The sequence below is a fragment of the Lissotriton vulgaris genome, chromosome 12 (genome assembly GCF_964263255.1).
Source record: "Lissotriton vulgaris chromosome 12, aLisVul1.2, whole genome shotgun sequence".
Classification (NCBI taxonomy): domain Eukaryota; kingdom Metazoa; phylum Chordata; class Amphibia; order Caudata; family Salamandridae; genus Lissotriton; species Lissotriton vulgaris.
The window spans coordinates 8,074,182-8,362,539 of NC_141700.1; the positions used below are offsets into that span (position 1 = coordinate 8,074,182).

At 50.1% G+C, this 288,358-nt stretch overlaps 3 protein-coding genes across 8 annotated transcripts; 1 reads left to right on the forward strand and 2 right to left on the reverse strand.

The window, feature by feature from the left end:
- The first annotated feature begins 20,347 nt into the window (after window positions 1-20,347).
- On the forward strand, window positions 20,348-78,436 carry POLR2E (RNA polymerase II, I and III subunit E). The gene is made up of 8 exons (XM_086946712.1): window positions 20,348-20,518; window positions 23,218-23,392; window positions 63,940-64,055; window positions 67,903-67,983; window positions 68,274-68,332; window positions 69,300-69,378; window positions 73,895-73,963; window positions 77,962-78,436. The coding sequence occupies exons 1-7, from the start codon at window positions 20,462-20,464 to the stop codon at window positions 73,958-73,960; spliced, it is 633 nt and encodes a 210-aa protein (XP_086802838.1). The 5' UTR covers window positions 20,348-20,461; the 3' UTR covers window positions 73,961-73,963; window positions 77,962-78,436.
- A 1,514-nt stretch (window positions 78,437-79,950) lies between these two features.
- Window positions 79,951-83,576, reverse strand: LOC147673032 (uncharacterized). The gene is made up of 2 exons (XM_086946711.1): window positions 83,263-83,576; window positions 79,951-83,124 (listed from the first exon to the last, which is right to left on the reverse strand). The coding sequence occupies exons 1-2, from the start codon at window positions 83,541-83,543 to the stop codon at window positions 80,877-80,879; spliced, it is 2,529 nt and encodes an 842-aa protein (XP_086802837.1). The 5' UTR covers window positions 83,544-83,576; the 3' UTR covers window positions 79,951-80,876.
- A 530-nt stretch (window positions 83,577-84,106) lies between these two features.
- Window positions 84,107-220,742, reverse strand: ARHGAP45 (Rho GTPase activating protein 45). 6 transcript variants are annotated; one of them, XM_086946706.1, is made up of 23 exons: window positions 220,435-220,742; window positions 192,464-192,803; window positions 185,296-185,439; window positions 169,617-169,701; window positions 166,596-166,668; window positions 165,996-166,074; window positions 154,408-154,545; window positions 153,249-153,313; window positions 139,118-139,228; window positions 134,212-134,292; window positions 131,842-132,021; window positions 131,236-131,373; window positions 125,682-125,872; window positions 125,025-125,167; window positions 124,178-124,276; window positions 109,782-109,892; window positions 103,703-103,872; window positions 101,507-101,695; window positions 101,091-101,228; window positions 95,414-95,634; window positions 86,797-86,980; window positions 85,692-85,803; window positions 84,107-85,611 (listed from the first exon to the last, which is right to left on the reverse strand). In XM_086946706.1, the coding sequence occupies exons 1-23, from the start codon at window positions 220,525-220,527 to the stop codon at window positions 85,313-85,315; spliced, it is 3,384 nt and encodes a 1,127-aa protein (XP_086802832.1). In that variant the 5' UTR covers window positions 220,528-220,742; the 3' UTR covers window positions 84,107-85,312. The 6 variants fall into 6 exon arrangements, with proteins under 6 accessions (XP_086802832.1, XP_086802835.1, XP_086802831.1 ...); XM_086946705.1 differs by lacking the exon at window positions 220,435-220,742 and adding an exon at window positions 213,684-213,849 and having other exon boundaries at window positions 84,468-85,611; XM_086946709.1 differs by lacking the exon at window positions 124,178-124,276 and having other exon boundaries at window positions 220,435-220,727.
- Between the last annotated feature and the right edge of the window lie 67,616 nt (window positions 220,743-288,358).

A 288,358-nucleotide genomic window follows, 5' to 3' on the forward strand; every position in this document is an offset into this window, starting at 1 on the left:
GGGCACCTTTGACTCCGGGAGCCTGGGTCTTCTAGGCAGCCTCTGTTGCCGGGAGGAGGGGGGCACATTTGACTCCGGGAGCCAGGGTCTTCTAGGCACCCTCTGTTGCAAGGAGGAGGGGGGGCACCTTTGACTCCGGGAGCCTGGGTCTTCTAGGCACCCTATGTGGCGAGGAGGGCAGGGAACCCCTTGACTCCGGGAGCCAGGGTCTTCTAGGCACCCTCTGTTGCAAGGAGGAGGAGGGGGGGCACCTTTGACTCCGGGAGCCAGGGTCTTCTAGGCACCCTCTGTTGCCGGGAGGAGGGGGGGCACCTTTGACTCCAGGAGCCTGGGTCTTCTAGGCACCCTCTGTTGCAAGGAGGAGGGGGGCACCTTTGACTCCGGGAGCCAGGGTCTTCTAGGCACCCTTTGTTGCAAGTAGGAGGAGGGGGGCACCTTTGACTCCGGGAGCCAGGGTCTTCTAGGCACCCTCTGTTGCAAGGAGGAGGGGGGGCACCTTTGACTCCGGGAGCCAGGGTCTTCTAGGCACCCTCTGTTGCAAGGAGGAGGGGGGGCACCTTTGACTCCGGGAGCCAGGGTCTTCTAGGCACCCTCTGTGGCGAGGAGGTCAGGGAACCCCTTGACTCCGGGAGCCAGGGTCTTCTAGGCACCCTCTGTTGCCGGGAGGAGGGGGGGGGCACCTTTGACTCCGGGAGCCAGGGTCTTCTAGGCACCCTCTGTTGCAAGGAGGAGGGGGGGGCACCTTTGACTCCGGGAGCCAGGGTCTTCTAGGCACCCTCTGTTGCAAGGAGGAGGGGGGGCACCTTTGACTCCGGGAGCCAGGGTCTTCTAGGCACCCTCTGTTGCAAGGAGGAGGGGGGGCACCTTTGACTCCGGGAGCCAGGGACTTCTAGGCACCCTCTGTGGTGAGGAGGTCAGGGAACCCCTTGACTCCGGGAGCCAGGGTTTTCTAGGCACCCTCTGTTGCCGGGAGGAGGGGGGGCACCTTTGACTCCGGGAGCCTGGGTCTTCTAGGCACCCTCTGTTGCAAGGAGGAGGGGGGGGCACCTTTGACTCCGGGAGCCAGTGTCTTCTAGGCACCCTCTGTTGCAAGGAGGAGGGGGGGCACCTTTGACTCCGGGAGCCAGGGTCTTCTAGGCACCCTCTGTTGCAAGGAGGAGGGGGGCACCTTTGACTCCGGGAGCCAGGGTCTTCTAGGCACCCTCTGTTGCAAGGAGGAGGGGGGGCACCTTTGACTCCGGGAGCCAGGGTCTTCTAGGCACCCTCTGTTGCCAGGAGGAGGGGGGGCACCTTTGACTCCGGGAGCCAGGGTCTTCTAGGCACCCTCTGTTGCCAGGAAGAGGGGGGGCACCTTTGACTCCGGGAGCCAGGGTCTTCTAGGCACCCTCTGTGGCGAGAAGGGCAGGGAACCCCTTGACTTCAGGAGCCAGGGTCTTCTAGGCACCCTCTGTTGCCGGGAGGAGGGGGGGGCACCTTTGACTTTGGGAGCCGGGGTCTTCTAGGCACCCTATGTTGCCAGGAGAAGGGGGGGCACCTTTGACTCCGGGAGCCAGGGTCTTCTAGGCACCCTCTGTTGCAAGGAGGAGGGGGGCACCTTTGACTCCGGGAGCCAGGGTCTTCTAGGCACCCTGTGTTGCAAGGAGGAGGGGGGGCACCTTTGACTCCGGGAGCCAGGGTCTTCTAGGCACCCTCTGTTGCAAGGAGGAGGGGGGGGGGCACCTTTGACTCCGGGAGCCAGGGTCTTCTAGGCACCCTCTGTGGCGAGAAGGGCAGGGAACCCCTTGACTTCAGGAGCCAGGGTCTTCTAGGCACCCTCTGTTGCCGGGAGGAGGGGGGGGCACCTTTGACTTTGGGAGCCGGGGTCTTCTAGGCACCCTATGTTGCCAGGAGAAGGGGGGGCACCTTTGACTCCGGGAGCCAGGGTCTTCTAGGCACCCTCTGTTGCAAGGAGGAGGGGGGCACCTTTGACTCCGGGAGCCAGGGTCTTCTAGGCACCCTGTGTTGCAAGGAGGAGGGGGGGGCACCTTTGACTCCGGGAGCCAGGGTCTTCTAGGCACCCTCTGTGGCGAGAAGGGCAGGGAACCCCTTGACTCCGGGAGCCAGGGTCTTCTAGGCACCCTCTGTTGCCGGGAGGAGGGGGTGGCACCTTTGACTTTGGGAGCCGGGGTCTTCTAGGCACCCTCTGTTGCCTGGAGGAGGGGGGGCACCTTTGACTCCGGGATCCAGGGTCTTCTATGTACCCTCTGTTGCCGGGAGGAGGGGGGGCACCTTTGACTCCGGGAGCCGGGGTCTTCTAGGCACCCTCTGTTGCCTGGAGGAGGGGGGGCACCTTTGACTCCGGGAGCCGGGGTCTTCTAGGAGCAGTAGTTGAAGTGGGCGGGATCTGCAGGGCACAACGTACCCCTACTTCTTTAATTCAATAGATTCTGTTCTCCTACTTGTTTTTTATTTTAAACATGCATCCCAGGATAACAGAAATAGCCAAGGCCTATAGATAAGGCTTGCGTTCGTGGCCTTTCGGAGACGGGCGGGGCGGGCAGGAAGGAAAAGGACTTTTCCTTCTTGCCCAGAGAAGACAATGAAAAGTCACATTTTTCAGACATTTTTCTGTTCCAAAATGCAGGCTCTGGACTAAAAGGTTCAAAATATGAAAAATAAATAAATGACTAAATAAAGCAAGATAGTGTGGTCCAAAGTGGCCAGATTGATTTTATTCACACCCAAACACACTGGCGCCACTTTACAGAGTTTACCAGTGAAGCGCTATTTTGTTTTCTTGTCTTACTTTGAACAGCAATGTTTTCCCCGGGTGGGGAAGTGCAAAATCGTGGAGGTACTGCAATGCCTGATTGATGGGTGGCTTGGTAAACAAAATGTGTACTGCAGCTCTGTGTTCACGGATGTGGTCTTTTTAAACCACACTGCTTACGTTTTGTAAGGATATAACCAATGGACATTGAAATGCGTCCCTTCTGGGCCCTGGGGTCATGTCCTTAACTTTTCAGGCAAAAGCACTCACCGATTTCTGAATAGTGAGTGTAAAGGTTTTAAGGTAACCATGTTGTTACTGCTTACATTTCATACGTTTTACCAACTTTTGCATTCCTTATGAGGGTTTGCTTTTTCCAGGATGTGGTTACTTTTTTCCAGGCCGCATTTTGCTCTTGTCCAGTGCGTCATTTGAATTGAGTCGCATCCAGGTGTTTATAGCGGGGCGCAATTGGATTGTAGTTGAAGGCAGTGCGAGTTTCTCCCAGTAAGGGCAGTATGATGTTCAGTGGGGGAGTGGATGTGGCACTGTGGTCAGAGCTGCCAAATTTGGAACTGGGGCACCAGGTTCAGGCTTCATGACCAGTACCATAGACCACTTCACTGAGGGAGCACTTTCCTGTGCAAGACCTTAGAAGCCCTCGCAAGACCTTAGAAGGCCTGGTGTCTTAGCACCAGCAGGTGGAACCTAGTGGTGGCAAGTGTGGGTTAACCTTGAAGGCTCGTCCACCACAATCCATGCTGAAGTTCACCTCCAGTCTTGCAGCAGGCCTATGAAGCAGGGCAGCCTAGAACAACAGTGACTCTGTTACTGAGGTCAAAGGACCCTTGAGAAGGGCGGGTCTAGGGCAGTGCAACCGATGTGACCGCACGGGTGCTGACTTTGGGTGAGGTCGTCGTGTTTGCAAGTATATTATGGTTTTAAAAGCACACCCTGCCTCCTTCCTTGCCTCCAGCAATTTTTGGCAACAATAAAAATGTCATAACTCCAGTTATTAATGTTCTTCTGGAGAGAGATTGGAGTTTTGTCTAGTGGAGGTTTTGACTCCTGGAAAGGTAGCGCCGATGGTTAATGTGTCTGCTGCAAAGAACGTGTACCATGCAGATCACCAAGTGCGCATAATATCAATAGGTCAGTGGGTTACTGCTTTTGTCAGAGAGATCCTTTTGTTACTAGCAGTTTATAAGTTAAAATCCTAACATAGAACAGTGAGCTATCAACTGTCATCTAAGAGCTGCATTCAAACTGCAAGGTATAAATTAGAGCGTTATGTTTTATACCCAGTCTTTGATTATCCTAACGCTGCAAAAAGTGTTCATTTGGATAGAAATCAATTCTGAATATTAAAGAGAACCCCCAACCATGGTATTAAGTTTTAAGTTCTGAGTTCATGATTTTCCATACACTATTAAACTATACTGCCAGCTAGTACGGTTGTCATGTGACTCCTAAACCTTTCAGTCTTTTGTCTTATGTCACATTTTCTATACAGTGATTTACACACGTATGATTGATTGTCTCTGTGTAATGTGTGTGATGTAAAGTGCTCTGACACCCTACACTGGTATGAGCTGCGCTGTAAATAAAATTAAATGCATCTGACAGAGTGTGGTTATGGAGACTTGAGGGGCACTGTTAAAGGGTGGTAGTGAAGGAACCCGCGGCTGAGTTGGTCATTGGGGGGCAGCAACAAACATTGTCACACAGGGCTCCACCAGTGCTAAGGCCGGCTCTGCCCTTAAGGCCAGTCCATCTCACCCATTGATACCTTCATTGGCCTTGTTTAAACAGTAGTAGCTGCAACTCACCAGGGATCTGCAATGCAGGATTTGCACGCACATAAAACTGAGTTCGCAAACTCCACAGTCTCTCTGCTTCATTCACAGGCACTTTTAACATGTGCTGCCTGCTTTGGGGGCACTGGAAATATGCAGCAATGGAGGACAACATTATGCTGCAGTGTTGACTAAATGATGCAGCAAAAAAAGGCTGCAGCGTAACACAATATATTTTCTGATACTTTATTATTTTGACATTTTTACACACGCTAATAGTCCCTGGAAAGATTTCGCCTCATTAGTGCCAGTGTAGCATGCAAATGCAGCAGTGGGAAAGGTGATCAGTCAACCTTTGCAAAGGGGCGTCCACTGTGCAGCAACACAAGCCACATTTATTTTAAACTTTTGAGCTACAAACCATTTATTAGTTAAACTTGTCAGATTATGCAGCAGATATTGTTTAATGTGGCAAATATGGCAGAACCATCATTTTATAGAAAACATTTGTAAACTAGAATATTTTGCCACTCGTGTTTGTAAAGCTCTTGTGGAAATAGGGAGGAGCGGTGCTAATGACAGAAACTCCAAGGTCTCGGAGACGAATGGCTTGTGATTCCAGTTTTAAGCGGACTTGGGACATTCTGTGATTGGAAACATATCCCACTTTGTGAATGTATTTTAATGTCAATAACTCAAATAAACCTTAAATAATCATGCACATCAATTGGCTGGATTAAATAACGTAATAAGCTGTAACTGGTCAGTGAAAATGCCAAACAAATACTAAAAATTGGGAATCTTTGCGCATTCTGGCCACACCTCTGACTCCGCCCACTGAGCCAATCCTCTGGTTTTTCCTGCCCTCGGATTCTCTGCCCACAGTTCCCCTACTTTGACCCCTGGTTATATGCAGGGCCGGCTCTGGGGCAGTGCGATCGGTGCCACCGCACCGGGCGCTGACTTGGGGTGGGAGCATCATTTCTGCAAGTATATTATCGTTATTAGAGCTCCTGCTGCCGCGTTCCCGCCTCCAGCAATTTTCAGGCATCAATTAAAATATCAAAATATCTCTGGCGATTAATCGTATTCATGGAAAGAGATCAGAGGTTTGTTTCGTGGAAGTTTTGACTCATCCTAAGGTAGCACAGAGGGTTAAAGTGCCGTCTGCTAAGAACGTGTCCCATGCAGCTAACAGACTGCATATAGTGTCAATCGTCAGTGGGTCGGTGCTTCTGTCAGAGCTCCTTGTGCTAATTGTCGTTTATAAGTCAAAATCCTCATATAGAACATTGAGCTATTAACTGTCATCCAAGAGCTGCTGCAAACTCAAGGTATATGTTGGAGCTATATGTTTATTGCCCAGTTTTTCATTCTCCTAATCTGGCCAAAAGGGTTCATTTGGGTAGAAAACAATTCTTATTATTAAAGAGAAGCCCTAACAATGGTGGTATATTTTAACTTCTGAAGGTGTGCTTTAAAGAATAAGGACTCTTAAACTATATTGCCTACCAGCATTGATGACATGTCACTCCTACACTACACCTTGTCTGATTTAACATTTCCTATACCCTGATTTACACATGTATGAATGTCTCTGTGCAATGTGTGTGTGTGATTTAAAGCGCTCCGGCAGCGTACACTGGCATGAGTTGCGCTATAAAACTAAATGAATCTGAGAGACAGTGGATAGGGAGACTTGAGGGGAACTGCTGAAGGGTTCTAGTGTGGAATCCGTGGCAAAGGTGGTCGTTGGGGGCTCCAACAAGCATTGTCGCACAGGGCGCCGCCAGCGTGAAAGCCGGCCCTGCTTAGATGAACTGAAGTGACGCTTCGACGGATTCCCGGAAAGCTCTGGCAGGTGATGCGTGAGCAACACAGCAACACCCTGCACCGTAAACAACAATTATCAGACTTTTCACCACAGAAACACCTGGACCAAGGGATGGAAACAAGGACCTGTGCTCTGGGCCCCACAGAAGCGAGGGCACTGCCGGCGAACAAACACACAGGGCGGTAGGGGGGCCAGGGCAGCTCTTGAAAGCAGCTGCTCAGACAGGGCCCTGTCGGACCCTCCATTTCTGCCCCCCCCCCCCCTCACCCTCAGGGCGAGCAGCAGCGCCCCCTTCACTGCCTCTGACGTATCTTCAAAGAGACTCGTCATAGTTCTTTCTGTCTCATTTCAGAACTGAGGCGTTTTCAGTATTCTATTCAAAGAAGCCATAGTCGTCCCTTATTTCCTGTATGCAACTAACAACCATTGACAAAGCCAATAGTCCTGGCTTGTTGTAGGTGTAATGATACTTGTTGCAGAGGCGTAACTAGAGCCACATTTCTGGGGGTGGCTACTAAAAATTTCTGGGGGGTAGTTCTTCCAGCAATGGGCAGAGTGGAGATTCAGGGGCTCTAAGAAGGGGTGAAATAAACAACAACGCCTCGTTAACAAGTAAATGGTCTTTTAAAGACCTGTGAAGAACTTGGGTGCGGCTGCAATATGACGGGCGCCAGACCAGCCAGCCCACAGCAGCTCAAAAACTGTCTGTATGTGTGCCCGGGAAGCTGTCTCAGCTGACACACACGACGGGGAGGCTGAAGCCCTTTGCGCCTTATGGGGGTTGCGCACCTGACTTGTTGTGTTATATATCCGGATGCAATTACAGAAGTAGCAAAATGCCAGTCTGGGGCATACTATGTCAGCTCAGATTTTAAGCCACACCCTTAATTTCATCTGCCACGCCCCTTTGAGAGACCCCTTCCCCTAGTTTTTTTCTTCCCACTTAAACCCTGTCTACACTGCACCAGGGCGCCGAGATCTCGGCCCGCCTAGATGCCTCCTGTCAACCTTGGGTGGTCGCGAGGGCAGAGGAGGGGGCCTTGGCAGGCCTGGCAAAGACCAACAGTGATACAAAGCCAGGCAGCAGAGGCCAGCAGTGGCTGCTGGTGCCAGAGAGGAGAGGCAGGGAGTGAGGTGGGCTGAAGGTGGAGAAGATGGGTGCGGAATCCCCAAACTGTAGTGGAGCGAGGCCGCCAGCGGGGTTACTGGAGGCATATGGAGCTGAAAGGTGATGCAGCAAACAACCCGAAGCAACTGCAACTACCCACATGCTGATTGGAGTGAAAGCTGTTCGGTGTGCTTCCACGGTACCCACACACAGGGGTGTCTAGGATGCCAGGCCTAGTACCAGCTGCATATGAGGGCAGTCACACTGTTCAAGCATGCTTGTCCTAGCACCTTGACGCCCTTCAGCCTCCTTCTGCCAGAGAGGAACAAGGGCTCAGCCTCTGACACACAACAGCTGGCAAAAGAGCAGTCACACTGCGGTTGTTAAAGAGGAAGAAAGGGCGAAGCCACAAATATCCGAGTGATGCCCCGCGTGCAGATGCAGTTGGATGGCTTGGGGTTGTGCAATGTTCTCTGTTGCGCAACCATCTGTTGAGGCACAGGCCTGGTCACCCGCCAGGGCTTCAGATGGAAAGTATGTGTCACAAAAGTGTTTATTCCACAGGCTGACTCAAAAGAAACCAACAGCACAGCAGCATCTCACTTCAGAGACCTCAACTGCCTCCCCAGACACAAACACACTCAGTTCAAACTCCTCAGGCACACATACAAAGCACTACACAACAGCGGCCTGCACACCTAAACCCCGGAATATACTTCTGTCAACCCTCCAAACACCTCTGCTCTGCAGGACGCTCACTTGCACACGTCCCCCACATACACAGGTGCAGGGCGGGAGATCGCGCCTCTCCGCCATCTCCCCCAAAGTCTGAAGCGACCTCCCACTCCACGTCAGAGCCTTCCCTGCGCTTCTCCAGTTCCGCAAGAAGGTGAAGACGTTGCTTCTCGGATACCTTTGTGGGAGTCAGCGCTCAGATATCCTTATGGGTCATTATGGTGCGATACTAATCCTCTTAACACAGCACTGCAATGGTGATCTTCAGCAGCTCGGCTAAAGAGATCCTGGAATCCTCCTCAGCCCGCCAGACCGCCCGGCATCTGTCAATGCGCTGAAATCATTAAAATCACCAAGGTTCCCTCGGAGGGAGCTTTAATCCTATGCTTCCTTGGCAAAAAAAAAGTGTAAGCGTACAGACATATATAAACAGTTATTTAATCACTGCTGTATGTTATCATATTGCAGGGATTCTGCTCAGGAACAGAACTATACTTGGGATCATAGAACATCGGCGTGTATGGACCGACTCACCATACCACCGCAGTACTTATGAGCCCAAGTCCGACTAGCTATAGCGCCTTACTTGCCCTCCTCACCTTACCAGAGAAACAAGTGAATTGGCACCCCAGAATAGAACACTCTCGACCCTCTAAGGGATCGCAAGAATAGGACTCATCCTTTCGCTCTCTCACTCGTACTCGTCCACAATAAAATGAACAAGAGAGTACAAACGAAGATTAGAATATTTATTCAATCTATTGTGTCCTAAACTGCAGTATTCGTACTACAATTAGAAAACAAATGCCTACTAAAAATACTGTTAGCACGGTCAGTGAACCATATATCATAAAAAGCCCTTTCATGTTACAAGACAGAATATCCTAACCCCCCCCCCCCCCCCTCCCTTCTACTGAAACTAAATGATTATATATCAAAGATCTCTGGGATAAGTGGCGGCCCCGTACCGTGGCATACACAGATGGATGTTCCACATCTCAGCTGACATGGCAATCTTGTTCCAGAACCCTCACTCAGTGCGTCTACTTAAACTCTTGTGCTCGGTTCTGTGACAAGACATGTGTGCTCATAAACAGCAGCTGCATTGTCGTGTTGTGTCCAGGTGCTAGTGCCTGACCACAGAGAATAACAAAGAGCATTGTTGTTTGGCCGTGTCTGTGGTGTTCAGGCTAAATGCCAGGAAAAGAACAGAACACAAAAACATATGCAGGTTTTGTGTGAAAGTACAATGTGGCACAAAATCAAGCGTGTTTATATAGTAACATGTGCAAAAGACAATGTGGCCTACAACGTGTACAATTAGGCTAATATAGGGAAAACGAGACCGGGCCATACTGGAAACACATGACAATCAAGTACACAAAATCCAAAAGTAGGTGCTCCAAAAAGTGCAACCCAGTGATGGTGGTTGGTGACAAGAGTGAACAACTGTGCACTAGTGTTATTTACAAGAGCAATAGAGCACCATAGCGACCTCCGGTGAGATCCTAGCAGCTGCCGCAGCCCAAAGTCCACCCACTCCCTCACCTCACCTCCTACCAAAACTCCCGCACTATCTCAGCTTCTCAACTTCATCTTCAGTTGAAATTTTGGAAAATATTTACTTTTATTGAAATATGTAGCGAACCTTCAGTGATTTGCGGTTTCTTGCCACCAGCCTGTATGAGAAATGAAATTTCAATTCCAAAAATGTATTTTTACTCTGCTGGAGAAGAAAAGTCAATTGCAAATGAACAGACCACATTTGACAGAGACTTGTTGAGCCCTTTTTGGGGCATGTTTGGCCTCTGTGACACCGGTGCTACCTAGCTGCATTTTTGCTGATTGGCGATTGGGATATCAATTGTTAGTGTGGTGAGCCCTGCTCATATTATGGGCACTGCTTATAAGGTGGGCCCTCTGAGAATCATCTGTCATTCCTTATAGCCAGTTTAGCGTACAATTCTGACTTCTACAAATTGGCCTTAGCCAAGGATACACGCTCCATCGTTCAAAAGTCCACCTCCAAGCCAAGGATACAGCACGCTCCATCGTTCAAATGTCCACCTCCAAGCCAAGGATACACGCTCCATCGTTCAAATGTCCACCTCCAAGCCAAGGATACACGCTCCATCGTTCAAATGTCCACCTCCAAGCCAAGGATACACGCTCCATCGTTCAAATGTCCACCTCAAAAGCTAGCAGTAGCCTTTGCTTAAGACCAGGCCCTCACTGAATGTACAGAAGCTGTTCTGTCTGTCTTCAAACAAAGCTCTCTGTACGGTTAGTCCTGGATTGAGGTGGTCGATGGATAACTGGATGGTGGCGCGAGTGGCGCTCCATTACCTTGACCCCTCAGCCGCATTTGATCCTGCTTCCCATGATAGCTTGCTGACTCAATTACACCAGATTGGTATCCGTGGCTGCATCCAGACCTGCAGAGCAAAGCAGCCCCCAGGGTTCCTCTCTCAGCCCTATGCTGGGTAGTATAAATCTATCCTCCTATGGCCCTCTTGATTGGGTCAGATGGTTTCTCCTTTATGACATACGCGGACGATACAAACTCATCCTCCGACTGGACGGTCCACCCATCTACACCAAGTACAAGTTTCAAAAAATGCCTCTCTTACGCTGTATTTTAGATGAGCCACAGTTTTAAAAAATGAATCTGACACGATAGAATTGCTTGTTACAGGCAGTGCGACAGAAGCCTGGTCATGCACCCGGTGGCCCCAAGAACTGGGCACGATGGGCTCCGCACGAAATGCATTGGGATGTGTGAAATTGAACATACCTTAATTCATTCATGTGGATTACATTTGTTGATACTTGCTTCAAAAAGAGTTCTTCTCATCTACATGTACAAATAAATATGGATAACTGGAGCTTTATCCTCAACATGAACTATTGATTACTTTATGTTTATTGAATCAGACCTTTTGGTCCTTACAACGTTGTGCTCAGGGGTGTTCTCTCCCTAGGCGGGGGAGCCTTCTCTCAGCCACTCCCCAAACTCCTCATTCTTGTGTTGAGCGTCTGGGTGACTGCCTGGAAAATCTTTTACCTTGAATCTGCAAGTTCACAAGCTTACCCGTTTCTGCTTCTTTCTAACAACACTGAAAGCTTTTAGGCCTCTCGACTTGCACAAACTTGTCTTCTTATCCACTGTTTTGTCGAGACTAAATTATTGCAGCGACCTGAACGAAGAAACAAATCCACAGACTACAACTGATTCAGAACTCGGCTATGCGTATAGGTTTGGGCTGCACAGAAGGGCGCTCCTTTCCCCAATCAGACTCCAAAGACACTGACTCTCTATTGAGCAAAGGGTTTTGTTTAAATACCTCTATCTTGATAATCATCCATCTTGTACTACAGGCCCTCGCTATTTTCTGACCAACTTGTCTCTTTATCAACTCAGCAGATCGCTGCCTTATCCTCTTCTGCCGGGTTGAAGGCGCCACCATATAAGCATGAGCGAGCCGGGGCTACGATCTTAGCAGCCAAACACTGGAAGCACTCTTTCCTCATTGCAGACAAAACACTGACAACTTTTGCTTCAGAAAGTTTCATAAGAGGCATCTATTTTCATCACAGCAGAGTTCAGTGGCTTGACTCCGGTCCATCTCAGTTTAGGGCCAGGATGCCAATAGGGCAGCTGTTTATACTTTACAAATGTCTTTATCAATAACAATAAGGCACATGGTCAAAATTGGCATGGGTGTCATCTTCAAAAAAGCCTATTTTAAAAAGAGAAACTGCAAGTTCCAGAATGCAACAAGCTGTATTGTAAACATAAAGGCTTGACTGGCAGGAGGTGTGACACATGCATGGATTGCTCTTGGCATGTATGGAGGATACCAGCTTATGTGTCATGACTAAATGCTGACGGACAGGCAGCGCCAAACTTCATACCTATGTTCACGTTCTTGTACAAGTAACTCGTACTTAATCTGACTAATTATGGGCCTAGTTGTGTTAAGAATTTAAAAAAATGTTTTATCAAAGTACAAAACATTGCAGTTCACAGGTCAAAATGATTAAGTACAAAGAAAAAAAAAATATTTTTTATTGCTTTGGTCTGGGGATGAGGAACATCTTTCCGCTGGAATCCTTGTTTGTAAATAATTCATATTGTGTGAGGTGGGATCAAGCGTTCTATGGCAAGACCATAAAATGGCAGTGTAAATGCTGTTTCGTGTATATTTTTCCCCACTTTTTAGGTCGAGTTATTTATAACTCGAAACCTATTGGGGCTAAACTAAGAGCTAAACTAGGCTCTCAAAAAATGCGGATTTCCAGAAATGCATGTGTCCCAAGCACACGCTTCTATCCGCCTGCCTGCCTCGCATCACCACATCAAAGCCAGCCATCTGTTGCTTCCCCTGAAGCTTCCCTCAGCGTGCGCTCGGCCTCAGGCATTTCTCCTCCCCTAATTATTCACTGCCCAATGCCGGCGGTACTTTCACTTTCACGGCCGCCTGGCTGTGTCTGGCATTTCTCCTCCCCCCTCCCAGTGTATTAAACTTGTTTCATGAGCAGCGTTTCATTGTGTATAGTTTGTGAGGCGCATATTTACTTTTAAATGACCTCAGGACGTCATGCCTTTTCAGCAACAACCGATGTGTAGCAGATTTTCTCAATTTAACTGTTACCTGAACACACTGGTTTAAGGAGTAAACACTAAGTAGCTTTGCACACTAAAACATCCTCTCAGAAGCCATGTTTATCCTCTTGTCATGGCAAACCAGACGCTCTTCTGCGACAATGGCATTTCCACTGGACTCTGCTCTAAATGAACAATGACTTTTTTATGGCAACAATTCCTACGTTTCTACACGAGAGTTAAATAAAACTCATAAACATAAAACATAAGCAGATATGCTCTTTTAGTGGAGACATTGTAAGGGCAAAGCACCTTTCACCTCCTTCTTTCCATCTATGCATAGATAACTTCAAGGCTATGATTGGGCCACACCTTACAATGTCTCTCAATCCAACCAGACTGCAGGTTTCATTTGTACAGTGTGGATTAATATCCGGGATGCTTTCCTGAAAACACAGCAATTTAGTTTGTATTATTTATAGTTGTTGGGAGTATAGGCAATGTCAAGAAATAAAATGTTTCCAGTTTGTAGAATAAAAGTTAGCTGTAGCAAAAGTAGTTCTTAAACTGGCTAACTGGAAGTCTGCAAAATTACTTTCATTTTGTACAGAGTTACGGATTTGGCACAGTTCTCACATGATACACATTGGATTTGCAAATTTCAATAAACAATTCGCTATTCGTTGTAATGGGTCAAAAGTTCAGAAACACTGCACAAATAGTACAATCTGCAGCTCTAAATGTAGAAAAGTCAATTGGTCAAATGACCGATTTTGTTAGCACCGTGCAAGCTTAAAACGGCGAGATTATGTTAATACACTAAGAGATAGACCGAGGAATTTTTTTTTTATTTGTAGCATTTCCTTCATCCTGAAATTATTCTCTGGTAAGTGTTGCAGAGGTTAGCAGACGAGAATAATATAGTGAGTGGGGACAAATAAGACGAGGCCTACTGGGTGCAAGGTGCATGCAAGTGGTCTTGGTAACAAGGAAGGGTTGTTTCAGGAGCGCACTTGTTTTAAAGGGGAGGAAACTGCACAGTCTGCCTTTGAAACCTATCCCCTCTTTTCCAAGAGAGCATGTTATTATTAGAGCCCAGAGGAATTTTAATCTGTTTATATTGCTTCTTAACATCAAAACATTTTCACCAAAGAAATTTCTGCTTGTCATTAAACGCTACCTCCCCTTGTATGCGGGTCACCAATTCACACGGTTACTTTCTAGTTCTGTTGCCGTTATTTTTGAAAGGCCTCTGCGAAAAGGCAAACTGCTATTGCTGTTTATATTAGGAGTGTCGGTGACGTTTCCTTGGTTTGAAGGGCTGACTCCAGGACTATGAAATGATAGCCCATCAAGCTAAACAGGCGACACGCTTCTTCACAGGGAGATTGTGGCGCATAAACCAAGACTACTGATTCAGAAGCGGTTGTCAATTGCTCCCTCGAAAGAGTGGGACTACATCTGTTCACGGAAAAAGCTAAACGCAGCAGAAAATTCCAGACATGGTTTGTGGCCTTTGATAGTTTCTTTTTTAAAGGCATTCCATCTCGGAGCAGCACAGTAAGGATGTTTCTGCAATTGGCTAGCTTCTGTGACTGATTCCGGCTGGCAGGGAGAGGTGTGGCACAGTGGCCAGAGCGGCCGACTCTGGAGCACAGGGCTCACATTCAATTGCCGGCGGCAGCTCAGCCCAATACCATGAGACTCTGGGCAATAGCACGAGCTCGCGTAATCTTCCCAACGGCCCCCAGCGCCTTGAGACCCTTAACCCCTTCCCTGCTCATGACGAGCTCAGCTCGTCATGAGGCACGGTTGAGCTGTGCTTATGACGAGCTGAGCTCGTCATGAACAATGAGGAATTCAAGTAATCAGCACAGGAGGAAAATGCCTCTAGCAGCCAAGGTGTTAAGGGTGATTAGTTTGTGTTTTACAAATACTGGGCTCCGGCCTGTGCTTGAAGTCACATACTTGATATAGATTCCCTTGTGAACGACAACCAATCCTTTCTCGCGAGATCTGGAAAACTGCCTGCAATGTGAAAGAAAATGGACATGAACAGTGTAGTTGTTGTTTTTAGAAACCATATACTACCTTCCCTTTATTACCTATTACTCTAATAATGGAGATTCTGTCTCGTGCTCCATTTCTTTGGCTTCTTACCGACTTCTTGGAGAGCAGTTTCCCCTTTTGATTAGGAAAACTGTACAGCGCATGTTGCCTCACACAAAAATTACGTACACTGTTTAGTGTTACCCATTTACTCATTCTCAGAATATCACATTGCAGGGAACTGGCAAGTCACCTGTCACTTCACAAAGCTGCAAGTCAGTTCTTTTTTTTTTAGGGTTGTAGTCGGGAGAGGCTGACATGGCTCGAGAGCGGTAGTCACTACCTGCAGTCCGAATTCAGTCTGATGGTGGAATGTATATGGCAGCTGATAGGAGTGCATTACAACGAGAAGTCACTTCAGACTTCAGCTTGCATGACCCTCACGCACCATGTACAAGGGTTGCCTAGCTGTAACATGCAAAGCTGCTGTGTGATTCCAAGTGGGGATTGAAGCCAGGCCTGGACAGGTCCAACTCTACACTATTGACATTCGTAGTAACTCTGTTCATCGCTGTGTGGAGGATCTTCGCTCTGTGCACTACAGGGGATCTCTGCATTTGGTTAGGGAGCAGGCACTCATCTCCAGTGTTTGTAGGTCCTTATAGTATCACATTGGCCTGCCCGAGCCACCTGCCTCTGAGAGCTTCAATTGTAAGGGCTCCCCCGCCCCCTGCTTCACACTTTTCACGGCCGCCAGGCCGTGTCTCGCATTTCTTCTCCCCCCTCCCCACAGCAATGCCAAGAGCTTGTTACATTCCTTGTTGACAGCTGGCTCTGGACCTCTGACCCCATATTGAGTTGAATGATAAGGAGAGGAGAGACACTACATCCCCCACTGTCCTGCCGTTATGCAAAGAGCGGTCACTAAATTGTATTTTCCAGTCCAGTGCATCACTTCACCGCTGCATCTAGTTTTAAAGGGTTTGCTTGTCTTTTAAGCGTCGCAAATAAAAATGCATCTGGTCCACTCAAGTTTCCAGTTGGAGGTCACAAGGTTGGAAATAATTTTAAAATGGGAGTTAAAATGCGAGCCATATATTCCTCTGCAGCACAGACAGCTTTCTTTGTGGCTCCTCTCACATCACCTCCTGCGCTCTGAAGCTAAAACATTGTGTTTCTCATGCCAGACTACTTTTGCGCATAATGTTTGCTTGTCTTATGCTCACATCACGCATCACAAATGAAGAGCCATTTTAAGGCACTACATCCCCCACTACATCCATCCATCCATCCATCCATCCATCCATCCATCCCCTCCACTCCATCCATCCTTCCCCCCACTCCATCCATCCTTCCCCCCACTCCATCCATCCTCCCCCCACTCCATCCATCCTTCCCCCCACTCCATCCATCCATCTATCCCACTCCATCCATCCCACTCCATCCATCCACCCTCACTCCATCCATCCATCATCCATCCATCCATCCATCCATCCATCCATCCATCCATCCATCCATCCATCCCCCCACTCAATCCATCCATCCCCCCACTGCATCCATCCCACTCCATCCATCCATCCCCCCACTCCATCCATCCACCCCCCACTCCATCCATCCCACTCCATCCATCCATCCCCCAACTCCATCCATCCCACTCCATCCCACTCCATCCATCCATCCATCCATCCATCCATCCATCCATCCATCCCCCCACTCCATCCATCCATCCACCCCCCCACTCCATCCATCCACCCCCCACTCCATCCATCCATCCATCCATACATCCATCCATCCATCCATCCCCTCCACTCAATCCATCCACCCCCCCACTCCATCCATCCATCCCCCCACTCCATCCATCCTCCCCCCACTCCATCCATCCTTCCCCCCACTCCATCCATCCTTCCCCCCACTCCATCCATCCATCTATCCCACTCCATCCATCCCACTCCATCCATCCACCCTCACTCCATCCATCCATCATCCATCCATCCATCCATCCATCCATCCATCCATCCATCCATCCCCCCACTCAATCCATCCATCCCCCCACTGCATCCATCCCACTCCATCCATCCATCCCCCCACTCCATCCATCCACCCCCCACTCCATCCATCCCACTCCATCCATCCATCCCCCAACTCCATCCATCCCACTCCATCCCACTCCATCCATCCATCCATCCATCCATCCATCCATCCCCCCACTCCATCCATCCATCCACCCCCCCACTCCATCCATCCACCCCCCACTCCATCCATCCATCCATCCATACATCCATCCATCCATCCATCCATCCATCCATCCATCCATCCATCTCATTCCATCCATCCCACTCCATCCATCCATCCACCCCAATCCATCCATCCCCCCCACTCCAACCACCCCCACTCCATCCATCCATCTCCATCCATCCCCCCACTGCATCCATCCATCCATCCATCCCCCACTCCATCCATCCATCCCCCACTCCATCCATCCATCCACCCCACTCCATCCATCCCCCCACTCCATCCATCCCCCACTCCATCCATCCCCAAATCCATCCATCCATCTCACTCCATCCATCCCCCCACTTCATCCATCCATTCCCCCACTCCATCCATCCATCCCCCCACTCCATCCATCCATCCATCCCCCCACTCCAACCATCCATCCCCCCACTCCCTCCATCCATTCCCCCACTCATCCATCCACCCATCCATCGCCTCCATCCATCCATCCCCCCACTGCATCCATCCCCCCACTCCATCCATCCATCCATCCACCCATCCCCTCACTCCATCCATCCATCCATCCATCCATCCATCCATCCCCCCCACTCCATTCATCCATCCCACTCCATCCATCCATCCCCCCACTCCATCCATCCATCCCCCCCGCTCCATCCATCCATCCATCCCCCCACTCCATCCATCCATCCCCCTACTCCATCCATCCATCCCCCCACTCCATCCATCCATCCCACCCCACTCCATCCATCCATCCCCCCACTCCATCCATCCATCCCCGCACTCCATCCATCCATTCCCCCGACTCCCTCCATCCCTCCCCGCCCCACACTCCATCTCTCTCCCGCCCCACACTCCATCCCTCGCCCACACTCCATCCCTCGCCCACACTCCATCCCTCGCCCACACTCCATCCCTCGCCCACACACCATCCCTTGCCCTGCCTCTATCTCTCGCCCTCCCTCTATCTTTCGCCCTCCCTCTATCTATCTATCGCCCTCACTATCCATCGCATCTCCACAGCATCACTTAGGGGCACCACAACATCACTATGCGCTACTACAGCATCACTGAACGCCACAGCATCACTCGTCGCCACCACATCACTCAGCGCCACCACAGCATCAATCTGTGCAACCATTCAACAACAACTGATTCAAATATGTTCTCTCAATGTTTCAAACTTTATTACAAATGTCACCAAAAAATGTTAATATTTCACTTCTGTTCTTGGATTTTCGTCACAACAAAATACACTGAACATAATCTTCACAAAAGTTATTTACAAAACTTTAAGCTATTGCCATTATAAATTACAATAACTTTTATTTAAGTGTTAATTACTGAAAAAAAATTAAAAGCCATTGTTATTTGTAATATCAATGCATGTAAGTCACCTAAATACAACACTTATTGCATTACAAATGGTATAGGTGTCACATTTGCGAAAGTTATAACTATTGGCATTGTAAATGACAAAGCTATTAATTTCGCTTTTTTCAAAAAACAAAACATAAATAACAACTTTGTCATTTACAATACCAATAGCTCAAACTTTCCTAATGCGAGACCTATTGCATTGCAAATGCTTGTTACTCAATCGATTTACATTCTGGTGGCTGCTTGTGTGTCTCAGTCTACCTCTGACTTTTCTCGTTATAAGGTGAGCTGTGGCCGAGTGACGGAGTGTGTGTTGCCGGCTGGGAAACCTTGGCCAATGGCGGGTTTCGGTTAAGATACGTGATCTTGGTGACACGGATATCCATCTGAGTAAGGTAGCAGGTATGCAGTTGATATGCAACCCTCAGGTCTAACTAAACATAAGTGGAATTTTAAAAGCGCTGGAGTATAGCAACGAAACATGTTGGCGATATAGTCTCACATGAAAGTTGGTTCAATGTGGGGCGTTTTAATTTGGAGCGCTCACAACCCAGAATAAAAACAGGAGTGGTCAGTGAGTTCTGCAATTTTAATGTGTGAGATGCACTTTTTCTTTGTCTCACAGGGGTTATGGTGATGAGGTACACTTGAAATAGCGATTGTAATTCTTTATTCGCTGGGGCACGGAATCAAGCTTGATTTATCTGTTCAGGAGGAAAAGGATTAGTACATGTTGTGTGTCCTTTCCCTCCACGTGTCCGTTTTTGTCTTTTTCTTTCCACTTTTATGAGAGTGAGCAACCGATGATGATAAGTGGGTACACTGGCATCTGCTAGCCAGATAACCCCATTGGTGGTTCTACCGTGAGGTGCTCACTCTCTTTCTTCACAATTTTTTGTGTTTTGGTGATGGTATCATGGTATTTTTTACCTTACCTTGTTTGTACTGCGACAAAAAGTGACACTTGCGCAGGAACTAAAGAGCCTTGATTTAGAAGGGTAGGGGTAGTGATAAGGTTATAAACACACCCTTTGAGTACCTGCAGCCTAACTAAATAATAGAAGTGTTTGGTGGGACAGGCCTTCTTTGTTTTTATTCATTATAAGACAAACAAAAAAATGGCCTCAAAAGTACCAAGATGCAAATAACATACTAAACCTCTTTAATTTAAACATGCAGGTGAAGTCAGGCATTTAAGAGGGTAAAGAAAGAATTGCTGAATGTGGGTGAGTTGATAGGTATGCAAGAAGGATAACCATTTTAGAAAATAGACTTGGGTTAGTGACCTTGCATACGTATTTCAGGAGTATGACCATAATTTAAGATAATCTATAGATCATATTATTAGACATGTGGTGGTAATGGCTGAACTTTTTTAAACTACGTGGACAATGACTGATTTGTTTAAATCGTGGTAAAGTATCACTCAAAGTGTCACACATTAGCACACTGAAAACAGAGGATAGCTCACACGTAATTAAGCAACCTGAAGACCTGCTCTGAGTGCTCTCATAAATGTTAAAAGTCATTATACAGTCCTATACTAAAATAATGGTTTTCCCTTTTAGTTGTGTTAAATATATAATTATAAGTTATTTATCTATAAACTGCCTCAACCATATTTAATGAAATTGTAAACAAACCAAACTTTAACACTGCTTAGATGGTAATAGTGTCAATAAAGTGCTACAATTTTGAATTGTAGCGCCTCATAGCTCAGTCCTAAGTAGAGCCAAGTGGTCGCCACTTCCAAGATGGCCGTTGTAGAACGCCACTAAAACGTGCCTGGCTTTGTCGTCGGCCATGTTGAGATCAGGCCTGTTTTTCCGGGGTCTGACGTCTGCGCCATGGCTCGCGTGAGCTGTGAGGGACGCCTGCGCAGTACCTTTACTCCAGCAGTACGCCTGCGCGGTAGCTTCTGTGGCTCGTGTTTTGTGGACTGCGCCTGCGCAGAGAGAGCACCGGGGCAAGCATGGATGACGAGGAGGAAACCTACCGGCTCTGGAAGATCCGCAAGACGGTCATGCAGGTGCGAGGGAGGATGAGGGAGGATGAGGGAGGATGGGGGAGGAGCCGGAGGGAGACCCCAGGAACCACCCCTGGCCATCCCCAGCCTTTACCACAACCCCTCCACCAGTACCCCAGCCTGTACCACAGATCCGCCAACCTGTGCCCACCTAAACCAGCACCACAGCCACTCATTCTGTCATCCACCACCTGTACACCTGTTTTACAGGTGGTGGGTTCAGGACGAGGGGCTGTGGTACAGGTGTTGGTGGACACAGGGTGGAGGTGTTGTGGGTATGGCGGTAGCTGGGAATAAGGCACCTAGGAGGTGGTTGGCACAGGATGAGGGGATGTAGCCCAGGATGAGGGGCTGTGGCACAGGATGAGGGGCTATGGCACAGGTGGTGGTGGGCACTGAATGGAGGGGTTGTCGGTACAGGGGGAGGTGGGCACAGGATGAAAGTATTGTGGTACAGTTGATGGTTGGCCTAGGCTGGGAATAAGGGGCCCAGAAGGTGATGGCACAGGGTGGGGAGGCTGTGGTACAGGAGTTGGTGGGCACAGGATAGAGAGGTTGTGTCTGAGGGGTACAGCACCACCTCCATCCTGTGCCTACCATCATCTGTACCTTTTAATCCCAGCCTGTACCACCATTCCTCAATTCTTTGCCACATACCCTCTCCCTGTGCCCACCACCAGCTGCACCCCTTATCCCCAGCCTGTACCCCAGCCATTCCGTCCTGTGCCCACCACCAGCTGCACTGCTTATCCCCAGTCTGTGCCACAACTCCTCCATCCTGTGCCCACCATCACCTGTGCCCCTTATCCCCAGCTTGCACCACAGCTTCTCCATCCTGTGTCCACCAATTACCCCTTACCCTCAGCCAGTACCACAACCCCATCATACTGTGCCTGCCACCACCTGCACCTCTTGTCTTCACCCTGTACATCACTACCTGAACCACATGCATATAGTAGCCGCAGTATCTTCAGCTTTGGCCTCCCCATATTTTTAAACCCGCCAGATTGTCTGTGCTCCCAAAACCCCATCCTTTGCCCACCAACACTTTTCATCCACACAAACTAGAGGATATGCCTCCCACATCACAAGCCTGTACCCACTTCCAGCGTTTGCCCCTGTATCCTTATACTGTGCCCTCAACACGCTTGTCTGTGACTCCCATAGACAGTGTGACAACCATAGACCACGTGACCAGCAACCTGCGTCTATGCCACTATATCCTAAACAGTACTACCCCGACAATTGTAGGTGATCCGCTACTATAGACTGCCTTCCAAACATATAGACTTCCTACATTCATCTGTGTTCTTATAGCTCAGGTAATACAAGACTGTACCCCAACAACCGCCAAGTTTGAGCCCACGCCTCGCAGCATCACCACACTACATACCTGTTTCTTATTTTTAGAACCTCCCATAGCACAGTTTACTGGAATTATAGGTCCACATGTATCTTGACGTACCTGTTTGACTATGCTCCCGCTTGCTATGTAAAGCGCTCTGATATCTGCAAAGATCTTGTTCGCGCTATATAAAACTTTCTAAATAAATAAATAAATAAATAAATAAACATTAGGAATAGCGCTTTCCCTAATTGGGATTTTCTGAGAATCACAATTAAGTAATTGCTATTCCTAATGTATGAAACTAATAAAGTTTCATTTAGCGATTCCTAGTGGGTTGCAAATTGACCTACCTCATTATTATTAATGAGGTGGGTCGCAATTTGCGCCCACCTAGAAATCGCTAAAATCACCTTAGGGACACCTTCCCATTTGCGAATGGGTTACCACTAACACGAAGTTAGGTAAAATGCGAATGTTTTACGACCGCATTCACCATCACAAAACATTCATACATACCGCTGTAATTGGGTATTTGGAAGGGACGCCCTAAACACCACCCCTTCCAAATACCGAATCGCAAACCCATTTTGCAATTTGGTAACAGGTTACTGAATCGCACAATAGGGTTTGATTTATAGGAAAAGCCTTTTTTGCTTTCGCACACAGGCTAATTCTGCGAATCGGCCTCTTTGCGAACGCAAAATAGTTTCATACATGTGGCCCGTGGGGAAGTAAAGGAGCATAGTAGGTGACAGTACAGACTAATTTATGTCAAAGAAGAAATACGTGCGTATTTGGTTGTAAGAGAAGGCTAACTACGTGTTACATTCTTTGGATTTTTCTCCCCTTTTTTAATGTAGTTGGAATAAAGAGTTCCCGATGCTGTTGAAAATACAATGGGTTCTTTAAAATGTGACATTTAAAATTTTTCCTTTAAAAGCTTATCACCGCCGATTTTTTTATTTTATTTATTAGCATGGAAGCTGAGAAACCTTATCAACACTGCTGCTTCTACCTATTAATATAGTTAGTGCAAAATATTTACACTGTTAACCAAATCTACAAGTGCCCACTTTTAGTAATAAACTGCGCACTTATATAATCTGATACTCCTTTGTAATTTTTAGTTGAAATCTGAAACGTATGTGGAAGACTCATATATACGCAAATATTGTGGTAGAATTATGTAATTCTAGAATGCACCCGGGTGCTCCCAAAAGCTCAACCACAGCCTCACACCTAAAGCGTGTGTGGATCTCATGCTGCATCCCATTACCTAACTTATGCACACAGAGACACCATCTCTGCTGCCAGCCACGACCTTCCTTCAAACTATACTCTTTGGTCCCCACAGCTCTGCCATGATCGTGGTTATTTGGTGACCCAGGACGAGTTGGATCAGACCCTGGATGAGTTTAAGGGTCAGTTTGGGGATAAACCCAGTGAAGGGCGCCCCAGACGAACTGACCTCACAGTGCTGGTGGCCCACAATGACGACCCAACAGACCAGATGTTTGTCTTTTTCCCAGGTAAGACCCTTTATACATTCTTCATTGTCCCAAAATTGTTGTCTGGTGAATCTCTTCGTGGTTCATTGTATTGTGGAAAATATCACACTCCTTCAAAGACGAACTTCAAACCATGGCAAACAGGATATAAAGTTCACTTGTTCTTAGACTTTCATTAGCATTCCGTAGAATAGTTAAAAAAGTTGGTATAAGAAGTGGTCACACAAAACACATTATATTTACTGTACTTGTGACTAGTTCTGGTGGTGTTCTGATGGATGCCTCCTGCGTGTTGGTGGCCAAGAGAAATTGGTGTTTTAAAGATTCTTGCCCAAAGTGGTGATGGTAGAAGTATCTTTGGAATTGTTCTCATCCTATGTACCAATGGTTGCAAAGTGCGGTTTTGGTCACTGTTGTAACAATTCTCCGCCAGTGTTGCAGTGGACAGCTTCCGCTGTGTACTTGCAGTGGCAGTACCACCGTGTTGGGATGGTTTCTTTAATTTTTGGTTTTTATTGCAGAATCTAAATTTGCCTAGCTTATGTAACGGTAAGTTTCAATTCTATTAAGGACACGGAGGCGAGGATTATGCTATATCTTCCTTCGCTTTATTAACATAAAACTCCACAGCAGCTTAGGAAAATATGTAAACAGTGAACAAAAAAATGCTTTAAGTCCCAAAGCATTTGAAGGAACGTTTTAACAGTCCAAAACCACAACTCCCAAGAGTCTCTTGTGTATTGCTAGTCCACAGTCCTTCTATTATGTCCATCACAACTAGAAAGCCAGCCCTCTCTTCCTCTTCCTCCTCTTTCTTCGCGCAGATCACGCATTCACCTCATTGATCCTGCTTAGCACCCTCGTTGCCTGTCGAAAAAAGGGACAGCGTAAGCGAGGTGGCATAGGAATGCAATAATAAGGCAAAGGAGTACTCAACGACTGGCACAGTACAGAAACCGTATAAAGGAAAACGCTTTACTTACTGCCATACGGGTGGGTAGAGAGACCACTGTGTATCCTGGGTGGGATAATCCTCGCCTCCGTGTCCTTAATAGAATTGAAACTTACAGTTACATAAGCTAGGCAAATTTCGATTCTATGTCAGGACCGGAGGCTTCAGATTATGCTAGTTCAAAGCTTACTTACGACCAACTGGGCCAAATCCACCACGGGTTTAAAATAGAACCTCTTAAAGGTGGAATCCGAGGACCAATCCGCAGCTCGCATTAGATCCTCCAAGCGAGCACCCACAGAGAACGCCTTAGAGGCCATGGCCCCTCTGGCAGAGTGTGCTCCAAAAAGATTTGTATTGATGCCTGCTTCTTGCATGACCCAACGCACCCACCTCGCAATAGTGGGTGAGGACACAGCTTTGTGTGGCTTTCGCAAGGCAATTAACAATTGACGCTCGCCCGGGGGGCGCAATTCCAAAGTTAAATCCTCATATGCTTTGAGGCATTGCACAACACACAACTTAGGAGTGTCTAGAAAAGCTGGATAGGAAATGGATCGTGACGACGTTTTAGTGCGTCGACCCACGGTAAAAGTAACCCCATCCGGGGAAAAGATGCGTGCCGATATATCCAGAGCACGCACGTCAGACACACGTCTACAAGAAACTAAACATAACAGCATGGCCAACTTTGCCGAGAGCTCCTTAAGAGACAGATAGGAGTTGGCCGGCCATGAAAGGAACAAGTTCAGGACCAAATTGACGTCCCAAAGGACGGAATACCTGGGCTCAGGAGGCAATGCGAGTCGAATAGCCCGCAGAAGCCGACAAACAAAGGGGTGCTCACCTACCGGAGAGCCATCGATGTCGTCATGGCCTGCCGTAATTGCCGACCGAATTGCATTAATTGTTCTGTAGGCCAGGCCCTTGTCGGCTAGGTCCGCCAGGAAATTTAGCACGGGAACGAGGCCCGCGACCAAAGGGATCAAAATTCCTTCGTAGACACCAACGCATCCACTTAAGCCAAGCGGATCTGTAGCGCTTCGTCGTACTATCGGCCCATGCTTTGCAGAGCAGGTGCTCAGCCGACCCCGAAAGGCCTGGGAGCGACCAGCGTCTCCTGAGAGCCTCCATGCCATGAGGCGGAGCGAGCCCCGCGTGATGAGAGGATGCGGTTCCTGATCCGGATTCCTTAGGAGCAGAGGAACAGGGGGAGTAGGATTGGAAAATCCCAAGAAAGTTCCATAAGAACCGGAAACCATACTTGAGACCTCCAGAGCGGTGTAACCAACACCAGCTCCGCTCCTTGGCGGCGTACTTGGGCCGCAGTCCGCACTACCATGGAGAACGGGGGGAACGCAAACGGTCTTTCCCGACTCCAGTCCTGCAGAAAGGCATCCGTGGCCTCCGCCAGAGGGTCCGGCCTCCAACTGAAAAAACGCGGCAGTTGGTGGTCCAGACGGGACGCAAACAGGTCCACCGAGAAGGGACCCAGAGGCCTTGTAACCACCGGAAGACTTCCGGATCCAGTTTCCACTGGCTGGCATCCCTGAGGTATCTGGAGTGCCAATCCGCTACTTGATTGGCCTGACCCGGCAGGTACTCCGCCGTCACAGCAATGTGGCGCGACAGGCAGTAGTCCCAGAAGTCCTTCGCCAAATCCGCCAGAGCACGGGAACGAGGACCCCCTAGATGGTTCACATAACGAACCGCTGAAACATTGTCCATTCTCAGTAGAACACAGGCCTTGACCGAATCCTTGGTCCAGCAACGGACTGCGAAGGAGCCCGCCAGGAGCTCCAAACAGTTGATATGTAACCGTTGTTCGTCTGAAGACCAGGCGCCGCCGGTGGAGAAATCCCCGCACCGAGCACCCTAGCCCGACCTGCTGGCATCGGACTCTATGACTAGATCTGGGGCTGACCCGAAGATCGCCCGACCATTCCACGCCTCCATGTGAGACAGCCACCAAGACATTTCCTCTTTCACCTCTTCCGTGAGAGGAACCCACTGATCGTAGCTCATCCCTCTCCGGAGGTGAGTGCCCTGTAATGTAGTGGCCCCGGAAAAATCACTTGGATGGAGGACGACAGAAGTCCTACCACCTTGGCGATATGCCGCAAAGACGTGCGATCCTTGGTGATCGTCTGTCGAAGCAGGTGTCGGATCTTCGCGATCTTCCGGGCCGGAAGGCTTAGAACCGCCTCCACCGAATCCACCACGAAACCCAGGAAGGTAATTTTCTGAGTGGGAATCAAAACCGACTTTGAGCCGTTGATAACGAACCCCAGTTTCTGAAGAAGTTGCACGGCTTGTTGCAGCTGCCCAGCCAAGATCACTGGACACTGTCCCATAAGGAGGATGTCGTCCAAGTATACCAACATCCGCACCCCTTGACCCCTGAGGAACTCTACCACCGGATGTAGCACCTTTGTGAAGCACCAGGGGGCCGATGAAAGACCGAACGGCAGCGCGGTGAACTCGAACACCCTGCTGTTCCATAAAAACTGAAGGAAACGACGATGCGGCGGGTGGATAGGAACGACCAGATAGGCGTCCTTGAGATCCAGCCTCACCATCCAATCCCGAGGAAGGAGCACATCTCGAAGGAGGTGGATACCCTCCATCTTGAAGTGTCGATAGATCAACCACCCGTTGAATTCTTTGAGATTGATCACCGGTCTCTTGCCCCATCTGTCTTGTCCACTAGGAAGACATTGCTGAGAAAACCGTTGGGGTGGCGCGTTGATGGACGGATGGCCCCTTTGCGAAGCAGTTCCGAGACCTCTCCGTCTATCAAACGCGCGTCGGACTCTGAAAACACCATCGGACGTGGGAACACTGCCTGAGTGGGTTGGTCGTAGAACTCTATGTGGAACCCACGTATGGTTTGCAAGACCCAAGCGTCGGCAGTGAGCAACTCCCACTCCCCGTAAAAGGTTACCAACCTCCCTCCTATCGGAACTTGATCTAAACAAAGTACACTCACCGGAGGTATTTCCTTGTCCGGAATTCTTCCTGAATCCTCTGCCGCCGAAACGTTGCCCTCTGGTGGGGTAGAAATTATTAAAGTTTGCAGAGGTCTGGTACTGGCCTCTGCCGGAGCCCTGCCCTCTATTATTGGCCTGCGCGACCGGCCCCTCCGGAGAAACGCTGGTGAAAAACGCGTTTGATGCTGGACTGTGCCTTGTCCAGCGATGTAAAAGTGGACACAAACTTGCCCAGCTCTCTGATAAAGGGCTCGCCGAAGAGACCTCCCTGGGCTACCGCGCCCGCCTCCGACGAGGCCAGATCCCCCAGCTTAGGGTCCAATTTAATCAACAAGGAACGCCTGCGTTCGGTGGATAAGGCGCAATTGGCATTACCCAGGAACACGATAACCCGTTGTGCCCAATTTGAAAGCACCTCCGGGGAAATGACTGTGCCATTCGCCTTCGCCTCCTCTGCCATGTCGAGGATCTTCGTGGCAGGCCCAACGGCATCCAGCAGTTTATCCTGACAGGATCGCCAGGACCGATCAATACCCTTCCGGGGATCCTTCATGAATTTTGCCAAGAAGGTGGCCATCTTCGCATCCAACTCGGGGGTCATAGCCACCTTCCCTTCTAAAGTCGGTCGAGGACACTCCCCTCGCAGACAACCTCTGGCCTCCTTCTCCAGCGGCTTGCGCAGTCGACCAGCCACGAACTTTGCCACCGTCTCACCCGGTGTCCAAGCTGCGGATCGCGGGTGGACAATCTCGTCCGGGTCCAACATGCCCGATTCATCCCGCGGAAGCTCCTTGGCTGAGCTCGATGGGCGCCAAGAGAGTACCGACTCCCCGTCGTCATCAGTGTCCGGTGAATCGTACACTGGGGAAGCGGGGGCCGTTGACACGTCCCCAGTAGCATCAGGGTTCGCCAGGGGAGCAGGGGGCGCAGCCGTTGCCTTCGCCAAAAAGGCGTCACGGAGACGCTCAAAGGCGCCCCTGTCCACCCCCTGTGCCTCCGAGGATGGGCCTTCTCTGCAGGGTTTCTTCGGTGCGGGCGGCAACCCGCTCGACGTCCCCGGGGGGTCGGCAGCCGCCCCCAAATGCGCGGACGCTAGCTTCGCGCATTCTTCCACAATGCGTGCGGAGAGGCGGTCTTCCATGGGCCCCACCACCTCCGTCACACAGCGGTAAATGGAGCTATCCACCGCTTGGTAGAACTCATCGTCCTGTAGGTATGAATAGGGCTCCTCTTCATACTCCCCTTCCATTATGAACTCACAGAAACAACCCTACAGGCACCCAAGAGGGTGTTAATCGAGAGGTCACTCGAGTATGGGCAGACAAAACTGACTGTGATCACTTTGTGGGCCAACAGGCGTGGCAGGTAGGGCTGCACCGACCCCCCCCAGCGCGCGGACTCTCCTCACCGGGACCGAGTCTTGCTACCCCTCAAGCGCGCTAAGCCACACACAACAATGGAGGTGCACAAAAGGCGCCCGAAGGCGTTTCACGCGGTCTACGCCGCAATACAGACCCCAGCGGGGCGTCAGAAACAAGGGATTACAGACCCGGTAAACCAGGTGTCAGAGGGGTAAGCGAGGGCAGGCTCCGGCGCAGGCAGGCTCCTCAGCGCGGCCCCCGTAACTGAGGAGGCGCGCCGAAGAGCTGGCGAGACGCGCGGGCGCCCCCTGGCGGCTTTCTCAGTCACCGCACACAAATGGGAAAAAGAAAAAGTTGCGTAGGAACTGGTAGAACGTTCCCGCAACCGGGGACTCTGCAATGGAAAAGCAAACCATGTAACGAGCCCCCAACAATCGTAAATACAATACAACCAGTAAATATCACATAAAAGGAAACATGAAAAGCACTTATCTGGCTGCGGGAGCAGCGAAGAAAGAGGGGCAAGAGGAAGAGAGGAAGAGAGGGCTGGCTTTCTAGTTGTGATGGACATAATAGAAGGACTGTGGACTAGCAATACACAAGAGACTCTTGGGAGTTGTGGTTTTGGACTGTTAAAACGTTCCTTCAAATGCTTTGGGACTTAAAGCATTTTTTTGTTCACTGTTTACATATTTTCCTAAGCTGCTGTGGAGTTTTATGTTAATAAAGCGAAGGAAGATATAGCATAATCTGAAGCCTCCGGTCCTGACATAGAATTAGAAACCATTGCATACAATTGCTCAACCAGTACACTCATGGTGTCCCCCCGCATCAATCGATAGAGCGTAGATCATACACAGCCATTCAGCCCGCATCCCGGAGGCCGGGCGGCACAGCGTCCCAGTTAGTAGCAAGACATCATGGTGAGCGTCCCTGAGGGACAATGGTCGAAATCTCTTTACGTATCTGCATTTTACCCCCCCAACCCCTAACCTATCCCCAACATCAGCCATCCTAGTTGTTACATCCTGCTTTCATTTCTTCTTTGTCCTTCCTTAGTGTTTCTCATTTCTATCTCTGCATGTCTCTATGATGTCATCTGTGTTCCAATAGTATTTGCTTGAAAGCTGGAACAGTTACATCTGGAGGCTGAGCTGAAGTCCATCTGCTCCTGGTGGGGTCTTTCCTATCATTATACAATCTTATTCTATTTATCTACTGAAATAAGTGGATTTCAAGGCAAGAGATTGTGGTAGGAATCTTCTTTAATTTCAGATGAAGAAACACCCACAGGGAAAAGCCGCTGCTCGACTCCAGGACTCCGGGCAACTGACTAGCGTTGCCCAGAGCGCTAGAACCGAACGGAGCCACAGAACATCAACAACAAGAAGCAATCCCTCGTGCTGCACCCAGCACGAGGGAAGGCATATACTACAACTTCTCCCTCCTCACAACATTTCAAAGCAAGGAAAGAAAAGAAAGCAAATACATGTGAGCTGAGACATCAAAAACATTTTGAACTGAAACAAGAAAATAAGTTTCAACTTAAAACATAATCATTAAACCTGACAGGTAACCTCCTACATGGATCAGATGGAGCAGAAGCTTGATGAGCAGAAGCTTGATGTGAAACCTCCCCACCGATCTCTGAATGAATGGAAGAAGGAGAGGGAGACAACAATGAAGCGGAGGGACTTGAAGAAGAAGGAGAGGAATCAGTTAATGACGCAGATGCAGCTGACAAAGAACAGGATGAAGATGAGTCAGAAGAACAAGGAGGATCTAACCAAAAAGACCAGTCACACTGATCAAATTGTTCTTTGGTCAAACTTAAAAAGGAGCGAGCCTGTGAGTCGGACAAATGAACTAAAGCTCTCTTGTTCCACCATCCTCTGCTGCCAAGTAAAGCAGAAGCCCTACTGACAGCAGTTACCTGAACTGGGGTAGAGAATTTAGAGAGCCCTTTAGCAACTTTTCTTGGATTTTTGATGAGAACCCAATCTCCAACTTTTAAAACAATAGAAATGAAACATTTACCTGAATCATGCCTGGACTTCATAAGAGACTGTTTCTGAGAAACCTTTTCAGAAAGAGAAACATCAGAAGGTCGAAGGGACTGAACGCTTTTCTCGGATAACCATGTGGGACACAATTTGGTGTGAACACTCCTATTTCTTAACAAAGAAAAGGGAGAAATGCCAGTTGTACAATGGGGAGAAATGTTGTATGACCAAAACTTCTCTTCAACAAAATTCCTTACATCATTGTGGGAGGAAATGGCAGTTTGAACGGCATCTTTGAGCAGTCTATTGGCCCGCTCAACTAAACCGTTTGAAGTGGGCGAATAAAGAGCAACTTTGAAATGAACAACATCATGCTCCATTAAAAATGAGTTAAATTTTTCGGATACGAAATGGGAACCGTTATCGGTAACTACAACAGAAGGACAACCTTCAATGATGAACAAATTCCGCAAAAATTTGATGGCATTAGCGGAGGAGGGAGAGTCACAAAACATGTGGTACAACCATTTTGAATGATAATCAATCAGAAGAATGACATATTTCATGTCATGGGGAAGGACATCAAAAGGGCCAGAAAAATCCAAGCCAACCTTTTCCCAAGGTTTAAGTGGAAAAGGAACAGGATGGAGGGGCGTACTAATGAGTTTCCATTTCTTATCCGAGAGCAAACATTCATTGCAGGAATCAATGTAAAACTTTACCTGGGACTCAATAGAAGGCCACCAATAATGGGATTTGATGAGTTGAGATGTTTTTGTTATGCCTAGATGCCCTTGATGTGCAAATGTAATGATATCGGGTCTGACATCAGAAGGCGGAGAATAGAAAATTGTCTAATGAGCTAAAAGCCTTCTCCATGATTTCTTCTGAACTCTCTCTCGTTGACAATTTAATTATGAGACATGATGTTTTTGTTCCGCCTTCTGATGTCAGACCCGATATCATTAAATTTGCACATCAAGGGCATCTAGGCATCTAAGAAATGGAAACTCATTAGTACACCCCTCCATCCTGTTCCTTTTCCACTTAAACCTTGGGAAAAGGTTGGCTTGGATTTTTCTGGCCCTTTTGATGTCCTTCCCCATGACATGAAATATGTCATTCTTCTGATTGATTATCATTCAAAATGGTTGTACCACATGTTTTGTGACTCTCCCTCCTCCGCTAATGCCATCAAATTTTTGCGGAATTTGTTCATCTTTGAAGGTTGTCCTTCTGTTGTAGTTACCGATAATGGTTCCCATTTCGTATCCGAAAAATTTAACTCATTTTTAATGGAGCATGATGTTGTTCATTTCAAAGTTGCTCTTTATTCGCCCACTTCAAACGGTTTAGTTGAGCGGGCCAATAGACTGCTCAAAGATGCCGTTCAAACTGCCATTTCCTCCCACAATGATGTAAGGAATTTTGTTGAAGAGAAGTTTTGGTCATACAACATTTCTCCCCATTGTACAACTGGCATTTCTCCCTTTTCTTTGTTAAGAAATAGGAGTGTTCACACCAAATTGTGTCCCACATGGTTATCCGAGAAAAGCGTTCAGTCCCTTCGACCTTCTGATGTTTCTCTTTCTGAAAAGGTTTCTCAGAAACAGTCTCTTATGAAGTCCAGGCATGATTCAGGTAAATGTTTCACTTCTATTGTTTTAAAAGTTGGAGATTGGGTTCTCATCAAAAATCCAAGAAAAGTTGCTAAAGGGCTCTCTAAATTCTCTACCCCAGTTCAGGTAACTGCTGTCAGTAGGGCTTCTGCTTTACTTGGCAGCAGAGGATGGTGGAACAAGAGAGCTTTAGTTCATTTGTCCGACTCACAGGCTCGCTCCTTTTTAAGTTTGACCAAAGAACAATTTGATCAGTGTGACTGGTCTTTTTGGTTAGATCCTCCTTGTTCTTCTGACTCATCTTCATCCTGTTCTTTGTCAGATGCATCTGCGTCATTAACTGATTCCTCTCCTTCTTCTTCAAGTCCCTCCGCTTCATTGTTGTCTCCCTCTCCTTCTTCCATTCATTCAGAGATCGGTGGGGAGGTTTCACATCAAGCTTCTGCTCATCAAGCTTCTGCTCCATCTGTTCGATGTAGGAGGTTACCTGTCAGGTTTAATGATTATGTTTTAAGTTGAAACTTATTTTCTTGTTTCAGTTCAAAATGTTTTTGATGTCTCAGCTCACATGTATTTGCTTTCTTTTCTTTCCTTGCTTTGAAATGTTGTGAGGAGGGAGAGGTTGTAGTATATGCCTTCCCTCGTGCTGGGTGCAGCACGAGGGATTGCTTCTTGTTGTTGATGTTCTGTGGCCCCGCTCGACTTAACCATGTGGGACACAATTTGGTGTGAACACTCCTATTTCTTAACAAAGAAAAGGGAGAAATGCCAGTTGTACAATGGGGAGAAATGTTGTATGACCAAAACTTCTCTTCAACAAAATTCCTCACATCATTGTGGGAGGAAATGGCAGTTTGAACGGCATCTTTGAGCAGTCTATTGGCCCGCTCAACTAAACCGTTTGAATTGGGCGAATAAAGAGCAACTTTGAAATGAACAACATCATGCTCCATTAAAAATGAGTTACATTTTTCGGATACGAAATGGGAACTATTATCGGTAACTACAACAGAAGGACAACCTTCAATGATGAACAAATTCCGCAAAAATTTGATGGCATTAGCGGAGGAGGGAGAGTCACAAAACATGTGGTACAACCATTTTGAATGATAATCAATCAGAAGAATGACATACTTCATGTCATGGGGAAGGACATCAAAAGGGCCAGAAAAATCCAAGCCAACCTTTTCCCAAGGTTTAAGTGGAAAAGGAACAGGATGGAGGGGCGTACTAATGAGTTTCCATTTCTTATCCGAGAGCAAACATTCATTGCAGGAATCAATGTAAAACTTTACCTGGGACTCAATAGAAGGCCACCAATAATGGGATTTGATGAGTTGAGATGTTTTAGTTATGCCTAGATGCCCTTGATGTGCAAATTTAATGATATCGGGTCTGACATCAGAAGGCGGAACAAAAACATCATGTCTCATAATTAAATTGTCAACGAGAGAGAGTTCAGAAGAAATCATGGAGAAGGCTTTTAGCACATTAGACAATTTTCTATTCTCAGGCCAGCCCTGAGAAATGTATTGTGCAACCAATTTTAAATTGTGATCATTTTCATAGGCTTTGGACCAAGAATCTTCCGTAATGAAAGGGCACAATTTGGTGGCTTCAAGGGTGGCAACTACACACTCAACGTCACCAATTTCTTGAACATCAGAAGTAGTATTGAGTGACATACGAGATAAACAGCACGAAAAATTTTGCCACCTGATATGTGCTTAATATTGAAGTGAAACTCATGTAATTTGGACAAGAGCCTGAAAAGTCTTGAGGAGGCTTTACCTAGGCCATCCCCATTGAGAAGTTGAGTGAGAGGCTTGTGATCGGTAAATAAATCAAATTCTCTACCCCAAATGTAGTTCTTGAACTTTTCAATTGCCCAAACGCAAGCCAATGACTCTTGTTCAATGGTGCTATAGTGGGTTTCAGAATCTTTAAGCCTTCTGGAAGAAAAAGCAACAGTGTGTTCTCTACCAGAAACCCACTGACCCAAGACGGCACCTAAACCAGTCAAACTGGCGTCAACCATGATGAAACACTTGGCAGAGTCTTGAAAGGGATGCAAAGCGGGAGCACCAACAATCATGTCCTTGACATGAGTAAAAGAGGCATCAATCTCTTCAGACCAAGAAAATTTGGAACCTTTGCGAAGCAAAGAACGAAGGGGTTCAACAATTTGAGCATAGCCTTTTACAAAACGGCATAATACTCTGCTAAACCCAAAAAGGAGCGGAGGGCGTCCTTGTCTTTGGGAGGGGAGGCCTGAGAGATAGCCTCAATGAGAGAGGACTTGGGTTTTATGCCTTCGGGAGTTAAAGTGTGACCTAAGTATTCCAGGGATTGAGAGCCAAATTTGCATTTGTCAACCCTGACAGTCATGCCAGTTTCATTAAGCTTGATCAAAACAGAAGAAAGGTGAGACAAGTGAGAATTCCAATCAGGTGAAAAAACCAAAATGTCATCCTGATAGGCCTGCACCCCGGGAACAGACTCGAAAAGGTGATCCATTATTTTTTGGAAAACACTAGCTGCACTAGCAAGTCCAAATGGAAGTTTCAAATATTTGAAAACACCAAATGGGGTGACAAAAGTGGTGAGATCTTGAGAAGATTCAGTGAGGGGTACCTGATGGTATGCCGAGCGCAAATCAATAAGCGAAAAATATTTGGCACCACCTAGGTTGGCAAGTAGATCGTGAATTTTGGGAAGGGGATGGCAATCAACCAAAATAGTTTTGTTTAGGGTGCGAAGGTCGGCACATAGCCTAACCTCACCATTCTTTTTGCGAACGATAACAATGGGCGAAACCCATTCGGAAGAGTCTGAAGGTGCAATAATACCATCCTTTTTAAGAGAAGTGAGCACAGATTTAAGCTCATCCCTGGCACTGATAGGGACAGGGCCGACTTTATGAACAATGGGTTGAGCAGAGGCTTTCAGCTTAATCTCATGTTGAAAACCTTTGACAGTACCTGGTTGGTTGGAAAAAACGTTGGGGAATCTGTCCAAGATTTGTTTGATGTCTGACTCATGATCATTAGTGAGAAGACAAACTGAAACAAAAGGTGGAACAGGAGAATAACCTTCAGGAGGATCACCCACTCTAATGGGATCATCCGAACCAGGAACAAGGAAAATACCCATCTTGGCGAGATCTTGCCAGCCAACTATGTTGGGACCCTTGGTCGCAATATAAATTTTTGTAATTATAGATCTCCCAAAACACTCTAGCCCAGTGTTTCCCAAACTGTGGTCCGCGGACCCCCAGGGGTCCGTGACACATTCCCAGGGGGTCCGCAGGCAACAGTTTTAAAAGCACAGAAACGTTTCTTGTATAATTAGCAGCTTTCTAGCAACAATAAAAGTGTCAAGATAAAGCCAGTGATTAATGTACCTGCTGGAGCATGAGGAGAGTTTTGTTTAGTGGCAGTTTTGACTTAACTAATGTAGCACAGAGGGTTAATTTGCCTACTGCAAAGAACGTGTAACATGCATTTTAAAAAGCAGCATTTTATGGGCATAGGCTCGTTGTTACTTATTTTGACACAGATTCTTATGTTACTGTGCACTTCATAAGTGACAAACGTAATGTAGCAGAGGGACCTATAAGCTGTCATCAAAGAGCTGCTTGCAAACTGCATGGTACCAGTTAGTAACGTTTGTTTTTTCCCAGTTATTCATTATCCTGATGCTGCTAAAAAGATTTATTTGGGTGGAGATACATTTTTAATGTTAAAGTCAGTGCTAGCCACTGTGTTTAGCTTTGAATCCAGAGCTTGTGCTTTTCCAGACCAAGCACTCTTTAAACATTTTATATACACACTGATTTACATGTATGATTCAATATCTCTATATATGTGTTATGTGAAGTGCTCTGACATCCTACAATGGTATGAGAGATGCTAGAAAACAAATGAAATACATGTGAGAGAGGGGCTATTATTCAATATAAAATACTAAGGGCCAGATGTACGATCCGTTTTTATATGCGCAAACGGGTTCGGGAACTCGCTTTCACATGCAAAAACGTATTGGGTCATGTACATTGCCTATTTCGCGAAGTCGCAATTTGTTTGCGACTCGCTAAATAGGGTTTGCAACTTGCTATTTAGAAGGGGCATTCCCATCCAAATAGCGAGTCTTAAACCATGTACAAATGTTTTGCGGTCGCAAAACACTCGCAATTACTACCTACTTCAAGTAGATGGTAATGCATTCGCAAATGGGAAGGGGTCCCCAGGGGACCCCTTCCCCTTTGCAAATGCATGCAAAATTATTTTTTAAGGGCAGGCAGTGGTCCCAGGGACCTCCGCCTGCCCTTAGAAAATGAAACGAAAACGTTTCATTTTTTTTTTTTTTTTGAATGCACGGTAAATGGGCTGCATTTTTTTTAAACTGCTTTATTTAAAAGCAGCCCTAGACATGGTGGCCTGCAGAGCCCAGCAGGCCACCATACCTAGGAGGGCTGGCATTCCCAATAGGCTTGAAAATTGCGAGAGGCTCATTAATATTAATGAACCTCGCAATTTGCGACCCCATTGGGAATCCGAAACAGTGTTAAACACACTGTTGTACATTTCATTTTAGCGACTCGCAATGTGCCACTCGCAATGTGTCGCCAATTGCGAGCAGCTAAATGAAATGGTCGTACAGCTGCCCCCAAAATCCTTAGGGGCAGATTTACAAGCCTCTTGCGCCTCTTTTACGCTGCTGTTGCGTCACTTTTGTGATGCAGCGGCGGCGCAAAAGACGCGCCATGTTGCAGGGTATTTACAACATGACGCATCTGGGAGATGTGCCACGTTGTAAAGCCCTGCGCCAGAAGGAGACGTTCCGGCGCAGGAACGCCTCCTAAAAGTGGCTGAGTGAAATCTACAAGATTTCACTCAGTCACTTTGTGGCCCATGCTGCGTCAAAACCCTGCGCCTGCTTGAAGCAGGCGTAAGGATTGACGCAGCATTAACAAGATAGGGCCCCCGGAGCATTGCTGGTTCTGTGTCGCGCTTGCGGCACAACTTCAGCATTGCGTCACCTTTACGGCACAGATGCGTCATGCATCTGTGCTTTTTTGCCCCATGAGGCGCAGCATTGTAAATGCGGCGCATCAACCGTGGCGGAGGCATGGTGCACAATAAGTGGCGCATCCCTGCTGAAATGCATGGATGCGTCACTTGTAAATCTGCGCCTAAGTACTTTGAGTATTTGTTTTGTGTGCACATGTGTGTATTTTTTTCTAATTACTGTTTTAATATTTGAAATTTAACTCATACAAATTGCTTGGGGGTCCTCTGCTTCCAGTGGTGGCTCAATGGGGGTCCTCAAGAGTCAAAAGTTTGGGAACCACTGCTCTAGCCTATAGTTAAAGTAGCCAAGCATAATGATATCAGACTCGTTAAATGCTTTAGGACTAAGGTCAGATTTGAGCAAAGAAATGGAATTGTTCCATTTTTCATGAAAGAATGCTTCGTTGAGAATGGTTATTGGAGATCCAGAATCTGCCATGACTGTAACTTCAATGTTTCCAAACAGTGCAGAGCAGTATGGACCTTTGACCAAATTAGAAGTATCGATGAAATTGCAATGGATAGATACAACCATGTCTTGGAATTCATCAATGCAATCATCCAAATCAGGACATACAATACTATTTACAGAAGGTCTGAACGACCTTTTGACAGATTTGCACATACCTTGGAAATGTCCTAATTTTTTACATAAAACACACCTTTTTCCTGAAGCAGGACAAGAGGGGTTATTGCCAATATGAGATTTAGAACCACACCTGTAACAATAAGGGTTAGGTTTTTTTTTTAAATGGTCTAACAGACTTAGTAGTGTTAACTAAACTAACAGAAGTAGAATTATCATATGAAGAAGTATGAACAGAAGAATGAGGTTGATATTTCTGAAGAGCATTAGAAGTAGTGATGGATCTTTCAATGCTCTTGGCAATGTCAATAATTTCTTGAAGTGTGGGCTTCTTGCAGCTCAATAGGCGTTGTTGAATCTTTTTGGAGAAACACGCGAAAACGAATTGGTCTCGAATGTAAATGTCGGGATTAGACTCAAATTTGCAAGTAGATGCCAAGATTCTTAATTGATCAATGTACTCCTCAATGGATTCGTCTTCTCGCTGTCTTCTCTTAAAGAAGTGATGTCTCTCCAGCATTTTATTAGGTTCTTCACCATAATGTCTTGCGAGGCGAGATAAAGCTTCCTTATACTCGTCCCAATTATCACCAGCATCTCCAGAGGGAGGAGAAGACCTTGGGAGATTTTCAAAGGTATGTTGTGCAGCAACTCCCAAGCAACCATATAAAATGGCAACTTTCCTCTCAGGCGTGAACTTAACTGCATCAATTGCTACAATATGGTTGGCAAAAGCTCTAACCCACTGACGCCAAGGAATAGTAGGTTTCCCAGGAAGTTGAAGAAAAGGTGGGGGTTGAGCAAATTGTTGAGAAGAAGCCATTAAAAATAAACAGTATCAAAGTTATGGTAAAGAAAGGCAATAATAAAACCAGTTACAAGTGCTCAAGAAATAATAGACATGAACTGAAGCTTAAAACGATAGTCGATATGCAGGCAGAGGTGTGCCTGTCACCGAAAGAGCACACACAAGAAATAATAAATTTGTCATATATAAAAAAATGTAGCGAAAATACCAGTATTTGATTCTTCAGTACGAAGAAATGTGAAGCAAGCGAAGCGAAGGTCGCGCTGCAGCGTCAAATTCCAGGAAACTGACTCCGTGTGAAGATTAGCGCGGAGCGTGTAGCTGTAGCTAGGCAACCAGTAAAAATGGCTGCCGTGCGCAAGCGTGATGACGTGGAGGCGTGATGAGGTGATGGCCTGGAGCGTGCGAACGTCAAGTGCGCGTAAGGATTGATGACGCGCAGGGGCTGATGACGCTGAAGAATGCCGGGTACTCACGGGCTGAAGCTCGAGCTCTGGCAAACCGTCAACATCAATGGCGAGCCGCAGGAAAGTCCGGAAAACCAGGTAGAAGGCAAGCTACCGTCGGCTTGACGAGCAAGTAGATGCGTGGTTTCAGAAGAATAAAGAAGCGCCTTGTCGGAATGAGAGGGCGGGCATGGAGGGATCGGCCGAGTATCTCCTGGTGGGTGTTCTGTAGGTTCAGGACCCGCTCTTCGCCAAATGAAATAAGTGGATTTCAAGGCAAGAGATTGTGGTAGGAATCTTCTTTAATTTCAGATGAAGAAACACCCACAGGGAAAAGCCGCCGCTCGACTCCAGGACTCCGGGCAACTGACTAGCGTTGCCCAGAGCGCTAGAACCGAACGGAGCCACAGAACATCAACAACAAGAAGCAATCCCTCGTGCTGCACCCAGCACGAGGGAAGGCATATACTACATCTACCTGACCTGATTTTATTCTACAATAAACCTAAATTGTTACATATACTGAATTTATGGACATCAATTTATTAAAATTTTGGCGACGAGGTACAGAACCTGTGCGTGGAAAAAGACTGGTTTAATGGAGATCTGCAACTGAGGAACTTAAAGAATAAGGAACTAAGGAACTTAAAGACTATTGGAACTGAAGAATTTTTTCAAGCCAAGAGGAGGAAAAGGTATTTTATGAGAGCACCCTGATTAACCCCACCAGTGTCCTGTGTGATCTGGACAGCCTGTTTCCCTTGGGTGTTAGAATTTTTGCTGCATGATTTGGCTTAAATCTTAAGGAATTACAACTGCATGATTTGAAGAAAACTTTTAAGATTTAAACTGAATTGTCAAGAACTTTTAAAAGAAAAGATGTGTGCCATGTTTGGGAGAGACACGCCTTTGCCATCTGCTGTGGTGAATGGAGGTGCAACATTCATTTGTATTAGACGTTTAAAGAAGTTGAACAGCGTGAGAATGGACATAAAGTTTTGCTTTGGGCTCTCCAAGATAAATGCTGGATTTTATGTGCGGAGCACAGAGTGCGGTGTCTGTTGTACTTTCGACGCTGGCATCTGTGAGCAGAGCACTGTGTGCGGTGTCTGCTGTGACTTCGACAAGGGATGTTCAAATGTTTCAAACCCGTGTATTGTTTTAAGGCCCAGTGTTGATTTTTGCACATTTCCTGCTGTTCAATTCTTTTGGCGATTTTTAAATAATAATGACAACGACTTACGGGAGCAATGGCTCGAGCGCTCGCAACGATTTCTGAGCGTGGTCATCACCTTGACAACGCTGTGCTCTCCGTCTTCTCTCCGTCCATGGCAGCAGCCGATGTCATCAACGTTGCGTACCAGCGCGGCGTACGCAACACAACGTATGACGTCATTGGCGGCCATATTTGTTGCACATCGCGTCGTGAAGCATCAACGCGTTTAATAATATCCTGACAGCAACTTGAAATATGAATTTGAAGGAAAAGGTACTGTTTTCGTACATTGTGAAGAGAGAACTGCACATTTAAAAAGTAGATTTTGTAAGAAGATATGGCACAACGATCTGTGTAAACGTTATTCTGGAACATTTATTTTGGAACACTAAGGATCGTTTCTCACCATTTAGGGAGTTTGGTTTATTGTTTCGACGTCTGCAATTCTTTTACAAGATATTACTTCGCTGATGTACACAGCTGATGTACATGTTTTAAGTGTTGTTGTTTGCAGAAAGACATCGCTGCGTCTGCATCTGAGTACTTTTCTCATGTTTCAGAGGGAGGTGTTCATATATGTATTTTTGGGGAGAACTGCGCATTATTTTATTGCCATGTATTGCTTTTCATATGATTTGCTTGCATGTGTGTACTTTGCATGTGTGTACTTTGCATGTGTGTACTTTGCATGTGTGTACTTTGCATGTGTGTACTTTGTATATGTGTTCTGGAACTGATAAAACACACATGTTTGAGGTGTTTAGTTATACTACAGTGAGATAGTATCGTTTTAATTTTGCAAGGTGTTTAGTTATACTACAGTCAGATAGTATCGTCCTTAATGTGAGAGCCATGTTTATGCTCAACGTATGTTGAGGTGCTCTGTAATTTCTATTCAGATTTCTGGTGTGTTAGTTATTCGATGTAGTGAGCCATTTTTTATGCTCAACGTTGTTTGAGGTGCTCAAGTGTTTTATTTAAATCCGTTGTGGATTGCATGTTTGACATGTGCATGGGATGTGTACATGTGTATTTTTGAAAGGGGCCACATTTTGTGCTCATTTATTGAGGTGCTCCATTTTTCATTGTATTTTTATGTGTTTACGGCTTGCATTTTAGGATGAGCCATGTTCATGAGATTGCATAATTTTGAAGAGTTGCCATTTTTCATTGTATTTTTATGTGTTTACGGCTTGCATTTTAGGATGAGCCATGTTCATGAGATTGCATAATTTTGAAGAGTTGCCATTTTTCATTGTATTTTTATGTGTTTACGGCTTGCATTTTAGGATGAGCCATGTTCATGAGATTTCAATATTTTGAAGAGTTGTAGTTTCTTTTGCTGAACCACAATGTGCTCTAACTTTGTTAGAAGTGTTCAGGTTTTCAGGATTTGTGAGAGTGAAAGTTGCTCTATACTAGGATGTGTACCGCTTTAGCGCTCTAATATATTAGAGGAGTTTCATTTATTTTCAATGTGAAGAGCCGCTGGTTGCTCATTTGTGGAATAGCAAGCGTTTGCTATCTTTGATGTTTAAAGAGCCGCTGGTTGCTCTTTTGTAGAATTTTTTGTGTTCGCTATCTTTTATCTAGTTATTGAACCACTTTTAAGTGCTCTAAGTTTAGAGGTGTTCATATTGTTGTGTGTTTTAAGAGCTGTGTTTTTGCTCTGTGATATGGATTCTGAACCATGAGGGTTACAGTATTTTCTATTGTACTTTCGTTTTTTTGTTGTTCTATCTCTTTCTTTTACTTTACCATAATTCTTCCTGTGTGTATTCTATTTGTTCTATTGTCAATGTTTTATTCTCTTTTGTTTTCTTATCTTATTTTATTTTGTCAAGGGGGGAGATGTGTTACATCCTGCTTTCATTTCTTCTTTGTCCTTCCTTAGTGTTTCTCATTTCTATCTCTGCATGTCTCTATGATGTCATCTGTGTTCCAATTGTATTTGCTTGAAAGCTGGAACAGTTACATCTGGAGGCTGAGCTGAAGTCCATCTGCTCCTGGTGGGGTCTTTCCTATCATTATACAATCTTATTCTATTTATCTACCTGACCTGATTTTATTCTACCATAAACCTAAATTGTTACATATACTGAATTTATGGACATGAATTTATTACACTAGTCTAACATTCCAGTGCTACGGAGCCGCTGCAATCCTGTTCCCCGTTCCCTACGAGGGCCTCATCATGTCCGTCCCATGCGCCCCTGCCGCCTCCCGCTATCCACCCACGCTCCACAGACCCAGTAAGCAGTCCCAATCCAGAATCGCTGCCGTATCCAATCCGCCTCCCGGCTCCCAGCCCACCCCTCAACAGCCCCTAAACAACCCCTAGTCCCACCCCCCCAGCAACCGCTAATGATGTGTGCCATGTTCCTGACTCTTGCATGGGTCCCGCTACAGATCCGCTGATACCTCCGCACTCGTAAGCCTCGCAGTGTCCTCGGGTCCTATCCATTCAGTCCTCATCCTCCACCAATGAATCACGCAGAGCCTGCACTATCAATTCCCATTCACGCGCTGATTCTAAGTTCTTTTCATTATCAAACTTGACAGCCTGCCTCATTCGGAGCACACTCTCGCACTCGGACCACCTCAGCAAGTCATTCGTCCACCTCCTCACAGACGGTCCCTCCCTGGACTTCCAGTGCCAGGTAATCTCTCTCTGCGCCAGTATCAGCCCTAGGTCAATAAACTTACTTGTCACCTTAGTGTGTTTGGTGTGTGGGAACCAGAGCAACAAGCACGCCGCCATATCAAACTCCACCTCCCTGTCGGTCACTGCATTGAGAAGTTCCCCTACCTCCGCCCAGTAAGCCTCTAATTTCGGACAGCCCCAGAACAGGTGCTCCATATCCGCCTCCGACGCCAAGCACCTCGGACACCGCGCTTCCTGCACCTGGAAGTACCGTTTGATCTTCTCCGGAGTCAAGTAGGCTCTATGTAATACAAAGAAATGCACCTGCTGGAAGCGCGCGTTCCTCGTGCCCTTCCACGTACGCTTAAGAATATGGGTCCACACCGTGTCCGGAATGGGCCTACCTATGCTCGCCTCCCATTTCGCTTTCAGCCCCAGGAGCGGTTCCAGCCCCTCATGCAGCATCCTATTATGGAGGCAGGTCACCGCCTTAAAGGTGCCAGCGGCCATCACTACATACTGGCATGCCATAGTCGTGTCCGGCTCAATGAGCCCCCCTCTCCAGTGCTTCTGAATGGCCGCCACCACGGCCGCATGCAAGAGGAAGCTCCCCTCCGGCAGCCCAAACTGTTCCTGTAGTACCCCGAAGGGCACCAAGGTCCCATCAACATACAGGTCCCCTACCACTTGCAGTCCCGACTCCTCCCATTCCGACAGTGGGGACCAATCGCCCCCATGCGGCAGTGCTGTCAACATGCCTATCGGTATCTCCGGTGCATACGGTCGGGTCGCCTTCGCCCTCCTCAGACTCCTCTGCCAGCATAACCTGAGCGTCCGCTCCTCCATAGTGAGGCCTCGCAACTCCAGTTTCTGCTGCATAACGATATAGGCCAGGACATGGCGTTGTATCCCCAACTCTCGGTCGCACTCCGGCCCTCTCAACACCCTAGCCACATGCTGTGTAAGAACCTGAAGCTGCGCCGCCAAGTAATACAACTCAAAGTCAGGGACGGCCACCCCCCCCCGCAATCTTGGGGCGAAGCAACGTGTTCAGTGCCACTCTACGGCGGCCATGCCCTCAAAGGAAGTCAATAACCATCGTCCGCAAGTCCCTAAAGATCCTCTGAGGAATCCAAATGGGCAGCGTTCGAAAATACAGGAGTCGTGGAAGCGCTACCATTTTCAACAGAGCAATCCTACCTAACACCGTCAGGGGAAGGGATGCCCAAAAGGACATACAACCTCTCAGCGCCCGTACGGACCGTCCAATATTGCCCTCTACTAGGTCCGCGGCCTCGTGGTAGATACGGACTCCCAAATAAGTAAAGCAAGATGGCTCCCAGACCAACCCCATGTCACGTGCGGGGCAGGGCGCATCTGCTCGAAGCGGAAAGACACAGGTCTTCGCCCAGTTAACCCTGAGGCCCGACAACCGGCCAAACTCAGACAGCATTTCCATCGCCCCTTCCAGAGCCCGTTCCGTGTCCTCCATATACAGCAGCAGGTCATCCGCGTACAGTGAAAATGTGGTGCCGCTGCCCACCGCTTGCAATCCCTGCATACCCGTCTCCCGACCTGGCACGCACCGGCAAGGGTTCCATCGCAAGTGCGAACAAAAGAGGGGAAAGGGAGCACCCCTGTCGCGTTCCCCTACCAACTGGATAAGCCGCGGACACCAAATTGCCCAGGCGTACTCGCGCCGTTGCCGAGGAATACAGCACCTTCGTCCACCTGCGGAACCCTTCACCAATACCAAACCTCACTAGCACTTCATCCAGATAGACCCATTCCAAACTATCAAAAGCCTTCTCAATGTCTACAGACAACACCGCCTGGGCACCGTCTGTATCCACTGTACCATCCAGTATCCCAACCAGGCGACGAATATTTAACGCCGTGCTCCTCGTGGGGATAAACCCCGCCTGGTCCCTATGCACCAGGCCAGTCATGTGTGGGGCCAACCTGGTGGCCAAGATCCGGCTCAATATCTTGTAGTCCACCGTCATCATGGACAATGGCCTGTAGGACCTCACATCAGTCGCTTCCCTGCCGGGTTTTAGCAACGGCACTATCAGTGCTTCCCTCATTGATCCGGGCAGACCCCCAACCTGTAAGCCTCCGTATACACCTCCAGCAGTCTGGGCGCCAAACTATCAACGTACTTCTGGTAGAACTCTATCGGTAGGCCATCCACACCGGGCGTTTTATTCCTCGCCATGTGCTTAATGGCCGTCCTGATCTCGGCCAGCGTGATAGGCCCACCTAAGTCTTTTGCATCGTCATCGTCAAGGACCGGAAGCTGCCTTGACTCCAGATAAGCCGCGATTACGTGGGCCTCTACTCCCAACTGACTCTCGTACAGCTCCGCATAATAGGCCCGAAAGCACTCCAGCACCGCCGATTGGGAATACACCGTTTCCCCCAGTCCATTTTTGATGCTTAGGACCGGGCAGCCTCTAAGTTCAGGATTAGCAAGCCTGGCCAGGAGCGGATCCACCTTATCCCTTTCGGCATGCGCTCTAATGGCGTATTGTCTGTAGTCATAGCTCCGTAATCGTTCCGTTTCGGTGGCCACCACCTCCTTTGCCTCCAGCAACCGGGCCTGCAATTCCGGTCGGTCCAGCCTACGCCGCTCCAGTTCCCTCAGTTTCTCCTCCGCACTGGCAAGCGCATTCAGCACCGACAATCGAGCATTCGAAAACCTACCCAAGCATACACCTCTCACCACCACTTTCATCGCATCCTATTCAGTGGACCTGCATGTAGCTGTACCCTCATTCTCACTAAAATACTGATCAATGCCCTGTTGGACTGCATCACTGAACACCGAGTCCTCCAGCGTGTCGGGCCGGAGCCGCCATGTTGGAATCGCGGTACGCTCCCGCTGCCATTGGACATGCACCAGCAGAGGATTGTGATCCGAGATGGTTCTGGCCAGATACTCCGTATGAGAGACAAATGGGGCCAGGGACCCGCCACACAGTACCGAATCAATTCTAACATGTAGAGCATGGAGTGCCGAGAAAAAGGAGTAGTCCCTAACATCCCTGTGTTGTTCCCGCCATACATCCAACAGCCCCCACCTATCTTGCCAATCCTTCCTATGCATGGCCAGCTTACGTACCGGGGAGTCAACAAGGGGAGGGTGAGATCTGTCTAAGGCCACATCCGTGATCGAATTAAAGTCCCCCCCCCCCAGTATCACAGGACACGCTAGGGGGGCGTGGCTTGGGCGCCGATGGCGATGGTCGCCTGAGAGCTCGGCTCCGGGACTGAGCCCGTGATTATCCTGTAAATCGGAGGCTGCGGGGCACCCCAGCCCCCGCATTCTGCTGATCGGCCCGACGGAGACCTTCCGGGGCCCTTGGCGCGGTCTGAACGAGTGGTGACCCGGCGAAAAATCGAAGTTGGCGGAGTTGCGGAGTGCGACCCAACATGGCGCCCGGACTTCATTGTCCCCTTGGCCGGATCCATTAGACTGGAGGAGCATCACCAGCGGCGGCACACCCCCGGCTCTGCCATCTCCCAGTGATCTGTGTTCTGGATATCGGTCAGATCGGACTTTTTCAACGAGGATTGCACTCGGATGGGTGACTGGGCGGATGCCCACGCTATAGTGGATCCCGCACGCGGACGTCTGGAGTTCCCGGCGGTGGCCCCACTCACAACACTGCACTTGGCTACCTTTTCCTGGCCGACCCACTTCCATGGGAGGCGCAACCCTCTGGCGCCGCAAATCGTCCGGTGGAGTTGGTGACCCTCACCCCGGGACTTTATCGGCCGTGCGGGCCTGCCCGACCTGGCGACGATTGTCTCCGCCTCCTCCTCGGTGCCCTCGGACGACGTGGTGGTGGCGTGAGCCGAAGCGGAGAAGATCCAACAGGCCCTGGAGACGGAGATCTCCGGCACTCGACTTGAGGCCCAGCAACCGGGAGAGTCATAGCCGGAGCCTGCACTCGGAGACGCCTGCTCCTAGACCCACACGGAGTGCTCCCGGCGACATGGGGAAACCTAGAGGAGCCAAGGGGACTACCCCAGCCGCCTCAGACTCGGAGACCCAGGACAAAGAGGAACGTGGGGACCCAGAGAGTTCTGGTGGTGCAACAGCAATTTGACCGCGTCTTAGAGGCGATAGCGACCACGCGCTTGGCCCTCCAGCAGGACATTGCCCAGGTAGCGACGAGCCTAGGTCTCCTTAGAGCGGACCACGGCAAACTTTCGGACCGGGTCAAGGAAGTGGAGAGCTCGGTGAAAACCTTGGAGCCGGCGCAGCGAACCTTGGCTGCGACTATGAAGGATGCTTTATCCCGGATTACGGCCCTGGAGCAGAGAGCGGAGGATGCGGAAGGCCGCAACAGGAGGAACAACATCCGTGTGGTAGGCCTGCCGGAAAAGATTGAGGATGGCGACATGGTGGCATACTTGGAGGCCTGGCTCCGTGACACGGTGGCCCCGGAGGGTCTATCCTCCTTCTACACCCTGGAGCGTGCCCATAGAGTCCCGGCGAGGCCACCGCAGCAGGGACGTGCCCCGAGACCGGTGGTGGCACGGTTATTGCACTTTAGGGACAGAGACTTCATCCTCAATGCCGCCAGACATAATGGCCCATTCAAAGTGGCGAACAGCCAGGTGAACATCTTCCCGGATTACACCTACGAAACTCAACGCAGACGGTTTTCCTTCCTGGCGGTCAAGCGCGAGCTCAGGAGCGAGGGCATCCAGTACTCGCTCCTCTATCCTGCAAGGCTCCGCATAATTGTCGATGACAAAACTCAATTCTTTGATACCCCGGAGGATGTCTGTGCCTGGCTCGAACTCTATAGAGCAGGGAAAGATGGCTTCGGCTCCTCGTCCCAGCAGGCGGCGGAGCCGGAGCAGAGACGGCGATCCAGGAGGATTCGGAGTCGCCGTGGCCGCTCGGGGGGGGGGGGCCCTCAACTGCAGAGACATCGACGGAGCGGAGGGGAGTGCTGGAGGTGTTATCTGCGCTATCTGGCTCACGGGACGATGCCATTGAGGAGGAAGCAGACCCTGGTGACGAGGGGGCACCAACGGACTCCGAGGAATCGGTGACTGATAGCGTCCATACACCGGTGATCACACCGAAATCGGTGGAAGACCTTCTGGATGGACAGGGGTAATGGGGTGAGCTACTTCATTTTGGGAGGGGGCCCGGCAGGGGGGTGGCGGATGCCGACAATTGATGCTGACTCCCGGGGCAGGGAGGGTGGGGTGCCCTGTTTTTGCCCCGAGGGTTTTTGGCACTGTTTTGGGCTTGCTTTAGTCCTGGTAGCCTGAGCGTCGAGGGCCCACTGCCTCCGCCCGGCCCGCACCTGGCCCTTCAGGCCTTCCTACGGTGGCGACCGCAGGATTAGTAGGGGTTAGTGGGTTGTTGGAGGGTATGGTTTGGATGGGAACTAGATGGTGCTATTTGGGTCCTGTTCTGGGGAGGGTGGATGGGGGTTTGGTTCATTCTTGGGTTGTTCAGTTTTGGTTGGGGAAAATGGCCGCCATCAGTGCTGGGATGATTGATATCCTTTCTTTGTTGGGACCCAGATGGGGAGACTTTTCGAGAAAGATATGGGACAATGGCTGATGTTGCTAATCTGAAATGTGTTACTTGGAACGTGCGGGGGCTTCATACTATGTCCAGGCGCCACAAAGTCCACGCTTATTTAGTGCGTAGGGGGGTACAAATGGCGCTGCTGCAGGAGACTCATCTGAACAAGGCGGAAGGGGCGGCGCTACAGCGTAGATGGAGGGGGCAGGTCTTTTGCACTTCGTACTCCGCGTATGCCAGAGGGGCGCTGATTTGGGTTAGAGCTGGGGTTCCCTTCCAGGTCACGAAAACAGTGATAGATCCAGAGGGGTGTTATGTGGCTATTTCGGGCACTTTGGGAGGGAGGGACTTAAACGTTTGCTGTGTGTACGCTCCTAATATAGACCAGACTGCCTTCCTTTCCAGGTTATCGGGCTCGTTGGCCCACTTCTTCTCCGGGCCCCTTCTGCTCGGAGGAGATTTCAACTCAGTAGTGGATGTGGACGCTGACCGCTCGCATCCACCCCTTCCCGATTCTCCGGTTCGTCGCGTGGCTAAGGGTCGTAGGGACTGGCAGACCCACTGGGGTCTAACGGATATCTGGAGGGCGCAACACCCCACATCTAGGGACTATTCCTACTTTTCGAGCCTCCATGAGTTGCACGTTAGACTGGACGGATTTCTTGGCTCGCCCGAACTGGTTTCGGCAGCGGTCCGGTCTGAATATTTGACCAGAACCATATCAGACCATAACCCCCTCCTGCTGGACCTTCGTTGGTTCCCCGGGGCGCCTGCGGTGCCCACCTGGAAATTACGGCCCGAGATCCTTGAGGACAGTGTTTTCAGGGCGGACCTAGGTGATAAGGTCTCAGAGTACTTTGCGTCCAACGGCGGCACCGCGAGCACGAGAGCGTTAGAGTGGGACGCTTTTACGGTGGTGGTGAGGGGTTACTGTATTTCTAAAAAGGTCGGCATGAGGCGAGTTATCCTCGCCGACCTAGATGCAGCGGACCGGAAACTCCGCGAGCTGGAAATTCGCCGCCCCGGGCGCCCTGAATTACAGGTACGCACGGCGGAGGCGAAGGAGGCGGTGGCGGCGGAGGTCGAACGGCTTCGCTGTTTTGACTACAAGGCCTATACGGTTCGGTCCATCGCAGAGGGGGATAGATCGAGCGCGTTGCTGGCATGGCTAGCCAACCCTACGCGTCAGTCCTCATTGACGACTTCCATGCGCAAGGCAGACGGAACCGAGGTGTGCACTCAGCCTGAGATTCTGAGCTGCTACCGGCAATATTACGAACGTTTGTACCGCAGTCGCTCAGCCCGAGACCCTGACCTGCTTGATAATTATTTACGGCCACTGGAGCTCCGAACAGTGGAGCAGGATGTGGCGAAAGCCCTGGGGTCCGACATAGAACTGGGAGAGATCCGTAGCGCCATTAAAAGGATGGCGAGGAATAAGACCCCGGGCCTGGACGGCCTTCCTGTGGAGTTTTATGCAGCTTATGCTGACCTCCTCGCCCCTAGGTTATTGGTAGTCTACAGAGAGGCGAAGAGGCTCGGGCGACTCCCGAGCTCGATGTGCGAGGCGTTGGTGGTTCCACTCCTCAAGCCCGGAAGGGACTCATCCGACCCGGGGTCTTACCGTCCCTTATCAATGCTGACGGTTGACTATAAAATACTGAGCAGCATCTTGGCCTCGAGGCTGCTGGGACACATGAGCTCCCTGGTGCATGAGGACCAAGCTGGCTTTATCCCCAGGCGTAACATGACCATGAACATTCGCAGGTTGTTCCGCTTGCTAGGGGAGCCGCTTGTGGACGCCCCGTGCCCGGTTGTCTTATCGGTAGACCTAGAGAAGGCTTTTGATAGCCTGGAATGGGACTGCCTTTGCACTGTGCTACGGAGGTTCGGCCTCGGTGAGGGCTTCATCAGATGGACCACGGTTCTATATGCCTCTGCATCGGCCAGGGTTCGGGCGGGACCGCTGATTTCCTCACAATATCCGGTGGAACGGGGCACGAGGCAGGGATGTTCGTTATCCCCACTTCTCTTTGCGCTGGCGGTGGAGCCACTAGCGCTGCATCTCCGATCGGGAGCCCATTATACGGGCCTATGGACTCCTTCGGGCCCGCACTACATTTCGCTGTATGCAGACAACCTGCTGCTCTTCCTAGAGGACCCGCTCGCCGCCCTACATGGAGCTGCGACGGCGCTCACGGAGTTTGGGGAGGTCTCGGGCCTCCGGGTGAATTGGACTAAGACCTGTCTTTTCCCGGTTCGCAAGGGCACCCCCGCCCCTACTCTAAGTAGGGAGATTAGATGGGAACCCGACTGCTTTAAGTACCTGGGGGTGTACGTATATCACGAACCATCTGACCTCCTAGATGGGAACATTGCCCGCGGCACTCGAGCACTTCGAGGCTGTATGGACTTCTGGGCCACGCTACCGTTCTCGGTGGCAGGGCGGATCGCTTTGCTTAAAATGGTGGCGCTTCCCCGGTTGTTATATTATTTCCGGACACTACCGATTTGGGTCCCACCGGCCACGTTTCGACTACTGCGATCAATGATAGTCGGATTCCTCTGGGGCTCGGGCCGCCGACGGGTGGCCCTCAAGACCCTGATGAGGCCGAAGGATGAGGGTGGGCTTGCGGTGCCGGACTTTGAAAAGTATTATTTAGCGGCGCAGCTCCAGACCTTCACCCAGGAGATCGCCCGGGAATTCCGGGGCCCAGAAGACAGAAGGGGGACAGGTATGGCCAGGCATGTTCTCTCCTTCATAGCGCTGCGACAACGTTTGGCCCTACAGGACTTGTCGCTGGAGGAGCGGACCGTTCGCCTGTGTTGGAACCGAGCTCACGCCCGGGGCCATCTGAGAACACCGTATGCGCCCGAAATACCTTTGGGGATGCTGACGGCCTTGCCCCATGGTGGCGATTGGTCACGATTGGCGAACTGGGAGGACGCCGGCTTACAGCTAATAGGGGACCTGTATGAGGACGGGGCGCTCTTGCCCTTTCAGGAGCTCCTTGATCGCTTCGAGATCCCCCGCGGCGACTTTCTGCTGCACTCGGCCCTTGTCCGAGCGATCCAGGCGCACTGGAAAAGCGGGCAGGAGGAACCCACTTTATCTCCGGTGTGCCAATACGTGATGATGTCTGCGGGCACGGTGAAGGCGGTCACTTGCCTTTACGGCAGACTGATCAACGAGGGGCTGGCTCCCCTCACTACTTTGAGAAACCGCTGGGAGGAGGACATTGGCAAGGAGATCCCGGAGACGACCTGGTCCCAGCTGGTGCGGCGAGCCTGGAAGGGCACACGCCACGCCCGCTTTCAACTGGTCCACTATTACGTGCTCCATAGAGCATATCTGACCCCGGTGAAAATCAGGCGATATTTTGCTACGGATTCGGCGGACTGCCCCAGGTGCCCGGCCCAGGAGGCGGACCTTCTCCACATGCTGTGGGCCTGCCCGGGATTGTCATCCTATTGGGTAGAAGTGGGGAAGACCCTGGAGGAGGTGACGGGGAGGTCCTTATCGTTTGGCGCGGCGGTGGGACTCCTGCACTGGTTCCCTCATACCCCCAAGAAAAAAATATCCAGCAAATTCATTGACTTAGGGCTACTCCTTGCTAAACGAGAGGTGACCAGGAACTGGAAGGCACGAGTTGGTCCGACAGGAAGCCGATGGCACAGCGAACTCTTGAAGTGGGCGGCGGGGGAGAGCACGCTGAGATACCAGCTAGCTTGGAGGCAGCGTAATGAGAAGGCGCAGGAGGCAGCGTTGGAGTGGGAGACGTTAGTGCAGGCCCTTAGGGATTATTGCGCCCCCAGCGACTCTGAAGGGGAGGAAGCGGCTCGCCCCATGTCCCGATAAACGATTGCACTTTCAGACCTGTTGCTTTCCCCATGGGTCCCTTAGCAGATCCTGTTGCGGTTGTTACTGTGCGCTGATGGCGGGGTTGGGTAGGGTTTTCTTTGGTCTGTAGCGTTTTGAGGGTGGGGTTTTTCTTTCTGGGTTTATAGGCTTGTTTGGAAAAGCAGATGACGGACAGTGGATCATCCGGACCAGCTTCGACATCCTTCTGAGCCCCCATTGAATTTCGCCGCCCGACCCTAGGGTTGTGGGCCGAATGGCTGTGTAGGAAACTTACGGCGGGGGGACGGAGGGTTGTATCTCATTGATTTTGCTTGTGCTATAATGCTGGTCGATTATGTAACGATTTACTGATTCCTGCAATAAAAATATATTTAAAAAAAAAAAAAAAATCACAGGACCCGCTAGGAAAGAGGCCAAGGACCCGGATAAACCATCGAAAAAGCGGGCCTGATCAACATTTGGAGCATACACACAGCTGAGAACCACATCCCGACCATATAACCTCCCCTCCACCGCCACATATCTGCCCTCGGGATCCACCAATTGATTCAGCACCTGAAACGGTATCCCTGCTCTCACCCATATCAGTACCCCTCTAGCAAACGCTGAGTAAGTGGTGCCAAAAACCTGACCCCGCCATCTCTTCTGTAGTGCGGTGCATTCCTGTTTTGTTAAATGAGTCTCCTGCAACATGGCAACCTGAACCCCCTCCTCCGCACCAAATACGCATGCACTTTGTGGCGTTTGACCATAGTTCGCAGCCCTCGGACATTCCACGTCAGGCATTTCAAGTTAGGTAACGTCCCCATACCAACATAGAGCGATCCAGTTCAAATGCAGCCAGTCAATACCCACACCATAGCAGTTGCCCCCCCCCCGAAACAAACTATTGAAAAGAAAACTCCCCGAACCCCACTCCCCAGGACAGAGCCCACAAACCCGGTGTCAGCCCCGATCCAAACCTTGAACCAAACACACATCATACTAACCTGTGGTCGCCACCACAGAAGGCCTTAAGGGCCCTGGGGGGGTGAGTTTTCGCCGACCCCGGCAAGCGGAGCCCGCGCCCCGCGCTCTCCATCCCGCCATGCCAACGCGGCACCCTGCCCGGCGACCCACCCAGCTCCAACAGGATGCCACCCTACCAAAAACCGTGTCCAAGTCCCAATGAAGAATCAGCCATGAAAAATCTCATCAGACGTCTGGGGGGTGACCACCGGCCCCTTCGAGCTCTCCGCCTCCGAAAGTTCCTCTCCGGTCCTGCCGCCGTCGTCGCTAGAGTCCGTCGCTGCCAGTTCACTCTCCGGCTGCGATCTCGTAATGGCCGCCGTCGCTGCAAGAGCCTCTCTCTTATCTGCAGCCATTTGGGCCTCCCGTTTCTCTCGCTGACGCCTAGTGCGGGAGCGGATCCTTTGGGACTGCCGGACCTGAGGCGGTTTAGGCCGATCTCGCCGACTTTTGTGATTCCTGTCCGTGCCAGCTCGGTACGATTCCAACCACAGCCATGCTTCATCCGGGGTCTGAAAAAAGTGCGTGGCCCCATCCAGGATTATCCGCAGCTTGGCCGGGAAGAGCAAGGAGTACTGGATGCCCTCCTCCCTCAGTTCCTTTTTCACTGCCAGAAATGACGCCCTATTCTTCTGGACCGCCTGAGTGTAGTCCGGGAAGACCGTGACCCTGCTGTTTTCCACCTCATATGGGCCCGAAGCCCGAGCTCTCTGGATTAGGAGGTCCCGGTCCTTATAATGAAGGAGCCTCACCACCATCGGTCGGGGGGGGGGCGGCCAAGCGCTGGTGGGCGAGCCGGCACCCTGTGAGCTCGCTCCAATGTAAAGAAGGAAGTAAGTCCCTCCGGTGCCACCACAGTCCGGAACCATTCCTCCATGTAGGCCACCGCATCCTCCCCCTCAATTCGTTCCGGCAGGCCTACGACCCGCACGTTGTTCCTTCTATTGTGGCTTTCGGCATCCTCCGCTCGTCGTTCCGACATGTCCAGCCGGGTCATGATGTCCGTTATCTTGTGTTCCGCGGTCACCACCGCCGGTTTCAGGTACAATAATAGCTGTTCATGGTCCTTTACCTTATCCGCCAACTTGGCATGATCCGCTCGCAGGAGCCCCAGCCCCGTAGCGACCTGCGCAATGTCCTGCTGCAATGCCTCCTTGGTCGAGGTGATAGCATCCAGTATGGCATCCAAGCGCCGATGTAGCCTCTGCTCCTGGTCCATCATCGGCGGGGGGGCCTCGCCAACCTGGGATAGTGCGGCCACGTCCTCCTGGCCCTGCTCCATGGTGGTCGCTCCCCCAGCAGCCGCCATCTTAGGTTGCTCCGTCGCCTCTACACGGGCAGAGGGCCTCGCCAAGTCCCAACAACCACTGTCCAGTGGGACGTGCGTCTCAGCAATGATCGCGACAGAGTACCACCACAATGCCCGCAACTCCAAGGATCAGAAGGACCAGCGCCGTCCACCTCACTGCCACCAGATCCGGGGGGAGAGAGAGGGGGAGAAGGAGTAGAGACGAGCGGTCGCCCCCAATACCCCGATCAAATGCTGGGCACCAAACTCCCCGCCTTCAGGACCGCATCTACAGCTCCCACAACTCCGATCTCGTAGAAGCGGGCCACCCCGCCAGTCAACGCCAATTCCGCTCAGTTTCGGTTTCCGAGGCCATCGACCCGCGCCGCCGCCATTTTCTTCACACTCCCGGCAACACCTCGGCCGTCGTCTTACGAGGTCTCCACGGGGCCAGCGAACCCCAAAGTGCTTTCCGCCGCTCCCCAGTGGCTCCCCAACTCTTTGTAGGCCAGTCACACCGACCAGGGGTCGCTCCGGGTGCTGATTTCAGGAGAATTAGCGGGACCCTGCGCGGAGCTGCAAGCTCACGCCGCCATCCCGATCGGCGTCCAAGCCACGCCCCCGGGATGGTTTCTTTAATGACGCTGTTTGTGATATCCATATTCTAAGGGGTCTTCCTTCTGAGGTGATTTGTCACAGTATGGTGGTGTTCTGATAGTCCTCAAACCTTGCGACGGTGGTCTTTAGGAGTCTTCAACTCAGTAGCTCTTAGCTGTCGGTAGGTAAAAGCCTACTTTGGACTATATCAAGAACTTGCATTTGGCTTTGGCCTTTGCCACTTTATTTTCTTGCAATTGCGAGTGAGCGAGTAGATTTGTCGAGGCTTGCACAAGCCTGATTGCCAAAGCCAATTGCTTGCCCTTAGGCGATACCTATTGGCTTTGCCAGTGTTTGAAATCTGATGGCATTGCTTGCCCATCATTGTTTGTCCCTCAGCTGGAGCATAACCTCTTTACCGTCTGTTTGAATGGGTGACTTGTATCCTTCCACTGTTCACGTTTAGAAACAACTTTTTTCCTATTCTTTCAGCACACCTTGAGGGTGTGTGTGTTCTAGCTGTCTCCCATCTCTGCTGATTTTCTCACCTGAACACCCTTCCTGTGTGCTCCCTGTTGAGTCCTGAATCCTCCTCCCACGCTTCTCCTTTGCTTTCTGTAATTCTCCATGGCTTGTCCCTTCCCTGGCCCAGCTGCTACCTCTTCCATAGCTCCCTTGCCCCTGTCCTCTCCCTGTCGATGTAAACGTTTTTGTGTATTCATGCTAGTCACATTTAGATTTTTTTAAATTTACTGATCCATCTCATCAATATATTTAAATAAGCATTTGCAATGCAATAGGTCTCTCATTTACGAGAGTTTGAGCTAATGGCAATGCAATAGCTTAAAGTCTTGCAAATGTGAGATCTAATGCATTTTAAATATTGTTTGTTTGCTAGCGCCCTTGCAGCAGTTTCACATTCATAGAGACCGCGCCTCTTTCTTTAGACAAGCTGCGTCTAAAGAAAGAGTTGTGGCCGACCTTAAAGTGAAACTGCGGCATGGGGTGCATGTGACAAAAAAAAGCATCTGTTCTTGAAGTTGACAAACAGGTGACTTTTTTTGTAAAAGCGCCCATGCTGCGCTTTTACTTTAATAGCAGCCGCACACCTTTCTTTAGACGTGGCTTGTCTAAAGAACGGGGCGCAGCCTCCATGAATGTGAAAGTGCCGCAAGGACGGTAGTAAACAAACAAAACACAATTAAATAAATAAGTGCAACCCCTATACATAAAGCTGACCACGCTGGTAAAATAAATAAACACTGTTGCTGTAGGTGAAAGTGGACCACCATTAGTGAATAAAATGAAAGCGGGCGGCGTGCTGCAACGTAGTGGGTGGAAAAGGGGAAAATCGTTAAACAAAATAGTACTCACAGCCAAGATAAAGCAGGCAGTGTAACAAGACAAGTAAAAGGTCCAGTCGTTATGGGAGGTAACAAATGCAGTCAAGGCGGTACCAAGGAGGGACTAATAAGCCTAATAGCGAATTGGAAGGCAGCGTTTACGAAGGACAATGACACAAGCCAATTAAAAATATAGGCGGTGAGTTTGCAGGGCTTCAAGTCAACACTCCAATACAGCATGCCTTTCAGCAGCGCATGCGCTGCCCAGGCTTGACCAAAAAAAGATGCTGGCGGCCTTTCGTAAGCATGTGCATGTATGTGCGTCATCATGCATGTGCACATCTCCGAAATGTTGTAGTCAAGCCATTGTGCGTCATTCTTTGCTAATGCTTGTTTTTCCATGGGGGTGGTCACACAATATGGTGATGGTCGGCCTTCAGTACTGATGCCACTGGGTGTAGCAGTGGTCTTATTGTTCCTCTGCTGTATGGCAGTGGGTAACTTTCCACTGTGAACTGGCTGTGGTAGTGATGTTCAAAGGTTTCCATGTCCTTGGTCAAAGCCCTTGCTTTTTGGTCCACCATACCTGCATAGCACTTGATGTAGCGGAGGGTACTCTAGGAGCCGTCAGTCGGTCGCTGTTGTGAAACCTCTGCTTGAGGAGATTAGTCTTGTAGTTTGCTCACATATCTTTACGTGAATGATTGTTCATTGGTGGTGTGGAGGCTCTGCCATATCAGTGGTCTTTGACTTTCTCACCAGTTCTGAGTAGTTGCTTGGGTTTTGCTTCTTTTTAAAATTGTAACTGCTTTTGAATGTTTGAGTGTATCCTTCCGCCTTCTTGTCAGTTGTGCTTTGAAATGCATGGGTGCAGTGATTTCAGTGGTATCACCAGATTCAGGCACGTATTAAGTAAACGGAGAGGCTTTCTTGTTAAAGCAGCCTTTCCTTTAAAAGCAGCATATTTACTACATTCATTAGGTCGAGCCTGTCAATGCACTTGCGCATTGAGCTTGCGAGAGATATTGGGGCTTAACCAGAGCTTAACCATCGACGGCGATTTGACGCTGTGCCCCGCGAAAAAAGCGCGTGCACAATGCACATCAAAGCCACCAGCCTCCCTCCCACAAGCTCCCCCCAGCGTGCGCTCTGCCTCGGGCATTTCTCCTCCCCTAATTTATTCACTGCCCACGGCTGGGCAGCCGTACTTTCACTTTCACGGCCGCCAGGCCGTGTCTCGCGTTTCCACTTCTCTTTCTTTCTTTCCATCTTTTCTCGCACCCTCTTTCTTCCTCTCAACTTCTCTTGCCTTCACCCTTTTCACTCCATGTCTTTGTTCTCCCTTCTCTCCTTTTCTCTACCCTTTCTCTCACTCTGTTCCTGCTTACATCGTGCCTCTTCTGTTGTCAGCGCTTTAAGTAAGTACGTGTTTTTCCAGGAGATGTACGGGTAATAATCTGAGGTGTTGCTTGCGTATTTTAACAGAAGAATGATCTGCGCCTGCTTAGATTTAAAGCTTAAATGCACATAGTGCCCGGTGCAGCTGAAGTCTGTTAATTTATGTTCAAATGTCACCCTTTTCCCGTGTTTTTTCAGAACTGTGCTGATTATGTTTAAAAATGGACTAGCGGTTTGATTGCTGTCTAGGTAGTGTTTTATTTAATAACCTCCAAACGTTAATTTACATTCCTTTTTAGACGAGTAGCCCATTGCAATGCTGTCTTCGTGGGTAGAATAATGATGCTTTATCGTCGTGACACGTAGGCCGCGCTTCTCATTCCGCCTGGGATTTGTATGTCCCTGTGCTGCTTCACACCTGTACGCTATGCCGCTTTATATTTTCGAGGTTGCCCTGCTCACTCTCCTTAACAGCTGGTTTTGATTTGCCCAGAGTTTTAGACAGAATCCGAAAAATCCCAATCCCAGTCGCCACCCGTGCATTACTGTCTTCTCATGGTTAGAACTGTTCTCTTTTTTCCGCTTGACTAACTTTTCTTTGATTGCTTGGCTAAAGCAATTGCTTCTGTTTAAAGATATGCTGTTCACGGCTGGCTCCAAGCATCTTAACATGTTGGAAACCATTCTCAGCATTTGACGCATTCATAGTCTGTGCGGTCTAGCATTTGACATGGATTTTGTGTGAATTGTTTCCTTTTAATGGTGAAGATTGGCTGGTACAAGAAATGCTTTATTCGATTGGCGGAGAGAAACTCAAGCTGTGTCAGCTGGAGTGGTGAGTATCCCGGCTCCTATGACATTACTCCACAAAAACCGGACATCGACTATGGAATCTCTTCCGGAACCTAAACTCCAGTCATTGACTTTAATAAAGGTGTTTGATGGGAAACTGAGCCCCCGACACAGCAATGCCAAGAGCTTTGTGCCCCTTGCCCCCACCGGAGCCTTGGCATCACACCTCAAAGTAATCCCTTCCGCTCCTCCGCCCACCCCACACCCCCACGTCGCAGTAGTAGGCAGCCCACCCCCTCCCTCTCCATATGGTCGCTCGAGCTGCAGGCAGCCCACCCCCTCCCTCTCCAGCGCCTGCCTCCTCTCTGCCCACGCATCTTTTCTATTCATTTGTGCCTCGCATCATCAGACTTGTTTCTCTCTGTTATTCCAGTGTTCTTTCTCGTTTTCCCGCCTCTGCCCTTCTCACCGTTTCTGTGGCCCCAGGCGACGTGCTAAATGCAGACCTGCTGGCTCTAAAGAGGTTAACTGGTCCGTCTGGAAGAAAGTGTTCAGTTGCGTCATCATTAAATCCTGGTTAAAAATGCGATTTTTCCAGAGACCTTTCCCATCAAACATTTATCTAACCTCGCTACGGCTCACGGCTGACACACTTTTTATGAATATGGCGTTTCGTGCCATTGTGAAATATTTAACGTGTGAAATATGCTGTCAAGGGTTCTCCCTAAGTCCCAGTCCTCAGCAAAAATGCAATGTATCAATGTTTAAAACTTTATTAAAACAGTACAAAAAAAATACTATTACACTTTTAATCTTCATTTAAAAAAAATTACAATACGCTACACATAATCTTCTCACAGAATCTTTTTTTTTTTAAGGTAGTGCCATTATACATTACAAAAATATTATGTAATTATTTATAAAATTCAAAAGCCATTATGAAAAAATAAACATGTAGCTTTAATAATGCTATAGGTGTCACATTTGCAAATTCTATAAATATTGGCATTTACAATAACAAAATTAATACATTTGCTATTATAAAAACATAAACATAAATTAATAATAACATTTACAAGACCAATAGCTCCAACTTTTCTAATGCGAGACCTATTGCATTTCCAATGCTTGTTTTTAATTTCTTTGCTCTTCCTCCTAACTTTTCCATAACCGGGTTGCTTCTCCAATCGCCGTCCAATGGGTTTGTGTTCCCTCTCCTGTGGCTCGCTCCCCTGTGGCATTTGCTTTCCTTTTCACTCGGTACTTCCTCTAGCACCTTTTCAGCTTGTAAGTACAACCAGACCGACAATAACAAGCGCTTCAGCCCCTGTTTGTATCCTGTATGGAGCAGCTGCAGCCGGTCACTTTGCCCGCTCTCTTGGCAGCGAAGTATGAGGTACCAGCATCTTCAAGTTCTCCCTTTGCTTCACTGGAACTACACACGCAACAAGTGCATCACAGGGAATTAGTTTCAAATAGGAAATGACAACCAAATATACCATCCGATCAATGAGTCCCAGTTCAGCATGGCCGTGGTAATGTGCCATCTTCCCATGCTGACAGTGGCATCAAGGAGGTCCTGTGCCTGTGTGTGAAGCTTACTCTGGACTGCTGTGGGCATTGTGCTCACCGGAAGACCTTGCAGGAGAGTGCCAGCTTCCGGGCCATATGTCATTATCCGCTAGAAGCACCCATGGTCATATCATGCCACCATTGCTTCTGTTATCTGCCTTCACTTGCAGCAGCCTTCTTCTATAGATGAAGAGCACCCCCAGGTCTCCGCGACCCCCCTGAGCTGAGCCGTCAGTGCACGCTCAGATGGAAAACCTGCACCGGACGGGCCTTGGAGTTAAGTGGGGAGCTGGTATAAGAAGGGGTGCACAGAATTCAACGCACCATTTCTTGCATTGGCCAAAACAATTGTTCAAAATGTTTTAATTATAGATTAAATAGAGCATGCTTGAGAGCTGTAAATTATTTTTTTCAGTGTATGAAACACAGAGAAAGGACTCTGTGTCCAACATAGCACATTGTGTGGTAGAGATTAGAAGCTCTGGTTTCAATTTGAATTTTTTGAATGAATTGAATTAAAACAAAATGAAACTCTTTGAATTGTTAGATTTTAACACCTGTATTCCCATTGCATCAAATCTTTTCACACTCTCTCTGTCCAAGAAAAAAACTGCCCTCCTCTGGCAGTTTATATGTGTCTCATCTGGTGGCATCGCCATGCGCGAGAAAACGCAGGAGCGGTGCCCCTCCCAAAGTGCGTGCATGTTCATTGATTCCCTGAGTGTGAACCTGATCTGTGGGGGCAGAATGCAACGGGCATTCAACCCCATGGAAGAGGACGAGTGGCTGTTCAGAGTGACGGTCCCCTCAGCCTCCCTGCGCCTGTTGTCTGATGAAAGAGGCTGTTGTCCACTGTTGCGCTTCTCTGCCTTCACTGCTGCACTAGGCCTGGCTTCTCTTTCAAAGCCCACTACATAAATATTCTGTAATCCAGTAAAACCATTTGTGATTAAAAGCATTCAAATACTTTAGAGCCATTCCTGGAGTAAGGCCGGCGATTTAATTGGTAAAGCCAGTGTGAGGCATGGCGGATTGTGGCCTGGCATTCGTGCAGCAAACTCTATATGTATTCACGCTGCCTTCCTGATCTCACGCCCCTCCCCAACCGTGCCGTGTTCTGTTTGTATAGAAACTAGAGCAGGCCACTATAGAAGGCGCTATTGCCTCATAACTGTAGTGTTTTTGTTTGTGAAGTAAGGGACCTCTAGCATGAAACGTTCATGATACCCCTATCAAATGGAAAGAATAGCAGGACACAGCGAAGGCATCCTTACCAACCCGGCCTTTCACAGATCTGAGACCAGGGCGGTATCGAAGGCATCCTTACCAACCCGGCCTTTCACAGATCTGAGACCAGGGCGGTATCGAAGGCTCCTTGCCAACCCGGCCTTTCACAGATCTGAGACCAGGGCGGTATCGAAGGCTCCTTGCCAACCCGGCCTTTCACAGATCTGAGACCAGGGCGGTATCGAAGGCTCCTTACCAACCCAGCCTTTCACAGATCTGAGACCAGGGCGGTATCGAAGGCATCCTTACCAACCCGGCCTTTCACAGATCTGAGACCAGGGCGGTATCGAAGGCTCCTTGCCAACCCAGCCTTTCACAGATCTGAGACCAGGGCGGTATCGAAGGCATCCTTACCAACCCAGCCTTTCACAGATCTGAGACCAGGGCGGTATCGAAGGCATCCTTACCAACCCGGCCTTTCACAGATCTGAGACCAGGGCGGTATCGAAGGCTCCTTGCCAACCCGGCCTTTCACAGATCTGAGACCAGGGCGGTATCGAAGGCTCCTTACCAACCCAGCCTTTCACAGATCTGAGACCAGGGCGGTATCGAAGGCATCCTTACCAACCCGGCCTTTCACAGATCTGAGACCAGGGCGGTATCGAAGGCTCCTTGCCAACCCGGCCTTTCACAGATCTGAGACCAGGGCGGTATCAAAGGCTCCTTGCCAACCCGGCCTTTCACAGATCTGAGACCAGGGCGGTATTGAAGGCATCCTTACCAACCCGGCCTTTCACAGATCTGAGACCAGGGCGGTATCGAAGGCTCCTTGCCAACCCAGCCTTTCACAGATCTGAGACCAGGGCGGTATCGAAGGCATCCTTACCAACCCGGCCTTTCACAGATCTGAGACCAGGGCGGTATCGAAGGCTCCTTACCAACCCAGCCTTTCACAGATCTGAGACCAGGGCGGTATCGAAGGCATCCTTACCAACCCAGCCTTTCACAGATCTGAGACCAGGGCGGTATCGAAGGCTCCTTGCCAACCCGGCCTTTCACAGATCTGAGACCAGGGCGGTATCGAAGGCTCCGTGCCTTAATGAATCCTGATTTAGCTCTTTCATGCCAGCCGTGTTAGGCAGCCGTGGAGGCTCTGATAACGGGTCTTGTTTCCCTCTGTTTTTAGGGACTTGTGAAGTCAGACAAGTCCTTAAGCTTCCACCCATTGATTGACTTTTAAGGAGGTCTCTTGCCTCTGAAACTTGCAACCTGTACTTTCTGGTTTTTAAAAGTGCATATGTAGTCTAATTCACACATATTTGTGTTTGAGAATGTTGTGTAGGTTTGTGAGAGGTTTCTGATGTCCGTGCTCTACATGTTAAGTTGGTAGCTTTGCCCCTTGCTTCATGAAGCAGAATCTGTTCATGAAATCTCTTCCGCCGTGAAATGAGTGGGGCAGTCACTCCACGCAACAGTGCAATGATGGGGTCTCAAGAGTAGCGTGGTGGAAACAGGGGGTCACAAATGTTCACCAGTGCTCGTCCAGTATTAAATGGGACTTAAAGAACTGGGGTTTGTAGCTCTGCGGCTGCTGACAGCTAATCTGTGGAGCTGTCATCATTTAAGCAGAATTATAGACCCTGTGGTCATGAAATGTGTCTGGGGAAGGAGGTGGCAGCAGCCCTGGGAGTTGAACTCTGTAGACTGATGAAAGCTTTGCCTTGTAACATGGAGGAATCATGGCCATTAAAGCACAGTGCGCTGGATTACCATGGGGGATCGGGTGCTAAAATATCATGGCAGAAATGCAGGACTGCTGGGAGATGGAATAGCAAGCGGAGGCTTTGCAAGAACAACGGTGACAGCGCTTGCTAGTAAAGACTCTGTTAAAGAAGAAAATAATTGTGTACTTTACAGTGAAAGTAGGTCTGTGATTAGGAGAGAGGAAACAAGTGTGGTCTCTAAAAGCAGCTCCCTTCAGTGTTGGACTAGTGGTGACAGCGTTAGGCCGGTGCCTGAGTCTGAATTTACAAACTCGCGAATGAGCTTCTTAATTGTCTCCCCTTCTTTGTTTTTCTGTTCACATCCTGGGCCCCACGTTCATGAGTACCTGCGGTTTTCTGTGTTTGAACCTCTTGTTCTAGCCTGTAACCCCTAAGTTGTAACGGGGATGCCGACCCTTTAGTTAACAGTGCTATAAACCAATCTCTTGTTTTCTCCCCAGAGGAGCCAAAGGTCGGCATCAAAACCATCAAGATGTACTGCCAGAGGATGCAAGAAGAGAACATCACCAGGGCTCTGATCGTGGTCCAGACTGGCATGACTCCCTCAGCAAAGCAGGTAACCCGCTCTAGCTGCAAGAGGACAGGACAAGGAGTTGCACATGAGGAGGAGGGTGCTCTCCAGAGCCACACCTCGGGGAACCCTAGAGGAAGCCCGTGCTCTCAGGCCGTGCTCTGCTTCCATGGCTTTGGAGGCCAGGGGAACAAAGCCCCACTCTGGGTGCACGCAGGAGAGCTTGAAGATGATCTCTTAGTCACTGCAGGGGTTGGCGAAGAACCCTTCTTGGCAGCTCAGTAAATGATTTCGCTGCTGCTGAGAGTTTTGTTTAATCAGGTCACTGCTTCTTATCCTGGAAGCACCAACTTAGCCTTCCATCCACCCGGGGTTGTTAAATGGAGTGCCACTGCACTGGGTAAAAGTAACGTGTAGTTGTACCTTGGCTCATGGGGTAGGGAGGGAGCTACTTGCCATCAGCAACAATACCTGACCGGTGTTGAGGGACTGGGCTCCTTCCCCTCCGTGTCTATTGTACAGAGGGCCCTCTCGGCTCATGGCCCACAGTACTGCTGTTGAAGCACCATCTAAGGAACTAGCCATGAGCCTGACTTCTCAGTCACGCCTCCAGGTGGTGGTGTGTGCATTTTATTTACTCAGTAAACATAGCTGTGAAGGCCGCGAGCGCTGGAGCGCAGCGGAACAAAGGCTTTTAAGGTGTCGTTTCTAAGCAGCAAAAGCCCGTCAGGAGGCGTTCCAGGTCCAGCTCATTCCACTCTATGCGACCACAAGAAGAGAGTGTCTTGGTCACGGACCCCTTGGAAGGGTGACTGTTGTTTTGTGGCAGAGTCCTTATTCAGCATTCCCCCACCCCTGCACAACATCCTGAATTGTACTGCACATCATACAGTTGCTGACTGTATAACAGTTTTCTTACTGCTGTGACTGGGCTGGATAACAACGACCAATTTGGGAATGACCACCACTTGACACTTTTTTCTTTACCTGAATCTTAAGCTATAATGGCTGTTGGGTTTGCGAATGAATATCATGCAGCCGTGAATTGTCACAATTTTCTTTTTACAGGCTGCTTTCAAAATGTCAAAGCTAAATTCTTTGTACAGATGATGTTTTTAGTGAAATGTCTCTTACTTCAACTTCTAGTTCCTTTCCCTCCTGCCTTGGCCTTGTGAGCTGTTTATTAAGACTCCTCCTGCTGAGACACCCACCAAGGCCCTGTTTGTTCTCTTGGGATGGCCATGTGCCACCTGGTAGCATTCTCTTTACAGTGACTAAACATCTGACTGGTTTCTGTAAACATTAAAACTGCTAAACAAAAATGTCTTGGTGAAGCACACAGAAGTATACATCAAGCAGTCGATGGAGGATGAGTGCCCCGTAAGAGCAGGTATAGTGCTTTGAAATACAGATAACTGTCCTTGGACGGAGGCATCAAGAATTGTATTCAGACAGTTGCAGTGTCTTTATCAAAGCATATTGCATAGAGAAGCCAAGCCCGAGAAAAACACTTGTGTTTTTTGGTGGTTAATGGTTTAGGCCAGCTTGATATTTAAGAGCCATCGCTGGAAGTTGACTGAAGTGGAGAAGGTATTGACGCTGATACCGCAGCCGGTGAAGCCCCCTCCAGTCAGTTTGATGCTTTTTCATCCTTGGCAGGGCTTTTCTATGCTAGCGGTCCTGATGCAAGGGATGAAGGATGCTGAAGATGCTCAAAGGATGTTTGGGGTGCGATGCGGTCGATGAGCTTCTGGCTGCAACTACTTCTCGGTTCACGAAGAAGTTGAGGCGGTCCAGGTCATAGGGTCGACGTCCCTCAAAGTCCTCTTGGTGCTGTCAGAAGTCCAGTCGCCACTGGACTCCCTGTCGCCTACTATCGAAGTCACAGCCAATCCTTCCTGGGTCGCTAGCTCGTCCTCTGGAGGTCCCAGATGCACTTCGGCGACACTCCTGGCCTTATCAAACGTAGGTGCAACTTTGTGCATCAGGTCCTGGTCCCTGGTGCTACACAGCGGCTGTTGCTTGCGGGTTAGAGATTTTGGGCTACCAACTTGCCACAGCAGGCTTCTCAGCTGTTGCGTCCCTGTGCTATGAATAGGCGGCCAGCTTACTGACCTTGAAGTCTCTCGGCTTTGGCTGGGCTCTGCAAACCATTTGTCCTTGAGCAGGATGCAACAGGCACAGTCCCTCTCCTTTGATAGCCGTTTGGTGCAGTCTTTGATGGTGCAACCTCCATTTGCCGGTTGGACGGGGCAGCAAGGCAGTCCTCCTTCCATTCCAGTCGAGATCTGAGATGCTCAGAAAGTGGCTAGTAGGGCAGGATGCGGTTGGTAGCCACTGGACTACCAGGTTACTTCTTGCCTGATGACCACTTCCTGCGAAATATAGCATCCCAGGATGCACCATTCTGCATACTTCCAATACAGCAGGAACTCTTTCCCAGCGTGTGGATCTCTCTAGCCCATCCCGAGGTGTGGCTACCAAGGGCAGCAAAACATCCCTGGAAAAACGGTTTGGCAACAGTTTTCCCATCCCGTCTCAAGTGCCAGCCTGCCTCAACAATGGAGCAGCCCCTCCCCCAAGTGTTACTCATTTGCCCTTCAAAGGCGGCTTCTCCTTTGAAGCCCGTCTTTTGGGCCCTCACCTGTGTGATTTCCTGTATAAGGGAGGTGACACCTCCGTCCAGAGTAGGCCTCTGTTGAATCCATTCCTGGGAGTTATTAGCTCGTCTCTCTGCAGGGGCAGAAAGTGGTCTCGGCGACAGGACCCCATGTGCAACCAGTATGGGCATAGTGGACCAAAGACCCCAAACTAGCAACCTTGCTAATGTTGCACTCTGCATCTTGTTACAATAATTTCGACCTGAGACTCAAGTCCGGCTTAATGAAACGAGTTGTTTGCTAACTTGGATCGATGTAACCCACTTTAGTCACACCGTTGCAGAGCTAGCGCAGCTGAGGGGTCAGTGTGTAACTTTATACTTGCCAGTTGGGCAACCAAGCTTTTCCACAGTAAAAACAATAGTTTCGCGTTTTTACTATTGGAGCACGTAAGACACATGTTCTGCTTGTGCGATCTATTGTACCATGCCATTGGACCTGATACGCCTGCCATAGTTGGACTTGCACATATACCAGGGGTAAGTCTGGCTTTGCCATTACTTTAAATGGCAAAGTTGAGTGAGCAGGTTAAACTGCTCTTCCAGTCTGAAAATGGCCATCTGGGAGTCTTTTTTTTCCCCTCATGTCACACCAAGGGTGGGGGGGGGGGGAGCCTTCAACTTGCAAGCCCTGGGTACCATTAACTAGGGACTTCCAGGTGAGTTAGTTTAGCCAATTCAGTAGGAACCAATTCAACAGACCTGTTTTAAGGGCGAGGGCACAGGCACTGGGGTCTGCTTAGCGGGCCTTAGTGGACTCTCAGTTGATAAACCTGCAGCATCAGTCCAAAAGCCTAAGGGAGACCATACAGGAAGAGGCATTTCCGTACAGGTGGCTTTGCATGGTCGGAATTCCTTTCGGTCCAACTGCTGTATCTGTCTTGTGGTCTCCGTAGCACACAAGCATTGTTGACAATGGCTCAATTCGTATTTGTAATCTTGATCTGTCAGTGTTTTTCTGAATGATTCCATTGTTTTGAGTGGGAGTGGCTAGGAGAGTTGGGATTTAGTAATGTCTTGCACCCTGCTGTGGCCTGTTTCAGCATGAGTGTTTAGGGACTTTTCTTGTGCAGTTCTGTGTTCTTGTTCAGTCTGTTTTCTTGAGCTTCTGATCAGCAATAGATTGTTTCCTGCAATGGGTGGGTAGCAGGTTTCACGAATATGTCCTGGGGGGCGAGGAGCTGCAATGAACATGACATGAATGTGTTAATACCTCATTGCTTTCCTTTTCAGTCGCTGGTGGACATGGCTCCCAAATACATCCTGGAACAGTTTCTGCAGCAGGAGCTGCTCATTAACATCACAGAGCATGAGGTGAGTCTGGTCACTGGTGAACGCAGTGCTTATTTGAGACTCACCCTGGAAATGAGATTAACAAGTTCGAAACTGGGACAAGTACCTGCTTGTGTGATCTGTATCAGAGTCAAAGAGGCGCACACACCTGCTATAGAGCGTAGCAGAAGAGGCCTGCTTTGCCGCTTTGCCTCTTCCAACTTCAGATGTCAAAATCACCAGTTTTGGAGCCTCCTCCCTTTAAAGCGACTGGTTTGCTTGTTGTCTGTGTTTTGACTCTTTTTTTTTTTTTTTGTGTTCGCTTCTTCTAGCTGGTTCCAGAACATGTTGTCATGACAAAAGAAGAAGTAACAGAGTTATTGGCGAGATAGTATCCTTTTTGAGCGGCAGACTTGTGCGATGTGCTTGCTTTCACATTAACCAAAGGCCCTGTTTTTTCTTTGCCCAGGTGGAAGAAATTGGTAGTGAACTCCTGGCTCTTTTTCAATTTCTTAGAAAGCTAATTACTGTGATTTCTTTGTTATACATTTATAGTTCTTGTATTCTATTTACATTTGCTGATTTTCCCACCCTTTGCTCCATTCAGCTTTTTATGTGTTGTCCTGATAACCAGTATTTCAGTCTGCCTCCTCTGCCAAGCCAAACATGGATGCATTGTGATGAATCCGTTCAGGAGATGGTGAGAAATGTTGTTCTGACCTTTGGTTGGCCAAAGGACACCAGGGAAGAGGAGTGTATATGCTGAAGATGGGTCGATCTACTGAAATCAGCTCAATCGTTCCTGTTTTACTTCTTTGTTTTGGTATCGTCCAGTAATCTACTCATGACAGCTCTTCGGGCACCTGGGTGGGTGCAGTGAGGCTGCAGTACTGACGTCAAACAGCTTCTGCTGAGATACCCATGATGCTTGTTGTATCTAAGACACAACAGATTGTTGCTTGTTTTGTATCTGCTTCTGGGTGGTGCATATTCCATAGTTGGGGAGCAGCAGATTGTGACGGTGCTTTGGAGGTACAGCTCTGTCTTGTTACCATCAGGTCACTCGTGGTTTTATGATATGTTACGTAGCCTTTACTTTTTTGCAACCGAGTTTTAAGATGCGATTGACAGGAATGTTGAAATGTTTGTGTAATGTTCTGAATACGCCGTGTGTCTAATCTCAGACCACCGACTTCGATGAGTGAAGGATTATTAATTTGGCTTTTCCTCTCGCCCTTCTACTTAAATCACAGTTTAGCCGTCAACCAGTTGCAACAGCTGTTTATTCTAGCCCCCGGCTCCCCCCTCTTTGTCAGATCTGTCCGCCTCTGGTAGTCTTCTTTAACTGTTCCTCCCAGCAAGTTGCGTGAATCCCAGCTTCCCAGAATACAGGCCGGAGATCCCGTGGCACGATACTTTGGCATCAAGCGTGGTCAGGTAAGGCGCACTGCAGGGCTTAGAACAGCGTTCACAGGATCTGCCCTTTTGTCCGGGCTTGTATTGTTGTCTTGATGATCGTGGTGGACGATGAAGGCCCGGTGCAGGATGGCCTGTTTGGAAGGGCTGGATGGGGTGAGAGTAACTGCGGGGCTGCCCTGCAAGTAGATACGCCGATGGTCTCACCATGGTGTGGCCACCAGCTTATGCTCTTGTATTTCTGTTCAGTGTGCTGAGGGCACTTGGTGTTTTGGCTAGCATTTCATCATTTGTACTGATGACTTTTTAGGACATTTTAACTATTTCTAACTGCTGACAGGACCTGAACATGTGGGATTAGCATTACATATGGGGTATTTCTTTTGTCTGAACCTTTAAAGCCTTTGTAACCTGTATAGCAGTTCTTTCTCAGCTGCTTTTGCTTCATAGACCGAATTTGAGATTTATGCAACTCATTTTCTCACCCTCCCCTTCCAGGTAGTTTCTGTGTCAGATTATGACGATAATCCACTGAGAAATGAAAAGGAAGATGTTAACATTGTAGAAATGGTGGAGGCTGTGTAGTCGTAACCCAGAGTTTCTGGACATTCAATGAAGTTTAACCATATTGTAGTTCTGCTTGCAATGTGGAGCCACATCTGTTTTCTAAATTACCTAGAGGGGGCCGACAAGGATTGAAAGCGATGATGTAATCCTCCTACCTTGTCCCTCCTCAAGAGGAATTGTGTTGTGAAAGGTCATTGTATTTGGCGTCCACCAAGGAATGCAGGTTCATCTGATAAAGTCATCTAACCACAGATTACTTAACTTCTTCTCCTGAATGTGACACAATGGAGTCCATATAAGCCCTCCCCTCATGCGCTGACATCCGTTCCTTCTCTTCCACACTAGCAACACGGATCTGCACTGCAGCTGCTTGACGTTTTTCCATCGGCGGTGCAGTGTGCCTTTTTTTACCCTTCTTTAATGTCCTCGGAGTTGAAGCCTTGTGAGTCCTGTGGATGACAAATGTCCACCACAGACCCTCACTCAGTTTGCATGTGGTGTCTGAGTGAGCACCTTGACTCAGATGAGTGCTACTGTTGTCCCCAGCTCCTACCTAAGGCACAAAGAGAACGTCGCATGAAGCTCCTTGGTGTTCAGATATCACGGTCATCAAAGTCTTCTTGTCGTCCCCTGTCCCTACGTGCCGCGCTGTATGGACCGACTGCGCGTCCGCTCTTGGAGCCGTTCCTTCTGCATTATTCCCCTTAGACATCCGGAGGTAAGTCTTGACGTAGACAGTCAGTCGTGGCGCTTCCCACCATCTCAAAAACAGGAGAGTGACCCGCCCGGCGTCTCCCCACTTATCCTGGGGTCTGGGCGTCTTTGACCCAGATGAGACCATATTCTAAATCTCTTCTATTTCTGGGTCTCGCCGCCTCCCTCTTGAGTGTCATTGTACTCCATGGAAGCGTCGTGCATGTGTCCCTGCCGGCGGGTACTCCCTCTGCTTCAGTTCAGCTTCTGGTGTCTGACACTAGGCTACCACCTTTGGCTCCTGTTTCAGGGCTGCTTCAAATGTCAGCATCTGGCTCTTGTCTGCTGGCTCCGATGGGTGTGCCATCGACGCTCCTTCTGACATTGAGGATTCGCCTTCTCGGCATCGAGTGGCTTCGGTTACCGCATCAGATGCGGCGCTGATGGAGCCGACCAGCTCAGACTCCCTTACTCTGGTTTTTCCTTCTGAGGAACCTGGTTGTGAAAGTACTACAGCCTCCTGTCTCTTCATGATTTGGTTACGGAGGCGAGTTCCACTCTGGCAGACTTGCTCACTCGAGTTTCATTTGTACTGGATTCACAACTTCCTTCTGTGGAATTGTTAACAGACCCTTTACTCTGGGTTCTACATTTTGACGATTCTAACTTAGTACCTGTGCTTCTTTATAGTGACTGTCTGTTCAATATCCTGTTAGGTGTTTAAACTAAACCTGAAACAGGGCTCAGTTTGCATCGCTCAATTTTGACCCTCTGGAAAGAGAGGCCAGAAAACTTGACACTTGTGGTAGGCGTATTTTCTCTTCTTCGAGCTCTTCCCTGTGATCTCCTAACACTTCCTGTTCCCTAGCCCGCTCCCTTATGGAGGCAGCCTGGAATGCTCTTGTTCCTTTGGTATTAGTCAGCAAGCTGCCACGCGTAACGTCTTCTATGGTAACAATACCACTGATTCTGTTGGTCGGGCTTTAGCCTCTTCCATAGCTCTAGTTCGGCGTGCATGGTTCCGTACTTCTAGTTTTTTAGAGGATGTGCAAACTAATTTGATTGATATACCTTTTGATGACTCCTTCCTTTTTGACATGCATGCTGACTCTGCTTTACACTGGTTCAGAGATAATCATGGTGGTACTGAGTCTTAACTCTGTTGTCCTAGTTTTGTCGGGGACAATTTGTTTCCTCTTGTTTAGTCTCTTATCAGCCTTCATAGGGCGGAGTACTTCTCTCCCTTCCTGCGTTACACCCGGTGTGGTGTTTCTGCTTGCTACAGGTGTGTTTTTTTCTAATTTATGCTGTCAGTGACAGGTTTAGTTTCCAGCTATCTAGAACATATTTTAATTTGCTGCCTCCAGTGGGCCTGTTCTTACTGCTTCTTTTTGCCGCTTGATTTTTTTCTACCAGAGTACTTGCGCTAAGGCAGGTATTTTGTTTGTTGTGTAGATACACTATAGCTTTGTTTCCTGCGTTTCTGGGACCTTTTTTTATGCAGTAGGGCATTTTCTGAGCTATCTAAGCACTTAGTATCCCTTATAGGCACTCTGACTTCATCTTTTCTCTACTCCTTATGTCCAGATGGGCGATAATGATATCCCAAGGAGGTAGACCCTTTGGCCTGGGTACCACATTCATTTGTAAGCTCTTTTTCTACTTTTTCATGACCCTGATGCTGTTAATCTTCAGCAGTTTTGATGTTCTTTGTATCTGTTGTTTCCCTTCAGATGTTCTTACCTACCTAACTGGGTAACAGCCACTGCAGTTGCTTCCTGCGGGTGGGGGGGTTGAATACATATCTGCTATTGTTGCATTGTAAATTGTCATGTCTGCACCAGATACACTATGACTGGATCAGACTCGTATTTTTTAATCATACTGAGGGATGGTCTGGACCATGCACACAAGCCTGGGATTAAATGTCTAATTCACCCCAGAGTACAGAATATTGTTTCTGTGTCTTATTCTTATATTCCTTTGTTAGCAAAATGTTTCTTTTCTTTTTTCCACATTCCACTTGAGAGTTTTTCATGGTAGAAACCAGATGAGTTGAATTTGGTCTTTTTCACATTAAGGTTCCTCTCGTTTTGACTTAAGGTCTAGGATGTGTTTTCAGGCTCTCCTATTGGTCGTGAGACTGATGGTGTACTTGTGGCCACAGGGAACTGGTTTTAGTGCATTATAGCAGCCAAAGGTATTAAGTTGCCTGCTACCTTGTTGATTTCTTTGACTCGTGTCGCAAAAGAAGCTTCGCATATCTCCTTAGCCTTTTTCAATAAAAAAAGCAGGGAATCTTTTCTGTAAATCAGTCGACAATGATTCAAAATCTTCACTATTGTTTGTAATCCAAAACTGCTGTTTTTGCCGTCTGTGCAGCCTTTGCGGCCTCTACATCTAATCACCCTATTTGCTTGATGATAGACTGCTCAAGAACCGTTCATCAGTCAGTGTTGACTGAAATCAGTCCATGGGGAATGATTCATGTTATTCGGATAAGAGCTGAAGGGGGTTTCTACAGTCCCGGTAATAACACTGGGGAAAGGTGCTTTAATACCTGAAGATTAATGGATTCAATCTCTTTTGACTTTGAGTGCTGAGCTCTACTTTTAAGTCACCCAAGCATCTTTGATGTTGTTTCTCTCCTAGTGCCACAACTGTGTGTGAACCCAGTGGCAGAAAATAAATGTTGATGGGATCTACAATGCGGTTGATTGTGACCTTTGGTCTGAGGGCCCAGTGACTTATTGTCGACACTAAAGCACCCACAACTGCTAAATGGTGCAAAAAGCACCAAAGGCAAACCCATTCTATACTCTCAGTGCGAATCTGCTACTAGTTGTAAAACTTGGTTCATTCCAGTACCTGGCATGTGACACAGCGACCCTCCCCATGTCAGAGAGGCTTCTTAGTAGCCGAGATCTGCTGTTTCCAAACCACATTGCAGTGCCGGAGAAAACACCTATCAGTCTAAGGTCTCCATTTTGTGGGGGCAGCCCCGATTAATGTTCTTGGTGGGCTGCGAGTTCTCTTTCATGTCCACCTTACTGCAGCTCTTCCACAATACACTCAGGCATTCTTTACTCGCGTTCAGTGTTTTTTTTAGCAGCCGTGTTTTTTTACCCACACTATGTTTTAGTGATGGGGTGGTTTAGAATGGCTGTTTAGACAAGTGTTGAGGCTTTGAAGTTTTTTCCCTCTTTGTTGGTTGAGATTTCCTCTTAATAAGGAGTTGGGAACCTTCTCTAAAGATTTGCTCTCCTTTCTATCCTAGGTGGTGAAGATTATCCGGCCCAGTGAGACTGCAGGACGATACATCACCTACCGCTTGGTGCAATGATGGGTAAGTGGTTGGAGTGATGTGGATGTGTTGATGCATGTTTTAGTATCTGTCCTTGTGTTCACCGTGATAAGTACCTGTTGTGCTTTGATGATAGCCGTCCCCTGTCCAGAATGTGGCCCTGCTGTGTGCTTCCTAATACTGCAGCTCTGTCTCTGCATCCTTCCGCTTTGAGCCAAATCCTCGTGGCTCACCCTTTGCATTTAATCGGGACAGCAAAGAACATGTTATGCTTTTATTCCTTGAACACTTTGTTAGATTGCTTATGCTTGGGAATAAAAAAAAATGTCTAGCTTGTGCATCAAGAATTTTCAATTCTATTAAGGACACTGATTTGAGGATTAGGCTTTGCTATTTTAAATACCAAGCGGTTGGATTTCAACTTCCATTTTGTGGGGTCTTCTACCTAGCTCGACAACGAGCACGGGTACAATGGGAGCAGGGGCTCTGACGGCTTTGCTCCTTAAACGGTTGAGCACAAGGGCATTCCTATTTCTATGTGCACAGAGTGTTGGTGTGCACGCTCGAGCCTGCAAAACAGTGGGTAGTTCCACTGCTGGCTCGCGGCTGAAATAAATTGAGCTGTAGGAGCGAGAAAAACTCTGCCTGTAATTCAGCTGAATTTGTTGACACTGCATCAAGTTTGCGAGTACTTAACCCAGTTACTCCTTATACACGTGGTTGTGGTAGGGCTGCCATTATCTAGAACTTGTAAAATATTGTAGTCTGCCCTTTCTAACACTTGATATTTTCCCATTGGCTGCCCCTCTAAAGAGCAGACTAAAATAGCTACCTGACAACCCTACAACGCAGGTAAATAGTAAGACTATATTGAAGGGGAGGACGATCTCATTGAAGAACTGGACAATTCAGTCCAGCAGTCTGTCAATCGCGCGCTGCCTTTGGGATTTAAGCCCATTAATCAGCAATTGAAGCACTACACGTGGAGGAACAGGGCAAATGTTCTGCAGGCTTATCAGATCCTCCAAAGAGCACCACAGAATCTAACCCGGTTAACACCCGGGGAAAGAAGTAATGGCCCCACTCTGCGTCTCTGGAGAAGCTTTCACAGCCCTACTTACAGGGCCATGAGTGTAGTGCCTTACACCTTGGAGTGTGTGATGCCCAGTCTGGGCATTCTACCACCGGGCGCTGATTCAGAAACTATCACACCTTCTGATCCCATCCCAGGGCTGCCTTCTAGATCCAGACGGAAATCTCAGAGCATAACCTGGTGATGACACCTCCATGCCAGTTGGGGGTATGGTCATTCGACCCTGAGGATATAGTGCATCCGCGTTCTGCTGTGAAGTGAGGGAATCCAAGCAAGGATTTGGAAACTTTTGTCAAAGTGGTCTGAAACAGCCTCTGCGGAATGTCCTCGGCCCATGTTACAGAGGATGCTGGGGAAGACCTGGATGTTGACCCCCAACCTGATAACATTTGTGCGTAAGCTCTGTAGGGACCCCAAAAAAGGAACTGATCAGGCAAGAAACGCTTGCCATGATAAGCTCCTGGATTAGTGTGGGCCCTTTTAAGATCCTTGAGCTTGTCTACCAGGCTAAGGAGTCCGGGGAGACTATTAATCTGGACATATTGATTGGCTGGCTGCAGAGGGCTGTTTGTCAGATCGGTAACGTGAACTGCGCCCTGCTTTGATCCGAAATTGGTGGAACTATTCTCAGCGGAGGCGGGCCCAGTTGTGAACGGACTGCTCTTTGATGACCTGTGTTAAAGACTTATGAACATTAGTAACAAGTTTCACTGCTCTAGACGGGCCCAGATATTGTTGAAGGCGTTCTGGGCTGGCCTTTGTGTGCAGGGTGATATTCGGGCCAATGGCCAGGCCATTCATACTCACAATGCCCTCAATTAGTATATTCCTCCAATAGAAAAAGTGGATCGCATGAGGGTGAGAGAGGCAATAACTTTTTTTCGATCACGGTCCAGAGGAGGATGAGGCCGCAACTACAGAGTTAGTTATAGAGGAGCGCAGGCAGGAGAATCTGCCGCATGATATTCAGGTACTGGTGACTCGAGATTCACATGTTCTGGGGTAGAATACGTCCTTTTGTGCACAATTGAAAGATGATTACGAGAGATGCTTAGGTGTTATAGACAGTGAGAGGATTCGAACTCTAATTTTACAGCACACTGAGACAGTCTGTGAGACCAGACAGCTACTTTTTTTCCTTATAAGAGCGTGCTTTCATAGAGGCAGTGGATTGCTGAGGTATTAGCCAAGGAAACACTTTGTGTCTCGGAAGTCCACTCCAGAGGGTTGGGAAGCATTACACTTCTGGTGCAGAATAACGGTGGGGGTTACGTGCTGGTTTTGAATCTGTAAAAGTGCAATGATTGGATCTTATACGTGCTTTTCAAGATGGAGGATATCTGTCTACTGCGTGATCTGTTGCGACCTCTCCATTGGATGGTCTGTTTGGGCCTCAAAGATGCCTTTCTCACAGTACTGTTCCCACTCGCCCCCCCGGTTGCACAATTTTCTGAACACTATGGGCCAGATGTAGGTAGCCCTTTACCGATCAGAATCGGCCGAAAATACCGATTTTCGGCCGTTTCTGATCGGTAAAGGGCTATGGAGATGTAGGGGCACATATTCGGTAATTTTACCGAATCGGTAAATTTACCGATTCGGTAATATTTACCGATTCGGTAAAATTACCGAAAATGCAATGTGGGTAGCCAATTTTCCATTGGCACATGGCTTTCAGAATCGGTATTTTACCATGGAATACAAATCCATGGTAAAATACCGATTCCTGTGTACATGCACATCTGTGCATGTACATATGTGCCATGTGACAGACAGACGTGCCCTTAGGGCATGTCTGTGTGCCACATTGCACACATGCCCGTTTTGGGGGTGCTAGAGGGTGTCAAAGTGACACCCCCTGCACCCTTGACAAAATCGGTATTTACCGATTCGGTAAATACCGAATCGGTATTTGAATTGAATCCTATGGGCTTCAAGGCCCATAGGATTCAATAGCAAATACCGATAAGGTATTTACCGAATCGGTAAATACCGAATTTCAAGGTATCGGTAAAAAATCCAGATGTTGGTACCTACATCCCATTTACCGATTTTGAAATACCGAATCGGTAAAATTCGGTATTTCAAAATCGGTAAATGGGAATTACCTACATCTGGCCCTATATTCTGTAAGTTCTGAAGGGAAGAGTGCCGTCCTACCACCAGGAGGAGAATCCCCAATCAGATTATGGCAGCAATTACCACATCCATGTGTGTAGGTCTTCACCTTGCTCAGGAGCTCTCTCAGTCGATGCAAAGTCAGCAAATCTGACCGTGTTACAACCGAAGAGTTCCTCACTCCTGCTGCTTGAGTTATTTCAGCAGTGAGCCGGCGGTAGAACTAGTCGCTCTTTCGCGGGCTCGAGCACCAACACTCGTCAGCGTGCATAGAAAGGGTACTGCCTTTGTGCTGAACTGCTTCAGCATTGAGGCAGGGCTAAGGCCCCAGGCCCGTTCCTACTCCTCCGATTCTCATTGGCAAGGTAGGAATAAGACAGCATGAAAGGGAAGCTGGAATCTTCCTGCTTGGTAGTGAAAATTGCTAAACCTAATCTAAGCCTCTGATACTTCCCAAAAATTGAATTCAATTAAAGCTCTAAATTGTCATTGTGGCTTGATCGTTGCTACATCGAAGTGGGTTGCGCTCAGCGATGCTAAAGGAGAACAGGGCTGGTAGTAGCAGCTGATAGATTGTAAGGAAGCTGAAAAAGGCAGTGAATTGCTTCAGATGCACTTTTACTGGTATTTTTGTAGTTGGTATATGCCTCAACTTTTGTCTTGCCTCACGTCTATAGCACTTTTGAACAGAAACATAGTAATTGTGATTCCAGCCGCGTTAGGGCTTTCTCGAGAATAAAAGGTGAGGGTTAGTGTCGACAGCACCTTTTTAGAGGCAGTCATGGACAGATTCCTAGGAAATAAACTATTTTTTTTCTCCCTTTCCCAGTCCTCCCTTATTTGCAATGAAAATCAAACTACCTGGACTTCTGAATCGGCCTTGCTCCCGGTCATCTTCCATCAAAATCCCGTTGCAGGCTGCCTGCCCTCCACACGCCTCGAATTGAACCATTAGGCATTGTCGGATTGAAGTTGCCCAGATGCTGCCGTCTCCCTTGCTCAAAGACCTGGAACTCGAGTCACTCTGCTACCTCCCCTGTCCTTGATGTTGGCCTTCAAGAGTCCATCTGGAGGGAGCGGTAGCAGAGTTTGAGATGTGCTCTAGAGCTCTTGCTACACTTCAGGATTGTTTTGGATTCTGAATTTTCCATGCCTCTGATTTTCGCTGTTGAAGCTGCCTCTGTGCAGCTAGAGAGACATTGTGCAAGGTCCATCCCTTTTTGTGTTTTATTTCAGTTATTTGCTCTTTAGGGGATTTTAGTTATTCATTGTGATGAAAAAATAAAGTTATTTTTTCTGTGAAATATTGTTATTTTAATGTTCGTTTCCTAGGTGACAGGCAAAATTCTGGCGGTTGTTACTGTTGGTACTCGTTGATGTGCGAATTCCAGACCTTTAGCTCAACTGCTCCCCTCCCTGCTGCTGATCTTGAGCTAGACCCTTCTCTTGCACCTCAATCACTTTCCTTCAAAGCCAAATACTGGAGCCTGCATGCCGTTAGACACTGTCCTGGCACCGTGGTTGCATCACAGCTCCCACGCAGACATTATAGCTACTCGATTGTTCCTTGGCTGTCAGTCAGTGGTAGCTTCCATGAGAGAGTTGTGTGCATAGAAGCACATTGTGAGGCAAGGTGAATACTGGGGAGTGATGATATGGCCACAAGATACATTCATTCTGCAGTCTGTGGGGTATGGTCTGTAGGAGCAGTGCTCTTCAGAGTGTGGGTGCAGGGGGCAGTCATTTCCCACACTCACTCAAACCAGGTAATAAATGGGTCATTTAAACGACTGTGTACATAACATGTTTGTATGAGAAGTTTGATGGTGTAAAATAATTTGCATGCGTAAACAGTAACAAAACGTCTTAGTATTTAATGTGCTGCTGCAGGAGCAGGTACAAGAAGGGGTCCTTTGTGGATTTGCAAATATTTCTATTGCACGTATAGTGGGATGAGGTGCAGAATACCTTTTTCAGTGGCTATGTCAAATGGTAATTTTTGGTACTGGAATATGATTAAATGTCACTGGTTCGTGGACGCCCTTAAAGGGGTCTCAACAAGCAAAGGAGTTCCCTTTACCGGCGAGGCAAGTATCTGCCCACACTTGAAAGTTAAAGTGTCTTTAAAAGACTGATAAAAGCCACATTCATTTAGAGCACAATTCAAAAACTATTTATTTATACAGTTTACATCCACAGATTGCCTGCCATCACAGCAAAGCTCCCTGCTGTATTCCTAAAACCCTGCATGAAAAATTGACCTAGACCTAAACTTTACATTTTTCCCTCCCATATTCATTTTGAGTGTCCCTTCTCCCTTCATCATGCCTCTTATGTATACTAGAATACTCTCAATCACATGGCTGTCTTCATCTCTTTTTCTTTGAATCCATATCCCTGCAAACTAACCCTATCTATTCATTCCATCAACCACTTGCTTGCCACACACCCCTCTCTAATTTTCACACCTAAGTGATTAATGTATCACAAAGAAACAGGAGTAAATGCACGTATGGTTTGACAGCACAAGACAAAATCAGTAGATTGACCTGTACCTTTGGGTCTGGGTAGTGTGCTTCTGGCAGTAAAGCACTTCAACGCTTGAAGTGCTGTATAAAGGCAATATACTTACCTGCATGCATTTATGAGAGTGAAATGGGACAACAATGCAATGGGGCTCAGTGTTTGGATTTTTGTAAGAGGGGTTCACTCTAAAGGAAGCTACATCCCTTTCTTATATGCAGACATCTTCTTTTATTTGAGTCCTTGGCGAGGAGGAGTGCCGCCTACTTCAGTGAATCAGACAGAGCTACGATCATATGACGAATGTGAATGTTTATTTAGAAAGACTTTAACAAACCTTACATTATGATACAGAGCTCATAGCCCAAGCACTTTTACATACACTTACAAGAAGGCGGCACATATCTCGGGTTCTTTGTGGCACTCCTGCTCCTTGCATCGCCAGTACAGAAAATAAAAACAGAATTCATTAAAGAAATAAAAACACCTTAACTGTGTTGCCCTCAAAGAGTGATGTGCCTACCTTGCTGGGTGATGAATGCACCCGCTCTGCGGCTGGCTACAGTCTCTGGCCCACTGTTACCAGAGCAAGCGCCACTAACCTAACTGCCTATCCAGCAAAAGAGGTGGCTTCAGCAAAAGCACCCCACGATAAACACCGGTAATGGGGCTACCTTGAGGTGTGAGGGCTTATTATGCGACTAGGAAAGAGTGAAGTCGCCCAGGCGTAGGGTGCTCAAAGTTTTGTTTAATGAGGTGTGTGCCTTTTTTTTTTGAGCTAGAGGTGGAAGACCTTGAGGTGTGTGGTTGTGTGCCTTATGAATAGGTGAGAGCGAGGTCGCCCAGGAGGTAGGCAGTGGTGCTGAGAGAGTTTTGTTTAACAAGGGGTGTGTGTACTTGTTTCAGAGGTGGAAGTGACAGAGCTTTGAGCTCTGGTGTTCCAAGGTTAAGCTGGAGGGATGCGTCATGAGATGCGGGTTACCGTAGGTCCATCTGGTGTTGGATGTTGCGTTGAGAGATTATTTTGGGGATGAAAGTGATTTGAAATTGTGAGCATAGTAAGTAAAGGCAGATGGTGTGTGCGTTGATGAGAAAGACGGTGCTGTGAGGCAGGGGGTGTGCATGTGATGCCGGAGGAGACTTGTAGACATGTTTTTTTACACCACATTATGAGGTAGGGGTTCGATCTGCTACCTCATCAAAGCCATGCTGCGAGGTGGTCTAGGATATCTGCAAGTTGTGGAGGTTCTGAGGAAATGACCTCATCAAAGCCATGCAGCGAGGTGTTCTAGGCCACTGCTGCAGGTTGTGGAAGTCCTTAGGGAGCGACCTCATCAAAGCTGTGCAGCGAGGTGTTGTAGGGCACGGCTGCAGGTTGTGGAAGTCCTTAGGGAGCGACCTCATCAAAGCTGTGCAGCGAGGTGTTCTAGGGAATGGCTGCAGGTTGTGGAAGTCCTTAGGGAGCGACCTTATCAAAGCCGTACAGCGAGGTGTTCTAGGGAACGGCTGCAGGTTGTGGAAGTCCTTAGGGAGCGACCTCATCAAAGCTGTGCAGCGAGGTGTTCTAGGGAACGGCTGCAGGTTGTGGAAGTCCTTAGGGAGCGACCTCATCAAAGCCGTGCAGCGAGGTGTTCTAGGGAACGGCTGCAGGTTGTGGAAGTCCTTAGGGAGCGACCTCATCAAAGCTGTGCAGCGAGGTGTTGTAGGGCACGGCTGCAGGTTGTGGAAGTCCTTAGGGAGCGACCTCATCAAAGCTGTGCAGCGAGGTGTTGTAGGGCACGGCTGCAGGTTGTGGAAGTCCTTAGTGAGCGACCTCATCAAAGCCATGCAGCAAGGTGTTCTAGGGAACGGCTGCAGGTTGTGGAAGTCCTTAGGGAGCGACCTCATCAAAGCCATGCAGCAAGGTGTTCTAGGGAACGGCTGCAGGTTGTGGAAGTCCTTAGGGAGCGACCTCATCAAAGCTGTGCAGCGAGGTGTTGTAGGGCACAGCTGCAGGTTGTGGAAGTCCTTAGGGAGCGACCTCATCAAAGCTGTGCAGCGAGGTGTTGTAGGGCACGGCTGCAGGTTGTGGAAGTCCTTAGGGAGCGACCTCATCAAAGCTGTGCAGCGAGGTGTTCTAGGGAACGGCTGAAGGTTGTGGAAGTCCTTAGGGAGCGACCTCATCAAAGCTGTGCAGCGAGGTGTTCTAGGGAACGGCTGCAGGTTGTGGAAGTCCTTAGGTGGCGACCTCATCAAAGCTGTGCAGCGAGGTGTTCTTGGGAACGGCTGCAGGTTGTGGAAGTCCTTTGGGAGCGACCTCATCAAAGCTGTGCAGCGAGGTGTTGTAGGGCACGGCTGCAGGTTGTGGAAGTCCTTAGGGAGCGACCTCATCAAAGCTGTGCAGCGAGGTGTTGTAGGGCACGGCTGCAGGTTGTGGAAGTCCTTAGGGAGCGACCTCATCAAAGCTGTGCAGCAAGGTGTTCTAGGGAACGGCTGCAGGTTGTGGAAGTCCTTAGGGAGCGACCTCATCAAAGCTGTGCAGCAAGGTGTTGTAGGCCACTGCTGCAGGTTGTGGAAGTCCTTAGGGAGCGACCTCATCAAAGCTGTGCAGCGAGGTGTTCTAGGGAACGGCTGCAGGTTGTGGAAGTCCTTAGGTGGCGACCTCCTCAGAGCTGTGCAGCGAGGTGTTGTAGGGCACGGCTGCAGGTTGTGGAAGTCCTTTGGGAGCGACCTCATCAAAGCTGTGCAGCGAGGTGTTCTAGGGAACGGCTGCAGGTTGTGGAAGTCCTTAGGGAGCGACCTCATCAAAGCTGTGCAGCGAGGTGTTCTAGGCCACTGCTGCAGGTTGTGGAAGTCCTTAGGGAGCGACCTCATCAAAGCTGTGCAGCGAGGTGTTCTAGGGAACGGCTGCAGGTTGTGGAAGTCCTTAGGTGGCGACCTCCTCAAAGCTGTGCAGCGAGGTGTTGTAGGGCACGGCTGCAGGTTGTGGAAGTCCTTTGGGAGCGACCTCATCAAAGCTGTGCAGCGAGGTGTTCTAGGGAACGGCTGCAGGTTGTGGAAGTCCTTAGGGAGCGACCTCATCAAAGCTGTGCAGCGAGGTGTTCTAGGCCACTGCTGCAGGTTGTGGAAGTCCTTTGGGAGCGCCCTCCTCAAAGCTGTGCAGCGAGGTGTTCTAGGGAACGGCTGCAGGTTGTGGAAGTCCTTTGGGAGCGCCCTCATCAAAGCTGTGCAGCGAGGTGTTCTAGGGAACGGCTGCAGGTTGTGGAAGTCCTTAGGGAGCGACCTCATCAAAGCTGTGCAGCAAGGTGTTGTAGGCCACTGCTGCAGGTTGTGGAAGTCCTTAGGGAGCGACCTCATCAAAGCCGTGCAGCGAGGTGTTCTAGGGAACGGCTGCAGGTTGTGGAAGTCCTTAGGGAGCGACCTCATCAAAGCTGTGCAGCGAGGTGTTCTAGGGAACGGCTGCAGGTTGTGGAAGTCCTTAGGGAGCGACCTCATCAAAGCTGTGCAGCGAGGTGTTCTAGGGAACGGCTGCAGGTTGTGGAAGTCCTTTGGGAGCGACCTCATCAAAGCTGTGCAGCAAGGTGTTCTAGGGAACGGCTGCAGGTTGTGGAAGTCCTTTGGGAGCGACCTCATCAAAGCTGTGCAGCGAGGTGTTCTAGGGAACGGCTGCAGGTTGTGGAAGTCCTTAGGGAGCGACCTCATCAAAGCTGTGCAGCGAGGTGTTCTAGGCCACTGCTGCAGGTTGTGGAAGTCCTTTGGGAGCGCCCTCCTCAAAGCTGTGCAGCGAGGTGTTCTAGGGAACGGCTGCAGGTTGTGGAAGTCCTTTGGGAGCGCCCTCATCAAAGCTGTGCAGCGAGGTGTTCTAGGGCACGGCTGCAGGTTGTGGAAGTCCTTAGGGAGCGACCTCATCAAAGCTGTGCAGCAAGGTGTTGTAGGGCACGGCTGCAGGTTGTGGGGTTTCTCTGGGAGAGCTGGAATCAGCAGTACCTGGTTCAACACGCATTCTGGACTGTTCTATGAAGGCCACATATATAGAAGGCAGATGGGAGGTTAAAAATTTGTCAGAGGCATGAGGTGAACGTGGTGCCTTCTGTGTAAGCCACCAGTCCTGTCCAGAACCAAGACGTGTGCCGGAGAGAACAGGAGGAGTGATTTAGAATGAAATATGATACAGATTCCGGGTATGGAAAGAATACAAGACAAGATGGGTGGGAGTGTAAAAGGGAAATGGGTCCCTTTCGAACCAGCTTGCGTTTCCTCTGTGGAGTATGCAAACATAATTCATAGACACAATAGGGGCAGTTTTAGTGCAGCGCTTCTACCCTGGCCCACACTGGCACCACCTGAGCAACGCAAACTCACCTTGGTACTTTGAGAGGAGATGCACCGCAGAGAGAGCAAGCTGCTTGTAAAACAACAACTGCAGCATCGCAAAGATCCTTTATACACACACACACAGCAACCATACATACCTACAACATACATTCAGTACAGCATGGACTGTGGTGCTCACTTCCTTGGGACACAGAGCAGGGAAACACAGGCGGCAGAAGTGGAAGAATTCTGTGCCTAAAGCTGATAATCTGACAGCTGCAGCAGTCTTTCATAACACATTGGTAGTACTTAGGCACTTGCCAGTGCATGGCTCCTGTACACAGAGGTGTGGCAGTAGGGCCTATGTGTTCTATTGGTCTCTTAGTTACAAGCTTCACCCACATACAAGTGCAGCAAGGACTATGTTGGTGCAAGCCTGTGCATCAAAGATCAGGAATAGACCATAACGGGTCAGATGTCTTTCACCGATGAAGAAGAGCAGGCTTTGTTTTACATTTTCATTGTGGCATCACTGAAGTCGGAGTGTATCTACTGCACCATCACTGTGCAAAGTTCTTTACCTGCGGCATTTTTGGAGGTGATCTAGTTTCTTCATGTCATCCAACTGGTGTACCTGGTCTCAGAACTGCAAGGAGCTCCGCTAGTGCAGTGCCGTCTCTTCCCTACATACAGCCCCCCCCCCCAGTACAGCAGTGCAAGTCATATTTAAAAGAACAATCAAAATGCTCCAGCTCCGGGATAAAGTGCAGCAAGTTGAGCAGAACCATCCCATCATTGCTCATGTGTTCCATTCAAAGAGTTCTTCTGAGCAGAATCCGTTTTGGTCTTCCAGTGTCAACTTTTTTTTCAGAAAAGTGTGTTGCTGACTTGTAGCAACCCTGATCCAGCCAGGAACAGCTACAATCCTTGCAGTGAAGGGGTGAGACTAATGCCACTAACCGTTCACATTCATTATATTTACAGTTTGAGATGCACTGATGTGTCCGCACAGCAAACAACAAGGATCAGAAGATTGGCACCAGGGGGTTTCATGTCGGAGGGATTAACCTGAACCTTTGAAGCGATGCTTCTGAATCATGTCTGTTATCCATCAGTCACACTTTTTTTCAGGTTGGTACATGGTTAGAAGGGAGACCACGGTTAGACCCACTATCAAGGTGGACTGACTGACAGGCTGCCTGCTCACAGCTGAGCTCATGACCAATTTTTCATTGCTTGGGCAAACAGTCGGCAGCTTGTGACCGGATGCCTCTTGGCCTTCCCCCAGAATGTTATTTGACTGGTTTGTGTTGTGTTCTGCAAGTCATCTCTCTGGAGCCCTGCCTGGCTCCACACCAAGTGTCTCAGTTTGTATACGGGGTTGTCTCGTCCTCTGTTTTTGCCAGGTGCCGAGTGCTTGAGATGTCAGGATCTGAGTGACCTATGCTGCAGGGCCGGCTCAGCTGTCCCTCACTGCTGTCATCCCCATACAGAGCATCGTCCGTACTCGTTTCACTCTCCTGTTTCATCAGTTGGCTCCTCTGTACCTGAGTAGATGTAGCCCCCTCAACTTGAGGCCGTCCTCCCGAGATACCGTCGTCTTCCAGCTCGGAGTCCGAGTCCACCGACTGCTCCCCAGATTCAGTGGAGCCCAACGAATGCTCTGGAGAAGAAGGAACAGTGGTCAGTGCCCAGTAAACCCCAGCTCTAAGGAGCTTCGCCATTCAGATCAGCCTCGCTTACCTCTGAATGTCTCCCGGTGGTAATCAGTGTCCAGCGTCTCCTCCTCCGGGGTCACTTGCAACGGGGTACCCCCACTGCTAAGCCCGTCTGCTCCCTGAATAGGCGTAGCCTCCTGGAAGAAAGCAGCAAACTGTATTAGCCCTTGTCCTCCAGGTCCGAGTCAAATAAGAGTCTATGTTTTTTTTTATGTCTATAAAAAAAAAATATGGGCAAGCTTTCCTTCTCTAGGCGGCTACCTTCCATTTTTCAATTATGTCCCAGCTTTTTTTCTAAAGAAGTCCTGTTTGTCTTTATCCTTAAAGGAACAACTTTTCTGATCAAGATATGACTTTTTCTGATTAAGGGATACAGGATTTTTATTTAGCACAACTTCTGACAGAAGAGTACGCCACATGTGAATCTACCGCACTACATGCTGCAAACCATGAGTTATAGGTGAGTAACCTTTTCCTTCCAAACATTGCTAGGCTATATGCTTAGAAGGAAGATCGTTAGTGTCCTCTTGCATCTAGATCACCAGTGGTAAACAGCACCCTTCTTATATACGGCGCCCCCCCTTGGATACGGCGCCCCCCCTTGGATACGGCGCCCCCCTTGGATACGCCCCCCTTGGATACGGCGCCCCCCTTGGATACGGCGCCACCCCTTGGATACGGCGCCCCCCTTGGATACGGCGCCCCCCTTGGATACAGCGCCCCCCTTGGATACGGCCCCCCCCTGGATACAGCGCCCCTCTTGGATACGGCACCCTCCTTGGATACGGCACCCTCCTTGAATGCGGCGCTCTCCTTGGATACGGCGCCCTCCTTGGATGCGGCACCTTCTTTGTATACTGCCTAGTAACCTCTGATCGTTCTAAGACCCATATCAAGTTCCTAGCAGCATTCTCTTACCATGTCAGGGCAATCTGCGCAAAATCTTTATACATAGGCTGCCTTAGTTCCCCAGTATTTAGCCCTGTTTTATCCACCCAAGTGCCCTGCACCCTCGACTAGTGTGGCAACGCCCAGGCCCTCTATTCCTCCCATGACTTGTTTTATCCCCATGTGCTGGAGACTCTGGCTCTGATTGTTGGTCCATTTGACCCTGTGTCTGGTGCTCTTACCTTCTCAAAGAAGACTGGGTAGAAGATGATGAGGGCTTCCACGATGCGTGCTTGGTGGGGGTAGTCCACCAGTGAGGACAGTGAGATGGTGGCCTGCGTGGGCCTGGGGCGCATTAATGTCGGACCGAAGACGATTCCCAGGTTGCTTGGGGTCATTTTGTTGTCCTGCTCCACGTGTGCAATTCTAGTTGGTAAAAAGAAATGATTGACTTTGGTTAGTATCCGTTCAATTGAAAAGTCTTCAGTGAACTCTGGGCTTCTGTGGAAAATGCCGTAAATGTGCAATCATTAGCAGTGTCTGAGCTCGAAAGGTACCAGTCTTCAGCATTGATTTCTATATTCTAGTCTGCTACGCCTCCCTTGAATACTGCCTCAACAATCACTTGAAAGCTGACTGCTCCTGTTTTTGCTACCTTGCTTGACTGTTTTCAGCACAACCTGACTGCTGTGCTGGAGTTTGTGAGCAGCTCTGTCCCCACAAATAGGATGCCGTCTCTGCTGAACTTAATGCTCCTTAAGCTTCTTTCTGTTGTCAGCTACACCTCTCAGCAGTTCTGCGTACTACCGAAGCCCTGTGTTCTTGGAAGCTTCTTTCTTCTCCCAGACCTGCCTCCCCAAAGACTGAGCCTATTTTGCCAGTAGTTTGTCACTATGGTTGTGTTCTCCAGTCAGTTGTGCTTTGCGTACTCTCCAGTATAAAGGTAATTACTGCAGTTGAGGACTTCACCCGTGATTCTATTTCCAAGCCTAACGCAAACCTCTTTCTTGCTGCTCTCATGCGTACCCTCTAAATACTTAGTCTTAAGGCTCCAACATTCTTCGTCGATCGCCATCCTTGCAGTGCCTTCTTAAGTATACGTTTGCAGCATCAATCTATACCAGATTAACATACATCTAGAAGAGATTAACATGATGATCTGCAGAGGTCTGCCTTCTATGATTTTCAGATTTGCATTTTTTTACGACATCAAATTTGTGTCTGAACCCAGATTCTCCAGTGACTGGGGCGATAAACTCATGCCCTTCATGGCTTTACATTCTGTCAATTTATTTCCTGCACTCTTGAGACCCGCTGCAGAAGATTTATACAAAAGATATGACAGTCTCCAATTACCAGCACAATCTCCAAATTTGATTTGAACTGTCCCATCCCACCAGGCACATCTGGTGGGATGGACCCAGGACAAAGGACATGCAGGCTGTCACGTCCACCGCAGGTTGAAGACAACCCGCAAGGGAACCACCATTTTATGTGGGTCCATCCCATGCACTATGTCCTAGATGAGCATTGTTAATCTTGGAGGACACACATACACATATCTATTTCTTAGAGGTATAAAATGTGTAGTTGTGAGTCCGTCTGGATGGCTAATGAGATTCATTTCTAGCAGAATTCTAATCAGAGTCCTCACCTTGGAATATTCCACAGGCGTCAGACTGGATCCGGAAATTCTTGAGCAGTACTTCGGTGTGCTGGTACGTGGCATCTGACAGCTCCGTGTAGACAACATCCATATTGGAAGTGACGTGCTTAGTGTGCATCTAGGCGCCACCGCGGCATGCTTACATAAATTCCTTTCCCTCCGCACCAACCGTGAAGAATCCAGAGAGCTACCCCAGCCCTTTTTTTTAACCACTTTTTTCAACTTTTTGTCCATCCTATTTTAGCTTTGCTCCCAGTGTGCTAGGGACATGTCTCCCAACAAATCAACTGGGCTTAAATTATGTGAGGAATGTCACAAACCAATGTCTGTTTCAGACCCACTCTTGGTTTGCCTGTGGTACCTGGGGTCGAGCCACAACCCCAAGTCCTGCTCTGAATGCAAGTCCATGAATCCAAAAGCGATTTAAGTTACTGGCGGTGCAGAAGACCAAGTTTCTGCGCTGATCCCGGCAACCTCTCCCAAGAGAGATCTTTGGGCCGTTCTTGGAGCGGTTACCGCAGACTTGTCATCCCACTCCAAGTCCTCGAAGTTGGGTAAGGCATAAAAAGCACAAGAAGTGGAAACATTCTTTGGCTCCCCTTACAAACGCTGTGCTTCTAGGCCCTGCTCACACTTTCCACCCACAGAGCCAGTCACCTGGTCTGCTGCATGCTTCCCTAGGTTTCCTGGAGCTATAGCGACCCCTATGAAGTTGAAGTTGAAGTTGGAAGAGTTTTGTAAAACGCTCTACTACCAGGCGGTTTCTTGGCGCTGCAGAAAGACTATCCTGAGGGGAGCGGGGAAGAACGTTAAGAAATATAAGCCAGGGAGAAGTGATGGGTTTTAAGGGCTGTTCAGAACTCCGTGTATCGCGGAATGAATCTGATGGCACGAGGGAGAGCGTTCCAAAAGAGGGGGGCAAGAGTCGAGAATCTGGATCCACCCAGTTTTTTCCTGTGATATCGAGGAACGTTGAGAAGGTGCTGGTAGAAGAACGAAGGCTTCTACCAGGCACGTAGGCACTGATCTTAGATGTGATATAGGCAGGTGCCGTGCCAGCAAGCGACATAAAGATCAGGCAGCCCATCTTAAATAGAGACCGTTCAAAGATAGGGAGCCAATGGAGAGACTTTAACAGAGGGGTAATGTGATGTGACTTCGGAAGCCTATAGATAAGGCGAGCCGCTTGGTTTTAAATGAGCTGTAGGTGGCGGCGCTCGTACGCGGGAATGCCAACGTACAGGGCATTGCCATAATCTAGGCGGGATAGAATCACCGCCAGAATAATAAGTTTAAGGGCTTCAACTGAGAAGTAGCGGGAGATTTTGAGGATAGTTCTGAGGGATAAGAAACAAGATGAGACAACCGAGCTAATCTGGGCGCGCATGGAGAGGTCTTGGCTGATTTTGATACCCAGAGTTTTCACGGAGACAGAGGGGGTGGGTGGTAAACCCAATGCAGGGGGCCAAAAAGCGGAAGTCCAAGGATTGGAGGGACCGCCGATAAGAACCAACTCCGTCTCATCGGGGTTCAACTTTAGTTGATTATGATTCATCCAGTGGTAAATGAATGTCAAGGTAGAGTGAAACTTAGAGATAGAATCAGAGTAAGAGCAGAGGTCGAAAATCAACTGGAGGTTTTGAACACCGTGACCTCCAATTCCTGTAAAGAAACATTGAGAGGAAGAATGTAGAGGTTGAAAAGAAATGGGGAAAGGGATTAGCCTTGGGGCACCCCACAAGAGACTGAACAGGTTAATTCAAATTAAGGAGTTTTAAGACACCATGCACTCAATCTTTAGGTCTACTGCTCCCCTATGACACACCTTTCGTCTCCACATGGCTGAAATGTTCCCCTCTGGTTTACTCTGAGGGTTCTCCCAACCTTTCTCTTCCAGCATCCATTCTCCAAGAGACTCGGGGTGCAGACCTCGACATCGAAGATCAACCTAAACGAGTTTCCTTCCACCACCCCCTCCCCTCCCTGGAGAGGCTGGACACCTTTGGGAGGCGGATATTCTCTTCCATCAGGTTGGCATTGAGGGCCGTAAACACTGTGTGTCTCTTGGGATGATAGTGCTATGCCTTGTGGGATTCGGTTGCGCCGCTGGTGCCCGAAGAGTGCTGAGCCATCCTGAACCAGGCATTAGTTGTTGGCCGAGGCGCAGAAAAGTTCCCCATTCGATGTGGACTGGACATCACTGACTCACTAGCAGGGCCATTGCCTTTACGGGGGCAATCCACTGCCACACACGGTTGAGGTCCACTGGACTTTTTCATCAGGGGGTTTGCATTATCAGCTTTACCCCACAGCCCAGCAAGCTTCCCAATTCTTTCGTGGCCTGGTATGCAGATCCCTTTAGGACGTGGGGCTCACTACCAGCATACTGTCCTGTCCCCAGTCCCTCGGGCTGTCAAAGACTCCAAGCCTGTTTAGTAGACCTTCAATGCAGCACTGCCATCCCGTTGACTGCTGGATCAGGCACCACCTGCTCTAATGGCAAGCCATAACCTCTGACAGGTTTGTGCTCCAAATTGAACAGAGGAGTTTTTCCCCTTCCATTCCTGAAAACCCACCACCTTTGGCACCATTCCTGTAACAGCTGATGAAGGACCATCCCTTCTGTCTCCGACAGGAAGTGCAAACTGCTGGCAAAAGGAGCCATCAGGAGGGTGCCAGCATCAGACGCCTTCGCCTTATACTAGATCTCCGCCCTCTCAACTCCTTTCTATAGAAAGAGAAGTTCAAAATGCTCACCTTGGCTCACATCATCTCTGCCCTGGACCCTGGAGACTGGCTGGTAGCGTTGGACTTGCAGGACTCCTATTTCTGCATTCCCATCCTCCAGGCCCACAGTTGTTACTTGTGGTTCACGGTAGTCAACAAGCACTTCCACTTCACTGTACTTTAGCTTCACCAGTGCCATTTGTGTGTCCATGAACGTGATGACGGTATCTATGAAGATCAGGGGTTCCAGTCTTTTCCTACCTTAATGACTGGCTGTTGAAGGCGGTCTGGCCCCAGGTAGTCGCCACCCACCTCAAGACTACAGTCGACCTCCTGCATTCGCTGGGGTTCACTATCAACGTGCCAAAGTCACACCTGATTCTCTCCGCCGCTCCCTTTCAGTGGTGCCATCCTGGACACTGCAGTTCCAAGCCTATCCTCCGGATCGGAGAGTCTAGGACATTTGAGCTATGATCCCGATGTTTCATCGTCAGTCTAGGATTTTGATGAGACTGACTCTGAGGCTCCTGTGTGTGATGGCCTCCTGCATCCTGTAGTTTACATTTGCTCTATTGCATGTGCAGGCTTTGCGTTGGGATAGGACGTCACAGTGGGCACAACACAAGGGGAATCTTTCTGACCTGATCCAGATTTCGACTGAGACTGCAAAGATCTGCAATGTTGGATAACAAACCGCAAGGAGGCAATGGCAAACGCATTTACTTTCCCCACCAGAAGTTTGTTTTGGTGACCAGTGCATCATTTCTTGGCTGGGACAGCCGTCTGGGAGAGATGGCGATCAGAGGACTAGTCTTCGGCAGAATCTCAGCTCTACATCAGTCTTATGAATCTGAGAGCTATCTGCTTGCTATTGAAAACCTTTCTCCCATCCATCGTGGGAAGACTGGTGCATGTGTTTACGGACAACACTACTGCCATGTGATATTGCAACAAACAGGGCAGAGTGGTTTTGGGACCATGTTCCAGGAGGGTCTGGGTCTCAGGACATGGTTGCAGTGCCAGGACATCTTCCTGGTCGTGCAGCATCCAGCAGAATCTCTGAACGCCAAGGCAGACAAACGCCGCCATCGATACCTTGTGGATCACAAGTGGTGACTACACCCGTTGGTAGCGCAAATTCTCTTCCGAGCGTGGGGAGAACCTTGGTTAGATTAATTTACCAGTGCCAAGAATGTGCTATATCATCTGTTCTGCGCGTTGGAGTTTCCAGAGCAGCTCTCGATCAGAGACTCGTTCTGCTGACTGGCACCCTGAACTCCTGTACACCTTTCCGCTGTTACCTCTCCGAAGTACCCGCACACTGACTCGCACGCAGTGTGCAACCTGTGTTTGTCTCCGGAACACAGAGAACAGGACTGCGACGTGTTGACATATTGATAAGCCAGTCTAGCTATGGAGAAATACTTCCCCCCTACCGGAGATGGTAACAGAAGGGGAAGCAGAGGCTGATTGTTTTGGGGCCTATGGGAGGCTTTCCTGCTTGGGCAGGTTGGTGGCCCCCTCTTCCCTTGGTGCTGCTGGAAAGGTCTTTGATGCTGCTGTTGGTTGTGTCCTTGCAACCACGGAGGGATCTGAACCTTCTGTGGATAGACACGCCTTTCGTAAAGCTTCTAAGGCTGCTTATGTTGCTCCTTAAGTTTCTCCAGACCAACTACCTTCAAGGTCTCCATCTCGTGCTTCATTCGAGCAACTTCATCATCTGCATGACTCCCAAACAGAGTGTTACAGGTGAAAGGAAGATCAAGTATTCTCTGCTGAGATTCCAACTTGAGCTCTGTGAGACAAAGCCAAGAATGTCATCTGAGGGCCAATCCATGACAGTAGGTGTGGGCTGCCAGCAAAGATTTATCAACAGCAATGATAATCACTTGGTTTGAGACCATCATGCTTTCATTTATAATTTCGATGAAGTCTTCTCTGTGGTCTCGTGGGAGGTGTTCAACAAACTGCAGCAGTGAGTCCCATAAGGATCTGTTATACCTGCCTAACAGGGCAGATGAACTTGCTGCTTTGGTTGTGGAGGCTGTGCCACATACCTTGCTTCCTACTGAATCTAGTTTACTGCTTTCTTTTGGTGGTACTGTGGATGAAGAAGTAGAATGCACTTTGTTTACAACCAAGATAACAACTGAAACATGAGGATGATCAGACCGCAGGAATAACGGGTCCTGCTCCAGAGGCTTATATTTTTCTGAAGCCTAGACAGAGCTTCTTTGGCTGCAGCTGGCTCAAGGAAAGTTCCATGGCTGGTTCAAATAAACTTGAAACTAGGGGTAGAAGGGGTCTTGATGCTGCATGTTGGTGAAGTCTAAAAAATCATTGATGTAGCTGTTAATGGAGCAGGCAATGAAATGTTCAGTTTTGTAGCTCCTCGTACAAGCACCTCCTGAAACGTGTTGATGTCAGCAACTGGCGAGACCGTTGGCTGGCAAGAATCCATCAGTGTTGGTGAGCCTCTTCCAGTACTAGAGGAAGTGGTGGAATATAATGACCTTCGTCTCTGGATTGTGACCTAGTTCTGGAACTGGACCTAGGATGATATCTGAGTGCGCATAGAGGAGCGTCTTTATGAGGAGTGCCTTAGAACATTGATGACTAAGTCTGGAAGTCATTAGTGTTCATGATTTATGGAGAGATCTGGATTGAGGAGACCTCGATCTCAGAGGGGTAGCTGTAGGCCTTGCCAGAGAGGGATCTCCCAAAGGTGTCTGTCTGAGGAATAGGTGGCGGCAAAATACGTGGCATAGTTGCTAAAAATGCTGGATGAGGTGGCGAAAGCTGCAGAGAGTCCGAAATAAAGGTGGGCGACAATGGCGACTACACCCTGGAATATTCAGAGTTGAAAGTTGAGGGCAATATTCTTGGTCTCGATCTCCTGACCCTCTGTGCTGGTCTGTAGTGCCAACGTCAACAATGTTGATTTCCCTCTTACTTGACATCAACAGACTTTTTGGCGTTGAGCGTCTCTTGACGTCATGGAATCCTTTGACGTCAACCTCCTGTGTTTCGACGTCAAATGTCCTCTTCTCGACATTGACCCAGCTCTTGACGATAAGCTAGTGGGCACCATACCTCATCTCAACATCTATGTCCTCGACAACGACCTGAAATGTCGTCTCCTGGAGTCCTCAGAGGAAGATGCAAGAGGCCTAGTAGAGGACCCACCCTCTCATCGCTCCTGTGACTTCTCACCATCAGACAACGCCTCCAACTGTTTGTATCGCTCTTCAGCTCCATGAAGGTAAACCTCCCTGTCCCTCGGAGTACGCCTGGAAAAGCTCTTGAAGTGCTGACATCTGTCAGGGATGTGGCTGTCAGGAAGGCAGATAGTACACACATCATGGGGGTTCTTATTTGGTCTTCTTTCTGCCACAGGCAGGGCATTTTTCAAATAAAGATAGCGTTTTTTTGTTACTAGAAAAATAATTTTCATGTCGGAAAATGACGGAAAAACACTGGAAATGTTGAAAACGCCCAAGTGAAGGTCTTGACAAAAATTTCTGAGAGAAATGTCAGAAGGCAAAAGCCAAAAAAGGCCAAGTTCAGTGCTCCAAGATTACCGCCCGGTATGGAGGGCGGAAACCGCCCCCTACTGGGCATCATGGGAAACTGGTGGACTGCGAGCCCTTAAAGGCACAGTCTCTTTTCATATCTGCAGAGCTGCAGCTAATAAGTCTACATTGTCCTCTTCCTTCTTCAACATTTTCCTTTAAAAAAGGTTTCTGAATGAGATTTAGGATAGATTACACAGCTCCTGCTAATTTTCATGTTTTTTTTTTATTGTATATGACAACCCCTTTAAATACAAATTAAAGAAAGGTGAACATCTACGCTTGAGAATATATATTACAAAGAAGTGCTTCGTTATCCCGGCATGTGGGCGGGACTATTCAGGGCTTACGATTATCAATTGAGATCCCCTGAGGGAGAATCTGTGGTTGGAGCCACTTTCAGAAAAAGCGCAACCAAAGAGAAGTAACTTATTCATGTGTACCAATAAAAACCGGACTCGACACACTATCATTGAATAACAACAGACGTAGAAACAAAGAAATATTATTGATAATGTTGATGGTACGTTATTTAATATATTACCACTAATGTCCTGTATGAAGTCATCAGCAACCCTTTTGGAGGGCAATTTAAGGTTTGTGTGCTTTATGACCTTTCCACCTTCAAGTCCTAAAAAAATAAAGATTTTGAAAAAACTCTTAATTCCTAAGACCAACCACCAGATGTTGGGATGGGCTGAGTCTGTGAATAATTAATAGCTCAACCTGTGAGTCTAAGGTTGTATGTGCGCGGCTTGTTCTTTATTTTTGATGTACTATGTGTTGCCTTTACTGATAATTCTCAGAGTACCCTATCCCCTTCCTGCTGTGACTTCACTCCAGTAGGCGTCTCCCTTCTGTCAATGACCCTCCCCCATCACCTGGGATTCTGACCTTTTCAGGTGCTGGATGATGTACTGCAGCGTTGCGCGGTTCTCCTGCGGCAGGTCTTGCAGTAATTCATTAAGCTTCGTCACCATGGCAGTAACCTCCTTGTTCGTCTCGGGCCCCTTGTCCAGGAGCTCTGGGGCCTTTCCAGCACCAGCTTGCAGGCTCTCCTTGGCCAATCCCATCAAGCCATTGTACAGGCGGAATGGCATGATAGGCTCTGGAAGCTGAAGAAAGGGACGACAAGCACAGGTGTCATTGGTTCTTAAGTGAGTTGTAGTAGACTCTCAAGGGCCAATTTAAGCAGAATTATAGTTACTGTTGTCATTTAAAAAGTAGCTAACGATGGTAAGGTGTGTTTACTGAACATTCCAAATGAAAAAAGTACCAGGAAATGCTCTCCTCCTGTCCTAGACCCTCCAGTTCCCTTCTTTTCCCAACTCCCATGTACTTCCTCATCTTGAATGCCTCCCTTCTTTAAAGCCACTGTTTCAGACCTACTGCTGGACTTGGCCCTTATGGCAGGTTCACCCCTAGACTTTTTGCTTGTAAAGGTGACCGGGTGATGGTGATTTTTGGGGTTCTGCGCACTTTCACTGTGTCCCAGTGGAAAGTGCGTGCGCACTCTGAGTGCATGTGATGAGATAGGCCTGCCCTCCCATAGGAATGCATGGGGAATGTATGTGTCCCTGGTAGTTCCTGATGCGTGGGGTGTACAGGTTTGAATCTGATATGTGCGAACTCGTGAGAGTGAATGCTTCGCAATGGTGTGTGTTGCATGCATGTGTCATATGTAGAAGTGCAACTTCTAGGAGTTGGCATATTAATATAAAATGTGTCTGGCGTGTGATTGGCTGGAGCAGGCTGGTGAGCCTGGCTCCAGGAAGGCTGGATGGGTCTGCCCGGTGGTGAGTGGGAGATTAGCATGCTGATGGCTGGGGAGGAGTGTACCTGTGGCCTGAATGAGGCTGGGTTTTCCCCAGACAATGCTGGCTCCGCCCCCTGTGGTGTGACTGATGTCCCTAGCCCTGCCAGTGAAAGAAAGGGGTGGTTGGGCCATCAAGGGTACTCAAGAACCAGCTGCGACTGGTTCCGCCCCCACCCTGCACCTTCAGACAAAGGAATGTACTGTATAAAAATGGGGCTGTGTCCCCACAGAAGTTGTTCTTTTCCAGGATCCTGAGGGGGGCTGTTGCTGCTGCTCGGCCAGGGGACCGCCACTTGGGGCGTCTCTCTGCCTGGAGACCCAGTGAGCTGGCTCTGGGCCCAGCCTCGCCCCCCCCCTGCCTTGCTGAGGGGCTCTGCCTGGACTTTGGGGGCCAGAGCTCTCCCCTAGCGCTTGGGAGCGCTCGATTTCGGCCCAGCGCTTAATAGCGCTATATTTGCTACTTTTGCGCAGGAGGCGCTTTAAAAATTCAGCTAGCGCAGGGAGCGCTTTAAATTGCCTTTTAGCGCTGAGGAGCGCTTTGTCCGCCCAAGTGAGTGCCACCTCGCTTTTATTTGTGAATTCCTGGGAGGCTATCCCGGATTGCGGCAAAAAGAAGTTCCCCTCGGCCTCAGCAGCGCGACCCGGAGCCTGGGAAGCTCGTCTGCAGGGCCGCGCTGCCATTGGCTGTCTCGCCAGCCTATCAAGCTTTAGCCTGGCCGGAGGGTTGCCCGGCGACGGGAGAAGCGTCCTCGAGGACGTGGGGGAAAATGGCGGCCTAATCGCGGCTGGGGCGCCGGCCGCACGTACTGCCCAGGAGGAAGAAGGAGCCCAGCGTCTTGTCCTCGGCGAGGCTCTCGAGGGTGAGAGAGCCCCGCCCGCGGCCCGGCAAGGAGGAGAGCCCCGTGGTGACCGACCTGGAAGAGGGGCCCGGAGTCTCCGTCGAGAGCGCCCAGCACGCCGCCAGCAGACGGAGCCGAGGAGGAGCCCCCGCCCCCCAGAGTCCCGGTGAGTGCTGCGCTGTGTCTCCGGTTGACGGAGGCCGCTCCAAAGGAGGGGGCATTGTTGTTTTGAGCCCTGAAGGCTCCGCCAGTGGCCGCAGTCGTGCAGAGAGCCTAGCGAGGCTCAGAGGGGCATCTTGGCAAACTCGAGTCCCCAGAGGTGGGACTCCAACGACGGGCCAGTATTCTCGAGTCCCCCAGAGGGGGGGACTTCCACAGTGAGGCGCCACAGTTGTTTTCAGAGCCCAGAGAGGCTCAAGGTGCCATAATTGTTCTGCGAGCCCCGAGAGGCTCAGTGGCAGCCACACCTGTGTATTTAGAGCCCTGAGAGGCTCAAGGGGCGCATCTTGCTTTCAGAGCCCAGGAGAGGCTCCCAGCCCACAGCGTCTTTTAGAGCCCAGAAAGGCTCTTGAGTGCCTTGCATTTGTTTAGAGCCCAGCGAGGCTCACAGCCAACATTGTTCCAGAGCCCTGAGAGGCTCTCCCCAGTTGCCCAGCACTTTGTGGGCAACTGCTCCGTTTAGGACCCTGACTTTGGGACACAGGGCGTCCTAGCCCCAACAAGGCCAGAGGGCCTAGGGACAGTCACAGGTGACGACTTACGTGAGTTTGGCGCAATTGTTCATTTTGCTTACACCTCTGAATGTATTGTTGATGCATCATGTGTTTTCCTCTTTACACCTCTGAATGAATGTTATGCATTGCATCATGTGTTATGTTATTACACCCCTACAGGTATTGTGATATGTAGGTGGTTGTTTTCTCCCTAGTACAGGTGGTGCTAGTGAGGTCCTGTTACCAGTGATTACTGGTTGTGTGATTTTGTGCTACACTGATTTTACTTTCTAAAGTGCTATTTCTGAAAGTATTGCTTCTAAAAGTGCTGATACCCTTGACAGTGGTCCAAGTGGCCCTGTCCTGTACAAATATCCCTTGTAAATTCCGCCCGTGCCTGTTGGCACAGTGTAACAAGATGTGTGTTTTATCTGATGTATATTTTTATAATACAAAGGCTATTTTTATATAACCTTGTGTGGAGTTTTCCTTTGTGGTGGGCCTTTGGTTGTTGTTGCTGGGGTGCGTGCGCAAATACTTAACTTACATCGCCTCCAAGTTTAGCCTTGCTGCTCGCGCCACGTTACCTAGAGGGCGAGTAGGGGTTATCTTGGCGTGTAACTCCCTTGCCCTGACCTTAGGACTGGTGATCCCTGACTGACCTTGACGCGAGTCTTGGCCAGCCAGGATCCCATTTCTAACACCTACCCTCCTTCACTAAACTGATTAGACCTAACGATCCATCCTAGGTCATCCTTTACCCTCAAGTCTTTGCTATAAGCCGCAGGCTGTGAGCGGGGATGTTTCAATCAATGAAGCGTCTTTTTGTTGTATTCTTTAATATCGATCATTGCATGTATCCTGTGCTGCATCAATTTTTAATATGAGGTTTAGCTCAGCCGCTTCTTTTTCATTCGAAGTTTAGCTTTTATTTTAGATTTTGATTTGAAAGTGCCAGCAATGTCTCCCTGCTTTTAAAACAAGCCAGATATTCCTTCAGAAGGCCAAATCTAATCTTGAAACTGATTTTTTGTAAGAATTCCTCTGTAGGCCCCAACACTTGGACTTTGGCCTCTGTGTAATAAAGTTAAAAAAAATTAGGTCCTATCATTTCTCATATCTAACCTTTCCTGGCATTTTCCTAAATTGCTTTATAATCCTCTGTGAGAAATGAGTGGTCAAAGTCCAGTGTAGCCATGGACTGAAAGCTGTTCATAGAGTTCTTACTGCTCCACAAAAGTCTTTGGAAGTTAGATTTTTTTTAATGCTTTCTACATCAGTGCCTGGAAATAGGGCTATGTCGTCCGGAGAGGACTGGTTTGACATGCGATTTGTCACCTTCTTTATGTATGATGTAATATTCCATCCTCATTACCACCAGCGTCTGGTAGTTGCCCTCTTCCCCCCCCTCCCCAAAAATCAAAATACCCTTAATCCAAAGAGTGATTTTCTTCTATATCTTTAGCAGTTGCTGGGATCAGTGGTGGTGTGACTGCCCTTTGAGGCTGGTCTACCTGAGGTGGGGGCAGGCATAGGTTGTCTGGCACTCTTTGAAAGGTGTCCATCTCCTGTTGTGAGGTTAACAAGAATGCAGTAGTCACCGGGATGACCTCGGATTCTGTTAGCAGTGATGAGGTGCACAGGACTGAGAAGGGTTGTCAGATGCGCAAGCCTGTGGCTGATAGTCCTCCTGCTGGTAAGCATCCTTTTCATCCAAGGTCTCTCCCTCACACATAACATACATTCAACTGTTCAGGGCTATAGGCAGTCTCCGAGGCATGCTGGTCACGGAAATATTCTTCCAACTCTGAATCCAGAGGTTGGGTGAGAAGGTAAAAAAGTGACTGCTTTAGAAAAGACAGGTGACGTAGTCAACTGTCTTATTTTTCTGTTGTAAACAAATTTGACGTAGATGATAAAGGAAGGGTAGACATTGGAACTAAACATCTAAAGGTCTGTACTGTAGTTGACAATTGCAGTGTCATTGACTAGTTATTTTTTCGTCGTCAATGATATGGAAGTCACTGGTGGGGACTGGGATTGTAAGGACTTCAAGAGAGCTGGTTTTTCTCAAATGGTTTTTGTACAGGCTGGTGTTTGTCTTATCTTGGGTGGTAAAAAATAAAATCTAGTTTTTCTCCGTGAGGAGGTGGCTACGGACGCCACCTTTATAAAGGTGCTTGGTGGAGCACTTTTCACAGAATCATTCCCAGATCAGGGGGCATCCACCTTAGGAGGAGTCATGTCTTCTTTTCCAGTAGATAGAGGGCCAGTCTCTTCCTCCTCTATCCTTCAGCGTCTTTGAAGGATGTTCAATGTTGCAGCGTGAAGCCTTTTGCCCTCGATAAAGACGACAAATGCGTTTCTCATGTGGGTCATCACTGAAGGTATTTTTCCGACCACAGGTGGAGCAGGATTTGAAAAGAGATTTTTTTGTCACTCTCTGTCGGTCACAATGATAGTGACAGAGGAAAGGTCTCTCTGGTCCAGAAAAATTAAGATTTTCCAGAAAGTCACTTCCAAAACAACTTACAGTATACTGAAAGCTGCAGGTGGGGCTGGCAAGCTCCAGAGCAGACCAAAAAGAATCAGGATATCCTAGGGTTTCACAAGTAAATTAGGCTATGCCAATTCGGGACACGCCAATTAAATATGCACACGTTTAAGGGTTAGAGCACATGCACAGAGTCCTGTTTAGCAGGGCTGAGAGCATTTCTGAGCCATTACACCAGTACCTAGTAGTCAAAGTGGGGGCAAAAAGCAGGTGCTAAACCTGCAAAAGGCCTGCTTCCTTACAGTATATTAATGACATTTGTCTTCCAAACTAAACTGAACTGTGATGTGACCGGTTTTACTTGTCTGCTCTATCGTGTTTTCTATTTTAGGTTTCATGTGTGCCCCCTCACGGGATCTTACCTTTACAGCTGTTTGAGTCACTGAAGCTCAGTTCCAGTGTGTATGTGTGAACTGCAAGAATGGTATCATGCTGTTCCACTAGGACTGGCTTGCACTGTGTGCCTCTCGTGTTTGCAGCCTTTTTCAGCTGTTATCGTTTGTTCTGAGACTGCCGGGGCCTGCATTCACGCCTCGAATTGTACCTGCATAAAGCGCCTCTCCTTGGCTCATGCCCTAGTTGACATTTCTGCTCAGTAGCAAGCTAGGCCTCAGTCAGTCCTGCAGTCCTCCCTCCTGCAGTATCTTACCTGCCGTAGGTACAGTTTCAGGACGTTGCTTAGATCATGGGGAGAGGCGTGAGATAGTTCCACCAGCTCCTTTCCGTTCTCAAAGGCCTGACATAGCTTCTCCACGCGAGTCTTCACCCCGTTCACACGATATATTCCCTGTGTGAGAGAAAACAGAGGAGTATTGGGACATGGAAAGCATGGATGCATAGAGTACAAGGACACAGCCTCCCACTGGGACCTCTGCAGCAACCAAGTTATTTTATTCCCTTAAGCAAAGAATGAAAACCAAAGTATACTCCGGTGGACCCAGGGTTCACTGTGAACGCAGCTCTGGGGAAGTGAGAGGCGCCCACTCTCGTCGCTCTGAGAAATAGTTCCTGTCAGGGGAGGTGGGGGTGGGAGAAACTGGAGTGTAAGCGAGCACCCATCGTCACCTTCATCTTCATAGCTCTCTTCTCGATCTCAGAGATGCACTTTTTGATTATGAATGGAATCCCATCAGCGCTCTCCTGCGATGCCTGCAAGAAGTCTCTTCCGAAGAGCAGCAGCTTGCCCTGGAGCTTCTTGTGCCCACACTGAATGGCCAGGGTCTCCAGGCACTTCTTATGACAAGCCAGGTAACACTGTGGAGAGAGAAAGGGCACTCAGAGCAGGAGAAAGGGACCTAAGCGCAGAACAATACTGTGAGGACATGAGAAAGCTTAAATGACATTAAGAAGAACTTCAGAGCCAAGAGAAGGTGCCCCTGGAGCAGAAGACCTTTGGGGAAGAAGGGACACTGAGGACAAAAGAGGGCAGCATCGAAACCGCGTCTGTGGGGCCAGGCCCCCCGGGGAGGATGAGCAGGGGCCTCTGTTGTCCAGAAAGGACCCAGAATATAAGAGGAGAAACAAGTGGCGTGAGGAAGCAGCCTGAGGAGCGGAGAAGGGGCCTTCAAAATAGATGTTAAGGTGTATGGACCGTGTGTCGGGAAGCACTATGAAGGCTGATATGGGAGTACAGCTAGAGCAGGGTTGTGTTTGAATAAAGGCAAATATTTTCTGAGTACAGCACATCGAAGAGCAGTCATCTCAGTGAATAGAAAAGGCTGTGAGTAAAGTCAGTAAACTTTGGAAGAAAAGGGCAGCCAGGGTGACTGCAGTAGACAGTGTGGCCATAGGGCTCATGACTGGGGTCACGCAGCAGGGGACAGGATGAGGGGATTGTGAGGGTAGATCCTACCTGGGTCAGGAGAGGGCCTACGAGATATCAGGAGAAACAAGGTAGACTGTTGAATATTAATGTGGTTTTAAGTTCTAATGAGTCTTCTTTCTTGAGCTCCAGATTTTCATGTATTTGGAACATTGGAAGGCAAGGACAACTTTTTACCAAGTCTTGGAATAACTTTATTTTTAATGCTAAGCAGTCGAGTCGAATTGTCAACCTTTATGCCGTGTTCCTGCTGGTACATTTATTTATAGACACATATGTACCTACGTTGAAACCTGAAAGACAGGAGTGCACTTGCACCATTAAGTGTGCGTCGAGTGTGACCGGTAAAGGAGATGTGTGCCTTCATCACACCCTCCGTTGTCCTCAGTCTTTGGAACCTGAGTGATACTTGTGGTATTGTCTCTGTGTATACTTTGCTGATGCAACTTCTGTGGGGCACTTTTTCTGAGGCTTATCACATTTGTGCAGGGTTACCATCCTAGAGCACCAGTGACTGATCCCGCACATGATCAGTTGCTATCCTAAGCCAGCGCGTGGAAACGCGTTTGTGGCGAAAGACTCAGAAGGTTCAGTCCCCTTTCTGCCTCTGAGGATAGAAACAGAAAGGGGACTCGGTTTGCATCTTGGCACATGAAAAGGGTGAAGGCTGCCCTGGCATCATCAGCATGGAAAACAAACGTCTGGAGAAGGTGAATGAGAAAGGAGTACAGGGTGGTTAAAAGAGAAAGCAATACAACTGGTATTCCTTTATAAACAAAGATCCAATGGAAAATTAGTTCAATGTATTTTCTACATTCTAGTTTTCAACAATGCCAGATCACCTTTATGATGTTTGCCATTGCTGTCTAGATTCTGGTGTATTCGTTGAACGCTATAGGGTTGCATTAAAAGTGGCCTGTAAATTCCAATGAGCCTGGTAACATAAGTTACCATGGCCATCGGAACTCCTGCAGCTGAAATCTCCTTGTGAAAGACTGCGGGGAAACACTAGCTTCCACAGATTATTTGGCCAAACATTTGTGTTTCCTATTATATACATGTCTCTGGAATTGCCCTCCCAGTAACGGTAATTCTGGAGTGGCAAAACACTCACAGTTTTTCCTGGCCACTTGTAGTCTAGCAGTGAAGCTTCTTTAGAAAGTTGAGAGAAGCCCTGCGTAGGCGGTCAGAAATGGAGCGGGATTGTGCTTCAGTTAGTAGCTATTGGAAAGTGGTCTTTAGTCTTGGAGCCTTTCCCTCCCACCACCTCACTTCGACTTTTAGGAAAGTGGAGCTACCATCTAGTCTGGAGCTTTCAGGGATTGTAAGAGCACCGGGGCGTAGTGTCAATCTCTCGCATGGGTCCAACAGCCATGTTATTGGAAGGATAGGGTCTGTCCACCCCATTGCATCAGGGTCCTTGTTCCCTTACTTCATACCTCCTCGCACTCTGCTCCCTGGAAGTAGACGTAGCTGTTGCATTCCCTGCACTTGGACGGAGTGCGCAGCTTCCTCAGCCGGTGTGTCTGCGCAGCCTTGGATAGTCCCATGTTCCTGAAGGGCCCCGTGGGCAGCGGCACAGGGATCTCTTGGTCCATTCCATTCATACCTGAAAAGGGTGTTCAAAAGAGCAGTTCTGTGAATAACCTTTACTGTTGCAAGGAAATGTTTGTCACAAATTAAAACGCCATTTACATCAGAAACGACACACTGCCCTGTTAAGTCCAGCCATGGTTTGTCTGTGCTCGCCTGTGCAGTCCCCCTTCCCCCGGTTCTATTCAGCATGCATGAAATGCCCATGCTCCCCGTTTAAAGTGACTGTGAAAATTGCATGTCGTGTCTCAAGTCACTCTACCCTGTGCTGTGACCTGCGAGGGGACGTGGTCACTGCTCTGTCTGAAGTCACCGTGCCCCCATCCTTCTTTTATGAAATTACTGTAGCTATGCCTTATCCTCCGAAAGGTCTTGTGTCCTGTACGTTCTAAAGCAACTGTGTTCCACACTCTGTCCTCTCAGGTCATATGAACTGCTCTAACAGAAGCAACAGTATTGTATGCCATCTGGCTCTAGCTCTGTTGCATCTGAACTGATCATACCTCATCCCCTTTATGCAGTCGCCGCACCCCCATAACTGCTGTATGCACCCAGCCCTGGCCTGTTAGAATTCTCGGACCCCGTGCTCTTATTTGTCTCAAACAATTCTGTACCCTGTGCCCTTTAAGTCAGAGGCTTTCTGAAGTTTCACAGCCCTTCATCCTTCACTGTCCAGCCACTCTACCCTAGGCGCTGTGCGTCGGAGGTCTCGTGCCCTTTCTCATCTAAAGTCTCTGCGTCACACATCCGCCTCTGCCTAGAGTGACTATTCATGATTTATGTGCACTACCTTCTCTATAGTTTTTCTACTTCTTGCTTCTCACTGGGCTATGCCCTGCCTGCAGTTATTGTACCTCACAACCTATTCTGCCCTGTGCAGTCAGAGGTCAAGGGGCTTGCCTTGTCTATACGTATCTTAATCTAGAGCTCGTGTGTCCTGACTCGTATATAGTTAGTGTATACTTAACCCTGTCTTGTAAGATCATATGACCAATGACAGGTCACTGTGACCACATCTTACCCTGTGTGAAGTTACTGTACCATTCGCCCTCTTGTGTGAGAGATTATATACACCATGTCTTGTCTATAGTTCTTGTGCAGTATTTACTCATCATGTGTTCTACCTTGTCTGCAGATACTCTGTCCTTCACTTTGCCCAACGAGAGGGCCTGTGCCCTCTAAGAGGTGATAGTGACCCACATTCTGCTCTTTTTAAAGGTCTTCCACCTCGTGCGTTGCCCTGGGAGAGGTCCTGTGTCCTACTCTGACCTATATTTTAATGTTGTTAAAGGTACGCTAATGAATGACCTGATATTTTACACAAATAAAACAGCTAAATGGTGCAATGCCTTCACAAGGATGCTTGCCATAAATGCTACGAAAAACATCCCTCATGGCACAAAAATAATGACCTCACCATCAAAAAGATGCAGAGCTGAACTAAGCATTGCCATATATAAATCTGGAATTGTGTTGATACAAGCAGCAAATAGAGAACTAGAGAAATTTGTCAAGATATTCCAAACGGTAAAAGACTCACTAGAAGACCCAAGATACCAACTACACCTGACCCCACCAGTAGACACTCCTGACATCAACGATATTACTACCAGAGGCGCCAATAGAACTAGGGGCCACCATGCTCAATGCCCTAACCCGGTAGATATATTTGAAATGGAAATGACAGTACCTGAGAACGCGACAGAAAGAACAGCGAGATCTACTTATCAGGCGAACAAAGAACAGGACCTGCTCCAAAGAGAAGAGTCGTCTTCGCTTCCAAACGATGAGACTTCCCACGTAGAGCGTACATCGGCCCGAGTGTAGTACCCTATGATAACCAGGAATTGGATGAGGCAGAAGATACAAACCTTCCTTTACCTCTCTATAGTACTATACCAGCGTCTTGTAGACCCTCGCCCACAAAAGCACTCCCAGCATCACATAACTTAGCTAACACTTTCGACACCTCCAATAGATACGGAACTGACAATCAAACAAGGGATACAAAGAAAATGGCTGCGGAACTGAGAACAGATCCAAAACGGAGAAGAGCAGAATGCAAATCCCGGATAAACAGGTCAATCATCCCTAAGAAATCACTTCAGAACAAGAAAGATATTAAAGAGCTTCAGAATCTTGTTGGCAAGCTGGCACAAGTCACTAATAATACCTTACAAGCGATTGAAAAAATTGGAGAGATGACGGTGAGCACTCACTCTAAGGTCACGCATATTCAAAATCTCGTACACTCCTCACAAAGAAAGAGTAACGAGACGGCCATGCCTTTAAAAAATAGGCACAACCGACCAGATAGGACAAAATCATTGTCAAAGGAGGAAACTCTGGCCTTAATCCGAACATATGAACTACCGGACCGCGAGGGAGAGGAAAGAATCAAAACAGTACCACTCGACTCTAACAGAACATCCAGAAAGAATGATAGGAAATCCAACCCTCACAATTTACAGCACGTCCAGCTAACAACAACAAAATCCGAAAATGTGAACCTTAGTAACACAGAAAAACCTCTGACTTGTTTACTACTCAACTGTCGTTCGGCAACCAAACATGCATCGGACATAGCGGACCTCATCATCAACAAGGACATTGATCTGGCAGTCCTTACAGAAACTTGGCTTACGGAATCATCATCCCCAACCATGAATCTCTTAGTACCACCTCAATATAACATTTTGAGACTTGATAGACTTAAAAAGTTAGGGGGAGGTATAGCCTGCATTCATAGATCAGATATAGAGGTCAAACAAATTCAAGCCGACCCGCTAGAATCCTGCGAATATCTAGGTCTTAATATAAGATCAACTAGCAATCAAAGATGCAACTTGCATACATTTTTACCACCCACCAGGCGATAACGCAAAGTTCACAGAGGAATTAATGGAGATCTTAACGGCCAACTCTAACAACGAAGCCAATAACATATTTCTAGGCGATTTCAACTTACATTGGGATGACTGCAATAACAAACTGGTCAACCTGCTTAAAGATTTCCTCGGCAAACTAAACATCATCCAAGCGTGCACACAACCCACACACTCGAAAGGAGCGACGTTAGACTGGATTATTTCAAGAAACAAAGATACATCAATCCTCTCCATAACTCCGTGTGACTGGTCTGATCATCATGCCATAACGTTTGTGATACCCATAGTAGAAAAAGGCATGACCATCCAACCCTTCAAGTCCAAAAAATGGATTCGAGACACAAAAGAAGCGAATATTGAGCTATTGGTCGAAAGCTGTGAGAGAGACCTAAAGCCACCAAGCAACCTGCAGAATGTTAATGAACTGACCGATCACTACATAACAGCAGTCGAAAATATCGTCAATAACACCATGCCATTAAAACTGAAAAGTGTCTCGGAGAAGACAAAAAATCCTTGGTTTAATGGGGCACTAAATGAAGAAAGGCGCAAATTGAGAATGGCCGAAAGAAAATGGGGACAACACCCTTCATCCCCCGAGCTGAAAGCCCTCAGAAAAATTAGAAACCGATATAATAAAAAGATCATCAATTCAAAAAAGGAATTTATAAGATCAGAACTGGACAATGCCAAAAACAGACCACGAAAACTCTTTGAAATCCTAATGCAACAATCAAACAAACTAGCCAAATCCGTTCAAGAGAACTCAAAAACACCCCTAAGCTGCGATGAATTTTCCACATTTTTCACGGAGAAGGCTGAATCGCTTGAAATAGAGCTCAAAAATGCTGTGGCGAACCTTCCCATCGAACCACTGCCTATGAGCGATACCGACTCTACTACGGAGTGTACTAAGACAAAAAACAAGGCAAATTGGGACACATTCGAACTGTATGACCAGTTCATGATCACCAAGACGCTCTCAGAAATCAAACCTAACAACAACTACCAAGACCCCCTTCCCGCAAAATGCTTAAAAGAAATCAGCCACATTTTGGTTCCAATCTGGACCAAAATAATAAATGCTTCACTATCACAAGGGATCCTCCCCGACTGCCTAAAAACAGGTCAGGTTGTTCCCATAATCAAAAAACCTTCAGCGGATGCATCAGATCCAAACAACTTTCGCCCAGTGACCAACATCCCCTTACTGGCCAAACTAATTGAGAAATGCGTACAGAACCAACTGAGCCAACACATCACCAAGTTCTCCTTACTAGATGTATGCCAGTCAGGATTCAGAGCAGGGTATAGCACAGAAACAGCGATCCTCCATATTGTTGAGGATGCGCTACAGGCCCTTGACCAAAATCAAGCATGTTTACTGATTCTCCTTGACCTGTGATCGGCTTTTGACACGGTAAATCACGAAGCATTACTGACCAGGCTGCGGGACAGGATGGGATTGTCGGGAACTGTGCTGAAATGGTTCGATTCTTTTTTACAGAACAGAACACAACGATTCCTGGTCAACCAATCAATCTCACCTCCATGCCCTAATTCAATAGGAGTCCCTCAAGGATCAACGCTATCCCCAGATCTGTTTAACCTTTACGTCGAACCGCTTACAGAAATTCTCTGAAAATCACAGATATCCTATCACATGTATGCAGACGACACGCAAATATACATAAAGATCGCATCCCTAGAAGACATTGAATTAATGAATGAGACATTAAAAATGGCACTACAATGGTTAACTACCAATCATCTGAAGCTAAATGCCCACAAAACAGAGTTCCTACTAATTTCACCACCAAGGAGCCATACGGAAATAAAGGAATGGACTAAGTTCGTGACTGCGCTAAACTGCATCCCAACCCTAGTCAACTCAGCAAAATCGCTAGGAATCACCTTAGACGAGAATCTGGATATGAAAGCCCACATTAATTCAATGGCTAAAAGTGTCCGCTTCCACCTGAACTACTTAAGAAAATTGAAACCATTCATCTCAGAGGCGGATCTCAAACTGGCAATCCAATCCTTAGTTATCTCGAGGATTGAATATGGCTGCACCACCTTAGCCGGCCTACCAAAAACATCCACAGCACCACTAAAAGCATGCCTTAATGCTGCGGCAAGACTTATCACCGGATCTAGGAAATTTGATCATATATCCCCTCATTTGAAAGCTTTAAACTGGCTACCTTATGAAGCCAGAATCCAAATGAAGATAGCATGTATCACCCATAAAGCACTCCACTACAACACTCCAAGATACCTAGCCAAGAAAATTCAGCTATCCGGAGGTAACAGACCAGCTAGGAGCGCTGAGGAGTTGCTGTTACGGCCAGCCATTTTCCGAAAGAAAAAAACTTACGACAGAGCGTTCTCAGGAGCTGCCCCCAGAATCTGGAACTCACTCCCTCCAAACATTAGGAAGATTCACAATATTGCAACATTCAAGCGGGAAGTGAAGAGCCTTCTGATGAGTAAATACGTTACATAGAGATGATTATTGATTACTGCTTTGATCTATTTACTACCCTAATACAGAACATTTATGTCATCTGAAAGGGAAGCATAGACAGTAATAACATGAACGCTATTCTATGACGTGAGACTGACCCCATGTATATCACGAAACGATATCCTTACCGCAACCTCATTTCAATGTGGACTTATAACTGCATCCCACTTGAACCTACAATGATCTACCTCATTTATGTTTATGTATATAGCCTATGATATAAGTTAAGCCGCAACTTACTATTAACGCAAACTGCACATGTGTTCTGAATATATACCATCTACCTCATATCTGTTGTTCTTATAACTGTTAATATATTTGTTAATCCTTAACCTCTTCTATGTTAAGCGCTCTGATACCCACGGGTCTTGTTCGCGCTATACAAAACTTTATAATAAATAAATAAATACTCTGTCTGAGGTCTCTGTGCCCCCCCTTACAGACATGTGTACGTTTGTTGTACCATAGGCCCTGCCAGACTACTGCCCTGTCACCAGCCCCACGTACTCTGATCCAGATCAGTGGTAGTGGCAGCGCCGCCGTCCTTCTCTTCCAGGTCTTCATTTGATGACAGGGCGCCGCTGGAGGACATCAGTGAAATCTTACCGGAAAAGTCACCTAAAAGACACAGCACTTTACATCCATCCTCTCTGTAGAGGGACTCGTTTAAAGACCTGAATGCTGCAGAACAATCTTACATTCCCGCCCACATGGTGTATTCGGAGATTAGAGAAACTGCCTGTTCGTAGCACCCGGAGAACCTGGCCCTACAGTTTTTGTTGCTACGACAGCTATATTTAGACATCAATTATTACAACATGCTACAGATTAAAAACATGTCACTCTCTGCCCTTTGTTCAGCTCCCTCATACAGGTGGAGACGAATTTGGAGGAACCAGCTGCCAAGACTTATTTTTTTATGTACATGCCTCCAGAAACTCTTATGAGGAACAACACTTGCAATGATGTTTTCTCCCTCTTAAGCAGGTTTCCAACTGTGCCTAGATTATGTTTGTGACCATATAGCAACTGAAACCTTGTGGAGAGGGGTAGAATATGGCATTAAATAGTAGTGATTTTTTATTCTTGAGTCCTCCCATCATCGTTATGTGGTCAAGTAGACAATTCTGGTTTGAATGTGAAGGGATTTTAAATAAATTAGATTTTTAATATGTAAACGGGTAACTGAAACATTTGAGTGATCATTCAAATGTGATTCTGATACCTATAAATAATTATCACCAGTTTCTTGAGCGGATCATGGTTTCACTTCAAGTGGTGGGGGTAGAATTTTTACCTCCTGGTTTATGGATTCACATTAAAGAGGTAGGAGGCTCTTACAGCTTCCCACTGAGGATAACTGAGGTTCCCTGTTCCATCATGGCTACTGATTCTCAGGCTCTGGTGGTTCTGCATTCTATGTTTGATGCAGAATTTGAGAACAACAGAACATTAGGGTATGTTGGTTGACAACTGGGATTCTGCAAGCCTGTGAATCTATTATAAGATCCAATGTGGGTGAAGATGACATGCCCCTCAGTGACCGATGGCCACACTGTCAGTCCCATTCAGTTCTTTGTGACAGATCGTTGTAATATATAGCATCTTAAGGGCAGATCTGAGACTATTTCTATAACCCTGTTGGGGAGGAGGGAGGGTTGTGTATGACTTAAATGAAAATACTCTTGATAGAGAACCAGTGTTACAGTAAGTAACAAAATAACTTACCCATAGGAGCAGTTTTGCAGCTTGATGAATTTTCTGGATTCACGTGTTGTGCATTATTCCATCATCTAATGGTTGAGTCTGGAAAAGTCTCCTTTTCAAGTCTCTCTGCCCCTACCCCCCCTGCCCCACCCCCCCACAGGCATTGTTGACCATTTAGGTTTAAACCCATCCTTTATTGACGTCGGACATATGCCCTGGAAATCCCTCTACGCGGTTGCCATCTTCAGATTCTTTTCCTTTTTAGGTTTTGCCTGGTGAAAGATGCGCTCTGCGCATCTTTTTCGCGCAGGCGAAAACCTAATGATTATGGTAGGGGAGACAGGAACGGCCCCCGTCTTCCATTGGCTAGCTCCATAAATGGAGGCTAGCCATTGGAAGACGGCTCTGTCCGTCAATCCCGGACCAGATTCGGGGGCGTTCCCGAGAATTTTTGGCTTTTGGCGACGTCACGCTACGTCAGCCAAAAGCCAATTCTCGGGAACGCCCCCGAATCTGGTCCGGGCGTCGGAGTGCCGTGTTTCGCTGTTTTCTTTCATTGCGGTGAGTCGGACAGTTGTAGGCTTTGTGTTAGTGATTCCTTGCCGTCAGGTGAGGGGACAGTGGGGGTGCAGAGGCGGTGCCGTCGGTATAGCGTGGGTGCGGACCCCGGTGCACGGCCTCAGTATTGTGGGGTCGTTGTGTGGACTCGCGTAGCATTAGATCGTGCACCGCACAGAGAGGCCATGTATTTGTTACTTGCGGCTTGCTTCGGTGGAATGAGCACGTTAGGTTTCCGGGTCGTGTGAAGGTGCAGACAGTATTTTTAGGACTTTGTGAACAGATGTTTCCACCGCGCTATTAGCACAGGTTTAGTCGACTCATTGTCCTTCGAGACGGGGGTGCTGAGGAAACATCAGGAGCGGACCTAAAGTGTTTTCATGTTGCGAGCGGCTTCCATCTCACAGTCAGAGTTGCCTGGGGCAGACCCAGGTGATACGACTTCTGCTGAGCCTTGCTTTTAACCCTCAGCCCATTGCATCCTGGGGCTTGTAGTTGTGGGAGACTGTGATACCGTGCCTGGTTCAACTAACCTGTGCCAGCGATGGGGCGCAGCGAAGGTTGTGTTGGTATTTACAAGGAGCTTTCCTCGCCCCTTGAAAGTCTTGTGAATGTTTTATGGTTCAAGCGCCTTCACCCTCTGGGTAATCTCTGTGCGGTATCTTTGGCGGTGGGGGAATTGGCGCGAATGCCCGTCGGCCTTGTCCGGCCCCCCCCCCCCTCCCTGGTGGCCATTTTGTTAAAGGGTCGGTGCCCCAACCCTTGTACCAGGCTGGTTTTTGCCTTCGTCATGTCTTTTGGCGCGTTTGCTAAGTATTTATTTGATTTATGTATGGGTTTTATAGCACGGACTCTACCCGATGGAGTCAGAGCGCTTCACAATAGGAACGACGCTCAAGCCTGGCGGTCCCATGGGTCCCTTGCCCATCCCCCACATGCAGGCCTCTTTCTGTGTCAGGCCGCTCGTGTCCTGGACCTGGTTTACTCCAGCTGCGCAAATCTCGAGAGGCACGATTCAGTGATTCTGGGCAGACACCTTTTATCCCCGTGCCGACAGTATGAGATGTGCTGGGGTCCATCCGTAATGCAACGGTCCCCTTGTAAGTGCCCCAAAACTAGCGTCCTTTCTTTCGGTTTGTAACGCTATATTTGTGTATTAGGTCTGGCTTACACGCGGTGGCAGCAGATGTTAGGTCAAGATTGACCCGTTGTTTGTCTTATGGAGTATAGGGGTGGGGTCAACCTCGCCAACTCTGAACACCTTCACTTCCAGATCCACATCGACCCCAAGACCACACTCAGAGGCACCCTCCTCTACAGACCACCAGGACCCCGCGAAAAATTTAGTGAAGACATCACGGACTTCATCACTCCTCACGCGCTCCCCTCCAAAGACTACATCCTTCTAGGAGACCTCAACTTTCACCTTGAAAAGATCAACGACCGCAACACCACCACCCTCTTGGACAACCTCGCCAACCTCGGACTTAAACAACTGGTCACTTCCCCCACCCACATCGCAGGTCACACACTCGACCCCATCTTCACCTCCAGCAATCATGTCTCCTTCAGCCACACTACGGATCTCCTCTGGACTGACCACAGCTGCGTTCACTTCACCTACAACAAGCCGAAACCCATCAACCACCTCCAACCAACTCTGCAAAGAAACTGGAACAAAATCACCATCGACCAGATCTCCTCATCGCTCCTTCTAAACACCCCAGCCCACTCTTCTAACCCAGACCAAGCCGCCGCCAACCTCACCCTATGGTTATCCAACACCGCCGACACCTTAGCACCACTGAAAAAACGTCAAAGCAAACCTGGCAACAAGAAGGCCTCATGGTTCAACGATGATCTTAAGAAGTCCAAGAAACTCTGCCGCTCCCTTGAAAAGGCCTGGAAAAAAGACCCAACCACTAGCACCAAGGACGCCTTCAAAAACGCCACCCGCACTCACCACCAACTAATCCGAAAGGCCAAGAAAACAGCATTCAAGGATCGACTTGACAACAACGCCCACAACAGCAAGGAACTTTCCAACATCGTCAAGGAATTTTCCAATCCCTCGGCCAACTCCAACGACATCACCCCCTCTCAAGCCCTCTGCGACTCACTAGCCTCATTCTTCCACAACAAGATTGCAGACATCCACAACAGCTTCGACAACCAACCCGGAGACCAACCCACCCAACCATATGCTGAACACTCCCCCCCGTGAACACCCTTAACGACTGGAACCCAATCTCCACGGAGGACACCATCCGCCTGATGAACTCCATTCACTCAGGATCCCCCACAGACCCATGTCCTCACCACATCTTCAACAAAGCAGACTCCGTCATAGCACCGCACCTCCGAGACGTCATCAACTGCTCCTTCAACTCCGCCACCTTCCCGGAAAACTGGAAACATGCTGAACTCACCGCCCTTCTGAAAAAACCCACAGCGGACCCCACCGAACTCAAAAATTACCGCCCCATTTCGCTCCTTCCATTCCCGGCCAAAGTAATCGAGAAAGCTGTCAACAACCAGCTCGCCGCTTTCCTCGAAGCCAACAAATCCCTCGACTCCTCACAATCTGGCTTCCGAGCAAAACACAGCACTGAGACCACCCTCATCGCAGCAACAGACGACATTCGAACTCTACTGGACAATGGAGACACAGTCGCCCTCATCCTCCTCGACCTCTCTGCAGCATTCGACACAGTCTGCCACAGCACCCTTTTACAACGCCTCAGTAACATCGGAATACAAGGAAAAGCACTTGAATGGATCACCTCGTTCCTCACCGGAAGAACCCAGAGAGTCCGCCTTCCACCATTCAAGTCCGAGGCCACTGAAGTCATCTGTGGCGTACCACAAGGATCCTCACTCAGCCCCACCCTCTTCAACGTATACATGAGCCCCCTCGCGGCCATCGCCCGCCAACACAACCTCAACATCATCTCTTACGCGGACGACACTCAACTAATCCTTTCTCTCACCAATGACCCCAGCACCGCCAAAACTAACCTACACGAAGGAATGAAAGAAGTTGCCGAATGGATGAAACACAGCCGTCTGAAACTGAACTCAGATAAAACAGAAGTCCTCATCTTAGGTACATCCCCCTCTGCATGGGACGACTCTTGGTGGCCGGAAGCCCTTGGAAAAGCACCCATCCCGACAGACCACGCACGGAACCTAGGCGTCATCCTGGATTCTTCACTCTCAATGAACAGACAAGTCAGCGCCGTATCCTCATCCTGCTTCAACATTCTTCGCATGCTCAAAAAAACATTTCGCTGGATCCCCACCGAAACCAGAAAAACAGTCACCCATGCTCTGGTCACGAGCCGACTGGACTACGGAAACACCCTCTACGCAGGTACTACCGCTAAACTCCAAAAGAAACTCCAACGAATCCAAAACGCCTCAGCCAGGATCATATTAGACATCCCGCGCAACGAACACATCTCTGGTCACCTGAAAGACCTCCACTGGCTACCCGTCAATAAGAGAATCACTTTCCGACTGCTAACCCACGCACACAAATCACTCTACGACATCGGACCAGAATGCCTCAACTCACGACTGTCCTTCTACACCCCCTCCCGCCAACTACGTTCTTCCAGCCAAGCCCTCGCCACTGTACCTCGCATCAACAAGACCACCATGGGAGGCAGATCCTTCTCATACCTGGCTGCTAGAACATGGAACTCACTCCCCACTTACCTTCGCCTTACCCAGAACCACCTAGCATTCAGAAAGCAACTTAAAACGTGGATATTTGACAAGTAATCCTCCTCCCCTTCCTAAGCGCCTTGAGACCCTCTGGGTATGTAGTGCGCTATATAAATTCTTTGACTTGACTTGACTTGACATTCCCTTCTCCTTCGAGGGGCTCGGTTTTCTCGCACAGTCTTTTCCCCCTCCCTTGTCTAGGGTCTCTGCGGGTAGGGCAGCGCGACATTGGTCTCTTTGGCGGCGAATCAGAAAGTGACTAGGTACTCCCACTTCTGTGTTCCGTTGCCGGTGCCCCCACATGCACACTGGGACTCCCCCCATGGTGGAGGTGTCGGGGGGCACGTAGTTCCCTGGGCGAGCTCTCGGATGGACTGTCGGGCGGGTAAGTCTTGGCGCTGGGAGTAAAGGCGACTTCGGTCAGCCCAGGGCGGATTCTTACCCACCCGCCCCCCCCCACACACGCTGAGTTGCTCGGTGTGTATTAGTACTGTAAAGGGGGATACTTGGTTTAAGTACGGGGATGGTGTTGGCCTCGGGGCTTGGGAATTATGTTTTGCATTAGTCGGCGCACGTGATTAATGGCGTCGGTGGGCGGCCATTTTCATGGTCAGTATGTGTTACTACGTTCGGCACACGTTGGTAAGGGCGGCCAGTTGCATGGGAAACGTTTTGCGAGATGTCCGGCGCATGTGGGTATTGGCGCCGGTTTTCAGCCATCTGCTTCATTTCCTAGTTATTTGGGGGGATTATGCCTGTCGGCATTGTAATTGTTATTTTGTGTGCTCCTTTTCAGGCTGCTGACTTGCGGTTTCGCTCCGTGCCACATTTTATGTATGATATAGGCCAGTTACTTAGCGTGTGGCCCCCCTCGAGGATAATGCACACTGAGCGAGGAGGGCACGGACTCGCTTTTGGGCCGCGCAATCAGGCAACACAGGAAGCAGAGATGGATGCTGTCGCTCTCGAGGTTTCTTTACCGGCCTGCGTGACGGGGGTTTGGGTTGCGAGCCGCTTTCTTCAGCAGACGCCCTTCAGTCTACCCTTTCTGTGCCCTGTGCCAAAGCGTATGTCAGCCATTGCTCTCTTGGTTTACTTTCCCCTTGCTTTGGCGTCGTGCGGGGCTCGGGATCTGCCTTCCTTACGACAGCTAATTTAGTAAGCCTTACCCTGGCTCTTTCAGTTTCCCAGGGGTGGGGCTGACACGGGGGCCAGTGGGTCCTTCCCCCTTACTGCTCTGTCCTCTCGCAGCCTGCCCTCTCCCAGCCTGCCCTCTCCAAGCCTGCCCTCTCCCAGCCTGTCCTCTCGCAGCCTGTCCTATAGCATCATGTCCTCTCCCAGCCTGCCCACTCCCAGCCTGCCCTCTCCCAGCCTGCCCTCTCCCAGCCTGCCCTCTCCCAGCCTGCCCTCTCCCAGCCTGTCCTCTCCCAGCCTGTCCTCTCCCAGCCTGCCCACTCCCAGCCTGTCCTCTCGCAGCCTGTCCTATAGCATCATGTCCTCTCCCAGCCTGCCCACTCCCAGCCTGCCCTCTCCCAGCCTGTCCTCTCGCAGCCTGTCCTATAGCATCATGTCCTCTCCCAGCCTGCCCACTCCCAGCCTGCCCTCTCCCAGCCTGCCCTCTCCCAGCCTGCCCTCTCGCAGCCTGCCCTCTCGCAGCCTGTCCTCTCGCAGCCTGTCCTCTCGCAGCCTGTCCTCTCCCGGCCTGCCCACTCCCGGCCTGCCCTCTCCCAGCCTGCCCTCTCCCTGCCTGTCCCCTCCCTGCCCTCTCCCAGCCTGTCCTCTCCCTGCCTGTTGTCGTGTCCCGGCGGCAGCAGGAAGCCGGCAAGAGCGTGCACTGCGTCCCTGAAGTAACAGCCCTAAAGCAAGCAAGAAGTACGCCCCCCTCCCACCAATCCCTGTTAGGTAGTGGAAACTGTGCAAACTGGGGTGCAGACAGCCCCTCTCACCTTTCGGCCTGGTACCACTGCACCAGCCGCACTACTTCCCTACTGACCGTTCTCCACTTCAGCCCAGTCTAAATTACAATTCCTGCTTGTGACCCTTTTGCCTGCTTGTGCTTGTTTTCGTGACCCTGTTGCCTGCTTGTGCCTCCGTGTGCCCCTGTATCCTGCTTGTGCCTCCGTGTGCCCCTGTTGCCTGCTTGTGTCTCCGTTTTCGTGCCCCTGTTGCCTGCTTGTGCCTCCGTTTTCGTGCCCCTGTCGCCTGCTTGTGCCCAGTTTTCGTGCCCCTGTCGCCTGCTTGTGCCTCCGTGTGCCCCTGTCGCCTGCTTGTGCCTCCGTGTGCCCCTGTCGCCTGCTTGTGCCTCCGTGTGCCCCTGTTGCCTGCTTGTACCTCCGTGTGCCCCTGTTGCCTGCTTGTGCCTCCGTGTGCCCCTGTTGCCTGCTTGTGCCTCCGTGTGCCCCTGTTGCCTGCTTGTGCTGTGTGGGTGTGTGTGGAAGGCTCTGTGTGGGTGTGTGGAGGGCTCTGTGTGGCTGTGTGTGTGGGGGGCTCTGTGTGGCTGTGTGTGTGGGGGGCTCTGTGTGGCTGTGTGTGTGGGGGGCTCTGTGTGGCTGTGTGTGTGGGGGCTCTGTGTGGCTGTGTGTGTGGGGGCTCTGTGTGGGGGGCTCTGTGTGTGTTTGTGTGTGTCATTTGCGAGAGATAAAGCTAGTGGCATTGTAAATGACAAAGCCATTTATTTATGTTAAAAAAAAACATAAATAAAAATAATGTCAAGAGTAATGCCAATAGCTCTAACTTTAACAAAGGCAAAACCATTGCATTGTAAATGCTTGTTTGGGATGCAAGCATTCTCTTGAGTTTGTAAATACATCTCTAATGGTGGAGGTGGGTGGGTGTCATGTGAATCCAGAAAATTCTTCAAGCTGCAAAACTATTTCTACCGGTAACCAACCAATTTGTTTTGCAGTGTGAATCTTTTCTCGATTCACATGCTGTACATTGATTACAGAGCTGTTTTTCTTCATGTGGGTTGGTTGTGTTGTTTGGTGCGTGTATTTTCAAACACATGTTTAAATACTCTTATTCCCACTTCTGCTTCTCTGTTGATCTAAATGTCTATGCAGTAGTGTTTCGTTAAGGTATGTATCGATGACCATGTAGCCTCTGTGCAAATGTTTTGTAATGCTCCACAGCCTAAGAAGGCGAGTGTTGCTCTATTTTTCCTTGTTGAATGCGCCTTCGGCTTATCTGTCAGAGTTACTCCCCCGCCTTGTGGCAGTACTATATTATTTGACCTATCCACTTAGCAGTTGTTTCCTTGGTGACTGGGAGTCCTTTCTATGCGAGTGCGAAGGATACATGAATTTTTATCTTTTTCCAATGCCCTTAGTTCTCTCTAAATAGTACATAATTGCCTTCTGTACATCCAACTTGTATAATGCTCTCTCGGCTTGCATTTTAGGCTGTTAAAAGAAAGCTGATAGGTGGATTGATTGATTTACATGGAAGTTTGCTACCACTTTTGGGTCAAATCACAGGTTTGTTCTCATGATCCCCTTGTCCCTATATATCCCTAGGTATGGGTCTAGAGTGGTGAGTACTTTTATCTTGTTTACTATCCATAGCGAAGTGATAGCAATGAGAAAGGCAGTTTTGAGAGTTAGAAACCTCAGTTGTGCATTCTGCATTGATTCAAAGGGTGACGTCATCATCTTTGTGAGCACCACACTCACATTCCATGTAGGCGTTAGCACGCATCTTGGGGGTGCTATTTTCTTCACTCATAGGAAGTGCTTCACCACTGGTGTGGTGAAGAAACTTTTACCCAGTGTGCCTCTTGTGTACCCTATAATGGCTGCTAGGTGAATTTTAATAGAGGCATAGAGTTGTCTGTCTAGAAGAAGTGTCAAATATCGAATGACTTCTTGCCTTTTGTGTCCAGTCGCTGTTTATCTTTGGCCTATTACATCATTGTTGGATCCTCTTCTATTTGTTGCTATAACATTTTCTTGTTGTTGGCCACCTTGAGTATTTTAAGATCTCCATCGCCCTTCTTGGCAACGTGAGGTGCCCAAATTTGAATTCCTCGGGAGCCATGCTGTCAGGTTGAGGGTGTTTGGTTCCGGGTGCCACACTTGTCCCTCTTGTATCCCTAAGAGGGTTTGGTGTGCTGTGAGTAGTATGTACTGCCCTTGGGATATTTCCACGAGGTCTGAAAACCATGTCTGTCGAACCCATTTAGGGGCTATGAGGATCAGATTGACTTGTTCCTGTCTGCATTTTTGAATTACCTTCGATATAGTTGGAATCTGTGGTAAGGTGTAAGCAATTCTCCCTGACCAGTGACTTTGGGTGGTAGAACCTGGATGCAAAGGTTTTGCAATTTGTGTTGCGAAAAGATCCACTTGTGGTGTCCCCCCAGATCTGGAAGATCTGTCTTGACTTCTTGTTTTAGTTCCTACTTGTGTGTGGTGTTTGCCTCTCTGCTTAGCATGCCCGCTTCTGTGTTTTGTTTTCCTAGGAGGTGTATTGCTACTATTGATACCTTTTTCGCTATTGCCCATCTCGTATCCTGAGTTAGCGTTGATAGCAGGTAGGATCTTGTCCCACCTTGCTTGTTCAAGTAGTGCATTGTCGTTGTGTTGTCCATTTGAGTTAAGATTGCTCTCCCTGTCACGTTTCTGGAAGGCCTTCAGTGGCAGAAAATACATTTTCAGCTCGACCACATTTGTACTGCACTGCTTCCTTGGAGTTCAGATACCGCTGTCGCTCAGCTTGCCCATGTGAGCTCCCCATCCCATGTAGGATGCATCTGTTGTGTTGGTCACAGAGGAAGGTGATTGTGTTAATTGTTTCCCCGCTGTTGGAGTTTTCTGGTTTCACCATTGCATCTCTTTCTGAACCTTCTCCGTAACAATCACTAGATCATCCCAACTCCGGGTTGACTGTGACCATTGCTGCTGGACCCATTCTTGTATTGGTCTTGTGTAGTCTTGCATGCGGTACCAGTGGAATGCAGGAAGCCATCATTTTTCCCACTGCACTCCTCGTCAGACCTTGCTCCTTTTGGTAACTGTGACTCTGCTCTGTGATCGCTTCGATCCTTTTGTCCGGTGGTCTTGCTTTGGCTACTTGGAATCCTTGATTGCCCCAGGAATATTTTCTTCTTTTCTGGAAATGTAGATGACTTATCATAGTTGATGGAAAAATGTTGTGTGAGTAAGTTCTTTACCACTTGTTGATGTTCTTTTTGCATTGTCTGCTTATCTTTGCTTTCACCATCCTGTCGTCTATCAGTAGGCGTGTATTCCCTGATGCCTTTGGTGTGCTGCTACCGCAGCTAAGCATTTTGTGAACCCTCATGGTAGGGATTTTATTCCAAATGGTAACACTTTTAATTGGTTGTCTTGCTCATTACAAATGTGAGAAATTGTCTGAGACGTTTGTTTACTGGTATGTGGAGGTAGGCGTCCTTGAGATCTATGATTGCCATATAGACTCCTTCTTATATCAGGAGAATGACCTCCTGTAGCACTGCTCTCTCGAATTTTTGTGTTTTTATGAATTTGTTAAATGACCTCAGGTCAAGTATTGGTCTTAGTTTTTTGTCTGGTTTCGCTACCAGGGAGTTGTCTGAGTAAACTCCTTTGAGCCTTTGTACCTGGAGAACTAATTCTATAGCCTCTTAGCTTAACATCTTTTACACCGACTGTTGTAGTCATCGTCGTTTGTCTGTCCTTATCTTGAACTTTGGTTGTGTTGGTGTCTTTGTTAACTGTGCAGTAGCCATATTTTACGATGATCAGCATCCATTTGTTGGAGGCAATTATCTCCCATTCTTGTAAGAATCTTCTGATGCCTACTGCTACTGGTGGCTTGTGTAGGAGGGTCCCTTGTGGGCAGTCACTTTAAGGGGATGATTTCCCTCTTTCATGGAGACGCCTGTTCCCCTTCAGTGAAAGGATTGGCTTGAGCGGTACTACCATTGGAGGGCCGTGGTGGGCTCACTTTGCTGCTGCTGAAGCATGCGGTAAGTGTGTGGTTGTTTGGCTCCCTTGGCTGAAGTAGCCCTCTTTTTCTGGGCCATGCTTCCCTCGCAAGTTTCCCCTGTATTGAAGGGCCCCATTGCCTTGGCGGTCTCGTTGCCCCTTTTCATGTGCTAAAACACTTCTTCTACTGTCTCTCCAAATAGACTGTCTTTTGTGAAAGGCATATTGATGATGGCTGACTGAACGTCTTGTTTGAATACTGAGATTCTCCGCCCAGCATGCCTGCGCAGGGTTGTGGCCTTACAGAGCTGTTTTCCTGCTGTGTCTGTGTCATCCAGGGCAGATTTCAGGCCTGTGATGGTAATTGTCTTGCCTTCCCACAACACTGCGTTTGTACTCTTTTTAAATTCCTCTCTGAGGTGTTCTATCAACCCCTCAATCTTGTTCCACTGTTGGTTATCATTCCAATTTAGTAGGGCATTTGAATTGGCTGTCTGCCACTGGTTCGCTGCTGACCTTTCCACGTTCCTCCCCACCGGACCTATTCTCTTCCTCTCCTTGTAGACGTGGGTGTAGTTGCTCTTTTCGTGCAGATTTCATGATGAGGGAATCTGTGGTACGTTTCCCCTTACGTAAGGCAGGTCTCTTGATGAGAAACTGGATGGTTTTGGGCAGGAACTCTGCACACGCCAGGCAATCCCCAACGCTGTGGTCTTTGGGGAGACAGAGGTTACAGATCTCATGTGTGTGTATTTGTGGTGACACCGGGGGCAGGATCTAAATGAGGTATGCTCCATGCATCTTTCTTATTGTCCAACCATGTGGTTATCTTAAGCTGATCTTCTCTCCTCTGTGTTCCTCGGTAGTTTTTGGTATATTCCCGGTGATTTCTTCTCCATATTGGTCACTGCCAATTCTCTGCCCTCAACAGTGATTTTCAGTGGGGAAACTGTTTTTCCTGCAATGTGTTCTTCCTCGACTCCGGAGCTCTCCCTTAGGCTTCCAGGCCCAACGTCAGGAAAAAAAGAATCTGAAGATGGCACCTGCGTAGAGGGATTTCTGGGACATACGTCTGACATCACACAAAGAGTTGTTTAAAGTGAAATGGTTCACGACGCCCAAAGGGGCAAAAAAGACAGAAAAGGAGACTTCAGGGAGAGTTGCAGACCCAACCACTAGATAGCCGAATAATGCACAGCATGTGAATGCAGAAAAGATTCAAGCTGCAAAACTTATCTCTGCTACCAAGGAATCTTCATTAATATTCATTAACACCGAATAACATAAAATAGCATTAGCTAGGAAAAGAACCACAAAACAGTTTTTTTTGTATGTGTTTGAAAATACTACATGTGTAGGAAAATGGAATCTAATTTGGAGGTGAGAAGCGTCCTGCTCAAAAGATGAGGCCTCCACCTACTATGTGTCACACAAATTAAATAAACATCTACTCATTATCTGGTAGCGGGACAAGAAGCAGTCCGGCCTAAATCCGAGGCAATGTGAGAAGTACTTAGCAGTGCAAATGCAGTAGAAAAAGTCACAAAAAATTAAATCAAATTCTACAACCAATTTTAAAATAATGAAACAAATGTAATGAGTAAAATCCAGAACAATAAAAATCCAATAACGCCAGCCAGAGATATACATTTCTAAATGTTTAGTTGAAAGGGTGTCAAAAAAGCACACAGCACCAATAATAGTCTAGAGAAGCTGTAGACCGGGACCTAGGCGCGACTTGAGGCATACAGCAGTATAGTCCCAGTGAAAGTCTGGAAGTCAAAAAATGTCTACGTTCTTTCAAAGAAAGCGACTTTGCCACTTCTTAAGGGGAAAAATCCTCCCTCAGTGGGCAGCCGCTGAAATTGAAGCCGCTTGGAGTCGAAGGCTGGAAACTTAAAGGAGATTATTCCTGCTTCAGCCTTAGAGCTTTGGAGATTACTCGCAGAAAATTTCTAAGTACCAAAGCAGAATGGGAATACGTTGTTTTTTCTCAAATCTACTTTAAAAATTGAAGCAAATTGTGCATTTCATAGGACTTTGAAGTGTGTTTATTACTAAATATGGGAAGTGTTCTTCCCTGGGTGGAGATATTCAGTGTTTATGAATATTGGAAGAAGATCCATCGAGAGAGATGAAAGGCTTCCCATTGGCTGATTGCGGTCATTAGCGAGAACATATGTTTATATTAACACCGCTAAAAGGCCACATTTCCCATTGTAAAGTAATGAGCGGTCTACATTCTGCCATGGCTGCCAAGTGCCGGGCTCCCATTAAAGGGAATGGTGTTCCTAATTCTTTCATGGCTGCCCTGTCACATTCCACATGCCCACTAAAGAGAAGGGCGGCTCGCCGTATTGTCATGGTTGTCGCGAGCCAGATCCCATTCGAGTGGAAGCTCCCTCTCCTGTCATGGCTGCCGTGCACCAAGCTCCCCTCTCTGATTAATTTCCAGATATCTTAGAACAGAATTAAGGCTCTTCATTCTGCATTTAATCTATATGTTTATAAAATGCTTACAGGGTTTTGAAAAAATACACCTATCGCACAAGGGAGTTGCGGCAGCGTACTCTGGTATTGAAAAATGGATGCTCTCGATGCGCCGAGGCATCTTGGGAGGAAGGAAGGAAGGAAGGGATTGAGGGTGGTGGAAGGCAAGCTGGTTCAGAGGACTATGTGGGGTTTGAGAGAGGGCTGGTGGTTAGGTGTGCTACAGAGGAGCCTTAGGTGATGTGTAGGTCTGTGTTCCTTGGTGCACGGCTAATCTTTAGGTTCTAGTCATTCGTGCCATAGTGTTGATTTTAAGCATAAATTCAATTTATTTCATTTCACTTAAATGCCCGAATGCCACTGAAGCAAATGTTTTTTTCACTGCTGTTGATAGACAGCAGGGGCCTCTTGTTTGGTTAGTTTTGAGGGGTGAGAGAAGGTTAACATGGGTAAGTGCGGGTGGTGGGTGGTGCTGGGACATGCATGCTGTACCTGAGTGCGTTGAAGCGGAGTTCCTGCTGCTGCCTCCAACACTCTCTGTGTCGCTGATGGCTGTGGGCCAGGACTTGTGAACCTGGTGCCCTCTCCCACCTGAAGAGTAAACCAGGGGATCAATTAAAGCCCTGCAGAAGGCTGCAAGAGTAGGAAGTGATTTATGCCTAATCTATGTACAGCATTTTAGAGGGAGGACTAGGTCATCTGCTGGTTGAGCCGGAGATGGAAAGACAGCATGTCTGGAGTGGCTCCCGCTAGTCAGAGCTGCGCCGCTTGATGCTGGAAGGCTGCTCTGCTCTTGGGACAGTATATCCCCAAAACTATAAGTATCTTACCCATGGCTACTGACTGACAGATCTGACCGGGCAGTATTAGGTTTGCGGCTCAGTTAGCCCACCATCGGAGGTAGCTCAAGACTTCGCATCACTGTACCTTCTGGGTAGAAGGCTACCAGTCAATGCTATGGATGTAGTGGAGTGAAGTGGATCATGTCACTCGTCCGTGAGGTGCACAAATAAATCCTCTGTAAGAAAATAAATACAGCCTGAGATCCCACTTACTGTTAGAGATGGTTTTGTCACACCCACGCCTAAACGGCAGCGAGTCCGGACACTTAATGAAATCTGGGCAGTGAAGTACTTAGTCCCAATAAGCTTCTTCCAATAGCATTGTCTTCTAACTAGCACTTCACAGTCGCCTCATCAGGTGCTCGAATGGAGATATTCATTTGATCCTCTCTCGGGCCCACACAAGCCATGGGTCTGTGGCCCTTCGTAAGCCCCTGCCACCGCGCTGTGCTCAGCTTCCCTGGGAAGTTACCAGAATGTAAACAATAAGAACTGACCTCTTCGCTCTACGTTAGCGCTGCTCTGGTCCCTAGGCGCTGACTTCTCTTCGAGTCCTCCAGATTCTTTGCTATCGGAGCTGCTCTGGGCAACCACGTCGCTGGTGTTGAAGCTGGATTTCCGTTGCCGGATCCATGGAGACCTGAGAAATACATTTTGCTATTAATTGTCACTGACAGGAGAAAAATTAATATTAACTGTCGTGATCTGATACTATTGTGAGGAATCAGATTAGCTGGCAGACAAGGTAGAATTCATAGCAGACAGACGGTGGTATAAGCAGAGCAACTTGACAAGGCTTTGGGTTGTACTCTGGAGGCGAACTCCTCGTGTGCTTTGCTGCAGACAGCACTTTGAGGATGTTCTGGCTGCAGATCAGATGCTGAAGAATGGACTCTGAGACTGCTCTCTGAGGACTGTGGCAGAGGCACTCGTACCTCAGGACTGAGGGAGAAGATGGTTTCTCTCTGAGGAACATACCAGGAGCTGACTTATGCCTCAGGATTGCTTCTCTCTAAGGAATGTGTGAGAATCATCGATAAACTCTTCTTTGATATTTCAAGGATTAAATTGGTTCTTTAGGGAAAAAAATGCAAAGAGTCTGTTTCTAGGAAACAAGCACATTGTGATCAGCATCCGTCCATGGCTCCTCTTACCACGTAACCTGAGGTGTGTAAGGTTCGAAGTCGTAGACATTTTCGCGGTCGTCCACTCGCTGCAGCTGCCTGACGTAGGAGGCGTACTGCTGGCCCAGGTCGTACAGCTTGCTGCTCTCACACAGGGTCTGGAAGTTCACCGGAAGAGGGGCCGTCTGCATGTGCATGATCTGGTAATAGGAGATGGTGGCCTAGAAGGAATAAATAGTGAGGTTAGAGGGAACCAACCTGTGCACTGTGTGAATATACATGTACGGAGCTGCTCATCGCAGAACTTTTGGTGGTGTTGCAAAAATTCATCTGAACCCTAGGACTACGGTTGGTGGGTGACTTATTTTTGTACTCGATCTTAATGTTTTAATAGTAAACACTGCAAACAACCGTCAGGGTCGGTGCCAGAGTGAGAGTACTTTAGCCGGAATAAAACTGCAGCAGGTTATGGCTCAGCACACCAGTAGGTGGCACTTGTGTGGCTCCCACTGCTAACGCCTGATACTGCCCACTGTAGTCCGCTTCGCTCCAACCGCCAATGAAAACTTCTCATCCTGCCCAGCAGTGCCAGTTTCTCACACTGCTCATCAGCAACTTTCTTACATTGCTCACTAGTGCCAGTTTCTTACATTGCTCAACAGTACCAGCTTCTCACTACGCTCACGGGTGCCAGAGTCTTACTCTGCTGGCCCGTGGCGGTTTCTCACTTTGTTGACTAGTGCTATTTTCTCACAAGTGTCCATATTCCAGACAGCTGTTAGTTTCTACTCTGTCAACCAGTCCTAATCACACTGGTGCATCTAATAGTCCCTTCTTTCCTGCTTTTGTTATACCCCTCTGGTGGGCAGCAACGGAACATGTGCCAGTGCTTGGTAACTCTGTTGGTGGCCTGCCACCCAAGAGTGAGGCCGAAAAGACCATCTTGAATTTGTTGTGTTATGTTATGTTAATAGGGTACTTTTATAGCGCACAGCTACTCCGAAGAGTGTCCCGGCGCTTAAGATCGTCACAGGCCCAGAGTGGAAGGAAAAACGGGAGAGAGTGCTGAAAGCAGAATGGGATGAATTATTGGGTGAAAAGCAGGGTCTTCAGATCCTTCCTGAATGCCAGCAGGTTGGTGTTGGATCTGAGTGACAGAGGAAGAGCATTCCACAACCGAGGGGCGAGATGTTTAAAAAAACGTCCCCCCCCGCAGCGCGCACGTCGGATCACCGGGGTGACCGCCATGGCCTGGGTAGAGGATCGCAAAGATCTAGAAGGCAGATAGAAACTAATCCTTTTCCGGAGATAAAAGGCACCTGTGCCATGAAGGGCTTTGAAGGCAATGCGGTTGTGAACCACAGTATTAGCAGCCATTGCTGCATGTGCATGTTGTTCTAAGTCAACTGTTCTTTGCTTACATGGAGGTTCCTCACCCATGCGCTCATTGGTAAGAAGTAGATTATGTGACGGCTCTGACAAAGAGCAGAGGACAGTGGGCCAGAGTGTTTGGAACAGGAGACGAGAAGGAACAAAATCACTGTAACCATGACTTCATCCTATGTCCTGGGCACAGAGAGCCAAGTGGTTGTCGAATGCATATGTGGAGACCACCTGCCTCCCTGAAAGGAAGTATCCAGGGGGTGACTGAAGCCACCTTGACTCAGATAGAATGTCTCCATCTTCAAATGAAAAGTATCTGGGCTGTAAGTAGTGGCAATGGAAGAAGGAGGGAGTGATCTCTTGGGGAAACCCTCTCTTGGGTAATGAAACTTCAAGGGATTGAATGTTCATAAGAGGAACACAGTTTCTTCACCAGGTACCAATAAACTCCAAGAGGATAAAGGACTTAAAAAAGAGACATGGAGAAAAAAAATGTCTCCGAGATTCGGATCCCACCAAGACCTGGCTGTTCGAGCAGTAGCGGACCCCTTTCCCCAAGCGCCTTGAGACCCTTCCGGGTGAGTAGCGCGCTATACAAATGCTGTGATTGATTGATTGATTGATTGATATGTTTGTAGTACCACCTTCTAGGGATGGAAGCCACAGATGACCTTCGACTTGGAAGTATAAAAGACACAGAAGACCTGCACCTTTTAAGGATGGACGACGCAGAAGACCTGCACCTTGTAAGGATGGAAGACGCAGAAGACCTGCACCTTGTAAGGATGGAAGACACAGAAGACCTGCACCTTTTAAGGATGGAAGACGCCGAAGACCTGCACCTTGTAAGGATGGAAGACGCAAAAGACCTGCACCTTGAAAGGATGGAAGAGGCAGAAGACCTGCATCTTGTAAGGATGGAAGACGCAGAAGACCTGCACCTTGAAGCCACTGTAGACCTGCGCCCTGTAGGGATGGAAGATACCGAAGACCTGCACCTTGTAGGGATGGAACACACAGAAGACACGCATCTCACATGGATGGAAGACATAGAAGACCTGCACCTTGTATGGATGGAAGACACAGAAGATCTGCACCTTGTATGGATGGAAGACACAGAAGATCTGCACCATGTATGGATGGAAGACACAGAAGACCTGCACCTTGTATGGATGGAAGACACAGAAGACCTGCATCTCATACAGATGGAAGACACAGAAGACCTGCATCTCATACGGATGGAAGACAGAAGACCTGCACCTTGTATGGATGGAAGACACAGAAGACCTGCATCTCATACAGATGGAAGACACAAAAGACCTGCACCTTGTATGGATGGAAGACACAGAAGACCTGCATGTCCTACAGATGGAAGACACAGAAGACTTGCACCTTGTATGGATGGAAGACACAGAAGACCTGCACCTTGTAGGGATGGAAGATGCACAAGGCCTGCATCCTCTAGAGATGGTAGACATAGAAGACCTGCATCCTCTATGGATGGAAGACATAGAACACCTGCATCTTTTAGGGATGGAAGACGCAGAAGACCTGCACCTTGTAAGAATGGAAGTCATAGAAGACCTGCATCTTGTCGGTATGGAGACACAGAAGACCTACACCTTGTAGAGATGGAAGTCACAGAAGACCTGCACCTTGTATGGATGGAAGACACAGAAGACCTGCATCTCATACGGATGGAAGACAGAAGACCTGCACCTTGTATGGATGGAAGACACAGAAGACCTGCATCTCATACAGATGGAAGACACAAAAGACCTGCACCTTGTATGGATGGAAGACACAGAAGACCTGCATGTCATACAGATGGAAGACACAGAAGACCTGCACCTTGTAGGGATGGAAGATGCACAAGACCTGCATCCTCTAGAGATGGAAGACATAGAAGACCTGCATCTTTTAGGGATGGAAGACGCTGAACACCTACACCTTGTAGGGATGAAAGACACATAAGACCTGCATCCTCTAGCGATAGACAAAACGGAATACTTGCATCTTGTATGGATGGAAGGCACAGAAGACCTGCACTGGAAGACACAGAACACCTGCAATTTGTATGGACGGAAGACACAGAAGACCTGAACCTTGTAAGGATGGAAGACACAGAATACCTGCACCTTGTATGGATGGAAGACATAGAATACCTGCACCGTGTATGGATGGAAGACACAGAAGACCTGCACCTTGTAAGGATGGAAGACACAGAAGACCGGCACCTTGTATGGATGGAAGACACAGAAGACCTGCAACTTGTATGGATGGAAGACACAGAAGACCTGCAACTTGTATGGATGGAAGACACAGAAGACCTGCATCTTTTAGGGATGAGAGACATAGAAGAACGTCATCTTTTAGGGATGAAGACTCAGAATACCTGCACCTAGTAGGGATGAAAGACACAGAAGACCTGCACCTTGTATGGATGGAAGACACAGAAGACCTGCATCCTCTAGGGATGGAAGACATAGAACACATGCATCTCATTCGGATGGAAGATGCAGAAGACCTGCACCCTGTATGGAAGGAAGACACAGAAGACCTGCACCTTGTAAGGATGGAAGACACAGAATACCTGCACCTTGTATGGAAGGAAGACACAGAAGACCTGCACCGTGAATGGATTGAAGACACAGAAGACCTGCACCTTGTAAGGATGGAAGACTCAGAAGACCTGCAACTTGTATGGATGGAAGACCTGCATCTTGTATGGATGGAAGACACAGAAGACCTGCATCTTGTATGGATGGAAGACACAGAAGACCTGCAACTTGCATGGATGGAAGACATAGAAGACCTGCATCCTCTAGGGATGGAAGACATAGAACACCTGCATCTTTTAGGGATGGATGACGCAGAAGACCTGCACCTTGTAGGGACGAAAGACTCAGAAGAACTGCATCCTCTAGAGATGGAAGACACGGAATACCTGCATCTTGTCCGAATGGAAGTCATAGAAGACCTGCATCTTGTCGGTATGGAGACACAGAAGACCTACACCTTGTAGAGATGGAAGTCACAGAAGACCTGCACCTTGTATGGATGGAAGACACAGAAGACCTGCATCTCATACAGATGGAAGACACAGAAGACCTGCATCTCATACGGATGGAAGACAGAATACCTGCACCTTGTATGGATGGAAGACACAGAAGACCTGCACCTTGTATGGATGGAAGACACAGAAGACCTGCATCCTCTAGGGATGGAAGACATAGAACACCTGCATCTTTTAGGGATGGAAGACGCAGAAGACCTGCACCTTGTAGGGACGAAAGACTCAGAAGAACTGCATCCTCTAGAGATGGAAGACACGGAATACCTGCATCTTGTCCGAATGGAAGTCATAGAAGACCTGCATCTTGTCGGTATGGAGACACAGAAGACCTACACCTTGTAGAGATGGAAGTCACAGAAGACCTGCACCTTGTATGGATGGAAGACACAGAAGACCTGCATCTCATACAGATGGAAGACACAGAAGACCTGCATCTCATACGGATGGAAGACAGAATACCTGCACCTTGTATGGATGGAAGACACAGAAGACCTGCACCTTGTATGGATGGAAGACACAGAAGACCTGCATCCTCTAGGGATGGAAGACATAGAACACCTGCATCTTTTAGGGATGGAAGACGCAGAAGACCTGCACCTTGTAGGGACGAAAGACTCAGAAGAACTGCATCCTCTAGAGATGGAAGACACGGAATACCTGCATCTTGTCAGAATGGAAGTCATAGAAGACCTGCATCTTGTCGGTATGGAGACACAGAAGACCTACACCTTGTAGAGATGGAAGTCACAGAAGACGTGCATCTTGTAGCGATGAAAGACATAAAGGGCAGAAGATGTCTCTGACCTAGAAGGTTTGAACCTTTTAAAGATGGAAGACACAGAAGACCTGCGCCTTGTAGGGATAGAAGACACAGATGACCTGCGCCTTGTAGAGATGGAAGACACAGAAGACCGGCACCTTGTAGGGATGGAAGATATAGAACACCTGCATCTTGGGATTTCTGTACCTGCCAGAGTGGGTGAACATTTGTGTCAGTGTGAAAGGTGTGTTGTTAAATGTCTGTATATCGCGGCGTGCATCTGTGGAGTGAATTACCTCCAGACTACAACCTATTGCTTCTTCCCTGTTCCAGCATCACTCCCCCCCCCCCCTGACTTTTCCTACCGACTTGAGGGTCTGGTCACTCTGCTTGATGACTTCTTGGATTTGCCGCAGGACATTAACTTTCACATCCTCCAGCTCCTGCTTCTGCGTCTTGGCATCGGCTATGCAGGTACGGTAGGTGGCCATAGCTTCCTCCGCCTGCAGAAGAAAGTACAGTCCAGTGAGTGACTGATTGTGCATAAGGTTGTGGTTGTGCAAGAGAAAGAAGCCAGTGTGACTGGTGTTAAGAGACAGCTGGAGGGACAACAGTGAGTTTGTGCAGCATGGGAGTGAGCGACTTCTAGTGGACAAGGGAGGGGTGAGGTCTGATGCCATATCCCCTCTGTTTTGGTGTCTGGCGTTCAAGGATGAAGGGATGGATATGGGTGAGTTTGCAAGCCATGAACATGGTGTGTGAAGGAGGGATGTCAGTGACACCATGTACCCGTACAATTGGATATTAGTGGTGGGAGGGAGGTGCCTGGGTGTAGCAGATCACCCTGCAGTGGATGGTTTGTGTGGAGGCAAAGAGGCACATGAGTTACACTGACGCCTGGGGTGGTTGCACTCACCATACCTAGAGGCTGGTTAGTTAGCAGTGCGCACTGTATAAAAGTTCCCGCTCACCTTGCCCTTGGCGTCGTCCTCCAGCCGACGCTTCTTGTCCAGGCTCTTAGAAGCATTTGTGCTGCTGGTGCTTTGAAGTTCGTCTTCTGCCTTCTTGGTGGAAAACTTAGCTTTCTCGTGCTCTTCGCTGCGCAACATGTACGCCTGCTTTGCCTTGCGCAGGTTTGACTCTGCTTCTTGCTGCAGGATGAAAAGTGCTGACTTATTAATTCCATGAGGCTTTATCCTCACTCCTTCTGCGTCACACACAAGCTCATGGCCTACAGTTGGGAGACACTGCTTCCATCGCCGCTCTGTGCAGACGTGTTCCCAAGACTGTATCTAGCAGTGGTATTCTGTACTGGTTTGTGACCTTGCGACCGTGGCCATCAGCCTTGCCTAATGAGTGAATTCTGGTGTTTTTATACCTCACTCCGAGAGACCTAACCTGCTCAATGATGTGCACCTGGATCCGCTTGAGAGAAGCTAGGGTGAGTTTGTGCAAGCTGATGTTCCGTGCGCATGGCTTTTGATTGGTGATCATTCCATGCAAGAGCATGAACCCTGAAGGAAGCCTTATTAAAGGAACCATTGTAAACCGGGGCACCACCACCACGGTCTACCTTCAGAGGGTTAGATCTTTTGAATGTATCTGTAGGTGAATACGGACCTTCCCAAAATATCTGCTCTGAGAGCAGGGCAGCGATGGAAAGCTAACGCAAAGCCCCTGAAAATCATATCCATGATGGCCCCTCTACGGCCCGCCAATGTTGTGTGCTCTTTGCTCACAGGAGTACAGACTGCGTTCCCAGCATAAGACACTTCACCTAGTTGGGGATTGCACATGACAAAGCATTTTCAGGAATTTAAAGAGTTGAAAACATTGTTTTATTTCATTTGCACCTCAGAATAAGAGAGGATATGGCTTATTGCCCCTGATAACCTCACTATCACAAACCTTATCAGCTGTGGCTGTGGATTTCCCAACAAATAGTTCCTCTCTAGAAGCGTCTAGGAATCTGTCTTAGAGGAATTTGGCAATTGCCAATCAACCCCCACTCATTTCTCCTGGTACACACATTTTACAGTGTTGTGTGTTGAATGAAGCAACATACATTCAAACTCAGCACCCCTTTCAACTCCTCCTAAGGAAGCTGAAACCTTCCATCCTTTTCCAGACTTCGGATTCGGTGTACAAGCGCTATCGCTTTCCCATCAGGATGGAGATAATGCACTACGGTCTCACTAATCCAGGTCACTGGCAGCCCCTCTCAGGGCATCCTTCGTTTATGCACAGCTGCTTGCCCGAAGAAGTCTCAGACCAGCCTGAGAGACCTCCAATGGGTGCCATGGGAACCCAGATCTGCTTCAAAGCGGCTTTCATGATTCAAAGAGCCCTCCATCTTGGCCTCACTGTCCTACATCTCGCCTACTCCTGAAATTTCTGAAAATAAGAGAACAAACCGCTCCTTCTCTTGACAAGCACTGCCTACATGATTATCCACAACTGAATGCTAATTTACCATCCTTCCAGGAAGACTGAAATAGGTCTCCGCTCAAAGATGTTCCTGTTAATTTAACTCGATCTCCCTCCCCTCCACCAATAGTTACTTTCTTGTTCTAATTGAATGTGAAGTTGCCCTCTGGCTCCGTCCGCACCAGACAAAAACTAAACAAATAAGGAAGGTTACACGATCCCTCATCCAACTCATCTGAGAGTCGGCGTTGCATGGTAAGCCAATTAACATGTGTTCGACTTTGGCTTATGTCCTTCAAAGCCTGGCGCCTTGGCCCTGCCATGTTCTGGGATGTGCTTTTGGCCTGAGGGCCTTTACACCGGCCAATTTCTGCCCTTGTCTATGTTCTATGCCCTACGGTCTCTTCAGCCCTCCTCTGTTCTGCCCCGGAATGTGTTCCCTGCTGGTCTGCTCCTTTAGTCCTTCAATGTTCGGCCCCAGTTTGTGTTCTTAACCATGCTTGTTTATGCTCTAGTCTGTGTTCTTGACTGCTTCAGCCTCTTCCTTTCCCCTTCAGCACTAGTTCTTGTTCTCCCTTACTCCTTCCCTTAGCCCAGCCACATTCTGTATCATTGAGTGTTTTCAGATGTTCTGGCCCCTCAGCCCTTTCAGATCTCCACTGGTTGGTTTGTGTTCTCAGTTGTGCCTTCTCTCAGCCCTGCCATATTCTGCCCCAGTGAGTGTTTTCAGGTTTTGAGCTGCTCTGGCCCCTCCGCCCTCCCAGTTCTGCATTGGTTCTTGTTTTCGGTCCCCCCTCGCTTCTGCGCTAGCCTTCGTTCTCATGGTTCTAGCAGTTCTGCAGTAGTCTCTGTGCTTGGTCGCACTGTCCCCGCTCAGCCCTGCCATGGCACATGTCTTTGCAGCCTGTACATACCAGCTTCCTCTGCGCTCTGTGCCACTGCTCTTTAATCTCCTTCCTGCGCTTCTCGTGCTCCAGGCGCCTCATGGCCAGCGGCTGCAAGAAACAGATGCTCGGATCACAGGAGGCTGTGAAGGTTCACCACAAGATGCTGGCGTGCTAAGGAAATCTATCGCTAGAAAATCTGCGCATAGCCTCTGCAACGTCTGTACAAAAAGATCCAGTTCCTGCAACTAAACTGATTAACCAAACAAAAGAAGCCAAATAATTATTTTAAGCAATTTCAAACGTCATGTAGATGCTCCCCATGGTTGATCATCTATGAACAATAAGACACTTTTCCAAGCCCACACACTAGAGGTTATGTTATGTTAATAAAACTTGATAAAGCTCAACAAATCATACCCAGAGGTCTATCTCAGCATTCAGTCAGCACAGAACCAGAGGCTGGGACAGCCATGTTTTTATCAATGCATAGCCTGTGAATTTACAATATCGCCAAGCTACGAAACTATGGTTACAGGTAAATAACATTTTCCGTTTCATTCCTTACTATGAAAAGTTCTTAATTGTTAACATTATTTTACTGTTTCAGGGATTCTCAGCCTGCTGGGGAATGGTTCAAGCATGTGAATATATAAAAGGTTCCAATGTTGGAGAACTGAAGTTACAGGTAAATAACTAATTTCTACTAGATCATGGTAATTTGTAATGATTGCATTTTACAGGACTACAGAACTGCCTCCTAGCTTCGCAGTATTCATATCACCCTTCGTGCTTCCAAAAAGAAGTAACCCCAAGGAGCTACCAGTATCGGCGTGCACTTCTTGAGCCGTTGGTAGTGAAATGGCAAATGCCTCCCTTTTATATGTGAATAGTCTGTTTTATGCATTAATCTTATAAAGTTGATATTAATTCTGCCTGTAGAGGCTGGGGAAGTGTGATATTGTGCCTGTAGGACAAGAAATACAGGGTTTTACCTCCACATACTCCAAAATAATGTATTTTAATATTCAAAGGAACTATGTGTCTATTTAGTCTTGTGTTTCTTGAAAATGTAGAAAAATGTTGCACCTTTGATGCTGTGCACACAGTTCTTATAGAAAGTCTATATTCCTTTTCAAAATGTTTAGCTTTTATTTCCCATTGCTTAATTTAAAATGTATTAAAATAATTTCTTTTATCTACATATCCCACCCCACCACTTTCAAGTGAATTCTTTTTTTTTAGAAAATAAAACTGTAATTAACTTGGTTGGTCAAGAACCCTCCCTCATAAAAGCAGTTTTGAACTATATAAATGAGCCTGGTCGCCTTCAAAATCATAACAGTTGTCTCTACTTGTGTTAAATTGTCTCTGCTCACGTGATTTCAGTTAACTTTCAGCAATTCCTATAGAATCCACCTGCATGGTGATGCATTTCAAGGCAAAGACTAGCCATGAGCGCCCAGAATCTGTCAGACAAACTCTGGGACCATGTTGTGGAAAGGCACAGGACAGGGGGTGGATATTAAAAACTCCAGTGTCTTGTTCTGTTATGTAAATTTCTAAAGCAGAAACAAATACCCGGAGGTATCAAAGCACAAGCTCTGTTAAGCGAGCATACGAATTGTCCTTAGTTCCAGAAAAGCCGGTTTCTTTAGATCTTGCCTAGGCAGCGCATGCGCGCTGTCTCTTTGAGACATGCTGTATCTACAATATGAACTTCAAGCACCGCCCATCTTTTTCATTGGTTCCTCTACGGTCCTTTGTAAATGGTTGCTTTTAATTGGATAATTCACAGGTTAATATGGTCACTAGTCCATTCTTTTTGTGTTTTGTAAACACCATTGAAGACTGCCCCTCTTAAATGTGCTGTTACGCTTTCATGTTATTTACCATGCCTTGTGGGCACTCATTTTGGTTGACTTTTCCCTTTTTGAGCTAGCACACACAGCATTTGTATTTCACTGTTTCATAAACAGATGCTGGCGCTGCTAATTAGATGTGGCTCCAGAGCATCTGTTCGGTGCAACTCCCCCTCCCACTTTGGCTATCGAGCAGCATTTGCATTTCTTTGTTTACTATCATCAGAGCGGTATGAGGGCGCCTGTTCTGTGCACTCCCCCCTCCTGCTTTGGGTTTCAAGCGGCATTTGCATTTCTTTGTTTTCTAACGCTCCATTACGTTTGTTCACCCGATCTTGGATGCAATTACATTTGTTACCATCTGGAGTTTAAGAGCCGACGCTGAGACTCTAACCCTGTTCTCCAGGCCCAAAGTAGGCAGCTCTCTTGGTTACACCACATCCCTATACGGATACACTTGCAGCAAGTCACAAGCTGTCCCGCAAGCTTGAGCCTGCTTTAGCCAATCTGCAGAATGCACAAGTCTTAGGCACATCATTTCGCTGCTGCACAGGAATTCCGTAAGTGACGTCATGCAAGGGGTGAGACGCTGTCACAATATTTGGAGATGGTCTCTACCCTTTGAATTGCATTGGTCGGTGCTTCAGGTGCACCTTTAATACATTGTTTTAGAGGACAAGTGCCTTTTATGTTATTGTTTTGAGGTTAAACCACTTTTATTTTGCCCTACTGCCCACTACATACCATTTTTATTTTCTTATTTTTACATGTAGGTTATACATAATGTAGCACTAAAACACACAAAAGAGGACAGTGGACCAAACAAGCAACCAATCAGGCACCAATCCAATACAATCACCAAAATCAGAATGTTCAAATGTAAAAGTGAATTCTTGTGTGCAGAAGCTCCAAAAGTGCCCCCTGTCCAAGAGCACTCCCTTGTTACCAGGGTCAACCAAATCCAAACAAAATTTGGAGAAGCACCACTTAGCAGCAATATTCAATAAAGTGCTTTGAATAATAGTTATCTAAGGATCGATACAGTCGTTGTACACTGGTCAAGTTATTTTCTTTTTCTTTATTTAGTTCTTTTTAAAAGACAGACAGCCAACGCGTTTCGTCCTTGAAAAACAGGACTTCTTCAGGGCGATGTAGGAACTATGTCGCAAATTGTGGCATGATAACCTTGACCAAAAGATGTGTTGTAACTAGGATGGTATTCAGACCCTTGTGTTTCATTTAGCAATTTGTTTAACTATTCTATCTGAGCCGGTATGTAGACCAATCAAAGCGACAAATATAAGAACACTAGATGGTCATTTTTTTCCTTAAGATCCTTCTGTAATTTTTATTGCCCGAAGTGCGGCTTATGTGGTATGATAGCCACCAAAAACAGTATCACCATGTAGTTATTATTCCCCATGTTTGGCGGCAGGAGAACGCCACTTGCGATGTGGCGCAGGATTACCCGATAGAAATGCCATTGGATATATTCTTGAAATGGCTTTGGGAGTAATAACTACATGTTGATACTGTTTTCTGTGGCTATCATACCACATAAGCCGCACTTCGGGCTTCAAAAATTACCGAAGGATCTTAAGGAAAAGAACAACCATCTAATGTTCTTATATTTGTCGCTTTCATTGGACTACATACCGGCTCAGATAGAAGAGTTAGATAAATCTCTCAATGAAACACAAGGGTCTGAATACCATCCTAGTTACAACACATCTTTTGGTCAAGGATATCATGCCACAATTTGCGACTTAGTTCCTACATCGCCCTGAAGAAGCCCTGTTTTCAAGGACGAAGCGTGTTGGCTGTCTGTCTTTTAAAAAGAACTAAATAAAGAAAAAGAAAATAACTTGACCAGTGTACAAATACTGTATGGATCCTTAGAGAACTATTATTCAAATGAATTTATTGAATATTGCTGCTAAGTGGTGCTTCTCCAAATTTTGTTTGGATAATGTAGCACTACTTTGAATTTGTTTGGATTTTGGAGGTATCAGAGGGGGTTGTGGTTGGGTGCTCACCTGCACAAAGGTTGGATATTGGAGGTATCGGAGGGGGTTGTGGTTGGGTGCTCACCTGCACAAAGGTTGGATTTTGGATGTATCAGAGGGGGTTGCGGTTGGGTGCTCACCCGCACAAAGGTTGGATATTGGAGGTATTGGAGGGGGTTGTGGTTGGGTGCGCACCTGAACAAAGGTTGGATATTGGAAGTATCGGAGGGGGTTGTGGTTGGGTGCTCACCTGCACAAAGGTTGGATATTGGAGGTATCGGAGGGGGTTGCGGTTGGGTGCTCACCTGCACAAAGTTTGGATTTTGGAGGTATCAGAGGGGGTTGTGGTTGGGTGCTCACCTGCTCAAAGTTTGGATATTGAAGGTATCGGAGGGGGTTGTGGTTGGGTGCTCACCTGCACAAAGGTTGGATATTGGAGGTATCGGAGGGGGGTGTCGTTAGGTGCTCAAATGCATGGAAGTTTTATATTGCAGGTATCAGAAGGTCCCGGGCTTAGGTCATCTGCACAAAGGTGTGATTTTGGTATTGGATAGATCTTGGGTTGGGTGCTCACCTACATATGGGTTTATTATTATGGATATCATAGGACTTTGTGGTTGAGTGTTAACATGCAGGAAGGCTTGATATCGAGGGTAGCAACAGGTCTTGGGTTGAGTGATAACCTGTAGGAAGATTTGATATTAAACATTGCAGTGGGTCCTGGGGTTGAGTGCTGACCTTTAAGAATATCTGATATTACACATACCAGAGGGTTCCGGGGTTGAGTGCTCACCTGTAGGAAGATCTGATATTACACATACCGGTGGGTTCTGGGGTTGAGTGCTCACCTGTAGGAAGATCTGATATTACACATACCGGTGGGTTCCGGGGTTCAGTGTTCACCTGCAGGAAGATCTGATATTACACATACCGGTGGGTTCCGGGGTTGAGTGCTCACCTGTAGGAAGATCTGATATTACACATACCGGTGGGTTCCGGGGTTGAGTGCTCACCTGCAGGAAGATCTGATATTACACATACCAGTGGGTTCCGGTGTTGAGTGCTCACCTGCAGAAAGGTTTGGTTCTGTAATGTGTTGGCTGCTTGCAGAACTCCGCAGCCATATTCACCGTCTTGCTCCAAGGCCAAGGAATAGATGGAAAGAAATGGCATGTATGCCTGGACAGGAAAGAGAGAACAAGATGTAGGGAGTTAACAGGACAGAGTTAACCGTGATGGTTGTCTGTTCGCAACATAGCATTAGAAGTGAGATGCATGCCTCTGGGACAGCACATGGAGGTAGGCTATCCTTTCTCTACAACTTGGTGTAGTCACCAAAGGCTTATTGTTTCACGAACCATCCTTAACATTGTCCCACTACCCCTTACCCAAATTCTACAATACATCCTTAACCCCACATTGAAGGATGGTCACTGCTGAAACACAACCCCCTGGGCTGTGTAACTTAGCCCTTATCCTTGCTCCTACGTTCGCAGTGCCCTTAGGTCTAGCTCTGACCGCAAGCCTAAATCCAACTTTAATACTAGACCGCTCTCTATCCCTCACCTAACCTCAAGCCTGACTCTAACTTTAATACTAGACCGCTATCTATCCCTCACCTAACCTAACTTATTAAAGTCGAATCATGTTACCCAAGGTCATCCCAACCACTGGGAGCTGCCGCATTTTTCTGCTGTACCAGAGTGACTGGCGCTCCTGTGTCTTTGCATGTGGTCAAACCCTCATGCTGCCTTCCCTGGGCCGATACTTTATATCTTCTGCCTCCGCATCCGATGGCTGAGGTAGATGACCAGTCTAGGCCGCCTGTCTCCCTGATATATCTACATTTCCTGGATATTTCTTGAGAGACGGGCAGAGAATGTTTTGTTTCGTTCTTGTACAGTCAGCTTGAGAGTGAAGCTGCAAGGTCAGTCCAGAGTTTTGTGAGTTCCTAGACACTTACAATCTCTCATGGGAGCTAAGTTTGATATATTTTGAGTTTCTAATGCATTTGGCAGAAGTTCACCACTCGTTAGGATGGGCTCGCTCGCTTGCTGTCTGGTAGCCTTCAGATGAGTACAATGATGCGAAAACTAAGTAGCGTGGCGCACAGCAATTGTTTTAGGTTGAGTTTCTTGTGTTAACTATGATTTTATTAGTAGTTTTAAGGTGCTCCAGCAAGAGACGTAACCGTCCGTGTACGTCGTAGGTAGGAATTGGTTGTGTGCGTTACATGGGGAGTAAACGCATCCTTGCATATGGGCACACAATGTGGTTCGTCGGATGAAGACAGACTCCAATGTTGCTTTTAGCAGTTGATTATTTATTCATCAATCTCGCAAAAAGTTATTTGTTCATTAATTCACAAAATTTCAAAGTTTGTATATCCCATCGCTATGATGGTGTGTAGACAGACATTTCCAAAGAGATACTCTGATGCATTTCGGGCTTGTGTTGCCCTTTGTCAAGGAGTTCTGAAAACAAAAAAACGCTTTTACCTTCCGAATTTTAACTGATAAAACATATACATTTGCATTGCATGAAAATATAATGGCATTGTCAATAACAGCAAGCAGGTAGTGTACCCATTGAATAAACCCGTGTGATGGCGTGAGCTAAGTGGGAAGCAGTGGGAGTTTAAGGGAATGCAGGAAGTTTAGCGTAGTACACTTACGTGTCACGGTCGTGTATACACTTGGCTCTCTAGGGAGACAAGAAATGAGCGGTTAAGCGGGATGAATGCCCGACGTTAAACATGGTAACGCGGGTCTCTGTTGGAGCTCCAACTTACTTGGGACTGGATGAAAACAACAGCGGCTGGTGGATTCTCGGATCGAGGGCTGGAAGGTTCACGGAGTGACGGCAGTGGCCGCCGGAATATGACACTACGCGAAGTTTGGTAGTGGACATAAAGAAAGGACTGGGCGGAAGTGAAAGAGGCGGCCATCTTAAGGAGGAGGGTGGGTGAAGGGTGGGTAACGATATAACAATGACAAATGTGTACAATGGTGGTATGTAAACAGCAGACACAAAAGTTAAATCGTGAAACACATATACCACAAAAGGTATTCATAGAAAGCAGCTCAGTTCTATCCGGTCGTTGAGACCGTGCGGCTTCATTGCCTGTAATCTGTATATCCAAGCGGTCTCGCGCTGGAGAAGGATTTTGTTGTTGTCTTTTCCTTCATGCTTTTGGATCATCTCAAGTACCAAGAACTTGAGTTGGGCCACGTTGTGGTGGAATTCATTGAAATGAATGGCAATGTTCGATTTTTGGTTTTTGGTCCGAATGTTCGACTTGTGCTCATTTAGGCGTGTCTTTATTTTTCTGGTGGTTTTACCAACGTATATCATGCCGCATGGGCATTTCAATAGGTATATTAAATTGGTGGAATCGCATGTGGCATTGACATGAAGTTTGATGTTAAATCCTCTCATTGGGTGGTTAATACTGTTGCCCATGATGATGTTGTGGCAATTGTTGCAGTTGTGGCACGGGCGTGTGCCAGTATGAGAGGTTTGTTGGATGGGTTCTTTGCATAAGATTTCTTTTATGTTCTCAGATCTGGTGTATGCAAAGATGGGTGGATTTTCGAATAAGTTGCCAAAGTCAGCTTCCGACGACAATATGCGTCAAAAGTCTCTACACGTCCATTCCCCACGGAGGTGGGATTGAAGCTATTGAAAAAGCGTTACTCAACAGCAATTTTTCAGAATCTCTCCAAACCTTTCTTATGGAACTCCTCATCTTTACGCTATACCACAGCTACTTCACACATGAACAACTCCATTACCTTCAGATGTCTGGAATGTCTATGGGCAATTGCGCCGCACCAACTTATGCGAACATCTACATGTCAGAATTTGAATCAACTTACATCTACGCCAATTCCAACAGGACAGATAACCTCAAGTTATATGTTCGTTATATCGACGACTTATTCTTTATTTGGAAAAACACCCGAGACAACTTAGAATCAGCATTGATTGACCTGAACTCCAAAGACAACCGCATTGCTCTCACGTGGAACATCAGCGAACATGAAATTACCTTTCTTGATGTGTTAGTCAAAATCACAGAAACTGGGCTGACAACTGATCTCTTTAGGAAGCCAACAGACCGCAACAACACAGTCCACTACACCAGCTTTCACCAACAATCGCTCAAAAGGAACTTGCCATACAGTCAAATGTTAAGAATAAAAAGAATCGTTTCCAATCCTGAAACATGCATACAGAAAATGGAGGAAATGGCCAAAAGATTTGCCAGCAGAGGATATCCTCAAGAATCCCTTACTGAAGCCATGAAGAAAGCCAACGCTATCTCACGCCAGGAAGCACTCAAAGGCTCCATGAGAAAAGATGAGAATAGAACAGTATTGGTATCGAAATACTCTACCTCCAGCATCAAATATAAAAAAATCATCCTGAAACATTGGCGCATATTGTCGTCGGAACCTAACTTTGGCAACTTATTCGAAAATTCACCCATCTTTGCATACACCAGATCTGAGAACATAAAAGAAATCTTATGCAAAGAACCCATCCAACAAACCTCTCATACTGGCACACGCCCGTGCCACAACTGCAACAATTGCCACAACATCATCCTGGGCAACAGTATTAACCACCCAATGAGAGGATTTAACATCAAACTTCATGTCAATGCCACATGCGATTCCACCAATTTAATATACCTATTGAAATGCCCATGCAGCATGATATACGTTGGTAAAACCACCAGAAAAATAAAGACACGCCTAAATGAGCACAAGTCGAACATTCGTACTAAAAACCAAAAATCGAACATCAATCAATCAATCAATCAATGACATTTATAAAGCGCACTACATACCCGTAGGGTCTCAAGGCGCTGGGGGTGGGGGGGGGGGGTGCCGCTACTGCTCGAACAGCCAGGTCTTCAGCTTCTTCCTGAAGGAGAGGTGGTCTTGGGTCAGGCGCAGGTCGGTCGGGAGGGAGTTCCAGGTCTTGGCGGCCAGGTAGGAGAAGGACCTTCCTCCTGTAGTCGCTCTTCGGATGCGGGGGACGGCGGCGAGGGCGTGGTTGGCTGATCGGAGGTGGCGTTTGGGAGCGTAGAAGTTGATTCGGCTGTTGAGGTAGCTCGGGCCTTGGTCGTGTAGGGCTTTGTGTGCGTGGGTGAGGAGGCGGAAGGTGATTCTTTTTTTGACGGGGAGCCAGTGAAGGTCTCTCAGATGTCCGGAGATGTGGCTGGTTCGTGGGATGTCGAGGATGAGTCTGGCTGAGGCGTTCTGGATCCGCTGGAGTCTCTTCTGGAGCTTGGCGGTGGTACCGGCGTAGAGGGCGTTGCCGTAGTCCAGTCGGCTAGTGACGAGGGCCTGGGTGACGGTCTTCCTGGTCTCGGTGGGGATCCACCAGAAGATCTTCCGTAGCATGCGTAGGATGTTGAAGCACGCCGAGGAAACATTGTTGACTTGCCTGGTCATGGAGAGGGAGGAGTCCAGGATGAAGCCCAGGTTGCGTGCATGGTCTGTCGGTTTGGGTGCGGTGCCCAGGGCGGGAGGCCACCAGGAGTCGTCCCAGGCGGAGGGTGAGGAGCCCAGGATGAGGACCTCCGTCTTGTCCGAGTTCAGTTTCAGGCGGCTGGTCGTTATCCACTCGGCTACCTCTTTCATCCCTTCGTGCAGGTTGGTTCTGGCGGCGGCGGGGTCGTTGGTCAGGGAGAGGATCAGCTGGGTGTCGTCGGCGTAGGAGATTATGTTGAGGTTATGTTGGCGTGCGATGGCCGCGAGGGGGCTCATGTAGACGTTGAAGAGGGTGGGGCTCAGAGAGGATCCTTGAGGGACGCCGCAGATGACTTCGGTGGCTTCTGACTTGTACGGTGGTAGGCGGACTCTCTGTGTTCTTCCGTCGAGGAAGGAGATGACCCATTCCAGCGCCTTGTCCTGGATTCCGACGTTGCTGAGGCGCTGCACTAGGGTGCGTGGCAGACAGTGTTGAATGCCGCGGAGAGGTCTAGGAGGATGAGGGCCGCTGTTTCTCCGTTGTCCATCAGGGCTCTGATGTCATCGGTGGCGGCGATGAGGGCGGTCTTGGTGCTGTGATTGGCTCGGAAGCCGGACTGTGAGGGGTCGAGGGATCCATTCGACTCGAGGAAGGCGGCCATCTGCTTGTTGACGGTCTTCTCGATGACTTTGGCTGGAAACGGGAGGAGCGAGATGGGGGCGGTAATTCTTGAGTTCGGTGGGGTCCGCTGTGGGTTTCTTGAGTAGAGCGCTGAGTTCGGCGTGCTTCCAGCTCTCAGGGAAGGTGGCGGTGTCGAAGGATGTGTTGATGATGTCTCGCAGGTGGGGTGCGATGACAGCGTCCGCCTTGTTGAAGACGTGGTGAGGGCAGGGGTCGGTCGGTAATCCGGAGTGGATGGAGTTCATCGTGCGGATGGTGTCTTCGGTGCTGATCGGGGTCCAGGCGTGGAGGGTGGTGGTGGGGGGTGGTTGTTCGGTCTTGGTGTTCGTTGGTTGGTTGTTGAAGCTGTTGTGTATGTCCGCGATCTTGTTGTGGAAGTATGAAGCGAGGGAGTTGCAGAGGTCTTGCGATGGGGTGATGTCGATGTTTCCTGCGCTGGGGTTGCATAGCTCTTTCACGATGTTGAAGAGTTCCTTGCAGTCGTGTGCGTTGTTGTCCAGCCGGTCCTTGAATGCAGTTTTCTTGGCGGCGCGGATCAGCTGGTGGTGCTTCCGGGTGGCCAGCTTGAAGGTGGTCCTGTTGTCCGGTGTAGGTTCCTTTCTCCAGGCTTTCTCGAGGGCTCAGCAGTTCTTCTTTGCCATTCATTTCAATGAATTCCACCACAACGTGGCCCAACTCAAGTTCTTGGTACTTGAGATGATCCAAAAGCATGAAGGAAAAGACAACAACAAAATCCTTCTCCAGCGCGAGACCGCTTGGATATATAGATTACAGGCAATGAAGCTGCACGGTCTCAACGACCGGATAGAACTGAGCTGCTTTCTATGAATACCCTTTGTGGTATATGTGTTTCACGATTTAACTTTTGTGTCTGCTGTTTACATACCACCATTGTACACATTTGTCATTGTTATATCGTTACCCACCCTTCACCCACCCTCCTCCTTAAGATGGCCGCCACTTTTGCATCCGCCCAGTCCTTTCTTTATGTCCACTACCAAACTCCGCGTAGTGTCATATTCCGGCGGCCACTGCCGTCACTCCGTGAACCTTCCAGCCCTCGATCCGAGAATCCACCAGCCGCTGTTGTTTTCTTCCAGTCCCAAGTAAGTTGGAGCTCCAACAGAGACCCGCGTTACCATGTTTAACGTCGGGCATTCATCCCGCTTAACCGCTCATTTCTTGTCTCCCTAGAGAGCCAAGTGTATACACGACCGTGACACGTAAGTGTACTACGCTAAACTTCCTGCATTCCCTTAAACTCCCACTGCTTCCCACTTAGCTCACGCCATCACACGGGTTTATTCAATGGGTACACTACCTGCTTGCTGTTATTGACAATGCCATTATATTTTCATGCAATGCAAATGTATATGTTTTATCAGTTAAAATTCGGAAGGTAAAAGCGTTTTTTTGTTTTCAGAACTCCTTGACAAAGGGCAACACAAGCCCGAAATGCATCGGAGTATCTCTTTGGAAATGTCTGTCTACACACCATCATAGCGATGGGATATACAAACTTTGAAATTTTGTGAATTAATGAACAAATAACTTTTTGCGAGATTGATGAATAAATAATCAACTGCTAAAAGCAACATTGGAGTCTGTCTTCATCCGACGAACCACATTGTGTGCCCATATGCAAGGATGCGTTTACTCCCCATGTAACGCACACAACCAAGCCTTCAGATGAGAGCACCCGAGGTTAGTGCACCACTTCTGTCGATGCGAGTCTCGTTCTACCTAGACATTTCTACACTTTTTAGGTCGCGCCTAGCAGACACCTTTTAGATGGTGACAGCGTCTTGTGGACCATACCAAAATCTTACAGTGTTCGTAGAGCCCACCCATTGCGTGCCATTGGTATGCTCTCTTGTCATTCTTGTTTGTTTGCTTGCTTCTTATTGGACGGTTTTTCATCCTCTTATGATGGTCTTGGAGAGGAACCCCTTCACCACTCTTTGTATTGGATAGCTTGTGTCCTTCTATAACTACACATAAGGGAACCATTTCTTTGTGTTGCTTCCAGCTTTCCATCAGAATGCATGTGTTTTCAGCTGTCCCCCCATGTACTCAATCCCCTTCACAGTTTTGCCCTCTGTGCGCTCTATCTTGCTCCCACTTGATCTCTTATGCTGCTTTCACTGCCCCTCATCACAGGTTATCCTAAGAGTTGCAGTCTGCCCCAAAGTCAGGTGCTCTGCTAGCTGGAGACGAGCTCTGGGCACTGCGCCCTTTCATAAGGAGCTCGAGGGCAGGGCGAGCCCCCACATACTATCCCGTCACTCAGCACAACATTTTCAGGAAAAACCTTTCTTTCATGCCAGATGGTGATTTCTCACTAAACAAGGACAGGGCCATGTGTCTCTTGCTTTTCATGAAGAACCTGCAATAATCTGAATAATAGGGCAGGTAAACCTTCGGTGAAATGTGCAGAGTGAAGCAGCAAAGACAGGCACCGATGTGATGTCACAGACAGCTCATGCCAGACGAGTTATGAGGTAATATGATATGACACCCAGCTCAGCACAGGTTAAGAGAGAGGGCCAGAGTTATGAGGTAAGAATAGAATATGAGCTGGGAGGAGCCAAGATGGCCGACAGGACGGACGTGTAGGCTCCCAGCTCCGCGAGCCTCCTACTCCTGCACCGATATCCTGCCACTGATCCTGAGTTATTGATGCGGCGCTACGACCGCATGTACGCGCTGGTTACGACCGCGTTTCTCCGAGGCTTCTATCAGCCGTGTGGACGGAGATATGGTCGTGTGAGCCATTTGCCAGTGCACCCCCAGGACTCAGCTCCGATGGCCGCCGAGGGATGCCGATGTACCGGGTAGATGATTACTGGAAGCGCCGCTACTTGCGGCAGAGTTACCGCCGGCGGGGAGAGACGGTGAGGTCATTTTCTGAACCCTTGGCTCCCTAGACCTGGATGCGGTGGGCACCGGCGGGACGGTACCCCCACTCCCCCTAGCACCGTATTGCGATGCAACTGGCGGGCTGACTCGGCTCAGGCGGGCTGGACTGCCTGCGTCGGGAGCTGCCTCTGAACCAGCGGCGAGGGATCGATTACAGATTGTTCTTTTGCCCTGCGAGCCGCTCCCCTGCCGGCCCCCTGCCTGAGGTGACCCGTATTCTGATCGTCCCTCTCTCCCACTGTCACCGGATTGCTGATGTAAAGATGGCGGTCTCTGAGGAAGGAGAGATGGCTGCTTCTCTGTCCCCTGGACATTCTTCCGTGCCTGCTCTAACTCACTCCTGTAAACCGGGGATGCGGACCCAACAGCCGTCTTGTGTGGGATTACAGCGGGCCCCCACCTGTATGGATATCCTGGCAGCTATCACGGATCTCGGATCTACGTGTCTGCAGATTACTAAGGACTTGTGCCGCAAAATGGGCGAGGCGACTCTAGCGCCGAGACACCGATGGCGCTCTGGTTCTTTGCTGCCTACAACTGTCATTGGCCCGGATACTATGTTGCAGCAGGCGCCTGCATTGTCGCCTGCGATCTTTGGCAACAGTGCTGTTGGCTTGCCCACTGACATTGATGTTGCTACAATGTCTCTCTCCACTCTGCGCTCCGAGGATCAGCCTCCACCATTATTGCTTCTTCATGGTCCGCTGACTCCCTGGCTGCCCGGCTTCTTTACAGTTCTTACCTCTGAAGCCTCCTCCTTTCCCCAGTCGGTGGTACTTTCTCCTGTTAGGGCTGGGAAGCCAGCCTTTTTCGCCAATCGACTCCTTGTGGACTGGGGACACTCGTCTCTTCCTTCCATGCTTTCTCTTTGTTGGGGACGGCCATCTTGTCCCTTTGTTCTGCCATCAGACTGTTTCCCGCAGTCGCCATTTTTGGGAGGCTTGCAACGCTCGGGCCAGGGGTGAAGGATCCTTGCTCTGGTTTTGCTTCCATGGCTGACGGACATTGGGACTCTCAAACTATTTTGGAACCTTTTATTGTTTTTACTGGTCTTGCCCTGCATAGGGCTGTGATTGATAGACACAGCTGCTGATTCCTGTTTAGGGGACGGGGGGCTTAGTGTGCGGGCGGTCCTGGGACACGTGGAGAAGGGGGGGTCCCTACTATGCTTTCTTCCTTGGCTGGCTGCACTCTGGACTGTATTGTTTTTAATGTACTGGGTGGCTGCACGCTTGTTATAATTGCTCGCTTCGGGCTACAGTTGGTCTGATTTCTTGTGGGTTGTGGCGTCTGGGTTGGGGGTAGGGTGTGGGCTGGGAGCCCGGGTTACAGTGTCTCTGGCCCTCCTCCGGGCTTTCTTCTTCGGGGGTTGTCTTCCCCCCGTCTCTCCCTTATGTGGGTACTCTTGGGGCGACAGGCACGTTAGTAGGGGGGGGTGGGCCATAGCCTCTTCGACGTGCAGGGTGGGGGGGTGGGGCTTTATTCTTTTCTCTTTTCGTTTCTATGGCCTTCTTTTTATCTTTATTCTTATTTCTCTTTTTCTTCTTATGTATCTTGGGTCAGACGGGAGGTTGGGTTTGGTTCTTTAGGAAACGTCTATTTTCTCCGTGTTTTGCGTCCACGTCTTTAACATTTGGCTCATTGATTCTATGATATAGATACCGATTTTCAAACACAGTCATGGAATGATTACAGAATTTGCTCTTTCTTCCCTTTTTCCACTATCGATTGAGGGCGCATATCCTGTTGCGAATCTGGACATGTAATGACTGTCTTTTTTACACGTCATTGGATCCTTTATTTTTGCTATGTGATGGTCCCTTTTCTATCCTGTCTTCTCGTAGGCAAGCTAGATGTAATTCCTGATTTCTACACTGAATGGGCGGGCGCTATTTGGGGCGACATCTACCTCTATGATTGTATATCCCTATTGTGAATGTTTATGCCAGTATTTTCATAGAGCTGCATCACTGTTGCACATCCTTCATGTGGTTCGCCCACTCAGCTACCCTGTCTGACTTTAGGATGATCCGTCAAAACTATAAAATGAAACCCTCGTTATCCTTTTCCTTGGGCTCCTTGCAAATCCTTCGTTGTGTTCTTGTTCATATCTGCTGCAATGCAAGGTACCTCGGGATGATTATATGATGTCATAGCGGCCGGCCCGCAGTGGTTGTAGGCTGACGCTGTGTACTATGTTTTCGGAAAATAAAGGTTTTCAAAAAAAAAAAAAAAAAAAAGAATAGAATATGAGACGCTTTCCTTCACAGGTCAAGCGAGAGGGCCCGAGTTATGAGGTAAGAATATGATATGAGACAGCTCATGCCAGGCCAAGAGAGAGGGCCAGAGTTATGAGGTAAGAATATCATATAACCCACCACTCTTCACATGTCAAGAGAGGGCCAGAGTTATGAGGTAAGAATATGATATGAGACAGCTCAAGCCAGGTCAAGAGAGAGGGCAGAGTTATGAGGTAAGAATATGATATGAGACAGCTCAAGCCAGGTCAAGAGAGAGGGCAGAGTTATGAGGTAAGAATATCATATAACACACCACTCATCACAGGTCAAGAGAGGGCAAGAGTTATGAGGTAAGAGTATGATAAGAGACAGCTCATGCAATGTCAAGAGAGAGGGCAGAGTTATGAGGTAAGAATATCATATAACACACCACTCATCACAGGTCAAGAGAGGGCCAGAGTTATGAGGTAAGAGTATGATATGAGACAGCTCAAGCCAGGTCAAGAGAGAGGGCAGAGTTATGAGGTAAGAATATCATATAACACACCACTCTTCAACGGTCAAGAGAGGGCAGAGTTATGAGGTAAGAGTATGATATGAGACAGCTCATGCCAGGCCAAGAGAGAGGGCAGAGTTATGAGGTAAGAATATCATATAACACACCACTCTTCACAGGTCAAGAGAGGGCCAGAGTTATGAGGTAAGAGTATGATATGAGACAGCTCATGCCAGGCCAAGAGAGAGGGCAGAGTTATGAGGTAAGAATATCATATAACACACCACTCATCACAGGTCAAGAGAGGGCCAGAGTTATGAGGTAAGAGTATGATATGAGACAGCTCATGCAATGTCAAGAGAGAGGGCAGAGTTATGAGGTAAGAATATCATATAACACACCACTCATCACAGGTCAAGAGAGGGCCAGAGTTATGAGGTAAGAGTATGATACGAGACAGCTCATGCAATGTCAAGAGAGAGGGCCAGAGTTATGAGGTAAGAGTATCATATAACACACCACTCTTCACAGGTCAAGAGAGGGCCAGAGTTATGAGGTAAGAGTATGATATGAGACAGCTCATGCCAGGCCAAGAGAGAGGGCCAGAGTTATGAGGTAAGAATATCATATAACACACCACTCTTCACAGGTCAAGAGAGGGCAGAGTTATGAGGTAAGAATATCATATAACACACCACTCTTCACAGGTCAAGAGAGGGCAGAGTTATGAGGTAAGAATATCATATAACACACCACTCTTCACATGTCAAGAGAGGGCAGAGTTATGAGGTAAGAGTATGATATGAGACCGCTCATGCCAGGCCAAGAGAGAGGGCCAGAGTTATGAGGTAAGAATATCATATAACACACCACTCTTCAAAGGTCAAGAGAGGGCCAGAGTTATGAGGTAAGAATATCATATAACACACCACTCATCACAGGTCAAGAGAGGGCCAGAGTTATGAGGTAAGAGTATGATATGAGACAGCTCAAGCCAGGTCAAGAGAGAGGGCAGAGTTATGAGGTAAGAATATCATATAACACACCACTCATCACAGGTCAAGAGAGGGCCAGAATTATGAGGTAAGAGTATGATACGAGACAGCTCAAGCCAGGTCAAGAGAGAGGGCAGAGTTATGAGGTAAGAATATCATATAACACACCACTCTTCAACGATCAAGAGAGGGCAGAGTTATGAGGTAAGAGTATGATATGAGACAGCTCATGCCAGGCCAAGAGAGAGGGCAGAGTTATGAGGTAAGAATATCATATAACATACCACTCTTCACATGTCAAGAGAGGGCAGAGTTATGAGGTAAGAGTATGATATGAGACCGCTCATGCCAGGCCAAGAGAGAGGGCCAGAGTTATGAGGTAAGAATATCATATAACACACCACTCATCACAGGTCAAGAGAGGGCCAGAGTTATGAGGTAAGAGTATGATATGAGACAGCTCATGCCAGGCCAAGAGAGGGGGCAGAGCTATGAGGTAAGAATATCATATAACACACCACTCTTCACAGGTCAAGAGAGGGCAGAGTTATGAGGTAAGAATATCATATAACACACCACTCTTCACAGGTCAAGAGAGGGCAGAGTTATGAGGTAAGAATATCATATAACACACCACTCTTCACATGTCAAGAGAGGGCAGAGTTATGAGGTAAGAGTATGATATGAGACCGCTCATGCCAGGCCAAGAGAGAGGGCCAGAGTTATGAGGTAAGAATATCATATAACACACCACTCTTCACAGGTCAAGAGAGGGCCAGAGTTATGAGGTAAGAATATCATATAACACACCACTCTTCACAGGTCAAGAGAGGACCAGAGTTATGAGGTAAGAATATGATATGAGACAGCTCAAGCCAGGTCAAGAGAGAGGGCAGAGTTATGAGGTAAGAATATCATATAACACACCACTCATCCAGGTCAAGAGAGGGCCAGAGTTATGAGGTAAGAGTATGATATGAGACAGCTCATGCCAGGCCAAGAGAGAGGGCAGAGTTATGAGGTAAGAATATCATATAACACACCACTCTTCACAGGTCAAGAGAGGGCAGAGTTATGAGGTAAGAATATCATATAACACACCACTCATCACAGGTCAAGAGAGGGCCAGAGTTATGAGGTAAGAATATGATATGAGACAGCTCATGCCAGGTCAAGAGAGAGGGCAGAGTTATGAGGTAAGAATATCATATAACACACCACTCTTCAAAGGTTAAGAGAGCGCCAGAGTTATGAGGTAAGAATATCATATAACACACCACTCATCACAGGTCAAGAGAGGGCCAGAGTTATGAGGTAAGAGTATGATATGAGACAGCTCATGCAATGTCAAGAGAGAGGGCAGAGTTATGAGGTAAGAATATGATATGAGACAGCTCATGCCAGGCCAAGAGAGAGGGCAGAGTTATGAGGTAAGAATATCATATAACACACCACTCTTCACAGGTCAAGAGAGGGCCAGAGTTATGAGGTAAGAGTATGATATGAGACAGCTCATGCAATGTCAAGAGAGAGGGCAGAGTTATGAGGTAAGAATATCATATAACACACCACTCTTCAACGGTCAAGAGAGGGCAGAGTTATGAGGTAAGAGTATGATATGAGACAGCTCATGCCAGGCCAAGAGAGAGGGCAGAGTTATGAGGTAAGAATATCATATAACACACCACTCATCACAGGTCAAGAGAGGGCCAGAGTTATGAGGTAAGAGTATGATATGAGACAGCTCATGCAATGTCAAGAGAGAGGGCAGAGTTATGAGGTACTGATATCATATAACACACCACTCATCACAGGTCAAGAGAGGGCCAGAGTTATGAGGTAAGAATATCATATAACACACCACTCATCACAGGTCAAGAGAGGGCAGAGTTATGAGGTAAGAATATCATATAACACACCACTCATCACAGGTCAAGAGAGGGCAGAGTTATGAGGTAAGAGTATCATATAACACACCACTCATCACAGGTCAAGAGAGGGCCAGAGTTATGAGGTAAGAGTATCATATAACACACCACTCTTCACAGGTCAAGAGAGGGCAGAGTTATGAGGTAAGAATATCATATAACACACCACTCATCACAGGTCAAGAGAGGGCAGAGTTATGAGGTAAGAATATCATATAACACACCACTCATCACAGGTCAAGAGAGGGCAGAGTTATGAGGTAAGAATATCATATAACACACCACTCATCACAGGTCAAGAGAGGGCCAGAATTATGAGGTAAGAGTATGAAACGAGACAGCTCATGCCAGGTCAAGGGAGAGGGCATGAGTTATAGGGTAAGACTATGATATGACACACAGCTCATGCCAGGTTGAGGATGGATCAGGGATATGGGGTCAAAAGCAGGGACTCACCTCCTGTGTTATGGTCTGTCTGCAGGTGTTCACTAGTTTCTGTAGTCCTTTGGCAAACTCCATCTCTGTAACAGAAGAGAGAGCGATGAAGACAATAGCTCTGATGGCCAGCACGCTCCATCAGATCTTTGACCTGTTTCTTGACACGCTTGCTCTTCTCACACCAGACCACTTCCCTCATCCCTAAACTCTGCCCTCTCGTCCAGTGGGTCCCATGCTCAAGTTAGTGGAGCACTTAGAAGCGGAGTCTTGGAGCAGTGAAATGTGTGCAAGTGACCAGGCCAGTCACCCCCGAGAGGCCGCTTCTCACCACTTCGCCCCTCACCTTCAACCCCCTTCCTCCGTTAGAGAGGGCAGCCCTCTTCTCTGGATGGTATATGCAGCTCATGTACTTTGGGACTGCTAAAACGCTGCAGGGCTCGCCCTGTGGCCCTTCCTCACCCTTCAGTCCCTCCTCTTCACCAACGCTTCACCCTGCCCCCTAACCTCCTGTGTTCCTTCTTCTCACCCAGCGTGGCCCTTTTCTCCAGGTAGTAGATGATGTACTTGGAGGGGCACTTGGAGAGATACAGGGCTCAGCCGTGACCTGCCCTCTGTGCCCCTCACCTCATCGTGGACCCCCATCACCAGTTTGACCTTGTGTTCTCGCCTTGCCCAGTGCCATCCGTGTCTCCAGACAGTAGGTGTAGCTCCTGTGCTTGGAGACTCAGATACACTGCTGACTCTGTGGCCTCATCACTCTGCCCTGCCATCTTGCCCTGCATAGTCGCCGCCCCAGACAGGAGATATTGTTCACGCGCTTAGGGTCTACAGCTGCATCACTCATCCTGTGGCCCTTGTCTACATTCCTGAGCCCTCGCGTCACACCTAGTGTGATCCTCTTCTCCAGGTAGGGAAGTAGGCCCTTGAGTCTTGGAGAGGTAAGGAAGTACCCTGGAGCCCCTTCCTCACCCCAAGCTCTCTGCTCCCAGTGCGCCGTCCACTGCTCATCCTGAAGCCCCCCTCTTCTTACCTAGCGTGGTCCTCTTCTCCAGGTAGGGAAGTAGGCCCTTGAGTCTTGGAGAGGTAAGGAAGTACCCTGGAGCCCCTTCCTCACCCCAAGCTTCTTGCTCCCAGTGCGCCGGTCCACTGCTCATCCTGAAGCCCCCCCTCTTCTTACCTAGTGTGGTCCTCTTCTCCAGGTAGTAGATCAGGTCCTTCATGTACTTGGAGATGCTCTTGGAGTAGTGCAGTGCGGCGTCCACACCACCCTCAGACCTCTGCAGCATGATGTCTACTTCTTCTGCGGATGGGCGGCCTGAGGGACAGAAAAGAGGTCATCAGGAGTGAGCGCTCTATGGAATGACTTCCTCAGTATGGGAGGGTTTAGGGAGAAAAAGTTGTTTTAGGACAAAGCGTTTGACATCGCATAGGGGTCATGCGTGAGACTTGCACTTAGCAAGGGAGAGCACAGGCCCCTTCCTTCATCCCATCTACAAGTCCTAGCCTTGTATGAATCCCTGCTGTGTGTTCACACTGTTGAATAAGACAGACCAGCAGGAAAGACCCAGGTCCCACCTATTCCGCCAGCTTCTACTCACTGCGCAGTGCTGGGTGTCAATCCTCTGAGGTTAAACCTCAGGGACCACTCTAGACATACCTTAGAGGGTGAACGTGAGTGACACACCTTGGAGGGTGAACATGAGTGACACACCTTGGAGGGTAAACATGACTGACATACCTTAGAGGGTGAATACGCGTGATCCACCTTAGACACACCAGGGAGTGTAAACATGACGGACCCACCTTAGAGGGTGAACACCAGTGACCCACCTTAGAGGGTCAACATGAGTGACCCATCTTAGAGGGTAAATATGACTGACCCACCATAGACACACCAGAGAGGGCAAGTGTAATTTCATTACAGTTACAGAACCTGCCATTAAATGTGGGTTCCCCGAGGAGGGTAAGTGGGCTGCTTTTAGGCTTTATACCAACCTTCTGTCTGAGCCCTTCAAGTCTAAAAACAACTGTTCTCCTTGTGCTTGTTTTGTTCGCCATATTTTCAGGGTATGTCAGACGTGGGTCCCTTGCTCACTTCGCCACTGGACTCATGCTAGCCTGGCTGATGAGGGGTGAAACCCCGAAACCTGTTTTACCAGGATGCTTGTTTCCCGTCCAGGTAAGACATGGCTTGGCAGTTCGGGCTGGACTGTTCCCATGAGGCACAGGGTCAAGACTGATTTGCATATAGCTGGGTCTGAACTGGTAGGCAGACAAAATATCGATTTTTAAATATCGACATACAATAATGTCGATGTTTAAATATCAAAGGGACAGAATTTCGAAGGTAAGTAATATCGATTTTGTTAATATCGATGTTAGTAATATCGATGTTACTAATATCGATTTGTATATGATTTTAAGTATATTATGTATTTATTATGTATTATTTTTTTAATGTAATTTATTTAAATTTTGTATTGAGGTACTGTAGCACGTGGGTTTATAGGGGAATAGGGTGGGAAGTAATTTAATTATACTAATTTAATTATTGATTTCTAGGAATTATAAATTAATTTAAATTAATTGGTGATTCATTTTTATTAGATGGTAAAAAATTTAAATTAATTGATTAATTGGTAATTATGTTCTGTAGCGGGTTGTGGGTTTATAGGGGAATAGGGTGGGAAGTAATTTAAACTAAATTCATTAATTAATATGAATTATAAATTAATTTTAATTAATTGGTAATTCATTTTTAATTGGTAATTAATTTTTAATTGGTAATTAATTTAAATTAATTGATTAATTGATAATTATGTTCCGTAGCGGGTTATGGGTTTATAGGGGAATAGGGTGGGAAGTAATTTAAATGTAATTAAGCAATCATTTATTTTAATTAATTGTTTTTGTTAATTATATAATTGGTAATTAATTAAATATTTGGTAATTAATTTGTATTAATTGATTAATTGATTATTATGTTCTGTAGCGGGTTATGAATTTATAGGGGAGTAGGGTGGGAAGTAATTTAAATGTAATTAAGTAATAATTTATTTATATTAATTGTTTTTGTTAATTATATTGTTGGTGATTAATTATTAATTGGTGATTAATTATTATTAATTGGTATTTATTTTACTTTTACTTAATTATTCATTGGTAATTATGTTTTTAATAATTATGTATTGGTATTTGTAAATAGTTTAGTTTTATTGAATAGTTTTTTTAAATATTTTAAAATATTAATTTATTTATAAGTATGGTATTTGTAACTTCTACGCTATCCAACACTTTCCCTACTGTTGCACTCCCTGGAGTGGGAATAGTAATTTTTACCCCTACACCATCCGACACTTTCCCTACTGTTGCGCTCTCTGGAGTGGGAATAGTAATTTTTACCCGTACGCTATCCAACACTTTCCCTACTGTTGCACTCTCTGGAGTGGGAATAGTAATTTTTACCCCTACGCTATCCAACGCTTTCCCTACTGTTGCACTCTCTTGAGTTGGAATAGTAATTTTTACCCCTACGCTATCCAACGCTTTTATTACTGTTGCACTCTCTGGAGTTGGAATAGTAATTTTTACCCCTACGCTATCCAACACTTTCCCTACTGTTGCACCCACTGGAGTGGGAATAGTAATTTTTACCCCTACGCTATCCAACGCTTTTATTACTGTTGCACTCTCTGGAGTTGGAATAGTAATTTTTACCCCTACGCTATCCAACACTTTCCCTTCTGTTGCACTCCTTGGAGTTGGAATAGTAATTTTTACCTCTACGCTATCCAACATTTTACTTACTGTTGTTTTATTTGGAGTTATAATAGTATTTTATTCCCTCTATTATTTAATATATTTTGTATAGTTTACCTAATATAGTATGTAATTTTAAAAATATGAAAAGTAAATTTAATTTTTTTAATTTGTTTTGCATATTTATTTAATTTTTATTTATGTTAATATTTTGTGTATAGATGAATTAGTAATTTATCATATTTTTTAATTATTTATAATGTATTAAAATAATTATTAAACATGATTATTGAGTATATATATTATATGTATATGTTTAATTACTTTTTTATTAAATTCATTCTTTAGCTCACTGGTGATGGATTAAACCCTGATCTGTTGGGCCTGGACCTGTGGGTTGCTGTGGGGGCTGTGCAGGGCTGTGCAGGGCTCAGCTGCTAATCCCAGGTGCTGAGCCAAGGTAGATCCAATCTGATCCCGGCTGCACCGACGCTCCTTTGATCTTGTGCACATCTTTGCCTGAACACTCCGGCCCTGTGGGTGTAAGGTACTCCAATGAATGCTTCAGCTTTCATACCGGAGTCCGCCATGTTTTATTTCCCTGATAAAGTGATGCAGGGAGACAGCGCACTGTGTCATCTGTGGCGCCTTCAACCTCATGGTGTGGCCCTAGCGGGCAACCTGCAAATGAACTTTTCATATAGTGCCTCACTTCTGTTTCAAAGCGCTGTAAGCAAGATCTGTTGCCATGACACCGTTTAATATTGCTCAAATGGGCCTCGGACACATGAAATGCCAGTTGTATTTGCAGGGGTTCAGACTCCTGTCCCGGGCCAGTTAACAGATGTGAGGTCTCTGGGGCCAGCAGCACTGCATTCTGGGATTCACCTAGGAGCCCCAGGGGGCGGGCTGCGGTGGGTGAATGAGTAGCCCCTGGCACAGGGCCGCTTGGCAGCTCCGAGGCCGCCTCGGTCTATCACTCATTAAAGAGGAGCATCGCTGTGGGATTCACTCATTCATTGAAATCAATGCTGTGTTCTAGTTTCCATCAATAGCGCGCGCTGTAACTGCTGGTGCGCTGTAATGCTGGTGCGCTGTACGGGCAGTTTCTGCACATGCGACTAGCCACCTTATTTTTCATGCTGTATTCTTTTATCTCTGGTTTGCTTCCTTACTGCCTGCCTACTATGTAATGCAATTTCCGTCTGTGTTTTTTACAGGGTGTATGTAAAGCGCTCTGATACCTACAGGTCAAGCTAGCGCTATATAAAACCTTTTTTAAAAAATTATAATTAAAAAAAGTATATTATTAATTTTAAATATTATAAAATATGTGTAGCTATGTTTATTATATTTTTAAGTATTATTTGATTTATTTTACTTTTTTTTAATTTAAAAAAACAAGAATTATTTTTAAAAAATATTTTTGACATTGATATTTTTTTTCTTGATATTTTTGTACTTACCTTGTTGTAGATAGGATGTCAATATTGTTGACATCAATATTAATGCTCCGATATTTTTGTACCTCGCTATTATGTCTTTCTATATTTTGTCAGACATTCGTCTGAACTGAGGTGGTGAAGTGAGCTAAAGAATGATGATGAATTCAACCCAGATCTGTGACTGGGGGTGAGTGTCTGAAAAATTTCAGCGCTCCGTCCATCGTCTCCTTGTGTTTACTTTGTTCGCCCTAAGTTGGAAGGGTATGCCCAGACGTGGGTCCCTTGTGCACTTTGACACTGGATTCAAGCTAGCCTGGCTGATGAGGGCTGTTATCCTGAAACCGGTCCCATGATGCTTGTTTTTAGTCCAGGGAAGACCTGGCTTGGCAGTTCGGGCTGGACTGTTCCCATGAGGCACAGGGTCAGGTCTGATTTGCATATAGTGTGGTCTGAACTGGGGTGGTGGAGTGAGATAAAGAACGATGATGGATTCAACCCAGATCTGTGATGGAGGTGTCTGAAAAGTTTCAGCGCTCCGTCCATCATCTCCTTGTGTTTGCTAAAAACATTTGTTGACAATCTGCAGGCTAGGAGGGCTGTTGGTCTCATGTTTTCCCATGAATAACTGAAATCTTACAGAACTCGAACAGCTTGTTTTAATATTACGGCATTGACGCGGCAGGCATGCCCCTGAGGCGTCACCAGGGGCTCTTCAGCACAGGCCTTTGGAAGTTTCAGATTTTTTTGCAGGGTGTACCTGTTCTGCATTCACATACTGCATAATTCTGCCATCTGGCAGTTGGGTCTGGAATGTTCCTTAAACAAATTTAAGTTTCACTTTTGGATGTCGACCTTAAGTTGAGTTTATATGCCTTGTGATGACGTTAACGCTAAATGCAAACCCTGTCCCTTGAGCGCCATCGTCCGGTTGCCTTTTTGGACTTGCCATCCCCCAGGGGTCACTTCGGCTCTGACGGACCTCATGCGTGTGGCAGTGCCCACAGGAGCTCTGCCACCAGTAATCCCTGTGCGCTGCACTACAAATGGGGCTGGGGTCAGAGAGGACAAGCATCTTTTGTCAGAAGCCGGTCACTGCCCTCCTTTGAGGCCTCCAGTCTCCTTGCGTGCTCGGTGCTGCGAAGGAGAAAATCAGCCTTCGGGTTTGGGTCTTTTCTGTCTTGAAATATCTAAGACGTGAAGGGCAATTGTGTGAGTTTTTCTCAAGGCCTCAGTCCAGCATCCTACATCAGGCCCCAGCATAAATGAGAAACTCACTTTAACCCCTTCGCCGCGGGGGTAATTCCACCGTAGGGCGGTGGGGCGCACACAGCGCCCCGGTGCTCGTGACGAGCTCAGCTCGTCATGAGCCACGATGGCCGTATGCTCATGACGAGCTGAGCTCGTCACGGCCACACCCGTTTTCGTAGAACGCTCAGCACAGCGGGGAAATTATCCCCACGTGCGAGCGTTGGAGCCGTTATGACGAGCTCAGCTCGTCATGAGCACCGATGAAGTTAAATGCAGCAAGACCGGGGAAGGAGGAGTGGGGACCACAGTGGAATCTTCCACTCTGTGCACCGTTTCTAGGGACACAAGCCAGCATGGCAAGACCACTACCACCTTGAGACAAGACCAAAGTCTACATGGGGGATTGAAGAGTCCTCGAGCAGACACGGCTCCGTTCACCTGAGAAGGTGATCTGTGAAGCAGGCACATGGGCTTCGTCACACACTTGCTGATAAAGAATATGCTTTTCAGCCTGAGATTCAGAGCTGTGGTCTGTGTGTTCAGCCCACACTTAGGCACCTCATTGCCCAGCTTCTCCACTCTCACGCGAGTCGGAAGCTGCTTGAGATACGTTCCGCGAGTCTGGTGGAAGGGGCGGGATGTAAGAGAAAGTATAAGGGGTGCGAGTGGTGGACTTTGTGCTCCAAGTTCTATCCCCCTCGCTGCTCCTCTCCCCACTTGCACTCTTTTAAACCAGTGTCTGGGGTGTAGATAAATAAAACAAGCACTGGCAAAGCCAAGCAGTCTCACCTCTCGGGCTTATCAGTTTGCTTTTTATTTTTAACTCTGTACTCTAGAGCACTGCCATCCATGCCCCAGTGCATGTGTTCTGGTCCATAAAACATGGTAACATTGGCTAAATAACATATTTAACTTTACAGTAAAGCCACAGTACATGGTGCAAGAAAATCCCCCAAAAGAAATGGTGAGGTAAACGCTACCTGTGGACTACAGCACTTACTGTACTGGGATGGCAAAGGAAACGTAGCTTCAGGCCTACCAGCGTAGCCTGACTACTGCAGCTTTGAAACCCACAGGCTCATCTACCAAAATAACCTTTATGACGGGAAATAATCCTACTTTTAAATATTAAGTAAGTAAGCCTGGTAGGGTATGGATAAGTTAGGGTGCTCAGTATTTAAAAGAGGCAAAAATTAAATGTTGGTATACACCTACAGAGACTAGCCCCAGAAAGCATGTTCACTGTTCGGACTGTAGGTGTCCTTTACAATAAACTCTCACCACTGTTCACCTGCAGCCTGCATTCACACTCTCATTCGTCTGTTGTAGTCAGGCTCCACCCAGCAGTGCACAATCACCTGTCTCTAGGTAAGCCACAGCTGGCAGCATGCACACACTACTGTTTACCTGTCTCCAGGTAGGCTTCACTGGCAGCATGCACTCACCACCGTTCACCTGTCTCCAGGTAGGCCTCCCTGGCAGCATGCACTCACCACCGTTCACCTGTCTCCAGGTAGGCTGCATTGGTAGCATGCAGTCACCACTGTTCACCTGTTTCCAGGTAGGCTGCACTGGCAGCATGCACTCACCAGTCACCTGTCCCCAGGTAGTCTGCACTGACAGCATGCACACCCCAGTTATCTGTATTCAGGTAGGCTGCACTGGCAGCATGCACACACCTCTGTTAGCCTGTCTCCTGGTTGGCTGTACTGTCAGCATGCACGCACCAGTCACCTGTCTCCAGGTAGGTTGCACTGACAGCATGCACTCACCAGTCACCTGTCTCCAGATAGGCCTCACTGGCAGCATGCACTCAACAGTCACCTGTCTCCAGGTAGGCTGCACTGGCAGCATGCACTCACCAGTCACCTGTCTCCAGGTAGGCCTCACTGACAGCATGCACTCATCAGTCACCTGTCTCTATGTAGGCCTCACTGGCAGCATGCACTCACCAGTCACCTGTCTCTATGTAGGCCTCACTGGCAGCATGAACTCACCAGTCACCTGTCTCCAGGTAGGCTGCACTGGCAGCATGCACTCATCAGTCACCTGTCTCCAGGTATGCTGCACTGGCAGCATGCACTCACCAGTCACCTGTCTCCAGGTAGGCTGCACTGGCAGCATGCACTCATCAGTCACCTGTCCCCAGGTAGGCCTCACTGACAGCATGCACTCATCAGTCACCTGTCTCTATGTAGGCCTCACTGGCAGCATGCACTCACCAGTCACCTGTCTCTATGTAGGCCTCACTGGCAGCATGAACTCACCAGTCACCTGTCTCCAGGTAGGCTGCACTGGCAGCATGCACTCATCAGTCACCTGTCTCCAGGTATGCTGCACTGGCAGCATGCACTCACCAGTCACCTGTCTCCAGGTAGGCTGCACTGGCAGCATGCACTCATCAGTCACCTGTCCCCAGGTAGGCCTCACTGGCAGCATGCACTCACCAGTCACCTGTCTCTATGTAGGCCTCACTGGCAGCATGCACTCACCAGTCACCTGTCTCCAGGTAGGCTGCACTGGCAGCATGCACTCATCAGTCACCTGTCTCCAGGTATGCTGCACTGGCAGCATGCACTCACCAGTCACCTGTCTCCAGGTAGGCTGCACTGGCAGCATGCACTCATCAGTCACCTGTCTCCAGGTAGGCTGCACTGGCAGCATGCACTCATCAGTCACCTGTCTCCAGGTATGCTGCACTGGCAGCATGCACTCACCAGTCACCTGTCTCCAGGTAGGCTGCACTGTCAGCATGGGATCACTGAAATAATATCGAGGGACAAAATATCGACTTGCCAAAATATCGTGGACAAAATATCGACAGTCAAAATATCGAGTTTGTATCTACAAACAGGTAAGTACAAAAATATCGAGTACAAAATATCGTTAACAAAAATATAGATGTAAAAAATATCGACTTTATTAAAAACAGTGTTAAATTAAATTAATATTAAATTTGAATTACTAAAATATACTTAAAACGACTTAAATTAAATTATAATAATTAAATAATAAATGAAAATAATAAAAATAATTTTTTAAAATCTTATTTGTTGACCCTGAACCCTAAAAATACCCCTTTACCCAAAAACCCCAAACTGACCCTGAACCCTAAAAATACCCCTTTACCCAAAAACCCAAAACTGACCCTGAACCCTAAAAATACCCCTTTACCCAAAAACTGAAAACTGACCCTGAACCCTAAAAATGCCCCTTTACCCAAAAACTGAAAACTGACCCTGAACCCTAAAAATACCCCTTTACCCAAAAACTGAAAACTGACCCTGAACCCTAAAAATACCCCTTTACCCATGAACTGAAAACTGACCCTGAACCCTAAAAATACCCCTTTACCCATGAACTGAAAACTGACCCTGAACCCTAAAAATACCCCTTTAACCATGAACTGAAAACTGACCCTGAACCCTAAAAATACCCCTTTACCCATGAACTGAAAACTGACCCTGAACCCTAAAAATACCCCTTTACCCATGAACTGAAAACTGACCCTGAACCCTAAAAATACCCCTTTAACCATGAACTGAAAACTGACCCTGAACCCTAAAAATACCCCTTTACCATGAACTGAAAACTGACCCTGAACCCTAAAAATACCCCTTTACCCATGAACTGAAAACTGACCCTGAACCCTAAAAATGCTCCTTTACCCAAAATTTATCAATATTATTTAATTACCAATTAATTATTAATTAACAATAACAATAAAGTAAATATATTAGAACATTAGCTGTAATTATTTTAATAATTAATATTATTTTTTCAAAATTAATTACTTAAAAATAACACAAAATTATATATATTAAAAATGTACTCTAATGTAATTAACTAATTACAATTAATTAATTAACAATTATTTACTAATACAAAATATATTCAAAATTATATTAATTAATTAACTAATTAATATTAATTAATTATCAATTAATTATTAATTAAAAATATTAACAAACATATATTAATTAATTAATTATTATTAAATTACTTCCCACCCTATTCCCCTATAAACCCACAACCCGCTACAGAATTACATTACGCAATTATTATAAAAACAAAATTCATGTAATAAAATATTTTATAACATTAATACACACTATTCACACATATTATTACATAAAAATACACTATAAAATATTATATATTATTAAAAAATCGATATGTTTGCTATCTATATTTTATACAGTCGATATTACTTCACTTACCTGAAAAACGATATTTTTGTAGTCGATATTATGTCCAGTCGATATTTTGTCCAGTCTATATTTAAAACTCGATATTATGTCCAGTCGATATTTTGGAGTCGATATTTTGTCTCTATACCGTCAGCATGCACTCATCAGTCACCTGTCTCCAGGTAGGCTGCACTGGCAGCATGCACTCACCAGTCACCTGTCTCCAGGTAGGCCTCACTGGCAGCATGCACTCAACAGTCACCTGTCTCCAGGTAGGCTGCACTGGCAGCATGCACTCACCAGTCACCTGTCTCCAGGTAGGCCTCACTGGCAGCATGCACTCAACAGTCACCTGTCTCCAGGTAGGCTGCACTGGCAGCATGCACTCACCAGTCACCTGTGTCCAGGTAGGCTCTACTGGCAGCATGCACTCACTAATCACCTATCTCCATGTAGGCCTCACTGGCAGCATGCGCTCACCAGTCACCTGTCTCCAGGTAGGCCTCACTGGCAGCATGCACGCCCCAGTCACCTGTCTCCAGGTAGGCTGCACTGGCAGCATGCACTCACTAATCACCTGTCTCCGTGTAGGTCGCACCGGCAGCATGCACTCACTAATCACCTGTCTCCGTGTAGGCCGCACTGGCAGCATGCACTCACCAGTCACCTGTCTCCAGGTAGGCCTCACTGGCAGCATGCACTCATCAGTCACCTGTCTCCAGGTAGGCCGCACTGGCAGCATGCACTCACTAATCACCTGTCTCCGTGTAGGCCGCACCGGCAGCATACACTCACTAATCACCTGTCTCCGTGTAGGCCTCACTGGCAGCATGCACTCACCGGTCACCTGTCTCCAGGTAGGCTGCACTGGCAGCATGCACTCATCAGTCACCTGTCCCCAGGTAGGCCTCAGTGGCAGCATGCACTCCCCAGTCACCTGTCTCCTGGTAGGCCTCACTGGCAGCATGCACTCCCCAGTCACCTGTCTCCAGGTAGGCTGCACTGGCAGCATGCACTCATCAGTCACCTGTCCCCAGGTAGGCCTCACTGGCAGCATGCACGCCCCAGTCACCTGTCTCCTGGTAGGCCGCACTGGCAGCATGCACTCACTAATCACCTGTCTCCGTGTAGGCCGCACCGGCAGCATGCACTCACTAATCACCTGTCTCCGTGTAGGCCTCACTGGCAGCATGCACTCACCGGTCACCTGTCCCCAGGTAGGCCTCACTGGCAGCATGCACTCACCAGTCACCTGTCTCCAGGTAGGCCTCACTGGCAGCATGCACTCATCAGTCACCTGTCTCCAGGTAGGCCGCACTGGCAGCATGCACTCACTAATCACCTGTCTCCGTGTAGGCCGCACCGGCAGCATACACTCACTAATCACCTGTCTCCGTGTAGGCCTCACTGGCAGCATGCACTCACCGGTCACCTGTCTCCAGGTAGGCTGCACTGGCAGCATGCACTCATCAGTCACCTGTCCCCAGGTAGGCCTCAGTGGCAGCATGCACTCCCCAGTCACCTGTCTCCTGGTAGGCCTCACTGGCAGCATGCACTCCCCAGTCACCTGTCTCCAGGTAGGCTGCACTGGCAGCATGCACTCATCAGTCACCTGTCCCCAGGTAGGCCTCACTGGCAGCATGCACGCCCCAGTCACCTGTCTCCTGGTAGGCCGCACTGGCAGCATGCACTCACTAATCACCTGTCTCCGTGTAGGCCGCACCGGCAGCATGCACTCACTAATCACCTGTCTCCGTGTAGGCCTCACTGGCAGCATGCACTCACCGGTCACCTGTCCCCAGGTAGGCCTCACTGGCTGCATGCACTCACCAGTCACCTGTCTCTAGGTAGGCTGCACTAGCAGCATGCACTCAACAGTCACCTGTCCCCAGGTAGGCCTCACTGGCAGCATGCACTCATCAGTCACCTGTTTTCCAGTGAGAGGTAACTGGCAGCACACACTTACCACTCTTCTGGACCTGGTTTATACACACCCAACAGAACACACGCCACTCTCCACTCACCTGAACCAGGTAGGACAGATAATGACACACTCTACTCCAACACTCACCTGAACCAGGCAGGACAGACAACAGCAAACACATGCCACTTTTTCCACTCACCTGTCTCCAGGTAGGCGGCTCCAGGTAACATGTCCTCCATGTTCTGTCCTGGCATTCCTCCGTACAGGCTCTCCATAGACTGTGGGGATGAAGGAAAGGGCTGTCAGAGACTGAGGAGTGCAGGGGTCTATTTGATTTGTTGGAATGAAATCAAGTTTGGGGATGATGTTACATTTCCTACAAAGCCCTCTTACCCCTCTGACATGGGATAGGAGGCAGCCCCTCAGCCTGCAGTCCATAGAGAACCCTCTCATACCGTCTGTGTGACAAAGGATGCAGCAACGCCTTCACGGTACAGTACCTGCAGTCCATACAGGCTAACTCAGACCAGGCCGGTGCAACATGATGCAGTAATGCCCTATAGCACAGGGCCTAAGGTACATGCAGACCATCTCAGATCAGGCGTTCGGAACAGTATACAGCAATACCCCACAGCCCACCCTGCAGTCCTTGCGGCCCATCTCAGACCAGCCCCGCAACACAAGATACAGTCATGCCCCACAGCACAGGCTCCACAGTAGAAACCCTCCCCGCTCCACTGTGCACAACAGCATCTTCCATCCACTCTCACTACAGGAGCAAGGCAGAGACAGCACTGACCTGTGTCTTGTCGCCCGGTGGCAGTGAGAGGAGAGTGCTGCTGTCCACTTCACCCATGAGGAATTCTGAGATTCTGAAGTGGGAGAGAGCAAGAAGTCAGCAGAGCTTCTCTTGTTATTAGAAAGATTAGGGGAGCTTCTGTGAGACACAGGATGGCCAGGCCGGGGGTTGCTGTGTGCTGAGGTGTGGGGCCGTCTGGGGATATATGGAGGTGGTCTGGGGATATATGGAGGCCGTCGGAGGTTATATGGAGGCCGTCTGAGGTTATATGGAGGCCGTCTGAGGTTATATGGAGGCCGTATGAGGATATATGGAGTAGTACACAAAGGGAGTCACTGTTCCTTGTAGAGGAAGAAACTTTTGTCGTGTGCTACTCGTATCTGTGGTAGACAGTGTGTCCTCATCATAATGCCCTCACACACCCCAAAGGATGTCATGCTTCATCATTTGGGCTTTGCTCCTCGTCAGGCCAGCGCTGAAATGCCTTACGGGTCCCCCGAAGGGTCTCTTTATCAGAGATCTTTTGATGAGAAGCCGTTTGGGTGCGTGGGTGCAAGTGGCAGTGAAGTCTAAAGTGGTGTGTTAAAAAATGACTGGAGGGAGTGGGTATTATTTATTAGGGTGATCCATCTGTCATTGTTAAAACAAAGTGTGTGGTGCTGCTCTAGGGGATATTCTGTCCCTCTGTAGCTGGGTATATGTCCCTAATATACATATGTAACGGTCAACATGTTTTGCGCTGTATGTGGCCTCAGGAGGAGATCCAAAGCGCTTCTTCAGGACCAAAGCAAGGTCAATTTTAGTATCCGTGGCGGCCTGAACTAACTAGTGCCACCAAGTTTGGATATATGGAGGCCGTCTGAGGATATATGGAGGCCATATGGGGATATATGAAGGCCATCTGGGGATATATGAAGGCCGTCTGAGGATATGCATGGAGGCCCTTTGAGGATATATGGAGGCCGTCTGAGGATATATGGAGGCCGTCTGAGGATATGTGGAGGCTATCTGGGGATATATGGAGGCCGTCGGAGGATATGTGGAGGACATCTGGGGATATGTGGAGGCCATCTGGGGATATATGGAGGCCGTCTGAGGATATACGGAAGCCGTCTGAGGATATGTGGAGATATATGGAGGCGGTCTGAGGATATGTGGAGGCTGTGAGGATTTGTGGAGGCCATCTGGGGATTGTGGAGGCCATCTGGGGATTTGTGGAGGCCATCTGGGGATACGTGGAGGCTGTCTGAGGATATGTGGAGGCCATCTGGGGATACATGGAGGCTGTCTGAGGATATGTGGAGGCCATCTGGGGATATATGGAGGCTGTCTGAGGATATGTGGAGGCCACCTGGGGATATATGGAGGCCATCTGAGGATATGTGGAGGCTGTCTGTGGATATATGGAGGCCGTCTGGGGATATATGGAGGCCGTCTGGGGATATATGGAGGCTGTCTGGGGATATATGGAGGCCGTCTGGGGCTATATAGAGGCCATTTGGGGCTATATGGAGGCCGTCTGGGGCTATATGGAGGCTGTCTGGGGATATATGGAGGCTGTCTGAGGATATATGGAGGCTGTCTGAGGATATATGGAGCCTGTCTGAGGATATAAGGAGGTTGGCTGAGGATATATGGAGGCTGTCTGAGGATATGTGGAGGCTGTCTGAGGATATGTGTAGGCCGTCTGAGGATATGTGTAGGCCGTCTGAGGATATGTGTAGGCCGTCTGGGGATATAAGGAGGCTGTCTGAGGATATATGGTGGCCGTCTGGGGATATATGGAGGCCGTCTGGGGATATATGGAGGCCATTTTGGGATATATGGAGGTCGTCTGGGGATATATGGAGGCCGTCTGGGGATATATGGAGGCCGTCTGGGGATATAAGGAGGCCGTCTGGGGATATAAGGAGGCCGTTTGGGGATATATGGAGGCTCTGGGCAGTGGAACAGGGAGCAGGCCACTGTGATCAGGGTGGTAAATCCACCGATGGTGCAGGCCATGACCTGCCCACCAGCACATCTAAAACATTGTTTAGTGGGGGGGGGGGGGGGGGGGGGGGGGGAAGAGGGGAAGAGCATGTGAATGTCTGAAACTCCTTGTTTTTGGGTCCAAGTGCTGAAAAAAAATCTGTTTGTGGAGATATAATTCGATGGGAATGGCCATGTGTAGTAAAATCACAAGGTACCTAGTCCACTCCTGCAGGGCCCAGTGGCTGGAATAGGGAAACACACCCTGTGGGTATAGTAGGCACGGCCCAGTGTACCCCTGGCGCCCACACCCTGACATGGAATGTAAGGGTGCTCCTAGCATGAGACCAGGCCACCGCCATGAAGATGGACAACAGGTACTGCCCTTTGTATGGCACCTGCAACATGCACGAACCAGCAGGCTGTGGCAGAATACACATGGCACACAGCGTGTGGAACATGGAGAAGACCAAACCAAGTGGTGGCAGGACCCTCCCTACTTGGGAGGGGCAGCAGGCAGTGGCCTATTGGGACACAAAGCACACACCTTGCAGAGCACAGCACTGTTCCTGCATGACAGTCAGCATGGGGCCTGCAGTCAGTAAGGGGCTTACAGTCAGCACAGGGCCTGCGGAGCAGTCAGCATAGGGTCTGCAGTCGGCAGTGGGCTTATAGTCAGCAGAGGGCCTGCTAGGTGTGATACAAGGCTGCTGCCCTGGATCTGTATAGCAAGCACTGCCTGGTTTGATGTAAGATGCTAGAACAGTAGGGCGTCGGGTAGCCTTGTCCCTACAGACATGATGTCCGCACCATACCAGTGGTGCAAAGTTACTGGGCATTGTTAGCAAGGCGCTGGTGTACTGATGATGCGCCTCCAGGAATGTGTAGGGCCCCCCCATAAAGGGAGCAGTGAGGGCACACCGCGGAATCTACTCCTACCCTACATTTCACTCTTGTCATGCAGTAGTGCTGCGTCTGTAGACATCATGGTATTTCAAGTTTATTTCTGTGACCCTCTGTGGTGGGTGTGTTGTCCCTCATCTGACTCACGTGCTGCTGAAAGCCACGGCGATGGTCTCCAGTGCCTTCTCGAAATCGCGCTTATCCGTTTCACTGTTGGACTCGTAGTGAAAACCTAAAAAGCAGAAAGCAGTGGTTGTGAGCGGAATCTACAGAGGCAAGTACTGGGACATGTTCAGCACGTGGAGGAGGGCTGCATTAGAACGGGTCTGACACCTATGGATGCAGCACAGCACCTTCTTGTTCTAGTAGTGGTGAGATGCACAATTATTGTAACTCCTCACATGGATTCACCTGCTCCATGCGTGTGACATCGCACACAGTAGTGATGTGACACAGGATTCTGTAACTTCTCACACTGACTCACCAGCTCCCCGTATGTGACCCTGGACGCAGCAGTAGTGAGACACAGGGATTCTTGTGACTTCTCATACGGACTCACCTGCTGCACGCATGTGACCACGCACACAGTATTGGGGAAACGCAGGATTCTTGTAACTTCTCACACTGACTCACTAGCTCCTCATGTGTGACTCCGCACACAGTAGTGGTGAGACACAAGATTCTTGTAACTTCTCATAACTCACCAGCTCCCTGTGTGTGGCCCGCACACAATAGTGATGAGACACAAGATTCTTGTAACTTCTCACCAGGACTCGTCCTGCGATGCCACCCTGCTTCCCCACCCTAACCCATCTGATGCTCCACTGGCAGCCCTGGTTTAACCCCTCTGACGCCCCCCGGCAGCCCTGGTTTAACCCCTCTGATGCCCCCGTCTCATCCTGTGCTGCCACCCTGGTGCCCCAGCCTAACCCATCTGATTCCCCCCGTAGTCCCAGCCTAACGGCTCTGATGCCCCTGCCAGCCCTGGTTTAACCCCTCTGATGCCCCCGTCTCATCCTGTGCTGCCACCCTGGTGCCCCAGCCTAACCCCTCTAATGCCCCAGCAGTCGCAGCCTAACCCCTCTGATCCCCCCCCCCCCCTCCGGCAGCGCTGGTTTAACCCTTATGATGCCCCGTCTCATCCTGTGCTGCCACCCTGGTGCCCCAGCCTAACCCCTCTGATGACCCCTGCAGCCCCTGGTACCGCAGGTCGGAGCTTGTGGCTTCCATAGCAATTCAAGGCTCGTTCTCCAGGATGCGCCGGTGAAGCACACTGCGGTCTGAGCGGCCACCAGCCCTCTGCCCTGCGAGTGTCTGCACCAATCTATGAGGGGGCTACCGGCACTAGCACTGCCAGCGGCGCCCTGGGTGCCAGAATGCCCGGGTGCCTGAACGCCCGGGTGCCTGAAACCCCGGGTGCATGACCCCCGGGTGCCTGACTTCCCGAGTGCCTGTCTTCCCGAGTGCCTGACTTCCAGAGTGCCTGACTTCCCGAGTGCCTGACTTCCCGAGTGCCTAACATCCCGAATGCCTGACTTCCCGAATGCCTGACTTCCAGACGAGTGCCTGACTTCCCGAGTGCCTGACTTCCCGAGTGCCTGACTTCCCGAGTGCCTGACTCCCTGAGTGCCTGACTCCTCAAGTGCCTGACCCACCCTGGTGCCTGACTCCCCGAGTGCCTGACCCTCTGGGTGCCTGACTTCCCGGTTCCTGACCCCCCCCCAGGTGCCTGAACCCCCGGATACCTGATTCTCCGGGTGCCTGACTCTCTCCAGATGCCTGACTCTCCAGGCCTAGAGGTGGCAGGGCCTTCAATGCTCCAGAAGACAAGGCCATCTCTCTAAGTTAGTAAATTAGTTACCCCAACCAACTTGCCCCACATGGCGAATCTGATTAATACCTCGCTCTCTCATGGTATTGTTCCGCCGAACTGGAAAAGGGCAATCATTAAAGCCCTGATTAAGAAACCTTACTTGGACCCCCTAGAGTTAAGTAATTTTCAGCCAATCTCCCTACTGCCATGCATCAATAAAGTTGCAGAAAAATATTTTAACCAGCAGCTATCTGACTACCTTGAAGTCAATGGCCTACTTAAACCCTCACAACCGGGCTTTAGGCCAGGCCAGAGCACGGAGACCGCTATGGTGGCGGTGGTCGAAGAGGCCAGAAAGATCATGGACTCGGGAGGATCAGTGGCAGTGATCCTCCTGGACCTTAGTGCGGCCTTCGACACCGTTAACCACTCCATACTGGTCCACAGGCTTAAGGGCCTGGGCATCTCAGGGTCTGCTCTGTCCTAGCTGGAATCCTTCCTGAGTGACCGCTCCTTTCAGGTGGCAGACGGTAATTTCACCTCTAAAATAACATTCATACACTGTGGGGTTCCTTAGGCCTCAGGCCTCAGGCCTCATCCCTGAGCCCAACCCTCTTTAATGTGTATATGTCCCCCCTTGAGAAGATTGTCACTCCATTTGGGATCAAGCTATTAACCTATGCGGATGACACCCAGCTGGTGGTATCCCTTAGTCAGCATGACCACCCTTCTACCAATCTCTATACCTGTCTTGGAGACAAAACCAAATGGATGGATAGGTCCCATCTTAAACTCAACAGCGAAAAGACGGAGATCATGGTCCTGGGCAACCAGTCATACTTCCGCCCTGAGTCCCTGTGGCCTCCCTGTATGGGTACACCCCCAACCCCTAAATGTGAAATTAAGAGCTTGGGGATCTGGCTGGACGAAGGTCTTACCTTCTCAACCCAAGCCAGGAAAATTGCCGGCACCTGCTATGGCCTCATACGGACTTCCAGGAACATTCTCCCATTACTTCCTGCTCAATCCCAAAAACCACTGATTCAAGGCCTGGTATTGTCCCGTTTGGATTATGGCAATGCCTTGTACCTAGGGGTTTCCAATAAGGTGTTGGCAAAACTCCAGGTTGTGCAAAACACTGTTGCCCGTTTTCTCACAGGCACACACAGCCGTTGCTCAGCCAAACCAGCCCTTAAGTCACTACATTGGCTGCCTATCCAAGAAAGGGTGTATTTCAAAGCCCTTTGCACCACCCATAAAATCTTGCATAGAAAGGCCCCACATATTCTAAAGGACCTCATCATCCCCCACAAAACCAATAGAACTCTCCGTTCCTCTCATCTTCACTTGACGTCAATACCTAGGATCAGGAAGGACCGCTCTGGAGGCCGACTATTTTTCATACAATGCTTCCAAACTGTGGAACACACTGCCTCTAGATATTCGGGCCCAGCCCAATCTTCTTCCATCCCGCAAACTTCTTAAGACATGGCTGTTTCCTTAATTTACTCTTCCCTCAATCTCTTCTGCTCTATCACTAGTGCTGGGACGCCCACGGGCAGCCACGCGCTTTACAAATCTGTAAACATAAACATAAGACTCCATTGTTTGGCAAAACATGAAAATGCTCCAAGGTGGATTACTTCTGACCTCTAAGACAGAGCGTAGTTTACTTGCCACCACTCACATCAGCGTCTCACACTCAACACTGTTATTCAACATCTACTGAACCCCCTAATGGATCTGATTGCATCATTCAACCTCACTTTTTAAAGCTATGCAAATGAGACACAAATCCTTCTTTAAAAAAATGGCCCAAGAGATCTCTGCACCTCAAAACATAACTGTCTTCGCACTATAAATGCACGGATAATAAGTAGTCACCTAAAGCTCAATAGCGCAAGGACAGACAATATGCATGTATGTATGGTATTTCTGTAGTGCGAACCTCGCAAAACGGCAGCGGAGCACTGTACAAGGCCAAATTCTAGCATAAAGCCAACGAGTAGCAGGAGAGGAAGCCTGGTTATGGACAGCTAATGCATCACATTGTAGTGTTCTTCAAAGAGACGAGTCTTTAACTCGTTCCAAAATTGGAGCAGCGTTGGGGCAGTCCAGATGGATACAAGGGAGTTGTTACATTCCTGGGTGCATAGATGGAGAAGGCTTGTTGTCTTGTGTGGTTTTTTTTTTACACTTCTTATCCTGCAGTCTGATGATGTCCTGACTGTGGGTGTGCAAAGAAGCACCAGAGATGAGGTTGGAAAGTGCCCTTTTTTTACATGTTCACCCGCACTTTTTGTCTGATATTTGATGTGATTTCAACTGGAAGTGCACTGGGTTCCTGCTAACCAGGCCCCAGTGCCAGATCTCGTTCCCAAAACTGTGCAATGGTGTCCTAAATTGGTGATACCTTTAGTATCCTTTGTAAATCCCTGGTTAAGGGCACTCCTGGTACCTACGGCCTGAGGTACTAAGGAGGGTCCCCAAGGACAGCAGCACAAATTGTGCCCCCCCCAAGGGACCCGTCCCACCAAGCTCATACAAACTGCCACTACAGGCTCCATGTCTTGGTGCAGAGAAAAGTGAAAACACGACATGGCACACAGAATGTGGGCAATGCCTGCCGACACTGTATGCAGTATAAGCAAGTCACCCCTACTGCAGGCCTTACTGCCCTAAGACAGGGTGCACTATACTACATGTGAGGGCATAACTGCATGAGCAGATATTCCCCTGTACTGTTGAGTTCAATTACTGCCAATACAAGTGATCATGAAACCATTTTAAAAGCATGTGCTGGACACTGGTGAAAACAAGTTTCCCAGCTACACTACGGCTCCACTGAAAATAGGGATGTTTGGTATCAAACATCTCATATTAATAAACCCACACTGATGCCAGTGTCAGATGTAGTAATAAATGCACCCAGAGGGCACCTTAGAGGTGCCCCCTGAAACCCCACCAGCCACTGTTGTGTTGACTGACTGTTTCTCGCCAGCCTGCCACCAGAGACGATTTGCTGGCCCCCAAGGGTGAGGGTCTTTGATCGCCGGAGGCCATAACCCAGCCTGCTTAAGCAGGGTTGCTTTGTACCCCCTCCCAAAGGATGGCCTGCAGGTTAGCATTTCAAGGCAGGGGAGCTTCAAAGAGGCCCAATGCCTTTGGTGTGGAATTCTGGTTCTCTCACGCCCAGGCGAGCACCACACCTGAACTGGGCTATTATTTATTTATTTATTTATTTATTATAAAGTTTTGTATAGCGCGAACAAGACCCGTGGGTATCAGAGCGCTTAACATAGAAGAGGTTAAGGATTAACAAATATATTAACAGTTATAAGAACACCAGATATGAGGTAGATGGTATATATTCAGAACACATGTGCAGTTTGCGTTAATAGTAAGTTGTGGCTTAACTTATATCATAGGCTATATACATAAACATAAATTAGGTAGATCATTGTAGGTTCAAGTGGGATGCAGTTATAAGTCCACATTGATATGAGGTTGCGGTAAGGATATCGTTTCGTGATATACATGGGGTCAGTCTCACATCATAGAATAGCGTTCATGTTATTACTGTCTATGCTTCCCTTTCAGATGACATAAATGTTCTGTATTAGGGTAGTAAATAGATCAAAGCAGTAATCAATAATCATCTCTATGTAACGTATTTACTCATCAGAAGGCTCTTCACTTCCCGCTTGAATGTTGCAATATTGTGAATCTTCCTGATGTTTGGAGGGAGTGAGTTCCAGATTCTGGGGGCAGCTCCTGAGAACGCTCTGTCATAAGTTTTTTTCTTTCGGAAAATGGCTGGCCGTAACAGCAACTCCTCAGCGCTCCTAGCTGGTCTGATACCTCCAGATAGCTGAATTTTCTTGGCTAGGTATCTTGGAGTGTTGCAGTGGAGCGCTTTATGGGTGATACATGCTATCTTCATTTGGATTCTGGCTTCATAAGGTAGCCAGTTTAAAGCTTTCAAATGAGGGGATATATGATCAAATTTCCTAGATCCGGTGATAAGTCTTGCCGCAGCGTTAAGGCAGGCTTTTAGTGGTGCTGTGGACCTGACGTGGGTGCGACTTTTCAGAAGTGACCATCTTGGTGATGGCAAATTTAGGATCTCTGGGACAGGGTTAAGCCCACTACCCCTGGAAGTGATCTTATAGAGGGCGTAGTGAACCCAGGTTAAGTAGCCCATTGGCTACTAACCTATATTCCCCTAACACCCCTAAACTCAGTATTTAGGGGAACCCTGGCACCAGGAAATCCGGTCCTGCCGGCCAAAAGAAGGACCCGTTCGTCTGTTCTCTAAAATTGTGCCAAAGTCGTCTTGTCCTGCAAGCTGCTGATCCTCCAAAGACTGTGTGGACTGCCAGCACTTCCTCAAAGACTCAGGAACTCATGTGGATCAGCAGAGCTGCTTCCCTGTATCCTACAGATACCCCTAAGAAGACTGTGAGACTACGGAACTCCAAAAACTTGACACCGCGAAGCACCACGGCACTGTGCTTCCTAGCCTGAACTGAAGTCGACCAATGTTGCCAGCGTGGTCCCCCGACCCTCCAGAGACAAAGCCCCCCTTGGAATTGCCCCCTGTACTCCCCGATGCTGCCTGCTACCTCTGTTTGCAGGCCCCCTCTACCACAAGGGCTCCAGATGACACAAATCCGATGCCTAGCACCCGTCACCCCTGGCTGATGGAGGAGAGGACCAAAGGCGCCCCGGAGCATCACAAGAGTTGAGCCCCCTTCTTGTTTCAGCCCGACTTGTCCCCCAGTCCGACCCTGCAGCCTCTTTTCTTACAGACTGATCCCCACAGACTTGAGTGGGACACCCGACTCTGCAAGGCACCACTGCACCCGGCTGCCCCAGTGCTGCCAGGAGTGAACTGTTGGTGTTGTCTTGGACCTTCACCATGAAGTGCTTCAATTAAACTTTCAAGTATCAAAATCACCAGACGCTAAAAAACACCCCTGCACCCGGACGCCCCAGTGCCTCTGGAGGGGACCTGTTGGTGCTTCCTTGGACTTCGCCCCATATTCACCTTAAGACACAAGGAAGAGTCGTATAAGTCAAGTTTACCGCACATAGTATATGTTTTTCGCCACAAAGTGCTTCAATTACGTTTTAAAGTATAACATTTTTTTTTCTTCAAACCTGCTATTTAAAACAAGCAATCTGATAGAGACTACTAGCCGTAGATTCCTTAACGTAGAATTATCCTGAGGTGCGAGACTGGATCCGGAAAATGTTCTTTGCCACAGCATGTGTGTGTGCCAGGGGCGGTACCATGTGACTCCGCCCTGACGTTCTCCAGAGGTGTGACGTCAGCGAGGTCACATAAGCCCCACCCCGGCGTGCTGATGTCATTTTCCTTCTTTTCCGCGTGCAACCTGTTTTCAGGCCTTCTTTTCACGCTTTTGCGTACAGTAACAGTGTGCGAATGCCTTCGGGCTTCAAGACGTGTACTTCTTGTACGCGTCAGATGTCTGTGATGGACCCTCACCCTATTTGAATGTTGTGTTTGGGCGAGCACCATGATTCTGCGGACTGCGGCGCTTGCCAGCATCTGAAGCTGAAGTCCTGGCGGGAGCGCCGGATGAAACTTCTTTCGGCCCGCTTGTTCAGATCGGTCTCGTCACCGCATCGGTCCCCTACCTCGGAAGGGTCCAGAAACCGCTGATTCCGCCTACGGCATCGTCCTTCACCGAGGCCCCATAGGCGTTGCTCGCCCACCGGTAAGTCTTACAGCTTGTCACCGAGGCCTGGTCCCCGTTCTGCAGAGGGCGCGGGTTTTCCTCGGGAAATGCGGCCTCGCTCGTCGCCACCCACCTGCCGTTTACTGGCGTCGGGGCGACTAGGGCTCAAATGGAAGCTTACGCTACGGCTCTGCAGGCTTCTTTGGGCCCTCCTCTTCCTGAGACGTCTGCGGATCCCATGCCACGTGCAGGGCCTTCCGCTGAGTCGCCGGCGGCTCCGACCCCGGCCCAGACGAGTTTGGCTTCAGGTTTTGGGGGTGTGGTGTTGGCGAGATGCGGCCCTGCGGGGTTCCCCTCCTCAACCCATGGCGTCTCTGCCTCGCCGCAAATCCCAGAGGGGTCCCTGTAGTGTCGCAGGAGGTCGCCGGGACTCACGGTTTGTCCCAGAGTCCCCCTCGGTCAACTGGGCAGGCGGCTGCCTTACCGGAGGCCGTTCCCGCGCCGACGGCTTTCCTCCCCAGCCCTGGCGGCGCCGCGGGTGGTGGCTAGGGTCTGGGGTGCCTCCCCGGATCCTTCTCGGCCCTCTTCGCAGGTGGCTGCCTCATCAGAGGTCGAGTTGGCGCCAAAGTCGCCCCGGCTACAACTCTGCCCCATTCTCCTAGGACGCAAGTGGTGGTGGAGGTCGACTCGGCGTCCCTGATAACCACTTCGGCGCCGATCGATGTCACACCGGCGCCTGTGGTGGACTCCATGGCACTGTGCCGGCGCCGAGTCATCGACTCGTCTCCAGAGGTCCCCTCCTCTCCGGAAGTTTGTCATCTCCTTGTCTCCGGAGATGGGACGCAGTTTCGTTGCTTTTTCCCCGGCGTCTTCCAGGGAGGGCTCTTCGCCGTCTCCGCGGCCACAGCCCCAGGACCCTCTGTTCCGCAACTCGCAGTTGGTTACTCTGCAGGCTTCTCCACCTTCCCCTGAAGCCCCTCAGGCCCCCCACTCGTCTGTGAATCTACGACCTTTCAGGGGCTGGCCGTTTCTTCCTCCAGCTGGACTCGGGGATGGACGGCTTAGTTTACAGCCGTTGCCCATGGAGGAATTGCTCTCTCCGCCGCGACGCCCTACGGAGGAGAGTGCAGCCTTTGTCCGGGCCATTTCCACGGCTGTTGGCATTTTGCAAATGGGAGACCCTGTCAACCGATTCCCTATGGACGATTTGTCAGAGGTTCTCCACCAGGTCTCGGGTGGACGGGAGCTGCTTCTTCCATTGGAGGTTTCGCTCCACAATTCTCTTCTGGGGGCGTCCTGGCACGGGTGATCCGGTGCCTCATCCGCTCCTACACCGCCACCGTCCTGCTCCGCATGATCCAGTCTGCCTTTCTTTCCACCCTTCTACCCAGGGCCTTCTTCTGCAGACTGCTTTTCCTTCCTTGCCTTTGGTGGTGGTTCCTCTGTCACGGGAGGCTCGGTGATTGGATTCATGGAGGCGTAACATCTTCGCTTCTTCTATTGCTGCTTTGCGAGCACTCAACACACTTTGTGTGTTGGCCAGGGCTACCTCCAGCTTGTGGGATTCCGTGGAGTCCCTTCTCTCTCGCGCCTCCCACGAAGGTGTCCGCGCTGATCTGCGGCACCATGTGTTGGATGGCCTGGAGTTGGCCGCATTAATCTCCGTTCGGCCTTGGATGTTGTGTCTCTGGAATGGTCCTCCTCTGGGGGTTGTTCTGGCGTTCCTTGGCCTCTGCCTTAGTCTTGCGCTTGGCTTGTTCTGGGCGCACTGCCTCATGGTGTTTTCCAGCTGCAGGCTGCGCACGCCTGGTCATTGTGGTGCGCCTCCGTGGGCCTTGATATGTACCCTTGTGCTCCTGCCTCTTGCTCTGCTGGAGCTTTGACCGACTGTGTCTTTCTTCTCACGCCTGCGCTTCTCGGCTGTGGGGCGTTCCTGCCTTGTTTGCTGCCTAAGGCTGATGCCTTTTCACCTGTCCCTTTCGCTGTGTGTGTGTGTTCTCCTGCAGCGGGCTCTGCCTCAGTTTCTACCTCTTCTCCTTGGAGTTTGGGGTGGTTCTTTTCTTCCTTGGTACTCCTCTAGCACTGTCTGTCCCTTAGGGGGTTTCTGGTGGATGTCCCTTGTACCTTGGATAGGCTTGGGGTATCCTGGCCTTCCCTTCACCTTGTTCTGCTTACTTCTGCTTGGTGGAGGCTGGGCCGCTCTTCCTGTACCCATTACACATCCCCTGTTGGGGCCCTGTGTTTCTTCCAAGCTGGGGAGGTTCTCTCGCAGGCCCTCCTCCCCTCTTGGAATGGCTAGGGTATATATTCTATGTTAAGGAATCTGCGGCTAGTAGTCTCTATCAGATGTACAAGTTGCTTACCTTCGGTAATGATGTATATGGTAGAGACGATTCTAGCTGCAGATTCATTCAAGACCCGCCCTTCCTCCCCGTTCTGCCAGGATCTTCAGCTTGGTTTTTTGCACTCGCCTCCCTCCGGGTGGCTTGTCTTCTGCGAGTGTCCTCTTCACTTCCTACCTGGCGGGAGCTTCGTTCTGCTTAATTGTCCTTGCTGGTACTTGGATGGTTGGTTCATGTGTTCTTCTGCATCCCTACACTCTGGTTTTTTCCAGTGTGGGGCCTACTTTTACTCTTCTTCCCTTTTAATTGCTTGGAGTTCCTGCCTCCTCGGCAGTCCTCTGAGTTGGGTTCTTTTGGCTGTACCTCAGCCTTTAGCTCCTTCCAGGGGATACGACCCTCCTTGATAGTGTTGTCGTAGGGTGATGTGCAGTTACTCATCTGTTTCGGACTCGTTGCCCTTCACTGTTGTGGATTGTGATCGTAGGCTCTCTTCGTCTGCTATGATGTTTTTCACATGTTTTTTCTGCCTCTAGGGAAGATGTCGCCTTAGCTTTCCAAGGTTGCTCCTCAGAGCGGTGCTCTGCTCTTTCCCTGCTCAGGCTTTCAATACCACTGTGCCTGGCACTTTTCCTACTGGTGCGGTTCCTCATCTTTCGTTTCCTCCCTTTTCTATTTTCACTGCTTTCTCACACAGTTCCCATACTCCCACAGTTTTGTTTGTGATGGCTCCGCATTGTGGCACAGAAAACTGATGGCAGCGCGCCGGGTGGGGCTTATGTGACCTTGCTGACGTCACACCCGCGGACGATGTCAGGGCGGAGTCACGTGGTACCGCCCTCAGCGCGCAGAGATGCTGTGGCAAAGAAAATGTTCCATATCCAGTCTCACGCCTGGGCATAATTCTACGTTAAGAAATCTGCGGCTAGAATCATCTCTACCAGATAAATCGTTACCGAAGGTAAGTAACTTGTACTGTGCAATGCAATAAGTCTCGCAATTGCGAGTTTTTGTGCTATTGGCCTTGTAAATGGCAATGCTTTTTATAATATTAAAAGGCATTGTGATTTAACATACCAATGGTTCAAAGTTTTGCAAAAGCAATACCCATTTTATTGCAGAGCGCGGTGTCCCTGAAGCGGGCGCCACGCTCATTAAAAAAGTTTTTCAAAAATGTAAACCGACCACAGTGCCCCAAGATTCAGAGAAGGACTCAGGGCGGTGGCTGGTTGGATGACGTCCAACTGTCTCCAACTAAACGCCAAAAAAACGGAGGTGATGATCTTTGGGAAGCGGACGGACCTATGGGGAGATACTTGGTGGCCCTCTGAGCTGGGGCCGACCCCTACTCCGGTTGCGGAGATCAAAAACCTTGGTGTTTGGCTGGACCCTTCCCTCAACTTCGTTGGCCACACCAAAAGGACGGCGGCTTGCTGCTTCGGCATCCTGCGCAATCTGCGCCCTGCCCTTAAATACTTCGATGCCGCAACTCGTCAATTGGTGGTGCAAGCAACGGTTTTGGCGCGGTTGGACTATGCCAGCTCCCTTTTTATAGTATTAAACCAGACTGAGTTAACCCGACTTCAAAGAGTGCAGAACGCTGCGGCCAGAGCGATCGTAGGTCTTCCTAGGTTTTGCTCGACCGGTCCATCTTTGCGAGCTTTGCATTGGTTACCCGTTAGGCAGCGGATCCACTTTAAAGTTTTGTGCCTTTCCTTCAAAATTCTGAAGGGCCTATCACCTCCCTTACTGCACCAACTCTTGCGCCCTTACATCCCGGGCCGCACTCTGCGCTCGCTAGACCAAGAATTAGCGGTAGCCCCTCGGTTCAAACTCAGTCGGGTGGGGGGTCGCTCTTTTAAGGTGCGGGCAGCCGCACTCTGGAACGCTCTCCCTTTGAAACTCCGGACCTTTGGTGACCTGCTCTCCTTCCGCAAGGCCGCTAAAACTCATTTATTTTCTGAGCTTTGTTAAATCCTTCACTCCCCAATTTCTTAATAATTATTTCTGTTCCCCAGTTGTGTTGTGTTCGCCACCTTGTCGGTGTGCCGGGACGCTCCTTAGCTGGAGCAGCCGTGCGCAATACAAATAGCACTAACATAACATAACATAACATAACATAACATAACATAACAGTGTCCCTGAAGCAGACACCACACTCCACATTCAAGTTTATAAAAAAAAGTGTAAACTGAGCGCAATGTCCCTAAAGCGGGCACCGCGCTCAGCATACAATTTAGAGCTGTATAAGAAAATCGGCTAGTCCTCAGTACTGTCAATACACAAAATAGTGCTCGCCCACTTATAATGCCGTCCGTGTAACTAGCCAAGTAAAAGGTCCAGTTGTTATGGGCGGTAACAAATGCAGATAAGGCGGTACGAAGGAGGGGCTAACAAGCCTATTTACGAATCAGAAGCCAGCATTTATGAAGGACAATGACACAAGCCAATGACAAATATGGGCGGAGAGTGGGCGTGGCTTCCAATGCATTCCCTAATACAGCATGCCTAGCAGAGCGAGCAAGGCATGCTCGCTGCCGCTAGGGTCCCCCTAAAATACTTACCTGATTTTGATGATCTTGATGCCTAAAGTTATATAAAGTTATGTGTTATTTTTATAAATTGGTGCGGATCTCCTTATTGAGTCGGGGGCATCATTTATTGACTATTATATTTCCACATGTCAAACACTCCTTGCTCATAAGCTTAAGGCTGCTCTGCCACCCAACCCCCTAAAAGAGCACCCTGGGACTGCTAGAGCAAGCCCCTGTCCTCTCGTAAGGGATCCTCTGGACACTTTGCACTGTATACCTCTTTTTGGTATATCCTATAAAGAGACGGATTCCTATAGATGGTGAGCGGGTCTGCCAGATACGCAAGGGTGCTGGTCGTTTTGGTTTTGAATATGGTGTGCGCCGGCTAGGGGAGCCATCGGGACAGGGGCTTGGCGATCATATTTCCTCAGGCCCTGGATGAGACATGCCTGTGTACAGTGGCCAAAATACCACATTTCAGCCACATGGCCCACAAGATCAGGTAGCCAATCCAACAATGACAGGAAACCTAGGGGTGACCTTGGAGTCAGACCTATCCATGACACCACATCAACAAGGTCATAAAGACTACCTTCTACACAACGAAAATACTGCGTCACATCTTCCCATACCAGGGGACCAACAATAGCTACAAGCCATCTTTAGATTTGTAATCTCCCAAGTTTTTATATGCGAACAGCTATAACGAGACACACCCAGTTTCATCGTATGCGAAGTGCAACTGCAAAATGCTGCCGCAAGACTACTTCTCTGCCTTCACCCAGGAGAACCCTTGAATCAGTCCAGCAACTCCTTGTGAGGAAGTGCGGGAAACACAGGAAGGACTCACCGGGGTATCGCCATGGGAGGAGTTGCGGAATCAGGCTTCGCGCCAAGACCAGAACTCTGTCAGGGGACTACAACAACCATGCCCCTCTCCTGTTTGTCCAAAGCAAGACGCTGACGTCGATGGCAACCTGGAAGTGACAAAGGATGACTCCGGAAACACTCTCGCTGGTCCAATGAAAGAGGTCGATTTCCAGAGGAGGTGTTGGAGACCGCTGGCGACAGGAAGGAAGTCGAGTGAGCGGAGGAGTGAAGATGGACCCTGTGCGTGGACATCGGGAAACAGAGCGGAAACAGAAGACGCGGGACCCGAGACAGAAGACGCGGGACCCGAGACAGAAGACGCAGGACCCGAGACAGAAGACGCGGGACACGAGACAGAAGACGCGGGACCCGAGACAGAAGACGCGGGACCCGAGACAGAAGACGCGGGACCCGAGACAGAAGACGCGGGACCCGAGACAGAGGATGCCAGACCCTCAGGCGAAACCGGGGAACCGGACGGGAATTGGTGTGAAGACTGGTGGTGTCCGGAGGATACTGGGGAGCGGCCGCAACTCTGGAGAGTTGCCGCGGAGCCAGTAAGTGACAGTGGCTCGAGGGAACCAGGAGTTGGGTTGTGGGAAGCGGGCTATGGGTAGAGGGAGAGTCCTTCAGCATATCAAGCCCAAGATATCAAGGGTAGAGCCCTTAGGAAAATAAGTGCTGCACTGTAACGGAACCTCTGGAGTCAGAGACAAGTGTATGTGTGTTTCCTTGGTTTTTTTTCTGCCACCAAACCCTTAATTGTTTATGTCCATCTAAAAAGTACTTTTTTTTACACCAAGCACTGCCCTGAAACTCCCTAGGCACTGAATAACCCGCCCCCTCCCTACCCTACAAACCAGCATAAAAGAAGTCCTCTCAACACAAAAGGTGTGGTGACGGGTATAAATCCAGCATACATAAACCAAACGCCTGTCTCACGACTTCCTCCTTTTTTCCCTCCTATGAGCCTCCGGGGAGACCACCTTGCCACAAAGGAAGAGGAGCAGGAACCATCATCCTTGGGATCCCCGTCAAGCTCAAGTTCATCCCACGACACTTCGGGAGAAGAACAGGAAGAAAAGCTATTCACAACCACCGTCACATCCACTGTTGAAAATAAAAATCTTCCTTTTCGCAAATACATACAGTCTCCTCGCCTGTTTATCAAACCCGCCCTCCCTCACTCCTCCACTTACAGCTTTGAAGACATCACCATCGTCCACAGAGCCTCCCAGGGAAAAGAACCACTACACCTACAAGTTAAAACAAAGTAAGACAAACAAAACGGAACACTGCGCCCCGAGCTTGCACCACTTACCACACCGCCTTACCATAGGAAATCCGTTGAAGGCGCTGCTTTCTCAGTACAAGCCTCTATGCTCCGGAAGCACTGCCAGCCAACATTCAAAGCACCCAGTAGCAAATACACTTCAGGAGAGAGTTAAAAGCATGGCTATTTGAAAGATGACAACATTATCCCACAATCCTGGGATAAAACATGGAATAACAACCGCACCTTCACGTACAAACTACAGTCCTCCGATGTGGAACAGCCCAACCAGCGCACTACTGTCTACCTCCAGGTGTGGAGGGTGGACCTGTGTCTAGCCTGGATAGTTTGTAGCCACGTCAATTTACATATAACCATCCTGGCTCGCATTATGCTAATATAAGACTGAGCTGTCGGCAGCCGACTGTAGTTCATACAAGCTGCATAATCATTCCCTTACACTGCCTGAACCTACTACGCTCACATGAGACAGACCTGGTACGGGTCAGGACTCTCACTCGGTACTGCAGCAGTAGGAAGCAATAAATCACCCATCACCAACAGAACCGGCGTGGAATAACTGGGAAGATCAGATGCATGCCGCTGGCCAAGGGAGGACTTTAATGTAGGCCACCACTGCAGGTCCCAACAAGCGACACACTTTGACCCTCTCTGACATCTCACAAAGTCCATCCCACACGATTGCGTCATCATTTCTCCGTCAAAGCTGTGCCTGGTCAGAGCCATGAACAAAATATCTCAACGTGGACAACAACCAAGTGCAGTAACCTGCTAAGAGGACTGTGATCTTAAGAAATATCAAAACGAACCCTGAAAGCTGCTCAGAGCTGCCAGATGACTGGAAACCATAAACCGTGCACCTCTCTCTCTCTCACACACACTTCATACACCACACTGCTACCCATAACACGATAGCCATGCCTCGTGGTCATCACGCATGACATGGAAACACTTCTCACATAGGATCAAAAACCAAGACCGCCTCTGAGCCACACACCGTGCGCGGTGTAACTTGTTGCCCGTGTAGGGAACCGATGCCGCACCCCACATAGGGGGTGTAGGCACAATATAAATGTTGCAGTACAAAACAGGGGTTGATGTGTTATGGGGGCCCCCTCCACAATGATGTAGGAGAGGCCACTAGAGGTCCCTTTGCTCCAGGAAACCTACGCATTGAGATCGAGGTGTTGAAATGCCGCACTCTCTCTCTCAGGAGGCAAAAGTGGGGACTAAATGGAGACAAGAGCCGAAGATGGGGTTCTAGGACTGACCTTTAACCTTGGATATAAGGGTCCCAGCAGCCGTCAGAGTCTCCATGGTGTTGAGGAGAGGGTACTTGGTGATGACCTGTCGCAGGATGCGCAGCGCCTCCCCCAGGCACTCGTGCGCCATCGGCCGCTGTGAGTCCAGCTTCTCTGCAAGGAAGAGGGGTGAGGAACAAAGGTTATATGGTGCAAGAGAGCAACCCAGCAGCGCATCCAAACAACCAGCAAACACAACTACAATACACACAGATAATCTACAGTCACAGCCAGAGAAAGAAACGAACCCAAACAAACAGCAAACACAACTTTAATGCACACAGATAATCCACAGACAGAGCCAGAACCAACCCAAACAACCAAAGCCTTAAGGGGTCTTGGCAGGTGTGAGGGGAGGGCTCAGAATTGCCTGGTAGTTGAATAGCCAATCCCAGTCCTGGGTCTGCTGGCCTGGGGTGGGGGCTGGGAATCTGCTTCTCCTGTTTAGAATCTCCTAGGAGACAGACAGGCTCAATCCACACTTTGGACTTCTATCCAAACTAAAGGCCTAACTATCTTGAAATCTAACAATACTGTTTGAATAAAACTTTACTCCCTCTCCTGGCCGAAAGACAAAGTGCACAGTCTCTTGTAAACACAGTTTAAACAGCTCACAGAAGCACCCTCTGATATAGAATATCCCTGCTGCTGGGGGGGGGGGGGGGGGGGGGGAGCAGGGGGGCTGGTTTCACTGGCTTGTGAACACAAAATGGTGGCTGGGGGGTGCACTGTTTTAACATACAGGTCTTAGCACAGAGCAAAGGAGAAATGGGAGGGAAAACTGAATTGTTACCAGGAATGAGAGGGATAAACTACAGTGTTTGGACTGCAAATCCCACAATTCAACACGTTAAATGGAAGTAATCATGAGCAGGAAAAATCACAAGTTTAAAACACAAAACAGGTGATGAAATATGCAATCACAGGCAGGTCAAAAATGCAATTTTAAACTGTAACAACCACAGGCAAAGACAGTAATCACAGAAAGGGAAAATCGTTAACAACTTTTGTTGTGGGTAAGAGCCAGCACTCGTCTGCCTCCTTACCACTTCCTGGACTCTGCTCACTGCATTCTGGGCCACAGGTAGGCTGCATCTCACAAGATGCACACTACAGGCACCAACGGGGCAAGTGGATTTTGTTAAGACAAGTAGTTTTATGCAGTAGATATTTTATCAAATTCCCCACCCGTGCTTTACCATAACTTTCATAATAAACAAATCAGGCCTGTAGACTTGATCATTGGCTTGCCCCCATTTTGGGCGGCACCGAAGCCCCTAACTGAGTTGTAATTCTGAAAGCCTTATCTGTTGATGACTTAAGGTACTGTGAAAGCTGTGCTGACGGTCTAGATCTATAAAAAGAAGGGGTGGTATAACTCCATAAAAGAAAAAACTAATTTAACGATAGACCTACATACAGTCTATTTATGTGTAATATAAGAAAAATGGGGTTGCTGCGGTTTACCCTCAAAATTAAACAAATCTTGACAAGTTACCTAAAAATTAGACATTAAAATAGGGAAATAGGAGTTTATTTCCCCCTTAAGAAAAGTTATATACATAAATAATTAACTTGACTACAAAGTTGTGATGTAATCATACTCCCAATATAGTGGTGCAATGTCGTGACTACTTATGTTCTTTCATGTGATGTAGAGACCTACATCCATTTATCAAGCGCTGCCCACCCCCTTGCAAGTCAAAGGGCACTTTCTGGGTATTCTGCCTATGCCATTGTGTATCTTTTTTAGTTTGTTCTACGTAGGACATGTTAGATTCAGTGTATGTCTATAAGGTGGTGGAATCAAGTTGCAGCCAATGTCCCTTTGCATTGGCTGAGGGTGAAAGTGTGAGAATAGTCAGTCATACATGCAGGCGCTTATAAGGTCAGCGAGCACCGTATCAAAGGTGCCGCTGTTGATGGGCACCAGTTGTGTCCGATGGGGTATATGGAGTCCACATTGTAGCATCAAATCGGCCAAGCGATCAAGGATATTGATAAGCCATCAGTGAGTTCGAATATTGACCCCCGAAGATCCGCACACTCACTGATAATATTGTTAAATCCAAAAAGGAGTGCAGTTTAGAGTCTGCCTGGCAGCGACAGAGATCCAGATCCCTGGGGTGCCATGTAAGTTACACCCAAGAGCAAGAGCCCGCCCACGTTGGGTTCCATGAATAGAACGCAGTGTGGCAAATATTTGGGACTGATGCCCCTTCCCATAATGCCATGTTCAGATGCTTTCAACCATCCACTCTTCCACTGGATGCCTGGCCTGGACACCCCCCCTGAGGCCAGAGGAGATGCAGTAGAGGAGCAGCAAGAAACTCCAGCAGGGCGGATGGAGGGCAGGAGGGCGACAGGAACAGCAGAGGAATGAGGCCAGGTCAGCACCGGAAAGCAGCCAGGCGACATGAGGCTAAATCATCGCAGAAACAATGAATATTGCTGCACTAGAACCACATTTAGCATGCCATAAACGTTGTAAATACTGCTCATGTCATGCAAAAAACATTCCAATACCGAACCATGTCTAATGCAGCTCAAGTTAAGCACGAAATATTTACAGCAAAAAAACATTGCCACAAGAATGAAAGGTGTTCGGCATAAAAGCATCAAGTTACAGCCCATGTCAACCATAAACATTTCCTATAAAGAAACTTCAAGAAAAGAAAAAACCCTGAGAGCAAGATAGTCTTATCACTCCACAAAGGATAAGTCACAAAGGCAAGAAGGGAGCCGTTCTATGCTTTTAAGGAATGTATTAAACATAGTTAACTTTTGAATAGCAGCACGTGGACAAACAGTGCAGGCGACACAGTGGTCAGTGCAGCAAGATAACGCGCACCGGGTGGAGAAGAGGGAATTAAGAGAACCAAGCCCATCCCCAGTTAGCCGCTAGGCCAGAGAGTGGCTGGGCTATACCACTATTGGCGGGGGTGTAGAGTGTCTCCCCCAGGGCCCTCACTGGTAAAGCCGGTGCAGATGGAGCTCTGAATTCTCGCACCAACTGTCAGCAGACCACAGCCGGGTAAACAGGAAGTCTGCTGACGGAAATAAGTGACAGGAAGTGATGTTATTGTACAGGAGCCTTCCTCTGTGGTTACACTTCTGTGGACGCCCTCCCCCGCTGCCGACACATTCCAGGGCACCCAGCTTGTGGCAGCACCGAGCCCCATGTGATGCAGCCCCCTGAGCAGGCCGGACTTACAGCAACAACCCGGCGTGGCTGCAAATCCGAACTCCAGAGCCACCTCAGGAAGGGCCACATCAAACTCTGCAAAAGATGCGCTTTACCCACTAAAACACCTCAAGAAATGTAAACCGTTCATTCCCCAGGATGGTTTCAAGACAATAGCACAATCTCTAGTCCTCTCTAAACCAGACAACGGGAACGCCATCCTAACAGGGACACAAAAAGCGCACCGAACGCCACTAAGGACAGTCCTTAACATGGCCGCTCGACTCATAACAGATATAAGAAGATTCAAACACCACAGCAACCCTCCAATCCCTCACCTGGCTGCCCACTGAAGGGAGATGTATTTACAAATGACACTGCATCACACAAAAGTCCCTTCACGCACATCCCCCCAACTACTGAAACAGCAAACTGATAAAATCAAGAAAACCCAGAACTCTGAGAAGCTACAACTCTCCTTCTCATCCCAGTCTGCAAAGTCCTGCTGGCTGGACGTCGAGGCTGCTGCACGTGACATGGGGCCACCTACAGCCGCGCAGCTAGCCTCTGCGGTCACCTACAAACAACCCAGCAAAGTCACTGTAACACTGCAGCAAGACACACTGCTTCAGCAACACACTGTTACAACGCAGCAGAGAACACTGCTACAGCAAGCAACATGCAGTAGGACCGGCACGTCCACACCCACTGCTCCGACACAGCAGCACCAGCTGCTACCACACAGCCACCTCCACTGCTACACCACAGCAGCACGCACTGCTACAACACAGCAGCACCCACTGCTACAACACAGCAACACCCACTGCTACAACAAACCCAGTGTTCCCTTTCATCTTGCTTCTCTTGCTGCTGCCCCCTAGTGTTTCACTCGCCCCTCCATTTCATAAGGTGTTACTTTATTTGTGTCTCTCTATAAAGTCCCTAGGGTTCCCTCTCAACTCTGTTGTGAGTGTTCACTAGGGTTCCTCTTCTTGCATCCCTTGTTAGAGACCCCGGGAGTCCCTCTATGCGTGCGTCTCTAGCTGGAGTCCTCGGGGTCCATCTCAACTACCCTCCCTTACGAGAATCACCCGCTGTTTCCTTTCTTGTTTGTCCTGCTGGTGTCCTCCCCAGGTGTCTTGTACTAGGTTCCCTTGCTAGAGCCCACCTGGGGCACCTTTCTTCTTGTCTCACTTGATACAATCTGTCTAGATCCGCCATGTCTCAACTCTTTTGCTAGCTTCCCCCAGGCTCCCTTTCTTGTTGCTTCTCTTGATAGGGTCTTCAGGGCGCCCCTCATGCTAGAATCCCGCAGTGGTCCTTTTGTATCAAAGTTCTTGCAAGAATCCACTTGTAGTCTTTCTTCTCTTGCTAGAGTGCCTGAGGAACCCCTCTTAACTGCCCTTTCTAGCACTAGTATCTCGGGGTACCCTTCATTGTAAATCTCTTACTGAGTCCCCTCATATGTCTCTATCAGTTTCTTTGCGAGCGTCCCCCGGGGTCCCTTTCATCTTGCTTCGCTTGCTAGAGTCACCCTGGGGTCCCTCTTAACTCACCTTACATACTAGAGTCTCCCGGGCCACCTTTCATCTTGAATATCTTATAAAGTCCCCCTGGGGTCCAGCTCTCTAGAGTGCCCCAGGGGTCCCTTTCATCTTGCTTCGTTTGCTAGAGTCCCACTAGGGTCCCTCTTAACTCGCCTTTCTTACTAGATTCTCCTGGGGTGCATTTCCTCTTGCATCTCTCATAGAGGCCCCAGATTGCTCTCTCTCTCAATCCCCTTGCTAATGTCCCCCAGTGGTCCCTTTCATCTTGCTTCGCTTGCTAGAGTCCCCCTGGGGTCCCTCCTAACTCGCCCCTCTTGCTAGAGTCTCCCGGGCTGCCTTTCATCCTGAACATCTTGTGAAGTCACCCTGGGATCCAGCTCTCTAGAGAGCCCATGGGGTCCCTTTCATCTTGTTTCGCTTACTAGAGTCCCCCTGGGGTCCCTCTTAACTCGCCATTCTTACTAGACTCTCCCGGGCTGCCTTTCATCTTGAATATCTTGTGATGTCCCCCAGGGTTCAGTTCTTTTCTCTTCCCAGAGTGCCCCAGGGGTCTCTTTCATCTTGCATTTGCTTACTAGAGTCCCCCTGAGGTCCCTCTTAACTCGCCTTTCTTACTAGAGTCTCCCGGGCTGCCTTTCATCTTTAATATCTTGTGAAGTCCCCCTGGGGTTCAGCTCTTTTCTCTTCCTAGAGTGCCCCAGGGGTCTCTTTCATCTTGCTTCGCTTACTAGAGTCCCCCTGGGGTCCCTCTTAACTCGCCTTTCTTACTAGAGTCTCCCGGGCTGCCTTTCATCTTGAATATCTTGTGAAGTCCCCCTGGGGTTCAGCTCTTTTCTCTTCCCAGAGTGCCCCAGGGGTCTCTTTCATCTTGCTTCGCTTACTAGAGTCCCCCTGGGGTCCCTCCTAACTCGCCTCTCTTGCTAGAGTCTCCCGGGCTGCCTTTCATCCTGAACATCTTGTGAAGTCACCCTGGGGTCCAGCTCTCTAGAGAGCCCATGGGGTCCCTTTCATCTTGTTTCGCTTACTAGAGTCCCCCTGGGGTCCCTCTTAACTCGCCATTCTTACTAGACTCTCCCGGGCTGCCTTTCATCTTGAATATCTTGTGATGTCCCCCAGGGTTCAGTTCTTTTCTCTTCCCAGAGTGCCCCAGGGGTCTCTTTCATCTTGCATTTGCTTACTAGAGTCCCCCTGAGGTCCCTCTTAACTCGCCTTTCTTACTAGAGTCTCCCGGGCTGCCTTTCATCTTTAATATCTTGTGAAGTCCCCCTGGGGTTCAGCTCTTTTCTCTTCCCAGGGTGCCCCAGGGGTCTCTTTCATCTTGCTTCGCTTACTAGAGTCCCCCTGGGGTCCCTCTTAACTCGCCTTTCTTACTAGAGTCTCCCGGGCTGCCTTTCATCTTGAATATCTTGTGAAGTCCCCCTGGGGTTCAGCTCTTTTCTCTTCCCAGAGTGCCCCAGGGGTCCCTTTCATCTTGCTTCGCTTACTAGAGTCCCCCTGGGGTCCCTCTTAACTCGCCTTTCTTACTAGAGTCTCCCGGGCTGCCTTTCATCTTGAATATCTTGTGAAGTCCCCCTGGGGTTCAGCTCTTTTCTCTTCCCAGAGTGCCCCAGGGGTCCCTTTCATCTTGCTTCGCTTACTAGAGTCCCCTTGAGGTCCCTCTTAACTCACCTTTCTTACTAGAGTCTCCTGGGGTGCATTTCCTCCTGCATCTCTCGCGGAGTCCCCAGATTGCTCTCTCTCTCAATCCCCTTGCTAATGTGCCCCAGGGGTCCCTCTTTTATCTTGGTTCGCTTGCTAGAGTCCCCCTGGGGCCCCTCTTAACTCACCTTTCTTACTAGAGTCTCCTGGGGTGCATTTCCTCCTGCATCTCTCGCGGAGTCCCCCACTTTGCTCTCTCTCTTAATCCCCTTGCTAATGTCCCCCAGGGCACCCTCTTTTATCTTTGTTCGCTTGCTAGAGTCCCCCGGGGGTCCCTCTTAACTCACCTTTCTTGCTAGAGTCTCCCGGGCTGCCTTTCTTTTGGGATCTCTATTGAAGTACCCCTGGGGTCCCACTCTCCTCCCTTCCCAGAGTGTCCCAGGGGTTTCTTTCTTCTTGCCTGAGTCCCTCAAGGGTCATTCTCTCCTCCCTTCTTTAACTGGCTTTGTTACAGTTTTTGCATTTGTTCAACTACCTCATGGAGGAAACACAGACCATATTGTGGATCTCTGGGGATGACTCCAGATCATTCAAGCAGGTTGTAGAAGCCTCAGGCAGAGACTCTTCAAGGCCCTGGAGTTGCTGGTGTCTGCACTACCTGGAGCCTGCTGGTCATGCCCATGGCAGAGTTACACAATGAGCATTCTGGGAGTTTCCTACGAGTTACTCTTTGTTTACAGACCACTGCATGGTCGAATCAAGGACTTACCGTCAGCCAGCACCACGTCACGAAGCTTCTCAAGTCGCTCTGCAAACTGCCCCACGTCGGCCAGGAGCTGCGAGATGTCCTCTGGCTCGATGAAGGGCCCCTCTCCGCTGTCCAGGGGGCTGTGGCCCACCGGTTTGTGGCTCCTGGTGGCGCTCCAGTGGTTTGGGGAGGCGAGTGGGATGCCAGCGGCACTAGCATGGCGGCTGAGGCTGGTGGGCCGCTTGAGTGTACCGGACGAGCTGGGCGAGCTGCTGAGCTTGGTGACGGCTGGAGCAGAGAGCTCAGCCTGGCCTGGGGTCTGGGACGCCAGCGAATCCGAGCCATCTTTGCGAGGAAGTTCCTGAGGGACAGAAGAAAGGGGAATACTTTAACATTGAACTCTAGAGACAAGGAATGCAGCGTTTGTTGCATTATTTATATATATATATATATAAAACAAAATATGGGTAAATCAAGAATCTTGCCCGGTGCGGCACCACCTTGTCGCCTAGTCACCCTCCACTAAGGCAGGAGTCTTCAAACGTGTTTGCTCTGATCCTCCACCACTCAACATAGTCGCCCCCCTCCAAAACTTTATGGAAAGTTTTGGGTTAGTGGGAGGGGTAGGGTGGAGTGCAGGGGGTGGGGCTTATGAGATAATAATATATGGGGCACTCTGTCAGTAGCTCATACCCCACACAAAATGTGAGAAGCATGAAGGACCAAAGACACAAACAAGCATTTGCAATGCAATAGGTCTCGCATTAGGAAAGTTTGAGCTATTGGTCTTGTAAATGAGAATTTTTGTTTTATGTGTTGCTTTTGGAAATAGCGAAATTAATAGCTTTGTCATTTACAATGTCAATACTTTTAACTTTTGCAAATGTGACACCTATAGCATTTGTAATGCAAATTGGGTTGTATTTACGTGACTTAGATGTATTGATATTACAAATAACAATGTTTTTTTTTAATTTTAATAATTAATACTTAAATAAAAGTTATTGTAATTTATAATGGCAATAGCTTAAACTTGAGTAAATAACTTTTGTGAAGATTATGGTCAGTGTATTTTATTGTGGCAAAAATCCAAGAAAAGAAGTGAAATATTAACATCTTTTTGTGACATTTGTAATAAAGCTTGAAACATTGATAGAACATATTTGAACCAGTTGTTGTTGAATGGTTGCACACATTGATGCTGTGGTGGCGCTGAGTGATGTTGTGGTGGCGACGAGTGATACTGTGGCCTTCAGTGATGCTGTGGTTGCGCATAGTGATGTTGTGGTGCCCCTGAGTGATGCTGTGGTGGTGCTGAGTGGTGCTGTGATGATGCGATAGATAGATAGAGTGGGGCAGGTGCAGAAGGCGACATGAATACGAATATATGATAATACAACGCTAACGTTTTCCACGCATGGCATTACCACGCGACTTTTACTTCGCATGTGTCTTTACCACGCAGCATTTGAGCACGCACGATTATACACCACCATATTTACGTGACGATACTTCTAACGTAACCAGCGTCAAAACATGTCTTTCAAAATAGAGATAGGACTTCTATGTTGACGTACACGCCACATCGTTGTTTAGGCTCTTTCCTTTCTCTCCTTTGGCACTGAATAGTGTTTTTTTTTTTAAGTATTCTTCTTTTTTTTTTGTTCCGCTTTTTTTATGGGGGGAGACCCCCCCAGCCCCCCTAGCCCCCTTTTTTATTGTCCCTTTCTCCTAATGATATACACGCAGGACGAAGGAACGAAGACTGGAAGGAATGAAGCTTGCGTTGCGTGGTAAAGATGTTCATGGAATGCACCCGCGGTGAAAAGACGTGTGCGTGGCAAGTGACCCGTTGTAAACGTAACGCGTGGTAATGCATTCGTAGTAAATGATGTTTCCCCATGAATACCTGGGCCTCTACTCTCGTGGTTTGTTGGCATACTATTGGGAGAGATTGGCTTTAGAAAACAACACCAGACCGAGAATAAAACTTAATTGTCATGTCCTTTTTACTTTAATACACACGCTCCCTATAGTTATATTTAAACGACGCTTATGTACCAATGTGAACAAATTCTAATCACACGGCATTAATGGCACACGGATCTGTTCTTCCGAATCTACACGAGGCTTGTGCATTAGAGGTGAAAAAGGAACCGCACAATTTCTCAGTTTAAATATCAGCCATCCACCGCACAGAGGATAAACTCCGTCCTTTGCTTAAAGGTGCTTCTAAAAGCACTTTATTTCACGGATTACAAGAGTTGGGAAGTCCATGCCTTTGGCAGATTTTAGATCCATTTCTACTGTTTAATAATCTTTAGTCAATTACTCTCCCCACCTTTAAAGATTATGAAAATTGCCAAGCCTAGATGCTCGACCATGCTGCTTGCTTTTAGGCCTTGCCTGCAATAAACTCATTAAAAGCGTTTAACTTTTCCAAGTACACCAGCTTGCCAGAAAGCATCAGTACCGTTTTATTTAAACTATTCACAGTGGTCCTTTTTTAAATGAATATTGCAATTACATATCCATTCTGCCACGGTTTAGGTGCCAGGATTTTTATCTTTGTAGCATGTTCTCACGATAAAAGATTTTTTTAAAAGTAATCGCTGCATCAGCTTGCCATCGCCAGACCTATTGCTTTGCCAATAACATTCATCTCTTCTCGTGACACTGAATCCGAAACATGATTTACTAGAGAGCTACTCATGACCCAGACGGAGCTTCAAGGCGCTGTGTTGCCCTTTCCAAAAACCTGCACGCAGCCAAAGTCTAGATCCACAAATCGTCTCCATTCCTCTTGTCACATACTCCCACACAGCCCTGGGCATCTATTATCTCAAGTCTTCCTATTCTTGGGTATACACCTGCAATCAGCGCCCCTCCTCGCCTCTGTGTGCATGCCCTTTATTCTGTGTTGCGACTTCATGTGCAATAATGCAAACTAACTACAGGTCACAGAATAAAAGAACGGGAAAGTTTGAAGGCGTCACCTGATGCAAAGCCGCTTCGCAGCGCTGGATGTTAACTTCACCTTTATTACGGCACGAGGGTCAGTAAACAACCACTTCTAACATGTCTGCCTCGACAGTCCGCAGGGCCGAAATACCTGTCTTTACAAACTGACTCCAGCAGCTACATGTGGGTGCCACCGGTACAACAGCGTTATCAGCTGATAAGCACCTGACTGTCTTGAGTCACAAGTCTTCCCTCTGACCCACGGGTGCCTGGGGATGTTTATCAGGTCTCACCTGAGGCTACAGTCACTGCCTCCCCTGCTGATCTCTCTGAAATTCTTACTTCACCTGTGCCCCCCCCTCCTTCTTGTGTACTCCGTACTCCACACCGCAGAGCACGATGCACACAGGAAAAATAGGGTGCAACCAAGAAGCGTTGAGCCTTCAAACAGAGCACTGAGTTCTAGCACAGCCAACAGTTGCTCAAGTACTTTATAGAGTGCAGAGCCCTCAAGAGCACGTTACCCCTCCCCAAAAAAATGACAGTGACCAGATCCTCTCACTTGACCTCACCCCAAACACCTCACATCAAATGTACTGCTGCTCTGACTCTCAGCCCAGTACCATGTACCCTAAAACATGCTTACATATAGTGCTTTAAATGAGCCGGCACTCTCGGGTACGGAGTGCCCGCACTTTTATCATTTGAAATAGTCTTCTCAAATGGGGGTGAATGGGAGAGTGCCTGTAATTCTCAGTGGCAGGCAGGTGCTCCGAGATAGTGGGTACCTGCACTTGCATATTTCTATTTCAAGCACGGTTTATAGCCTTTAAACATTCGGGGGCACTGCCGCGAGACCGACCCCGCCGACCCCCTGGTCACCCTCCGTGAGCACAGAGACAATCTTCTGTTATCTCCTCATGTACTAATACAGCGCCCCGATACCGAGGCCTCCCCCCCAGTTATCAGACAATCAAAGAGCATAGTACTGCGCAGGCGGGCAACTAGAGCCAAATTTCGGGGGGGCTAATTCTTCCAACCACGGACAAAGTGGCATGGGGGTGACCACACAACAAAAGCCTCATTTACACCTAAATGGTCTTTTAAAGACCTGTTAAGTACTCGGGTGCGGCTGCAATTACGTGCTCGCCAGCCCTCTAATCTCTGTTAGCCCGGGCTGACACACACAACGGGGGTGGGGGGGCTGCGCGCCTGGTACTGCGACACCCTCACTGGTCACAGGGCACTTCGCTAAGCACCACCACCTGCCCCCCCCCCCCCGACACCCTGCCTGCCTGATCCCACTTCTAGTGTCTTAGTTTTTTTTAATGTGATTTTCTATAGCGCGAACATTACCAGAAGGTGTTAGAGCGCTTTACAAAAGAACCAGTTGCGATACATAAGGATTTAGGATTACATGCGTTACATAAACGATACAAACAGGAGAAAAAAATGCAAATGTACAAGTTGTAAAGCTACGCATGAAAGAGATACAAATAGAAACAAATTGCAAATGTACAAGTAGTAAAGTCACTCATGGAAGAGATACAAATGGATAAACTCTAAGAATCACATAGGAATGGTAGTGAGTACTTACTTACCCTGGGCGTCAGAATCAGCGGGGTTACTACCCCAGAGTGTGCCGGGTGGACGTCTCTGTCCTCTCTACCTACACCTATAAACTGTACTGTAGATGACACAGGGCAGGCTTCTGTTTGGGAACTAGGGACTTTCTTACCCGATTCGGGAGGTCTTTCAATCGCTCATGCTACCTCAGCCCCTCGCTTTGTTTTGAGTGCTCCGGCCCCTGTCCTCGTGGTCCCTCTCCCTCCTGCATCACACCCTGGGCTGGCGGCTGTTGTTTTTATCGGTCCCTCTGGCAGTGCCTCTGCTCCCAGTTCCTGGTCTCGGTCACCTGACTCCCAGGCCGGCCCCGCGCGCCCGGCACGCAGTAGGCGTACCCGGAACGGCGCGAGGCCGCGAGCATTAGACAGGGAGTTGCACAATGGGCTGAGGCAGCGGCAAACGGACCCACTTTAAGCCCGTCCTGGCTTTATAGTACAATGTGTGTGCATACTGGGACCATTGGAGTCACAGCGACGAGAAACTGCGATTCCCAAAAACAAGATAGATGCTGCCTAAAACGGAGCAACTGCCTTGCAGTGTCATAGGCTCCAGAACGCTCATTTTCCCGAAGTGTATGCGTGAGTAGCTGTATTTTGTGTGTGCAGTTTTATACAGCGTGAACTCGACCCGATTTAGATGAGAACCAGTTCCTCTGCACAGGGATACATTTAAAAACAAGCTGAGTGAGGATCGCGGGTGCAAAACAGCGCGGTGGGAGTGCACGAGACGACACGCAGTCGCTGTGAGCGTGCACATCAGCTGTAGCTGCGCAAGCTGAAAATCGCCAGAGAAGACACGCCCGACCTCCGAGTCTGCCTGCTGCCGAGACTGACCCACTGCGAGAGAGAGGGACACGAGGAAAGAGGCCGGTAGGTGGGGGGGAGGGGCCGGTAGGTGGGGGGGGAGGTGTGTGTGTGTGTCAGCGTGTGTGCGTTTCCGTGAGTGTGGCTGCGTGCGCGCGTGATTGTGAGAGGCTGCCGCTGTGAATGTGGAGCAGAAGTGCACGGCTCCGGGAGGCTGGGCATGCGCGTCCACGATGTGCAATCGGCGCACGTGCCCAGGTCTTGCTCCCTTCAGAGCCAACTCAGCAGCAATAGGTCTCGAGCGAGACCTAAAAACTGAACTAGACAAAAAACACTGCTCCCGTTAACTGAGGTCCTCGGGCTCTTGGGTCCCAGTGCAACTGCTCACTCTGCACTAATGATAGCTACAGCCCTGAATAGTAGGTTATTACCTCTGTCTTTCACCCCTCACCCACCACATTGGGCCATCACTCCATTCTTGAAACAGACTGTCCCTTTCAGTATAAATGAGCGCCCACGCCCCTCCCATGCCTTATTGTAAAGTATGACAGTCTTAATTGGGATGCAGGGGCCCCTTCACACTCAGGGTCCCCATTGCCACTTCACTTGCTTCACTAATGAGACCCACAGCCTTACAGAGCTGGAAGCCTTCCCTGCCTCTTATTAAAGTCCTCGTCCCTTCCTCCTTTCTGCCAAATCCCTGAAGCCTGATGCTACGGCGTCTCCTCTGCTTAAGGGATCCCTTCTCTTGGGCCATAGGTCTGATGCTGAAAACTGCACTGGCACAGCAAGGGAGCACTGAGCCCAAATGCAAGAAAGGAATGAGTAAAGCAGCCGTGATAGGGGTTTAGTCGGGACCGCACACCCCTGGGTCCTGGTGCCTCTGCACCTTCTGCACCAATGAGGCTAAACTCCACTGCCCATTCCACTGGACATTATTTCTAGGCCTAGACCCAAAGCAGACTGTCTGCCCCTTTGTTTTGCAAAAATGGGGAAGACACACACACTATGTAATGTTGCCTGCATGCTAACAAGGGAAATGGAATGCAACCCCTTTGTGCGAGTACCACGCCCATTATGGGGGTGCATTGGCCCCTCACACCATTCTTCCAGTGCGCCTGCTACACTAATGGTAGTGATGGCCTTTATTGAAAATAAAAAAGGCCCATGCATGCTCAAACCAATCAAACAATCCAAAATGTTACATTTAGGGGGTGATGCGAGGTACACTCTGCCTTGGCATTAACCAACAACAGGTATTATTCATTTTATTTCGCCCATCAGAATTTAAAACATTAAAGAGGGTTTGTTCTCACTCGTCCTACGTGAAAACATCATGTTCCAAATGTGTCACCTTCAGTTGCCCACAGGTGTTGCATGGAATATCCGCCTTCTCAGACAACAAAACACAAGTTCAAGTCTTGCAAAGGGATCCATCAAGTGCGCCTGCGCAGTGCAGTGTTACTCATTCTCATCAAAATTCAAACTGGTCCCCTGAACATGTGATTTTAGGTCTCGCCTAGGCAGCGCTTGCGCTGTCTATTCCAGACATGCTGTATTCAGAATATGGGCATTTAGCTCCGCCCATGTTTTTAATTGGCTCCTTTCACTGTCTTTTCCAAATGCTTTTGTTTCTTCAATCTCTTTTCTAGTCCTTTCTTAGTACTTCCTTTTCTCCCATTGTACCCTCCCATAAGGACTGCCCCTGTTACATGTGTTGTTACTCAGGATCTGTTATTTACCGTTTGTACGCACTATTTTCTTTTTGATCCACCCTGGCATGCCGCGTTGAAGCTTCAATAATGGTGGCTGCGTGACACTTATAGCACGGCTTGCCCAAATATCCTTTTTTTAATTTTTATTTTTTTAATACAGTGCGGCACGCCAAGCTTGTTGTGCATTTTTTTCGGCATGCGCTGTTTTCTGAGGGCGCCTGTTCCGTCCTCCGTCTCCCGGCACTTTCCGCTTTGCAGCTTAACCTCTCCCCCACCAACTCCCTATTTGCTGCTTGACTTTTCCTTGTTTTAGGCGGTTGCTCACCTTGTACCCTGTGACCGATGTCAGCCACATAACACGTAAATGCCTTTGGAAGGCTTAACTTCCCATGCCTGTGCTCGGAATGTCTTCCTAAATGTTAGCGACTGCATTGCAAGCCGTGGATGAAAAACCGCTGCTAGATTTGCTGTTGGGGTTCATGGTGCTAGTGGGTCTCGTCTCTTATGTGGCGCTACGCTGGATCCAGTTGTCCTATGGTCGCTAGGCATCATCGGCCTTCGTCTTCTCGTTCTTGCAGTGAGTTACCTTCACTTTACTACCCCATCTTGCCACTTCCTTGCTTCCCCGGACACCGTCCCTACTACAGCTTATTCTGCTGGGGACGTGTATTCCTCATTATATACACAGGTGAGAGTTGGTCATTCACACGTGTTTCATGTGTGTGGAGGGGGTTTAGATACGGTTAAGATATATACTTTCTCGCCCTAGACAACATATTTCGGAAAGTAAAACCAAACTTTTAGCTAGAAGTGTTCATTTTAAAAAGCATTGTGTGATATATTTCATTCTGACATAGTTTTGACTACAGTGACGTCTAAGCTAGTAGTCGTGTTTACTTCTTTCCATTTCACATCTCTGTGTTTGTACTTCCTCTAAATCAGGCCCCTCCTACCTAAAAACAAGCATTTGCAATAGGTCTCGTATTACTGAAAGTTTGAGCTCTTGGCGTTGCAAATAACAATTCAACGCCATTAGCTCAAACGCGGGACTCGAAGCCTGCGTGAAAGATCCGGGTCACAACTGTTGCAGGAGCTACCCGAAGGAAGCAGTGGGTGAGTTTCGCAGGACTGCTGCAAGGCCTAAGGAATGAAACGAGATGCAAGAAGTATCATTTTCAGCATCACAGACATCACATACATTATCCATTAATAGTTCTAGTAAAAGCCGGAGCTGCAGAGAACTCTCGGTGGTGAGTGCCCCTGCTGCTGCAGAGGTCTGTCTGTAATCTGCAGGTCGCAGGTTCAAATCTCTGCTGGAAGCCTACACCGGCTCTTGAAGGCTATGCCAGATGGTAATACTGGCCAACTCAGCCATATTCATTTTATCATCTTCAGAAGGATGAAAGGCAAACACAGTCACACATAAGCGCGCAAAATTGCCTCTGAAGCAGGTGCATCGACACACTGAGCTACCCCTGTAGTCCAGTGCCCATACAGATATTACTTCACCCGGCATTCACTCCACTGAGTGACTACCTGTGATGTGCAGGTTACACGGCTGTGTCTGCGGTGAGTACACTAACTCGCTGTGCTACTCTGCTGGGGCCAGATTCTCCCACAAGCATCCTGGATACAAGCCTCTGCAGCAGTGAGGTTAACCTACTGAGCTAACCACTGGCACTCGAATCTGTGACCTGCTGACCACACCCTCCTGTCTGCAGCAACGCCCGACTCGCAGCAGGATCATGCTTGACTTGGACCACGTGTTCCCGGGCTGCATGCCCCCCCCCCCCCCCCACCCCCCCTACTGAGTCACTTCAGCCTGTCACCAGGAGATTATTCATGCCCAGGACTTCAGCCTCAAGAATCCTTCCTGTGAGAGGGGACACAGTACCAGCAGCTTCAGGCCCTCTGATGTGAGGGGACACAGCCCCACCAGGTTCAGGCCCGCGGGTGTGAGGGGACACTGCCCCAGCAGGTTCAGGCCCTCGGATGTGAGGGGACACAGTACCAGCAGGCTTAGGCTCTCGGGTGTGAGGGGACACAGTACTAGCAGGCTTAGGCCCTCGGGTGTGAGGGGACACAGTACCAGCAGACTTAGGCCCTCGGGTGTGAGGGGACACAGTACCAGCAGGCTTAGGCCCTCGGTTGTGAGGGGACACAGTACCAGCAGCCTTAGGAACTCGGGTGTGAGGGGACACAGTACCAGCAGGCTTAGACCCTCGGGTGTGAGAGAACACAGTACCAGCAGGCTTAGGCCCGAGGGTGTGAGGGGACACAGTACCAGCAGGCTTAGGCTCTCAGGTGTGAGGGGACAAAGTACCAGCAGGCTTAGGCCCTCTGGTGTTGGTCGGACACAGTACCAGCAGGCTTAGGCCCTCGGGTGTGAGGGGACACAGTACCAGCAGGCTTGGGCCCTCGGGTGTGAGGGGACACAGTACCAGCAGGCTTAGGCCCTCGGTTGTGAGGGGACACAGTACCAGCAGGCTTAGGCCCTCGGGTGTGAGGGGACACAGTACCAGCAGGTTCAGGCCCTCCTGTGTGAGGGGAGACAGTACCAGCAGGCTTAGACCCTCGGGTGTGAGAGGACACAGTACCAGCAGGCTTAGGCTCTCGGGTGTGAGGGGACACAGTACCAGCAGGCTTAGGCCCTCGGGTGTGAGGGGACACAGTACCAGCAGGCTTAGGCCCGGGGGTGTGAGGGGACACAGTACCAGCAGGCTTAGGCCCTCGAGGGTGTGAGGGGACACATCCCCAGCAGGTTCAGGCCCTCGGATGTGAGGGGACACAGTACCAGCAGGTTCACGCCCTCGGGTGTGAGAGGACACAGCCCCAGCAGGTTCAGGCCCTCGGGTGTGAGGGGACACAGCCCCAGCAGGTTCAGGCCCTCGGATGGGAGGGGACACAGTACCAGCAGGTTCACGCCCTCGGGTGTGAGGGGACACAGCCCCAGCAGGTTCAGGCCCTCGGATGGGAGGGGACACAGTACCAGCAGGTTCAGGCCCTCGGGTGTAAGGGGACACTGCCCCAGCAGGTTCAGGCCCTCAGGTGTGAGGGGACACAGCCCCAGCAGGTTCAGGCCCTCGGATGTGAGGGGACACAGTACCAGCAGGTTCAGGCCCTCGGTGTGAGTGGACACTGCCCCAGCAGGTTCAGGCCCTCAGGTGTGAGGGGACACTGCCCCAGCAGGTTCAGGCCCTCGGGTGTGAGGGGACACAGCCCCAGCAGGTTCAGGCTCTCGGGTGTGAAGGGACAATGCCCCAGCAGGTTCAGGCCCTCTGGTGTGAGGGGACACTGCCCCAGCAGGTTCAGGCCCGCAGGTGTGAGGGGACACTGCCCCAGCAGGTTCAGGCCCGCGGGTGTGAGGGGACACTGCCCCAGCAGGTTCGGGCCCGCGGGTGTGAGGGGACACTGCCCCAGCAGGTTAAGGCCCTCGGATGTGAGGGGACACAGTACCAGCAGGCTTAGGCTCTCAGGTGTGAGGGGATACAGTACCAGCAGGCTTAGGCTCTCGGGTGTGAGGGGACACAGTACTAGCAGGCTTAGGCCCTCGGGTGTGAGGGGACACAGTACCAGCAGGCTTAGGCCCTCGGGTGTGAGGGGACACAGTACCAGCAGGCTTAGGCCCTCAGGTGTGAGGGACACAGCCCCAGCAGGTTCAGGCCCTCCTGTGTGAGGGGACACATTCCCAGCAGGCTTAGGCCCTCGCGGGTGTGAGGTGACACAGTACCAGCAGGCTTAGGCCCTCGGGTGTGAGGGGACACAGTACCAGCAGGCTTAGGCCCTCGGGTGTGAGGGGACACAGTACCAGCAGGCTTAAGCCCTCGAGGGTGTGAGGGGACACAGTACCAGCAGGCTTAGGCCCTCTGGTGTGAGGGGACACAGTACCAGCAGGCTTGGGCCCTCGGGTGTGAGGGGACATAGTACTAGCAGGCTTAGGCCCTCGGGTGTGAGGGGACACAGTACCAGCAGGCTTAGGCCCTCGGTTGTGAGGGGACACAGTACCAGCAGGCTTAGGCTCTCGGGTATGAGGGAACACAGTACCAGCAGGCTGAGGTCCTCAGGTGTGAGGGAACACAGTACCAGCAGGCTTAGGCCCTCGGATGTGAGGGGGCACATTCGCAGCAGGCTTAGGCCCTCGGGTGTGAGGGGACACATTACCAGCAGGCTTAGGCCCTCGGGTGTGAGGGGACACAGTACCAGCAGGCTTGGGCCCTTGGGTGTGAGGGGACACAGTACCAGCAGGCTTAGGCCCTCGGGTGTGAGGGGACACAGTACCAGCAGGCTTGGGCCCTTGGGTGTGAGGGGACACAGTACCAGCAGGCTTAGGCTCTCGGGTGTGAGGGGACACAGTACCAGCAGGCTAAGGTCCTCGGGCGTGAGGGGACACAGTACCAGCCGGCTTGGGCCCTCGGTTGTGAGGGGACACAGTACCAACAGGCTGAGGCCCTTCGGGTGTGAGGAGACACAGTACCAGCAGGCTCAGGTCCTCGGGTGTGAGGGGACACAGTACCAGCAGGCTTGGGCCCTCGGGTGTGAGAGGACACAGTACCAGCAGGCTTAGGCCCTCAGGTGTGAGGGACACAGCCCCAGCAGGTTCAGGTGTGAGGACACTACCTTAGGATGTTCATTATTTTTTATTATTATTATTATTATTGCATTTCTTATATAGCGCCAGAATCGACCCCCGAAGGGGTATCTCCGCGCTTGCCTTGGGAACCCGTCCTGGTTTTTCCCTGTGAGATAGCCCCTACAGGGCATCCCCAAGGTGAAAGCCAGGCATCCCGCCGCGGGGGGCCGTTGTGGAGATTAAGCAAGCTTAATGCCCAGAGTTGCATAGTGTGAACCCATGATTAGGTCAGGCACCGAAGCGAGAATTATCGAGTCCGTGGACATTTGAGCTCAACACCCTGCCGCGTCGGGAATCGAACCCTGGTCCCGGGTCTGACCTCTGCTTCAGGGTCTGCCTGCTCTAACCAGTGAGCCACACTTCTCCACTTCTTTTAGGGTTGCCAGTCGCAGCATGTTGAGGCACTCAGGTGAGGGGTGCCACCCCAGCAAGGTCAGGCGCACAGGTGAGGGGTGCCACCCCAGCAAGGTCAGGAGCTCAGGTGTGGGGTGCCACCCCAGCAACGTCAGGTGCTCAGGTGAGGGTTGCCACCCTAGCAAGGTCAGGCGCTCAGCTGAGGGATGCCACCCCAGCACGGTCAGGTGCTCAGGTGAGGGATGCCAACCCAGCAAGGTCAGGCGCTCAGGTGAGGGGTGCCAACCCAGCATGGTCAGGCATGCAGGTGAGGGATGCCAACCCAGCAAGGTCAGGTGCTCAGGTGAGGGGTGCCACCCCAGCAAGGTCAGGCGCTCAGACAATCGGTCCACCCTAGCAAGGTCAGGCGCTCAGGTGAGGGGTTCCAACCTAGCAAGGTCAGGCTGTCAAGCGAGGGGTGCCACCACACCATGGTCAGGTGCTCAGGCGAGAGGTGCCATCCAAGCACGATCAGGCACTAAGGTGAGGGGTGCCACCCTAGCAAGGTCAGGCGCTCAGGTGAGGGGTGCCACCCCAACATGGTCAGGAGCTCAGGTGAAGGGTGCCACCCTAGCAAGGTAATGCACTCAGGCGAGGGGTGCCACCCTAGCAAGGTCAGGCGCTCAGGCGAGGGGTGCCACCCTAGCAAGGTCAGGTGCTCAGGTGAGGGGTGCCACCCTAGCAAGGTCAGGTGCTCAGGTGAGGGGTGCCACCCTAGCAAGGTCAGTTGCACAGGTGAGGGGTGCCACCCTAGCAAGGTCAGGCGCTCATGTGAGGGTTGCCACCCTAGCAAGGTCAGGCGCTCAGGCGAGGGGTGCCACCCCAGCAAGGTCAGGCACTCAGGCGAGAGGTGCCACCCTAGCAAGGTCAGGCGCTCATGTGAGGGTTGCCACCCTAGCAAGGTCAGGTGCTCAGGCGAGGGGTGCCACCCCAGCAAGGTCAGGCACTCAGGCGAGAGGTGTCGCCCCGGAAAAGTCAGGTGCGAGGAATCGGTCTCTGGGAGGATCAGGTCCTCATTTGTGAGGGAGTGTCAGCTGCAGTAGGTTGAGGCACTTGGTTGTATTGGGGCGGGAGCAGGAGTATCAGGTTAAACCCCTCCCTCCCACCAGCGGCCCTCTCTGGTCTGTTGTTTGTCTCCAAGTTAAACGTTGATATTTCAGATAAACAGGAGCTGAGTCGGGACCGCCCTGGCCCGGAAAACCACAGACACTTGTTGGCACGAACTCAGGATAACAAGCTGCTCAGAGCTGTCACATGACTGGAAAGTGCCCGCCCTGGCATCAGCGGGCATTGCCCAAGTGTTCCCGAGCTGCCAACCACACAGTGGTTTCACAAGCTCTCGGCATAGGCCGGGGGGACAGGCTCTGGCGGGATGGGGGTACTGCTGTGGGTAAGAAATGTAAATGTATGTAAATGTATAGGCATTTATATAGCGCACTACTTACCCGGAGGGTCCCAAGGCGCTTCGACCGCTGCGAAACCCTTCCTGGCTTCCCTGAGAGATGGTCCCTTAATGGGTATCTCCAGGGTGAGACCAGGCATCCCCGGCGGTCTGGTGGGGCCGTTAGTGAAGATGAGGCAAGCTAATGCCCAGAGTTGCCGAGTGTGATCGCTGATCAGAGTGGGCACGAGGCGAGAATTATCGAGTCCGCTGACCCTGGTCCAGAAACCTGCCGCGCCGGGAATCGAACCCTGGTCCCGGGCCGTCCTCTGCTCTCGGGTCTGCCGCCTCTAACCAGTGAGCGAGGGCAAGACTGGCACAGCTGGGGTACTGAAGGAGGTCTCAAGTTTGGGGTATGTGTGAGGGCACACTGGCAGAATGCCCTCGACTGAATGGTATGAAAGAGCGCACACACTGGCAGGTGCCCAACGGATGGAGTGTGACAGCGCACACTGGCAGTGCCCACGAGGGAGTGGTATGTGACAGCGCACACTGGCAGTGCCCACGAGGGAGTGGTATGTGACAGCGCACACTGGCAGTGCCCACGAGGGAGTGGTATGTGACAGCGCACACTGGCAGGGTGTCAATGGTTGGTGAATGCGTGAGAGTCCACCGAGCAGAGTGCCCACAAGGACTGTGAAGCGCAGAAGGTTTGTATATTAGGGCGTTGCGACCCATACTTGGTATTTATGATCCAATGCCAGGTTTCACCCCCTGTGGCCAGGCCACTGACAGCGCGCAGGGGCACTCCTCCACATTCAAACTGTGTTTACAGCTAGTATTCAGGGAGAGTGACGTGTGTTTTCAATATTGTAACGCAGCAGCAGCTCAGTAATATTACTGCAAATAATCTCTTGACCCCCCTCCCCTTTCTCATAGAAGATACTCCTTTTGTGGATGTGTCATGGTGTTGAAAAACATGAACACAGTATGCGGCAAGATATCTGAAATAGACTCCCAAATGTTGCCTCACAGGAAAGTGGTATTTAAAACAATCTATGTTTAAAATCATTCAAGGTCCTCAGGAGAGTGAGAAGGACAGAGCAGAACGATCTGGGGCCCCTGAGAGGCTGGGGCCCCAGATCACAGCGCACTCTGCCCACCAGGCCTTAAAATGTGTCTGCATGCCCCAGCGAAAGCCGACCTAAACACACCTCACCACCACGAGAACCACACCAATCACAGGCACTGACTGTGAACAGAAAACCCTATGCCCCAGCCGAGCAACAACACCCACATCTACAACACACCCACAACCGCAGCAACACCCACTGCTACAACACTGCAACACCCACTGCTACAACACTGCAACGCCCACCGCTACAACATAACACCCACACCTGCAACACACCCACAGCCGGTGCCAAAACACAACAACACCCACTACTACAACAGCACAGCAGCACCCACTGGTACAACACAACACCCACACCTACAACACGCCCACAACCGGTGCCAAAACACAACAGAGAGAGTCAGACTCCACTGCAGCATGTGCAGCGCATGCACACGAGGTGTGACCGTGCGCACATCCTGAGGGCATGGGGAGCAGACTGTGTCAACAGACAGACAGCAGGGCCTGGGGTGGAGGGGCAGGAAGTGGCGGCAGGCCAGGGAGGGCGGGTGCTTTAGAAAGTAAGCGCCCGGCTGGAGGAGGGGTACGGACGGGGGCACAGAGGCAGAGGCACCATCGGGACCAGTTCAGGGGGGCTGGGGCAGGCGCAGGCAGAGGCTCCGAAGCCACTTCAAGGCGCGCGCAACGGTCCCACTGGCAGGGACATGGGCGGGCATCAGCTGCCAGCCTCCCCCCCCCCCTCCATCCTTCAGAGCATCTATCCATCCATCCGCCAACCAACACTTCACGCCATCCGTGCAGCTACCTTTCCACCCTTCAGCCCGTCCATCCATCCATCTGTCCTCCCATGAGAAATAATGGGGTAGCCCAGTAACCCTCAGAACCTGGGTGTTGGACAGGCCACGTGAAGGGCTCGCTCCCTCCCCGCATGACAAGGCCCGAGCCCGGCCCTCCAGGTGTTACCCACAGAAACCACCCGCTCCCCGACTCATACGGGACTCCTGCCCCCGGACATCTCTGCATCATGGGCCCGAATCACTACCGGCCCCCTCGCCCGGCCTGGGCGCCATCTTGGACACTGCACCACGAGGCCGCGTGGCCTCCGATCGACCCTAACCCTGGGCGTGGCCAGGCCCCGACATCCCGGCACCACCATCCACCCAGGAGGTGAACGGACCACTTGGCAGGTCAATGGGAGAAAGAAGTGTCGATGGCTCTCCCCCGCCAGGTGCCGATCGCCCCCAGCTCCCCCAGGCGCTGGCTCCACCCCCCTGCTGGGTGTCTGGACTCCCTCATCCTGGACCTCCCGACCTCCAAGTGCGAGGGTCCGGACATCAAAGGGCGCCAGACCTATAACTGGGGCAGCTCCAGAGCAGAAAGGAGTTGTATCCTGGAGTCGAGAGACGCAGTGAAGAACTCATCCTTGACGGACTACTGGCGCTGCCGTAGCCCTGCCTTGCGAACTACTGTCTTGCCTGCTGGCGCTGCCGCAACCTTCTGAAACCTTCATCCTCGTCGGGACCTGCTGGCGTGGCCGCGGACCGTTTGTAACTACCACCTTCTCGGGACCTGCTGGCTCCGCCGCGGCCCGATCATCTAGAACGCCGAGCTCGAGGATTGTGAGCTATCCATCTTATCATCGCATCTACCAGATTGGTAACAAGACTGTCCCGCTACCCCTTCTCCCCAAACCAAGAGACTAGAATCGAGGGGACCCCTGAGTCCAGACCTCCTTGTACCATTCCACCGTACTTAAAGATTGCTTATAAAGAACGTTAAACCTTATTTCTGTGTGGTGTACATCTGTGGGGGGGAAGTTACTCGTCTGTACGATCGCTGGAGACGGCTCTCCCCGGAGACCTCCCCCCTTGTCCTCGGCCGACCCTCCCGGTCCGTCTAACATTGGTGGCCAGCGGCGCGATCCGAATCAACGCGTAATCGTACAGAGAGTAGCTCACCCCACGACGAAACCACAATGACAACCAAAGAGAGCGGATCCACCGAGAAATTCCAGATGGAGAAATTGGAAGAGTACAGCCATCGTGAGTTGAAACAATTCTGCATTGAACTAGGTATCGCTACCACCGGTCTGAGTACTAAAGACGATTTCAAGCACGCCATTGAGTCATGGGCAGAAACCGGGGCCGTCAGACCCCCGGACCAAAATGTTGCAGCATCAGAGAGGAACACCACGGCTCCCGAGGAGCGAAGAACGGGTCTCTCGCAGGATGAGATCCAAGAACGAGAAAGAAGCAGACTACATGAATTAGAAATGGCCCGGCTCAAAATGGATGGCGAACTCAAATTAGCCGAACAAAAACTGAACCTAGAACATCTGCGGCTCCGAGAAGAACGGGAAGAAAAACAGAGACAAAGAGAACTCGAAGAAAAGAGACTAGCGTATGAACACGAGCGCAAGCTAGCAGAAATAGACTTACGTAAGCAGAACAAAGAATTAGGGGTGCCCGAGCAACCGCGCACCCCGGGAGCAACAGAAAAGAAAGTACACATCCCCAAGGATGTCGTTCGAGAATATTTCCGAGATGACGACATACAACAATGGTTCAAGGCCTACGAGATCGCTATGACCTCCCACCGGATCGATCGAAGTGACTGGGGAGCCGGGCTATGGGGGAGGTTCGTCAATGAGGGCTGCGACGCCCTGTTACAGCTCCCAGACCACCTGATGACCTCCTATGACCACATGAAGGCTACCCTCCTCACCCGCTATGGGCTCACACCCGAAATGTACCGCCAGAGGTTCCGAGACTGCACCCGGATCCCGGGTACAACTTGGGTGGAGTATGTGAACTATTTCAGCCGAGCCTTCGAGGGTTGGATCAAGGGAAGCAATGTAACGACCTACGAGCAACTCTTCAATCTCATGGTGTGGGAGCACCTATCTAACAACTGCTTCGTCGAGCTCAGGCAGCACCTCCTCGACAGTAAATTGACTGATCCACGGCAGCTCGCCGCCGAGGCTGACCGGTGGGAAATTACCCGAGTGGGCCGGAATGGGCCACATGAACAGAACCGGAACAACCAAGGTCAGCACCGTCCCCGAGGAGGAGGAGGGGGCCAGGGACGAGGAAGAGACAACGCCCCGGCCGCTCCCGCTGCCAGCACCCCACCCCCGGCCAACCGGGGCAACCCCCCGGCGCGCCCGGGGTACAGAGCCAATGTCACGTGTCACCGATGCCAGCGAGTCGGCCACTACGCAAATGACCCGAACTGTCCACAGAACCAGACTCCGAGACCCCGCCAGGTGGCTGCCGCCGCCTTGGGGGAAGAACAAATCTCCGAAGAACAAGAGGAGTGCGAGCAAGAACACCAAGAGTGGGAACCAGCCGCCATGGTTCTAGCGTGCCTAGGGGGAAGAGACATGGTCCCGCGGGCCCCCCTACCCGCCAACACCAGGAAGTACAGTCAGTGGGTGAACATTAATGGACGCAGGGCCGAAGCCCTACGTGACACAGGGGCCAGTGTGACAGCCGTCCGCTGCCACCTGGTGACCCCAGAACAGATCCTGCCGAACATTCTCTGCCCTGTCCGTTCAGCCGACAATTCGGAGAGTCTATGCCGGATGGCCTGCGTCCCCTTCGAGTGGGGAGGAGTCTCCGGCATGTTGAAGGTAACGGTCCGAGATGATGCCCCCGTGGACTGTCTCCTGGGGAATGATCTTGAGAGTTCCCCGTGGGCCGCCGTAGAGAGAAGAGAGCACCTGGGGATGTTGGGCCTCCCGGACTGGGCGTGCGTAACCACCCGGTCCATGGCCGCCCGTGCCATCCCCCGACCTGAAGAACGAGAATGGCCAGCACCTCCTCCCCCGGTCGCTCCAGCAGAAGACGCCGACCGGGCCGACCCTCAAGAGCAAACCCCCGAAGGGCTCGCTCAGCCCCAGGACCTTCCCGACCTGGCTCAGTGGCGTCAGGAAGGGGGGCCCACCCAGGAACAGTTTCGTCAAGAGCAGAAGACCTGTCCCTCCCTCGAGGGACTCCGCCAACAAGCCCTCGCCCAGAGCGCAGGGGATACCTCCGGAGCCCATTGGGTCTATTGGGACAACGACCTGTTGTACAGCGAACAGAGAATCGCGGAGTTAGGGGCCAGTCGAGTGCTAGTGGTGCCCCTCCGCTTTAGAGACTTCTTGCTAAACCTGGCCCACGATGTCCCACTGGCTGGTCACCTGGGTCAGGAGAAAACCTACAGTCGCCTGGTGACGGAACAGCGCCAAGGCTGCCGAGACCTCCTACTGCAGTTCGCAACCCTGTTCTCCCTCACCCCAGGGGTCACCCCCTGGTGCTTGCACGACGTGGACACTGGAGACAGTCCCCCTATCCGACATCGGGCCTACCGCGTACCAGATCGGGTACGGGCCTGCATCCAAGAGGAGGTGTCAAAAATGCTCACGCTCGGGGTCATCGAGCCCTCAGACAGCCCCTGGGCCAGCCCAGTAGTACTGGTCCCCAAAGCGGCCGCCCCCGGCACCACTCCTGAGCTCCGGTTCTGCGTCGACTACCGGGGCTTGAACGCTGTCACCAGAACCGACGCACATCCCATCCCCCGAGCAGATGAACTAATCGACCGCATGGGAGCTGCCCGCTACCTCAGCATCTTCGACCTGACAGCGGGCTACTGGCAGATCGGTCTCACACCCCGGGCCCAAGAACGATCTGCCTTCTCCACCCCTGATGGCCACTACCACTTCAAGGTCATGCCATTTGGCATGAAGAATGCCCCAGCAACTTTTCAGCGGCTAGTGAACCAGGTCCTGGCGGGACTCGAGGAATTCAGCGCCACCTACCTGGACGATATCGCTGTGTACAGCCGCCACTGGTCCGACCACCTCAACCACCTCCGAGAGGTTCTGCAGGCCCTCCAACGAGCCGGCCTCACGATCAAAGCCAGCAAATGCCAAATTGGCCAGGGGTCCGTGACCTATCTCGGACACCAGGTGGGAAGCGGTCTGGTGGCCCCTCTGCAACTCAAGATCGCTGCCATCCAGTCTTGGCAGCCCCCCATCACCCAGACCGAGGTCCGCGCCTTCTTGGGACTCACAGGCTACTACCGGCGGTTCGTGAGGGACTATGGCAGCATTGTGGGGCCCGTCACGGAACTCACATCCAAAAACCACCCAAAGAAGGTCAACTGGACCCCAGACTGTCAAGCGGCCTTCGAGAAGCTGAAGGCCGCCATGTGCTCCGCCCCTGTGCTCCAGGCCCCCGACTACAGTCGGGAATTCATCGTCCAAACGGACCATGGCATTGGGGCAGTCCTTTCCCAGTTGAACCCCGATGACTTAAGCAGCAGCAGGGACGTCTCGATCCGTCTATGCAATTCGGAGTCTGACCTCCTTGTTTCGACTATATCTATGATTATTTTGGCCCTTGTTTAATCATTTCGAGCACTCAGCCACCAGTCACGACTCACTCCCCCGATGTGTATTTAGTCCGTGTGTTGTTTGTTTTGGCAGCTTCTCAACTGCATTTTGAATGAATCCGCTAAAAGGTCAATACTAAAGATTTACCTTTATCGCCCATTGTTGTCAGTGTTTGTTTTCTGATAAATCCTCCACCCGATATATTGTTCTATTTAAGTAGTCAATATGTCTCCAATTTAAGTGTGATCCCCAACAGAACCGTTGTTGTAGTTTAGTTTCCATCTGTCCACCTTTAGCCCGTCCATCCGTCCATGCATCCATCTCTCTATCCATCCACAGTTCAGTTCACCTTCGCATCCATTAGTACAGCAGCATGTCTACCATACAGTTCATCCACCCATCCATTCATTTATTTGTTTATCCTCCCATCATTTGCCACCGATACCACTACATCAAGCCTGCCACTGCTCGAGAAGGGAGATCACGGAAAGTGCCAGTGTAGGGGCGTGGATCCTGCGCCCCAAGCAAACCCCGAGCCTCAGAGGACTTCCTAAAAGAACTTTAACCCAACCCTAAAGTTACTCGAACAGTAACCCTGATACTCAACACTTATCCAAGCCATAAACCTACACTAACCTATTACCGAACCCTAATATTCATCTTGCATACTTTTTAAGATTAAACATATATACATTATTTAAAAAAGTGAAAATAATTCAATTATTTACTGTGGGGTACATCATCTTTTCACATATTTTCTATGGGAGTGTGTTGCAGCGCCTGGGAGTAGGCTTACATGGCACTAGATTTCTTATAGGGCCAGACTGGATCACAGTTACTGCTGGTTTGTCCCCTTTGGGCAGCAGTACCTTTAGATGTGTAGTCGTTTGTGACGGGCTGTGCTCTTTCTCTGTTGTGGGTGGGTGTTTTTATTGGCATGCCACTCTATAACCCCCCCCTTGCCCACCCTAAAACGATCCCATACAGTGGAAATGACTCTGCAGTCCCCCATCCCCCCCCTCCTGACCCCTCCATTCTTAGGACCGAAGAGTGACCCGAGGTTTCCCAGATTCGAGAGGGTGGATAAAGGTGGAGGTTTGTGATTGATGAGCGGTGCTGCCGCAGCAACACTCACGAGCTACAACATGCGGATCCAGAGCGGGCCCGTGTGTTTGAAGAGTCCAGCCACCCCCCTTCCCCCCCCTCCCCTCAGTACCTACCTTCAGCCGTACGCCGGGCGCCCCTGGGAGAGAACCTGACGAGCTGTCCAGGGGGGAGACTCTGCCTTTCATCCTTCGCAGCCTCGAGTAGGGGCTGGAACAGCTCTTACCTCCTGCCCGTTTACTTATCATTCCCTGAGACCTGCTGCCTACCACCCTCTACCAAGGGGGGCTCAGAGGCTTGTGGGGCTACAGAGGGGGGCTCACAGGCTTGAGGGGTACAGAGGCTTGAGGGGTACAGAGGCTTGATGGGGGGGGGGGGGGGGGGGCTCAGCGGCCTGAGGGGGCTGAGAGGCTTGAGGGGGCCCAGAGGCTTGAGGGGGGCCCAGAGGCTTGAGGGGGGCCACAGAGGCTTGAGGGGGGCCCAGAGGCTTGAGGGGGGCCACAGATGCTTGAGGGGGGCCACAGAGGCTTGAGGGGGGCCACAGAGGCTTGAGGGGGGCCCAGAGGCTTGAGGGGGGCCACAGAGGCTTGAGGGGGGCCCAGAGGCTTGAGGGGGGCCACAGAGGCTTGAGGGGGGCCACAGAGGCTTGAGGGGGGCCACAGAGGCTTGAGGGGGGCCACAGAGGCTTGGGGGGCTCAGAGGCTTGAGGGGGACTCAGAGGCTTGAGGGGGGCCACAGAGGCTTGAGGGGGGCCACAGAGGCTTGAGGGGGGGCACAGAGGCTTGGGGGGCTACAGAGGCTTGAGGGGGGCTCAGAGGCTTGAGGGGGACTCAGAGGCTTGAGGGGGGCCAAAGGGGCTTGAGGGGGGCTACAGAGGCTTGGGGGGCTACAGAGGCTTGAGGGGGGCTCAGAGGCTTGAGGGGGGCTCAGAGGCTTGAGGGGGACTCAGAGGCTTGAGGGGGACTCAGAGGCTTGGGGGGCTACAGAGGCTTGAGGGGGGCCACAGAGGCTTGAGGGGGGCCACAGAGGCTTGAGGGGGGCCACAGAGGCTTGAGGGGGGCCACAGAGGCTTGGGGGGCTACAGAGGCTTGAGGGGGGCTCAGAGGCTTGAGGGGGACTCAGAGGCTTGAGGGGGGCACAGAGGCTTGAGGGGGGCACAGAGGCTTGAGGGGGGCACAGAGGCTTTAGGGGGAAGTATGAGGGGGACTCAGAGGCTTGAGGGGGCTACAGAGGCTTGAGGGGGGCTCAGGCTTGAGGGGGGCACAGAGGCTTGAGGGGGGCACAGAGGCTTTAGGGGGAAGTATGAGGGGGACTCAGAGGCTTGAGGGGGGCTACAGAGGCTTGAGGGGGGCTCAGGCTTGAGGGGGGCTCAGAGGCTTGAGGGGGACTCAGAGGCTTGAGGGGGGCACAGAGGCTTGAGGGGGGCACAGAGGCTTGAGGGGGGCACAGAGGCTTGAGGGGGGCACAGAGGCTTTAGGGGGAAGTATGAGGGGGACTCAGAGGCTTGAGGGGGGCTACAGAGGCTTGAGGGGGGCTCAGAGGCTTGAGGGGGGCACAGAGGCTTGAGGGGGGCACAGAGGCTTTAGGGGGAAGTATGAGGGGGACTCAGAGGCTTGAGGGGGGCTACAGAGGCTTGAGGGGGGCTCAGAGGCTTGAGGGGGGAACAGAGGCTTGAGGGGGGCTCAGAGGCTTGAGGGGGGCTCAGAGGCTTGAGGGGGGCACAGAGGCTTGAAGGGGGCTCAGAGGCTTGAAGGGGACTCAGAGGCTTGAGGGGGACACAGAGGCTTGAAGGGGGCTCAGAGGCTTGAGGGGGGCACAGAGGCTTGAGGGGGGCTCAGAGGCTTGAGGGGGGCTCAGAGGCTTGAGGGGGGCACAGAGGCTTGAAGGGGGCTCAGAGGCTTGAAGGGGACTCAGAGGCTTGAGGGGGACACAGAGGCTTGAAGGGGGCTCAGAGGCTTGAGGGGGGCACAGAGGCTTGAGGGGGGCTCAGAGGCTTGAGGGGGGCTCAGAGGCTTGAGGGGGGCACAGAGGCTTGAAGGGGGCTCAGAGGCTTGAGGGGGGCACAGAGGCTTGAGGGGGGCACAGAGGCTTGAAGGGGGCTCAGAGGCTTGAAGGGGACTCAGAGGCTTGAGGGGGACACAGAGGCTTGAAGGGGGCTCAGAGGCTTGAAGGGGACTCAGAGGCTTGAGGGGGGCACAGACTCTTGAGGGGGGCACAGAGGCTTGAAGGGGGCTCAGAGGCTTGAAGGGGACTCAGAGGCTTGAGAGGGACACAGAGGCTTGAAGGGGGCTCAGAGGCTTGAGGGGGGCACAGAGGCTTGAGGGGGGCACAGAGGCTTGAAGGGGGCACAGAGGCTTGAGGGGGGCCACAGAGGCTTGAGGGGGGTCACAGAGGCTTGAAGGGGGCACAGAGGCTTGAGGGGGGCACAGAGGCTTGAGGGGGCACAGAGGCTTGAAGGGGGCACAGAGGCTTGAAGGGGGCACAGAGGCTTGAGGGGGGGGCACAGAGGCTTGAGGGGGCTCAGAGGCTTGAGGGGGGCTCAGAGGCTTGAGGGGGGCACAGAGGCTTTAGGGGGCTCAGATGCTTGAAGGGGACTCAGAGGCTTGAGGGGGCAGTATGAGGGGGAAGGTGGGAGGAGGTTTTAACAGGCAAAGTAATTAGAGAGACAAAGAGGCCAGGTGTAGAGACAGAAAGTGATGGAGAGGGGCGGGGGGCACCGAGAGATGATGGAGTACAGAGAGGGACCGAGAGAGGGATACAGAGAGATGATGGAGTACAGAGAGAGGGGCCGAGAGATGATGGAGTACAGAGAGAGAGACCAAGAGAGGGATACTGAGAGATGTTGGAGTACAGCGAGAAGGACCGAGAGAGGGATACCGAGAGATGATGGAGTACAGAGAGAGGGACCGAGAGAGAGATACTGAGAGATGATGGAGTACAGAGAGAGGGACCAAGAGAGGGATACTGAGAGATGGAGGACAGAGAGAGGGACCGAGAGAGGGATACCGAGAGAGGATGGAGTACAGAGAGAGGGACCAAGAGAGGGATACTGAGAGATGTTGGAGTACAGAGAGAGAGGGACCAAGAGCGAGATACTGAGAGATGGAGGACAGAGAGAGGGATACTGAGAGATGATGGCGTACAGAGAGAGGGACCTGGAGAGGGATACAGAAAGATGATGGAGTACAGAGAGAGGGACTAAGAGAGGGATACTGAGAGATGGAGGACAGAAAGAGGGACCGAGAGAGGGATACTGAGAGATGATGGAGTACAGAGAGAGGGACCGCGAGGGATACAGAGAGATGATGGAGTACAGAGAGAGGGACCAAGAGAGGGATACTGAGAGATGGAGGACAGAGAGAGAGACCGAGAGAGGGATACTGAGAAATGATGGAGTACAGAGAGAGAGACCAAGAGAGGGATACTGAGAGATAGAGTACAGAGAGAGGGACCGAGAGAGGGATACAGAGAGATGATGGAGTACAGAGAGAGGGACCAAGAGAGGGATACTGAGAGATGGAGGACAGAAAGAGGGACCGAGAGAGGGATACCGAGAGATGATGGAGTACAGAGAGAGGGACCAAGAGAGGGATACTGAGAGATGGAGGACAGAAAGAGGGACCGAGAGAGGGATACTGAGAGATGATGGAGTACAGAGAGAGGGACCGAGAGAGGGATACAGAGAGATGATGGAGTACAGAGAGAGGGACCAAGAGAGGGATACTGAGAGATGATGGAGTACAGAGAGAGAGACCAAGAGAGAGATACTGAGAGATGGAGGACAGAGAGACGGACCGAGAGATGATGGAGTACAGAGAGAGGGACCAAGAGAGGGATAACAAGAGATGATGGAGTACAGAGAGAGGGACCAAGAGAGGGATACCGAGAGATGATGGAGTACAGAGAGAGGGACCAAGAGAGGGATACTGAGAGATGATGGAGTACAGAGAGAAGGACCAGAGAGAGATACTGAGAGATGGAGGACGGAGAGAGGGACCGAGAGAGGGATACTGAGAGATGATGGAGTACAGAGAGAGGGGCAGAGAGATGATGGAGTACAGAGAGAGAGACCAAGAGAGGGATACTGAGAGATGTTGGAGTACAGAGAGAGGGACCGAGAGAGGGATACAGAGAGATGATGGAGTACAGCGAGAGGGACCGAGAGAGGGATACTGAGAGATGATGGAGTACAGCGAGAAGGACCGAGAGAGGGATACCGAGAGATGATGGAGTACAGAGAGAGGGACCGAGAGAGGGATACAGAGAGATGATGGAGTACAGAGAGAGGGACCAAGAGAGGGATACTGAGAGATGGAGGACAGAGAGAGGGACCGAGAGAGGGATAACGAGAGATGATGGAGTACAGAGAGAGGGACCAAGAGAGGGATACTGAGAGATGATGGAGTACAGAGAGAGAGGGACCAAGAGCGAGATACTGAGAGATGGAGGACAGAGAGAGGGATACTGAGAGATGATGGCGTACAGAGAGAGGGACCTGGAGAGGGATACAGAAAGATGATGGAGTACAGAGAGAGGGACTAAGAGAGGGATACTGAGAGATGGAGGACAGAAAGAGGGACCGAGAGAGGGATACTGAGAGATGATGGAGTACAGAGAGAGGGACCGAGAGAGGGATACAGAGAGATGATGGAGTACAGAGAGAGGGACCAAGAGAGGGATACTGAGAGATGGAGGACAGAGAGAGAGACCGAGAGAGGGATACTGAGAAATGATGGAGTACAGAGAGAGAGGCCAAGAGAGGGATACTGAGAGATAGAGTACAGAGAGAGGGACCGAGAGAGGGATACAGAGAGATGATGGAGTACAGAGAGAGGGACCAAGAGAGGGATACTGAGAGATGGAGGACAGAAAGAGGGACCGAGAGAGGGATACCGAGAGATGATGGAGTACAGAGAGAGGGATACAGAGAGATGATGGAGTACAGAGAGAGGGACCAAGAGAGGGATACTGAGAGATGATGGAGTACAGAGAGAGGAACCGAGAGATGATGGAGAACAGAGAGAGGGACCAAGAGAGGGATACAGAGAGATGATGGAGTACAGAGAGAGGGACCAAGAGAGGTATACTGAGAGATGGAGTACAGAGAGAGGGACTGAGAGAGGGATACAGAGAGATGATGGAGTACAGAGAGAGGGACCAAGAGAGGGATACTGAGAGATGGAGGACAGAAAGAGGGACCGAGAGAGGGATACTGAGAGATGATGGAGTACAAAGAGAGGGACCGAGAGAGGGATACAGAGAGATGATGGAGGACAGAGAGAGGGACCAAGAGAGGGATACAGAGAGATGATGGAGTACAGAGAGAGGGACCAAGAGAGGGATACTGAGAGATGATGGAGTACAGAGAGAGGGACCGAGAGAGGGATACAGAGAGATGATGGAGTAAAGAGCGAGGGGCCAAGAGAGGGATACTGAGAGATGGAGGACAGAGAGAGGAACCGAGAGAGGGATACAGAGAGATGATGGAGTACAGAGAGAGGGACCGAGAGAGGGCTACAGAGAGAGGGACTGAGAGATGATGGAGGACAGAGAGAGGGACCAAGAGAGGGATACAGAGAGATGATGGAGTACAGAGAGAGGGACCAAGAGAGGGATACTGAGAGATGATGGAGTACAGAGAGAGGGACTGTTAGATGGGTACCAAGTGATAAGGTAGTACAGAAAGAAGGACCAAGGGAAGGGTTCAGAGAGATGATGGAGTACAGAGAGAGGGACCAAGAGAGGGATACCAAGAGATGATGGAGTACAGAGAGAGGACCGAGAGATGATGGAGTACAGAGAGAGGGGCCGAGAGATGATGGAGTACAGAGAGAGAGACCGAGAGAGGGATACTGAGAGATGATGGAGTACAGAGAGAGGAACCGAGAGAGGGATACCGAGAGACGATGGAGTACAGAGAGAGGGACCGAGAGAGGGATACCAAGAGATGATGGAGTACAGAGAGAGGGACCGAGAGTGGGATGCCGAGAGATGATGGAGTACAGAGAGAAGGACCATGAGAGGGATACTGAGATGGAGGACAGACAGAGGGACAGAGAGAGGGATACTGAGAGATGATGGAGTACAGAGAGAGGGACTGTTAGATGGGTACCAAGTGATAAGGTAGTACAGAAAGAAGGACCAAGGGAAGGGTTCAGAGAGATGGACCAAGGGAGGAGTACCAACAGATGTGGGAGTACCGAGAGGGGGGTCGAGGGAAGGGCACAGGGATGACAGAGTACAGGGGGGCGGCTCAGGGTCAGACAGATCTCTACTTGTGAGGGACCCCCAGGGGCGGCCCTGCTCCCGCTCCCTCACCGAAGCTTTAGGTGGTAATGCCTCCCAGTCTCTTCTTTTTAGGGCCTTGTAGTAGCACCTCTCTTTCTCTCCCTCCCTGAACCCGCAAGGTAGGGCGCTGCCCCCCAGCTGCCGCCTCCCTGAGATCAAATGTGGGTTTCCTCAAACAAATCCTGTTCTTAGCCCCTTACACCGCTGCCCATAGAAGACCCACCATCTCCCCATAGGAAGTGTGCATGGATACCCCTCAGAAGATTGCCTTTCTTGTTCCCTTTTCCTCTCTTGCCATGGATCGGTCAGGAGTCCCTTTTCAGTCAATAATTCCACAGGAAGGTCGAGCTCAGAGGGATGAGGCCACCTCAGCGAAACGAGCGAAACACGTGTCGCCGACAGCTGGCATCATGGCGAGTACCCAACCATAGTCGTCGAAAGCACCAGCGACTGCACTAGGGCTCGCCCAGGTACCCCTAGGAAGCACCCCCTGGCCTGCACTTGTCAGCGCCCCACCAGAGCACACCGCCACCCTTGAGGCCCCGCCGCGCCCTGGCACGGAAAGAGGATGCGACTCACTGCGCCGGCGCTCTGCGGCGCGGGGTTTCCTGTCCGGCTCTTCTTAGATATGGAGGGGGTTTTCGTCAGCTCCTTCTTCTTCCTGGAGAACATCTCAGCCCCTGGACCCCAGGCTGTCCAGGGGGGCCCCTCGCTGGTCTGGCCTCCGAGGACCCTCTAGGCCGGGCCTGCCCCCTCCAGAGGTCCCTTGCCACCTGCCAGGCCCCGTCCACAGGCCCCTGCGCCCCTCAGACCGGCCCTCCCCGCCCCGGGTGTCTGACTCCAGCCATCCCCAGCAGAGCCGTCGACGCACTAGTGCTCCCTCCAAGGGCCTGCGGCACGTGACCACCGGCGCGCCTCCTGATTGGCCGCTCCGAGCAACCACAAACCTGCTCATGGGGGAAAAAAGTGTAGACAGGAAAAGGATGACAAGCAAAGAACAAACAGGCGGGCTGGCCCGGCGGCTGCAGCTCTGCGGCTTCCTCCCTGACCCGAGGGCGGGAGGGGGCAGGGGCAGCACGGTGGAGGGCTGGAGGGGCAGCAGGGTGGAGGGTGGGAGGACTGCAAGGGCAGCAAGGTGAAGGGTGGGAGGGGGCAGGGGCAACTAGGTGGAGGGCTGGAGGGGCAGCAGGGTGGAGGGTGGGAGGACTGCAAGGGTAGCAAGGTGGAGGGTGGGGGGCAGGGGCAACTTGGTGGAGGGCTGGAGGGGCAGCAAGGTGGAGGCTGGGGGCAGGGGCAACTTGGTGGAGGGCTGGAGGGGCAGAAAGGTGGAGGGTGGGGGCAGGGGCAACTTGGTGGAGGGCTGGAGGGGCAGCGGGGTGGGAGGACTGCAAGAGTAGCAAGGTGAAGGGTGGGAGGGGGCAGGGGCAGCAAGGTCGAGGGCTGGAGGGGCAGCAGGGTGGAGGGTGGGAGGGGGCAGGGGCTACTAGGTGGAGGGCTGGAGGGGCAGCAGGGTGGAGGGTGGGAGGACTGCAAGGGTAGCAAGGTGGAGGGTGGGGGGCAGGGGCAACTTGGTGGAGGGCTGGAGGGGCAGCAAGGTGGAGGGTGGGGGCAGGGGCAACTTGGTGGAGGGCTGGAGGGGCAGCAAGGTGGAGGGTGGGGGCAGGGGCAACTTGGTGGAGGGCTGGAGGGGCAGAAAGGTGGAGGGTGGGGGCAGGGGCAACTTGGTGGAGGGCTGGAGGGGCAGCAAGGTGGAGGGTGGGGGCAGGGGCAACTTGGTGGAGGGCTGGAAGGGCAGCAGGGTGGAGGGTGGGAGGACTGCAAGGGCAGCAAGGTGAAGGGTGGGAGGGGGCAGGGGCAACTAGGTGGAGGGCTGGAGGGGCAGCAGGGTGGAGGGTGGGAGGACTGCAAGGGTAGCAAGGTGGAGGGTGGGGGGCAGGGGCAACTTGGTGGAGGGCTGGAGGGGCAGCAAGGTGGAGGGTGGGGGCAGGGGCAACTTGGTGGAGGGCTGGAGGGGCAGAAAGGTGGAGGGTGGGGGCAGGGGCAACTTGGTGGAGGGCTGGAGGGGCAGCAGGGTGGGAGGACTGCAAGGGTAGCAAGGTGAAGGGTGGGAGGGGGCAGGGGCAGCAAGGTCGAGGGCTCGAGGGGCAGCAGGGTGGAGGGTGGGAGGGGGCAGGGGCTACTAGGTGGAGGGCTGGAGGGGCAGCAGGGTGGAGGGTGGGAGGACTGCAAGGGTAGCAAGGTGGAGGGTGGGGGGCAGGGGCAACTTGGTGGAGGGCTGGAGGGGCAGCAAGGTGGAGGGTGGGTGCAGGGGCAACTTGGTGGAGGGCTGGAGGGGCAGAAAGGTGGAGGGTGGGGGCAGGGGCAACTTGGTGGAGGGCTGGAGGGGCAGCAGGGTGGGAGGACTGCAAGGGTAGCAAGGTGAAGGGTGGGAGGGGGCAGGGGCAGCAAGGTCGAGGGCTGGAGGGGCAGCAGGGTGGAGGGTGGGAGGGGGCAGGGGCTACTAGGTGGAGGGCTGGAGGGGCAGCAGGGTGGAGGGTGGGAGGACTGCAAGGGTAGCAAGGTGGAGGGTGGGGGGCAGGGGCAACTTGGTGGAGGGCTGGAGGGGCAGCAAGGTGGAGGGTGGGGGCAGGGGCAACTTGGTGGAGGGCTGGAGGGGCAGAAAGGTGGAGGGTGGGGGCAGGGGCAACTTGGTGGAGGGCTGGAGGGGCAGAAAGGTGGGGGCAGGGGCAACTTGGTGGAGGGCTGGAGGGGCAGCAAGGTGGAGGGTGGGGGCAGGGGCAACTTGGTGGAGGGCTGGAGGGGCAGCCGGGTGGAGGGTGGGAGGACTGCAAGGGCAGCAAGGTGAAGGGTGGGAGGGGGCAGGGGCAACTAGGTGGAAGGCTGGAGGGGTAGCAGGGTGGAGGGTGGGAGGACTGCAAGGGTAGCAAGGTGGAGGGTGGGGGGCAGGGGAAACTTGGTGGAGGGCTGGAGGGGCAGCAAGGTGGAGGGTGGGGGCAGGGGCAACTTGGTGGAGGGCTGGAGGGGCAGAAAGGTGGAGGGTGGGGGCAGGGGCAACTTGGTGGAGGGCTAGAGGGGCAGCAGGGTGGGAGGACTGCAAGGGTAGCAAGGTGAATGGTGGGAGGGGGCAGGGGCAGCAAGGTCGAGGGCTGGAGGGGCAGCAGGGTGGAGGGTGGGAGGGGGCAGGGGCTACTAGGTGGAGGGCTGGAGGGGCAGCAGGGTGGAGGGTGGGAGGACTGCAAGGGTAGCAAGGTGGAGGGTGGGGGGCAGGGGCAACTTGGTGGAGGGCTGGAGGGGCAGCAAGGTGGAGGGTGGGGGCAGGGGCAACTTGGTGGAGGGCTGGAGGGGCAGAAAGGTGGAGGGTGGGGGCAGGGGAAACTTGGTGGAGGGCTGGAGGGGCAGCAAGGTGGAGGGTGGGGGCAGGGGCAACTTGGAGGAGGGCTGGAGGGGCAGCAAGATGGAGGGTGGGGGCAGTGGCAACTTGGTGGAGGGCTGGAGGGGCAGCAAGGTGGAGGGTGGGGGCAGGGGTAACTTGATGGAGGGCTGGAGGGGCAGCAAGGTGGAGGGTGGGGAGGCAGGGGCAACTTGGTGGACGTCTGGAGGGGCAGCAAGGTGGAGGGTGGGGGCAGGGGCAACTTGGTGGAGGGCTGGAGGGGCAGCAAGGCAGGGGCAACTTGGTGGAGGGCTGGAGGGGCTGGAGGGTGGGGGCAGGGGCAACTTGGTGGAGGGCTGGAGGGGCAGCAAGGTGGAGGGTGGGGGGGCAGGGGCAACTTGGTGGAGGGCTGGAGGGGCAGCAAGGTGGAGGGTGGGAGGGGGCAGGGGCAACTTGGTGGAGGGCTGGAGGGCAGGAAGGTGGGGGGTGGGGGGCAGGGGCAACTTGGTGGAGGGCTGGAGGGGCAGCAAGGTGGAGGGTGGGGGCAGGGGAAACCTGGTGGAGGGCTGGAGGGGCAGCAAGGTGGAGGGTGGGTGGGCAAGGGCAACTTGGTGAAGGGCTGGAGGGGCAGCATGGTGGAGGGTGGGAGGGGGCAGGGGCAACTTGGTGGAGGGCTGGAGGGGGCAGAGGCAGCAGGGTGGATGGGGTAAGGGCAGCAGGGTGGAGGGGTTAGGGGTAGCAGAGGCAGTAGGGTGGAGGGCGGGAGGGGGCAGAGGCAGCGGGGTGGAGGGCGGGAGGGGCAGGGGCAGCGGGGTGGAGGGCTGGAGGGGGCAGGGGCACAGGTTGGCTGGCTGTAGTGGCAGGGGCTGAAGGTCTGCTCCCTCAGTTTAGTTGTGTTCCGTATTGTCAGGGGCGTGTTGGCTGCACGTGCCTGCCCCCTGCTGGCGGTGCCAGAGCATTCTCTGGATATCTGAGCGTGTGTGGGAATATGGCAATGGGGGGGCTATTGCAGGTGGGGTCATTTCTGGTTTGTGAAAATGTAGTTAAACTCTGGTCTCGCCTGGCAGGGTGGCCCCTCCTCTTCCCGCCAAGGAGCAGCAGCGCGTGCAGAAGGCCTCTCTGGCACGTGCAGGCCCAGCAGCCGCAGTGTGTCTCAGGTGCTGTTAGGGCGACTTATCGAGTTTGCCTGCAGGCCAGACTGCAGCACGAGCCCCGAGGCCACCTGTGGAGGCAGCCAGAGGCCTCTAACGCCAGCCCGGATCACCTGGGGTACCAGAGTCCCATCCATGGCTGCACCCCGAGGCCCACCTCACCTTACAACCCAGCCGCCCCCCCACAAGGCCCCGAGAAGCTGCACACCCGAAAAAAAGCACCCACTCGGGCAGACGTCATCAGACTGGAGAAGAAATGCAGGGAGAAAGAGGCAGGAGGACAGGATGCCCCCACCCACGCGCACAGGATCTGGGAACCCCCCCCCCCCTGAACATCCGAACCGCCCCTGCCTCACTGCAGCTCAGCAGCTGAAGGAGCATCTTACAAACCGCGCGCCCACTGGGCAGAGTACAGGGATGGGACCCCTGCAGGATGTGAAAAGGGGCCCCTGGGTCTCCATTAGCTCACAACAGTTTAACATCTTTGGGCTGAATGGGGGAGTCCCCCTCAAGGGCTGAGAGTCAGGGGTTCTTCAACAGACACGACCCAGAGACCACTTGTGGCCTGAAGGCAGCCATCTTGATGGCATCAGCAAGTTTCTTCACGAGGCACAATGCCAGCCGCGAGGAACATGAATCTGGCGGCCTCTGTAGACCCCGTGATGGTTTCATCCAGTGATGGTTTCGTCATGTGGACAGTGCCAGCCGTGAGGGACATGAATCCTGCGGCCTCTGTAGACCCAGTGATGGTTTCATCCAGTGATGGTTTCGTCATGAGGACAATGCCAGCCGCGAGGGACATGAATCCTGCGGCCTCTGAAGACCCAGTGATGGTTTCATCCAGTGATGGTTTCGTCATGAGGACAATGCCAGCCGCGAGGGACATGAATCCTGCGGCCTCTGAAGACCCAGTGATGGTTTCATCCAGTGATGGTTTCGTCATGAGGACAATGCCAGCCGCGAGGAACATGAATCTGGCGGCCTCTGTAGACCCCGTGATGGTTTCATCCAGTGATGGTTTCGTCATATGGACAGTGCCAGCCGTGAGGGACATAAATCCTGCGGCCTCTGTAGACCCAGTGATGGTTTCGTCATGAGGACAGTGCCAGCATCGAGGGACATGAATCCTGCGGCCTCTGAAGACCCAGTGATGGTTTCATCCAGTGATGGTTCCGTCATGAGGACAGTGCCAGGCGCGAGGACATGAATCTGGCGGCCTCTGAAGTCCCAGTGATGGTTTCGTCATGAGGACAGTGCCACCCGCGAGGGACTTCAACCTGGCAGCCTCTGTCGACCCAGTGATGGTTTCATCCAGTGATGGTTGCATCAAGAGGACAATGCCAGCCGCGAGGGACAAGAAGCTGGCGGCCTTTGTAGGCCTAGTGATGGTTTCATCCAGTGATGGTTTCGTCATGAGGACAATGCCAGCCGCGAGGAACATGAAGCTGGCAGCCTCTGTAGGCCCAGTGATGGTTTCATCATGAGGACAATGCCAGCCGCGAGGGACATGAAGCTGGCAGCCTCTGAAGACCCAGTGATGGTTTCATCCAGTGATGGTTTCATCAAGAGGACAATGCCAGCCGCGAGGGACATGAAGCTGGCAGCCTTTGTAGACCCAGTGATGGTTTCATCCAGTGATGGTTTCGTCATGAGGACAATGCCAGCCGCGAGGGACATGAAGCTGGCAGCCTCTGTAGGCCCAGTGATGGTTTCATCATGAGGACAATGCCAGCCGCGAGGGACATGAAGCTGGCATCCTCTGAAGACCCAGTGATGGTTTCATCCAGTGATGGTTTCATCAAGAGGACAATGCCAGCCGCGAGGGACATGAAGCTGGCAGCCTTTGTAGACCCAGTGATGGTTTCATCCAGTGATGGTTTCGTCAAGAGGACAATGCCAGCCGCGAGGGACATGAAACTGGCGTTCTCTGTAGACCCAGTGAGGGTTTCTTCAAAAAGGGGGAAGACTAATTAGGGAGAAGCCAAGCCGGCGACCATGATGGCCGCGTAAGAACCCGGCTCCGCCAATCTCCGCTCCCTGGCGTCTATCCTGCACTCAGAATACATTCCTCCTTCGGGAAAAAAAGTGACGCCTGTGGTGGTGCCCCGGTTCGCCTAGGTGCTTCGGATGTGATGTGAGTCCGTCCGGAGGTTTGGGGCCTGCTCGGGTGAAAAGCCGGGGACTCTAGTGATCCTGAAGGGCGCCCTCCAATCGAACAACAACGGGGGACGTGGACTGAAGTGGCCCGATCTGACCCTAAAGTAAACTTTGTTGCCCCCGGAATTTCTACGGTGACCCGCCACCTTAGCAGGGACGACGCTGTGCGTTAGGAGGAGCACAGGCGTTTCTCTTGCTTCGCCCGGCTCCGGGAGTAAATTGCAGGATTCCGGGGCGCTGTAGCCATCACGGATTGCTTGCGGCTGGAGGTGATGCAGGCGGGCCCTTGCTTCCCGAGTCTACATGGAGCTTGCTGTTTTGGCTCCCGGGCCTTAGGAGACTCCACCCGGATTGTTATTGTGCTATCAGGGCATATCTGCGTTCTATGGTGGCCCGCGTCGCCCCGGGGCACCCTGTGAGGCTGCTGACTTGTGCCTAATGGGTGGGCTCTCGGAAGGGAGCTGCAGACTGAGTCGAGGATCTGGTGCTCTATCGGGTGCCCCCCTTGGCCTGAATGAAAGGAGCCTTTTTGTGTTCTGGGAGCTGCCGGTGCTCGAACCCAAGAGAGTCTAAAGACTTCCTGTTTTAGGTTCACTGACCTGCTGTCTAAATCGGTGGCGCACATTCTGGCTAGACGATGAGTTGCAAGGGGGTCCCCATGCTGAAGGTGACCTCGCCGATATAAAATCGAAAACCACCCTTAGCATCCCTCTTTACTTCTGAAATGTTGTGAAGGTGTAGAACCGGGTGAGCTGATCTGGAATAAGTGGCGCTGGAGAGAGCTGTGGCATTGTGTTATCTACTAAAGGCCTTCTGGGGAGATGGAGATATTGGTGGCCCCACCATCGGGCGTTAGCTTATGCTGATTTGATCTGGGGATAGCCAGCAACATACTGGCGACTATACCGGAATTGGATAGGTCCCTACCACGGTTGTCGAGAGGCCCTAAACCCATTCAATCAAATAAGCTGGCCAGATATACCTTACCTAAAGGGTCCCCGGGAGACTCCAAGAAAACGCCGCCAGTGAGTGAAGAAGTGGAATTTTCCCCTAAAGAACCAACACTAAAGGACCTTATGAATGCTATCAACGGGGTGCAAACGACGTTGGGCCAGAAGATGGAAGCCCTGGATACCAAATTAGACACTGTCACAATTGAGATGGGACTACTCCGTGCAGATCTAGCGAAGACTAACGAAAAGGTAAAATCACTTGAGCTTACTTTCAAAAGCCTAATAGATGATATTGGTCAGTTGCAGCGGGAGGTGCAGGACCTTAGGGCCTCGCGGGCTCTCACGGACCGCAAACTGGACGAATATGAAGGGAGAATTAGACGTAATAATATTCGCATTCTTGGAGTACCTGAGAAAACAGAATGCCAGGCACCGATCTGTTCATTGAAACTTTAGTCCTGAACCATCTCAAGCCAAAGGGCCTTAGCAACCAGTTCACAGTTGAACAAGCACATCAAATCTGAGACCAGGAGCGCCCCCACGTCCTATGATTGCTAGAATCCTTAATTTTCGAGACAGGGACGCGATTCTCCAAACTGCAAGGAATGGGCCACCTTAGAAGTATGAAAATGCAACTCTCTCCTTTTTCTCAGACTTTACCGAGATGGTTCAAAGACAACGTCAACATTTCTTTGCGGTAAAGAAGAGATTGAGGGACAAAGGCTTAAAGTATTTGTATTTGTATTTGTATTTAATTATACTTATAGAGCGCCTATCACCCAGGGTCTCTAAGCGCTAAGTACGCTATGATGTTTCCGGCCCGTATCCGAGTTGAACTGAATGGGAAGGCGTGGTTTTTCGATAATCCTGAGGTGGTTGCGGATTGGCTGGATAATGTGACTGCGACGGAGGAGGAAGGCCACAGCCAGGACGAGACTGAGGAACAATAATGACATTTTGCCCGGATAGTTTGGAAGCAGCGTCACTATTTCTTTTCTGTAGAAAGGGATTCGGGAGACAAGGATTTACATATGCGCAGATTTTTTCGGCTTGACTCTGAGTGGAACTCAATGGGAAGACCTGATTCTTTGGCAATCTTGAAGTGGCGACGGATTGGCTAGATGTTGTGGCTGTCACCAGGATAAAGGGCCAGAACAGGGGCTAGATTGCACAAAACAATGTAGCGTAGATGGCGTCGCTAAGCTTAAACAATAATACGTTTTAATTGAGGAGTGACATGTATGGGTAATGTTCTTCTTGATTCGCCACATCTGTAAATGGGTCGCTTTATATTAATTTGAAAGATCGTGGAGGCGACAGAGCGGGGAGCGGATTGGGATGGCGGGATGTGTGGTTCCTCCCTCTGTTTTCTACTTCTAGTTAGTTGTAGATTAGTGTTGGGGTGAACAGGGGCGACAGGCACACTGCTAGTTGGGGATGCGCGTAAGCGATATGCAGGGGTGCAGGGTAGGGGGAGAAGGGTTGTGGGATTTCTCGGATTATTGTTTGTCACATTATTGACGATTTATTTACATGTATCAATGGTTTTTATGTTTGATGGCATCAGTGTATAGTATTTGAGTAGCATGCAACAGACACAGGAGGAACAATTTCTTTTCTATGACGATGGGGGGTAGTGAGCTCAAAGGTTTAAGGTGGAATGTGAATGGATTGGGGAACAAAGTTAAACGCAGTGTGGTGCTCCAATATCTCAAGCGCCAGGCACCAGACGTGGTCATGTTGCAAGAAACACATTTAGTCGGAAACTCATGTATGGTGATGCACAGAATGGGGTATAAATTGGTGGCTCATGCAGGGTTTACGTCAGACTCTAGGGGGGTGGGTATCCTGGTTCGGAAGACGCTCCCCTTGGTTATAGATGCTACGTGGATAGATGATAGAGGAAGGTATGTCTGGATCTCAGGTCGCTGGGTGGGGCATGTAATTACTCTTGTATCAGCTTACATTCCCCCGGGTTTGCAGTCTACCTCATTCTTCGATTTAGGGAAATGTTGCTTGAGTTGCCGGATGGGCTTTTAATCCTAGGTGGAGATTTTAAAGCTTTGGTTTCGGGACTCCTAGATAGATATTCCCCCCGAGAAGTAGGTCAGGCCCAGAAATGGATGCCGGACTTTCTTAGTGCAATGGGTCTTGTAGATAGTTGGCGAATGTATCACCCAGATAAAAAGCAGTACACATTTCACTCGGGTGCACATGGTAGCCTCTTCCATCTAGATTATTGTCTGGTTCTTGCAGCTGAAGCTTCTTATGAAACTGAAGCGGTTCACCTTGCCAGGGGCATATCCGATCATTTCCCACTTTGGATCCGGTTCCGGGTTGCTCCGAGCTCTGCGGGTAGGGTCGCCCCCATTAACCCCTGGTATATGCGAAATCCCAAAACCAGAAAAGATCTCATCAAGGCCCTAGATGAATATTTCACGAATAATGAGGGATCGGTGTCCTTGTCGGTGTCTCTGTGGGAGGCCTTCAAAACGGTTGTTAGGGGTCAGGCCCTATCATTGATAGCTGGAACTAAAAAAGAGAGGAGTAAAGAAATTGCGGAAGCAGAGATGGAGATTGGTAGATTAGAGGAGGAATTGGAGCAGGGGGTGACGCAGGCTAACTTGCATATTCTGAACCTTAAGCAACACGACTATAAAGCATTAGTCACAGATATGGCAAGGGCTCTTGGAAGGGAGCAAAAGGGAAGGCTTTACGATTTAGGGGATAAAGCAGGGAAACTTCTTGCTTGGTTTGAAAAAAAAAGATGGCGCCGGGCGTATCGTTCCAGAACTTATCTCAGATGAGGGAGAGTTGATTACCGACCCCCAGAGTATTGTTGATGCCTTTGCAGAGTAATTTCAAGTGGTCTATACCTCGGTCTCAAATAGACCTGAAGAGGGATCCCATTTGTTGCTTCGAGATATACGACTCCCCTGCTTGTCCAAAGAGGATTGTGATTTTATGAATAGCGACCTGACAGTAGATGAAATAGCCCAAGCAATCCATACTTTGAACTCGGGTAAGGCGCTAGGACCTAACGGACTTCCGATCGAGCTTTATAAGCTCAGACCGGATAAATTAGCTCGGCACCTGAAGAATATTTTCGAAGAGGCCCGGGAAAAGGGAATTCTGCCCAGGGATCAAAGAGTGGCGTCGGTAGTGGTAATCCATAAGGAGGGGAAGCCTAAAACTAAATGTGCCTCCTATAGGCCTATTTCTTTATTAAACGCTGAACCTAAAATATTGGCTAAGCTTCTCTCAAATAGGTTGGTAAAAGTGATTGGCGGACTCATCCACCCGGACCAATCAGACTTTATTCCCCATAGAAATATGGCCCTGAATTTGCGAAGACTGCACAGAGTTTATGTTTATGTTTATTAAAACTTTTATAGCGCGCTCTGTTACCACGGGGTATCCTGGCGCGGTAATAGCAAGAGTAATAGCAAAAGGACACACTTTGTGTGAATCAGCCGTGGTCGCTTCCCTTGACGCGACCATGGCCTTTGATACTGTAGAATGGTCCTATTTGTGGGCAGTGTTGGCTAAATTCGGATTCGGAATTGATTTTATCGGATGGGTGCGTTTATTGTACGATGAAACACTCGCTCAGGTAGTGGTTAATGGTCGGGTCTCGGAGCCGTTCTGTTTGAGTCGAGGCACTCGGCAGGGTTGTCCCCTGTCCCCCCTTCTTTTTTCATTGGCGCTGGAACCCTTGGCGGCTTGGACACGCTGGGAACCATCAATTCGGGAAATACGGTGGTCCCCTGAGTGAGAAGATAGGATTTCCTTGTATGCAGACGATATCCTGCTTTACCTGACCTCCCCGCGAAAATCCCTTATAGTGGTGTGCGACGTCCTGGCCTCTTTTGGTAAAAACTCCGGCCTATCTATAAATTGGGGGAAATCTTTGTTATATGTCCTAAGAGGGGAAACGCCAGTTCCCCCCAGTAATTGTCCTATTCAGATCAGTATGACTGGATTTAGGTATTTGGGTATTTTTATATCACTCGATCTGGCAGCTAGATATAGTGAAAATCTTCTACCCACCTTGCAGAGGCTCAGGAGTGATTCCGCTCACTGGCGAAGGCTTCCGATCTCTTTGTTGGGCAGAGAGGCCCTCTTTAAGATAATGTCCCTACCCCGCTTTCTTTATGCCCTTCCGAACACTCTGGATGCAGTGCCTGACAATCATTTCTATGAGATAGAGGGATTACAGCGTAGCCTGTTATGGGAAGGAAAGCCCCGTATCGCTCTGGCTAAATTGACCCTTCCATGGTATGATGGAGGTATTGCCCTCCCAGATATCAAACGATATTATTGGTCTTCCCAGCTAGCTGCAATTAACCACGAAACGTACGGGCCGGCAGCTGACCCAGGGTACGCAATGGACAGGTGGCTTCTTCCAGGGGGCAGCTACAATAGGGCGCTGTACTCCAAGCCTGCGATGCTGAATTTGGCAGGACAAACCAAGCATGCAGTGAAGATCTGGCATGATGCCACAAACTCCCTGGGATGGAGGAATAGGCTGACACTGGCAACCCCCCTTTTTGAATCTGAAACACTGGGCAAGCTGTGGAACACGAATGGCTTTGATAAATGGGAAATGATAGGAATCTCGACTATGAAGGATGTGTGGAACAGGGGCCGGATTAAGACATTTGCGGAAATGCAGGATGAATTTGAACTATCCAGCTCTGAGTATTTCCGCTACGTGCAGGTCCGGCACTCGTTGCAAACGGCCCTGTCTGCTGAGGTAGAGTTGCCGGAAGCGTCCCCCCTTGAAGATAGAATTTTAGATGGTCATCTCCTGGATAAAACGATTTCCCTGATTTATAAAAAAAAATAATTAATAATAGAACTGATTTGCTTCGGGATCTGAGGGAAAAGTGGATACGAGATAGAATAGAACTAGATGATGAAGACTGGCAATCAGCCATCTCTTCCCCAAAGGTAGTTGCTATTCCCGCAAGGTTACGGCTTGTACAATTGAAGATTTACATAAGGTTTATGTCACCGGCCCCCGATTAGTTCAGATGGGGTTGGCGGATGAAGGATTGTGTAGACGCAGGTATGGTATTGTGGGCAAATTCTCTCATATTATTTGGGAGTGCCGAGACATAGCCCAGTATTGGGGAGAGATTCACAATATTATTCATGAAGTCACGGGTGTGGCCTTGATGCCAGAGGCACGTAGATGTCTCCTCAACATATGGGAACCTACTGATCTTACTACTGCGCAAACACAATGGGTCACATTGGGCTGTATGGTAGCTGAGAGAAATATTGCTCGGTAGCGGGGCTTGGACTCCCCGTCTACTCTTAGGGAATGGAAAACGGACATGGACTGGAGTATGTTTCGAGAACAAACAGTGTATGTTTCGAGGGGACGCCCCCGAAAATGGACATTAATCTGGGGTCAGTGAAATGAGTATAGAGGGGGGATTTGTGTACCACCCAGAGATTCTGTTATTGATGTTCCCTCATCCCCATGAAGTCTCTTGGCAACTATGTACCTTTGTTCCTCACCTCCCCTCCTTCAACAAACGTAATGCTGAATGTACTGTGATTCTTCCGTATTGTGTCTTTTGTTGATGCCTTGTTCAATAAAAAGAATTGTAAAAAAAAAAGGGGGGGAAGACTAGTGCTTAATTTGAGCCAGTGGTCTCATGCGCACTTTATTGTCAACACTGGCACTTATTACAGTCTGCCAGATGGTGCTGTTTCTCTAATTTAGAGATGAACATAACAACAGTTGTTAATTCATTGCACATTAAAAGTTACTATAATTTGCTGCCCAAGCCATTCTTATAGCTTTTGGGAACTGGAATAGTCTGAATTGTCACACTTGTAGGAGTGCGATGGGTAGTCGTCGTGTTCATAGTGTCAATGGCAGCGCTGACAGGGGAAATGGGTGGTGCGCGCTGCAGAGGCCTCTTGACGAGGGCCCTGGCACCTATTTTCCTGTTTACAAATTAAGGACTGGTCAGAAGACAACAGCCCCACACCTCCTGCAGCTAGCTGCCACGATAAACCTAGAGATGGCTTTAGAAGAGAAGAGACATCACAGCTGCATGCCACCTAAGCTAGAGGCCACTACAGACCAAGGAGCAGGCACCGGCGCCAGTGGAGGAGAGCTGCCCATGAGTGCTAGAGCAGGTGTGACCTGGGTTAGCTGGAGTGGAGTTTGAGGTCATTTGCCAAGTGTATAAAACCCTTGGGCGTTGTTCCAAGGTGAGGGGAGAGTGGTTGGTCTTAAAGCCATTCCGGTGTACTAAGCCTTTAAACCTTTTAGATTGGAAAGGCAAGAAGGCGTGGACCTGTGATACGCAACAGGGCATGCAAGCTCAGGAGGGGGTACCTAAGCAGGGGACGCTGTGTGATGCTGTGATTGAAACTCAGTGTGGGGAAGGAGAAGGCAGCTCACCGTGGAGAGCGACAGCAGGACTGACTGCAGCACAGAGAGCCTGGACCCCATGAGCTCTCCAAGATGATAAAGCACTGTAGAGAGTCCCTTCCGGCTGCTGAGGCGTGAGGCGTTCCCCCTCAGTGCCTTCTGCGGGTGCCACAGGAGGTACCCCCTCTGCGTCTTGTGTTCATTTCTGAGGAGGTCTCCCCCGGGTGCCCACTGCTGGTGCCCTGTGAGCCTTAAGCAGGTATCCTAGATGGACCCCAATCTGTGCCGTCTGCTGATTCCTTGTGCCCGCTTCCGGTGCTACTGCTGATTCCTTCTCTGTTCTATCTGATGATAATACTTATTTATTTATTATTTAATGCGATTTTCTATAGCGCGAACTTTACCCGAAGGTGTCAGAGCGCTTTACATAAGAACCAGTTGCAAAACATAAGGACTAAGGATAACATGCGTTACAAAAAAGATACAAACAGAAAAAATTGCAAATGTACAAGATGTAAAGTCACACAAGGAAGAGACTGGTGATTATAGGGAAGGGCTACGAACGGATATACTCTAAGAGTCACATAGGAATGGTAAAGAGTACGAAGGTCTACTGCCTATACTAGTGATTAGAGTTATCTCTATATACATAGCGAAGGGATACGAACGGATATACTCTAAGAGTCACATAGGAATGGTAAAGAGTACGAAGGTCTACTGCATATACTAGTGATTAGAGTTATCTCTATATACATAGGGAAGGGATACGGATGGATATACTCTAAGAGTCACATAGGAATGGTAGAGAGTACAAAGGTCTACTGCATATACTAGTGATTAGAGTTATCTCTATATACATCGGGAAGGGATACAAATGGATATACTCTAAGAGTCACGTAGGAATGGCAGAGAGTACAAAGGTCTACTGCATATACTAGTGATTAGAGTTATCTCTATATACATTGGGAAGGGATACGAATGGATATACTCTAAGAGTCACATAGGAATGGTAGAGAGTACAAAGGTCTACTGCATATACTAGTGATTAGAATTATCTCTAGATACAGAAAAGCAGAGTTCCATTAAGTGGGGTCGGAGGGGGATGCAGTCACAGCACCAAGGTGTGATGACCAAGACCGATGACGACAGACGCTGGACGCTAGGACCCTGTGGGTCACAGGGTGGTGACCAGGTCACCGGACACCACTTCCTGTCGGGGGACAGGAAAGGACATTATGCAGTAGGAAGAGGACGAGGACGGACATGCCCTGACGGACTGACGAGAAACCGAAATAAAGAATCACATATACACATACCTGATCTGTGTCCCGAGTAATCACTGCGTGCTGCATGCCGTGTACAGGACATCTGGCGACGAAGGACGGATCCGGTCCCTGCGTGCAGAAATCCAGAAATCGCGATTTAAAACCAGGAGCCCACCCTGGATCGCGTTGCGGCCAAAAGGAAGAGGGAAGAGTGAAGCGCCGTCCAGATATCAGCAGCGACGTGGGAGCCCACCCCGACCGCCGCAAAAGGAAAGAACAACAAAGCCGGTAAGCGCTAGCAACAAGCGCGCGAAGTTCGAAGAGCTCAAAAGCCAGCGCGAGCTCTCGCGAGAGTCTCGGCGGCCATCTTGGGGCTAGGCGTGAGAGCCAATCAAAAAGAAGAATAAGCGCGGCGGCCATTTTGAAGTCAGGCAGCGCCCAGATTGGCTAAGAAGTCTCGCGAGAGTCTCGGCGGCCATTTTAAAGTCAGGCGCGAGGGCCAATCAGGAAGCAGGAAAGTTGGGTGGCCATCTTAAAGTCAGGAAAAGATCGAAAAAGAAGGAAAAAGCGCCGATTGCAAGGAAAAGAAAAGAAAAAGCACAGGCAAAGACAAAGAACAGAAGCTAAAGGCTAAACAAAGAAAGAAAATAAAAGAAACACTTAAAGAAATCCAAAAAAAAAAGGGGGGGACAACAGTGTCACCACAAAAGAAGAATAGTAAAGAAAGAATAAAAGAGATATCAAGAGAAATAACTAGAAATAAAAGAGTCTAAAGAAAATGCCAGACACAAAATCACAGAGTGCACAATTCCGCAGACCAGTGCCTTTCGTTGTATCGGAGCCACAAGTGGGCATCCGGTGGGAAAAGTGGATCATAAAATTTGAACGATACATGAAGGCGACTGACGTGGTAAATGAGAAAAAGTTAGATCTACTCTTAAACTTAGTGGGGGATGAGGTGGAGGACCTCCTCATAACACTACCACCGAGTGAATTAGAAACCTATGACAAATTAAAAAAGTGTCTGACGGCCAAGTTCGACCCACAAAGAAACGTCGACTTTGAGAGATATTCTTTTCACATGGCATATCAGCAGCCAGAAGAGTCAATGGATGACTTTGCAACGAGGCTGAGAAAGCTAGTAGCATATTGCGAATTTGAAAAGTACGACAACGAACAGGCACTTCGCCTCAAACTGATAGAAGGCTGCCGAGACACGGAATTTCGCACAAGACTACTAAAAGAACCGATCACTTTGGAAAAAATTCTTGATCTTGCGAGGGCAGAAGCAAGAGCGATGATACAAGCGAAACAGATGGATCGAAAGGGAGAACAAGTACATAGAATGACAGACACCGGCAAGAAAGGGAACTGGAAAGGAGGACACAAGGAACAAGCGGCGAAGAAACAAAGTTCCCAATGCTACAGGTGCGGCCTGGAATTCCCTCACAGAGGACCATGCCCAGCATTTGGCCAAACGTGCAGAAAATGCAACAGAAGCAACCATTTTGCTACTATGTGCCAAGGTGGACAATTCAAAAGTGAACGTGGCAGGCCAGGAAAGCCAAGAACAACAACAACAAAACATGTAAGGCACATGGACGCGACGGAGAGGAGCTCGTCGGGGGAATCAGAAGAAGAAGAGGAAGAAATAACAAGAAAAGTAGAACGCCTATATCTCATGACCACGGATGAAGGGCATGAAGAAGAACATATCAGGCTAATAGACAGGAAGTCAATAAAGAAGACGGATTGGGTGACAATTGAAGTAGGGCCACATCAAGCACAATTTGTACTGGACAGCGGAGCCACGTGCAACATCATGTGTGCCACAGAATATGACAAGATGAAGAAGAAGCCGCCGCTACAACCATCAAGTGTAAGAGTATTTACATGGGGTGCACAAAATCCTGTAACCAACATGGGAAAATTCACGGACACCATGACGCACAAAGCCAAAACTGTCGTAGAAGAAATACATGTGTTACGAGGAGACATTCCAGCACCATGTCTACTAAGCAACGTAACAGCAAAAGTAATGGGACTACTGAAAATGATGTATCACATGTCAGAAAAAGAGAGCATACTACAGGAATTCCCGAAGCTAACGGAAGGACTAGGAAAACTTAAAGGAAAACAAATAACACTACACATAAATGAGGCTGTCAGGCCAGTTGCACAGCACCACCGAAGGGTACCAATACATCTACAACCTCAAGTAGAGGAAGAAATAAAGGCTTTACTGTCCCAGGACATCATTGAGCCTGCAGAAGGACCAACGCCATGGGTGTCCCCAATAGTGGCTGTACCAAAGAAAGACACTACGCAGATAAGGATCTGCGTGGACATGAGAGTACCAAACACAGCCATCGAAAGAGAAAGGCACCCAGGGCCACATCTGGACGACATGATAAGCTGCCTGACAGGAATGAGAAAATTTTCCAAACTAGACCTGTGCAAGGGATATCATCAATTGGAGCTAGATGAGCAGTCCAGATACATAATGACCTTCTCAACGCACCTCGGACTGTTTCGTTACAAAAGGCTAAGCTTTGGAATATCTTCAGCAGCAGAAATATTCCAAGAAACGATCAGGCAGATAATAAGACCGATAACGAACAGTCTAAACTACAGCGATGACATCCTGGTCTTTGGGAAGTCAGACGGGGAGCATGACACGGCACTGAGGGAAGTATGCTCACGGCTAGTAGAGGTGGGCCTGACAGTAAACGAGAAGAAATGCGAGCTGGGTAGAGAAGAACTAGTGTTCTTTGGACACATATTCTCACGAAAAGGAATGAGGCCTGACAAGAGTAAGATAGACACGCTCGAAAAAACGAGTGAACCAAAAGACGTCGCCGACGTGCGCTCGTTTCTTGGCCTTGCCAGCTACTGCGCGAGGTACATAAAAGACTTCGCAACGGTGAGCACACCCTTGAGAGAACTGACAAAACAAGGGCACCCATTCGAATGGACCACAGAGTGCACAAAGGCGTTTGAAGAAATAAGAGCATCAGTGACAGCAGTCGACCACTTAGCATACTTTGACCCGAACCTATGCACAGAACTAACTGTAGACGCCAGCCCGGTAGGCCTGGGCGCAATACTAGCACAACACAAACATGGGAAAGATTCACCTAGACAAATAGTAGCATACGGAAGCAAAAGCCTGTCCGATGTTGAGAGAGCCTACTCTCAACCAGAAAAGGAGAGCTTGGCGGTGGTATGGGCATGTGAGCACTACCACATGTTCATATATGGAAAGCCGTTCACAATAGTGACAGACCACCAAGCGCTAGTGACTATCTATGGCAACCCAAAAGCAAAAATACCACCGAGAATAGAAAGGTGGGGAATAAGGCTGATGGACTATAACTTCAAGATAATACACAAACCAGGCAAAGATCAAAACCCAGCCGACTACATGTCGCGACACCCGCTCCCGTATCGGAGTAATGGTACCACAATGGCAGAAGAATACCTCAATTTCATCGTGAAACAAAACACTCCAGCGTCAATAACAAGTGAAGAACTGGAGCAAGAGACAAAAAGAGATCCGACAATGAAGACAATAGGAACGATAGTGAGGCTACAGAGATGGAGACACATCAATAGCAACACCGTCACAGAAGAAGGAGTTGACAAAGAAGAATTGTTGGCGTTCAAAAAGATAGGCGAAGAATTGTCGGAGACAGAGAACGGAGTCCTGATGAGAGGTTCAAGGATTGTAATACCACTTCGACTACGGAAGAGAACAATAAAGATAGCACATGAGTCACATAGAGGAATAGTAGCGACAAAGAAGATGTTGAGAGAAAGAGTGTGGTTCCCAGGACTAGACAGCATGGTAGAGGAAGAAGTGTCACAATGTCACACCTGTCAAGTAACTGGATCATCCAGCAAGCCCACACCGCTGAGGATGTCGGAACTGCCATTGGCAGTATGGACTGAACTAGCGGCAGACTTCTATGGGCCACTGGAGACTGGAAAATACCTGCTGGTAGTCATTGACGAATTTTCGAGATTCCCAGTAGTGAGGGAAGTGGCATCGACATCGGCAAACGCCACCTTACCAGTGCTGGACGACATATTTGCTGCCTGGGGCTCACCACAAACACTGAAAACGGACAATGGCCCTCCATTTTCAGGAGAAGAATTCCGCAGGTTCATGGACTACCTGGGGATCAAACACAGGAAAATAACCCCACTGTGGCCACAAGCCAAGGGAATGGCAGAACGATTTATGGGGACCATCAAAAGGGCCATCCAGCGAGCAAAATTGACACAGATCTCCATTGGACAAGCGCTGTGTCAAGTACTACGAGACTATAGGAACACCCCTCACAGCACCACGGGCAAATGCCCAGCAGAACTGGTGTTAGGAAGAACAAGCAAAACGAGGCTACCACAGAGAGAAGCCACAGCAGACACCAACAGACAAGAGATCGCAGAAAGAGACAACAAAGAGAAAAAGAAAATGAAAGAATATGCTGACAAAAAGAGACATGCAGCTGAACACCAACTAAAGGAAGGAGACGTAGTAATAGTGAAGCAAACACAGCAAAGAAAATCCGACAGCCCTTTTTCAAAGGAGCCGTTGGTGGTAACTGGAGTAAACGGGTCAATGGTGACCACGGTCTCAGACCATCGGAAGATAACAAGAAACAGCTCACATTTCAAGGAGTTCAAAATGGAAGAAGGAGAAAGAGCAATAACAACAGCGGAAGTGGAGGAAAGAGAGCAAGGAACAAACGGAGAAGTGACAACACACAAAGAAGAAGGTGGAGGACCAGAGCAGAGCGGAGAACAAAGACCAAGAAGAGAATGCAAAAAGACAAAGAGACTGCTAGAAGAAATGTAGAGACTCTCTCTCTCTCTCTCTCTCTCTCTCTCTCTCTCTCTCTCTCTCTCTCTCTCTCTCTCCTGCACCGTCTCACAGGCGTTCCACAGTGTGGGGCAAGGACTTGTGCATGGGGAAAGTATTTGTTGTAACAAGGGGGGAGATGTGATGACCAAGACCGATGACGACAGACGCTGGACGCTAGGACCCTGTGGGTCACAGGGTGGTGACCTGGTCACCGGACACCACTTCCTGTCGGGGGACAGGAAAGGACATTATGCAGTAGGAAGAGGACGAGGACGGACGTGCCCTGACGGACTGACGAGAAGCCGAAATAAAGAATCACATATACACATACCTGGGAGGGACAGAGAAGGGCAGGAAAGTGAGACAAACGAGATAGGGAAGCAGATAGTAACGAGTAAGACCGCGAGGAGTGTGTCAGAGGCAACAGGAGAGACAATAGAAAGGTCGCTAGGACAGAGGAGGAGGTCAGAGATCGCTAAAATGGCAGAGGAGAAAGGTAGAAGAAGAAGCGAGTCGTAAAAAGAAAATGGTGGGGAGCACAAAGGTCCAAGTCCGAAAGTCCAGCAAGAGGGCTGCCATAGCCAGCAAGTCCGGGGGGAGAAAGGCAGTCGGCAGTAAAGTCACAGCCTCATCGTCCATGAGGAGCTGGGGCAGAGGGGTTCGATCCGGAGATCAGGCCCGTTCTGCAGAACCACAGGGCATTCCGGTAATGGCAGTGGCCCCAAACCGGCAGCAGATCAGGAGGCAGGCCAGAAAATCCGAGAGAGGGCCGCAGGTGGATGATGCTCTGTTGCTGCTGTTCTTTGTGGTCAAACAGTCAGTGCCGGAGGAGGTCCTCCATCTGTGTCTGCTGCTGGAGGTTGTTCACCCTTGTTCCTTCTGCTGGTTCCTTGGGAGGTCCTCCATCTGTGTCTGCTGCCGGAGGTTGTTCACCCTTGTTCCTTCTGCTGGTTCCTTGGGACGTCCTCCATCTGTGTCTGCCGGCGCCGGAGGTTGTTCACCTTTGTTCCTTCTGCTGGTTCCTGGGGAGGTCCTCCATCTGTGTCTGCTGCCGGCGGCGGAGGTTGTTCACCCATGTCCCTTCTGCTGGTGCCTGGGGAGGTCCTCCACCTGTGTTTGCTGCCGGCACCGGAGGTTGTTCACCCTTGTTCCTTCTGCTGGTGCCTGGGGAGGTCCTCCATCTGTGTCTGCTGCCAGCACCGGAGGTTGTTCACCCTTGTTCCTTGGGAGGTCCTACATCTGTGTCTGCTGCCGGCGCAGGAGGTTGTTCACCCTTGTTCCTTCTGCTGGTGCCTGGGGAGGTCCTCCATCTGTGTCTGCTGCCGGCGCCGGAGGTTGTTCACCCTTGTTCCTTCTGCTGGTGCCTGGGGAGGTCCTCCATCTGTGTCTGCTGCCGGAGGTTGTTCACCCTTGTTCCTTCTGCTGGTTCCTTGGGAGGTCCTCCACCTGTGTCTGCTGCCGGCGCCGGAGGTTGTTCACCCTTGTTCCTTCTGCTGGTGCCTGGGGAGGTCCTCCATCTGTGTCTGCTGCCGGAGGTTGTTCACCCTTGTTCCTTCTGCTGGTTCCTTGGGAGGTCCTCCATCTGTGTCTGCTGCCGGCGCGGAGGTTGTTCACCCTTGTTTCTTCTGCTGGTTCCTTGGGAGGTCCTCCATCTGTGTCTGCTGCCGGCGCCGGATGTTGTTCACCCTTGTTCCTTCTGCTGGTGCCTGGGGAGGTCCTCCATCTGTGTCTGCTGCCAGAGGTTGTTCACCCTTGTTCCTTCTGCTGGCTCCTTGGGAGGTCCTCCATCTGTGTCTGCTGCCGGCGCCGGAGGTTGTTCACCCATGTTCCTTCTGCTGGTTCCTTGGGAGGTCCTCCATCTGTGTCTGCTGCCGGCGCCGGAGGTTGTTCACCCTTGTTCCTTCTGCTGGTGCCTGGGGAGGTCCTCCATCTGTGTCTGCTGCCAGAGGTTGTTCACCCTTGTTCCTTCTGCTGGTTCCTTGGGAGGTCCTCCATCTGTGTCTGCTGCCGGCGCCGGAGGTTGTTCACCCTTGTTCCTTCTGCTGGTTCCTTGGGAGATCCTCCATTTGTGTCTGCTGCCGGCGCCGGAGGTTGTTCACCCTTGTTCCTTCTGCTGGTGCCTGGGGAGGTCCTCCATCTGTGTCTGCCGGCGCCGGAGGTTGTTCACCCTTGTCTCTTCTGCTGGTGCCTGGGGAGGTCCTCCATCTGTGTCGGCTGCCGGAGGTTGTTAACCCTTGTTCCGTCTGCTGGTGCCTGGGGAGGTCCTTCATCTGTGTCTGCTGTCGGCGCCGGATGGTGTTCACCCTTGTTCCGTCTGCTGGTGCCTGGGGAGGTCCCCCATCTGTGTCTGCTGCCGGAGGTTGTTCACCCTTGTTCCGTCTGCTGGTGCCTGGGGAGGTCCTTCATCTGTGTCTGCTGCCGGCGCCGGATGGTGTTCACCCTTGTTCCGTCTGCTGGTGCCTGGGGAGGTCCTCCATCTGTGTCTGCTGCCGGAGGTTGTTCACCCTTGTTCCTTCTGCTGGTTCCTTGGGAGGTCCTCCATCTGTGTCTGCTGCCGGCGCCGGAGGTTGTTCACCCTTGTTCCTTCTGCTGGTTCCTTGGGAGGTCCACCATCTGTGTCTGCTGCCGGAGGTTGTTCACCCTTGTTCCGTCTGCTGGTGCCTGGGGACTTCCTTCATCTGTGTCTGCTGCCGGCGCCGGATGGTGTTCACCCTTGTTCCGTCTGCTGGTGCCTGGGGAGGTCCTCCATCTGTGTCTGCTGCCGGAGGTTGTTCACCCTTGTTCCTTCTGCTGGTTCCTTGGGAGGTCCTCCATCTGTGTCTGCTGCCGGCGCCGGAGGTTGTTCACCCTTGTTCCTTCTGCTGGTGCCTGGGGAGGTCCTCCATCTGTGTCTGCTGCCGGAGGTTGTTCACCCTTGTTCCTTCTGCTGGTTCCTTGGGAGGTCCTCCATCTGTGTCTGCTGCCGGCGCCGGAGGTTGTTCACCCTTGTTCCTTCTGCTGGTTCCTTGGGAGGTCCTCCATCTGTGTCTGCTGCCGGCGCGGAGGTTGTTCACCCTTGTTCCTTCTGCTGGTTCCTTGGGAGGTCCTCCATCTGTGTCTGCTGCCGGCGCCGGAGGTTGTTCACCCTTGTTCCTTCTGCTGGTTCCTTGGGAGGTCCTCCATTTGTGTCTGCTGCCAGAGGTTGTTCACCCTTGTTCCTTCTGCTGGTTCCTTGGGAGGTCCTTCATCTGTGTTTGCTGCCGGCGCCGGAGGTTGTTCACCCTTGTTCCTTCTGCTGGTTCCTTGGGAGGTCCTCCATCTGTGTCTGCTGCCGGAGGTTGTTCACCCTTGTTCCGTCTGCTGGTGCCTGGGGAGGTCCTCCATCTGTGTCTGCTGCCGGGGGTTGTTCACCCTTGTTCCTTCTGCTGGTTCCTTGGGAGGTCTTCCATCTGTGTCTGCTGACGGAGGTTGTTCACCCTTGTCTCTTCTGCTGGTTCCTGAGGAGGTCCTCCATCTGTGTCTGCTGCCGGAGGTTGTTCACCCTTGTCTCTTCTGCTGGTGCCTGGGGAGGTCCTTCATCTGTGTCTGCTGCCGGCGCCGGATGGTGTTCACCCTTGTTCCGTCTGCTGGTTCCTTGGGAGGTCCTTCATCTGTGTTTGCTGCCGGCGCCGGAGGTTGTTCACCCTTGTTCCTTCTGCTGGTTCCTTGGGAGGTCCTCCATCTGTGTCTGCTGCCGGAGGTTGTTCACCCTTGTTCCGTCTGCTGGTGCCTGGGGAGGTCCTCCATCTGTGTCTGCTGCCAGAGGTTGTTCACCCTTGTTCCTTCTGCTGGTTCCTGAGGAGGTCTTCCATCTGTGTCTGCTGCCGGAGGTTGTTCACCCTTGTCTCTTCTGCTGGTTCCTGAGGAGGTCCTCCATCTGTGTCTGCTGCCGGAGGTTGTTCACCCTTGTCTCTTCTGCTGGTGCCTGGGGAGGTCCTTCATCTGTGTCTGCTGCCGGCGCCGGATGGTGTTCACCCTTGTTCCGTCTGCTGGTGCCTGGGGAGGTCCTCCATCTGTGTCTGCCGGCGACGGAGGTTGTTCACCCTTGTTCCGTCTGCTGGTTCCTTGGGAGGTCCTCCATCTGTGTCTGCTGCCGGAGGTTATTCACCCTTGTTCCTTCTGCTGGTTCCTTGGGAGGTCCTCCATCTGTGTCTGCTGCCGGAGGTTGTTCACCCTTGTTCCTTCTGCTGGTTCTTTGGGAGGTCCTCCATCTGTGTCTGCTGCCGGAGGTTGTTCACCCTTGTTCCTTCTGCTGGTTCCGTGGGAGGCCCTCCATCTGGGTCTGCTGCCGGCGCCGGAGGTTGTTCACCCTTGTTCTTTCTGCTGGTGCCTGGGGAGGTCCTCCATCTGTGTCTGCTGCCGGAGGTTGTTCACCCTTGTTCCTTCTGCTGGTTCCTTGGGAGGTCCTCCATCTGTGTCTGCTGCCGGCGCCGGAGGTTGTTCACCCTTGTCTCTTCTGCTGGTGCCTGGGGAGGTCCTTCATCTGTGTCTGCTGCCGGCGCCGGATGGTGTTCACCCTTGTTCCGTCTGCTGGTGCCTGGGGAGGTCCTCCATCTGTGTCTGCTGCCGGAGGTTGTTCACCCTTGTTCCTTCTACTGGTTCCTTGGGAGGTCCTCCATCTGTGTCTGCTGCCGGCGCCGGAGGTTGTTCACCCTTGTTCCGTCTGCTGGTTCCTTGGGAGGTCCTCCATCTGTGTCTGCTGCCGGCGCCGGAGGTTGTTCACCCTTGTCTCTTCTGCTGGTTCCTGAGGAGGTCCTCCTTCTGTGTCTGCTTACGGCGCCGGAGGTTGTTCACCCTTGTTCCTTCTGCTGGTTCCTTGGGAGGTTCTCCATCTGTGTCTGCTGCCGGCGCGGAGGTTGTTCACCCTTGTTCCTTCTGCTGGTTCTTTGGGAGGTCCTCCATCTGTGTCTGCTGCCGGCGCGGAGGTTGTTCACCCTTGTTCCGTCTGCTGGTGCCTGGGGAGGTCCTTCATCTGTGTCTGCTGCCGGCGCGGAGGTTGTTCACCCTTGTTCCTTCTGCTGGTTCCTTGGGAGGTCCTCCATCTGTGTCTGCTGCCGGAGGTTGTTCACCCTTGTCTCTTCTGCTGGTTCCTTGGGAGGTCCTCCATCTGTGTCTGCTGCCGGAGGTTGTTCACCCTTGTCTCTTCTGCTGGTTCCTTGGGAGGTCCTCCATCTGTGTCTGCTGCCGGAGGTTGTTCACCCTTGTCTCTTCTGCTGGTTCCTGGGGAGGTCCTCCATCTGTGTCTGCTGCCGGCGCGGAGGTTGTTCATCCTTGTTCCTTCTGCTGGTGCCTGGGGAGGTCCTCCATCTGTGTCTGCTGCCGGAGGTTGTTCACCCTTGTCTCTTCTGCTGGTTCATGAGGAGGTTCCACTGAGTCTTCTGCCGGTGCTTGATTCGGTCCCTTCTCCCCTGTGCCTACTGCTAGGGCCTGAGGTGCCTCCCCCTCTGTGCCCTCTGCCTGCTCTCTCCTGGCAGCTCTTGGGCACCCTTGGACTGGCAGAGAGTCGATGCTTCTTTGCTTCCTGTTTTTTTGGCCGTTCATTGACCTACAACCCTGGTGTTTTGGGTGAAGCATCTCTCATTTCATGAACTGAAGCCTGGTTTGCATGTGGAGGGGCCCTTCAGCACGGGCACAGAGGGTGGCACCAAACTACCCCTGGTGGGTGAGATGGGACTCGGCATCTGCCTCACGAGGAAGCCCAGAAGTCAACTTTATGTGGATAAGTAGATGCTTTCCCCATCAGCTGCTTGGACCTCAGGGAAAATGTGTATTTAAAAAAATAACTGGGACAGGTGAACGAACGTTCTCTTATCATAGATTCACGCGGGAAAACACGCGTGCAAACCTTTACATTATCCGTCTTGAAGAAAATGAAGTAAGTTGGGAAACAACTAATGATCCTGTGGCGACATCTAGCGGGCACATTTGGAAATATAGCTTGAGTCGCCAAGCTAACAGAGAGACGATATTAAGGGAGAGGAGATGAGTTCATATCTTCTAGCGCCCCCCGCCCTGGCTGTCGATAGAAGTGCAGCTGAAAAAACTGTTCATGCAAGAGGGAGAGGAACTTGATGCCCTCACAGTGACGCCTGTGGGGCAGAGCTGGAAGTGTCACTGAAGCTGCCCCTCCGGAGGGCAGTGCAGACGCCTGTGGGGCAGAGCTGGAAGGGTCACTGAAGCTTCCCCTTTGGAGGGCAGTGCAGACGCCTGTGGGGCAGAGCTGGAAGTGTCACTGAAGCTGCCCCTCCGGTGGGCAGAGCTGGAAGTGTCACTGAAGCTTCCTCTTCGGAGGGCAGTGCAGACGCCTGTGGGGCAGAGCTGGAAGGGTCACTGAAGCTTCCTCTTCGGAGGGCAGTGCAGACGCCTGTGGGGCAGAGCTGGAAGTGTCACTGAAGCTGCCCCTCCGGAGGGCAGTGCAGACGCCTGTGGGGCAGAGCTGGAAGTGTCACGGAAGCTGCCCCTCCGGAGGGCAGTGCAGACGCCTGTGGGGCAGAGCTGGAAGTGTCACGGAAGCTGCCCCTCCGGAGGGCAGTGCAGACGCCTGTGGGGCAGAGCTGGAAGTGTCACTGAAGCTGCCCCTCCGGTGGGCAGAGCTGGAAGTGTCACTGAAGCTTCCTCTTCGGAGGGCAGTGCAGACGCCTGTGGGGCAGAGCTGGAAGGGTCACTGAAGCTTCCTCTTCGGAGGGCAGTGCAGACGCCTGTGGGGCAGAGCTGGAAGTGTCACTGAAGCTGCCCCTCCGGAGGGCAGTGCAGACGCCTGTGGGGCAGAGCTGGAAGGGTCACTGAAGCTTTCCCTTTGGAGGGCAGTGCAGACGCCTGTGGGGCAGAGCTGGAAGTGTCACTGAAGCTGCCCCTCCGGAGGGCAGTGCAGACGCCTGTGGGGCAGAGCTGGAAGTGTCACTGAAGCTGCCCCTCCGGAGGGCAGTGCAGACGCCTGTGGGGCAGAGCTGGAAGTGTCACTGAAGCTGCCCCTCCGGAGGGCAGTGCAGACGCCTGTGGGGCAGAGCTGGAAGTGTCACTGAAGCTGCCCCTCCGGAGGGCAGTGCAGACGCCTGTGGGGCAGAGCCGGAAGTGTCACTGAAGCTTCCTCTTCGGAGGGCAGTGCAGACGCCTGTGGGGCAGAGCTGGAAGTGTCACTGAAGCTTCCTCTTCGGAGGGCAGTGCAGACGCCTGTGGGGCAGAGCTGGAAGTGTCACTGAAGCTTCCTCTTCGGAGGGCAGTGCAGACGCCTGTGGGGCAGAGCTGGAAGTGTCACTGAAGCTGCCCCTCCGGAGGGCAGTGCAGATCCCTGTGGGGCAGAGCTGGAAGGGTCACTGAAGCTTCCCCTTTGGAGGGCAGTGCAGACGCCTGTGGGGCAGAGCTGGAAGTGTCACTGAAGCTGCCCCTCCGGAGGGCAGTGCAGACGCCTGTGGGGCAGAGCTGGAAGTGTCACGGAAGCTGCCCCTCCGGAGGGCAGTGCAGACGCCTGTGGGGCAGAGCTGGAAGTGTCACTGAAGCTGCCCCTCCGGAGGGCAGTGCAGACGCCTGTGGGGCAGAGCTGGAAGTGTCACTGAAGCTGCCCCTCCGGAGGGCAGTGCAGACGCCTGTGGGGCAGAGCCGGAAGTGTCACTGAAGCTTCCTCTTCGGAGGGCAGTGCAGACGCCTGTGGGGCAGAGCTGGAAGTGTCACTGAAGCTTCCTCTTCGGAGGGCAGTGCAGACGCCTGTGGGGCAGAGCTGGAAGTGTCACTGAAGCTTCCTCTTCGGAGGGCAGTGCAGACGCCTGTGGGGCAGAGCTGGAAGTGTCACTGAAGCTTCCTCTTCGGAGGGCAGTGCGGACGCCTGTGGGGCAGAGCTGGAAGTGTCATTGAAGCTTCCCCTTCGGAGGGCAGTGTGGGCGCCTGTGGGGCAGGGCTGGAAGTGTCACTGAAGCTGCCCCTCCGGAGGGCAGTGCAGACCCCTGTGGGGCAGAGCTGGAAGTGTCACTGAAGCTTCCTCTTCGGAGGGCAGTGCAGACGCCTGTGGGGCAGAGCCCGGAAGTGTCACTGAAGCTGCAGCTCTGGAGGGCAGTGCAGACCCCTGTGGGGCAGAGCTGGAAGTGTCACTGAAGCTTCCTCTTCGGAGGGCAGTGCAGACGCCTGTGGGGCAGAGCTGGAAGTGTCACTGAAGCTGCCCCTCCGGAGGGCAGTGCAGACGCCTGTGGGGCAGAGCTGGAAGTGTCACTGAAGCTGCCCCTCCGGAGGGCAGTGCGGACGCCTGTGGGGCAGAGCTGGAAGTGTCACTGAAGCTGCCCCTCCGGAGGGCAGTGCGGACGCCTGTGGGGCAGAGCTGGAAGTGTCACTGAAGCTTCCCCTTCGGAGGGCAGTGCAGACGCCTGTGGGGCAGAGCTGGAAGTGTCACTGAAGCTGCAGCTCTGGAGGGCAGTGCAGACGCCTGTGGGGCAGAGCTGGAAGTGTCACTGAAGCTGCCCCTCCGGAGGGCAGTGCAGATGCCTGTGGGGCAGAGCTGGAAGTGTCACTGAAGCTGCCCCTCCGGAGGGCAGTGCAGATGCCTGTGGGGCAGAGCTGGAAGTGTCACTGAAGCTTCCCCTCCGGAGGGCAGTGCGGACGCCTGTGGGGCAGAGCTGGAAGTGTCACTGAAGCTTCCCCTTCGGAGGGCAGTGTGGACGCCTGTGGGGCAGGGCTGGAAGTGTCCCTGAAGCTTCCCCTCCGGAGGGCAGTGCAGATGCCTGTGGGGCAGAGCTGGAAGTGTCCCTGAAGCTTCCCCTTCGGAGGGCAGTGCGGACGCCTGTGGGGCAGAGCTGGAAGTGTCACTGAAGCTTCCCCTTCGGAGGGCAGTGCAGACGCCTGTGGGGCAGAGCTGGAAGTGTCACTGAAGCTGCCCCTCCGGAGGGCAGTGCAGATCCCTGTGGGGCAGAGCTGGAAGTGTCACTGAAGCTGCCCCTCCGGAGGGCAGTGCAGACGCCTGTGGGGCAGAGCTGGAAGTGTCACTGAAGCTGCAGCTCTGGAGGGCAGTGCAGATCCCTGTGGGGCAGAGCTGGAAGTGTCACTGAAGCTGCCCCTCCGGAGGGAAGTGCGGACGCCTGTGGGGCAGACCTGGAAGTGTCCCTGAAGCTTCCCCTTTGGAGGGCAGTGCAGACGCCTGTGGGGCAGAGCTGGAAGTGTCACTGAAGCTTCCTCTTCGGAGGGCAGTGCAGACGCCTGTGGGGCAGAGCTGGAAGTGTCACTGAAGCTGCCCCTTCGGAGGGCAGTGCAGACGCCTGTGGGGCAGAGCCGGAAGTGTCACTGAAGCTGCAGCTCTGGAGGGCAGTGCGGACGCCTGTGGGGCAGAGCTGGAAGTGTCACTGAAGCTGCCCCTCCGGAGGGAAGTGCGGACGCCTGTGGGGCAGAACTGGAAGTCCCTGAAGCTGCAGCTCTGGAGGGCAGTGCGGACGCCTGTGGGGCAGAGCTGGAAGTGTTGATAGAGCGCGTAGGTCACCCGGATCACTAGATTACCACTTTTCCACGCACTGGGCCCTGGTGTGCAAGTAATGACCGTGTTTTGCATGAACCAGATGAAACCTTTACCACGCTACTATGAGTAATTCGGGGGGGGGTGACTTTTACACCACTTACTGTTCATGTACCTGACTTACCACAGGCACATTACTCCTGACGGATCAGGAGCTAGCAGTGGATAGGTGACAAGATTCCTAAAAGGGGTAGAACTCTTATATACCAAGTACATTTATCCACATTTTATACTGTAAAATGACCACAGACACCTGATGAGTTTTAAAGATTTATCAAGAAATTTCAGAATGAATATGCCAAGATAATGAGGCAAATACAAATCAACACATCAATTATTAAAACTAATGCCACAATGTAACTATGGATTAGGGCAAGTACCATTAGAGTAATTGAGAACACTACAGGGTAAGAGTATTAGGAACAGAGCTATTCACCACAAGTTTAAACTAGGGCATGGGACATGAACAGGACCTAAAATGTGCACTTAAACTAGGCTATTTATGCTATTCTTATTAAGTTCACTGCAACCATGCTAAAAGAAAGGGAAAAAATGGAACACACTTATAAAATATGACAATTTATTAATATCCTACAGGTAGGGAGAGAAGTGGAACAGTTCTAATAAACAATTGCATATAAGTTACTCTCAAAAGGTGATAGGGCAATATCACAGGCAAGAGTGCTTTATTAAGAAGAGAAGAAAGAGAGATAGAAAGACGTAAACCCACAGATCAATAATTACCTAGATAGGAATGAGGACTAACCCTGGCCACGGGTCAGTTTGGAAGGACGGGGACAAGGACCCTCAAGGAATGGAATACCAGAATGCGAGCAGGTACAGCTCACGGACAGTCAGGACAGGATACCCCTCAGGACTTAGGTCAGGACTGGGCTCACCGAGGTACGACCAACACCCACAGCTTCGGATGCAACGCCTGCATTACCCCTCTCTGCAAGTAATCCGCCAGTAACCCCGATTGGGTTTTCGAATTTCCCTGCAAAGTGCTTCGCCAGCACTTAGGACTATTTCCACCCCTAGGAGCTTGTGGAAAGTATGGACAGAGTGCTCCGCAGCACTCTAGATTGATCACCTATAGAGTTCGTAGGGTCAGTGACAGGTCTGCTACTCGGACAAGTCGGACAATTTCTCTAAGCTACACTAGGCCAGTTATACGGTTTGGGGACCCTTAGACCACCCACAAATGTTGCAAGTGACAGTTTCCCACATTATGATTGGTCAGGAGAGGTGACTTTGTCATTGTCACCTCCTAGAATTCAGTGTTCTCATCATCAATGTTAAATTTTGCATACCCGCCCCTTGGGTTCACGTTCCCAGGCATAGGAATATAGAAGACAATGCAAGTGCACAGTATATAGCAACAGTGTAGCGCGGTCAAGGTAGACTGCAGCATCTTCGAGATGGGTTCCCAGGCGCATCGTGCTTCAGGAGCCAGCTGGCTTGTTTTAGCTTCTGCGCAGTGGGGTTTCTCCCATGTCACATGACAGGGTTCAGAAGAGCTTCAAGTATGGCGCAGCTCCCCATCCCCGGGCCCATAGATACGCGGTACATGAAAAGTAAGCGAAAACAAATTAGAATCATACGAAAAAAATGATTACACTGTATACCGTTATAGACTTCACTGCACCCCTTACTTTATAATATCTATAGCATTAAGGTTTAGTGCAAAAAGACAGATAGGCAGAAGCAGCGGTGGCAAGCAGAGAGCGTGGTGAGAGACAAGCGGCCATGTTTGCAACAATGCGCATGAGCAATACAATCCCTCCAAAATGCGAGTGCGTCACATCACGTGAGTATGACCGACGCATGCGCAGAATGGATTTCTGCAAAGCAGCCATTTCCGTAGTGCAAGCATTGTTAGGATGAAAAGACACACAGGCAAGCCTCCTGGGGACACCCGCGTGTTGGGGAAAATGCTAAATAAATGACGGACAGGTTGAATTAATATGATTACAAGTTAGGCGAGGTTCTTGAATCAGAGCAAGTCGCTTTCCGTGCGAATCCTTGCTCCATCAATCCCCTCTTTGATGATATTTACTATCATCACTATAAAGGAAACAGATGCCAACTTTCATTCTTCCATATCATGCATTTCGATTTCAACAAACTTATTGTTGAGTTTTCTTTCGGCTTCTCTATGAGAGTGGTGATTCTTTGCCTTTTTGTAGATTTGATTCCTCAATTCTTCTAATTCTAACTCATCAATATTTCTCTTCACTCCTCTCTTATTCACAGTGTACTTTTTGCATTTTTGACATTTACAGCAGATGAATATGATCAGTGCAACCACCCCTATTCCAGCTATTAGCATCAGTATTTTCCATAGAAGATTTTTACCTAAGTTAGAAAACCAACTACCTATAGAGGAGAGACCTCCAGTCAGTCTCGTCCAGGCACTGTCAACCTCCAATGGTTTGAGTTCTTTTTCCAAATTAGTTATGTTCCTTACATATTTCTTAAGTTCGATACGTTTGTCAGGTATGTAGGTGCAACAATGTTGCGCCTTCAGCATTCTACAGACTCCGCCCTCTTTTGCCAATAAGGTGTCAAGAGCAAGGCGATTCTGTAAAACCATTGATCTGATCGCAAACATCTCAGTATTGACCAGCAGGAATCCAGCAGCAGTGTCAGTTGATAACCGATCCACTACTGTAGACAATTTGCAGATTCTGTGAGTGTTCAGAACTACCCCCATTCCAGGTATCAGTGCACTAAAAATATCACCTATAATTTCGCCTACGCTTTCACGTTTTCTACGCGCTAAGCCATTAGTTTCTTCATTGCTTCCAGCAGCATTATTCACATGGTATACTTTCGGGAAAACAATGCCAAAGTAGCAGCTTCCATACCAGTGATCCGGCAATTTGAAATAAGCCTTGTTCCCACATATATAATAAATTCCGGGAAACACAGGTTCTGACCCATTTTTGAAACCCCAACCTCCAATTACCTTATAATTATGTTCACACTCGCTGGAACCGATGAATACATTGTTATAATATTCTGTCCTTTCTCTATGGAGACAAAGTTTCCCTTTCCGTTCAAAATCCAGCAACAAAGCAGGAGTAGCTTCGCCTTGCGAGGTGTTGTCCATGTGTTCTGCCCAACTAGGGACTCTATCCTTTTCGTCATTTGCCTTTTTCTGAAACTTTTCCCTCCTTCTGTCTGCCATTTTTATAAACATCTTTTCCTGCTCTTGCAAAGAACAGGTCAGATTAGCTTGTCTTGCTTCATTTAAGTCTATGTCACCTATAGTCAGGAAATATTCTCCCATATAACGGGTTACCTCGCTCCTAATATGTACAAGGTTCAGGTGTCCCCTAATAGGAAGTTCAGAAAAGATTACGTCAGCATTTGAATAGTAGTACTGTAAAGTGCTTCTATAAAACAAGCTAGCTAATATACTGCAGGAAATTCCGTAGGTTAGGGGTAAATGGTGATATGTCACACCTTCAGCTACAGAAGTGGGTAGCTTCATGCAGACATAACAATCTTCTATGTCCATAGCCTCTACATAATGCACTAAAAGGTTAGCGAAAACATTTAAATGTGTCCGGTTTCTCATCTTGTGAAAATGTAGTCCGCCCTCATCTGATGCTTCTAATTTTGGTCGTGTGTGTCTCAGACTAACTGAGTTGTCACGTCGTTCTAAGCTTCGTGGAGTTTCTACAGTCTGTACAACGTCTGTGTCTAATGTTTCAGGTTCAGTAGGGGACAAGTTAGGATCTTTACTTATCATAAAAGGTATAAAGACTGTTAGTCCTATCCACATCACTATCAACATAGCTACACTACATAAGCATATTTTACAGCAAGTTTTGCAACACCTAAATCTGGACCTTCCAGTTACGCTTGAATCAGACATTATAGCTTACGGGTGGCCTTTGCAACCCCTCTTTGTCTTCTTACACCAAGGGTTCACTCGGCTTTGTCTCAAGGAGGATCTTCGTCAGAACTCTGATCAGCACTGGACTCTTCGTCACTTTTGCCACTGTGGTTGGGCTCATCAATTTCTTCCAACACCAAGTATGTCCATTCAGGGCTCCGATACAGCCTGTTCTGTTTCTTTACTCTGTTGCTCTTTCTCAGAGACTTGCCTCGGGCTGCTTTTCTTTCACTTTCTGCCCTTTTTCGGTCCTTTAGTTTTTCTTCAACTGTCTTTATTCGAAGTCTCAGTCTCTTGATGTATCGGGGTTCACCCTTGCTTTTGTAGCTTTCAGTGGTCGAGGAAACTTGGCCTTCCTCGTGCCCTCTTTTGATTTCACTTCGTTGTGGCACTTTTGTGTTGGCAGAGTCTATTTCCCTTCCTGTCTGACTAGTTCCAGGTCTTTCATCTATTTCTTCTGCCTGGTCCCTAAGCTGGCCTTGTTCAGGTTGGCTTTGTATGTGTTCTTTGCTTTCAGGCGATCTGGATTCTGTCTCCTGAACACGTTCATCTATCTCTATCTGCTCCTGTTCATGCACTTCGTTACCTTCATTTTCTTCCGCATGAACTTCAACTTTGACCACTATCTGTCCCTTTCCAGACTCCGGAGTTTCAGGGGGAGTGTCGAAGTCTTGATCTGTCCCTACTTGGCCTACTTCCTGATCAGGTGTGATGTGAGTCTCGCTGACCTGACCTTCGTCCTCTAGTTCTGTCTCACCTGGACTATCCCACTCACTGTCTAGGTAGGAATATTTTCTGGTTCGTATTGGATCAAGAACCTGGTCGTCGGCAGGGAACCAATCAACGTCTCGACTTGTGCTCGGTAGTTCGATGTCAGCGAGATCCGGACCCTCTTCGGGAGTCTCCTCAGCTGGACTACCTTCAGCTTCAGTCGCGTTTTCTCCAGTTACCCGCTTCGTGTGGCTGGCATGGATCCACTTCGGTACACCAGCACACTTTACAGCAGTTGTGGTGACAAGGATCACTTGTCTAGGCTTTCCCCACTTTGGTCCAAGGCAACTCTTCCGGGTGTGTTTCTTTAACACCACCCAATCACCTGGTTGCAGTTTATGTGCTGGAGTCTTGGGCCAGTCGTCAGCTGTCTCTCCAATCTGGTGAGAGAGAGAACGCACTTGGTCACCCAGCTGCTTGCAGTATTCTAGCACCAAATCATCAGAAATGCTTAGCAGTTTGTGTCCAGGTACCCATGCCTGTCGCATCACTCTCCCCATTAGCACTTCATGGGGGCTCAGGCCTGTTTTTCGGTTTGGAATACTTCTTAAACTCATCAGCACAAGGGGCAAAGCTTCTATCCAGTTCATTTTGGTGGAATCACACATCTTCGCCAATCTGGACTTGATCGTACCATTTATCTGCTCAACTACCCCAGAAGCCTCTGGATGGTATGCACAGTGCAGTCTTTGCTTCATCTTAAATGCCATACAGAGTTCGTCTAGGACATCGTTGGCAAAATGCCCACCTTGGTCTGTTTCAATCGTCTCAGGAATTCCATACCTAGGTATCAACTCCCTGAGCAACAGTTTGGCTACGGTCAGGGCATCATTTTTCTTGGCTGGGTAGGCCTCCACCCAGCTGGAAAACAGGCAAACTATGACCAGGACATATCTATATCCTTTGCACCTGGGCATAGTTATAAAGTCTGCCTGCATCCTGACAAAGGGACCTACTGCCTTTCCAATGGTACTCTGTTCTACTACAGTCCTCTTTCCTGCATTGAATTGCTGACACACTAGGCACCTCTGGCAAAGCCTTTCCGCTTGGTTCCTGAATTTTGAATTACAGAACACCTTGTCAAACACACGACACATTGCGTCTCTTCCCATATGTGTTGGTTCATGTATCATTCTGACCATGGGATCTACTAGGCTGTCGGGCAGTACAGGCACCCCTGTTGAGTTTACTACCACACCATCATTCCTTATTCTGCATTCGTTCGCCCTCCATCTGCCTTTCTCTTCCCTGTCTGTTGCCTGTTGTAAGTCTCTCAATTCTTCCCACGTTGACACATTTTCAAACAACATCAGTTGGCAGCTGTTTCCACCATCCCATAACCCAATTTGGAGGGACATTTGGTGTCGGGCACAAAACTGGGCGATTTGGTCAGCGTATCTGTTTCCGGCTGTCACATCATCATTTCCGGATCTGTGAGCCGCACACTTGACCACAGCCAATTCTTTGGGCAATTGAATAGCTTCCAGCAAGTCTTGTACCACCTTTCCATTCCTGATAGGGGTACCTGAGGAAGTCATGAATTCTCTTTGTAACCATAGTTGGCCGAAGTCATGAACAACCCCATAACAGTACTGGCTGTCGGTATAAACAGTTATTCTTTTGTTTTTACCCCTCCTACATGCTCTGGTCAACGCGATGAGTTCTGCTACTTGCGCAGATTTTACTTCGCATAGGTAAGATGCTTCCAGAGTGTTTGTCAATGTGACTACAGCATAGGCAGCACACAGACCTCCACTCTCATGTCTTAAACACGAGCCATCCACAAAGATTGTAAGATCCCCATCAAGTAAGGCTATTTCTCGGATGTCAGGACGGGGCTTAGTGCTGAATTCTGTTAAATCGATGCAGTTATGCTCCATTTCATCCTCTCGGTCTACATCCAGAGGAACAGGTAACAGTGTTGCAGGGTTTAAGACATTGCACCGAGAAATTATTACATTCTCAGCACCAATCAAAATTCTCTCATACTTAGTCAGCCGACTAGGTGTGAGATACTGGGTCTTGGTTCTCGTCAGTAGGATTACAACAGAATGTGGAACATATACGGTGACAGGATGTCCCATGACAATATTCTCACTCTGTTCTAGACTGACGCAAGTAGCAGCTACTGCCTTCAGGCATCCGGGTAATCCAGCAGCCACTGGATCTAGAGTGGCCGAAAAATAGGCCACGGGACGCCTGACCAGCCCATGCTCCTGGGTCAGGAATGAGAGAGCACAATTTTCTCTTGTGTCACAGAATAGTTCAAAGTTCTTGGAATAATCAGGCATACCTAATGCAGGAGCGGTACATAGACAATTTCGCAATTTTACCCAAGCGGACATGCTTTCACTGTCCCAACTGACTGGGTCTTCTACTCCTTTCTTGGTCATTTTTATCAAAGGTTTGGCTAGAGCTGAGAATCCTACAATCCATTGCCTGCAGTACCCCACAACTCCTAGGAACATTCTTACTTCTTTCTGAGTTCGGGGTAGGTCCATTGTTTGAATTATCTTGATCCTCTCTGTAGTGACTTTTCGGATCCCTTTCTCTATCTGGTGCCCCAGATATTTTACTGAGTTTCTACAGAACTGTAATTTGTCTGGTGATACTTTATGTCCTCCCTTTCCTAGGTGATTCAGCAAGGCGATGGTGTCCGTGACACAGTCAGTTTGAGTTTTAGATGCCACTAAAAGGTCGTCTATGTACTGCACCAAAACGGACTCTCTTGGCAGTACTAAAGATTCAAGGCATTTCTTTAGGATCTGGTTGAAAATCGATGGACTTTCAGTGTACCCTTGAGGGACACGATTCCAGACATAGATATGGCTGTCAAATTCAAAACTAAAAAGGAACTTGCTTTCTGGATGCAATGGGATGGAAAAAAATGCATGGCACAAGTCAATGACAGTGAACCATTCCGCATTCCAAGGAATCTGATATAGTATCACTGCAGGGTTAGGCACAATGGGACAGCAAGGTACAACAATTTGGTTTACCTTGCGTAGGTCCTGCACTACCCGGTACTTTCCACTAGGCTTTTTAATCCCAATGATGGGCGAATTGCAGGGACTGCTCATTACTTCCTGTATGATGTCTGCTTCGAGCAACCTGATAATTTCAATTGCGACTCCTGCTTTTACTTCTGCACTCATTTTGTACTGTCTTGTTCTGGGGTATACAGCATTTGTTTTTATTGCTATTTTAACGGGGTCCACATTTGCCATTAAGCCTACATCTTTTCCCGTGAAATCCCATACTTCGGGTACCACTCTTAACTGGAGTTCTTCAGGTAAATCTTCAACAGACAAGGGTCTAATTTCAGTGTCAGGTCTCACTAACATCAGTTTGTACAAGCCATCTTCATCGGGGGTCTGAATTTCGACACCTTTTGGTGTGCAAAAGATGGTGCAGTTCATTTTGCACAACAAATCGCGTCCTAACAGGTTCACAGGACTGGAATCACAGACCACAAATCTGTGCATTTCTTTAAAATTTCCTATAGAGATTTCCATGGGTTCAGTTACTGGAGTACTGATTATTTGATTGGAGACACCCACTACTTGGATTGCTTCTCCCGAGAGGGGTAGGTTAGGAACATCCACTGTTCTCACAGTGGACCGGGTAGCACCAGTGTCCAACAGAAAGGTGACGTCTTTTCCCTCAACCTTTCCTTCAATGTATGGTCCAGTCTGGTCTACCGGTAAGGAGGCGCCAAGCACGCACTCCTTGTCCTCCCCCCTCAGGCCCCGTCAATCTTGATCATCACAGAGGAAAGAATCATTTAACAAGTACTGCGGAATTGCTGCATTTCTCTCATTCTCTCCTTCCCATACCTCCGCCCTCTCATTCTGCTGACCCTGATTCTTATAATTCTGTCTAGGAGCGCGAGGTACTGGAGGTAGCTTTACCTGTTGCTGGTTCTTTCTTGTCCCCTCTTTCTGCACCTGTGGATTTAAACCATTTATAGGGGCATTACCGGCCTGTAGGTGTGGACACTCGCCTCTCCAATGCCCTATCTGGCCGCATCCGTGGCAGGGGAACTTCTTCATAGCCTCTTCCCGACTCATTTTTACCCGGGGCTTTCCTCCTCCCCCAGCATTGGTATTCTGGGCAGTATTATTAGAATTCAATTTACTTAACTGTTTTTCTTGCTGTTCAGCCAATTTCACTTGTGCCCACATAACTTTCTCCTTGAGGGCTTTCTTTTTATTTTCTATTTCATCCTTGCAGTACTTGGCGTACTTAAGGACATCATCTATGGGCTTTCCCTGCCAACTGATTTTATTGTCTCGAATCCATTGGGATATTTCAGGCCTTAATCCTAGCACAAATCTGTAACTGAAATGGGTCATATCTTTCATGTCCACATTATCGATTCCACTGTAAGTTTTGAACACTTGTAGCAACCTTTCATAAAAGGAGTGGACAGTTTCATCGCGCTCTTGGGTAGTTCTATCTATCCGGGTCCAATCGGTTTCCTTTGCGGGCACCTTTTTCTTGAGGTATTGTATGACTTGATCATACTTCCTCATTACTTCGGGTGAGGGAGCCCCTGTTCTGGGGTCTCTCGCATACTCATCATTGGGCCAATCAATTTCAATTTTGCATTCGGTCCACAAATCTACAGGCACCACAATGTCGAAAAACCCATCCAGGTCTTTTAGGAGACATTTCTGAACCTTTATGAAGCGTTCGACCTGTCTGTACCAGTCGACTGGCTTCTCCCGCAATTTCGGGAAGTCATTAGTGAATGACACTATGTCTTGTCGGGACCAAGGAACATGGACGTATTTTCCCCCCGGGACCTCTCTCATGGGACACAATTTTTCTGCGGGACCTACTTCTTTGAGCACGTATTCTGAAGTTTGGGACTTAGCCCTACTGTCTTCCTTTGTCTTTGCCCACTGGGTTCTCCATTTTCCTACATCCCCCCATTTCTGTAAGAGTTTCAGTAATTCTTTTATCTGGATCTGTTTTCCTACCACATTCAAGCTCTCTAAGTCTTTGTCTGAAAAATCTACTCTGTAGGGTTTCTGAAGGATTTTGGAGCGACTGACATCGATTCCCATCTCTGCGGCAGTGTCCATCAATCTCTCATGGAGTAATCTAGCGTTCCGGGTAAGGTTTTTGCTGATGAACAGTAACTCTTCTTCGTTAAAGAAGTTTAATCGGTCTAATCCTACATTTCCAGCCATTAGTTCCTCTATTTCTATCCTTAATTTATAGATTTCTAAGTGTTTTGGTTGGGGGGTGGTCTCTTTTTCTAACTCTTTGGTCCATCTGTCCAATTCTTCTGGAGAGACGACTGTGGCACTCCTAACCCCGGATGTGCTTTCAATCAGAACTTCTTTTGCCCTACTCTGACTTCTTGCCCCTGGCATGCTGGTTCTAGATTCCCTAATGGGCATATCCATTAGAACTACTGACTCACAGTCACTTTCTTGATCATCGACTATGAGTGTCTCCTTTCTTGGGGGCGGAATACTTGGGGTTGGCATAATTGGGGTGATAACAGGAGGACGAGGACTGGCCAGTCTATCCCCGTAAAGAGGAATAGCGGGGCCAATAGTTACTGGGATGGTCAGTGAATCTGGATGGGGATGTATCTGGGCGATGGTCCGAACTAAATCATCTCGCTGTTTAGCCAGGGCTTCCTTCTCTCGCTCACGTAAAGCCTTTTCTGCGGAATTGTCGTGCAATACTTGGGGTACCAAGGGAGGGTATATACTTGGGACAGTCGGAGTAACCAACCGAGGTGGGTCTTCTCCAAACGGACGGTAATTCGGGACCGTAGAACTAGGTTTGCAAAACCCATCCCCATCACTGGTTTTACTATCCGTTCCCGTTCCATCTGTCTCACTATCCCTCCGACATCTAGGATATCTAGAAAACGGGTTTGGTGAACTCAGGGGCTCTGACTCTGCAACATAGGGAGGGGGGTTTTTCATTAACAAATCCTCTAGGTGTTCATCTTCAGAGTCCCCCACGGCCATTAAGTGATGGGTTTTCTCTTTACATTTCCCTTTCCCTTGTTCTAATACCCCCATTATTGGAAACAATCCCTCTACCATCATATTTTGTCTCCAATGTTTCATTTTCTGCTCTTTGGTTTCTCTATGGACCCTCGGATACCATTTGCTTACTCCCTTGTCCATCCTGGGTCTATCTATTTCCAGAGCCTCAATTTCCCATTCTTCTAGGGCTTCGTACTGCGTCAATCTGGGTCTGGGATGTAATTCATTCATGCGGGTCCTCAAGTTAAACAAGATTCTGCCATTAAACGTACCATTAATAGGAAATGCTAGAACTCCGTCATCTGCAGTATACTTTGCCCAGTTCTCTAGCCATACACAGGTATGATACCCTTTTTCAAACATCATGAAGGAGGCAGGAGTATTTGGTGGAGGAATGATCACACCCTCCCTTGTTCTAATGGGCTTGTCTGTTTTAAAGAAATTCTTTATTTTATCGGCAAATGACATTTTTCTCTTTACTCCATACATCATGTGCGGTCTACCTCGTCAAATCTGTTCCTTATAGAAGCCTAAGTTTTGTGGATTAGGTAAGAACTCGGGATACCACATACACCTTTCCAGACCCCTCTCAAGCTCTTGTTGATTAATTTTGTTTACCTTTGCGCTTCCAATGCTAATGCGACTTTTATTTCGTAGTAACCAACCAACACTGTGATTACAAAAAATCCTTGTCCAATGGGTGCGCGGCCTTTTCGCGAGACGAGTTCTCACGCTCCGGCACTCACCCCTCCCTTACAATTTCAGCTTCACTACACACCCGCTGTTTTGACCAATACCAGCGCGGCACGGAGTGACGTCAGAGCAGTCTTCTGACCGACTCCCTCCTTCACAAGGTAACGGAAACTTTTAACTTTTCCTAAAGTGCGAGTGCAAATTTTAGTCAATAACACACAACGTTTGCCACTGTGTCTGAGGGTTCTAAACAGGTAGAGAAATTTCTTCTTACTACAAGTAAACCACTTCTGTCTACTTTTCATTCACTCCGGATAGACTTCTCTGTCTAACCTCCCACACGAGCAATATAGAACCTGCTACTCCTCTGACTCATCCACTTCTTTCCGGGATATATACTAAGTCAGGATTTCACCAGCGGACTATTTTACTTACCATTCAAGCCTCGGAGACCCTATTACTCCTTCCGCATGTGACCCTTACTAGGTGATATCACAATGGAAGTTTTATACAAAAGGACTCGTAGCTATCATTTATACAGATGCAAAAAGATCCTAATTAGTGCTTCCAGGTATTCCTAACCCTGCACTAATGACTCACGACAAGTGACCTTATCAGCTAACCGGATTCTGCTCACCGTTAGCTATATACTTCCCCGGGGATTCGGACTACACTGAACACTTACAAACAATTTCTGTTAATGTAACATGTAACACTTATAACAGTAATGCAAAATCATATACATATACATATAAATCCTTTAAACAATTTCGCAATATTTGAAACAATGCAATCAATATAGCAGCATAGAAACTTCAGCAGCACATTTTATTTTCACGGTTTGTTTATCAACTATCCTGTCTACCTATCTTAACTAGTCCTAACCATACTACTGCTACCAGAAAATTACTGATAGAGCGCGTAGGTCACCCAGGTCACTAGATTACCACTTTTCCACGCACTGGGCCCTGGCGTGCAAGTAATGACCGTGTTTTGCATGAACCAGATGAAACCTTTACCACGCTACTATGAGTAATTCGGGGGGGTGACTTTTACACCACTTACTGTTCATGTACCTGACTTACTACAGGCACATTACTCCTGATGGATCAGGAGCTAGCAGTGGATAGGTGACAAGATTCCTAAAAGGGGTAGAACTCTTATATACCAAGTACATTTATCCACATTTTATACTGTAAAATGACCACAGACACCTGATGAGTTTTAAAGATTTATCAAGAAATTTCAGAATGAATATGCCAAGATAATGAGGCAAATACAAATCAACACATCAATTATTAAAACTAATGCCACAATGTAACTATGGATTAGGGCAAGTACCATTAGAGTAATTGAGAACACTACAGGGTAAGAGTATTAGGAACAGAGCTATTCACCACAAGTTTAAACTAGGGCATGGGACTTGAACAGGACCTAAAATGTGCACTTAAACTAGGCTATTTATGCTATTCTTATTAGGTTCACTGCAACCATGCTAAAGGAAAGGGAAAAAATGGAACACACTAATAAAATATGACAATTTAATAATATCCTACAGGTAGGGAGAGAAGTGGAACAGTTCTAATAAACAATTGCATATAAGTTACTCTCAAAAGGTGATAGGGCAATATCACAGGCAAGAGTGCTTTATTAAGAAGAGAAGAAAGAGAGATAGAAAGACGTAAACCCACAGATCAATAATTACCTAGATAGGAATGAGGACTAACCCTGGCCACGGGTCAGTTTGGAAGGACGGGGACAAGGACCCTCAAGGAATGGAATACCAGAATGCGAGCAGGTACAGCTCACGGACAGTCAGGACAGGATACCCCTCAGGACTTAGGTCAGGACTGGGCTCAACGAGGTACGACCAACACCCACAGCTTCGGATGCAACGCCTGCGTTACCCCTCTCTGCAAGTAATCCGCCAGTAACCCCGATTGGGTTTTCGAATTTCCCCGCAAAGTGCTTCGCCAGCACTTAGGACTATTTCCACCCCTAGGAGCTTGTGGAAAGTATGGACAGAGTGCTCCGCAGCACTCTAGATTGATCACCTATAGAGTTCGTAGGGTCAGTGACAGGTCTGCTACTCGGACAAGTCGGACAATTTCTCTAAGCTACACTAGGCCAGTTATACGGTTTGGGGACCCTTAGACCACCCACAAATGTTGCAAGTGACAGTTTCCCACATTATGATTGGTCAGGAGAGGTGACTTTGTCATTGTCACCTCCTAGAATTCAGTGTTCTCATCATCAATATTAAATTTTGCATACCCGCCCCTTGGGTTCACGTTCCCAGGCATAGGAATATAGAAGACAATGCAAGTGCCCAGTATATAGCAACAGTGTAGCGCGGTCAAGGTAGACTGCAGCATCTTCGAGATGGGTTCCCAGGCGCATCGTGCTTCAGGAGCCAGCTGGCTTGTTTTAGCTTCTGCACAGTGGGGTTTCTCCCATGTCACGTGACAGGGTTCAGAAGAGCTTCAAGTATGGCGCAGCTCCCCATCCCCGGGCCCATAGATACGCGGTACATGAAAAGTAAGCGAAAACAAATTAGAATCATACGAAAAAAATGATTACACTGTATACCGTTATAGACTTTACTGCACCCCTTATTTTATAATATCTATAGCATTAAGGTTTAGTGCAAAAAGACAGATAGGCAGAAGCAGCGGTGGCAAGCAGAGAGCGTGGTGAGAGACAAGCGGCCATGTTTGCAACAATGCGCATGAGCAATACAATCCCTCCAAAATGCGAGTGCGTCACATCACGTGAGTATGACCGACGCATGCGCAGACTGGATTTCTGCAAAGCAGCCATTTCCGTAGTGCAAGCATTGTTAGGATGAAAAGACACACAGGCAAGCCTCCTGGGGACACCCGCGTGTTGGGGAAAATGCTAAATAAATGACGGACAGGTTGAATTAATATGATTACAAGTTAGGCGAGGTTCTTGAATCAGAGCAAGTCGCTTTCCGTGCGAATCCTTGCTCCATCAGTATCACTGAAGCTTCCTCTTCGGAGGGCAGTGCAGACGCTTGTGGGGCAGAGCTGGAAGTGTCACTGAAGCTTCCTCTTCGGAGGGCAGTGCAGACGCCTGTGGGGCAGAGCTGGAAGTGTCACTGAAGCTGCAGCTCTGGAGGGCAATGAAGCTGCAGCTCTGGAGGGCAGTGCGGACGCCTGTGGGGCAGAGCTGGAAGTGTCACTGAAGCTGCAGCTCTGGAGGGCAGTGCGGACACCTGTGGGGCAGAGCTGGAAGTGTCACTGAAGCTGCCCCTCCGGAGGGCAATGAAGCTGCAGCTCTGGAGGGCAGTGCGGACGCCTGTGGGGCAGAGCTGGAAGTGTCACTGAAGCTTCCCCTTCGGAGGGCAGTGATTACTGACCCCCAGGACTTTCTGTCTTCGCAACGGTTACTACTCTGCTTGTTAATCGACCTTCCACCCAGCCTCCTGGCCATTGCCCATTGCCCGCCTGTTTTGCCGTTGTTGTCCACCTTGCAGATTGCCTTGATCTATCGCCGCTCTCTGCATCGGCGGCGGGTAGCCGCTTGTCAGAAGGGCAGGGCAGGGCAGTGCGGGGAGGTGGGCCAGTGGACGGACAGTCTGGGCTGCTTGGGAGCTGGAGGGCAGGAAAAAATTATTGCAACGAGGGGGCGCGAGAAGCGGTGCCTGAGCCACCAGGCCATTAAGACAAAGGAGGAAATTGGGCTTCACTGGTTTTGCTGGCTATCTGTAACCTTCCGCGCACGACACCCAAGCCCGGAAGAAAAAGGAGAAGCATTTGCTCCTTTTGTGCAAAGGCTCTATTGTTGCGCCAAGGGAAACAGCTATAAGGAGCACTCATTAGCCTCACTTCATCTCAGCCCCAGTTTCACTTGCTGGGCACCTTCTGGGTGCTTGTTTGTGCTGACAGTTATACGGGGGTCAAAGCTGGAAACTTGTGCCAACAACACCAATAGGTCACATTAAGGCGGTTTGTCCACTTGGTCTCGCTTGATACCCTTCAACCTATCCTCTAACTCGCAACTGAGGGACTGAGGGCCCAAAATGAGATCAGGAAGGGTCCGAGGAGGCCCAACGAGCAAAGGAGGATCAAAAAAGCGCAAACAAACAACTAAGTCACCTGGGGAAACCAAAGAGACTCCGCCAGCCAAACTTAAGCCCACGACACAGAGCTCCTTAATTGACATAGCATTGGACAAGTCTGCTTTAAACAACTCAAAAAGTGACCACATGGCCAATACAGAAAGGAGCAAAAAAATAAATCAATTCTCGTCTCAGCCCAAAATTTACAAAAATTCTGTTTTCTAAAAAACGCAGGGGATACCTTATTTTCAAAGATCAATGAAGTATCAGGATTACAACCGCCCCTTGAACCATCTCAGCTCCCCCGTGCCCTATCAGTTTAGTGGCACACAGTCCCTACAGGACAAGGATAAGAGCAAAGGACAGAACAGCACAACGCCTACAATCTCACCTCAAACAACATCAACACCCCAGCCTAACAACTGCCAGGCAGGGCGAAAGACCGCATCCGCGGGAGCCACAACAGGGAGGAAATTGGCCATAGACACCAACCTAATCCAAGTACACTGGCTAAATAATGCAAAGGATAGGTCACCAAGAACACCAGACGATAGCAAATTTAACATCAGCGATAACGCCGAGAGCAACAGTATGAGGAACGGAAAAAGCCCTGAGGCTATAAGCTGCATCGGGGAACCCAAAAACAGGGCAGAAATTGGAACTGATCGTGAGGAAGAGAAGGATCTATCCCTGGTAGTCCTGGACACTTCTTATAAAAAACAAGAGGCAGGAGATAAGAAGACGGCATGGACTCAAAACAAAGTAGAAAGGCAAGTCAGCCCAGTGTCAGAGGTGATAGAAATATCCTCTTATTTGGGGAAGGAGGAATGGGAAGAACTTATCGCTACATATCCTCAAGACCATAGCAGAAGCAGGACGGCTTCAGACATATGGTCCACGAGAACTGAAGGCATGCAGGAAAATCAAGCGGAAATAGGCACGTCAGAAGGAGCAGAAAACTGCATGGGGCCACTCGGAAGCCAAGAAAAAAACTACAAAACATTCTAGGCAGGAAAGCGCTTGGCCTAGCCTCCTAAACACTGTACAACTCTTGGAGAAAATGGACACCCAATTAACGTTATTAGACACTTTAGCCGTGTTTGTGGTTGCCATAGATGGGAAGCTGGGTACGTTAAACACGTTTCTCCAGAGCAAATTGAACCATTTACCAGACGCAAACAGGAGCATCAGCAGTGGGTGTGGATGCGGCCCAATCATTGATAAGTTATCCACCCTCCCAACACTACTGACAGACCTGTGTACACAGCTCATAAGACCTGCTCAGCAAAACCCAAAGCTGGGCAGGGAGACACAGGGTCATCTAAAAACAAAAGACACCAAAAATGCTCTCTCTACACAAACAGAGGTGATTGAAAAAGGAACAACTGGTGAAGATCCAGAAGCCGCAAGAAAGATTGAACTGTTGAGCACAGGCGAACAAGAACAACCCAAAATGAATGAGCTAACCAAAAGCATAGCGGTCAACGAAATGGGACCAATGAGCCCTTCACCAGCGGACATCAAAGACGAAGATAACATCGATCTAAAATTAAACGCGAAACACAGGCGAGCTAAAAAACGTCAAGACAGGAAATATAAGCTCTGCTCAAAACGCGAAGGATTTACACAACTTTTTGGCTGATCTATCATTACAGAGCAAAGCAAATCACAACCTGGGGAAGAAAACACTTAATATCAAAATTCCAATGAAATAAGTCACACAACTGAGCACTTGGAAAAACCAGTTAACACCAGATCAGATGAACAAAAAGTCCATTCTCAACAAGGCCAATTAGCATCTGCCCAATTATCTGGGAATAGTACAACGCCTACTGATTCTGGCCTGCCAAATGCGCAAAAAAATAACACGAAGACCAGTCCCAATCCCACGCAAAACATAAAACAAGGACTCATTCTGGGTAGAACGGGCAAAAGAGCAGAAAGTCAAGGTATAGGACTGACGGACAGTCAACTATACACCATTAACCAAGCAACTGTGTCATCACATATACGGGGAGACCGCACAATAACAGAACTGGCACCCGTAAATTTGACAGGCAACGCGCACCGGCCATGCGGCGGGGTGATACACAAAGAACCTGAAACTTCTGCATCCTATCAATGCGCCAATGACCAAGCCTCAGGCGTAGCGACCAAAATCGACACCTGTCTGGCAAAATTAAGACCAACAGAATGTGCGGACCTGAAACCATAAATCAACATCTATAACGGAGGGCGGTGTATAAACGCTCAAGGGAATACCCCGGACTCTATATGGTTTAATCCAGATTTTATCTCCAAATGAAGACATGACACCCTCAATAGAAGCAACATATTACGGCTACTATCCCACATCCCTTCACTGGCAAATGTGTCAAGCACAGATTTGTTGTCGATTGAATTTATAGACTCAGAAGGTACAGGAAGCGAAGCGACGAAGGCGACTTGGGCCTCGGGAACAATATCGCAGAAAATTCTATCTGAAGCTGAGGTATTTAAAAACTGGGGCATTACGATAAAACCACACACAAAGCCAAGATATCCGGACATACTATATCCAGGAGTAAAGCTGGAGTCCAGGGATAATGCAGGCAGCTTCAGAACCTCGGTTCTCAGAGGCGCGGCAGGGCCATGTGGAACAGGCAGCAATGAGCATATTGAAATTACTTGCTGGAAAGGAGCAGACAGGGCAGCTCCAATTGAGCTGAAAGATGGATTGTGAGAACCTTAAAAAACAACAATGGACAAATCAGCCAGAACCCATGGGCCCATGGGAGCATATGCAAAACCAATTGTGCATATGCTCCTGGAATATCAATGGTTTAGCCACCAAAATGCTGGAACCAGAATTTATAGCTTACATAAGATCATTTGACATAGTGACTTTACAGGAAACATAGCTCGCCGAACCTCCACACCTCCAGGGGTACCTACGCTCTTTCACAGGCGCTAAAAGGACAGCTAAGTACGGGCACCTAAAGGGTGGACTAGCAACATACGTAGCAACCACTAGTTTCCGGAGGGCAGGGCTGGAAGTGTCCCTGAAGCTTCCCCTTCGGAGGGTAGTGCGGGCACCATTGACCCCTGTTGGGCAGAGCTGGAAGGGTCACTGAAGCTTCCCCTTCGGAGGGCAGTGCGGACCCCTGTGGGGCAGAGCTGGAAGTGTCACTGAAGCTTCCCCTTCAGAGGGCAGTGCGGACGCCTGTGGGGCAGAGCTGGAAGTGTCACTGAACCTGCAGCTCTGGAGGGCAGTGCGGACGCCTGTGGGGCAGAGCTGGAAGTGTCACGGAAGCTTCCCCTTTGGAGGGCAGTGCAGACGCCTGTGGGGCAGAGCTGGAAGTGTCACTGAAGCTTCCCCTCTGGAGGGCAGTGCGGATGCCTGTGGGGCAGAGCTGGAAGTGTCACTGAAGCTCCTCCTTTGAAGGGCAGTGCGGACGCCTGTGGGGCAGATATGGAAGTGTCCCTGAAGCTTCCCCTCCGGAGGGCAGTGCGGACCCCTGTGGGGCAGAGCTGGAAGTGTCACTGAAGCTTCCCCTTCGGAGGGCAGTGCAGACGCCTGTGGGGCAGAGCCGGAAGTGTCCCTGAAGCTTCCCCTTCGGAGGGCAGTGCGGGCACCAGTGATGCCTGTGGGGCAGAGCCGGAAGTGTCACTGAAGCTTCCCCTTCGGAGGGCAGTGCGGGCACCAGTGATGCCTGTGGGGCAGAGCTGGAAGTGTCACTGAAGCTTCCCCTTCAGAGGGCAGTGCGGACGCCTGTGGGGCAGAGCTGGAAGTGTCACTGAAGCTGCAGCTCTGGAGGGCAGTGCGGACGCCTGTGGGGCGGAGCTGGAAGTGTCACTGAAGCTGCAGCTCTGGAGGGCAGTGCGGACGCCTGTGGGGCAGAGCTGGAAGTGTCACTGAAGCTTCCCCTTCGGAGGGCAGTGCAGACGCCTGTGGGGCAGAGCCGGAAGTGTCCCTGAAGCTTCCCCTTTGGAGGGCAGTGCGGGCACCAGTGACGCCTGTGGGGCAGAGCTGGAAGTGTCACTGAAGCTGCAGCTCTGGAGGGCAGTGTGGACGCCTGTGGGGCAGAGCTGGAAGTGTCACTGAAGCTGCCCCTCCAGAGGGCAGTGCAGGCACCAGTGACACCTCTGAGGCAGAGCTGGAAGTGTCACTGAACTTCCCCTTCGGAGGGCAGTGCAGACGCCTGTGGGGCAGAGCCGGAAGTGTCCCTGAAGCTTCCCCTTTGGAGGGCAGTGCGGGCACCAGTGACGCCTGTGGGGCAGAGCTGGAAGTGTCACTGAAGCTGCCCCTCCGGAGGGCAGTGCAGGTGATCCAGCGCTCCTACTAAAATTCTGTATAAATGATGTCACATCTACCACCAGACTTACCAATCAATACCAGGCCCATAGAAACAACAGAGCAGCTGAACCATGAGGCGAATGAATCTGATATGTTGTTTTTAAACATTTATAAACATTTACAATAAACAAGACCAGCTTGTCATTTTAAAAGTTTATTTTAGAATTCTCAAAATTGCATAAACTTTATTAGCTCTTTATTAATATCAAACAATTATTTTTATTTATTCAGTTTAATGCATTAATCATTGGCTCAAAATCTGGCAGTTGAACATTGTATGAAATAATGAATTAAAGAAAACAACCCTAAACCCTTAGGTAGCTTTCTGACCTGAAAAGGAAAATAAAATCAATAAACAGTTGAATGCTTACAAATCCATGGGAAGTCGGACAGCACTTCGCCCTCAGGAAACAGTCAGCCCCGTTCCCTTCAAGAGGCCCAATTTTTATACCCTATTTGCTCGCTAATCTATCTAAATGTAATTATTTAAACAAACTTCAGCACCCTGATTGGTTGGTGACTGTCAGACCACCAAAATCACTCCTTCCAGGGAGAAAACGTCATTGCATTATTGTTCATTCACATGGAGTGACAACGACTTCCGAGCGTATTGCAACATTTTTAAAAGTTGCCTTTCTGACTTCCACCAAAGCTCGGCAAAATCATCCCTGTCACTTCCTCGGCCTTGTAAAAAGAACATCCAGAGCAGTTCGTGAACAAGTTCCATTGTATGAGCCACAGTCTTTTCAAAGGAGAAGCACAAAAACATAATTCCATGGAAAGTTTCCAAGATGACTGCATATGGCTCCAACTCTGCTCACATACAGGCCGACCAACTTTTCTTCAGAATCAGAACCAAAGCTAGGCCTCAAACCACACTCGAGCTAGTATTTAAACAAACACAAAAAAGTGAATAATTCAGGTAAAACAAACCCTTCTGTTACCCACCCGACCATTGCTAATAATTAACCCATTTAATAAATGACATCTAGCAATAGCAAACAAATAAAGCAGCACTTAAAATATCTACCATTCTTTATATAGTCCAGCTTTATGTTTCTGAAAAAGTAAAAAGATGATTAAATGATACACAGACAGACAATCACAACATAGGACAAACATGTAAGCACATATAATGAAGCACATGCCATGAATAATCAGCCGCATATTAATAGTGACAAAGACAAAAGGACAAACAAAACAATATTAATCATGTGTTACAAAACAGACTCGCAAATGCAACAAGAGCACATGTTATTAGTTCCCGCGTGTTCATGTGTGGTGCAAACTTAATCTAGGTTGGATTAATCAAACAAATCATGCAACAATTCATTAATTGATTAGTTCATGTTATAGGGAAATGAATCCACGAGTCAGAATAAAATAATTTCTGAAGCTCGCTTCATCAACTCCCTCATCTGGTGATTTTAAAATCACCAAACAACACCCAAAAATTTCAGGAAATTTTCACCCACATTTGGAGACTACACACATTGGATTCTCTCGATATTAGTCTCCCTGAACCCCAGTTTCTGCTGTCTGATCATCTCTTCCAAACTGAACCCTACGCATTTCCTCTAACTCATATTCCTTCTCCTGTTCCTTTCTGAGTTTATAGATCCTTCTCTTTTCTTTCTGATGCTTTCTTCTCTTGTGAATCAAATAATTTCTGAAGCTCGCTTCATCACAGGCACCAGTGACACCTGTGGGGCAGAGCTGGAAGTGTCACTGAAGCTGCAGCTCTGGAGGGCAGTGCGGACGCCTGTGGGGCAGAGCTGGAAGTGTCACTGAAGCTGCAGCTCTGGAGGGCAGTGCGGGCGCCTGTGGGGCAGAGCTGGAAGTGTCCCTGAAGCTTCCCCTCCGGAGGGCAGTGCGGACGCCTGTGGGGCAGAGCTGGAAGTGTCACTGAAGCTGCAGCTCTGGAGGGCAGTGCGGGCGCCTGTGGGGCAGAGCTGGAAGTGTCACTGAAGCTGCAGCTCTGGATGGCAGTGCGGACGCCTGTGGGGCAGAGCTGGAAGTGTCACTGAAGCTGCCCCTCCGGAGGGCAGTGCAGACGCCTGTGGGGCAGAGCTGGAAGTGTGACTGAAGCTGCAGCTCTGGAGGGCAGTGCAGACGCCTGTGGGGCAGAGCTGGAAGTGTCACTGAAGCTTCCCCTTCGGAGGGCAGTGCGGGCACCAGTGACGCCTGTGGGGCAGAGCTGGAAGTGTCACTGAAGCTGCAGCTCTGGAGGGCAGTGCGGACGCCTGTGGGGCAGAGCTGGAAGTGTCACTGAACTTCCCCTTCGGAGGGCAGTGCGGGCGCCTGTGGTGTTGGAGCCCAGGTGAGCAAGATCCAGGTACTTAAACTGCAGTGCCTCAGTTCCTCAGCCTTTGATGAGCAGAGGGGAAAGTTCTTCTCTGGTGATACCCATTGATTAGCTGTCAGTTCTGCTAAAAGTAAACATTTCATGATAGTTACGGCTGTACATTGGTCTCGCAGCGACACCTGCCGGCCCTTGGGTGCTGGGAGTGTGAGACAAACGCCATTCTGTCAACGCCATCTGCTGGTTAGAGCCAGGACTGACGCTGAAGTAGTTACACTGAAGAGATAAAGCATATTATATTATAAATCTTAAATACACACCTGCTAGCCAGATATAACATTATTGCTGAAGTGAGGGTGGCAACTTAAATGGCACCCTTCACGCCTGTGGCTTTAAACGGCCCCATGAACCGAGTCAAAAAGCGTGGTACCACACCTTCTGTTGTGAACCTTTCTAAATCGATTTATACAGCCCTTTCGGTTCATGGATTTTCACCATCTGGTCCTAGTTCTACAATCACTGCTGCCCCCAAGTCTGTGCAGATGTGTGGCTGTGAGCAGACTCTGAGAGGGGTAGCTGTGCAACCCATCACCAACACCGGCTAGACCTGGAAATGTGTACTCCTATTCCGTCCGCACAGAGTCACTTATCAGGGCAGAGGCTGATCACTGTGCAAACTGAGCCATCAGTCTATTTATATATTTCCACTCAGAAGCAGCTCTCCTGCAGGCCTGTGTAGTGTCTGTTTAGAAGAGAAATATGAAGGATGGGTCACAAATTATTTGTTCCTTTATTGTTTGCGGCATTGTTCATGCTACTTCTTTCATTTTTTCCCCTGGTTTGTGCTCCTTGCAGCTGTGACTTTTCCTGGAGTCTACTTGTGAGAAGCGGGCTTGGTGTATTGTGTACACTTATGTACGTGGGCACCCTGCACCAATCCCGACAACCCTTACGGTGATTTAAGAGGTCTTAGACAACCTTAGAAAGCTCACTAAGTAGTGGCTGTGGAGAGCAGCCTTCAGGCCTAGTCCAGGAGTGTAAAGAAACTTGTTTTACCAGAATGCAATCTTCTAGGTATAGATTAAGTGAAAGAGAACCACACAGTGTATTTATAAAAATATGTATTTATTATAGAACACTCACTAACACATACAGATATCTCCTAACCGGATATATACACAATGCACACAATGCTTTTCAATAGAACCAGGTAAGTAGCACGAAATACACATGCTCACCAGGGGGAGACTAAACCATATACTAAAATAGTGGTATGCGAACCACGACTCGAGTCTTGACTGTACCCAGAAGATGTAGAAGTGCTAGAGACCCAAGCAACCACCCGAGGTAAGTAACCAGGAACCCTACGGAGGCCGTGTGCAGAGTAGGAACACAACCACGGAATCAATGCAAGTCAATAGATAAGTCGCGGTTGCAATTTTAAAGAAGGACCCTTCCCAGTGGACCCTGAAGAAACCCGGATGAAGACAGAAGGTTGGAGAGCCACCCCACCCGTGGATACCCCATGAACCAGGATACCTACACCAGGGAAGCCGGGTGCGTAGGTGTGAAGTGGCATCGGAAACCGCTGTCGAACCCAATGGAGAACTTCAGGAAGATGCCGCTGCTGGAGAAAGAGAAAGTGTCCGGTGGAACCCAAAGGTGGATTGAAGATGGGAAGTACCTGCAAGCAGAGGGGACAGAGTCTTTGACACTCAGGAGTGACCAGGAGGCACGGAAGACCAATGACCACCTATGACGGAAGATGCAGGAGAGTTGACGGGGACCTGGAGCTGCAGCTTTGCAGACCAGGTGATGCTGTGGAAGTCCAGGAGCCATCCACGAGCTGTCCCACTTCGAATGTCGAGAGTTGAGGGGTTGGTGTCCGTTGGGAGCACCAACAAGCCTTGGCAACTGCAAACAATGTGGAAAGTGAAGATGGTGCTGCGTCTGGACCAACAAGGTCCAGGGGACTCACCAAAGCAGGGGAGGCCGCTAAAATTAAAGAAGATCCTCAAGAGGACCCCCCTCCAGGAGGCACTGGAGTCGCAAGAAGACCTCAGGCAGCTCACCAAAGATCCAAGCCCATGATGCTAGTGATGTGGTGAGGACGAAGATCTTGGTCACAGGAGATGCTTGAGGTTGGGGCTACTTGGAGCCTGAAGATCCTTGTGGAAGGAAGCCAACAAGCCTTTGCAACTGCAAGTCGATGCAGTTCCTGCGGCTCCAGTGAGGGATACTGGCCTCAAACTTGGTGAGAGGACAGGGCAGGCCTCGAAGGATGTCGAGCACCACCACCTGTGTTGCTAAGCCTTTCAGAGTCTGTGGGAGCCCAGGATCAGCAGACCGGTTGCCTTAGTTGCGATGCCTGCAGATGCATGGAAGAGACTCCTTCACTTCAACTGAGATTCCTTCAGGTGTCTTGGATGCCCACGGGCCTTGGAAGGTTCCTGAATGGAGTGCAGGCACGGACGTTGCAGCAGACAAGCAGGGCAGGAGCAGCAGGAGTTTTCTCAGGTGCAGCCTTCATGCCCAGAGTGAAGTCCAGCGAAGTCCAAAGTGCCTAGATGGCTGAAGAAGAAGTGGTGTCTTGAAATTAATCTTGTACCACGACTAATCTAGGGACCCACCCGCAGGTAAGACCTTAAGTACCCTAAGGAAAGGGTTGGGATGATTCAAGGTTCAAGGTCTGAGCTGCTTAGGGCATTTAAGGGGAGTGAATGTTGTGTTGCTCCCTGCTCTGTGACTGTTGAGTGTGCTAGGTGGGCTACAGGGGGACTTTCAGCAACAAGAAGTCCTGCAGCAACAGCCCCCCCTGTGCCCACGAGCCCTAAAGACCCCCATTCCACTTAGACTAAGAATCATTCTACCCAAGCCTTCCTAGAGCGCCTGCCCCTACTCCGCCCTGGGTGCGGTGATGCTGCGGGGGCTTGTTCATGGCTGCTGGACGCATGTGCTGCTGCTACCAGATGCTGCTGGGCTACACCTGTGCCATCAGGAGCTGAAAAGACCAGGACAGTCCACCGGCAGGCCAGGCAGGCCACAAGACCTGTGCCGAGATCTGCATGCTGAGATGGATGGGGCAGGCTGGCAGTAGCCACTTTTCAAGTACAGGACGCGTTTTCTATTGGCACCTTTGCGTGCGGCGCAGGTTTGAATGATGAAGAATATTACACAGTTCTGACCTTTGTGCCCTGGTGCACGGTGCACGCCCAAGGACTGACCTACACTCAGTGTGTGAGAGTTCCTGTATGTTTGCATAACCCTACCTAGTGCTTTGGAGACCAGATATGCAGTAGCAAGCGCATGGCTCAGCTCTGGCCTCGTTCCCACATCATTGAAATAGATGAAGGACTCTGGGCCTCTGCAGTTCAAACCTTATGACGCTCTGCTCCTGATACTTTGAGGTAAGGATGATATTCCAGCATATATCACAGCACAGCCTTCATGTGCTGGCCCTCCTGGTGCAGAGCAGCAGTCCAGTGCTGGCCTTCTGCCCAGAATCACAGGATGTTTAGCGTCGTTGCCGAGACTCGAACCCAGTTCCCCAGCTTCGAGGTCGACAGCTCTAGCCATTAGGCTACATCCTCTCCCCAGTCTACTTCCAACCACGTCGAAGAACGGAACTGGTTGTGGACGCTAGCCCAGTGGGGCTTGGAGCCGTCCTCCTACAGGAAGATGCCCGGGGGGACTATGTCACAATACCCTATGCACGTTGGGCGTTGTCACCAAGGGAGACCCACTACTCACAGATAGAACGCGAGGCTCTGGCCATCAGGTGGGTGTGCCAACATTTCCACCTTTACTTCTGCGGCCACCAATTCCGGGTAGTGACGGATCACAAACCGCTCTTGCCCCCCCAAGGATAGAGAGGTGGACCATGCAGCTCCAAGGATACTTGTTCCAACTGGTCTAGCGACCTGGGGCCAATAACCCTGCCAATTTCCTGTCACGCCACCTGTCGCTAAGCAAACCTAGCAGGCTAGAGATGGCCAAGAATACACAGAAGGTTTTGTGAACATAGTTGAGACCAATGCTTTCCCGGTATCCGTCTCTCGAGACGTAGGAAAAGCCACAGTCGCCGATGATACCCTCCTACAGGTGAGAGAAACCGTGGCTCGAGGGCAATGGCACCGGTTCCTAAACGGGTCAGGTCCATGGTGGCAGATGATCAGAACATGCGTCGCCAACTCTGGAGCGTATGACGCGAACTGAGCATGGTCTTGCGGGGGCAGAGAATCGTCATCCCGAAAAGCCTCCAAAGTCGGATGGTCGCACTCGGTCACCAAGGTCACCAAGGAGCAGCAAAGACTAAAGCGAAGTTCCGCGCAAAAGTTTGGTTTCCTGGAATGGACGAAATGGTCGATGAAGAACTCCGCTGCCATCCGTGCACCATCCCCAGCAAAGACCTTACCCCCACTCCTGTGCTGACCGAAGAACTGTGCCTTACTCCATGGGCAAAAGTCAGCGTTGATTTCGGGAGTTTTCCTGATGGGCGAAACACTCTTGTGATCATGGATTCATTCTCCAAGTTGCAGACTTTATGGAGATGGCAAAGCTTAAAGGCCTTGCTGGTGCATAGAATTTGATGAACGCGCCAGAGGATTCTGGTTTCCCGGCCGAATACCCACCTTCTGATACCCAGAACAGTACCGATGCGCTCCCTCCAGGCCCAAACGGGTCTGAAAGCCCACTGTTAGGGTTTCCCCCCGGGAATCTTTGCCACTGACACGAAGCAAATCGGTGGCGAAACCCTGTGAGGTTCCGTCACAAGGGGCAAGTGCTACGCCACCGCCCCCCGGTCCTTTCTAAGGACAACCAGGCTGCCCAAGGTAATTTTGCTACCAGAGACGATCCGACCATAATATTGGACACTTTGAACAATTTTGGAGTTGGCGTGACCATTGCACAAGAACATTGCAGGTCTACCCGGGGGAATTGGGCCTTGCATGAGGTTATGGTCTTGGGGAGCGAGAATAGATTTAATCTCTCAGTTAAACGTGGAATGACTGACCCAAGCTTCATTCTAGAGGCCCGCCGCCGAGTAGACAGTGTAGTGAATGGAAGCTTGCTGCAGGCTCTGCAGTTCTATTTCGCTTGGCGTTGGAGCACGGACTTTGCCCGAATGGGGGTCAGAACGCTTCTCAAGGGGGACAGAACCGTCACTCCCATAGGTGTTCTCAGTACATAACTACACGAAGTTACAAGACGCAAGTTGCAACAAGAGCTGATAGTAGAAGATGCTTGTACTGGGCATTACAGGAGGAGAATGGGTCTTGGGTGCCACTTACATTAGCATATATAGTACAAGTGAGGTACATTCTAGGCGGTCAGTCTAACGTAATAATCAAACGTTATTTAAGCATTGGGGCAATTCGTGCACACCCTGATCTAAACAGTCTGTGAGAGGTAGCAAGCTGTGTGTTACCAGAGGTTGGTGACGGGCGCATGCGGCATCAGAGGATCTTCTCGGTTAGAGGGATAATACTGCTTGAATGGGCAGCCTCTCGAGGCATCAGAACACTTGGGTAGACACCTTCAGAGCCAAGGAGGGACGTGTTTCGTTTATGAATGGACTTCCTTCAATTAATAAGGGAGGTCATCTTTAATTGTGGAAGGGTGCAGGTAATGCTAACTAATTAGTGCTCGGAACCCCAACTGGCCTGGGCAGCGTGTGGGCATTGAGGGCCATGTCTCATTGCAGAGAATGTAGACGGTGGATCAGGGGGGGACATTTAATCAATGTTTTCTGTCTCCAATGCAGGAACCGAGAACAGCCCCACCAACATGGGGGGCCACCTGAATTATCAACAGGTTTAAGGATCATAGCACACTGGGGGCAGTCTGTTAGGGTCTGGGATTCCCATGTTCTCCCCAGTTGTCATTACTATCCGGGGTGTGGGACGCGTGCTGGTTTCACTCATGAAAGTAATGCATGGATAATAATGGGAGCTGGGACTTATTAGGCAGCCCTGTGCAGTTATTGTTTAACAACTTTAGGCAACGACCAAACAGTATCAAAGTCTTATTTTCCAGTCGGGCTACAGCTCCTAGGTGACTGGACAAGTAACCTCATGGGAAGATGGTAGACGACTGGGCGGGTCCTCATGGTGGGGTACTTGGAGGACTTCTCTTAAAATCTCCGGTCTCATAGGGCCAGGCAGTTCTGACTGACTGGGGAATGTTGTGATATTCTGCTCCATTTGAGCGACGTAGTCTCATTCACGAACAGGCACTCTTACGCCCAAGGTGTCGTGCATAGGTTACTGCCTTACACAGGCACACTCGAAGCTATGGCTTGCGGGTCTGAGGGGCGCAATCCTGTCATTAGGTCTCCCTCATCTTCTAGGATGTGTACTAGCAAGAAAGTGTTTTCCTAGTCCTCCAATGTCACTCATTATGCACTGTAATATGAAAATGTCCCACATAGCAGTTTGACGCATTTAGCTCTGAAGGGGGTGGCTAGCTCGTGGTTGGCTATGCGAGACAGCTTTATCTGTGGCTTCTTCATCTTGGGCAAATAAGCAACATCGACTCTGGTAGTGGAGTGCTTCTTTTGTAAATTAGATGGAGGCAATTGGCATAACGCCTATATACCAAGCAATATTCAGCACTTTACCTGAACAAGCTGGATAGCCCTGCAGATCAGTGGGCCGGTGTAAGCCTCACATTAACTGCTGCATCCTGGCCCACGCTGAGACTCACATAGTTGTACCACAGCATTGCCAGTTTTCTCTACTCGGGCCCATTGGCACTATGGGGATGCATTATCAGGTTGCACAGAACTTTGGGCCTACATTAGCCACTCACATACCTCCTCCAGTATGATTCCACTAAGACCTCTCAGCTCTGCCTCCACTTTGGATCAGGCTGATACGGTATGCCTCTAACTTGTATTTCATGGGACTCATGTTGGCACATAGTTGGCCATGTAAGCGTTTGGTTTGGCTGGTTAGAGGAGGGCCCGTGGCTAGGTGTCCGGGTAAGCTTTCACCTAGATAGTATCTACTTGGTTGTTTTCAGGTGCTAAAGTAAGGATTCCTTTGACAGTGCGCTCATGCCAGTAAGTAAGAGCGAGGAAGGATTAGTTCACTTAGTTGGACAACTTGTATATACCGTTGTATAGGCGGCTTGTTACAAGCTTCATAGGGTCCATTGAAGGCCAGGCACAGGGGGACGTCTTCTACAAGTGTCAAACATCGAGATCCTCTACACAGCGTTTTAAGCCGACACCAGAACGCGGTGGGCAGACATAGTTGAGAGGTGATGGTCTTACAATTAGGTTCCCATGGGTTTGGAAGTTACGTGTCTTTCCAGTGAGGCTAAACATGCGAGGAGTTGGTTAGCCTACAGTAGGGTCGGCGTCAGGGGAGTGAGCCGCCTGGCGTGACCTTGATGGTCAATATGTCCCCAGTAGGTCTAAGTAAGGGTGTAAGGCCGCATGCTAGACAGGGGACACCATGCCAGGGGCAGTGGTGTTGTTACCTGATAGTGGCTTGTTGGTTGCTGGTCAGCCAGCGGTACAGAATAGGAACAGACTGGGGGATGGCGCACTAGATGGACACCTGCAAAGCACAGTTGGCAGTTAGTTGTGAGGTTCATGGACATCACAGTTCCCTGTTCAGAGGGCGGCAGAAGTGGGAAGGAAGTTTGGTTGCGTGCCAGCTTGGCGGTGCTGAGGAAGAGAGCAGACTTGTCCTTGCCCGAGCCGAAGGAGGCCGGTGATTGCAATTGTAGTGCAATAGGTCCTTGGCATCAATGAGAGGTGGATAGTGTCGCCCGGCAACTTGGGAGTAGCCTGTCGCATAGGAGATCTGTTTCATCAGGCTTTGGTTGCTAATTCCCAAATGAACTGTGTGCCTTGATGTAGACGGAGTGCCTTTACCTGAAGTTGATATGACTATCTTTGGGTGATATAGCAGAAAGCACTAGGAGCAGCAGGTTGAACTAATAGGAAGCTAGTAGGTGGGGGGACTCTGGGGCGGCGGCGGCCACAGCCAGAGCCATGGCGGAGTTACAGGGCGATCCAATGCAGAAAGGTACAGAGGGGTACCCTCTACAGGAGCACCGGTGGGTGCAAGAGCAGAATTATCCTCCATGGAGATCCACGCTGTGATGGATCCTGGAGGACCGCAGCGCCCCGTTAGTCCTTCGGGCGGTTGTAGACCTGAGCAACCGGGGGTTGCCACAACGCTCCGCCCCCCGAGGGGGGGGCGTGAGCAAGGGGCGGAATAGAGGTCCGCCGAGGGGAGGGGTTAGACCTTCCCTCAAAACTGACAATGCCCCCGCGGTTAACACCCCGGGGGGTTATGGCTCATCAGGTGGGCGGGTTCGAGGGGCGGCCTGCTCTGGATCGACCCGTAAGATAACCCAACATGTTGGCATAATGTATGTGCTAATACAGCTGCAACAACTTTCTCCATCAACTTGTGTTGTGTCGGTTATTGGTGGAGGGGTGTGTTGTATGAAGAAAGGTCTGGGTCTGGGCCGATATTGGCACTAAGCACGTGTGCCGCCTCTGCCATGGACCCCAGCCTGGACCCCATGCCTGGACAGCGGCTAGGCCTCGGTCACTGCAACACACACATGCCTGGAATAACCATCATGTGCGTACACACAAGCCAGTCACTCACACAACCAGCAGGATGAGGACTGAGCCAACACATTACACCATCGAAGAGGCAGTCCTGGTTCACTCCTAGGAAACCCAAACAATGAGGTGTAAACAGACCAGCGAGGTATGGAACCTCGAGTCCCAGGACATGCAGATACCTGGACACACCGCTCACCTGTGACGCAACCTTCCTGTGCCGATCCCGGCTGCACCCATCTACACCCAGGCAGCCCTGCGGCACCTGCCTGTGCTCACCCTCTGCTCCTCTGAGGCCTGTCCATCCTGCAGCCTTGCCCACCCTCACCCTCTGCTCTCCAGGGCCTGTCCTTCCTGCAGCCCTGCCCACCCTCACCCTCTGCTCTCCAGGGCCTGTCCTTCCTGAACCCTGCTCACCCTCACCCTCTGCTCTCCAGGGCCTGTCCTTCCTGTAGCCCTGCCCACCCTCACCCTCTGCTCTCCAGGGCCTGTCCTTCCTGAACCCTACTCACCCTCACCCTCTGCTCTCCAGGGCCTGTCCTTCCTGCAGCCTTGCCCACCCTCACCCTCTGCTCTCCAGGGCCTGTCCTTCCTGCAGCCCTGCCCACCCTCACCCTCTGCTCTCCAGGGCCTGTCCTTCCTGCAGCCCTGCCCACCCTCACCCTCTGCTCTCCAGGGCCTGTTCTTCCTGAACCCTACTCACCCTCACCCTCTGCTCTCCAGGGCCTGTCCTTCCTGCAGCCTTGCCCACCCTCACCCTCTGCTCTCCAGGGCCTGTCCTTCCTGCAGCCCTGCCCACCCTCACCCTCTGCTCTCCAGGGCCTGTCCTTCCTGCAGCCCTGCCCACCCTCACCCTCTGCTCTCCAGGGCCTGTCCTTCCTGAACCCTGCTCACCCTCACCCTCTGCTCTCCAGGGCCTGTCCTTCCTGTAGCCTTGCCCACCCTCACCCTCTGCTCTCCAGGGCCTGTCCTTCCTGCAGCCCTGCCCACCCTCACCCTCTGCTCTCCAGGGCCTGTCCTTCCTGCAGCCCTGCCCACCCTCACCCTCTGCTCTCCAGGGCCTGTCCTTCCTGCAGCCTTGCCCACCCTCACCCTCTGCTCTCCAGGGCCTGTCCTTCCTGCAGCCCTGCCCACCCTCACCCCCTGCTCTCCAGGGCCTGTCCTTCCTGAACCCTGCTCACCCTCACCCTCTGCTCTCCAGGGCCTGTCCTTCCTGTAGCCCTGCCCACCCTCACCCTCTGCTCTCCGGGGCCTGTCCTTCCTGCAGCCCTGCCCACCCTCACCCTCTGCTCTCCAGGGCCTGTCCTTCCTGAACCCTACTCACCCTCACCCTCTGCTCTCCAGGGCCTGTCCTTCCTGCAGCCTTGCCCACCCTCACCCTCTGCTCTCCAGGGCCTGTCCTTCCTGCAGCCCTGCCCACCCTCACCCTCTGCTCTCCAGGGCCTGTCCTTCCTGCAGCCCTGCCCACCCTCACCCTCTGCTCTCCAGGGCCTGTTCTTCCTGAACCCTACTCACCCTCACCCTCTGCTCTCCAGGGCCTGTCCTTCCTGCAGCCTTGCCCACCCTCACCCTCTGCTCTCCAGGGCCTGTCCTTCCTGCAGCCCTGCCCACCCTCACCCTCTGCTCTCCAGGGCCTGTCCTTCCTGCAGCCCTGCCCACCCTCACCCTCTGCTCTCCAGGGCCTGTCCTTCCTGAACCCTGCTCACCCTCACCCTCTGCTCTCCAGGGCCTGTCCTTCCTGAACCCTGCTCACCCTCACCCTCTGCTCTCCAGGGCCTGTCCTTCCTGCAGCCCTGCCCACCCTCACCCTCTGCTCTCCAGGGCCTGTTCTTCCTGAACCCTACTCACCCTCACCCTCTGCTCTCCAGGGCCTGTCCTTCCTGCAGCCTTGCCCACCCTCACCCTCTGCTCTCCAGGGCCTGTCCTTCCTGCAGCCCTGCCCACCCTCACCCTCTGCTCTCCAGGGCCTGTCCTTCCTGCAGCCCTGCCCACCCTCACCCTCTGCTCTCCAGGGCCTGTCCTTCCTGCAGCCCTGCCCACCCTCACCCTCTGCTCTCCAGGGCCTGTCCTTCCTGAACCCTGCTCACCCTCACCCTCTGCTCTCCAGGGCCTGTCCTTCCTGTAGCCCTGCCCACCCTCACCCTCTGCTCTCCGGGGCCTGTCCTTCCTGCAGCCCTGTGTCCCTGCCCACCCTCACCCTCTGCTCTCCAGGGCCTGTCCTTCCTGCAGCCCTGCCCACCCTCACCCTCTGCTATCCAGGGATTGTCCTTCCTGAACCCTGCTCACCCTCACCCTCTGCTCTCCAGGGCCTGTCCTTCCTGCAGCCCACCCTCACCCTCTGCTCTCCAGGCCTGTCCTTCCTGTAGCCTTGCCCACCCTCTGCTCTCCAGGGCCTGTCCTTCCTGTGTCCCTGCCCACCCTCACCCTCTGCTCTCCAGGGCCTGACATTCCTGCAGCCTTGCCCACCCTCACCCTCTGCTCTCCAGGGCCTGCCATTCCTGCAGCCCACCCTCACCCTCTGCTCTCCAGGGCCTGTCCTTCCTGTAGCCCTGCCCACCCTCACCCTCTGCTCTCCAGGGCCTGCCATTCCTGCAGCCCACCCTCACCCTCTGCTCTCCAGGGCCTGTCCTTCCTGCAGCCCTGCCCACCCTCACCCTCTGCTCTCCAGGGCCTGTTCTTCCTGAACCCTACTCACCCTCACCCTCTGCTCTCCAGGGCCTGTCCTTCCTGCAGCCTTGCCCACCCTCACCCTCTGCTCTCCAGGGCCTGTCCTTCCTGCAGCCCTGCCCACCCTCACCCTCTGCTCTCCAGGGCCTGTCCTTCCTGAACCCTGCTCACCCTCACCCTCTGCTCTCCAGGGCCTGTCCTTCCTGTAGCCCTGCCCACCCTCACCCTCTGCTCTCCAGGGCCTGTTCTTCCTGAACCCTACTCACCCTCACCCTCTGCTCTCCAGGGCCTGTCCTTCCTGCAGCCTTGCCCACCCTCACCCTCTGCTCTCCAGGGCCTGTCCTTCCTGCAGCCCTGCCCACCCTCACCCTCTGCTCTCCAGGGCCTGTCCTTCCTGAACCCTGCTCACCCTCACCCTCTGCTCTCCAGGGCCTGTCCTTCCTGTAGCCCTGCCCACCCTCACCCTCTGCTCTCCGGGGCCTGTCCTTCCTGCAGCCCTGTGTCCCTGCCCACCCTCACCCTCTGCTCTCCAGGGCCTGTCCTTCCTGCAGCCCTGCCCACCCTCACCCTCTGCTATCCAGGGATTGTCCTTCCTGAACCCTGCTCACCCTCACCCTCTGCTCTCCAGGGCCTGTCCTTCCTGCAGCCCACCCTCACCCTCTGCTCTCCAGGCCTGTCCTTCCTGTAGCCTTGCCCACCCTCTGCTCTCCAGGGCCTGTCCTTCCTGTGTCCCTGCCCACCCTCACCCTCTGCTCTCCAGGGCCTGACATTCCTGCAGCCTTGCCCACCCTCACCCTCTGCTCTCCAGGGCCTGCCATTCCTGCAGCCCACCCTCACCCTCTGCTCTCCAGGGCCTGTCCTTCCTGTAGCCTTGCCCACCCTCACCCTCTGCTCTCCAGGGCCTGTCCTTCCTGCAGCCCTGCCCATCCTCACCCTCTGCTCTCCAGGGCCTGTCCTTCCTGCAGCCCTGCCCACCCTCACCCTCTGCTCTCCAGGGCCTGTCCTTCCTGTAGCCCTGCCCACCCTCACTCTCTGCTCTCCGGGGCCTGTCCTTCCTGCAGCCCTGCCCATCCTCACCCTCTGCTCTCCAGGGCCTGTCCTTCCTGTAGCCTTGCCCACCCTCACCCTCTGCTCTCCAGGGCCTGTCCTTCCTGTAGCCTTGCCCACCCTCACCCTCTGCTCTCCAGGGCCTGTCCTTCCTGTAGCCTTGCCCACCCTCACCCTCTGCTCTCCAGGGCCTGTCCTTCCTGTAGCCTTGCTCACCCTCACCCTCTGCTCTCCAGGGCCTGTTCTTCCTGCAGCCTTGCCCACCCTCACCCTCTGCTCTCCGGGGCCTGTCCTTCCTGTAGCCTTGCTCACCCTCACCCTCTGCTCTCCGGGGCCTGTCCTTCCTGTAGCCTTGCTCACCCTCACCCTCTGCTCTCCAGGGCCTGTTCTTCCTGCAGCCCTGCCCACCCTCACCCTCTGCTCTCCAGGGCCTGTCCTTCCTGAACCCTGCTCACCCTCACCCTCTGCTCTCCAGGGCCTGTCCTTCCTGTAGCCCTGCCCACCCTCACCCTCTGCTCTCCGGGGCCTGTCCTTCCTGCAGCCCTGTGTCCCTGCCCACCCTCACCCACTGCTCTCCAGGGCCTGTCCTTCCTGCAGCCCTGCCCACCCTCACCCTCTGCTATCCAGGGATTGTCCTTCCTGAACCCTGCTCACCCTCACCCTCTGCTCTCCAGGGCCTGTCCTTCCTGCAGCCCACCCTCACCCTCTGCTCTCCAGGCCTGTCCTTCCTGTAGCCTTGCCCACCCTCTGCTCTCCAGGGCCTGTCCTTCCTGTGTCCCTGCCCACCCTCACCCTCTGCTCTCCAGGGCCTGACATTCCTGCAGCCGTGCCCACCCTCACCCTCTGCTCTCCAGGGCCTGCCCTTCCTGCAGCCCACCCTCACCCTCTGCTCTCCAGGGCCTGTCCTTCCTGTAGCCTTGCCCACCCTCACTCTCTGCTCTCCGGGGCCTGTCCTTCCTGCAGCCCTGCCCATCCTCACCCTCTGCTCTCCAGGGCCTGTCCTTCCTGCAGCCCTGCCCACCCTCACCCTCTGCTCTCCAGGGCCTGTCCTTCCTGTAGCCCTGCCCACCCTCACTCTCTGCTCTCCGGGGCCTGTCCTTCCTGCAGCCCTGCCCATCCTCACCCTCTGCTCTCCAGGGCCTGTCCTTCCTGTAGCCTTGCCCACCCTCACCCTCTGCTCTCCAGGGCCTGTCCTTCCTGTAGCCTTGCCCACCCTCACCCTCTGCTCTCCAGGGCCTGTCCTTCCTGTAGCCTTGCCCACCCTCACCCTCTGCTCTCCAGGGCCTGTTCTTCCTGCAGCCTTGCCCACCCTCTCCCTCTGCTCTACAGGGCCTGTTCTTCCTGCAGCCCTGCCCACCCTCACCCTCTGCTCTCCAGGGCCTGTCCTTCCTGAACCCTGCTCACCCTCACCCTCTGCTCTCCAGGGCCTGTCCTTCCTGTAGCCCTGCCCACCCTCACCCTCTGCTCTCCGGGGCCTGTCCTTCCTGCAGCCCTGTGTCCCTGCCCACCCTCACCCTCTGCTCTCCAGGGCCTGTCCTTCCTGCAGCCCTGCCCACCCTCACCCTCTGCTATCCAGGGATTGTCCTTCCTGAACCCTGCTCACCCTCACCCTCTGCTCTCCAGGGCCTGTCCTTCCTGCAGCCCTGCCCATCCTCACCCTCTGCTCTCCAGGGCCTGTCCTTCCTGCAGCCCTGCCCACCCTCACCCTCTGCTCTCCAGGGCCTGTCCTTCCTGTAGCCCTGCCCACCCTCACTCTCTGCTCTCCGGGGCCTGTCCTTCCTGCAGCCCTGCCCATCCTCACCCTCTGCTCTCCAGGGCCTGTCCTTCCTGTAGCCTTGCCCACCCTCACCCTCTGCTCTCCAGGGCCTGTCCTTCCTGTAGCCTTGCCCACCCTCACCCTCTGCTCTCCAGGGCCTGTCCTTCCTGTAGCCTTGCCCACCCTCACCCTCTGCTCTCCAGGGCATGTCCTTCCTGTAGCCTTGCTCACCCTCACCCTCTGCTCTCCAGGGCCTGTTCTTCCTGCAGCCTTGCTCACCCTCTCGCTCTGCTCTACAGGGCCTGTTCTTCCTGCAGCCTTGCCCACCCACACCATCTGCTCTTCAGGGCCTGTCCTTCCTGAACCCTGCCCACCCTCACCCTCTGCTCTCCAGGGCCTGTCCTTCCTGTAGCCTTGCCCACCCTCACCCTCTGCTCTCCAGGGCCTGTCCTTCCTGTAGCCCTGCCCACCCTCACCCTCTGCTCTCCAGGGCCTGTCCTTCCTGCAGCCCTGCCCACCCTCACCCTCTGCTCTCCAGGGCCTGTCCTTCCTGTAGCCTTGCTCACCCTCACCCTCTGCTCTCCAGGGCCTGTTCTTCCTGCAGCCTTGCCCACCCTCACCCTCTGCTCTCCAGGGCCTGTCCTTCCTGCAGCCCTGCCCATCCTCACCCTCTGCTCTCCAGGGCCTGTCCTTCCTGCAGCCCTGCCCACCCTCACCCTCTGCTCTCCAGGGCCTGTCCTTCCTGCAGCCCTGCCCACCCTCACCCTCTGCTCTCCAGGGTCTGTCCTTCCTGTAGCCTTGCTCACCCTCACCCTCTGCTCTCCAGGGCCTGTTCTTCCTGCAGCCTTGCCCACCCTCTCCCTCTGCTCTACAGGGCCTGTTCTTCCTGCAGCCTTGCCCACCCACACCCTCTGCTCTTCAGGGCCTGTCCTTCCTGAACCCTGCTCACCCACACCCTCTGCTCTTCAGGGCCTGTCCTTCCTGAACCCTGCCCACCCTCACCCTCTGCTCTCCAGGGCCTGTCCTTCCTGCAGCCCACCCTCATCCTCTGTTCTCCAGGGCCTGTCCTTCCTGTAGCCTTGCCCACCCTCTGCTCTCCAGGGCCTGTCCTTCCTGCAGCCCTGCAGGGAGGAAAGGGTTGGGGGAGGCTGACGTAGGACAGGCTGCGGCAGCAGTTCAGCCACACCCTCGCTTCCGGTAAATGTTGCTACTTTCAGTTTGCGTCAGCACACTTCCGGTGTTTATTTCAGCATCCGCAGGCCTGGTTGTTTAACGCCTTGCCATCAAACAATGCCCTGATTGTAAAACCCTCTGCTCGGCCCTGACTCTGAGAGTTAAGAGTTGGGTAACTTCGAGAGCAGGTCAAACACCCCCAGCCCGGCCACTCCTGCGCCTGAGATAAGGATGAGAGACATAGAGAGGGGCACGTGTGGCGTTAGCACAGGCCTCAACCCTGCACACGTTTACTACAGCGTTCAGAGATCAGTACGTCTTCGAATGAGTGTGCTTACCACTGAAGTACCACCACAACCTCAGTACCGCCAGAAGGCGGCGTGGACACGCGCTGCGCACTCCCCCCGCCTGCACTTTCGCGCAGACACTTCTCTGTTGCGCACATGCACGAGCGCTGAGCAGGCTGAACAGGTGCAACCTCTCCCTCGAGCGGCTCCCTGCGACCCCCTCTACCAAAACTGGGCGCGGATAAAGACGGCGGCGCGGGTGGTCTCAGCCATACCTTGAGCAGGGACGCCTCTGTTTAATGCACGAGCTATGCAGGTTGAGATGGTCTAACCGCTTCCTACGGGACCCCCTGCTACTCATGGCACCCCCATGGTCTTGAACCCACCCAGACCATCGTCGCACTCACTCTACTGCCATCAGGGTGATGCGGTGGCTGCTGAAAGCAGGGCGCGGTGAAAGGAGCCCACCTTGGTCTGCTCATCCATCCATCGCGGCTGTGCCAGGGCTCATTCAATACTTGAACCCTGGCCCGCGTGGGCTCTTTCAATAAATAGACCCTTGAGTTGAGGGCGTTCCTCCACAATTTACACTTTAAGACCCCTCCTTGATCATCAAGTCTACGCGCATCCTTCATTCACACGCTCATTTCAAGAAATATATAAGTTATGAAATCAATAAACTGTAACCAAGGGGGCAGGGAGGCCAATCAAACACACCGGGCCCAATGTTGGTTATGCAACCGTACTTCAGTGCAGAAATAATAATTTATAGCATGTATCAGTGCGTGAATACAACTTTTTAAGACCGGCATCGGAGAGCAACCAGCATCTAAAGGCAGGAACAGAATCATGAGGATTCCCCGTAAAGCCAATGAAGACTGCTGATCAAACCATCAGCAGCACAGAGACAGCACCCGGACACGTCATTGGCTGTTGATCAAGCCATCAGCAACACGGAGACAGCACCCGGTCACGTCATTGACTGCTGATCAAACCATATAGCCATGTATGAACTGGGGTGGCAGAGAGTGGCTAAAGAACGGTGATGGATTAAACCCAGATCTTTTGACTGGGTATGAGTGTTTGATTGATTCAGATGCTCTGTCCATCACCACCCCCTTTTGTACTGCTTTTGGCCGCCATAAGTGTGGCAGGGTATACTCAGCCGTGAGTCCCTTGCTCACTTTGCCACTGGATTCAAGCAAGCC

Bases quoted from the DNA above. Each gene is read 5' to 3' on its own strand.
- LOC147673032 (XM_086946711.1), bottom strand. From the start codon at position 83,543: ATGAGGTCGCTCCCTAAGGACTTCCACAACCTGCAGCCGTGCCCTAGA. The intron at 83,125-83,262 runs GTCGCTCCCAAA...AGCTTTGATGAG, and splicing joins CGCTGCACAGCTTTGATGAG to GTCGCTCCCTAAGGACTTCC.
- POLR2E (XM_086946712.1), top strand. From the start codon at position 20,462: ATGGATGACGAGGAGGAAACCTACCGGCTCTGGAAGATCCGCAAGACG. The intron at 67,984-68,273 runs GTGAGTCTGGTC...CGCTTCTTCTAG, and splicing joins TTAACATCACAGAGCATGAG to CTGGTTCCAGAACATGTTGT. The intron at 69,379-73,894 runs GTAAGGCGCACT...TTTCTATCCTAG, and splicing joins TTGGCATCAAGCGTGGTCAG to GTGGTGAAGATTATCCGGCC.
- ARHGAP45 (XM_086946705.1), bottom strand. From the start codon at position 213,815: ATGATAAGTAAACGGGCAGGAGGTAAGAGCTGTTCCAGCCCCTACTCG. The intron at 125,873-131,235 runs GTAGGAAAAGTC...TATTCCTTCTAG, and splicing joins GTGACCAGACCCTCAAGTCG to GCCACCATCTCCTATTACCA. The intron at 103,873-109,781 runs GTACGTGGGGCT...CACCCTTTTCAG, and splicing joins TACCACTGATCTGGATCAGA to GTATGAATGGAATGGACCAA.